General features: G+C 34.8%; 5 protein-coding genes and 2 long non-coding RNA genes across 11 annotated transcripts; 3 read left to right on the top strand and 4 right to left on the bottom strand.

Annotated features, from left to right (window-relative positions):
- Positions 1–4,028: 4,028 nt before the first annotated feature.
- Positions 4,029–23,821, bottom strand: LOC127854620 (peroxidase-like). Its single transcript, XM_052389684.1, has 14 exons — positions 23,791–23,821; positions 22,080–22,325; positions 20,581–20,760; positions 20,209–20,254; positions 18,862–18,962; positions 17,967–18,068; positions 15,812–16,047; positions 14,153–14,326; positions 9,112–9,197; positions 7,844–7,927; positions 7,078–7,218; positions 6,253–6,422; positions 5,932–6,037; positions 4,029–4,332 (listed from the first exon to the last, which is right to left on the bottom strand). The coding sequence occupies exons 1-14, from the start codon at positions 23,819–23,821 to the stop codon at positions 4,266–4,268; spliced, it is 1,770 nt and encodes a 589-aa protein (XP_052245644.1). The 3' UTR covers positions 4,029–4,265.
- Positions 23,822–30,484: 6,663 nt separating this feature from the next.
- On the bottom strand, positions 30,485–36,264 carry LOC127855312 (uncharacterized). Of its 2 annotated transcripts, none has more exons than XR_008037475.1 (2): positions 32,895–36,264; positions 30,485–32,835 (listed from the first exon to the last, which is right to left on the bottom strand). It is a non-coding gene; the product is annotated as an uncharacterized LOC127855312 (long non-coding RNA). The 2 variants fall into 2 exon arrangements; XR_008037476.1 differs by having other exon boundaries at positions 30,485–32,776.
- Positions 36,265–37,813: 1,549 nt separating this feature from the next.
- LOC127856167 (unconventional myosin-Id-like) lies at positions 37,814–111,131 on the bottom strand. The gene is made up of 23 exons (XM_052392219.1): positions 110,978–111,131; positions 94,770–94,978; positions 93,565–93,658; positions 81,671–81,836; positions 80,702–80,851; positions 79,741–79,860; positions 75,271–75,483; positions 74,717–74,862; positions 71,669–71,729; positions 70,342–70,506; positions 67,749–67,808; positions 65,556–65,701; positions 64,065–64,119; positions 62,353–62,430; positions 51,073–51,239; positions 49,999–50,203; positions 48,472–48,593; positions 48,210–48,311; positions 46,873–47,017; positions 46,136–46,237; positions 44,981–45,097; positions 41,136–41,284; positions 37,814–40,661 (listed from the first exon to the last, which is right to left on the bottom strand). Exons 1-23 carry the CDS (start codon positions 111,076–111,078, stop codon positions 40,502–40,504), a joined length of 3,033 nt encoding a protein of 1,010 aa, XP_052248179.1. The 5' UTR covers positions 111,079–111,131; the 3' UTR covers positions 37,814–40,501.
- A 13,088-nt stretch (positions 111,132–124,219) lies between these two features.
- Positions 124,220–133,291, bottom strand: LOC127856197 (uncharacterized). The gene is made up of 2 exons (XR_008037893.1): positions 130,326–133,291; positions 124,220–126,062 (listed from the first exon to the last, which is right to left on the bottom strand). It is a non-coding gene; the product is annotated as an uncharacterized LOC127856197 (long non-coding RNA).
- An 8,025-nt stretch (positions 133,292–141,316) lies between these two features.
- Positions 141,317–168,959, top strand: LOC127856180 (proteasome activator complex subunit 3-like). 2 transcript variants are annotated; one of them, XM_052392250.1, is made up of 11 exons: positions 141,317–141,485; positions 152,403–152,435; positions 154,404–154,436; positions 155,808–155,870; positions 157,484–157,576; positions 158,026–158,059; positions 158,615–158,727; positions 158,942–159,010; positions 164,216–164,338; positions 166,212–166,298; positions 168,082–168,959. In XM_052392250.1, exons 1-11 carry the CDS (start codon positions 141,441–141,443, stop codon positions 168,160–168,162), a joined length of 774 nt encoding a protein of 257 aa, XP_052248210.1. In that variant the 5' UTR covers positions 141,317–141,440; the 3' UTR covers positions 168,163–168,959. The 2 variants fall into 2 exon arrangements, with proteins under 2 accessions (XP_052248210.1, XP_052248211.1); XM_052392251.1 differs by lacking the exon at positions 152,403–152,435.
- A 13,459-nt stretch (positions 168,960–182,418) lies between these two features.
- Positions 182,419–208,000, top strand: LOC127856186 (complement C1q tumor necrosis factor-related protein 4-like). 2 transcript variants are annotated; one of them, XM_052392257.1, is made up of 4 exons: positions 182,419–182,585; positions 197,999–198,200; positions 206,275–206,340; positions 207,095–208,000. In XM_052392257.1, exons 2-4 carry the CDS (start codon positions 198,014–198,016, stop codon positions 207,490–207,492), a joined length of 651 nt encoding a protein of 216 aa, XP_052248217.1. In that variant the 5' UTR covers positions 182,419–182,585; positions 197,999–198,013; the 3' UTR covers positions 207,493–208,000. The 2 variants fall into 2 exon arrangements, with proteins under 2 accessions (XP_052248217.1, XP_052248219.1); XM_052392259.1 differs by lacking the exon at positions 182,419–182,585 and adding an exon at positions 196,742–196,817.
- Positions 208,001–221,477: 13,477 nt separating this feature from the next.
- Positions 221,478–225,888, top strand: LOC127856179 (complement C1q subcomponent subunit B-like). Of its 2 annotated transcripts, none has more exons than XM_052392249.1 (4): positions 221,478–221,720; positions 223,005–223,185; positions 223,473–223,496; positions 224,115–225,888. In XM_052392249.1, the coding sequence occupies exons 2-4, from the start codon at positions 223,047–223,049 to the stop codon at positions 224,519–224,521; spliced, it is 570 nt and encodes a 189-aa protein (XP_052248209.1). In that variant the 5' UTR covers positions 221,478–221,720; positions 223,005–223,046; the 3' UTR covers positions 224,522–225,888. The 2 variants fall into 2 exon arrangements, with proteins under 2 accessions (XP_052248209.1, XP_052248208.1); XM_052392248.1 differs by having other exon boundaries at positions 221,481–221,824.
- The last annotated feature ends 1,693 nt before the right edge of the window (positions 225,889–227,581 follow it).

The following is a 227,581-nucleotide window of genomic DNA, read 5'->3' as shown; positions in this document are numbered from 1 at the left end:
AACATTTGCACGCTAACGCAGACGCTAACGCTTACGGTAACGCAGACGGTCACGCCGACGCCGGGGTGAGTAGGATAGCTCCACTATATATTTTTCATATATAATAGTCAAATGGTCAAAAGGTACCGGAAAAATGGTTAAAATGTTGATATAAAAATAGTAATAGAGTTTAATATATTGAAAAAATGTTTTGTTTTAAGGCCAGAATTTTTTAATTAAACGATTTTCGGATTTTTTTTCTAAAAGTGTCGGGTAGGAGGACGGAAAAAATAAGAAAAAAAAGATGGGTGACCAAATATGCACTCATTTTAAAAATGTTATGGAATGAAGTTCTTTCTAATAAGCAACAAAACTGATTGTTTTCAAACATGTTGATGTGCAAAATGCTCATAATCAGACTGTAGGTCTTGATGTGCAGTTTTTAAATTAGTTTGAATTTTAAAAATATCTTAACTGGTTTAAAAAGGTATGCAATGTTTTCACTTGTCCATAATAAACTTTTTGGTGATTTTTTTGCTGAGCATTTTGGTCATATTACCTGTGCGTTTTGCGGACTTCGTGCGTGGAACTGGCCCCAAAAAAATGTCGCCACTTTATCGCGGTGTGAAAACCGCAGGTAATTCCAACTTTATTATTTTTATTTAAGGACAATCATTTAAGGAACCTTACGACATAAATGAATAATGGCATTGACTATATTTTTATTACTTTACAACTAGAATCACACAAATATACATCATCTGAAAGGAAAAATAAATCAAACATCAGAAAATAAAGCATCTCAATTAAAATTGTTAAACAGTTACATTTGGTCATTTGGACATGATATACATCAACTTCTGTTTATTATCAAATTTTACAAATTCTAAAACAACACCTATTGTAAAAAGGTTTTCTGTTAGCTGTGGTGGTTGATTTCCAGGTTTAATCAAATGAATATTTTTCACATCTATTTCTTGGCAGAAAGGCCCAGGATAATTGCCACCATCCATTCTTTTTGTTTGAAAGAACACAAAACATATGTTTACAAACTATATACAACAAATCAACAATATCACTATCTTTATATGTCCGAATTTAAACATATCCGAAACATAGTTCATCGAAGGAAAGACCTACTTTTGATTTCAGAAATAGTTGGTGCATTATAATAATGGAACTGTTAAACATAAATGCTCACAAATGCCTGTTGAAACAAGTAAACATGTGTTTTTGTCATGGTATTAAATAGCGTCCCTAATAATCGTTTTAATTATTGATCTTCGTGACAGTTTATCCCAGGATAACATAATTGATAGTTCAATGTCATAAAGAAGCCATTAATCCGATAATAACCCCCATTAACTGGACTATTTTATTTGGGCATTCATGGCTTGAAATCGTTTTTAAAACTGTTGATTTTACGATTTTTGAACTTTTGGTACGAACCAGTTCGGAACAAAACCAAAGTTTCGTACCCATTACGTACCCATTGAAAATAACGAAAAAAACACATATCATATGCACAAAATCTTCGCTACAACTGCATTAAACAACACGTAAAATTGTATTTTCTAAAATATGACCGTGTTTGTGCGTAAAATATGGAAGGTTTAAAGTTGATAGGCGTAAATTGGTTACGCATTTAGGGCACCTGTTAAATTAAAATCGTTCTTTTAATTCTTATTGCTTTCATAATAATTTTTAGTCATTTGAATACTATCAATTTGATAAAACTGCAAAGAAATAATAAAATATTTACTTACAAATGGATTCCATTCAGGATTTCATTTGACGGTTGAATAATTATTGGGAAATTAGCAGACTTTGCTGATGAAAGCGTTGTACATAGCGTTCTTTTAACAAACAATAATGGCGTAGCTTTTGGTAAATTCCAGCACATGTACATGATGAAGGATGTTCCCGCATTAATGTGGGTAATTAAAACTGGGTTAATTATGACTATTTATAACTCATTTGATTTTTTTCTAAAACCCGGCAAGCGTTTCGTGTTTAAAAGCCACCTTTAGACATCCGAAAAAATCGAGTTATTTTTTGGTTTCGTCAAAAATTGGAGTCGGCGGGTTCGAAAATCATTTCATTAAAAAATTATGGCCTAAGTTAATGAAGAATAATAAGCATGTTAATTTGCTACTGTGTCAAGAAAAATAATTTAAACTTTCTTGTGACTTTAACGGACATACGAACATCCGGACCCAATGTTATTTTCTTCAGAAGCTGTGTTGCATACTTTTTTTCTAAATAAAGAATATATATGGGTGGGTGGGAAATGGGATTATTGATGCAAGAACCCGTGGTTCAGTTCTCATGTTCATTATAAAGAAACGTAAAATAGTACTTCGTGGACATTTTCGGGATGTTGATTTTTATATATAAAAATATTACTGGATTTACATTTTTATAAATACGCATATTTATTAAACCTACTCAAAACTTTTCACACATCAAAAGTTATTGATGGTGACACCTCTGCATCGTCTGCAAAAACTAATTATTTTTAATTTTGTATCCCATAATATGCGAATGATGTCAACAATGGTGTTCTGAAGATTAACTTTTCTAATTAATATTGTGTCTGCTCCGTTTTTAATTAATTTGATTTTAAAATATACTACATTTGTCTCGTTGTTGTTAATGTCCGCCATTTCGGAAATGCAATATGAAAATTATTTGTTAAATACTCACCGATTGGCTAATAGCGTGTAGTATTGGCTGCAATAGCCAATGAAAATCGCTGATGCTTTACAAGTCGTCTTGGCAAAACGAAACAACCCGTATTATAAACAAAATTTTTAACAACACTTTCGGCTATCTGCGCAATTTGTTTCCTAGTTTGGGATAAAGTACCACGTCGGTGGGTGAAATGTAAATAAAAAAAACAGAGAGTGACTTTTATTTTTATTTGTCGAAAAATAGGTTCGGGTGCTCCCGAAAAACAAATAATAAAAAAAAATGCTGGGCTAACGTGCCTTTAGTTTAACAAAAAGATGACAATCCGTCATTTCTGCTTACATAGTTGTCGGTGTAAAATGGATGTGAATGTCTGTTGTAGTGGTTTAGATGAAATATCTTATTATTGCTTTGTCACCAATTTGTCACCCAGTTTTTTTTTAAATAATTAATTACATATGATGTCAATCTCATTCTATTTTGGGTAGTAAAGTTAATACACTTGAAGTTTGGAAAATATGTTCATTAATTGGAACTAGAGTTATGCTTGGTTATTTGATTATAAATTCATTTTCCTTGTTCTAAGTCTGTTTATAGTAACAATAAAACATATTTTCATTATTCTTTTGCCAGATTGTGTACATGTTGAGTCGGGGCTTATTAAGGGAACTTAATATCAGTCAGAGACTCGGATCCTCAAACGTCCTCATGCCAGTAAAACGTCACGAAAACAACAGAAACAAAATTGAACATGTAATTATGCTGTTACATCGTCTAATACTGGCATACATTATAATACACATGTACTGAAAAGCACAATCGTAAATTATTCTAAATATAATATTCGAAAAAGTGGAGAGCTATCTTCTAAATTCATAATAATCTTAGTGAAAAGGTCTTGTTCGTAATAAGGCTTGTAACTGTCCTTTGTTATTGTTCTAATGAAGCACGAAGGGTGTTTATCGCTTCTTGAGAAAGTCCGCCTTCACAGTAAAATGTGTGATTTAAAAATTTACATACAATAACGTAGAACTAATATATTTGATGTCAAAATCCTAAACCTGTCATTCGGTTAACGCTGTTATATACCTGGACATAGGTATTTGAATATAAACTTCACGTTTATTGTTAATATAAGGCAATACATGTCAAATTTATGAAACGATAACAAATTAGTTTGAGATAATTCGACGACTTTTATTTACGTTTTGTTTGAAAAATGTTACGTAAGCAAGGGAAATTCTGCTGGTAGGATATGTTTGCAAAACAAATGTGGAAATCAACTATGTTAGTGTCTGCATTAAAAAAATAATGCGGCAAGTTGACAGAAAACAAGCTCTAAATCTCGTGCATGTTCTTTTATTATCGTTCCGGTAACAACTACAGAATTCGGAAGAACCTTTTATTTAATAAGTTTTTCATCGAACAAGTTGTGTTAAGGATTTTCTATTTATACGAAGAAATGGAAATAAATGATCAATTTTACCGCAATAAAACAATAATTTATTTTATAATTCTATAATGTGATAGTGGCAGGTTTTCTAATAACTCAAATAAAATATGCGACAGCTGGAATCGCTGCGGTCAACAATTAGCTATTCCCTCCACAAGTCGAGATTCAGTTTGGGCAGACGGCTACAGCTAACCATCGGGTTCGGGCCTCTGAAACAAAGACAGCAAAGAATATTAAATAGTGTAGTTCTATAATAAAAACATACAGACGTATACCATTAATCGTTCGCATCGTTTACACTGTAGTGTAAGACACACATGTATGCATAGACATTTTGCTAACACTGTTATGATGCCTACCGTAAGTTTCTTTTCTGGAATCGGGTAAAATTGAAACAAGAATACGCCACATATTATGAATCCTGTTTCGACAAACAAACGAAAAACATGAAGACATGGATAGGTATGAAGAAACAACTAGTCTAAGAATGTTGAACGTTCATCTTCTATGACTTGTCACTTTGTTGCAATAACGCTCTCAACGGTTTGTGTATTCAAGTAATGGTATATTAGAAGACCCCCCCCCCCCCTCCTGCCGAAACTGAAACGTTCTATTGACAACAACTTATGCATGAAAACAACGCCATGAAATGTTTTATTGAAATCTTGTTTTAAGAAATGTGTTTCCGCGCGGCAACATGTTTGCGTGTTGAATAAAATAGACAAAAGGCACGTTCACAGATATCAATTTTATTCAGGTGCGCGAACTTTTGGTACTACGGAGTTATAACTGGTAATATATTAATCAATTACTCGATGCGCAATATAAAAACAAATCTAACAAATAGTCTCTAGGAGTTATAACTGGTAATATATTAATCAATTACTCGATGCGCAATATAAAACAATTCTAACAAATGGTCTCTCCTGCTTACACAAGATGGTCGTTTTATGCTCAAGTATAAAATATAGAAATATTTCTTTAATAAACGTCTATACTATCAACCTATTCTATTACAGTTTGTGAGAGCATTACAACCGTGACAATAATGTTTAGAGAAACGTGATCTGTAAAAATAATCTTTATTTCAAATTGCTGATTTAAATGTAAATATGTGCACACATTATTAGTTAAGTGCTGGTCAGTTCCTTTATATTGGCATGTGACATTGACACGTGACCTTAACCTTGGATCGTAAAGTCGTGTTCTGAATATTTACACTAAATCTCACCATGTTTGTCACTTAGTCCCCGGTATTTGAAAATCCATGCTATACATAGACATGCTCTAAACAAAGTGTTTTAATGTTATGTTTACCAGGGACTATCAGCTTAGACCTAACAGCCAGGCTCCTGCGTATAACTAAGCATCCAAAAATGCTTGTATTTTATGCAAATATCGCCCATTGAATTCGATTTTCACTCATTTTGGATAACGTTTTGCCCAATTCAAAATGGAATTGATATTGACTTATGAAGTGACGCACGGGTTAGGGATCTGGTTCAGCTGCTCGATGATCCAACTCACAAACATTGTCCAAAAGGCAAGCTTGTCTAAATATAGAATCCATATTGTAGTTAGTGTCAGGGCTTTGAATCTATGTGCGTATTTGTAATTTAAATTGTAAAATTTACCTAGCGTACACCACTGGAACTTAATTAAAGACTTGTTTCATGAAAGCGTATTTCCAAAGTGTATGTACCGTGTTCAAACGCCTCGTCGGTGTTTTTCCGATCGATTAGTGAATTATATGAACAAATGTGTAAAGTTCCACAAATTATTGATCACATTTGTAAGTTTTTCATTACCTGCGTACAGTAGGTCTGAAGAACACCCGGGGCTGTATGACGGTATTCTCGTTGTTCTCACACATGATGTTTGACATTCGTATCTGTTTGATGTTGGCTAATTGTTCTGCAAGAAGCAAGTGTAGTAGTCACACTATTCAGTGCACTGAGTAGAGGTCATTACGGACATTTAAAATGGTTCAAAAAGGCGTATTCTGGAGAAAGATTAAGCATTATTATAATTAATGGCATTGGCCATCGCATTAAACAATAAGTTTTCTGAAAGTTTATCGAAAACCTACAACAAGTTTTATGGTGTCATAACTAGTTCAAGTTACTAACCCCTTGTAAATCCAACAAGAGGATCATTCCGCTCAAAGAAGAACCTGTCTCCATCCCTCAGACGTTTGAACTGCATTCCCATTAAGCATTGGCCAAGAGGACCTAACAGACCACCGCGAGTGCGGCGTTCTGTTAGATACCCAGTAAACAAGTCTATGTCACCGGGACATCTGAAATAAAAGTTAACTCAAATCTCATTGCCACAGAGACATTTAGAAATCACAAGATTCAAAAGCTTATATTACCGGTGCATAAGAAATAGACGTTTGGTAAATATTGTCCAATATGGCTCAGATCGTCATGGCCAGAGAAACATTCAAGCATCAAACCCGTCCACGTATAATTCGAATATCTTAAATGCTCTTTGGGATTCAGTAGGTTTCTGTGATGATATATTCACGAGAGTATTTACCGAATATATTCCATAGCATTGTCAGGAAAATGGAAAGCTGTAAGCGGTTGCAATATTTACTATAATGAGAATGCCGACACAAGAAGTACATCGATATAATAGTTTGACGGTTATAATTTATGGTCGAGTATGTTGTTACAGGTGAGGTATTGGAAGACAAAAAAAACGGCGACTGAAACCTTCGACGAGAGGATTACTTTGAATTGTTTAATAGGTTATGTTCAACACCATATAAAATAAAAGAATGAGGTAGCTACAAAATCCCTATTAATGCTATACATTTACAGTAAGTTATCCATGTAATCACATGCAATATGTGTTCACCATTTTTTTCTCCATAAAACGGTCACAGATACAAAGGGTTATTTTGGTATTTTAATTATAAATTTGAGGGCTTGTCTTTCTTTACATACCGATACACGCGCGACAATCTGTCGGCCACTTTTGGGTCATGATCCACGAGGCCACCCGGACCCGCTCCAAAATGTGAGGCAATCTTGAGGCCGCATACTGCACGATACGCATTATAACCGGGTACGCCATGCTCACGTGATCTGCAAAATAAGTATTTATAAAAGATAATATTGCAAATGTGAAACTTAATTGCAGAGTGATGTGTTCCATGGTTGAGGAGAGTTATTTACTTATCGGCCATCGAATGGGAGTTCAGAATCGGATTTCGTCCAGTCTGACCTCCAAATGATTATTTTTACAACAACAACAACAACATTTATTTCCTCAATAAAGCTTACAATAAAGCTTCTAGCCTACAATAGTGAATACAAATATTTATTTGTAAGAGGTCCAGTTTTCTTTGAATTAAAGAATGTGTTTATCACTGACAGTTCTAGTTATACAATTAAAACTAGATATTTAAATGCTTAACGTATAGAAAATGATGTATCATTTTTATTATTTATTGTACGATTTAGTGACCTTTGAATTTAAAGTGATAATCCTATTTCAATTACACTGCCATACTTTTACCTACCATAATTTTGCAAAAAGCTTAAAATTTCACTTGAGCAATTAAGAGCAAAAACACGATAATGATGTATTATGACAAATATTGTTTAGATAGAGATCTTGTTTATAACGCAACGATGTGATTAATAAGGATGATAAAACATAGAAAGAGAATATATCGCAATCATTTTATGAAAAAACATGTACACTGACCTTTGTATGTTTAGAGCTACAAGGTCAAACGAGTCCGCCTGTCTATCTTTGAACAAAAATCGTTGAACAGATTGCTCGACCTTTCTGAAATACCGAATGAGACAAAAAGTAACAGCACCAATATAATAAATTATATAGTATATATATATATATATATATATATATATATATATATATATATATATATATATATATATATATAATTTATTATATTGGTGGTGTTACTTTTTGTATATATATGTTTTATATATATATATGTTGTGTATCAATTTTTAACAAATCATTGAATAAATGAATGAACACGCCACCTTAATTGAACGATTTTGGATATCTAGTAATTGATAAAGTGTATTGATGTTAATTTGAAAATGCATCGTTGATTTTAAACGCCCAGCCCGTTCAATAAGTTGGTTCTAAAAATACTTAAACTAAGCCCGATGTGGCACACATTGTAAATAATGTATTGTTTCTATATACCCGTAATTTATAAGATTTTTATTTTATTTTCAGCGTAAGGCAATAGCTTGTATTTTTAGCAGAATACAATAATAATTATATAAAAAAATAAATTGTTAAAAAGTAATTAATACCTACGTCATATCTTATATGATTACGAGCGTAGACACTCTACCGCACTAATGTTGTTAAAGGGGCCTTTTCACAGATTTTGGCATATTTTGAAGTTTGTTATTAAATGCTTTATATTGATAAATGTAAACATTGGATCTTAGAAGCTCCAGTAAAAAATCTAAAAGAAAATGAAAAAAAGAAAAAAAGTAAACATTAGCAGGGCTCGAACCACTGACCCCTGGAATTCCTAAAGTAAAAGAGTCTACGACCTAGACCACTCGGCCATCCTTCCAGATACAATGACAAATGTATTTTATAATCTATATAAGTAATCCTCGTAGTTTCACCAAATAAAGCGACAACAACAGAACTCGCCAAATTATTAATTCGTTTCGCGTTGCAACGTTTAATAATTTTCAGGTTTTTAAATCGTCAAAAGATGCATATAATGGCTATTTATGAGCATGGTTAATGTTCAGTATTACTGTTTCCTCACAAATATCATAACTAAAACGAAAATTTGCGAATCTGAAACAACTTTTTTCAATTTTGTCAATTTACCCAAACGTGAAAAGGCCCCTTTAAGCGTATTCGCCTTTTAGTTTCTGCCTTATTTCATGTGCTCATTTTTTTGGAAACGATTAATTACGTCTCACTATGAAGTAAATAAATTCAATAAACCATTATCCCGATTTTACCCGTCAAAAAGTGGTAATCTTTCAGTCGAGATCCACCTCAGCATGTGTTTGTAGCCTTTGTCGTCGTGAGAGTGGTACAATCCAACCTGCCGCCAGAAATGGAAGTTTAATTAACAAAACATCATTATAATTTTCCATAATTGAAAAAAAACAATGCATTTTCCGAGCTCAAACAAAAAGAAAGAAAGAAAATAAGTACAACACGATTTATCTGTAATAGAATATCCAAAAAAAAGGAAAAATATGACAATCCTGTAGCAACAACTGACCGTAATATTTAATTTCCATGGTATATCTTACAATGAGAGTTAACAAATCAGTAGTTGTATAATTTCAGCCAAAATGTCACAAAAGTGTATCCTCTGCATCGGGTGAATTATTGTCGCATGGTAAGTGTAGGTGTTAAAATTTGAATTTTAATTAAAACACATACTTTGTCACTGACAAAAAGCTGATCACCTGTCGGGTTAATTTTGTCGGAATAAAATGTTTATTTAGTACTGTTTTAGTTATCACACAACCTGTGTTTAAGTGTCCACATATGTCTGTAATCATAACAAAAACAATGTTTTTGTGACGAACAAAAAATCGGTTATAATATAATCCCCATATGGACGTCTATCCACATCGATTCATTAACCTTGCGTAAGTGCTCATACCAACTACAATTTCAGTGTTAAGGCAAAAAACGAAATAACACAACGACGCATACCGATTCTGTATCCCAACTGTCTTTTCAGGGGGGGGGGAATAATTAGACTAACCCATTTGTGCCTAGTGGACTCTCCCATCCTTCTTAATTGGATCAATTTATTTCCAAAATAAGGGATGTCTAGTATATTTATTTCTAAATTTAGAAAATTTCTTACAGAAATTCCTTTAAGCAAACAACGCAGACCCTGATGAGACGCCGCATCATGCGGCGTCTCATCTCGGTCTTCGCTGTTTGCCAAGGCCTTTTTTTCTAGATGCTATGCATAAATGGGTTAAACATACTACCAGCCGTATGAATCATTATTATTCTGATTAACACACATTGCACGCGAATTTGTTTATGAAAAAGATAATATATTAATTGTGCATGCCCAAGCTTTTTATGATTGCTTGATGATAATGTGTTTATTTTTGTCAACTATTTGTTTGTGCTTCTGTACTGCATTTATGTGTTTTTCATAGCTGTGTTTGTTTTCGTTTTAAACATAAATGTATATATAATGAGTGGTGAATATTGCTTGTCTCGTACAATTGTTGAAAATATAAGTATACATGTAAAAATCTTTATGGCTTGGGGCGTAGCCCTAAGACCATAGCAATGATACACATTTCTGAGACAGTCAGAATTGACTGGCTGCCGAAATCACGACTGCATGAATTCCCAAAAGTCCGATTTACCACTTGGCGGTAATTCATGCGCAATCAATGAAGTTCTTCGCAGATCTCAATAACCCGCCTTGTAAATACAAAACATCACTATCTATATAACATGACAGTGTCGTAAAACGTGTAAAAAATATTATTGAAGCAAAATTGCTAAGCATTGGCTACGACATAGTTTTTAAAATTGTTTGCATATTCATGCGAGAATAAGTTCATCACTTGACGGTCTAGGCCGAAAAGATACGAGTGTCTACGGAGACAGTAAGAAGAATTTTGTTCTGATACATTTTTTGAAGACATTATATTTGGTATTTATAAACATATTTTAAGATATTGTTATTTTGTTTTGCGTTAACGAGACATTCAAGAAAAAAGAAAATGAAAAAAAAAACAACAACAAATATTCATGATCATTCTCGGAAATATACGAAGTTACCGGATATGATATTTCACTGCGCAGATCGAGCTCGCAAATCGAGCGCGAAAAGTTCTACGTGAAACAACGTACACAATCTGTACACCGTTCTTTATCAGGGTAAAGGCCCAGTCTCACTATAATGCCGGCGGAACCCCTTTGCGTGATCCGGGATCTACCGGTATGAACCGGGGCTCTACCGGGACGAACCGGGGCTCCATCGGGGACGACCGGGATGAACCGGGGAAAACCGGGGCTCCACCGGGAAAGTATTAAAATGTTTAATACCTCAGGGATGAACCAGGAGTCACCGAGAAGGACCGGCAACGACCGGCGCGGCACCGGGAACAACCGGGACGGCACCGCGAACAACCGGGACGGCACCGAAGCTCCACCGGGGCCCATACAAACCCCGGAAGAGCTACGGCAACGCCCAGGGTAATGCCGTTAGAGTCCCGGTATAGCTACGGTATATAAGAAAACAGGCGTTCTGCGGGAACGCCACCGGCATTCACCGGGGCTCCGTCGGGGCATTATTGGCGACGACCGCGGTAAAACCGGGGCGTTGCCGTAGCTCTGCCGGGGTCTGATGCCGGTATAGGCACGGTGAGTGCCGGCGGTGTTACGGTATACCGGGGCTCTGCCGGCTTTCACCGGGGCTCAAACGGGGCACTACCGGCGACAACCGGGGCTATGTCGGTACGCTGCCGGCTTTGACCGGAGCACTACCGGCGACAACCGGGGCTCTGCCGGGGCTTCACCGGGATAAACCGTAGCCAGTCCGTGTTGACCGGGACTCTGCCGGGCTGTTGACCGGCTTCAACCGGGGCGGCACCGGGAAATAGTGTTACTGCGTTTAAAAATTTCTACAAATCATCCCGGTACTCGCCGGTCGACAGGCGTTAGCAAACCGGGATGGACCGGGGCTCTACCGGCAAAAGTGAGACTTGGGCTTAAGTGGATTTTCTTTTGTATACACATTACAACGGAAGTATGAGTGTTTTCCTGATCTGTTAATAATGTAATAGAACGCTATTTTAGGCTATTGAAAGTGATTTATTACACGCCAACAATAACAGAGTTTTTTGCGGCCATGTTGTTGTTGTTGTATATCATCACCGCCTATGTAAACGAACCTCTACCAGATATGTAGAGTTGAACAAAAGGTTATCGTTCCCTTAACCAGTATCGTATTGTCCTCCACCGTCTATGTACACTGTAGTATATACACAACTATTGTCTTGTCTTACAGTCTCTGAGCTTCTGCACTCAACCGCTAGGGTCAATCCGTATAGATTCGGACAAAGGGAGAAATTCGGACAAAAGATCGTAAATGCATTTTACGTCACACTAAACCTAGCTCCAGGTCTTTAGTGCCTACATCGCTTTGATTTATGAACGGCATCAGTTAAAATCAATTGAAAAATCTACTCACTTAAATCGGTTAAATAACGATTTTGTAAGGATTTATCTCATAGTTTCTAAAACACAATCAGGTTGTATGCCTTTGGGGTTAATCGAGTAAGTACAAGCATATGCATCGCGTTCAAGTGCTAGAGTTGCGAGACTTTAAGGGTTTCGCGGGATGGAATGAGTGGGGAGATCAAATCAAATTGAAAACCGATTATTTAAAAAAAAAATTGGTACGAAAACAAATTAAGTTACGAAAAACAATTTGGTACGAAAAAAAATTGAATATTAAAAAAATTGGTACGAACAAAAAAATGGGTGCACAAAAATGGGTATGAAAAAAAATGGGTACGAAAAAAAAAGGGAACGAACTAATATTGGGTTCGAAAAAAAAATGTTTAAATAATGTGGGTACGAAATATATTTAGGTTCGAAAAAATATTTGGGTAATAAAAAATTATGCCAAAAAATTTGTGGGATCCAAAAATAAAATTTGGGTACGAAATAAATTTGGGTATGAAAACAAAATTGTACGAAAAAAATTTGGGTACGAAAACAAATATGAGTACAAAAAAAGGGTACTAAAAACCATCCGGGTACGAAAAAATGGGTACGAATAACAAATTGGGTACGATAAAATATGGGTATGAAAAAAAATGAGTACGAACAAATGGGTACGAAACAAAAATTGGGTACGAACAAATTTGGGTACGAAAAAAATTGGGATCGAAAAAATGTGGGTAGGAAAAAAAACTAATTTGGGTACGAAAACAAATTAGAGTACGAAAAAAATAGGGTACGAACAAAATTAGGGTACGAAAAACTATTTGTGTACGAAACAAATGGGTACGAGTAAAAATTGGGATACGAAAAAAAAATGTACGAAAAAAATTTGGGTACGAAAAAAAAATTGAGAACGAAAAAGTGTGGGTACGAAAAACATTTGGGTACGAAAAAAATCGGTATGAATTTTTTTTGGGTACGAACAAATTTGGGTACGAAAAACATTTCGGTACGAAAAAAAAATGGATGAAAAAAAATTGGGAACGAAAAAAAATAGGTACGAAAAAAATTGGGTACGAACAAAATGGGTACGAAAAAAAATTGGGTTCGAAAAAATTGGGTACAAAAAAATTTGGAAACGAAAAACATTTAGGTACGAAAAAAATGAGTACGAAAAAAATGGGTGCGAACAAATTTGAATACGAAAAAATTTGGGTACGAAAAAAAATGGGTACGAAAAATATGGGCACGAAATATTTTGGGTACGAAAACATTATTTAGAATCAAATTTGAATTGTCTAGCGCGTGAATTGACTCCTGGGGTTGAATTGTCTTGGGGTTGTTTTTAACGCTACATGTACTTCCGGCTAAGCCACCTGTTTAAAAAAACACTACTTTTTCGTGATTTAATCAAAAACTAGATTTTTCCCAGATCCCAACAGGTAGATCGCGTTCTGGTCCATATACATGTCAAATTTCAGCAAAGGTGTTGGGCCAGTTTTCAAGAGGATCAAATCGCTGCTATACGCTGGAGCTTAACGAATTTTAGTCGCCATTATCATTCGTTCAATTGAACGTCATCAATAGATGACGTCAAATATATCGCTCATTCCATATGTGTAACTTGAAATTCATCCCTAGATTCAGCCAGCGTCACGCATCAATGATAAATCAATACATAAATATAAAATCAAAACACACATTTTTATATCAAAACCTGCCAAATAACAATTTAAATTAAATTAAATTGAAGATAGTGTGAAAATAAAAAATGATCCTTAGCAACTTTTGAATAGTATTTATTATAAAAAGTAAATAAACATGTATCAATCTGACCTTAAAAAAGTGGTTGGACAGGTCGTCCGGCGTCATCATGCTTCCCATATTGGTGTCGACCATTGAGATGTTACGGTGTATCAGAGTGTGACCGTATCTCATGACGGCTACTCCGAACCCGTTGATTATGCTTGCATCCACAGACGGATTGTATGTATCCCTGTAACTGCGATCCTGAATAAAAAAATGCCGGTAAGTATGAATGCGTATATACTAAAACTGCACTAGAGGACGCGAAATCTTATTATAGCACAAGTTCCTTTATTTGTAGGTAGGTGCCAATTATCAATCAGTCTTACACATTTAAATAACAAAATTACATCAATTTAGGGCCATCACCTTGGAACTTTCCATCAAAAATATTATAGTCTGAAACGGATAAAAGAAGCTCCAACCAGCACACACAGTTATTCACAGCTATGTTTAACCCATTTATGCCTGGCGTCTAGAAAAAAGGCCTTTGCAAACAGCGTAGACCCAGATGAGACGCCGCATGATGCTGCGTCTCATCAGGGTCTGCGCTGTTTGCTTAAAGGAATTTTTATAAGAAATATTATAAATGTAGAAATAAATATACTAGACACCCCTAATTTTGGACATAATTCGATCCAATTTAGAAGGATGGGATAGTCCACTGGGCATAAATGGGGTAATACATATATATCCCAAAAAAGCATCAATCGAAACGAAACAAAACAAATGAATTTGCAGGTAAGTACTAGGCTGAGGTGATATCATTTAACTGTACAAAATAAAGGTGCCAAATACATATTTAGATGGATAAGTACGTTCCAATTAGTAGGAATAATCTTTATTTTTACAGTCCTTACTTGAAATACCTTAAGAATGGTAATCTAAATATGAAATATATAACATATAGCGGACTCTAGTTAAATATTGGCAAATTAATTAAGGTAAATACATCATTCACACACGGATAATGACTAGGCTTTTTGAAATATGAATTGTTCCATGAAATGTTGTAGAAATAAAACATAAAAAGATATTAACAACAATTGAAACCATTGACAATTTCATATTGTCATATGTAGCCCCAAAATGTAAGACTATTGATCAAGTAGCTGTTAAAGGGGCCTTTTCACAGATTTTGGCATATTTTGAAGTTTGTCATTAAATTCTTTATATTTATAAATGTAAACATTGGATCTTAAAAGCTCCAGTAAAAAAATCAAGAATACAATTTAAAAAAGGAAAAAAAAGTAGCCGGTACCAGTGATCCCCGGAGTCCTTGAGTTAGTCTGAAATAAAAACTCATTAGCCCTCTCGGCTATTCCGCCGGGTATGCTCAGCTTAAGTATTTTATACATTATATAAGCAATCTTTGTTGTTTCGTATATTTAAACGACAACAGCAGAACTCTCCAAATTATGCAATCGTTTCGCGTTGCAACGCTTTATAATCTTAAGGTTTTCAAATCGTCAAAAGATACATATAATGGCTATAATGGACTATGGTAAATGTTCAGTAATACTGTTTCCTCACAAATATCATAACTAAAACGAAAATTTTCGAATCTGAAACAACTTTTTTCAATTTTGTCAATTTACCAAACCGTGAAAAGATCCCTTTAACAATACATTTAACGAGACTTGCGAAGGCAAGTACGACAAAAGCTGACAATCTCCTAGATAAACGTACATGTAACGACAGCTTAAATTTTTTCATCGTATCTGGGCCAAGCAAAATTGGGATGTACTCCCCATAAACAATATTCTGCCACTCTGCAATTGTTATCTTTCTGGCCTCCTGGAACAGTCTCTCATCGTTCCACTGGGGGTTGACTCTTGCCAACCCTCGCGCAATGCGGTTGTGTTCCAGAAACCACAGGTTATGCATGGAGGCAAGGCCTGGCTGTTCGTTAACCCGGGCGTCGCCTGGAAAATAAGAACAAGTTTTAATAGTCGTAACATAGTTTTGACAAATACTCTGAAAAGTCTTGCAAGTTAAAAGTGTCATATAGTAAGACTCATGTTTAGCTTTGTATAGCATAAATGTCAACATAACTATCATTTTCCCTGCAACACAGTTTATAGTTTTATATTATGAAACGATATAATTACGTATCTGCAATACCCACTGAATATGGATTTTAAGAAGTATGTATGATATTTTTGTGAAAAGAAACGTGTATAAATAATATTCTACTGTTTTTTAATCAAAATATTTGTGGGTAGAAATTATTGTTTGTCATAGAACTGTTAACATTACTTTTCGGGTCAACTACAAATATTAATGAATTAATTAAGCTGTTGTGCAAAAAATAGACTTAAGATAGTGTTGTGACCTACTTTTTGGTTCAGTGCATTGCCATGCCACGTTTGTGTTTACATCGAGCTATAACTTGGTCATTAAAATCTTTTAAATATGTGGAGAGTCTGAACGAAAAATAGAGCTATTAAAATTTAAGGAAAAAAGTTAAAATGAGAAAATCAAAGTGATTTTGAACAAAAGAAAACATGGCTATACAATACATTTGTATCTAAACGTGGTCATAAAGTTTCAATTGGATCTGCATTTTTTTAACGTTTGCATAAATATCCAAATACTGTACAATGGGCTAAACAGACGTGCTTCAAAATGAATTGGTCAATTAAAGTTTCTGGAATAAATACAGTTGGTGACATGACAAACAGTGTAATGTTTTTTTTTAATCGATTTACATTGCAATAATTATAATTCATTCACATATTACCAGATAGTGGACAGAAAATTTTTTGTGAAGTCGGCCCCTTCATGTCACACGTTGACTGCCTCACGTCTTCCATCATTTTCCCATTGACTTCCTTCAGGAGCCCTGCGTGATACTATGTATAAAGATCTCGGAAAACTGAACATATTGTTTGTTTGTGCTAATAATTGTTTCAGTGTATGACTTCGTATATTTGGAGCTCTACTTTTTTTAGATTATATATGTGCATTTATCTAATATTTTAGCTCGTATTGGAAGTCGTTTCACAATCTGCAAGTTTCTATGTTTTAGTTTACTGTAGTTACAACTTTGTCTACACTGAAAAATGGCTTCAACTGTGCGAGAATAAAAGGCTTATAACAAACAATGTCTATTTAATATTTATATTTTATCCACGTATAATAATAAAACGTGAACATTATAAAACTAGAGAAATACCCATGATAATATTGTTTTGACTTAACCATTGTTTTTCAATATGACTGTTTCGATTGAATGCATTCACTAATGAGAGAGCGTTTCTGGGAGCTTTGTTGGATACCTTACAATAACCCCGAAGAGGGCAAGAATGGCATTTTGTAAAAAATATAAATTTACGATGATACGCATATAAAGAGCTTCAATAAGTTGGTACTTTTCAAGCACAGTAATGAAGCTGTAAGCATGGTTTTGTCGTGTGGCGTTATGACCACGAGACACGTATTTAACCCATTTATGCCTAGTGGACTATCCCATCCTTCTAAATTGGATCAATTTATTTCCAAAATTAGGGATGACTAGTATATTTATTTCTATATTTTGAATAGTTTTTACGGAAATTCTTTTAAGCAAACAGCATGGACCCAGATGAGACGCCGCATCATGCGGCGTCTCATGTGGGTCTACGCTGTTTGCCAAGGCCTTTTTTTAGACGCCAGGCATAAATGGGTTAATGATGCCTCGCTTGATGATCTTTTGATAGTGACATCATTGGCCTTGTAACCAACATGGAATTGGTTTAATATGAAATAATAAGTGGAAGTATGTTGATGGGTTTCATTTGCATCCAATATCATCTCATTTAAATCAAACAAAAGTGCAGTTCAAGGATTGCTGTGAACATACCTCCACTGAATGACCGTAGAATGTTCGACTCCGCCAGAGTTCTGCCGTAATTGACAGAGAGGTCCAAGTAACTGGTCTGACTATTTATCTGCTGACGAACATCTGAAACAAAGACAGCTCTACGTGTTTTCGTAAGCAGAGCTTCATAAGTATATACATACATTTAATTTGTAAATTGTTCGTGTATTTACCAATTCAATGCTGTGTTTTTGGTTAATTTTACATTTAATTATGACAAACTGATAATATACAATTCTTCTGATACTTTTAAATCAAATTTATTATTTACTAATCACGAATTCAGATTTCAGTTCGTTAAACATAGAAAGTGTTTTCATGATTTAATCGATTGTGTGTTCATCCTTTGACAAAAACCTTCCGGTATCCATAAATGTTAACTGATTTATTGGAGAAAAAAATATATTGTGCGCCGCATCCATTCCTAGATAGTCTACGAGTTATGTGTTATTCTAATTATAAGGCGAATGCCTGTACGTTTAGAACTGTATGTAGAAAAAGAAGTATATATGTTAAAACACATTTCAAAAAGAAGGAAAGGTATTAAAGATTAATTCTCTTTGTGTAAAATAACTTGCACAAATTAAGGTTCTCTCAAAGACATGTGTCGTTTGATGTGGATTGTTTTTACTCTTAACATACTTAAAGTCCCATACCGTAAAAAATAAATAATTGCACAATGAAGATATCTTTTCATAAGGACATCTACCAACCAAATTACAAAAAAGGATCTTATAATAAAGATTTGCTTTTGTTTGTTTTCTATACAAAACATCGCATACAATAACCCTGGACTAAATCAAGAAAGTACATTAAGTTTCAATCCAATTTCTTCTTTTTAAGAACGATTTAATGTTCTCAGCGCTTTGATTCTTACTATTGCAGTCGTTTTCCGCAATTGACCTTGGCAAGGGCATGCAGCCGTTTGCCATGAAGAACGGATCGTTTGCGGGAAGACGGATGTTGAAACAGTTCACACTAAAAACAAACATATACGCAGTGTTACTGTATGTACAGAATAAAGGACCGTGGTAAAGCGATCACCTGAGTTCGCTGACGTTAATGGTACAAAAATGACCTCATGGTATCGTTTGACCCCAATTAAGCCAGATTCAAAAAGCCTTAATATTGCCTAGATAAACTTTCTGAACGACTTTAGTCGAGACTTTGTCATAAATGGGGCCTCCCGAGGGATAAAAAGGTTTTGATATTTTACCTATTGACATAGTGTTTGGACCCATGTCCATAAATTCAAATTTGGCATAGATACATCCATATTATAAGTCGGACTTCTTTTTCATTAATGTTGAGTGATAAATGTGGCCTGTAGAGTAGTAACTAAGTTTGTATAAGATTTTACTCGGTGACATCCCTTTTTACGCCCCTGACCCGGATTCAAACTTACAATAAATACCATGATAACCAAGCTTCATCAAAATTGAGTCATAAATGTTGTTTTTCTTAGATTTTACCTCGTTAAAGAGCTTTTAAATCACTTGACCAAGATTCACATTCACGTTAGACCATTTTAAGATAATGTGAATTCGTGTTAAACGCCGGCCGGGAACCATACGCTCCAACATATATGAGCCGTGTTCTGTGACAAGGGGGTAAAATGAATGTGCGTAAAGTGTCGTCCCAGATTAGCCTGTGCAGTCCGCACAGGCTGATCAGGAACGACACTTTCCGCATAAACTTGATTTTCTGTAAGGGGCGACTTCATCGAAACTAAAAGTACCGTTAAAGCGGCAAGTGTCGTCCCTGATTAGCCTGTGCGGACTGCACCAGCTTATCAGGGACGACACTTTACGCACATGCATTAAACCCAGTTTTCTCAGAACGAGGCTCATATCATTGAACATTGCTTCAACGACGTGTTGTAACGTGTAATAACATATGGCTAGGTAGTCTTTTTATAAATTTGTATCATTTTCTATTTATTGGGCGTTGCGGAAGATTGATGTATCGATGATATTCTAATTATATCACGGTAAATATGACCTTTTGCATATTGTATGGTGTTCAAGTTTTTGTGTCAGGTATATTACGCTGGACTGGTAGTTGTCGGAGTAGAGAAAATAATGTAAGTAATGCGAATTGAGGTCGACACTACTCTTCGATGGGGTGGCAAATATAAACTATGCTCTGAAATAAAACATCCGTAGTGTGTTAAATATCCCATATTTAAATTGCCCATATCAAATGCTAATAATCTTGAACTTACTTGCTGATGTCTGCATCACAACATTTCAAGGGATCTTGGTTGGGTCCTGAAACATAGAATCAATATTGGAATTGGTCGCAAATTATTTTCATCAATATATAAATGATCCAAACACAAAACATGTGCTTACTAACTGTATTAATCGATCTCAAGATGTATAACTAAATTTTTAATTAACGTTTTGCATGTTTAAGTTAAATATGAATTGTAAATTATAGAATTATTTATATATACTAGCGTATCAAAGATAATGTTTTCAATTATACTTTTCAATTTCATTTAATGCGTAAAAATAAAGTATACACAACAGTTCAAAATTAATTACTTGTAATTTATGCTGCCTGGAAGCAAACAAATTAAAAAACAACCAACGTTTGAACATTTCCGTAAGGATGAGATCGTGAGCGAGGAACTGTCCAACTTGCATAACCATCCCTGTTAAATGTTGCTCGAACAGCATTTCGGTGTCGGCGGCGTGCATCATGTTACTGACTTCCCTGGGACCCGGAAGCGGCACATTGTCGCAGCCATGACTGCGCGGCGATCCCAATCCTGGTTTGTGAGCAAGCGTATAATATAATAGCAATGAAATAAATTGTAATTACACTTATTCTTGTTCAAAATATCCCAAAGTTTTGGAATGATGGCTATAAAAGTAACTCAGTAGAACTCCAGTAATTTCTATTAGCAGCACAATGTCTTAAAAGTAAGACAAAATACTAGTTATGAAACACAAACACACGCTCATAAAACACTTTTTATTGAAGGAATTGAGCAATTTAATGGTAGCTTAAGTTTACACTCCTTAAAGATCATATGTCATTTAAACGACACATCTACAAAAAAGGCCAACAATTGAAGCCATAAAAATTCATCATTAATACCTATGGGGTCACCGCTATATCAAATTAAGGACAATCAGTATGCTAAACGTGATTTTGCAAACTCCGTAGGTTTACTTCGTTTCAAACCAGCGCAAATGAGGTGACATAAAGGGATTTAATGTACAATTTATAAAGGTAAGTATAGAACTTTAACAAACTGGGAAGTATAACTACTAGAAAACTGTTGGATAAAATGGCTGACGCCTTCAAAATTCAGACTTTTCGGAATACACTAGTCTCACTTATTGCAAGTAGGCGATCAAATTGGTCACCGGAACGTTAGCAAAGGAACAACAAACAAATAAACTGGTAAAATTATTCCCCGTTATAAACGTTTAAAAATAATGCAATTTACGCTGATAATTACTTAACAAGACAGTGGTTTTAAAAGTGTATTGATATAACTGCAGTGTATTTACTCTTATCTAAGTGTTATCAATAATATTCGTTTAATATTTGTGAAATCTTTTTTCAAATTCGGAAATATTCTCAAATAGTTAATGAGTGAACAGATCTCCTAATGTAACTTTAGTAACCACGGTGCAGGATCACGGGACTTGTAGGGTTCCCAATTAAACGTTATTGGATGTACACACACCGAAAAATGGTGATTACATTTTTTTGTTTTGTTTTTTCAAACAACTTCTCAAAACGATTGTCCTTAAAGAATTTCAACTTGTGCATAAAAGACGGATTTTAAGGCTGCTTATGTTCTTGTTCAAAAATCCCGTGTGTACTGCACGGTTATGCTTCATGTAAAGTGACATTGTGTCACCGATTTCAAGTATTCAAGGATTTATTGTTTAACTTTAAGATATCGGCACAAACTGCAACAGAAACTGTCTTTTATGCACTTAAGATTTTTGCAAATGTATTTCGATATCTGATATATTCGAAATAAATAATGTTCAAACGGTGTGTCTACGTTCTCTCCAGCCCATGTGTAACCCCTGAAAACCCCGTTGATTGTGAACCCTTGTAACATACCATCGGAATAGGCATTCGGTACAATTCTTGTCTGTGCAGTAAAGGATTTCCCTAAATTCGGATTTGCCAGATTGTTGCAAGAGCCGTCTAACGTCCTGAAGCGGGCGTTCGCTTCACATTGCTGGTGCGGGACTGGACAACCGGAATTCACTATTGGTAGACGGTCTGTCTGTCCGGAATACACTATCGGTAGAAAGTCTACGTGTCTAGCTTGTCTAATGACGAGGTCAGGAAAGTCACAGTAGCCTAAGCAATGAGATCTAAAAGACAAAAAAACAGAGTTGTGTATTTTCCGTATTCATAATGTAAATGATTATGTTTTTATATTGTCTACAAATTTTGGTAACCACAAACAAAACCATTTCACATCAACTTATTGTGTTCAATACTTTGTTATCGATGGCCATTTTATAAACACTTACAAAAGACGGAACTAAATATTTAGACGCTATTAAAATCGCTACGTCATTATTGAAGGGCATTCAATTAAATACGAAAAATGAATTCTGGTAAAGTGTCATGTCATAGCATTTGATGACAGCGGTGCATATGAGAGTTTTTTTTGTTTCAGATAGCACACGCTTGAGCAAAGCAAACAATATTATCCCCTATTTCCCCTTACATTCAACTGGTGTCTAAAAACTCCACCAATGTAGACAAAAAGACCAATATACCAAGGTGTCCACTGTCAGATGGTGTTTGCAGAATGCTATCAGTGTAACAGCCATATTTTAGTACACATGACACAAGCTTAAAAAAACAGGGTGCTATAAATATGTTTGAAATGTTAAAATATCAAACCAAAATTTGAAGATGCGCAAGTTTGCGTAAGGTCACAAGTCAATTCAAATTATAAATATTGTATATAAGTCTCAAACACATTGCATGTTCATACTACAATTTACACATACAATATAACACAATGACATGAATGTAACCAGTCATAAATGACTTATTAGAGACTGTCCATTTTAAAAGACTTTACATTTAACGTAACTACAACATTTATAAACAAGCGATGTGTTTGTGAAACACTATGTCCCCATATATTTGACCTTTAACCTTGAAGGATGACCTTGACCTTGACCTTTCACCACTCACAATATGCAGCTCCGTGAGATACACATGCATACCAAATTTCCAAAGTTGCTATCTTCGATATTGCAAAAGTGTACATTAAATTAGCGATTTTGACCCATATATTTGACCTTTGACCTTGAATGATGACCTTGACCTTTCACCACTCAAAATGTGCATCTCTATGAGATACGCATGCATGTCAAATATGAAGTTGCTATCTTCAATATTGCAAAAGTCATTGCAAATGTTAAAGTTTGCACAAACAAACACACAAACCAACCAACCAACAAACCAACCAACAGACAGGGCAAAAACAATATGTCCCCCACTATAGTGGTAAGGGACATAAAAACCAAGTTTTCATTCTATTTAAAAACATCCTTACCATTAAAACATACTAAAAGATATTCTTACTAAGACTCTGTTTATACATATATACAGTAAAGTATGTCCTAGTGTATAAAATTGTTTGCGTTCATATAAAATCTTAAAGCAGGTTTTGGCAGCAAAATAGGCGTTATTATCATTTTTAAAAGTTGCTAGTAATTTTTCATCATCTGACAAATTTTCATAACTGACACTTGGCATATTATTTATTACAGAAATAAGTTCTGTTCTACACTCATTGTACAATGGGCAATGATGCAGTACGTGCTTTTCATCTTCTACAACATTCTGGCAATAAAGACAACATCTATTTTCCAGTGCTAAATTCTCATATCACATGATGGTTAATCTGTTTGTTACTCCAATCCATCTAGCAATAATATGTTTAAGCTACAATCCACAATTAAAGGAATGTCTATTTTTATCATTTTTCTGTTTCTGTCTTACTTGCTAGAATTATTGTTTTTATATCAATATAAAGATAGATTACGCCATTCAATATATTAAGATCAAAATAAAATTATGTTTTTGTTTCATAATTAATGAGTTTGACGCCTTGAGTATGAATTTTGTTTTTCATCTTAGAACTTTACTGAGAGTCACGTTACCGCATTTGAGTAAAAATAGGTAAAAGCCAAGTTTTTTTAAATATTGTCAGTATTCCTTTGTTATTTATATATTAACACACACACATATGTTCATTTTCATAATTTATAACGCAAGTGTTAATGAAGTCAATATTAAAAAGTGTTGTTGAAGATAACATTCATTTTATTCCAATGTTCAACTGATTACACTTGTTCTGCAAACCACTTATTAACTGATGACAGTGCCATGGGCACCGTTTGTATCACATGCACAATGCGAAAGTCTTACGTGATTTAATTACTATGTAGCAATATGAATCTTTTACAAACACCTCTTCAGTTATTGGTAACCATAAAAAAGATCGATAGAAATAGTCGAACAGGTTATAACAGTTATTCTTTTTGCCAAAAACATCCCCGACCCATGGGTAGCGAACTTCCTTATGTATGGCCTTTGTTGGGTTGGTATTTATACATATCGGAATTAAGCCACAATCAATTTACTTTGACAATCCTACAATTATGATTTTGCATGACGTTTCTTAATTTAAAAAATCATCATGTCTACCACAGGTTACCTTATCAAATTTACGTTTCGATTTTGTATGTAAATAAATAATAAATTAAGCATTGGCAACAAATTAACAAACAAATGAACAAACTTTTTTTTTCAACTGTAAAACGACTACTGTAATCAACAACTCATATTTTTATTAGCAATTTATCCACTGAGCATCCCGATTACCCAGTTTCCACATTGTCAACCTCGTTCTTTATTCGAATTATCAAGGGAGGCATCTCCTGCAGAACTCGATATCGGGAATGTGAAAATGGTCCCTAAATGACATCAACATCAGTGCTCTTTAATAAAGATATTTCTTGTTAAAAAATATAATATGATGAAAATCTGAACAATTTTCGACATAATTGGTAATTTTAACGAATGTTATACATTCAATCAAAAGGAAAATGTATAATTTTTTAATCGACTGTTTTCACATTCCTAATGAGAGTAATATGGGAGTTGGCTCCCTTGATTCAACAAATCGAGAACATGACGGACGGACGGTGTAGAAAGTGTTATTGTTATTGTCTAAAGATAAATTTAAATTTAGATCATGTATAACAAAATAACATAATTTTGTTTAATTTGTCGTTTTATGATCCATAATTTAAGCAACTTAATTTTGCACAATTTTATCTTTTGTATATTCTGATATGTTTCCGAGTCTTTGGATATATAATACCAAATATATTTTAACATTAAAATATTGCCATTTCAAAAAGAAATTGGTATATACATCAGCATTTTGTTAATTTAACGAAAATCATTTTAGATTATTATTGTTTTATTGTTTCAATTTATCAAAACGCATGTCATTTAAGTTTACTTGACCGAAAGAAACTAGAGAGAACTTGAGTAGTATGAGTCAGATAAGTTTTGGCAATAACCATAAGCTTTATTACATTTCTGACATTGTCAATACAATTGAATGTAATACAAATATGTAGTGCAGACGTATTCTAAATTGAATCCAATAAATTGAATGCAATACAAATATGTAGTGCAGACGTATTCTAAATTGAATGCAATACACATATGTAGTGCAGACGTATTCTAAATTGAATGTAATATAAATATGTAGTGCAGATGTATTCTAAGTTGAATGTAATACACATATGTAGTGCAGACGTATTCTAAGTTGAATGTAATACACATATGTAGTGCAGACGTATTCTAAGTTGAATGTAATACACATATGTAGTGCATACGTATTCTAAGTTGAATGTAATACACATATGTAGTGCAGACGTATTCTAAGTTGAATACAATACACATATGTAGTGCAGACGTATTCTAAGTTGAATGTAATACACATATGTAGTGCAGACGTATTCTAAGTTGAATACAATACACATATGTAGTGCAGACGTATTCTAAGTTGAATGTAATACACATATGTAGTGCAGACGTATTCTAAGTTGAATACAATACACATATGTAGTGCATACGTATTCTAAGTTGAATGTAATACACATATGTAGTGCAGACGTATTCAATCAGATTAAGCAGATATATTTTTACCAAAAATGTGTACCTTGCTGTAATTTCTGTAATTTTCTTTTGTAACATGCAAACATGCAATAGCTATGATGAACTTTAGTGATAGTTGTGTTGCATCAGTTATCTGTGTAACTTAAGCGTATTGTTAAGTAGAGGCAAATGTCCGGGATGTAAATGAAATGTCAAAATAACGTAAGGAACCATTATCCGCCTGTGTCGAAATAGCATATGAACCATTGTCCGTATTAACACATGTCCGGAATCCATATGGCATCCATTTCGCATGCCTTGTTGTGGATAAATAGATAAATTAATGCGATCATATATCGACCTGTACACTTGGATACTTTTCTAACGAAACACTGTTCAGACTTGAATATCTCAGTTATCAGGTTAGATTTTGATTTTAAAAATTACATGTGATCATTCGACTACATTCTGAGCAAGTTGACGATTAAATCATTCATCCGTGACGATTGAACGCTTTAGCACTAAGGGTATGTGTAGTTTCATATTTTTCTAATAACTGAGATATTCAAGTTTGACAAGTGTTACGTTAGAACAGTCTCCAAGTGTATTTACTTCAGTGAAATTAAATTTCAAAGTCCTGGACGGTTGATTGATTTATGAATTGTGAGGACTTTTAGCAAGATGTTTAGTAAGCAATGTAATGAAATTATAACAATAGTAAAGGAATATCATATTGTACCAGTCAAATGTATTCACATCGAGTTATTTTAAAGGGGTCTTTTCCCGCTTTGGTATATCGACAAAATAAATAAAAATGTTTCAGATTCGCAAACGTTCGTTGTAGTTATGATATTTGTGAGGAAACAGTAGTACTGAACATTTACCATGCTCTAAAATATTAATTATATGCATGTTTGACGATTAAAAAACCTGGAAATTATAAAGCGTTGCAACGCGAAACGATTGAATAATTTGGAGAGTTCTGTTGTTGTCGTTATTTTTTGCGATTCTACGAGGATTGTTTGTATAAAGTATAAAATACGTCCGTCTTTGCATGAGCACGGATGGCCGAGTGGTCTAAGCGATAGACTTTTACTCCAGGGCTCCAGGTGTCAGTGATTCGAGCCCAGTTGAGAGTTACTTTTTGTTTCTTTTATTTCATTCTTGTTTGTTTTGGATCCAACGTTTACCTTTATCATTATAAAGCATTTAATGACAAACTTCAATACATGCCAAAATATGTGAAAAGGCCCCTTTAAAACTATATAACACGCATCATATAGAAACATGTGTAGTCATGCTAGATGCATTACATATAGACCCGAATAGATCTCTATTTCGAATATTGTCATTTTAACAACTTAAAAGTTCAGCTTCACCAGCACAAGAGAAACCATATATTTTGAAACATACAGTACTTAATGGATTGTGTAGAAACACGGTGGAGCGCTTTTTACAAAAAAGTAACTCCCATTGTGCACAGTAACGCCTACAAAGGTTTATTTTCTTCATGATCGAAGAATTTAACGTGTGATTTTAAAGTTCAGCAAAAATCCTTTCCTCCCTTAGATGCGAGGTGTTCTTGAATTGTCTTAGTCTGTCCTGAATTAAACAATGGAGCTTTTTCTACTGACCAATTTCGAGAAATACTAGGACTGGCCTAGTTCATAGTGGTATCGGCAAATGATTACTCGCCCTTTCATTGAGTCTAGACATTTTTGAACTTATGCTTTGGCAACTGACTTACCCTCCCTTTCGCGCGATATATTCATTGAGCATTCTGCAGGGGTACATGATGACGCCTCCTTTTGCTAGGTTGTGAAGGTCTTGACACGTGATATCCGGCCTGTCTAGAAAATAAAATTGGAATACCGGTATGTATTTTCAATCGCTGATTTTGTATTGTTTAAGAATTCACGATTTAAGTAAATTTTATCTTCATACTGATTTTTAATTTTAGTTTTATTATTTATAAAATACTGCTTCTGAGTTGTAATGCTTTTAAAGGGAAATGACAAATTAAAACAATAAATATACGAATTTAACCTGCATAAAACTGGAACTTTTTAATCAGCTCAAAACAGATTCTTATTCTCATCATTGTGTATGTGTTAAATATAATGACTGTGATATGTGCATGTGTTAAATATAATAACTGTGATATGTGTGATATTTGTATGTATTAAATATAATAACTGTGTTATGTGTATGTCTCAAATGTATTTGATATGTATTCTACTTACTGGCATCAAGGTACAGGAACGCCTCTCCTATGAGCTGGTCACATGTCAAGTTCTGGGCTCCCACACATGACCAAGCAGTCAGCAAGAACGCAGTGATCAGCCTCAGACAGAAACTGGGCGTTGTTCTCGCAGCCTCGGGCATGTTCAGCAGGGCTATGAACAGATTCAACAGAAACATTTTATATGTATAATGTAGTTATTTTGAAACGTCAACTAAGCCCAGCACAAATGTTTGCGCTTGCTCGCTGAATCACAGTCTACAGAAGGATGGATGATAACTACGGTAATGAAGCGTAGAAAAAAAGTACATATTTATTAACCGTGCACTGTGAAAAGGGGGTTTAATGCATGTGCGTAAAGTGTCGTCCCAGATTAGTCTTTGCAGTCCGAACTTGATATCATGTTAGAGTTGTCGTTGTGAAACGGTCATTTTACAATTATTGGGAGTTCTGGTGCGCTGAAATAAACCAAAGGGGCTTTATTCAGATTTGTTTAATGTCCTTCGCATTACAGATATGCAATTCCACCATCCAAAATCCTTCCAATACTGGACAATGTTTGTGTTTGAAGAGTATTAATTGTTGTATAATAAAATCAAACTCCCTAATAAAAAAGTCTGAATTTTAATTCCAGAAATAAACAGTGAGAGTGTGTGTGTTACTTCCTACTTTGTAATTGCTTTGGATTTATTGTCTCTTTTCAACAGAATTTCATTTATATAATAGCGGTAAGTTGACCTACTTATATTTTTATACCCCCGGATCGAATGATCGGGGTTATATTGTTTTTGGCCTGTCTGTCTGTCTGTCTGTCTGTCTGTCATTGTATGTGTCTGTCTGTCCCAAAACTTTAACCTTGGTCATAACTTTTGCAATATTGAAGATAGCAACTTGATGTTTGGCAAGCATGTGTAACAGTGTCTAATGGAGCTGCACATTTTGAGTGGTGAAAGGTCAAGGTCATCCTTCAAGGTCAAAAAATAAATAAATTCAAAGCGGCCGAGTAGGGGGCATTGTGTTTCGGACAAACACATCTCTTGTTCTGTTTAACTTATGTCCAATTAAGTGCGAGAAAGTATATCATGACATAGTAACCAATCAAAACGCAAGTAAAGCCACAAACGTAGAAGTTACAATTGTAGTAGTAGATACGGTATATATTATAGCAAAGTGACTATTTTATTAAACTTTATAATGTATTAAAAATAAAAAAGCTAAGCTTACCTTTACACGCTTTAGATGCTGACTGTAAAAATATTTCTATAATATCCAAGATCCCTACCAAATTAAATTCCAGCAACAATCTTGAAAAGAAAACACTCCAACAAACCTGAACCAAGCCCTGTCATTCGCGTACCTTTTTCGATGTACACACTGCAATGATCAACATCTTGTTTAAATGTTAATATACATGTCATTAACCCTCTGGTTGTAATCACATACGGAAATGTTTCATTTTAACACTCCTAGTTCATAATAAATCTTTAATATATATATAATCGTTTATTGATCATCGTTGACGTCTGAAATTGGTTTTTATTAATCGTGTAAATTCAATATTTGCGTTATAATCTTAATTTGATTTATATGGATTTTTAGTTTAAATGTTCCAATGCCATCAATGGACCTTTTAACTTCGGCCACTCTCGCAAATAATTTTATGTTTGTTTTTAGTGTTATGCTGTTTCACGAATGTTTTTTCGGTAATCGTTCAGGTTATTAGTTATTTCCCATCAATGAGATCAATGGATGGATTCAACAATTTTGTAATCCTTATTTTTTGGCAGCTTGATTATTACTATATATGACCTCTGACAAAAAGTTTCCTGTTTGACTTACCAAACAGTTAGATGTAGCAGTACTCGAATTGAAAATTCTGATATTCAGACACAATTCCTATGCTGTTTTTGATTATTCGATTGGTAGGTTTACATCTTCTCTGTATTAAATATGAATTCCTTACTTCCAAAGAACCTAAATATGAATCCCTCACTTCCAAAGAACCAAGAGGACTTGGTTAAACAGTCTCTGATATCGAAACCGAAAACGTCAAGACATAAAGACAAACAACCAGTTATTAGATTCATCACCAATGTTTTATTCAACTAATAAAAATTGTATAATGCAGAATATATAAATGTGTATAACAAGCAACATACTCAATATATCCTTACAAAAAGCAACAAAACAAACAGGAAAATAACATCAACAGGAATATTGCCTGCATGCAAGGCATCCAGCTAAAAGGCCGCGTTGTCATGATATGGAAAAATATATCAAATGAAATGATAAGTTATCAAGCAATGGTGTACACCACTTTCCAAAATCCCTGCGCAATGAGGAGAAAGGCATAAAAGAGTGACATAATCTGTGACCTGAACACTAGTTGCATAAAATACATATTTAAACAAGGGCTGTTTGTAAAACATGCATGCCCCCCATATGGGCTCTCCGTTGTAGTGACAGCCATTGTGTGAATATGTTTTTTGTCACTGTGACCTTGACCTTTGACCTAGTGACCTGAAAAATCAATAGGGGTCATTAGCCAGTCATGATCAATGTACCTATGAAGTTTCATGATCCTAGGCATAAGCGTTCTTGAGTTATCATCCGGAAACCATTTTACTATTTGGGGTCACCATGACCTTGACCTAGTGACCTCAAAATCGAAAGGGGTCATCTACGAGTCATGATCAATGTACCTATGAAGTTTCATGATTGTAGCCATTAGCGTTCTTGAGTTATCATCAGGTAACCATTTTACTATTTCAGGTCACCGTGACCTTGACCTTTGATATAGTGACCTGAAAATCAATAGGGGTCAACTGCGAGTCATGATCAACCTACCTATCAAGTTTCATGATCCTAGGCATAAGTGTTCTGGAGTTATCATCCGGAAACCATTTTACTATTTCGGGTCACCGTGACCTTGAACTTTGACCTAGTGACCTGAAAATCAATAGGGGTCATCTGCCAGTCATGATCAATGTACCTATGAAGTTTCATGATCCTAGGCATAAGCGTTCTTGAGTTATCATCCGGAAACCATTTTACTATTTCAGGTCACCATGACCTTGACCTTTGACCTAGTGACCTGAAAATCAATAGGGGTCATCTTCCAGCCATTATCAATCTACCAACGAAGTTTCATGATCCTAGGCATAAGCGTTCTTGGGTTATCATCCGAAAACCATTTTACTATTTCGTGTCACTGTGACCTTGACCTTTGACCTAGTGACCTGAAAATCAATAGGGGTCATCTGCGAGTCATGATCAATCCACCTATCAAGTTTCATGATCCTAGGCCTAAGCGTTCTTGAGTTATCATCCGGAAACCATTTTACTATTTCAAATCACTGTGACCTTGACCTTTGACCTAGTGACCTAAAAATCAATAGGGGTGATCTGCGAGTCATGATCAATCTACCTATCAAGTTTCATGATCCTAGGCCTAAGCGTTCTTGAGTTATCATCCGGAAACCATTTTACTATTTCGGATCACTGTGACCTTGACCTTTGACCTAGTGACCTCAAAATCAAAAGGGGTCATCTGTGAGTCATGATCAATGTACCTATGAAGTTTCATGATCCTAGGCCCAAGCGTTCTTGAGTTATCATCTGACAACCACCTGGTGGATGGACTGACCGACAGACCGACCGACATGTGCAAAGCAATATTCCCCCTCTTCTTCGAAGGGGGGCATAATAATTGGAATGAAGTTGGAGTAAACAGGTTGGCTATCGGTATTTAAACAAAATTGCTAAAGTAAATTATATTGGACGCAAGTAATAAAACGTTCAGTTTTTGACATTTTAATTCATATTCTTCATAATGACCTTCCTTGAATATTTTCTTATCACATTGAAAGCGATCTCAAAGAGAAATTTAAAAGCCAAACTAATAATTGATGGTGAACTTATAAACTATAGCACTATTTAATTCATGTTAGTGTTAGAAAGTAGGTGTTTTAACACCTTATTGATGGCATCCTTTATTGTTTAAACTATTAATACATTCCTTATGTGTAATTAGTTATATCCAGTGAAATGCTCCATGTTGATTAAACACATCATTTAATTGACAAAATTAAATTTTCATTTTTTTTTCGTTGAACAGTTAGCATTTAAAAAAAGTCAAGCACTTATCTTACAATTTTGCATAAATTTCACCAATATACATGTATACACACAATAATATAGTGAATTTTACTTATAAAACAGCACATGCACATAACACTATAAAATATTAATATTTATAAATAACACTATAGTAGTAGTAATACATTATTTTCAAATAAAACTTATAATTTGTTCATTTAAACTACTGTAAAACTAGCCATGTCATCTAAGACCAGTTCTATAGAACCTAGGCTAGTGTTTTGACAATGCTCACAGTGATCACATCTAAGACCAGTTTTATAGAACCTAGGCTAGTGTTTTGACAATGCGCACAGTGATCACATCTAAGACCAGTTCTATAGAACCTAGGCTAGTGTTTTGACAATGCTCACAGTGATCACATCTAAGACCAGTTCTATAGAACCTAGGCTAGTGTTTTGACAATGCTCACAGTGATCACATCTAAGACCAGTTCTATAGAACCTAGGCTAGTGTTTTGACAATGCTCACAGTGATCACATCGAAGACCAGTTCTATAGAACCTAGGCTAGTGTTTTGACAATGCTCACAGTGATCACAGCAATTCAAAAACAGCATCATTGCATAACATGCAGGTTAAATATTTAACATACGTTTACCATTGGTGAACTAAACAAAATAGTTGTTTTTAGTTGTATAGGTTATTAACAAGTTATGTGTTTGTCAAAAACACAATGCCTCCTATTGCGCCGCTTTGAAATAAAATTTCAATATAGCATTTGGCAGGTTTAGAAATTATCTCACTTTTAAAGCTTATAACTCCTCTTTGATTTATTTTTTTACTTTTGACCTTGAAGGATGACCTTAACCTTGACCGTTCACCACTCAAAATGTGCAGCTCCATGAAATACACATGCATGCCAAATATCAAGTTGCTATCTTCAATATTGCAAAAGTTATGGCCAATGTAAAAGTTTTCGGACGGACAGTTCAACTGCTATATGCCACCCTACGGGGGGCATGAAAATTAAAAAAATGCACAAAATACAAGAACAAAACTAGCTACATATTCTTACATGAAAATTGCGTTCTGATTTTCAGTCTTAAAATTTACATTGTAAAACTCTTTCTCTCTCTCAAATCTAATCAACTATAATTGCTTGTAGCAAATATTCAATAGAAGGCAAAGTTGTTGCAATACATTGAGTAGTTTGGGATAAATCAATGAAAATTGGTTTCTGATACATCCACAATAATACACCAATCAGACTTCCGTAACATATCAACAAATATTATAATTTCTCATTTTTATATGTAAAGGAAAAATGATGCCAATAAAAACAAAAAGACCCTGTTTCCACTTTTTGTCAGCTACATAAACATATGACGATTTTTTTATATATAATTTATCACTTGAGCAACTGTAAGAGTCATTGTGTCACTTTATCACTTGATTATACATCAAAATGTTTCACTTACAAAATTGAGAATTGACAATTATTTTATTATGATTGTTTTATGTACATGTATTTATAGAACATACATTAGCAAGTATCAGGTAAAATGGGATTGATAGAAAACACTCATTATGTGCCCTTGTTACTCAAAAAAATTAAGAAAATGCTCCAAATTTTTAAGATCCACATCACTGTTCATCCATTATACCATATATAACTCATAACATTTCAATGTTTAATAATGAATTTACTTTAATAAAAACTTCAAAATCAACATTTTAATTTCTTACATTTAATATAATCAAGAATGCTTAAACAAACCTGAAATGTATTAAGGGGCTTAAAATATAATGATGTGAAAATCCAGTTTACATTTTGTTATAAGGTACACTAGTTTGATGCTTAACAGTTGAAATGGCTTTAAAACATTTGTATTGAAGTGTAAACAAAAGTATAACAATAATCATTGAGCCAGTCCATCAGGCAAAATTTTTATTGAGAACAACAAGTGATTAGAAAATATCATCAGTTTAAATTTGTGATGTAACTCTATAATAATTTGTTCAGATCCTGGCTTTATTATGCTTAATAAAAAATCAACAACTGCCCAGTGATTTAAACATGGTACAAATCAAAAACGCACACAAATGACACCATTTAATAACAAATGTGCAACACTGACAAAAATCAACATGACCATTTTACAACAAAAGTACACACGTGTAATTTTTTTAACAACATCATCAGCGAATTGTGCAAAAATGTTCAATACAATTAAAAATATGTTGAAATTATACAAAAATTGCATTATCGCTTTATGAAAAAGGGCAGATTCAATACTTGGTGTTTTATTTTAATCATTTTTATCCCACTTTTACAGCGAATTCGGTTGATTAAAGCCCCGTTGATTAAATACCATCTATAATCAACGGCAGGAAATGATGTCAATATTTCGACGAAATGACGCCATAAATCCAGCGAAATTATCCAGTCAAACTAATTCTGTTTAAATAAAAAGGTTAACTAAATAAAAATTTGGATAAATATAATAATAGATAAGTGTTGATTATAGATCAGGTTTATCATGCTCGTGCCAAGTCTCGTGCTTTTTGTTTTCTAAGCCTTGCATGATAAACCTGATCTATAATCAACACTAACCTATTATTCTCTATATTAATAGAAACAATGGTAAGAATTATAAGCCATGTCATGCAAAAATGGGTTTATCCCATTTGCTTCTAGTGTAGCTCCTGACCAGACTGCGCAGATACGCAGGCTTGTCTAGATTGTTCATCAAATCAAGTCAATGTCTTAACCCTTTCAGTGCCGGAACCCAATTTTAAAGGCCTTTGAAAACAGTTTGGATCCAGATGAGACGCCACAGAACGTGGCGTCTCATCAGGATCCAAACTGTTTGCTATTCTGATAATATTTTATGAAAAAAAATCGAAGAAAATGCTAATTTTAGAAATTAAGCAGACGACATTTTAGCAGACGACAAATTTCCCAGCATGCAAAGGGTAAATTGTTATTTCCAAAGTAAAGCTTTGCAATATGATATAACTTTGCATATAAATATCAGCTCATCATCATTCAAATGTGCCGTCCCAGATCAGCCTGTGCAGTCAGTCGTCCCAGATCAGCCTGTGCAGTCAGTCGTCCCAGATCAGCCTGTGCAGTCAGTCGTCCCAGATCAGCCTGTGCAGTCAGTCGTCCCAGATCAGCCTGTGCAGTCAGTCGTCCCAGATCAGCCTGTGCAGTCAGTCGTCCCAGATCAGCCTGTGCAGTCAGTCGTCCCAGATCAGCCTGTGTAGTCAGCAAATTCTGTTCAGGGACGACACTTTGTGCCAACATTGGACTTTTGCTAATTGACTTTCTATAAAAGACAAATATAAAAGCAGAAAGTGTCGTCCCTGATTAGCTTGAGTGGACTGCACAGGCTAATCTGGAACGACACTTTACGCACATGAATTAAACCCCCTTTTTTAAAGGGCATGGCCCAAATGTTTATGTTCCACATACCCTCTCTATCAGACTTAAATGCTAACAGAGGAAATAACAGAAATACAAAAATACCCGACTTCACGATGGATTTCCAAGTGTTTTAAATCTCAGACATCAAAATTGTTTCAGAAACTATGGATTTTACAGTACAAAAAATGTTAAGGCAAAATAAGTTCATGGACAAAATGAAATGTATCTATTACATAAAAGGTTTAAAATAGAGTAATCTGCAAAGAAACGGAATGCCAAAATTATCTGCGATTGAATATTTTTGCAAAGCAATATATCTGCTTTAAACAAGAGTTCCGCGGTCGGAGATGACCGCATTGAAGCCGGATTTTTGATTTAAATGACAGGAAAGTACCTTGAAATGTCCAGTGGTTACTTACTAGTTCTGGCCAACCTTCATGTCAAGTTTCAAGACTCTAGGTCCAAGCATACCAAAGTTATAACAACTTTAACATTTTTACATTCAAGGTCACAGTGACCTTGACCTTCAAATGAATGACCTTGAAATGTCCAGTGGTTACTTACTAGTTCTGGCCAACCTTCATGTCAAGTTTCAAGACTCTAGGTTCAAGCATACCAAAGTTATAACAACTTTAACATTTTTATATTGTAGGTCACAGTGACCTTCACCTTCAAATGAATGACCTTGAAATGACCAGTGGTCATCTGTTAATCCTGGCCAACCTTCATGTCAAGTTTGAAGACTCTAGGTCCAAGCATACCAAAGTTATACCATGAAATAAGAACTTTAACATTTTTACATTCAAGGTCACAGTGACCTTGACCTTCAAATGAATGACCTTGAAATGACCAGTGGTTACTAACTAGTTATGGCCAACCTTCATGTCAAGTTTCAAGACTCTAGGTCCAAGCATACCAAAGTTATAACAACTTTAACATTTTTTATATTGAAGGTCACAGTGACCTTGACCTTCAAATGAATGACCTTGAAATGACCAGTGGTCATCTGTTAATCCTGGCCAACCTTCATGTCAAGTTTGAAGACTCTAGGTCCAAGCATACCAAAGTTATACCATGAAATAAGAACTTTAACATTTTCGAGCACGCCGCCACCCCGCCCGCCCGCCCGCCCGCCCGACAACATCAATCTATAAGCCGAGATTTTTTCGAAAAAAATCCGGCTAAAAAGCTTATAGGAATACAGCAAGTATAATTGAATAATCTTATAAAAAATATACAACATTTATATACACAGCATGTAAATAAGTTCTTCAAGTAAAGCAATTGTAGGTTTACAAATAAATTTAGAATATGGTGAATTTTAAAAACAGCAATATAACTAGAGATGTTTTGTAAAACATGTATGCATCTCGACTTGCTGAAGTTGTCCATGTAACCCCGACCTTAGATTTCTTGATTTGAAAATCATGAGAGATCATCCGTTATCAAGACAAAACAGTATACTATTTTTATACCATTAGAATTATCTAAAAATTGTGCCAACACCGATTTTAGAATACAAGCCCCCGTGACCTTGACTTTGACCTTAATTTTTAAAGTTGTCTCACTTTTCACCCATGGAACCACTTCCACTGGGGTGAGAATTTGCTTGCACTCTAGTCACAGCTTTTTTAAGTTATCATGTGGCCAGAAATTCTCTGAAAAAGGCCCATCACAGTGGCCTTGATTTTTTACCTGTTACCTTAAAATTAATGTGTCATAATTTCCCCTGAAGCAACCAGCATACCAATTTAGAATGATTGACTGTCAAAGCATTCTCTTGATATCATGAAGAAAATCATTTCTTGATACATGTTTATGTGCAATTTAGTGTTTGACCTAGTATACTAAAAACCAAAAAGTGTCTCCTTTTCTTTCCATGTAACCACTTTACAAATTTGCTTGATGGCAAAAAAAACAGAAAAATGGTGCTTAAACAAATTTCCTGTTACAAGACGGTGTGAACTTTACCTCAACTCTTGTGACCTCAAAATGAATAGGCCTCTTCTTTTTCTTTGAAGTTAATACTTTAACCCTTTCAGCGCTGGAACCGAATTTTAAAGGCCTTGGCAAACAGTTTGGATCCAGATGAGACGCCACAGAACGTGGCGTCTCATAAGGATCCAAACTGTTTGCTATTCTGATAGTATTCTTTGAAAAAATTATAAGAAAATGCTTATTTTAGAAATTCAGCAGACGACATTTTAGCAGACTACAAATTTCCCAGCATGCAAAGAGTTAAGCAATTTTCATTATCTTAGGTCAAAGTATTCTCAAGATATTTTGCAAAAACAAATTTACTGTGGAAAGGTTCAGTAACTTTTGTAAGGCATTGACCTTTGACCTCAAAATTCAAAGGCACCATCCTTTCCTCTAATGTAACCATCATATTTATTTTCAGGGTTATAAGGTCACCGAATTCTCTACATATTGCGCTAAAACGAAAGGTCTACAGACAGATAAACTACTGACAGACTTACCTACAGACTAATCATCAAATGCAAAGCAATAAAACCACCACTCATTTAAAAAGGGGGCATAATAATAACATTATATAATATATTATATACATTCCTGTACAATAACACTAGAAATGTATACATCATTATTCATAATATAACATAAAAATATGTGAAAATAATTATTAATTTGATCAAGGCATTTATTAAACAATCATCAGTTAACATTTACAAGAGCACCGCATAGCGGGTGCCAACGCTCGGCTGTGGGTGCAGTTCTGAATAAATGAAAGCTTTGCTTTTAGAGCCTTTGTTAAAGTTTTATATTAGAGGTCACAGTGACCTTGACCTTTGACCTAGTGACCCAATAATGGGTGTGGCGTGTAGAACTCATCAAGGTGCATCTACATATGAAGTTTCAAAGTTGTAGGTGGAAGTACTTTGATTTTAGAGCCTATGTTAAAGTTTTATATTAGAGGTCACAGTGACCTTGACCTTTGACCTAGTGACCCAAAAAAGGGTGTGGCACATAGAACTCATCAAGGTGCAGCTACATATTTAGTTTCAAAGTTGTAGGTGGAAGCACTTTGATTTTAGAGCCTATGTTAAGGTTTTAGCACAACCTGGACGGCGGACTAGCTGGCTAAGACAATCTCCGAAAACAGCCGAGCTAAAAACTATAATAATTACGGTAACAAAAGCAAGTGAAGTATTAACAAAACTTATCTCACAGATTGGAACATATGTTCTGACCAAGTTGCATGCAGATTGTGAAATGAATGAGACCTATAGAGTGTTCAAGTGCTTTCTCTTTTATTTTACATAATGAACTCATTTTTACCCCATCAACTCAGTTTACAATTCGGCTTAGATATTATAAAGACAAATGTTCTGACTGAGCTTTATCAAGATTAGACAAAATAAAGCATCTAGAGTGTTCAATGCTTTTTCTTTCATTTTACCTGATGACTTGGTTTTTTACCCAACTTGACCCTGTTTTTAACTCAGCCAAGATGTCATTGAGAATCAAATAAAATACTTGTAATAAAAGATTTACAATAGGCGAAATAACATCTTACAAATGTACATTGTATACAATTTTCAAGTTATAGTAACTATGTTTATACAATACAAAGACCTTGAAACCCCCCAAAAAAGTGAATTTGTTCTGCCTTGTGGAATAAGCTCAGTAAATCAGTATACATTCATGCCTTGAATCATCCAATTAGTTCTTCCTTAAAAGCTTTAGGCAGAGGCATTTTGGAAGTTTTCTTTTTTTATATACAAGTAACTCATGGTACTGATTTACAATTTAATAAATACACCTTTCAAATATTACTATCATTTTGAACTGACTTTCAAATTTGAGATTGTTGGATTTTTATTGGCATTTGCTGAACACTATTAATGGATGAGACAGTAAACAAATTAACCCTTTGCATGCTGGGAAATTTGTCGTCTGCTAAAATGTTGTCTGCTGAATTTCTAAAATTAGCATTCTATTCAATTTTTTTTCAAAGAATACTATCAGAATAGAAAACAGTTTGGATCCTGATGAGACGCCACATTCTATGGCGTCTCATCTGGATTTAAACTGTTTGCAAAGGCCTTCAAAACTGTTTGCAAAGGCATTCAAAATTTGGTTCCAGCACTGAAAGAGTTAATTGTTCATGGAAGAACAAGGAACTATTCTGAAAGCTAGATGTGACATATCAAAACAATGTAGGCCACAGTCGATGTTCCTTTTTTGTCTTTTGGGAATTGTTTGCTGATTTTATGGCCGTCAGTTTACCTACTGCCACATTCTCTAGATATGTCTGGCCAACCAAACCAGTTAACCAGCAGCAGTTCTGTTCCTTGTTTTGTATATCATATTTCAAAATAATAATTTCCAAATTTAGAAGCAAAAGAATCACTTTGCAGTATTTTTTTTTCAAATCACCTTGTAGATTCCTGCAGAAAAATTTTAATTACCAAAATTTCCACAAAAAATACAGCACGTAGAGTAAACCCATATAACCATGGTCAAAGAAATCTTAAACAAAACTTAACAACAAAAGGCCCAACAGGGTCGTTCCTTTGATGAATATCCTCAAATGGGCACTAGGTACTGGGCCAGAACAATGCTAGTTGTGCTCCATCTTTCTTGAACGTAGGCCCACCGTTGGCTGCAGTAGACTTGACAGCTATCTGTCGGGACTTCCTGCCTAGGCTACATTTTGGCTGCTTAGTGACAGTCAATTCTAAGTCTCTGTGAAACACTCTGAAAATACAGGTTATTGCCAGTTACATATAAGGACTCATATGAGAACACAACGAAAGAATTTTAATAAAATGCACATGAAAACTAATGTCTAAGGAAATAAATTCTTAACACAAGGTCCTGGCACCTTTTTGAACATGGATAATTAAAAAAATGAAAGCATTGGCATTCAAAGTAAATTATCTGCAATAAGAAATACACAAGTAAGGCTCCACTCATTCAAACCCTCATAATCAATGCATATATACAACCCACATCATCTATAGGGTCCGACATAAAGGCAGGTCCTAAACAAAATAAATAAAAAATGGTAAGTACAGGTTAGTAAAGATAGGACTTACCAGCCCAATAATTTTTTTATCTTACTTCTTAGGATATGGCCAAAAGGGCTACTTTTACTCTATCCAGTTTTTGCAATGCAGACACAATGATCATTTTCAGTACAATACGGCCTCCAGATTTCAAACCACATACTTTTGCCAGTATCTCGCCAGGATTCCCACGAGTTCTCCCACCCTCTCTTCCTTGCTGGGGGTGTGCAGACACAACACAAGGTCGTTACCGTCTGTCAGGTGGATGACCGCAAGCTGGTCTGCGTCAGGACTGATCGTCATGCCGTGAACCTGGTAACAAGTGTGGTCATAGAATTCCAGCTGTGTCCTTAGAAAACTGGGCTTAATGCATGTGTGTTGATTGTCTTCCCAGATCAGGAGGTGCAGTCCACAAAGGCTAATGAGGAACGATACTTTCTGACTTAATTGAATTTTCAGTTAGAAGATACTTTCTTTAAACAAAAAAAATCCACTGAAGCAGAAAGTGTTGTCCACATTTAGCCTGTGCAGACTGCACAGGCTAATCTGATATGACTCTTTATGCACATGCATTAAGCCCAGTTTTCCCAGACTGAGGCTGATTTTATAGCATGCCAAATTAGTTGTGGACCTGGCGATGGAATCAGCAGTAAACTGGACTTAACAATCACTACTACTTACCATGCAACGAAAAATATCTCTGAATGTTTCTAATATAATAAGAGAACAAAATGTTGTACAAGTAAAGAGGATATTTAAGTAAATTTCTGACTAATATTTGATGATTGGCCAATCAATTGTTTTGGTTTAGGAGCTCCTAAGTGAAGGATTTAAATCATTGTAGTATTATTTGTTTAATAGCCACTTATCACAATGAGATTTTTTATAAGATAAAAAATATGGTGTAGAACTGAGTGAATTTAATCCTGTAAAATATGTGATAATATTAATAATGGAATCTAAAGCATTATCACTCTACCTTGTTTACAGCTTAAACACCTAATTGCTATAAAAATTGCCTCTGGCTATGAAATTTTGAAAGTTTTAAAAACCAATTGGCTAAAAATAGTTAGTTTTGCTGTAAATAAAATGGCTAAAATATGTTTCAACATATTCATCAATATTAAACACAGTGAATTTAATAAAACTTCAGAGGTTATCAATCTTGCTATTTACCCTGGTAAAAGTCTTCTAAGTGACCTGTGTTTACAACGAATCCCTTCAATCTTTTTGCAGCTGTCCTCAGATACATATGATTTAATCCCATGGTAGATATTACAATGTGTGAAAGATTTGCCCCTATCTAATAGCCCTACACAGCTAGCTAGAGGTGTAAATAAACTCCTTAAGTTATGGTGAGAACATTTCAATATGAGCCATGCTCTATGAAAAGGGGGTTAAATGCATGTGTGTAAAGTGTTGTCCTAGATTAGCCTGTGCAGTCTGCACAGGCTTATCAGGGATGACATTTTCCGCCTAAACTGGATTTTGCTTAGAAGAGACTTTATTGAAATGGAAAATATCAGAAAGGCGGAAAGTGGCATCTCTGATTAGCCTGTGCAGACTGCACAGGCTAATCTAGGACAACACTTTACACACATGCATTTAACCCCCTTTTCAAAGAGCACGGTCCATATCTTATAGTTAGCAACCCAAACACCTGCATGAATTATCAATGCTCGAGTTAAAGCGGTCACTTACTATTAAGTATTAATGATTTCACCTGGACTACAAGATTTGTTTGAGTTACCCTACATATTTGAGTCATCAAAGCTTGAGTTGAAGAAGCTATAATAAATTTTATTGTGTCCACTGTCATCTAATAATAATAGATATTATGTCATATTGCTGAAATTAAAATATTTCTTTTTTTTAATATTTGTTACGTCTGCACTTTAGTTGTATTGATATATAATGTAGATAAATGTTTAGTTGTGGAATAAAGCATTTTGGATGTATTACAATAAAAAAAATAAACGTTTTTTATGTCCCCCACCACTATAGTGGGGGACATATTGTTTTTGCCCTGTCTGTTGGTCTGCTGGTTGGTTGGTTTGCGCCAACTTTAACATTTGCAATAACTTTTGCAATATTGAAGATAGCAACTTGATATTTGGCATGCATATGTATCTCATGGAGCTGCACATTTTGAGTGGTGAAAGGTCAAGGTCAAGGTCATTCTTCAAGGTCAAAGGTGCAGCTTCATGTGATACACATGCATGCCAAATATTAAGTTGCTATCTGAAGCAACATAGAAGTTATGATTAGCATTTTTCGAGACCTAAACGCGAAACCTAAACGCAAAGTGAGATGGAAGGACAGACGGACGATCAGATCACTATATGCCCTCCTAGGGCAAAAAAACTCCAGAAAACAGTTATTATCGAGTAAAATATAATTCCAAGGCCCATAACTTTGTCAAAAATCAAGCACGGAATGAAACTCATACTTCATCTGTAAGACATGTAAGTAGACTCACATACCAAAAATCAGCTGAACATCTGAAGCATTGCATAAATAATACTCCAGAAAACGGTTGTTATAAAGAAAAAATTTACGTCCAAGGCCCAGAACTTTGCCAAAAACAAGAGCAACCCATTACGGGTGCCACGCTCGGCTACGGGTGCAGTTTTGAATAAATGAATGCTTGTCAGAATTTGTTTAATTTTTTTTTTAGAGGTCACAGTGACCTTGACCTTTGACCTAGTGACCCCAAAATGGGTGTGGCGTGTAGAACACATCATGGTGCATCTACATATGAAGTTTCAAAGTTGTAGGTGGAAGCACTTTGATTTTAGAGCCAATGTTAAGGTTTTAGCAAGACGCGGACGGCGGACGTCAGACGACACGACAAGCTGACTATGACAATACCTCTGGTTTTCTAAAAAAAAATGCCGAGCTAATAAATGGACCGGAATGAAACACATGCTTCATTTGTAGGTCATGTAGATAGCCTCACATACCAAAAATCAGCTCAATATCAGAATGGGTTGCATAAAAAAATTCTGGGAAATTGAATAAATTTTAGCCCATAACTTCGCCAAAAATCAATGGTCTGAAAAGAAACTCACTCTTTATCTGTAGGTCATGTAAGTAGATTCGCATATCAAAAATCAGCTACATATCAGAATGCGTCTTGCAAAAAAACTTTGGAAAACCAAAAAGTCCAATGCCCATAACTTGGCCTATAATCAATGGATGAAACTTTATCTGTAGGTCATGTAGGTAGACTCCCATTTAAAAAATCAGCTCAAAATCTGAAAGCGTTACACAAAAACCCCTGGAAAACAGCTATTATAGAGAAAATTACTAAGTCCAAGGACACTAACTTCGCCAAAAATCAATGGACCGGAACAAAACTCACACTTCACCTGTATGTGTGCCAGACGGACAGACAGACTACTATATGCCATCCTACCGGGGGCATGAAAATCATTTTATTTCTGTGAAGAAAACTTGAAATAAGAACCAAATTAAATGTCTTTAAGCTGTTAGGATATCAAATGACCACAATTTGTCTGTTATTGAGTATTAAATAACTGATAAACTTTTTGGTTGTTTGAATTTATTACAATCAGTTGCAAAAAGGGCCTAAGGTTTGTTAATGTTTTAGTAGAAAGGTTTACTTGCCAATAAAATTTTCACCATATTCCAATAAAACTGGCCTGCAATGTGAATCACCGGCTTCAGAAATGAGAAAACACTTTGATTCAAAACAATTTATATTGAATAACCAACCAACCTGACACACCGGCCAATAAACCACCTCGCAAATGAACACTATATACGTGTTTCTGCATAATCCCTTTCCCCCTAATAATGGCTTTTGCAAACAGCATAAAACCAGAAAGTAACTCGCAGGTTTTATGCTGTTTGCTGCTCATTAGTATTTAAGGGTTGGAAATGAAGCCATTTGAATCTAGTAAGAAAGGTATTTTATTAAATTTAATTTTCTAAGGGACTACAAAGGTGTGCAAATACATATCTAAGTGGTAAAGGGTTCAATACCTGCTGAAAAGGAATGATGGCCCTCATAGGCTTGTACTTCTTCTTAGGGTCCAGCTTGTAGATGCCCTTGTCTGTTACAACTATGGCCCTGTCGGCACACTGGTTATGCTTGTTCACCTACAAGACCAAATACCATGGTAAGAGAATACAATTTGAGGCTAACATATGGTTACCAATTTCGAGCTTGCAAGCTCCCTGTTTGTGATGTTTGTACAAAATGTGATACCAAAGAGAGAATCATATGAAACGGTTCATACAGCGTATTTTCTCCCTTTTTAATCAAAATTAATTGAATCAACCTGTTGATGAATTATTGCTGCCTCCTAAAAGGTAACTAAGAGCGTATGTTTTTTTTTAATGAAAAAATTAATTAGTCACTCATTTTAACCCTTTCATCATCAGAAGCAAAGTGGAAATGGCTTTTGCAACCAGCATAAAACCAGAACAGCCTGCCAGTAACTCTCAGTCTGTTCAGGTTTAATGCTGTTTGCTGCTCAACTGTATCTTAGGGTTGGATATTAAGCCTTTTAAACTTGAATATAGCAAGGTCTTTAATTAAATTTAACTTTCTCAGAGACTAAAAATGCGTCAAAATATGTATCTAAGTGGTAAAGGGATAGAGTACGTTTCATTACACGTCAGACTGCTTCCAACTTGACAGACTCTTCATGGTGGTGGTGCTCAATAATAAATATTAATCAGTATGTTAAAAAATCCAGTTAACCCTTTCCCAAATAAGAAGCAAAGTGAAAATGGCTTTGGCCAGAACAGCCTATGCGTAACTCGCAGTCTGCTCAGATTTTATGCTGTTTGCTTCTCATCACTATCTAAAGGTTAAAAATAAAGCTTTTAAAACTTGAGTTTAGTAAGAAAGGTATTTAATTAAATGTAACTTTCTAAGTGACTACAAATGCGTCAAAATATGTATCTAAGTGGAAAATGGTTAGGAGGCATTTTATCAAAATGAGTCCTTTGCAATATGCCCCCAGCATAGCTCCAGACCAGCTCCTGGCATAAGACCCATTTACCCATGGGAATGGTCAGTTTGAATTTATGGAATTAAATCTTATGCAACAATTTGAAGACAATATTTATGAGGTGAAGGGGTCTATAAATGTCCTCTAACAATCATAGAGAACAACACCACAATGTTACCTTCTTGCAGAATGAAGAAAAGAGTATTCGCGTGAAGCCGTCATGTGATTTCAAAGAACCAATCTTTGACACAAAGTCTAATGTGCTAGGATTGTCCTTTGCCTGCAACATATTCACCTTCAATTTAACATTACAAGTCACGCCGTTTTACTTTTTTTCCATGCAAATATTTGGATAAAAATATTTTAAAGTGACCTTAACTTTCATCACTTGAGTATCACAGGGGCCTATATCCTATTTTATCACAAGTGAGTAAGATTCCTGTAATTCTTGTGAGGAGCTGTATAGGATTTTTTATCTCAGTAGGACTTATAGTCAGTCTGATAATGAAGGAATGAGAAACAGTTTTGGAACAATATAACAACACTATTTCTTCTGCAAAAATTTGTAGCCAAGATAACAAGTTAACCTGTTTTCAAAGGCAAGACTGAGAGTCAATATTATAACAAAAGTCAATAAGTTCATAAAAAGTATAAACCATTAAATAATCTTTCTTACCAACATGCTTTAGAGTAATTAAACATAAAACTCTTTTAGGGGAAACTAGGTATATTGACCCCACCTGACAAAATTTGAATCATTAGCAAAAGCGACCCAATTCCTCCATTCACTTCCTTGGAGGACTAATTCACAAGAATGAAATGGAGGCAGACAGTCTATTTAGGCTTTCAATATACATGTTAAAGTTCTGAAAGCGAGTGACAGAAAACAATAGGGTTCAACCAAGAGCTGCCTACCATTTCCAGGTAGTTTCCATCCCACCTGCGTCTCATCCCCCAGTCCGACCTCTGACCTCGTAGCACTGTGTGGGTCGCACACTTCAGTTGCAGCATGGGCCAATCAGGCTTCGGAACCTTGCGAAGGATCATATGAGCTCGCCACCTGATTAACAGAGATATACTCAACAAAACAAGACATTATCCAACTATATATTTGAGCCGCATTCTGTGAAAGCGGGGCTAACTGCACAAGCGTAAAGTGTCATCCCAGATTACCCTGTGCAGTCCACTAAGGGTTATCAGGAAAGACACTTTCCGCTTCAACAGGATTCTCTTTTAGAAAAGACTTCCTGCAAACAAACAAATCTATATAATGTGTCATCCTTTTCAGGCCAATGTGGACTGAACTGGCTAATCTGGGATGACACTTTACACATATGAATTAACAACATTTCAATAATGTGTAATACCATTATTTAATTTAGAATTACATACAAAAGTTTGTGTGACTTTCATCATCTTGCAATAAAATGCCAAAATTGTTTGGCTACATAAATTCCATTTATACCTGAACTCAAACAAAAATCACAGAGCAATAACATATCAGAAGAAGACAGATACATGTTTTCTTCTTCAGACATTCAAAAATTACACACTGAACCAATTAATCAAGTCATAGACAGAAATATCCTTACAAAATGGACCCCATACCTCATAAGTTAAGAGACAATTTTGTGAAAAGTACACAGGTTAGGACAGCTGAAATTAAAAACAAACCAAACAAAACAAAAGACAGTAACTTTGAAGTTTTTTTCAAGATGCAATGTAAAGCATACCAGTTAGAGTGCGAAAAACAAAAGATGTCAGTTTTTTTCCATTAAGAAATGGCACTCACTTTGAAAAGCTTTTTCTAATTAGCTGATTAACAAAGATAGTCTCCATTTTATTTCAACCTAAATATATAGAAAGTTTGATGATACTGTATGAGTTAAAAAGCAGAAAGCCAACCGCAAATCCACAAGGCCAACCTCCTGTTAAGGGTGTTCCCGTTACACTTCACATCAAGAAAACACTGTGGCGAAGTAGATCTGGTGTCGCCCAGTGAAAGGGAACTAACAGGTTTGATCCTCACAGTGGCAGCATTCTTTAGATGCACCCCCCCCCCAGACACAAACTGCTGATTCTACCCAAGAAAATGAATCAATTGGGTTTCTATTAGCCTTATGCTTTTGATGCAATCGAGCTAAAATAAATAGGTTTCCATTGCAATTAATTAAGAGACGGGCATACAAAAACACTTAAAGTGATATACAATAGTTTGTACCAATCAAAAGTGTGAACAACCAAGGTAATACCTGTTGTGTGCCTTCTGAAGCTCTGTGACCCAGCCTGAGAGGACCTTGGGAGGGGTCGGCCATTTGATGCTCTTTCCATAGTCTCGCATCGTCCGCACAGTCCTGGCAGAAAAAACACATAAAATATGTATGTGGGCCACGTTTTGGCAATACTTACATAAATTAATTATTATTCTGCTTATAATCAGGACAGAAACAAACCATAACATTTGTTCAAAGAGTAATCTATTGAATAAGTCCAATAAAAATCATTCCAACATACTTGAATTTCTCCACAATCTGTTTAATGTATGATCTAAGCTTGTATCTTCTGAACCTTGCCATGATCAGGTAGATGGCCCTCATCTTCCTTGCCCGTCGTCGGGCATTCCCGCCTCGCCACATCTAAAACACATGCTGGTAAGTAACTTTCGTGATTAATCAATGGATTTATATGGTTAGTGTTCTGGAAAACTTGGCTTAATTCACTTGCATAAAGTTGTCCCATATTAGCCTCTGCAGTCTGCACAGGCTAATCAGGGACTTCACTTTCCCCTTTTATGGAATTTTTTGTGTTATAAGTCTATTCTAACAATACTCCACAGAAAGTTTTGTTCCTGACTTATCTAGGACGCCACTATAAACACATGCATTAAGTCCAGTTTTCCAAGAAAAAGGCTGATATAACAAGACTATTGCCAAGCAATATAAGTCCTCTATCGGTGAAACTCTACCATTTTCAGCAATATTTCTAGTCAATTTGTTGCCAAAGCAACCAGAATTCTTGACGTAGGAACAAAATGAAATGACATGCATAATCTCCATATTGCCATCTATCCATGTTTCATTTTTTATGAACAAAATATGAAGAAATTTTTAAGTTATCACAGGATCCACTATTTTCAGCAATAATTTTAGTCTATTTGTTAATATTTCTAGTTTATTTGTTGCCATAGCAACCACAATTCTTGACGTAGGAACAAAATGAAACGACATGCATAATCTCCATATTGCAATCTATCCATGTTTCAAGTTTCATGAACAAATATCAAGAACTTTAAAAGTTATCGCAGGATCCAGAAAAGTGTGACGGACTGACGCACAATCGAAAACCATAAGTCCCTCCGGTTTCACCGGTAGGGGACAATAATGGGACCTTTAAGCTTTCTAGGATAGGAAACCTCATGATAAGTTTTAAAAATCTCTCAAAAAGAGAAAGGGTAAGACAGAACACACTTCAGACCTTTAAATTAGCAGCTCGACTTAGTAATACACATTTTTTTATGGTGACAAATGAGTCATTTTAAAAGCCACCTAGCATGAAAATAGAATATGACCAATCCAGACTCAAACTTTACCAGTGAAGTTCTGGCAGGCATGTGCTTATGTCAATCACTGGGACCATTTGTTATCTATTATCAATTAACTCAGCATGTGAATTATTTCATACCCCTTCCCGATTCAGCGAAGTGAAAATGACTATGTGCAAACAGTATAAAACCAGAACATCCTGCGAGTAACTCGCAGTCTGTTCAGGTTTTATGCTGTTTGCTGCTCATCAATATCTAAGGTTTGGAAATGAAGCCTTTAAAACATCGATCTAGTTAGAAAGGTCTTCTATTTTATTTAACTTTCTTAAGGACTACACATGCGTAAAAATACGTTCTAAGTGGTAAAGGGTTAAATGATAATCAACTACAATACTTTCAAAACAACAATCACCTTACTTTAACATCTTTCTTTTTTTAATTTTATGTTCAAATTAAACAAACAGTGACTGAACCTACCTTCTGAATGAAGAGCAACCTACCTTCTGAATGAAGAGTATGATATTGGGCATAAATCTGTCCCTAGCCTCCTCAAGGGCAAACAATGTCTGGGGCGAACGGATGAAGATCTTGGATTTCCCGTACTTGACATCTTTTTCAAAGCCCATGTGCTTAATTATTACCTTGACTCCATCAAAGGCTGAACCCTTGTAGTTGGGCCATGTGTATTTTGTGACCATCTTGTATCTAGTGGAAGAGAATACAATTAGGTAGTGCAGTAAATAAAATTTGTATATATTTTAACTTGAGACCATGCTGAAAAACACTTACTGGAGTAATTGTAATTTTGGATAATGTGTTTTTGGTTACCATGGTCCACATGTTATTGACCTCATGATTGTTAAAATAAATGTTTTGGGATAATATTATAAAAGGAGTTGGAAGTAAAAATGCAAAATTCTATTGCAAGAAGCTATTTATTGAACTTGGCACTGTGGTATAAATTGCTTTGTGTTCCTTTAATTCAGTGATTTGCAAAGTGATATTCTTTTCAAATCAATAATGACTGTTCATCAAGTATTTTTATTCAAGTTAAATTTTCTCTAGCATTCAGTATTTGCATTATGTTTATATTTGGAAAAAACTATAACAGTTTGACTTCAACTATATCTACAACCCACCAAACACATTTTTGTTTGCTATGATATGATTGGCTACTTTTTGGATTCTCTAAAAACAGCCTAGTGCCAATTACATCATAAATGCAGAGTGACGTTACCACCTGTAAGTGGTGTCAATTTGCCATGCCTATGTATTGTAACACTATGTATTAAATTATTATTTTCATATATGTAAATAAAGCAATTAAACAAGGATGGGCTTCCAATAATAAGTGCCCACAATTTTTTTACAAATACCTGTACTTCTCTATCTAAATCCATTTTTCCTTGCTTTATTTATTCTTTAAGCAGTTTTTGTTTAGAAATTACACAAACATTTATACATTAATGTTTAAAATTTGCCACGAAAAACCATGTATGTAAGCAGAAGAATGGGGCCTAATTTCAGCCAACAAAAACACAAAACCACTACAAAAGTATAAAACAAAGCCGTACCTCAACAAGAAGCGCTCATACTGCGCTCTGAAGGCAAACCCAGCACGCCGCACCCTCACGTTCTCCAGTAGACCCAGGTACATGACCTGGTGGCGACACCGCGTCTCGTCAAACTTGCTGGGGGACTTGATCTCGTTGGGCTTGATACATCGCACATAGTGGGGCTCCTAGATCACAGGTGAAATACAGGGGAGTGGTGAATGATTTTTGGTTTAGGTTTTTTCAGGCAGTATACATCAGGTTGTGAATTTTTAAACACCTCATTGGGGGAAAACAGGTTTTTTCAGGCAGTATACATCAGGTTGTGAATTTTTAAACACCTCATTGGGGGAAAACACCTTAGCCCACTTATTGGGATCAACAAAAGATCCATACAAATGAAAAACTCATTCATCCTCACTCTTGAGAAAATGAGCTTCATGCATGTACCTTAAGTTTTGTCCCAGATTTGCCTGTGTAATTTGCAAAGGCATATCTGTTCTACTATCTTTAAATAATTTCATAAAAGTGGAAAGCGTTTTCCCTCATTGGCCTGTGCGACTGGGCTAATCTGGGAAGACAGTGTACGCACAAGCATTAAGCCCTATTTTCCCAGAGCGAGGCTTGATTGTAATGCAATACTGACACTCACATTTAGATAATCAGTTGAACACATGAGAAAACACATATAGCAAGGACTATAGCCTACAGCTAATGTAAGATTTTTTAAAATGAGAAACTGCATTTGCCACAAGGGCCTTGTGTTTCCATATAATACTAGTAGCCCAACTACTTTCTTTTACTCATATATTGGGCAATTATGTATATGCCCTGATAAACATTTTTTACTTTGTACAGGTATGAACATCTATGTCATCCAGAAATATTTTAAAAGGATTCAAATGATGAGGATAGGTTGTGAAGTTATCAGTATACAAACTAATGTGGTCCATATTTATTAAATATATTTAACTACCAAAGCAGCAATTTAAGTATTATTTTTTTATCAAAATATGTTTAATAAAGATTGAAATCATGTTTCATCCACATACCCCGTAATAAAAATCAAGCTCAATGCGAAACTTATGAGTTCACTTCCTGTGAAGACGAAGCAGAGTACTCAAGTGTGTTTGGATAGAACATGAGAACACTCAATTGGTGGGGACGTTACCAATGTCCTCCTGTTCACTAGGTGGACAGCATACATGTATCTAGTACACCTTTGGGACCTTGCTTGTATTTGCAATGAGGCGTACATACTGTGGTCAAATGGTTACATGTGAAATATGAAACAACTAGAAATGTGTCATTAGGATAGTGATATCCCCACATTATTCTAATTGTCTGAAAACTCAATTGTTCTAAAAAGATTCAGATTCAGACTCGCAGAAATTTAAGTGACACAATTGAAACAATTCAAGTTTTTTTACATAAAAATTGTCAATAACTGCCATTACTTTAACCCCAAGAACCAAAATATACAAGGTCAACAAGTCCACCCGCTTGTTGAAATGTTTGTAAAGGTCGATTCAGCTGTCTAGCAGCATTGCTTTTTAAGTCAGGAGTGACTTATTTGAATTTCTTTTTTTTTTCTTTTCATATAAAAAAAGGGCCATAAGTCAAGTTGTGTAAACAAGAGGGCCAAGATGGCCCTAGTTCGCTCACCTTTTTTTACAAGGCCTTGTTCATTGCTTAGTTGAAAATTCAGTTCTCTAGAGCATATAAGATTGCTTCTCATCTGTGTACTTTTGCAGTGTGAGCATATGATCAATTCTGATCGCGTACTGTCCATTTGCATGGGTATTTTGCAATGCAAACATTTGCAAGTAATGCTAATTCTACATGTGTTTACAAGGTTTTTGGAAGATTTGGAACACGTGACCAAGACTGTGACCCTACATGACCCAATGTCAAACTTTTCCTAGATATCATCAAGAAAAACATCCTGGTCAAGTATCATCTTTATTAGACCAAAATAATGGCCTCTAGTGTGTTTATAAGGTTTTTTAACGGACCGGAACCATTTTCCAACTTAACTGGCATATCTAGGAAACAAATATTCTGACCAAATTTCATGAAGATTGGAGCAAAAATGTGACTTCTAGAGTGTTCACATGTTTGCACTATATACATATAGAACAAGCAATGTGTTCATGAAACACTATGTCCCCATATATATGACCTTTGACCTTGAAGGATGACCTTGACCTTTCACCACTAAAAATGTGCAGCTCCATGAGGTACACATGCATGCCAAATATCAAGTTGCTAGCTTCAATATTGCAAAAGTGTACATTAAATTAGCGATTTTGGCCCATATATTTGACCTTTGACCTTGAAGGATGACCTTTAAGGATGACCTTGACCTTTCACAACTCAAAATGTGCAGCTCCATGAGATACACATGCATGCCAAATATGAAGTTGCTATCTTCAATATTGAAAAAGTTATGGCAAATGTTAAAGTTGGGGCAAACAAACAAACCAACAAACAACCCAACAGACAGGGCAAAAACAATATGTCCCCTGCCCCCTGGTGGCAATGTTTTTCAACGAACCGGAACCACTTTTGAACTCAACTAACATATCATAAAGACAAACATTTTGACAAAGTTACATGAAGATTGGGCATGAAATGTGACTTCTACAGTGTTTACAAGGTTTTTCTTTTTTTTGGCCTAGCGACCTAGTTTTTGACCCAGCATGACCCAGTTTCGAACACGATCCAGGTATCATTGGGACAAATCTTCTGACCAAGTTTCATGAAGATCGTAAAAAAAAATGTGGCCTCTAGATTGTTTACAAGGTTTCTCTATAGCCAAATAAGGAAAAATGCCCCGCCCACTGGCGGCCATGTTTTTCAACGGTCCGGAACCACTTTTTAACTCAACCAACATATCATTAAGACAAACATTTTGACAAAGTTGCATGAAGATTGGGCATGAAATGTGAATTCTACAGTGTTTACAAGGTTTTTCTTTTTTTTTACCTAGTGACCTAGTTTTTGACACAGCATGATCCAGTTTCTATCTCGATCGAGATATCATTGGGACAAATATTTTGACCAAGTTTCATGAAGATCGGACAAGAACTGTGGCCTCTAGAGTGTTTACAAGGTTTCTCTTTAGCCAAATAAGGATAACTGCCCCGCCCACTGGCGGCCATGTTTTTAAACGGACCGGAACCACTTTTGAACTCAACCAACATATCATTAAGACAAACATTTTGACATAGTTACGTGAAGATTGGGCATGAAATGTGACTTCTACAGTGTTTACAAGGTTTTTCTTTTTTTTTTTTGGCCTAGTGACCTAGTTTTTGACCCAGCATGACCCAGTTTCGAACTCGATCGAGTAATCATTGGGACAAATCTTCTGACCAAGTTTCATGAAGATCGGACAAGAAATGTGGCCTCTAGAATGTTTACAAACAAATGTGGATGGACGTACGACGGACGGACGTATGAAGGACAAAGACCGATCACAAAATCTCACCTGAGCAATCAGGTGAGCTTAAAACGTGTGAGTACAGTTCTGAAGTAAGACCACATCATGGTTAAAGGTTTGTAAAGTTTCAGGCTTGTTGCTGCAATACTTTGTGAGCTATGCTTGATAAGCTCAAACATGTATTTGTTTTAGATAAAAATGGGCTGTAACTCTTGTTAAGTTGAAAATATGCGAACCAAAATATAGAGATGGGCCAGTTCACATCCTGGTTGATATGTTTGCAAAGTGTTATTCCTCTAACGCCTTTACAAATATGTAGGACGGACAGAAAGACAAGGAGACGGACAGACTTGAGGACAATTAAGGGCAAATCTACATGCCCCCCTTATTAAGAGGGGGCATATTTACAGTTGTTTAGTCAAATTGTCTGTTTAACTGAACAAAACAACTGTGGCCTAAATACAGACTTACAGACGGGCAGATTGACTGACTGATGTCCATGGTGATACCCCTGTTATTTCCTATCGTGGTTATAATTTTGGAGCAATTTACTAAACTGGTTATATCTTTTCTTTATCTGTCAGTTTGAAACTGTTTGTCATACTCGCATGCCAATGCAAAGGCCAAGAAGGTAGTGAAAAGATCTGCATCTGATAGATACTTAAGAAACAAAAATGTCTTTACCTATACAAGTGATGATACAAAAACTCATAATTCTTACAAATCACAAAGTCATTTGTATGGTGTTTTGGAAATAACTCACTAATGGATTTCCTATAAGAAGACAATTATATGAACATATGCAAAGTAAGAGAGTAGATAAAGTCATACAAAATGTAATAAATATAGAATCTATAGGTTTCAATGATAGCTTTGGTCACGCTGCAATAAAAGTTAGGTCAAACCTAGAAAAGCAAGACAAAATAAAGTAAAGTAACAGTTTTATGTTATCGTATCTCAACCTCACTCATTTGCGTTTGATCATGATAAAAGAGCCAGGTAATGCACAAATGTTTCTTGTGCCCTATCCAGACCAGCCTGCATATCTGTGAAGTGTGTTCAGGAGCTACCCCGTCTGCTATCAAATCACAGAAGATTTCATGGTTTCATAAGCAGACAGGGTGGCTACTGACCTGACTGCGCAAAGCTAAGACTGCCATTGAGATAAGGAACTAGACACATATGGAATTAGATTCATTTTCACATGACATGGCTAATATTACCAAAAGACTGAAGTATGTCATAGAAAATGTTAAGCATTCATTTAAAAATAAGCTATATCTTCTCTAAAGTTCAGCTACGCTACTGTATAATGTTCAGAGACAACTACTATCCTGACAAAAATCAAGAACATAGATGATTGATAACAAAAAATCAAGAACAGAGTCATGTTGCCTGTACAGTTTAGGCCACTCCAAATTGATCTGTTGGTCGTCGGAATTGCCGCACCTATTTTTTTCAAAATGAAAAAAGTATTATTTTTTTACCGCTCGCACTCATTTTTGTGTCCTTCTGTAACCATAGGGCATGTATTTTTTTAATTTGTGAAAGAAAAAACAAAAAAACGCGATTTATCAGAAACGATTTTGACGCTGAATATGAATGAAAAATATAGTGTTTCGTAATGGATAACTGCAGACGCTAAAAAGTTTGATTGAGACGACCAAAAAAATAGCTTCCTGCGCGAGCAGTACATGTTTCGCTGTCATGACCGTTTTAATAAATTGCGGTGAAAAGTTGATGCAGCCAACCCTTAAAAATATAAACATATCTTCTACGTTCTGTGACTTATTTGAATGTATTTGTTTACGTTCAAACATGCATCTATCAGCAGATACCATTGAGGCATGTTCAATTTCAAACATCGGGAAACATGACGTAAGTTTTTTTAATACTTTTTCTTCATTTAATGGGCATTTGGACAGTATTTCCCTATATGTAGGCAAATTTTTCCTATAACACAATTTTAAGTGAACAAAGAATAAACATACAATCATTAAATGCTAGTTCTAAAAGTTTCACAGGGACAACGTTTTATCATTTTTAAAATACTGTGAAACCATTTATTTTCGACAGCACAAAATTTCGTAATTTTTATAAAAATGACGATTTCGTCAGCACTTAAATTCGCCGATTTCTGATTTTGAATTTTAAAAAAAAGCGTCAGTCAATATCCGATTTGTGTGTAATACATATTTGGATCAAGCGCAGTTGCGAAAAATCGTGGTATGAATGCGGGAACACACTTGAGAATCACTGCAGGAGGTGGGGCCTGTTTGTCACATGCCAATTAACTAGTCTTTTGTTATCAAGGGACAGTAATGGACCCTCTTAATGTATGCCATTCACACGTTCATTGTATATAAATCAATAATGTCAATAATTGAAAAATAAATAAATTGATACATATAAAATAGTAATAAGTGTGGTTAAACGCAAACAATCAAACAACAAACAGCAATTAAAATATTCTTTATTAATTTGTGATAAATACGAATGTTGATCACACATCGTCATCTTTTCATTTGGTTCATTGTCTTTCATCGGCATTCGCTGCGTGATGGCTAATATGCAACACCCCTGAAAAACACAATGCACCTAATGGGTAATAAAGTTATAAACAATTAGCGCTAATTCATTACCATTCTACATAAACGAAGTCAACGCATTCGATACAGCTGTACTGCACACGCGTTTTAAGAAGTGTCACGTGTCAGTTAAGTACCTTGTGTAATCGACATCCCTTTGTGTCAAAACCGGATTAATCTTGATTACGAAACAGCAGTGAATGTGTGCATGGATTATGTTGGAATTTAATGCCTCATGTCTACGGTAAAGTTTTAAAATATTGTTCAACTTGGTGTTTGTTTTTGTTCAAACATAGAGCATGATTGTTCGTTAGGATCTTAAATTCGCTGATCGGTCGACTGACGAAGTTTATGAAAATTAATGCCTGACAATTAATAATGGTTTCACAGTACATGGTTGACGGAACATGTTTAACAGCTAGGTCCGTGTATTTCAGAAACATCAAATAAATTCTTTGTAATGTATAATTTTATTTCAGAAAAATACAATACCATACTAGCCATCGATAGGCCTCTTTTAAAATAAGGTAGCGACAATGGATTATATGCATGACCTTTGTCCGACTGTCTGTCATTATCATTTTGATGATTGTCCCTATTCAAGTGCTATTGCAACATGGAAGACCTTTTCACAGCTTGCAACATGATATACCTTTTCACAGCTTTCACTGTTTAAAACTTCAAACAAACATAAGCAGCAGTAGGTAAACATTTGTTCCTCACTTCAATGATATGGTTTACATGTATATTTCGTGGTCAAAGGTCATATGCAACTTACTCCTATAAATATGAGGTCGATATATATTCTTTGTATAAGAATTGATTTGAATGCAAAATATAGCTTTTATACCTGTATCTCTTGACAATGCAAAATTTGTCTATCGAAATGTGATTTTTTTTATTCTTCGCTCTTCACTCGCTCGAGAATTTTCCTGTTTAAAAAAAAAAATCTTTAACTTTCCGTAGACCAGCAAATTAATTTGAAGTGGCCTTATACGCATTGACAAGCTTTGCATTCCTTGGAGTAGCAATTGTAAACAAGAAATCAGAGTTGAAATTGTCTTCACAGTGAAGCATGAGAAATAGTGGCCATTTGGAGTTAACTGCTGACAGCTCTTTCATAATCTTACAACAATCTAATAAGGAACGTAAACAATTATCTCTATCAGTCTGTAACTGCAACATATACCTGACGGTTGTGTATTAAATAGACAACAGGTCATATAATATTTAAACAGCAGCAGTGTTACTGGGCTTCAGTAAGGAACTGTAATATTTGGAATTCATAGAGAAACACCAGAAAGAAACATATGTAAAGAGAGAAACAAATAGACAAATCTTCTAAAGGACATTCAATGCATAGATGCAACTTGTTATATAAGTCAAATTAACCAACATTGCAGAGTAAGTTATGACATACCTGCCCGTCCTTATTTGGATAAAATCAGATAAGGTGATATAGAAACTTATACACGTTTTTACGCTAACAAATGTAGATAATAAAACCCTTAGTGGGTCCTAAATAAAAAGTCCAATAACACATAACACATATTAAAAGTAAAAACAAATCTAAATAGATCTGTTTATGACAGATACCTTGACTATTAAATGACTTTAATTTTATTTATGCATATTTACAAACACATATAAGGTCAGTGACCTTACAAACATATAACTCAATATAGGGATGTAAAATTGTAATTGAATATTGTTAGTTTTCTCTTACATCTGTCATGTAAAATCATAGCTATATATCGTCGATGTCGTTCTCAAACCTCATAGCTACAAAATGACAACTTTTCAGGAGAGAGAAAAAACCGTCTCATTTGTTTATAGGAAACCTCGTAGTTGCAAATACAAACAAGGAACAAAATTGTCACAAAACCAGGTTTTCATTGTGAAAAAAAATCTGATAAAGGGAGAAAACTTAAACTGAACTTTTGAAATGAACAAACAAAATTAACCCCCTTTGTAAGTTTTTTTTTTTTTAAATCTATTCTTAGTCGTGGCGACCTTGACATTGGAGATATTGACGTGATTCTTTCGTGCGACACACCGTCCCATGATGGTGAACAAATGTGCCAAATGATTTTAAAATCTCACAATGAATGACATAGTTCTGGCCAGGACAAGCTCATTTATGGCCATTTTTGACCTTTGAACTCAAAGTGTGACCTTGAACTTGGAGATATCAACGTAATTATTTCGCTAGACACACCGTCCAATGATGGTGAACAAATGTGCCAAATGATTTTAAAATCTGACAATGAACGAAATAGTTATGGCCCGGACAAGCTTGTTCCGCCCGCCCGCCAGCCAGCCAGCCCAGCCCGCCAGCCCGCCCGCATTCGCCAATCTAATAACCAGTTTTTTCCTTCGGAAAACCTGGTTAAAAACCTGGTTAAAAATTATAAAAACGTTTTTGTCAAATTTGTCCAAACGAAATGACGTACCTATAGGTGAAATGGCGTCGCTACGACTTTTCGCAGCGAAAAAAGCCAACAATCATTCTACAACATTTCGTCACGTCACGTGACTTTTTCAAGGGCTCTGATTGGCGTAGAGCTACGAGATATAGCACAAAACACGCGACAGACTTCATATATTTGGAAAAGACGAAAAAAATATTTTGAAAATTTTGGAGGTGCGAGGTTTGAGAACGACAGCGACAATATCTTGGATATTGCTGACACTGAAGACATGACACATGTTCATATTGAATATCTGTAGCAGATATAGCATTATAAGCTTGTTGCACTTAAACCCCTTCTGTTTCAATTGAATATCTGGGGAAAGTACAGAGATGATAATATTGTTCTTTTAGCTTGAAAACTTTAACAAAGACATCACCCTATCCACAACAGAAAACAATGATTTAAAGGATTTGCCTGATGCTAATTAAATGTTGAAGAAAAAAAACAAGCTTTTTATTAGGTACAACATAAATTCTGACTAAATAAACCCTTTCTCACTTAGAATTTAAGCCAAGTGAAAATGGCTATGTGCAAACAGGATACAACCAGAACAGCCAGCAAGTAACTCGCAGTCTGTTCAGGTTCTGTTCTGGTATCTAAGGGCTGGAAATGAAGCCTTTAAAACTTGAATTTAGTAAGAAAGGTCTTTTATCAAATTTATCGTTCTAAGGGACTTCAAATGCGTGAAAATATATAATTATCAACGTGTTAAATTGGCAAGTATGCTGAAATCAGTTATAGCCTTTTCCTGACTGTGACAAAAGATGTTAAAGCATGCAATTGCCTTTGGACATGTTAGGCCATTCAGATCACTGTGACACGCCCACTAAACATGCTCTTATTGGCCCGATGTCAGTTGGATGATGGCATAACAAGAGTCATGTATTTTGTTATCCACAATTGTTTTCTGAACACTCGAATTCAATCAAGTCGTACTGTTTCATATCAGCTGTTATTTAAAACATACCAATTTTGAACATGCATACAAAAATTAGTCTGACATTGTTTCAACAAAATAATTACAATGTGTATGATATCGGACTTACAAATGACCCACACCACATAAGTTAATGTAAAATTACATTGTGCACAAATGGGATTTGTGCCATATGCAGCCAGCATAGCTTTAAACCAGTCTTTCTGCAAGCGCAGTCTGATAAGGAACTACCTTGTTTGACAATTAGACCAAGAAACCTTACATGACTGTATAAAGCAACAGGGTACCTCCTGATCAGTGTTTAAGTAAAGGCTTCTCTTAACCCATTTATGCCTAGTGGACTCTCCCATCCTTCTAAATTGGATCAATTTATTTCCAAAATTAGGGAAGCCTAGTACATCTATTTCAATATTTAGAATATTTCTTACAGAAATTCCTTTAAGCAAACAGCGCAGACCCTGATGAGACACCGCACCATGCTGCGTCTCATTTGGGTCTATGCTGTTTGACTAGGCCTTTTTTCTAGATGCTATGCATAAATGGGTTAAGCTACGCTAAAAGCATATGGCATAACACCCAATTTACGCCTGACACATGTTAATTGATTGTTGTACATAAAATAAATTGAGAATTGAGTGTGAAACTGATGAAATTGTTGAACATTTCTCTATCAGATGCAATACTTTCCCACTCAACTGTGGAAACTCTCCATCAGATACAATACTTTCCCACTCAACTGTGGAAACTCTCCATCAGATACAATACTTTCCCACAACTGTGGAAACTCTCCATCAGATACAATACTTTCCCACTCAACTGTGGAAACTCTCCATCAGATGCAATACTTTCCCACTTAACTGTGGAAACTCTCTCCATCAGATGCAATACTTTCCCACTTAACTGTGGAAACTCTCTCCATCAGATACAATACTTTCCCACTCAACTGTGGAAACTCTCTCCATCAGATGCAATACTTTCCCACTTAACTGTGGAAACTCTCTCCATCAGATACAATACTTTCCCACTTAACTGTGGAAACTCTCCATCAGATGCAATACTTTCCCACTCAACTGTGGAAACTCTCTCCATCAGATGCAATACTTTCCCACTCAACTGTGGAAACTCTCTCCATCAGATACAATACTTTCCCACTTAACTGTGGAAACTCTCCATCAAATGCAATACTTTCCCACTCAACTGTGGAAACTCTCTCCATCAGATGCAATACTTTCCCACTCAACTGTGGAAACTCTCTCCATCAGATACAATACTTTCCCACTCAACTGTGGAAACTCTCCATCAGATACAATACTTTCCCACTCAACTGTGGAAACTCTCTCCATCAGATACAATACTTTCCCACTCAACTGTGGAAACTCTCCATCAGATACAATACTTTCCCACAACTGTGGAAACTCTCCATCAGATACAATACTTTCCCACTCAACTGTGGAAACTCTCCATCAGATGCAATACTTTCCCACTTAACTGTGGAAACTCTCTCCATCAGATGCAATACTTTCCCACTTAACTGTGGAAACTCTCTCCATCAGATACAATACTTTCCCACTTAACTGTGGAAACTCTCTCCATCAGATGCAATACTTTCCCACTTAACTGTGGAAACTCTCTCCATCAGATACAATACTTTCCCACTTAACTGTGGAAACTCTCCATCAGATGCAATACTTTCCCACTCAACTGTGGAAACTCTCTCCATCAGATGCAATACTTTCCCACTCAACTGTGGAAACTCTCTCCATCAGATACAATACTTTCCCACTTAACTGTGGAAACTCTCCATCAGATGCAATACTTTCCCACAACTGTGGAAACTCTCATTTTTTTATTGTTTACCTTGGTAGCCAGCCTGTCGACGAGGGCAATAATGGAATTCTTGAAGTTAAACCCTGCAGTGGCTGGACGTCTCGTGGTCTGGAAGAAAACAGGCTGCATTAGCTGTCAGCACATCAGAGGTATTTAATAGAACTTTGTTCTTTGAAAACTGGGCGTAATGCATGTGCATAAAGTGTTGTCCCAGATTAGCCTATGAAACCCGCACAGGCTTATCTGGGACGACACTTTTTGCTTTTACATTTTTTTTTATTAAAGGGAGTCTTTTCAAAACAAAAGTCCAGTAAAAAAAGTGTTGTCCCTGAATGCACAGTCTACTCTGGGATGACACTAAATGCACATGCATTTAGCCCAGGTATCCCAAAATGAGAAAATATGGCTAAATTGAATTGAATGGTTTATTTGTGTGGTATATTCTTCAAGTAACTTTCAGCATAAAAGGTAAATCACATGAATGATGTTTATTTATAGGTGTAAACACTTAAATGTGAAGTTTTTTTTTCTATACATATTAGATAATGCAATTGAACATGGTGAAGTGACCTAAGTTAGATTAATATCTACATATAACTGAAAATATACTTTAAAGCTAATGGTGGATAATTAATTCACTAAAGAAAACAATTGTCTGACAAGATGATGCAAAATAAGGACTGTATCTAATTGCAAGAAATGTACACATTGAAATGTATATATATGGACATCTGTGCTTCAGCTAGACCTATATGGACGGGCTCTCCACCCTGCTGCCGCAAGCTCCCACCCTGCTGCCGCAAGCTCCCACCCTGCTGCCGCAAGGTCCCACCCTGCTGCCGCAAGGTCCCACCCTGCTTCCACAAGGTTCCACCCTGCTGCCGCAAGCTCCCACCCTACTGCCGCAAGCTCCCACCCTGCTGCCGCAAGCTCCCACCCTGCTGCCGCAAGCTCCCACTCTGCTGCCGCAAGCTCCCACCCTGCTGCCACAAGCTCCCACCCTGCTGCCACAAGGTTCCACCCTGCTGCCACAAGGTTCCACCCTGCTGCCACAAGGTCCCACCCTGCTGCCAAAAGGTCCCACCCTGCTGCCACAAGGTCCCACCCTGCTGCCACAAGGTCCCCCCTGCTGCCACAAGGTCCCACCCTGCTGCCACAAGGTCCCACCCTGCTGCCACAAGGTCCCACCCTGCTGCCACAAGGTCCCACCTTGCTGCCACAAGGTCCCACCCTGCTGCCACAAGGTCCCACCCAGCTGCCACAAAGTCCCACCCTGCTGCCACAAGGTCCCACCCTGCTGCCGCGTTTGACCCACAATAGGACCTTTCTTATCTCAGCACATTATTATGCATGGAATTTTATTTGAAGTTTCAAAACGTTAATCAAATTTTCAAAAATGAAACTAGTTTTTTTTAATTAAACAAAGATTTGTTTAAATTAATATACATGTAATATGAAATAAACATATATCACACGTGCCATGTTGAAAACATGCCACAGGTATAATAAATAAGACCGCTCTATTCAAATCCCAGCTGGAGCACTGTAACATCAAACGTGATCAGTCGGAAACTTAAGTTATCACGTACATTGTGCTAACGGCAACTAAATTCAATAAATCCCCTAAACACGTGTAAAATTTAAGAAGAACAAAACTTGCCGAAACTAACCAAAACTTGCTTAAACAGGTATTGAAATCACACCTTCTAAGTAAAGCATTTACAAATCAATTAAAAAATTACCTCAGTGATTGACAACTTTCCCTCAGGCCACATCATTTTGATCAGCTCATCTTCACTGTAAATATATGTTGAAATAATCAGTATACACCAATATTCACACAATCAACATAAGCATCGCTCTGTGAAAAGGGGGTTTAATGCCTGTGAGTAAATTGGTGTCTGCACAGGCCAATCTGGGACCAAACATTACCCACATACATAAAACCCCTTTTTTACAGAGCTAGGCCCCTATATAGTTATAACTAGTATACACCAATAAACACAAATATTCAATATACATTCAAAACTATGGTAGATTTAAGGTGTGTAAAGAAAAATTTAGACAAAGCTTTACAAAAAATACTGCCATTGCCTTGCCAAAGTCTGAAGGTAGGCATACATTTCTAAGCCAACAAAATTGCCTTTTCAAGTTTGCCAATTATTAAAGGATTATCTTTGATCATACAAGACAATTAAATTTCTATACATGCATACCCTCCTTAAATATTAATAATGATTTTTTTTTATTTCAATAAAAAAATATTGCAAATGTGCAGGCTGGCCTAGATATATGTGGCCGCATAATGCATAATACATGCACTCATTTTTGCATGAAAAGGCTTTACAAATGTATTATAAACAAGGGCTGTTTGTAAAACATGCATGCCCCCCATATGGGCTCTCCGTTGTAGTGACAGCCATAGTGACCTGAAAATCATTAGAGTCATCTGCCAGTCATGATCAATGTACCTATGAAGTTTCATGCTCCTAGTCATAAGCGTTCTTGAGTAATCATCCGGAAACCATTTTACAATTTTGGGTCACCTTGACCTTGACCTTTGACCTAGTGACCTGAAAATCAATAGGGGTCATCTGCCAGCCATTATCAATCTACCTACGAAGTTTCATGATCCTAGGCATAAGCGTTCTTGAGTTATCATCAGGTAACCATTTTACTATTTTGGGTCACTGTGACCTTGACCTTTGACCTAGTGACCTCAAAATCGATAGGGGTCATCTGCGAGTCATGATCAATGTACCTATCAAGTTTCATGATCCTAGGCCTAAGCGTTCTTAAGTTATCATCCGGAAACCATTTTACTATTTTGGGTCACTGTGACCTTGACCTTTGACCTAGTGACCTGAAAATCAATAGGGGTCATCTGCGAGTCATGATCAATCTACCTATGAAGTTTCATGATCCTAGGCCTAAGCGTTCTTGAGTTATCATCCAAAAACCATTTTACTATTTCGGGTCAACGTGACCTTGACCTTTGACCTAGTGACCTCAAAATCAATAGGAGTCATCTGCCAGTCATGATCAATGTACCTATGAAGTTTCATGATCCTACATGTAGGCCCAAGCGTTCTTGAGTTATCATCCGGAAACCACCTGGTGGACGGACCGACCGACCGACATGTGCAAAGCAATATACCCCCATTTCTTCGAAGGGGGGCATAATAAAAAGATGATTTAAAATTATTTATTTCAAATCCCATTGACCAAAGCACCTGTTATAGAGAAGCCTCTTGAAGTCTTGGAAGAGGGTGTCCCTGTTCTTGTCAATGAAACCAATCACAGAGTATGTGACGTCCCCCGCGTAGTGCTTGATACGGAAGTCACGCTTGTGCTCTAACGTCTTGTCTGAGGGGTTTGTCTACAATGTGGGCAATCTATGATGAAAATTATATACATATTGTTGCCATACTCAGAGTTGTGATTAATGCCTCAAGGGAGAAAAATGCCCTTACCAATTACATAGTTTAATAACGCTCTTCATTTGTATACACATCCTGAACAGTTAATTACTATTTGTAATATAAGTTAAACATTGTAAGGAGGAAATAAACTGAAAGGAGGAAATATCACATTCCCCTGATACTGGTTTGGTTGGCACTTAAACATTGCAACTAACATCCATTCTTATTTGTCACCAAAAAGCTAAGAAACTATTTTACCGGGCAATACAAATAAATAATATTCATGCCTCATTTAAGTTATGTTCCAACATTTACAAGAAACTGCAAAATAAACCACTATATTATAAAACTCAAAAAGGGAGGTAACTCTATGAACAAAATGCAAGTTAGATCACAAATTGAGTTGTCTAAGTATATGTTTGCATATGAGCCGTGCTCTGTGAAAAGGGAATGAAATGCATGTGCGTAAAGTGCTGTCCCAGATTAGCCTGTGCCGACGACACTCCGCTTTTAATATATTTTTTGTTTCAAGAAAGTCTCTTCTTAGCAAAAATCCAGTTTAAGTGTCAAGTTTCGTCTCTGATTAGCCTGTGGGGACTGCACAGGCAAATCTGTGACGACACTTTACCCACATGCATTAAACCCCCTTTTCACAGAGCATGGCCCATATCTTTGTTTAGATTAAATATGAACATAATTTTGCTGCCCCATATACACCTCACACAACTTCTTCAAGTCTACTTAAACATGCACCAAACAGAGTATGTCTATATGTACACTAGATGAAGATTTACATGAAGCAATATTGTTTACTTTTAGTCATCATGAATCATAAATGATAAAAACATCATAGTTGCTTATAGATTCTTTTTATCTTCAATTGCTGCCAAAAAAGCAGCCAAGTGGCAATCATAAGTCGCCTTTAAACCCTCTCACTAGTTGTAAGGTGAAGATGATTTCACATATAGCATTGCATGAAACTCTCACCACAGGGTGCAGGATCACGTGACTTTGTTGGCTTGCCAATTAAACGTTAATGGATTCAAACACATCGGTAAGTGGTGCTTTTTTTTTTCAAATAACTTTTTAAAACAATTTTTCTTTATACTTTCAACTAGTGCATGACAGACGTATTTTTATAGTGCGTATGGCAATGCGAAATACATTAGAATTACTTTATTTAATCAGCCTGTGTTCATGTTAAAATATTTCTTGTGTACTGCACCGTTATGCTTCATGCAACGTGAAAATTTTGTCACCGATTTCAGACATATTCAAGGATTTATTCTTATACTTTAAGATATCAGCATTAACTGTCTTTTATGCACTTAAAATGTGTGCAAATGCATTTCAATAACTTGAGATATTTGAAATAATGAAGTTATTAATGGTATGTTTTTTTTTCTGTCCAGCCCGTGACACGTAAACTCCTCAAAACCCCATTGATTCTGCACCCTGACCACCATTGTGACGAATTATTTCACCTGTCTACACATGTATCTGTTATTGGATCAATTATTTCACCTGTTTACACGTGTATCTGTTATTGGATCAATTATTTCACCTGTCTACACGTATATCTGTCATTGGATCCATTATTTCACCTGTCTACACATGTATCTGTTATTGGATCAATTATTTCACCTGTCTACACATGTATCTGTTATTGGATCAATTATTTCACCTGTCTACACGTGTATCTGTCATTGGATCAATTATTTCACCTGTCTACATGTATATCTGTCATTGGATCAATTATTTCACCTGTCTACACATGTATCTGTTATTGGATCAATTATTTTACCTGTCTACATGTATATCTGTCATTGGATCAATTATTTTACCTGTCTACACGTATATCTGTTATTGGATCAATTATTTCACCTGTCTACACGTATATCTGTTATTGGATCAATTATTTCACCTGTCTACACGTATATCTGTCATTGGATCAATTATTTCACCTGTCTACACGTATATCTGTTATTTGATCAATTATTTCACCTGTCTACACGTATATCTGTCATTGGATCCAAGTTTCTGGCTCATGGCAGTCAGGAACATCTGGAAGTAGGAAACTTGTAGGGAGAAACAAGAGCTTGTATACAATGAGTGTTGTCATGCAATAATAAGTCTTCTGCAATATGCAAGTGTGCATTCTAGTCGGGAGATATGCTGGCTGTATATGGCATATGACCCATTTTTGCATCTATACATGTTTTGTGTGTTGTTATTTTTTGCCTCCATACATACTGCAATAAACATCTATATACCAGTACAAGAAACCATTTACTCTACCTTTGTCCTCTGCTTCTGTATAATTATAGTAGCCGGACCACTTTTAGTGTCACAACGTCACTTGCTTGGTTTCAAAACCAGTGTACTTTTTTCACCATTTTGGGATTCTGTTTGGATTGGGAAAAATTGCGGTGTTTTGACTTAAATTGGGAAAAAGCTGTTTTTCTTGTTTTACTTACAAATGCTTCAAAATTTAGAATACAAGTGTTTTCAGTATTATATTTACTAAGTTACTACTTTTAAAGCTAAATGGAAGATGAACTTAATGTTGAGATATAAAAAATAATAATGTGGAAATCTTCATTTTGGAAGTTTAAGGTGTCATTTGGGGAAAATATACACTTTTTTCATTGGGAATGGGGCAGAATACTGGCCCCAAATTGAAAACAAAACAAAACACTGAAAGACTTTTGTAAAGCAACTACGCCCCCTTTACTTAAAAATAAAAAGCATATCTGTGACATATATATAGCCAGGAGATGATTTTTTACCAATTACTTAACTAGATTGAGATGTTATTCCTGGGAAAAATCATAATGTTTCGTGGAATTCTGATGAAAAATAATGGCTATGGCAGCGCTTTGACAGCTATTGTCAAGGCCAATAACTCAGCAAATTGTAGATCTTTGGGGATGAAAATTGTCTTGCAAGTGAACACTTAATGGGAAAAGCATATTTTAAGAGTTATAATAAACCCTTGAGGAGCATGGTAGTATGGTAGTAGTTCACTCCGCAAACTGTTTATGCGGAGACCAACCTACAAACTAACAAACTGACATACATTATTGACTTTAATATACCCCCTTTGCAAACTTTGTTTGCGGAGGAAAAATTAAAGGTCAGAAAGTTTAAACTTCCAGTACTCAAAAGTAAACAAGAATATCAGTGAAACTGAAGGATGCTCCCCAATATTGCCCTTTGTCAATCTATGTGTTAATAACCACCTAAAACTACTATTATTAGCCTCGGTGACCTTTACCTCAAACCTCATCAAAAGGTAGAGGTCCATGCAAGGTACTTAATGCCAAATATTGTTAAAATATTGAAGGCGCTATGAGCAACTGTTACAAATTTGTGACTGAAAAATCTATTTTTAGCATTGGCGACCTTGACCCCAGTGATCTCAAACCTCATCAATAGGTAGAGGTCCATGCAAGGTACCTACATGCAAACTTTGTAAGAGAACAGTAAAATATTGTAAGCGCTATGAGAAACTGTAACAAAATTGTGACTGAAAAATCTATTATTAGCCTTGGTGACCTTGACCTTGACCCCAGTGACCTTAAACCTCATCAAACTGTAGAGGTCCATGCAAGGTACCTACATGCCAAATATGTAAGAGATCGGAAAAATATTGAAGGTGCTATTAGAAACTGCAACAAAATTGTGACATCAAAGTCTATTATTAGCCTCAGTGACCTTTACCATGACCTCAGTGGCCTAAAACCGCATGAAAAGGTAGAGGTCCATGCAAGGTACCTATGTGTCAAATATGTAAGAGATCGGTAAAATATTGAAGGCGCTATGAGAAACTGTAACAAAAGTGTGATGGAAGGAAGGAAGTAAGGAACTTCAAACTGGCAACTATATGCCCCCCGAAAATTTTCGGGGAGCATAAAAAAAAGGCACTGTCTTTTACAACAAACCAAGCAAACACTAACCCTGGTTCTTGAATTTCAAAAAGAGCACTCTTTTAAACAAGGGCTGTTTGTAAAACATGCATGCCCCCCATATGGGCTGTCAGTTGTACATGCAGCCATTGTGTGAATACGTTTTTGTCACTGTGACCTTGACCTTTGACCTAGTGACCTGAAAATCAATAGGGGTAATCTGCCAGTCATGATCAATGTACCTATGAAGTTTCATAATCCTAGGCCTAAGCGTTCTTGAGTTATCATCCGGAAACCCTTTTACTGTTTCTAGTCACTGTGACCTTGACCTTTGACCTAGTGATCTGAAAATCAATAGGGGTCATCTGCCAGTCATGATCAATGTACCTATGAAGTTTCATAATCCTAGGCCTAAGCATTCTTGAGTTATCATCCGGAAACCCTTTTACTGTTTCTAGTCACTGTGACCTTGACCTTTGACCTAGTGATCTGAAAATCAATAGGGGTCATCTGCCAGTCATGATCAATGTACCTATGAAGTTTCATGATCCTAGGCCTAAGTGTTCTTGAGTTATCATTCGGAAACCATCTGGTGGACGGACTGACCCTCGGACCGACCGACATGTGCAAAACAATATACCCCCTCTTCTTCGAAGGGGGGCATAAAAATAAATGACCCCAGCACTAACCTCATCAGTGACCTTGCCCACGCTGAGACAGGCCTCATCCAGTATCGCCAGTATCCCTTTGTGAGGTACCTCCACCAGGTCCACTATAACCTTGTTGTTGAAGTAGTCCACATGTTGCCACTCGATGCCCTCACGCATGTACTCCTCCTGCTCCTGCTTCAACACCTTGGCAAAGGAAAACAACAGTTGCCATTATTTGAGCCGCGTTCTCAGAAAACTGGGCTTAATGCATGTGCGTAAAGTGTCGTCCCAGATTAGCCTGTGCAGTCCGCACAGGCTAATCAGGGACAACACTTTCCACTTTAATGGTATCTTTTGTTTAAAGGATGTATATTTGTACCGAACATCTAGTTTAAGCGGAAAGCTTTCCATGGGGATGATGTGATGTACATGGTAGCTTAATTTTCAAGCGCTTTTTATAGGAACAAAGGATCAACATGAGTTACAGGACTGTTGATTTGAGGCTAGAATTTGTTAACGTTGAGTTTACATTAAAATTTGAAGAGTGTTCCGGATTGCAAATGTAATTATGCTCATTTGAAATTCAACAAATCATTTATACTTGTGTGCAATGAGTTCAGTGATAAATGTTTTGAGAGTATTATGCATGAAAACCACAATGTCCACAAGGATTACACCTGGTTGTCATAATTAGTCTCTGAAGTAACTGGCAACAATGTTATCGTGGATGAGCACACTGTAGGGACCAATTTATGTGGTAGGTATAACAATGCCAACAAACTGCGAAAAAAACACTGATTGATTGATAGGGACACGGGGTCATTCACACACAACTGACTCATACCGGCTCCCATCTCTAATGCATAAAATATGCATTTTGTAAACATTTTGTGATGATTTGCAAAGTAATAAGAGACTATTGGTCGAAAGCTTATTTACTTCAGCAAAAGTAGCAGACAAATTCCTCTATTACTACAGACATGAACTGCAGCAGGGAACCAAAATAATTATATTTTTTTATATTGTTTTTATGTGTTATAGCAGAATGATCAGTGGCAATTTTTTTGGACATTCTGATCTCGCAAATCAAAAAAGCAAATCATTGATGGATTTTGAAGGAGTCAGACATACTTCCTTGAAACAAAAACAAGGAGTTTGAGTCTCATTTCTTGGAGTCTCGGACAACTGGACTCCCATTAGTGTCGAACACTGTTAATCCCCCAATTGCTACACATCGCCTGTTTCAAGGCAGGGTTCCAGAGTATATAATTTTATATTCAAGAAAAAAAGAGTTCAAAAGAAGAGTTTCTAGATTTCAATTGCTATATCAAACATTCACACCACAATCACATCTACTGTTACTTACCAGTTCAATAAACAGCTGTTGTAGTTTTTCATTACAATAGTTGATACAAAACTGTTCAAAACTGAAAAGACAATATACTGAATACATTTTATTAATGAAAGCCTAGAACATACATGTTGCTCATATTTGTCAAAAAACAAAGTAAAATCAAACAGATTTTTATAAAGCGAAACTTAAATTTTCAGATGCAAAGCTTTCAATAATTTTTATATTGTATTAATTTGTTTAAGTTATGTGTAAACTTAAAGCTGAAAATGTATACTTGCAAATAAGAAATGTGGCCATGCCAAGAGTATAGATTTTCTTTTTTATCCCCATTATATAATTTAGTTCAACTAATTATAATAATTAACTTTGCAAGCAAAGTCTGTATATGGGCCACTTGCACACAAAGTAACAGCCCAATACCTCTATCCAAACTCAAGTCATCAAGAGATAAACATGTTTCTTTGTTTAGAAACAGTCATATTTACCAAACTAGCATCAAACTCAATCTCATCCTAGGTCTGCATGTTAGCTACCTTATCCCTTTACCACTTAAATTGAATTAAAGACATTCCTAACAAGATTCATGTTTTTAAGAATTCATGTCCAGCCCTTAGATACTCGTGAGCAGCAAACAGCATAAAACCTGAACAGACTGCGAGTTACTCGCAGGCTGTTCTGTATTTGTGCTGTTTGCATATAGCCATTTTCACTTTGCCTCTGAGTGGGAAAGGGTTAAGAACTGACAGCACAGTTCACACTCAAGGTATTAAGTGGGAACTGTTTGTCAATGTTTAGTAACAATGACATTTATTCAACTGGCCACAAAAGCAATCCCAACATAGATCTGCATGCTAGCTACCTCCACATGAGAATACAGAAAAATTCCTTCATCAAAACTAGAGTCATTTAGCAGAAACTCTTATGCTATTTCTAAAAACAAGATGAATCGCTCTACTAACTGGAATCAGTAGGGCTCAAGCCCTTGATAGTATGAACAATCTGAGTAAGTTTTAAATAAACAAACCAAAAATGGGAAATTTATTGCATAAACAAGAAGAAACGTAAAATTTAAACTTTAAATGGCTCCTTTTCAACAATAAGTTGGACAAATTGTCTTCACTCTCGATGGGGTTATGGCCCTTGATGATATAAAACATCCATTGAAGTTTCAAAAGGATAGAACTTTATATGTAAACAAACAAGAAATGTGTTTGTCAGAAACACTATGTCCCCTTCTGCGCTGCTTTGATTAATTTTTTTCACCTTTGACCTTGAAGGATAACCTCGACCTTTCACCACTCAAAATGTGCAGCTCCATGAGATACACATGCATGCCAAATATGAAGTTGCTATCTTCAATATTGCAAAAGTTATGGCAAAATGTTAAAGATTTTCATTTTTTTCTCAAATTCAAGGGGAGATAATTCTGGACTTATAACTCCGATATTGCTCATTTTCAATAGGGTTTGACTCATCATCCAGATAAAGACACTGAACAAGTTTGAAAAGAATCGGATGAAAACTGTGGACTTTATCGCGTAAACAAGCCTTATTTCACAATTTTCTCAAATTCAAGGGGAGATAATTCTGGACTTTTTACTCTGATGTAATCCATTTTCAATAGGGTTCGAGTCCTTATTAATAAAAAGACATTGAACAAGTTTAAAAAGAATTGGATGAAAACTGTGGACTTTATCGCGTAAACAAGAAAAAGTATAATGCACGCACTCACGGATGGATGGACGACGGAAACCACGCCATGACATAAGCTCTTCAGGCCTTCTGCCAGTAGAGCTAACAAAAATCTGACCTTACTGGAAACAAATGCAATTCCTTACTAGAGTCAACATGTTATCTATATACACCCATAATGCAGATCAATAAGTCCATCCTATCTGAAGTTATTAATCACAACCTTGTTATGTATTTTTTAAAGGACTTTGACCTTAACCTTACTAGCCCTAAACACAATCAAATGATATACTTTCACGTCATCTAGAAAAGTAGCTGTTACACGTCAATTCTTTACCCTATCCTCTATTTGAAGCAAAGTAAAAATAGCTTTTGCAACAAGCATAAAACCAGAACGGTCTGCGAGTAATTCGCAGTCTGTCAGGTTTTATTCTGTTTGCTGCTAATCAGTAGCTATGGGTTGGATATAAAGCCTTTAAAACTTGAATTTAGTAAAGAAGGTATTTTAATAAATTTCACTTTTTAAAGGACTACAAATGCGGAAAAATACATATCTAAGTGGTAAAAGGTTTAATACATTTCTGAACTACACTTAGGGGCTTAGGCTGGTCACAGTCACAGGTATTGGTCAGTGACCATTTATATAATGTCCCTAAAGTTATGTTCAGTTATAGGCATTGATTGGTGACCCTTTATAATGTCCCTTTACACTTATCTAGAGTTTATTTTACTATCTGAAGTAGGAATAGAGATATGGACTTGTTGCACACAAATGTTAACTTATTTTCTAATTTGAAAAATTGGTAGCTATAGAGTTGTTGCCTGCAAATGTTAACAAGAAATGTCTAATTTCAAAAAGGACGCATACTTTTGATACATTGTGAGTCAGAACCTCACACAATGACGCCAAACACCTGGGAAGTTCCAAGTGGGCACCTGTAGTAGAAACAGGGATGTGAAGATGTTGTTGCACATTTACCATAACACTTGCTCACTCAGAAGCAAAGTGAAAATGGCCATGTGCAAACAGCATAAAACCAGAACAGCCTGCGAGTCACTTGCAGTCTGTTCAGGTTTTATGCTGCTTGCTGCTCATCAGTATCTAAGCGTTGGAAATGAGGCCTGAAAAACTTGAACCTTGTAAGAAAGGTCTTAAATAAAATATAACTTTCTAAGGGACTACAAATGTTATAAATGACATGTCTGAGTGGTAAAGGTTTAAGGTTCAGAGTGTAGTTCAAGGGTGGTAAGGGGTTAACCAGGGCAATACCTAGATACCTACGCCAACAAGCGGGCAAGAGGTGTAGCTCATACTATTCGGTGAATAGTCTAGCTAAAATTGTTGTCAAATCTTTCTCAAATGATTACCTATTATTGTCAAAAATCTCAAAGCCGTAAATGTCCAAGACTCCAATGACTGTGTTTTTTCCAACAAATTCAACACCTGAAGACTTTGGGTCTATGGCTTCATTGATTCTCTTCACTATCCATGTGAACATTCTGTCATAAATTGCCTGAAATAGATTTACCATAAATATCCAGATGCATTTATTTTAGAATGTTAACAATAAATACTTAACTTGTTAATTCAATAAAATGAAGTTTAATCTTTAAAATCTAACAAAGTGATGTTTTTCGTTGAAGTTTATTGAACTGTGCATTTTTTCTTTTAATAATTGCTATAAAAGGGGATAAAACCATACATGAAAGGATCAGTATATTCCAAGATATTTAAACAATACTTCTTATGATAAACTTAAAAATAAATAAAATAAAAATTGTTGATTAAATCAATGCATTCACACAAAATCAGCTAGAACAGTAATGAAAACTCAAAATTCTTGTTAATAAGCAAAGCTTAATAATACAATAATTCTTGATAAAACATTAAAACCAATTCTTTTCTACATCAATTAACAAACCTTAGCAAAAGCATCTCTGGCATAATAGGCGTCGGACACTGTTAGACCCTTGTCCACCACATTCCCTCCTGCGGCTATCACACGATGAGTGAGGGCTTTGTTCAGGTCGTCATTGGTTACCTCAATCAGTCCAGCAAGGTTGGCCAGCATCTGTTTGTCCTTGACCTCTGCAAGGTCGTGAACGTCATCCTGGGCCTCATATTCTATGTTTCCCTGGGAAGGAGAAAGTAAACTTACATGTACATTTTTTTCTCTTGAGCCTGTGTGCCCTACTCATCGTCTCAGTAAACTTAAAATTGTAACCAAGTTTCACAAAAATGCTGCACATGGAAATAAACGATACAAATGATATTACTCTTTGACCTTGACATATGACGTTTTCCTTGGACCGGCATGAATGACTTTTGTGAAATCATCATCTGACCAAATTTGTTAAAAATCCTTCATTCAAAGTGTGAAGGGGACATGGTGGGGACACCAAAATATATGCTTAAACTTTTGACTTTGATGGATGACCTTGACCTTGAGACAGCATGACCGACTAATGCCTTCTGAACAATTTCTCAATGAAATAACATTTGAGGCAAGTTTTATAAAAATATATCAAAGGGTACAGGCAATAGAAAGGACACAAAAGTGTAACCGACTGACTGACAGACATATGTACAGACAAAGAGTGTTCCCATAATCCCTCACCCTCTTGGTCTGACATGGTAGCAATAAAAATAATAAAAGTACTTTATGCAACATAAATGTTTAAATCCCAGGACAATTTTATTTTTGAATTCTGCTGAGATATTGTTAGAACAAGGTTCATGAATATTAGACAAAGAAAGTGACTTCAAGAGTATAAATATGCTTTTTATATACATGTATAACCTTGTGACCTATTTTTTTTAGCTCACATAACCCAGCTTCAAACTCAGCCAAGATTTGATTGAGGCAAATGTTCTGACCAAAGTATATGTCCTCTGGCCACCATGGTTTTCAACAAACCTGAGCCAAGTTTCAAGAAAGCCTTTATATTATTAAAACAAACGTTCTGAACAATATTCATGAACATTGGAAACAAAATTTGACTTCTATAGTAATAACAAGGTTTTGCCATAGCGATACTAGTGTTTTTCCCAGGAGGGCAAAGGGGCATGGCGCATTACTTTCAATTAGGGCATTATAGCACGCAGTTTAGGCAAAAAAGGGCAAAAACGTTCCCTGAATACCTGAATTACTGGGAAACATGTAATCGCATCAGAAGCAGTTTTGGAAAAAAACAACATATAAACAAGCACATTTAATGGTAATAGATGTATTTAACTTACTATGATTTATATTAATATATTTACCTTGCAATGTACATTTAAGTTCCATGCTGTTTCAATAAACTGTACAGCACGACAAACATAATAAAGCAATATATGCATATGAATCTGATTATACACAGATCCACTAACATATAAATGAAACCATGTTTGTCTTATCCCATTTTCTAACAATAATCTTGACAGATGATAAAAATAACAATGGGAGTAAATTGATCGCTAACAATATGCAAACACTCGTTTCTGTGACATACATCCACCGAGTAGATTACAAATAAATAAATAATTTTGTTGCTATCTAAAACATTTTTATGCATCGTTGATTATCACAGACATTTCATTAATTCCTTCTTAATGTATAATCTCCATCGTTAATTCGATCGTTTACGACGTTATTTGCCATTTTTGCCAAGTCACAATTTAATTCTGTATAGTCGGCCATGTTGATAAAATGTCAAATGATGTAAGCGACAGGTGCGCATAGCAACGTTCAATCGTATACGCGATTCGCATTTTGTTAAATTAGTATACGTCTCAGTAATTATTTCCATAATAAGATCTAATTATCTTAAAGACGAAAACGATAAAGAATAAATTTGTTTGTGATTTTAAATGTAATAATGCGTAAAAATATATGTTTTGATATAACTGAATAATGCATGCATGCAGCGAGAATAACATGGAGTTTTTCATCAAAAGTCTCCGAAGTATCGTGGAGGAGTACACATTACCGACCGAAAAGTGCGCTTGATATAACATAGCCTCCGGCATTATCGATGACACGGGGTTATTCACGCATGACTTATTCACAGCTTTGGAGCAGTCAGTTTGACTACCTATAAATCGAGCACTGTTATAGATTAAATTTACTCAATTAATAAAGTCGATTAGACCTTGACGTCTCTTGAGTAAATCAAGCACAGTCCGAGCGTCACAGACAATCAAGGAAGCTGATTTTGCGGACCAAGTTTGATCGTAGGGCAATAAAGATGTTATCGATAAGGGCGCGTGGCGAAATTTGCCTTTGAAAAGAAGGGCGCGTGGCGAAATTTGCCTTTGAAAAGGGCAGCGTGGCGATTCGGGAGGGCGGCGTGGCTTTTCGCCACGCTAAAATGGCCTGGGAAAAACACTAGATACAAGAAAAAATGCCACGTCCCCTGGCGGCTACAGTTTTCAACAAACCACAACCATTTTTTAACTCGTCACAGATATTATTAAAAGCAATGTTCTTACGTAAGCTTCATGAAGGTTGGACTAACAATGCAACTTCTAGGGTGTAAATGAGGTTTTACTATGCCACATGAAAAAAAGCTTTTTGTTGGCCATGTTTTTCAACGGCCACGAACCATTTTCAAACTCAGCCTAGATATAATTAGAACTAATGTTCTGACAAAGTTTCACGAGATTAGACAATTTATTTGACTTCTAGAGTATAAACAAGTTTTAACTATAGCAATAAAGGAAAACTGCCCTGACCTTTGGTGAACAAAAGTTTTGACCAGGTTTCATGAAGATTGGGCTTTCAATAAGACTTCTAAACTGATAACAAGGTTTTACTATTTTACTATGGTCATATAAGGAAAACTGCCTCACCCCCTAGTGGCCATGTTTGCCAATGGACTGAAACCATTTTCAAACTCAGGTGAGATGTCATTGGGACAAATGTTCTGACCAAGTTTCATGAAGATTGGACAATTAATGTGTTAACAAGGTAAATGTTGACGAGGGATGACGCATGACGGACAAAAGGCGATCACAAAAGCTCACCATGAGCATGTTGAGCTCATGTGAGCTGAAAAGCAGAAGAGATATGTAAATAATTAAAAAGCTAAGCGCAACAAGCAATGTGTTTGTGAAACACTATGTCCCCATATATATGACCTTTGACCTTGAAGGATGACCTTGACCTTTCACCACTCAAAATGTGCAGCTCCATGAGATACACATGCATGCCAAATATCAAGTTGTTATCTTCAATATTGCAAAAGTTATGGCAAATATCAAAGTTGGGGCAAACAAACAAACCAACAGACAGGGCAAAAACAATATGTTCCCCACTATAGTGGTGGGGGATATAACAAGAGCTGTCAGAGGACAGCGCGCTCAACTATTCAAGTGCTTGACAGTATAATGTAAGCCATCATGGGGAAATTCTTAATATTCAATAATTTATTAGACGATCTTTCAAAAATAAAAAAAGGAAAAAAAAATAAAAAATTGGGGGGGGGGGGGGGTGAGAGGGGGTATAAAGTGGGGTGTGGTCATTAGATGATCTTTCAAAAATTAAAAAGGAAAAAAAATGGGGGGTAGGGGGGGAGTAGGGGGGATGAGAGGGGGGTATAATGTGGGGTGTGGTAATTTATTAGATGTTAAAAAAAAATATTTTTTTTGGGGGGGAAGGTTGAGGGGGGGTAGGGGGGTGAGAGGGGGTATAATGTGGGGTGTGGTAATTTATTAAATGATGTTTAAAAAAAAAATTGGGGGGGGGAGGTTGGGGGGGAAGGGATTCTGGGTAGGGGCGTTGGGTATTGTTTGGGTGGAATCCATTGTGGTAGTCAGGTAAGTGTTGTTTTGTCAAAGTAATAATAAAATGTGATCATAAATAAAGAAGTTATGGCAATTTAAGCAAAATGTTCAATTATCTAAGTGTAAAAGGGGCCATAATTATGTCAAAATGCTTGATACAGTGGTCTGCTCTTGTTTATAGGTTGGGGTCATGTTGGTAAACAAGTATGCAAAATATAAAAGCAATATGTCAAAGGATATAGGAAATATTTGGGGTAGTATGCAAAGTTTAACATAGATTTATCAATAATATGCATTGGAAATATTTGGGGTAGTACGCAAACTTTAACATTTGCTGCATATTCTTAGTAGAAAAGTGGCCATAATTATGACAAAATGCTTGATAGAGTTGTCTGTTCTTGTTAATAGGTTGGGGTCATGTTGGTAAACAAGTATGCAAAATATGAAAGCAATATGTCAAGAGACAATGAAAATATTTGGGGTAGTACGAAAACTTCAACATTTGCACGGAAACGGAAACGCCGACGCCGGGGTGAGTAGGATAGCTCCACTATATATATTACATATATAATAGTCCAGCTAAGAAGTAAGAAGCTGTTCAATATAGATGAGCAGAATCTGATACCAGAATCAGAACTGCAGCCACAATTTTCCACAAGGTCTCCGCGTGTTTGAAGGCAAAGCCGAGGGTCTTCATTGCGTGCATCACACTGCGATAGTCATTCTGGTCATTGATTGTGGGGCACTGCAATAAAGGAATTCTCTTTAATTGTTGTCTAGATTTCAATTCAACAAAGAAAATATAAATATTGAATGAACCGAGATTTATTACATCCTTTTTTCCAACATGTGGCAATGGTTCAAAAGCAACACATAAACTTTGTTAAAAATGTTTAAGACTGAACATGAAGCACGGTCCAAATCATTGACAATACTAAAGATGGACAAGCACCGAGTACACAGGGAACAAGAAGGTATATGACAAACACAAATATTTGAGCCTTGCTGTGTGAAAAGGGGGTTTAATGCATGTGCGTAGAGTGTGGTCTCAGATAAGCTTGTACAGTGCGCAAACATGAACAAATTATGATGTCCCAATTGAACAAGTATTTACAATTGTTATTTGAAAGACAAAGAAGCTATCTTTAAAATAGGTATAAAGCACATTTTAAATCAAAATCTAAATAACATGATAATATCAATTTCAAACTCTCTTATACAAGGTTATTTTTCCTATAGGTGAAGCCTCTATAGGACCACATGTCCTGAAAAAAATCCTCCCTATGAATTCAAAAATCCTAATTCCCTTAAAACTAATCTTGACCCTGCATTTCATTCCCTTTTATGGATCTATTTCCAAACTAACCACAAATAATAATATTTTTCCCCTAAAATGAGAGCTAAGTTATGGCCAACGTTTAAGTGTTTTTTTCGGACGGACGGACAGACTGACATATTGACTGACTGACTGACGGACAGTTCAACTGCTATATGCCACCCCACTGGGGGCATTAAAATATGTTTTATTATACATGAAATATATTCTGTAATTTCATCTAAATGTATTGATTCAAGCACAGACCTACCTTAGAATCCCCGCCCTGTCTAATATAGTGATATTTGTCAGGGTTTCGCACTAGTTTCATCTCCGCCAGTTTGGGATCTGTTGCCCCAGTTATGAGCTGGTAGAAAGCATGGAAATTCCTCTCCCCCTTCTGCTGGTACACAACCCTGGACTAAAAACAATGGTTACAAACTAGCTTTAATTTATAATTAAAACAAAACAAACAACTTCAGTCCTTAAACTTTTAAGTATCAATCAAAGCTTATCAATGTCCATGTAACAGAAAACTTTACCTTGTTTGCATATGCAGCATTTATAAGAACTATTAATCCTTTACCACTTAGATATGTATTTTGACTCATCTGTTGTCCGTTAGAAGGTAAAATTTAATAAAAGACCTTTTTACTAGATAATGTTCAAGTTTTAAAGGTTTCGTTTCCAACCCTCAGATACTGGTGAGCAGCAAACAGCATAAAACCTGAACAGACTGCTATTAATTGCAGGCTATTCTGGTTTTATGCTGTTTGCACATAGCAAGTTTCACATTGCTTCAGAGTGGGAAAAGGTTAAAAGGCGACTGTAAAATGTTTTTGTTTTTTTAAGTAAATACTGTCTTCTATCAGGATATTCTTCTAAATCATAAAACATCTGAAAGGCAGTTAAACAACAATAGCAATGGTGAATATTCAGCAGATTCTGTCAAATAAATTGTCTTATTTTTTGACAGGCCCTGTACCATTCATGGGTATTTATCAGTATGTTAACCCTTACAGTGCGGGAACCGAGTTGTGAAGGCCTTTGCAAACAGTTTGGATCCAGATGAGACGCCACAAAACTTGGCGTCTCATCTGGATCCAAACTGTTTGCTATTGTGATAGTATTCTTTGAAAAAAAATCGAAGAAAATGCTAATTTAAGAAATTCAGCAGACGACATTTTAGCAGACGACAAATTTCCCAGCATGCAAAGGGTTAAAATACCAAGCATACAACCTTTTCCAGGAGGTAATTGTTAATATGGCCGCCAATCGGGTCACCCTTGAAGTCAAAGTTAATGTCCATGTACTTTCCAAAGCGACTTGAGTTATCGTTCCTGTTTGTCTTGGCATTTCCAAAGGCCTCAAGAATCACGTTGGACTTGATGAGCACATCCTTTACCCTGAAGTGGACATAAAAATTGATTGCAATAACTCTATGAATTAATACCATTATATGAATTACTTTAACTATATTACATGTAATAACTATGATTCTATGTATTTCTTTTACTCTGTGAATTACTATGATTATGTAAATTACTTTTACTCTATGAGGTAACATGATTCTATAAATTAATAAAGTTCTATACATTTCTATGATTTTATGTATTTCTATGATTGCATTAATATCTATGATTTTATATAATAAAATCTTTGATTCTATCATTTACTATGATAATATTAATTACTATGATTAATGAATTACTTTCATGTAAAAAATATCTTTAGTTCTCTTAATTACTATTAATCTATACATTTCTATGATTCTATAATTTACTGTGATTCAATGTATAATATTCCTATGTTTATATGAATAAGTATGATTCTATAAATACCAAAGATAACTGAACAGATAAGACATTTGCATTCACAAACTGCATTTTGCTATTGGCCAAAGTTTAGTAGTAAATACAAAAATGTCTGCACATTTTAGTTTTGGGAAATAACTATGCACATTGCTTTGATATGTTCAAATGCAATTGTTTAATATAAAAGCGAATTCTGTGCAAAGGATTGATTGTTTTGGAAAATTCCTTGATTAGACATTTACACCAGGGTGTAGATCTAGCACAAGCAAACTGTCGCAGACAATTAAAGTCACTGATTTTGATGATTTTGCTGACATAAATGCTAACAATTTCTATGAAGGCTATGAAGATCAATATGGACGTGGTAGCTTTTGCCTTTGAAAAGGGAAGTTATGTTCTAGCAGTTTGCGTGGGCACAGGGCCATGCAAACCGGGCCCATGTAAAACACTATACCCCCTCACCCTGATTTTTTTACAATATTATGCGAACTTCGGATATTACCAATGGGGAAAAAAAACTAAGATTGAATCCATGGGTGTGATTTTTACGCAGACATGCAGTTCTGTAGAGGCATCACACCCATGTATTATTATTAAAAGATATTCATGTTTTTTGTTTAGACTGAGGCAGGAGGGGGAGTAAAATAGGGACATGCCCTGCTGTTCCATCTTTCCATGCATAATTACTTACTTATTGTATACTAAAGAATGTCTATTTACATGTAAATAGAATCTACAACCAAGGGGCCATATTCAAACACAATGAACTGCAATAAAATATAAAAACCTTTAGTTGACAGTGATTGTCAGTACAAAAACATTCTGATAACAATCTCCTGATAAAACTGAGACTAAATAAATAGAGACACAAGAATGAAACATTTTAATGGTTATTTACATCCACACAACAGTTTATATACACTTCGGTCATTTTCTTAACTTATCTGAACACAAGATTAACACATTCCTTTTAAATGTAGAAAGGTTATTTTTAATCAGAATATGCAATCAGTTGGTTTTTGTTTTTAATTTAATTTAAATACAGGTTAGCTTTATACAATATTTGTTATTTCTTACAAATGAAACAAAATAAGGTATCAACATTTTAACTTCCTTTCTATCAGCCTTCATGAAAAATAGCTTACAGCACTTCAAGTTTTAATAAGGCAAAAGTGAAATTTACAAAAAAGTATTTTACATAAGAAAAACATAAATACTTCTCAAGTTTGTTTGCTTATTTTACACCTTAATTTCAATTACATGCCTGGCTAGCTCAAACATGCATCTTATAGCCGAAGCCTCTAGTGGCATATGTTTATATACATGATTGCACTCATTTAGCAAACTGGAAGTGACTCACGGGGTAAAGATGTGATATGTTAAATGATAACTTCTAAATTTCCAGGCACAACAAAAAAAAGTCAAATTTTGCCATGACATTTTGAAAACACTATATTTTTCTTCACAAATAATAATGATAAGATTTGTCTTACAAATAATCTCTCGACCTTACAGGCTAAAATACTGTGATAATCACATTCCTAAAACTAAAATAAACTTTTCAAAAAGTATGTACCAAACAAAAAAGACTCAATCCGCAGATTTTCAACTAAATGCTCTTATGTAACATGTTAAGCCTGTAGTCGTTTCTGGACAGGAAGTAAATGCCCGTATTTGACCTTCAACATAAAAATGTAGACCTAGGGATACAGGCCTTGGAGATGACATGCTATGTCCTCATGGTGATCATTTTTGACTTGATGTGTGACCTTGATTTATGAGCAAGAAACACATATATTGTGGGCAATACATATCATCTACATGTTGATTTAATCGAGGCATATTGTTTAAAATTGCATGAAAAATGATTACATAACAATAACAATAGCAGCTGAATCCTGCCCATAAGTGACCAATAACTTTTAAGTGTGACATCATCCATTTGGATAGGGGCAAAGGTCTTCCACACGACATACAGTAATCATAAGGTAAACATTTGTGTAGATTTATTTTGAATGACAAATTTTCTTAGAGTCCAGAGATTTATGTACATGTACTGGTAAGTGCCAACTTGACCTTTAAGTTTACCTTTAAGGAAACAAGTCTTGCTCAAAAACACGCCACATGATGCACATATATGTCAGGTTAATACAGATGAACCTATGAGTCAGGTTAACACAATTTAAGTCCAGACAAGCTCTATAATGGCCGTTTTGGCCTTCAAACTGTAAGTGTGAGCAGAAGGACACAGGTTGTGTTCACACACACTTTCTCCACATGGTAATAATTGATATTGAGTTATTATAGAAAAAGCTTATAAAAGATACAGTCCATGCATTAAGCTGTATTATCCCTATATTTTACCTTTGACCGCTCAGTGTAACCTTGACCTTATAGCAGCACAAACATACACAGCACTACTATTTCAATGTCAATTCCCAATGTGGACTAGACAATAAGATTAAGCTTTTTAAATTCAAGCTCCTCCCGGATTGTGAAGTAAAAATTAATGAAAAAGTAAAAAAAAATTGGGGGGAAAGTTCTTCTATAAAACTAAATTGGGATGTTTTGTTAGGTTCTTAGTAAATTGATGTTTGGCCATTCATATCAATTTTAATTTCTTCAGCTTAATTAACATATGTTTTGTATTACAAATATATAATACATGTATGATTACTGATAAATAAAAAAAAGACATATACACTTCAACACCGTTATTTTGAACACCGATAATCCGAAGTCACCGTTATTTCGAAGTATTTTTCAGGTACCAATTCTGGTTCTTCTTTATTTAGTGTAAAATTTCATTGTTAAACTGAACTTTGTTAAACCAAAGAAATCCTTAATTCGAAGAGATTCTGTCGGTCCCAACACTATAATTCGCACCTCATTATCAATCTTTAATCTGAAGTCAAAACTGCAAAACACTGAGCGTAATTTCACGCCTATGTCGTCTGCGCTTGGCGCGTCAAAAGCCGATAATTACACATTTGTCGTCTGCACGTATCATGTTAATTTTTATAATGTCGTCAAAAGCCGATAATTACTATTTATATAGTTTTGCATTATTTAGTAACAAACAAACATGTCACGCTAGGTCTGAGTAAATGTGGTCAAATCAAATGCATCAAATATATACTCTACCTTTTTAACAAAAAACATTACAAAATGACTGATACCAACAAGTCAACCACGTTACTATTTTCTCAACTAAATGTCGAGCAATCTGGAGAATGGTCCGGTACCCAACCCGGGAGGATATCCGGATCGGCAGCTGATAAAAAGGGGGTCAAGTAGCCTCACAACAAGAGGCCCATGAGGGCCTGAATCGCTCTACTGGCTGGAATCAATAGGGCTCAAGTCCTTGATAGTATGAACAATCTGAGTAAGTTTTAAACAAACAGACCCAAAATGGGGAGGGCCTGAATCGCTCTACTGGCTGTAATCAATAGGGCTCAAGCCCTTGATAGTATGAACAATCTGAGTAATTTTTAAACAAACAGACCCAAAATGGGAAATTCATCGCATAAACAAGAAGAAATTTAAACTTCAAATGGCTCCTTTCAACCAAAAAGTTGGACAAATTTTCTTCACTCTCAATAGGGTTCTGGCCCTTGATATAAAACATCCGTTGAAGTTTCAAAAGGATAGAACTTTATATGTAAACAAACAAGAAATGTGTTTGTCGGATACACTTTTGCGTCGCTTTGATTTTTTTTTTCCTTTGACCTTGAAGGATGACCTTGACCTTTGACCACTCAAAATGTGCAGCTCCATGAAATATACATGCATGCCAAATATGAAGTTGTTATCTTCAATATTGCAAAAGTTATGGCAAAATGTTAAAGATTTTCATTTTTTTCTTAAATTCAAGGGGAGATAATTCTGGACTTATAACTCCGATATTGCTCATTTTCAATAGGGTTTGACTCATCATTCAGATAAAGACACTGTGCAAGTGGGGAAATGATTGGATGAAAACTGTGGACTTTATTGCGTAAACAAGCCTTATTTCACAATTTTCTCAAATTAAAGGGGAGATAATTCTGGACTTTTTACTCTGATGTAACCAATTTTCAATAGGGTTCAAGTCCTCATTAATATCAACACAATGAACAAGTTTGAAAAGAATCGGATGAAAAATGTGGACTTTATCGGATAGACAAGAGAAAGTCTAACACACACACAAACACGCACACACACACACACACAGACAGACAGGCAGACAGACACCATGCCATCTCATAAGCTCTTCTGGCCTATGGCCAGTAGAGCTAAAAATGAAAAGAAGAAAAACTAGAGCTTTGTCACAGACGTGACGAATACCCCCACATGCCGCATTGACACATAATATTTTGCATGTCGTTTGCACAAAAAACAGCAGACACCATGCTCAATTTTTAAAACGCACTAAGTGACCCCTTGACCTAGTTTTTGACCCAGAAAGGCCCATGTTCTAACTTGGCCTTAAGATCATCTCCATAAAACTTCTGACCAAGTTTGGTGAAGATCGGATGAAAACTACTTGAATTAGAGAGCGGACACCATGCTGAATGTTGAAAAACGCTTTAAGTGACCCCGTGACCTAGTTTTGGGCCCGGAATGGCCCATGTTCAAACTTGTCCCTATAGAGATCATTAAGATAAAACTTGTGACCAAGTTTGGTGAGGATTGGATGAAAACTACTTGAATTAGAGAGCGGACAACATGGTGAGGTTTAAAACGCACTAAGATACCCAGTGACTTAGTTTTTGACCCGGCATGACCCATATTCAATCTTGACCTAGACATCATCTAGATACAACTTATGACCAAGTTTGGTGAAGATTGGATGAAAACTACTTGAATTAGAGAGCAGACAACATTGTGATGTTTAAAACGCACTAAGTGACCCCGTTACCTTGTTTTTGACCCGGCATGACCCATATTCACACTTGCCCTAGACATTATCAAGATACAACTTCTGACCAATTTTGGTGAAGATTGGATAGAAACTACTTGAATTAGAGAGCAGACAACATGGTGAGGTTTAAAACACACTAAGTGACCCCGTGACCTAGTTTTTGACCCGGCAGGCCCAGGTTCGCACTTGAACTACGCATCATCTAGCTACAACTTCTGACCAAGTGTGGTGAAGATCAGATTTAAACTAGTAGACTTGAAATAGAAAGCGGACACCATGCTCAATGTGTAAAACCTACTAAGTTACCCTGTGACATAGTTTTTGATCTGGCATGGCCCATGTTCGAACTTGGCCTTCAGATCATCTAGATAAAACTTCTGACCAAGTTTGGTGAAGATCGGATGAAAACTACTTGAATAAGAGAGAGGACACCACGCTGAATGTTAAAAAACGCACTAAGTACCCCGTGACCTCGTTTTTGACCCGGCAAGGCCCATGTTCGAACTTGGCCTTAAGATCATCTAGATACAACTTCTGACCAAGTTTGGTGAAGATCGGATGAAAACTACTTGAGTTAGAGAGTGGACAACATGCTGAATGTTTAAAACGCACCAAGTGACCCCATGACCTAGTTTTTGACACAGCAAGGCCCATGTTCCAACTTGGCCAAGACATCATGTAGATACAACTTCTGACCAAGTTTGGTGAAGATCAGATGAAAACTACTTGAATTAGAGAGCGGACACTTAATACGGACCGACAGACAGACCGACAGACCGACCGACAGACAGACAAGTTCACTCCTATATACCCCCCTAAACTTTGTTTGTAGGGGAATAATAAAAAAATATAGTCATTTTAACTTCGTTTTTTGATGGATAAAGTTATGAGATTAAATAAAATAATAAAATAATGGATTTCTTTAAATCCTACTTAAAGAGTTTATTATATATAGATGAAAGAATGGGAAAAGGTCAGATAGAATTTCTTCAGAAGTGGTGATAACCAAACCATTAGATCCTGTATTAAATGGAAACAGGACATTATTATGTTGATTGAACTCGAGAAAATAAATATATAACTTCCTTTAATTTGTACACTATAAACAAATGATCAAGCAAGATTTCATTTTTCTTGATCCTTGAGATTTCCTGGTTTAAAAAAAAAGCACTATAACTCAAGAGCATTTTCTTTGAATACATCCAACGTTAAAGCAATTGGTATTCACATGCACTTTCAAAGGCATGATTATCACAAGAATTAAGTGATGTCACATTAACAGTTACAAGTCACTCTGTCTGGGACAACAAAATAAAAGTCTCCTTTTTTGCTAATAAATAAGTGTGAAAATTACTAAATAAAATGTAAAATTATAAGAAATGTTATATACTATATTACTATATATTTGGTGGTCAGTTCTCAAGAAAGTTAAATTTTAGGGCACTTGTCCAACAGTTACTCTTCAAGTGAATTTAATGTCCAGCCCTGTGTACATAGAAACCTCAGCCATAAAACTTGAATTATAAATCAACACGATAGTGTGGCATAAAATTGTAATTAATGTAAAAGTGGGTAAAGATCAATAGCAGCAGTCTATTAGAGAAACTCTGTACAATCCATTTCGAAAGATGGTGTAGGCGTTTCATAAAATTGATAACTAAATACCTCAACATAGCGCAAGTAATTTACACCAGCCATCAGACAAACCTATTTTAATAAAAATGTAATTTATCAGAAAACAGATACATTCTCAACAGGAAAGCACATTTTTAAGGCTTGAGTAATAAATATAGGTCAATTTAAAAAGACTGATTACTCAATGGGAAAACTTCTATTTAAAGGGGCTATTTCACGTTTTGGTACATTGATAAAATTAAAAAAAATGTTTCAGATTCGCCAATTTTTGTTGTAGTATTTGTGAGGAAACAGTAAAACTGAACATTTACCATGCTCTAAAATATATACAACATATGCATCTTTTGACAATTTTAAAACCTGACAATTATAAAGCGTTGAAAACGTGATGAAAACTGTGACCTCTTTCATCTACACAAGGTTTTACTAGGATTGGCCCAGTGACCTAATTTTTGACCCCAGATGACCCATATACGTTCCAAAATCAGATATTATCAAGTAAAACATTCTGACCACACTTCATTAAGATCAGATGAAAACTATGACCTTTATTGTCTACACAAGGTTTTTCTATGATTTGACCTAGTGACCTAGCTTTTGACCTCAGATGACCCAAATACAATCCCAACCCAGATTTCACAAAGATAAACATTCTGGCCAAATATAATAAAGTTTGGATGAAAATTGTGACCTCTACCAGGGTTCGACATTAACTTTTTTTACAGCAAGACCGTCGGACCAGCTCCTCTTAAAATGTACTAGCCCGAACCTGATGTCTACTAGACTACAAATGACATAGCAAATGAACACAATTGTGTTATGTAACTGTTTAATCAGGATTTATCAGTAAATAATCAGTGAACACCAGATTTTTTTTGATGCATAGAGTAAAACAATAAAATAAAACATTTTTTGGCTTTTCTCCGTCAAATTCAATCCATGGGAACTGACTCGATTTTCCATCTAGGATAAAATTGACGTTTTCGTGTTTCTTCATATTTACGTTTCGTGTCAGTTTAAGCGTCGGATTCTTTTTCTTTTTTATTAACTGTTGGACGAAAATCCGAACTTGAACAAAGCCATTCTTTAAATTACATTCTCTTGTCTGCTACGCAAAAATGTTTACATTGACGATACCGATTTTCGATAGAAGTCGTAAAATAATGCTCTACAGTTTTACGACACTGCAGAAAATCATTAATATATATAACAACTTGACCAATGGAAACAAGTAATTTCTGCAGGAAGCTCTCCTTTGCGTCTAAAAATAGCGATGAATCATGAGAATGCTCCGCATTTATTTAAATACACTAGTTTTGTATTAATGTAAATAACGGATACGAGAGTAATTTTACACATTAAAAATAAATGTTTTCACAGCAGTTAGTTATAGTTATATAAATCAGTATAGATTTTTTTATGTACGACCAGTCGGACAAGCTAGCCCGCAGTTTTACTAGCCCGACCACCAATCTTACTAGACAATGTCTGTCGGACGTGCCTTAGTGTCGAACCCTGTCTACTGTCTACAAAAGTTGTTTTTTTAATTTGACATAGTGACCTAGTTTTTGACCCTAGATGACCCAAATTCAATCCCAACACAGATTTTAACAAGACAAACATTCTGACAATATTTAATTAAGATCTGATGAAAACTGTGACCTCTATTGTCTACACAAGGGTTTTCTATGATCTGATCTAGTGACCTAGTTTCTGACCCCAGATGACCCAAATACAATCCCAATCCAGATTTTATCAAGATAAACATTCTGACCAAATTTCATAAAGATTGGATGAAAACTGTTACCTCTACTGTCTACACAATGTTTTTCTATTATTTGACCTAGTGACCTAGTTTTTAATCCCAGATGACCCAAATACAATCCCAACCCAGATTTCATCAAGATAAACATTCTGACCAAATTTCATAAAGATTGGATGAAAACTGTGACCTCTAATGTCTACACAAGGTTTTTCTAATATTTGACCTCTTGACCTAGTTTTTGACCCCAGGTGACCCAAATACAATTCCAACCCAGATTTCATCAAGATAAACATTCTGATCAAATTTTATAAAGTTTGAATGAAAACTGTGACCTCTATTGTCTACACAAGGTTTTTCTATGATTTGACCTAGTGACCTAGCTTTTGACCACAGATGACCCAAATACAATCCCAACCCAGATTTCACAAAGATTAACATTCTGGCCAAATATAACTAAGTTTGGATGAAAACTGTGACCTCTACTGTCTACAAAAGTTTTTTTTTTTAATTTGACATATGGACCTAGTTTTTGACCCTAGATGACCCAAATTCAATCCCAACACAGATTTTAACAAGACAAACATTCTGACAATATTTAATTAAGATCTGATGAAAACTGTGACCTCTATTGTCTACACAAGGTTTTTCTTTTATTTGACCTAGTGACCTTGTTTTTAACCCCAGATGACCCAAATACAATCCCAACCCAGATTTCATCAAGATAAACATTCTGACCAAATTTCATACAGATTGGATGAAAACTGCGACCTCTATTGTCTACACAAGGTTTTTCTATTATTTGACCTAGTGACCTAGTTTTTGACCTAGTGACCTTGTTTTTGACCCCAGATGACCCAAACACAATCTGAACCCAGATTTCATCAAGATAAACATTCTGACCAAATTTCATAAAGATTGGATGAAAACTGTGACCTTTACTTTCTACACAAACAAATTGTTGACGGACGCACGCACACAAGCACAAACACACACACGCACAATGGACGCCGGACATCACACGGTCACATAAGCTCACCATGTCACTTCGTGACAGGCGAGCTAAAAAAAAACAAATTCTTTTTTTAGAAGTGTCCAGTTTATTTTATATCTAAATTACATCTAACAAAAAATATAACTATAATTTACATGATTTTGTTCTAATAATTAGAATTATTATAGAGTTTGATTAGATTATTTTTTTCCACAAATCAGTGAACTTTTCACAACAAAAAATTCCCAATACTGTAATAACATTTTACATTAAGGCCTGCTAGTAAAACATTTGTAGTTAAACATTTAGCAAAGCTTAAATCAAACAGGCATACAATTATTCAATTATATTCAGATTAATTGTTAATTTTTAAAATGAAATGCAAACAAGTGTGTTTAATAACAAGAGCACCGCATAAAAGGTGCCAACGCTCGGCTGCAGATGCAGTTTTGAATAAATGATAGATTGTCAGATTTTTTTTCAGAGGTCACAGTGACCTTGACATTTGACCTAGTGACCCAAAAATGGGTGTGGCGTGTAGAACTCATCAAGGTGCATCAACATATGAAGTTTCAAAGTTGTAGGTTGAAGCACTTTGATTTTAGAGCCAATGTTAAGGTTTAATCCTGGAGGACGGCAGACAGCAGACGCCGGACGACGAGCTGGCTATGACAAAACCTCTGGTTTTCTCCGAAAACAGCCGAGCTAAAAATTGAGTAATGTAAGACAATAAATTATCTGAAAATGTGCCACAGAATTCCAAGGTAGCCTACACGGCCATATCTAATTATCTTCTATACAAATGTTTGGACCATGTTATCTATACTTCCTTCCAACCTAATTAGCTTTCCAGGATGTCAAAGGTATGAGCCGGAGAATTTCACGTAATCTCTTCTTTTTTGCTGTCATTAACAATTTGTTTACAAAACATGAGAGATTCTATCCTTTATCAATACTGTTTAGTTCACTACCTATTTTACAAGCCTGTTAAATGAAATGCCACACTATCAGGATTTCAACGTATAGTTATTGCTGTAATTTAAATTGCTGTTCAATACAAAGCTAAGTCTTCATGAAAACTACCCCACACAAAAATTCTACACAAAACCTCAATACAAACTCAAGCTTTTGTGCGGAAAACGGTTTTTTTATAGTAAATAACAGTGACCTTGTACAGAATTTTTTTGGCCCGATGTTATAAAAAAATTCCCTATCGGGAAAAAAAACGCTAATGACATCAGTTTTGTTTAAAAAGCGTTGTCTAATACGGTCTCGTACGGGTTTAAGACTATACCTCGATTTGGATAATGTCGGCATTATTCGTGGGCTTGATATTCTCTGTGTTGTTCAGGCGCTTATTATATTGGGGATGAAACTCGATGAAAGCGTTTTGTGATTTGGCTGAATGGAAAACAACGGTGTTGTAAAATTCGAAATATTACGTGAAAACATTTCTAAGATAAAGCCTGGCCTAATGAAAACTGTTTGTTTTTTTAAGCAAGCGTAATTAAATACACAAACATTGTCAACAAGTAAAAGTCCTCCCATTCAAACTCCTTCCATTGTTAATGATAGTAATTTAATAACAAGTGACTCTTTTGTATCGTCATCGTTGATTTCCAAAAGCAAAATGCTGATTGATATTCAATATGTTGAAAGCAATAGTTCTTCAGAAGATGATGAAGCACCTCCTAATTAAGGGCCATGACAACTACGGAAATAAGTTTGTGACTTTAGACTTTGTGTGAGCTGATTATGTGGAAAACTGTTGATCATGATGGTGTTTGTGGTGTTTGTGATTAAAGATGTTGAACTCTTTCATGTAGTTTTAAATCCCAATTTATTTTCCCAATTTCTTGAAAATGCGGATAAAATTCCCAATTTCAAAGCCATGGGCTATCTTCCCAAAAGACTGAAAAAAAAACTATTGTAACGATCGTACCTCTTTAAGAAATATTATAGTAAATTCAACTATTGTTTGCTAGTTTGAATACAACCATGCAAGAAAATTGCAAAAACAACAAACCTTTCGACTTCCTGCCGTCCTCCAATGTTTGTCACCGCGGTGATATATCTCATGATGATTTTGGATGCTTCTGTTTTGCCAGAACCACTCTCACCTTTAAAAGAAAAACGGGAAATAATTTTCAGCAGTTAACAAAAATTAAATTAATTAAAGTTTAACAAAAGATGATTTTGTTCTAATATGTTTCCATAGTATTAAGATTTTAAGAAAAACAATTTCACGATCAGGTGGGCATACATGTTATAAACAATAGTTTAATGAGTATGTAGTAAACACGACAGTATTAGCTAAGTAATTAACTGGAAATCTAAATCTAAAGTATCAGCAAATTAAAGCAATGTTTAAGTGTTGCAAGCATTTCATTGGTCGGGCTGATTTAAGACTGTGATCAAGAACATTGGTAAACGACTCTAACATGCTTGTCAATCAGTTTAATATCTGATTAACACCATTAAAACATTTCGTGACTTTATAATTGATATTACATAGCAAGATTAACATCTGTGTATTTAAGCTAAATAGGCTAAAAAAAACACTCTTGAGTACATTTTCTTGAAAGAACCAGTAGTTTAAGTCTGCAAGGGAAATGAAAAACATATAATGATTCTAAAATGATGGTCAGCATATCCATAAGGCCACCACAACATGTATTTAGATTTTGATATTCTCTTTTTTTTCAGCAATAGTTTTTCAAGACTGCTTTGCACATCATTTCAAGAAAAGCGTTATTTGATGGTTTAATCTTAGTTTGTAGAATTTGTAAAACATAACTGTTGTAAATAGAAAATGTGATCATGTTATGTGGCCCCCAACGAAATATTGAAATAGTGAATTGCTTTATGGTTCCTGGGTCATTAGTCATCCTGAAATATGGTAAAGAATTCGATTTTTCATAAGAATCCGACTTGCCGCTAGAAGGTCTCACTTTCTGGAGAAATTTATCATAACTATATACTATCATAAAAATTGATATGCAATATGTCCTGCTTCATGAAGAAATGGGTTACACGCCATATACAGCCAGCGTAGGTCCAGACAAGCCTGAGAATATGCCTACTCTTTTCAGAAGTTATCATGTCTGCCACTGAGACTACAAAACCTTCCATGTCTTTATAGTGGACTAGTGCAGGCTTCTCTGGAGCTACGCTGGCCACACATGGCATAATACCTATTTTCGCATGATGCAACTCAAACAGCAGTCATACCTGAGATAACTATGCACGTGTCCTTTGCCTTCCGCTTCATGGTTTTGTATGCGCTATCAGCCAGCGCGAATATATGTGGTGGGCGCTCATATATTTCCCTCCCCTTGTACTGGTCCACATAACTCTGGTTGTATATGTCCATTGTCTTGTATGGGTTGACAGACACAACCACCTCCCCGATGTACGAGTAGATCTTGTTCTTCTCATATCTGTTAACAATGGAGATGTTTAGAAAGTGAAATAAACATAAATGGATTTTGCAAGTATGGTGAATATATATGTGTCGTGTTCTGAGAAAACTGGGCATAATGCATGTGCGTTAAGTGTCTACCCAGATAAGCCTGTGCAGTCTGCACAGGCTAATCAGGGACGCCACTTTCCGCTTTTATGACTTCGTTTCAATGAAGTCTTTTTTTAGCAAAAATCAAATGTGAGCGGAAATTGACTGCACAGGCTAATCTGCGACGACACTTTACACACATGCATAATGCCAAGTTTTCTCAGAACGCGACTCATAGAGAGAATTACAGGTAACTGCCCTATCATGAAACCTTTTTTCCGTATATCATACCTCTACATCCCCCTTTTTAAAGAAAAATAAATATGTAATAGCTACAACACCGCTTTTTTTTTAAGAGAATTTGGCTTAAGAAAATTTAGCAAATTTAATCTGGCTACATTTTTTTTGTTTCCTTGTAAAACAGCATACAAAATAAACAAATATAATTGTTTGGTTTATTTCTTACATTTTGCTTAATTAATTTACTAAATGTCTTTTGAGTGTATTTAACACAAGAGCTGTCAAAGGACAGCGCGCTTGACTATTCGAGTGCTTGACAGTATAACGTAATCCATCATGGGGAAATTGTTCATATTCAATAATTTATTAGACGATTTTTCAAAAATAAAAAAGGAAAATAAAAATAATTATTTTGGGGGGGGGGGGGGGGGGGTAGGCGGGGTGAGAGGGGGGTATAATGTTGGGTGTGGTAATTTATTAGAATAAACAAAAGCTGTCACCATAGGATGACTTATGCCCCCTATAATCGCTTGATAGAAGTTATGAGCTTTTTTCAAAACCTAAACACAGATTTCGAAACCTAAACGCGGACCCTGAGTTCAAGGTCAAGGTCACAGGGGTCAAAATTTTTGTGCTATGGAAAGGCTTTGTCCAAATACGCATGCATACCAAATATGATGGTTATATCTCAAGGGACATAGAAGTTATGAGCATTTTTCAAAACCTAAACGCAGATTTCGAAACCTCAACGCGGACCCTAAGTTCAAGGTCAAGGTCACAGGGGTAAAAATGTGTGTGCGTATGGAAAGGCCTTATCCATATACACATGCATACCAAATCTGAAGGTTATATCTCAAGTTATGAGCATTTTTCGAAACCTAAACGCAAAGTGTGATGGAAAGACAGACAGATGGACAGTCCGATCACTATATGCCTCCTTTTCTTCGAAAAGTGGGCATAAAAAAAAAAATATTGAGGGGGGGGAGGTTGGGGGGGGGGGGGGAGGGATTCTGGGTAGGGGCGTGGGGTATTGTTTGGGTGGAATCCATTGTGGTTTTCAGGTAAGTGTTGTTTTATCAAAGTAATAATAAAATGTGATCATAAATAAAGAAGTTAGGGCAATTTAAGCAAGATGTTCAATTATCTAAGCGTAAAAGGGGCCATAATTATGTCAAAATGCTTGATACAGTGGTCTGCTCTTGTTTATAGGTTGGGGTCATGTTGATAAACAAGTATGAAACATATAAAAGTAATATTTCAAAGGATATAGGAAATATTTGGTGAAGTAGGCAAACTTTAACATAGATTTATCAATAATATGCATATTCTAAGTATAAAAGGGGCAATACTTATGACATAGGGTAGTATGAAAACTTTAACATTTGCTGCATATTATAAGTGGAAAAGGGGCCATAATTATGTCAAAATGCTTGATAGAGTTGTCTGCTCTTATTTATAGGTTGGGGTCATGTTGGTAAACAAGTATGCAAAATATGAAAGCAATATGTCAAGGGACAATGAAAATAATTGGGGTAGTACAAAAACTTTAACATTTGCACGCTAATGCAGACGCTCACGCTGACGCCGGGGTGAGTAGGAGAGCACACTATATATATTTCATATATAATAGTCGAGCTAAAAATGATAGCTGTTCATAGACCAATAATCAACTTTCTAACCTAGACTAATAATCGCTATCTTGATGAAAATGATTGGTAAGAATATCAAACACCATAAATAAAAACATGCACATCACTTCAAACATTCATTACATGTTTAATAAATCATTGATGACTTTTATTTTATGCATGTCTAACTTGAAATTGAGGAGTGAGGGTAAATTATTGTACCTCACAGGTTTTCATATGTAAACCAGATATTATATTAATGTTCCTCTCTATACACTACAAATATGTGAAATATATCTATCAATGCCCACTGTTTAATCTACTGCATATAGTTTATGGGCTCTTGATTGGTTGTTTACTGCTATTGATATGAAAACATAAAGCAGTAATGTCCTACCTTACAAAACACACACAAATCATGATCTTACATACTGTGAAACCATTATTATTCATCCCACATTAATTTTCGCCTTTTTCGTCCGATGGACGAATTCAAGATCCTAACGAACAATCATGTCCCATATTTGAAACAAATAAGACTGAATTACCATAGGCATGAGGCATTTAAATCCATCGTAATCCACGCATATACACAGGGCTCGAAATGAACACTCGCACACTCGCAAAATGCGAGAAAAAAAGATTGCAAGGTAAGTTATAAGCCTCTAGTATTTTTGCAAATAAAGAAATAGTGAAAAAAAACGAGTTATATTGCTTAATGCGTTTGTCTGCGTGAACGCTAAACCGTAGGTCAATTTTTTGAACGTCCGAATACCCATATGCGGAAGCGCGCACCTTGTTTGTTGACTGGTATACTTATAATACAGATACACAGATGGTATTGATACAAAGAACATGAAACAGTAGACCGTATTTACACTCAAGTTAAATCCGGTTTTGACACAAAGGGGTGTTCATTATACAGTGTACTGACAACTGACATTTCCTGTAAAACGCGAATGCAATAAGGCTGTATCGAATGCGTCGACTTCTTTTAGGTATAATAGTGTTGATTAGCGCTAATTATTAACAACTTTATCACCCATTGTGTGTATTGTGTTTTTCAGGGGTGTTGCAGATTATACAGCCTACACGCGGCAAATCCGGATTAAAGACAATACTATTAAACGCAATTAAAATATGACGAAGTGTGATCAACACCGGACGGAAATATATTCTGCGCTTTGTTACAAATTAATAAAGAACATTTTGATTTGTTTTTTCAGTTTGACCGTGATAGTAATGGAAAAAGACTAATTGGCAATTTGCTTCGTTGTTTAAAACACTCGTTAACGATTATTCAGTCCCACTTATCCGCTAATCATAACAAAGAACGTGTCACGACATAAAATAATAAGGGACAGTTACTATCACCTAAAATAACAGACTTGTTAATTGGCATATGCCAAACAAGGCCCACCTCCTGCAAGTGACTACCAAGTGTCACCTCTCTTTTCCCAGCACGATTTTTTCGCAACCGCGTATTACATGTATTACAAACAAACCGGACGTTGTTTTTTTTTCAAAACCAGAAATGGAAGAATTTAAGAGCGGACGAAATAGTCATTTTTATGAAAAGGGCGAAATTTTGTGCCGACGAAAATAAATGGTTTCACAGTAATGTAGACTAGTAATACTATTCAATGCTGACTAGGTTTGTATTCTAATAGAATACCAAGGGTGTAGAATCAAGGGGGTTTTCAGGAGTTTACAAACGGGCTGCAGGGCCCTTGCTAGACTTTGGGGATTGGGGCCTGGCCCTTAGAGGGAGGAATTGCGCTGTAGATTTTGCGAATGAACTGTAAGAAGTGAGAAATAATGTGTAAATTAACACACAATTAAAAACCCAAAATGAAGTTATTTACAGATATAAAATACAGATCACCCTGCTATATTTCTTTCATCAGATACAGTTTGCAAACGTCTGATATACTTCCAAAACAAGTTGAATTGATATCCCCAACAAAATAAATTTTGTTTATGAATCAGGTGCAAAACCCTTGATATACAGTATGCTCCTTAAAAAAAAAAAATTAAGTGTATGTTAATGATTTATGCATTTCTATTCTCCTCATTATATACACCCAGGAAGTTTCATGGTGAAATCTTGTATCGTATCTGATCTATAGCCCTGAAAAGTTGTATCATACAAGAACAACAGAAGACAATAACTCTTTTTTAAGATAGTGAAGGGTTTTTGCTAAAGCAAAATGCAATTCTCCTCAGTTGCACTTCTCCCCATCGATATCAATACACCAATTAAGTTTCATGTTGAAATCATGAATGGTATCTGAGATATAGCCCTGAAAAGTTTCAGAATACAAAAACAAAGGGCAACAACTTCTATTTAAAAAGGTGTAGGTTTATTATTGTTATGCGTTGTTCGTTTTTCTCATTTATATCTATACACCCATAAAGTTTCATGTTGATATATTATATAGATTCTGAGATATAGAACAAAAACGTTTGTGACAGACGAATAGACGGACTAACGGACAACGCCAATTCTTTATCGATTTGCTTTTGGTGGTGGATAATAAAACATCCTATTTCAATGTCATCAAAAACTAAAACACAATCTAGGGCCTCTCTGTCTTCCATAAAAAAAGGCAAAATAAAAGGCATTTCCTTTAAATGACATTATAAGTTCCTAATTTAAATGTTACATAAGACAAATTCTGCCCATTTCTCTGTATTGTCAACAAAGTATTCCGGTAGTCGAAAGGCTAGGCCATTTCAGCCTATCAATAAAACAGTTTTTGTTATCAATATACGGTAGACTGCATGGCGTTAAACATAAAGCTGTTACAATGGTTACATTAATGCCTTTAATTGAAAAAACTGACCATAAATGCAAGAAATACTGATTATGGGGGACAAATAATACAGGACATAAATAGTACATTTACAAGAGCATAACCTGTCAGATTCATTAATATCAAATCAATCATAAAGGACATCAAATATACAGGGACAGTTATAGTTTGGCAATTAGTAAACATCAAACATGTCCTCTACATTTCACCCAAGACTGAGTCACACAATCATTAAGACCTAATAAATTGCCAACATTTTCAAATATCTGGAATGTATTATTACTGACAGAGCACAATTTGGAGAATTAATTATAACATTGACAAATTAATTAAAAAGCGAAACATCACTTTTAATGGAGAAAATACTTATTTGTTTACCCTACTTTCTTAATTCCTACAAGTGAAGTCATTAAACTAACTTAAAATAAAATATTTCCTATTCAGTAGAATTCTTAATAAACAAGACTATTGCCAAGCAATATATGTCCCCTACCGGCTCCACCATTGTCAGAAATTCCACCATAGTCAGATTTTTTTTAACCGGTAGGGGACAATAAACACAAATAAATGAAACAGTTTTGGTGAACATTTCAATTTTTAACCACCATAGTATCAAATTTTATGTATTGTCCTCGGTGGTAATGAAAAGGTCATAGACCGGACGGACTCGTATGACTTGAAGGAAAGAACAAACACAATATTGTTGATTGAAAACGGGCATTTATTATAAAATGCCATAAAAAAGATAAAAATAGAACAGATTCTTTCCAGAAAGGCACAACGGGTGGTTAAAACACGCCACACGCATATACACATACAAAAACATGAATTTGTGAAGTTGAATGTGATGACGGCGGGAAAAACACGCCAAAAATAAGTATAAAAGAAAAATATTTGATGCGTATAACAGTAAAATAAGAAACAAATGTGTTTTACACACAGGTAAAAACATACATAGTACAGGAGTCAAAACCTTATGGCGGAGAAGGGGTGGAGGTGGGTTGTTAATTTCGACCATATTGGATTGCCACGTTAGTCTAGAAGGATCCAAAGGGCCACAATGGCCAACAATGAATTTGATTGGTCAAAAGAGCCCATGTGACCCCACACTGAGGTTATACACAAGTAATTAAATATATGGCTTGAACCAATATAATGTTCAACAATTAAGAAATCGTACAATGACATAAAATCTTTTATGTGTGCATAAAATATTATTTATGTATTGTTCTCGGTGGTAATGAAAAGGTCATAGAGCGGACGGACTCGTATGACTTGAAGGAAAGAACAAACACAATATTGTTGATTGAAAACGGATCCAAAGGGCCACAAAGACCAACACTGAATTTGATTGGTCAAAAGAGCCCATGTGACCCCACACTGAGGCTATACACAATTATTAAATATAAGGCTTGAACCAATATAATGTTCAACAATTAAGAAATCATACATGTGTGCATAAAATCTTTTATGTGTGCATAAAATATTATGTGTTTCAAGCCATTCATTTGACGCATTCTTTATTCCATTTTTAATAGCGTAACTTAAAATTCCACTTATGAAACATCTACAAACTATTTGTAGCAACTTTACAATAAGAAGTGACCAGGGCCCTCTCTTGCCGCCAGGGGAAGCCACCCACATCCCTCATGAGGGGGAATTTCGCGTGGTTTTGGGCGAAAAGGGGAATTTTAGAAGATCTTTTCACCAACCATTCAACACCTAAAATTGCTATATTTTAATGTGATTTACATAAATTTACATTTAATCAAAGGTAAGTAGCATGATACAAGCTGGCAACATAGGTATAAAATTAAAGAAAATAAAATATTTTTTTATTTTTTTTGGAGGGGGGATTTTTATCTGAAAAAGGGGGAAAAAAGTACACTGTTACTCCAATATAGCGCGGTCAATGGGGTCCAAGCCGCGAAACAGCGTTATAACGGATCTGCATTATAAGTTTTGAGCTCATTTACTGCAGGGCGCTATTAAAAAAACAGGTATAAAATAGCCTATAATAAAGGTCATGTATATTGCCATGCTGTGATGCAAATACATGCATATAAACCGAATCGTATCGATAACAGTATACATACCGCTTTTCTTATGTGCACATTTATCCAATAATCCAATAAAATTGCAACATCACTTAAAAAATAATAATCTTGAAAATTAATGACGATTTATGTTTAAGAAATTCGTAAACACAACCGCATGCATAAATGCCATTTTCAGAAGTGTTAAGAGAACAGTGCATTATGGGGCAGAGCTTTCATTGGACGAGCGACTTTAAATTTAGATCGAATGCAATACGATTCATGTACAAAAAATTGTTTTATTGCGTCATACGCATGCAAAAAACGTGTTTCCCGGGGACTTTCTGATACCGCGCGAAAATGAAAGTGAAACTCTGTTAACAATTACCGGTACACTGCGTTTGCATGTAAATAAATCATCTGCATTATTTAATTTCTTATACACGAACTGACAGATTAAATGACATAATACTAGAATGATAATGAAATGACAGAAAAAGTTGTTTTATACAGTGGGCAGTATATTTCACAGCCGCTCATTTAATATAGTCAAACTGCAACCATATCAAAGTAAGAATGTTTCAATCGTTCTGAATTACTTAAATTGTATAACTATCCCGCTTGCACTTAACTTATGGAAATTATCGCACTGAACCGCTATGATGAGGAATACATGTAATAAACACTGACACGCGAGTTTTTCACACCTTTATTGACATTACACAACAGATTAACACCAATTAGCTGTCGGTGTTGTTTAACCTCGAGGCGATTATAATCGGTTCAACCGACGGTTGAATAAAGCAATCAACATGTGATTGCCGCCATCTTTGAATTGTCTGAAAATACATGAAGTTGCATAATACGGATTTGAATCAGAAATCAAATAGAAGGTTGGAGAAAAAATGGGATCCAAGCAACCCCCGCGTTATATTGGATTCAGCGTTATAACGGAGTGCGTTATATTGGAGTTACAGTGTATACTTTTTTCATAGTGGAAGCCGCCGATATTCCGCAGTCAAAAGTGCCAAACCAGTGCCCTGGTGACCACAACAAAAACTGATAAGAAACACTGATTTTAAAACTAATAATACAATTGCAAAACAAATAATTAAAACTGAATGTGTTGCCAGAATGACAAGATAGACTCAGACATGTGGAACTAATAGGGGCATTATTGCCTGAGTAAGCGGGAGATGTTCTGACAGCAAAGTCATATTGACATATTAACTCAAGTCTTGAGATTCCAAAGCACTTTTAGAAGTATGGAACATAATTATTCATTCATTGTTTTCTCTATTCAGGTAATAAAATATGCATTGACCATTTGCTTCTGTGTAACAAGCACATGGTATTATAAATCACACAATAAATGAATAAAACACAAAACTGCTAACTGACTTGAGATTAAAAACTATTAATGTCTTAATGTAGTATACAATGTAGTAGTAGCAAGGCTTTTTTTATACATAAAAGTGTGGCAATAGTATCTGAACTACCAAATGGTAAGTAAAAGCACTTGATGTATCCTACACACTTCAGTATATGAGTACCAGTATTTCCTGTATACTTAAATGACTGAAAACAAACATTTTAGTATATGAATAATGAAAATCAGATGCTGAGCAATGCATTTTTTAACACCTTGAGAATAAGGCCAGAGTCCTTCAGAATGGGAAAAATCACGTTCATTTGACCCTTTATTGGGAGATTTTCTTTGTGATTATTAGTTTTGCTGATGAATCTTTTAAAATTGGGAATCTAAGTGTTTTTTAAACTTTAAATCATCAAATATAGCCTATACAAAAATTGACATTTCATGCTTTTAATGGCCCTGATACTTAGAGAGGATATGATTTCACCGTTTACATTCAATCTACATGCCGGCTACTTTTCCCCAAAATGTAAAATGAAATGGTGCAAATATTTTATTGCTTAGTCCCCAGCTACTTCTGAAAATATTACAGGCTTCTAACATTTTTCTGGACAACACTGGGACAGTTCACTATTTGTTGGACAGTAAATTTAGTTTGAGCCAGTTACAGCCATTGCTGTCCTTAAAGATCTTAAAACAAAGAAAAGTTGCGTCATTACGGTTCAAAATTCTAATTATCAGCAAGGGCACAATTACACAACAAATACTCAATCAAGCTGGCCATTTCTGTTTTAAATTTTCTATCAATTTTGAATGCAAAACTTTATTTCTTCAAGTTAAAATAAATGCATTTCTGTAACATAATGAGTAACAATAACAAGAACTACAAATAAAACAAGAGAGCCAAGATGGCACTAGTTCGCTCACCTGAGAGGAGTCGGTTCATTCAATCTTTACCAAATGTCAAACTTGACCAAGATATTGTCCAGAAAAACATCCTGGTCAAGTTTCATCATTATTTCATCTGCGAGTCATGATCAATGTACCTATGAAGTTTCATGATCCTAGGCGTAAGCATTCTTGAGTTATCATCCGGAAACCATTTTTCTACGTTGAGTCACTGTGACCTTGACAGCCATTGTGTGAATACGATTTTTGGCACTGTGACCTTGACCTTTGACCTAGTGACCTCAAAATCAATAAAGGTCATCTGCGAGTCATGATCAATATACCTATGAAGTTTCATGAACCTAGGCATAAGCGTTCTTGAGTTATCATCCAGAAACCATTTTACTATTTCAGGTCATCTCGACCTTGACCTCTGACCTAGTGACCTGAAAATCAATAAGGGTCATCTGCGAGTCATGATCATTGTACCTATGAAGTTTCATGATCCTAGGCATAAGCGTTCTTGAGTCATCATCCAGAAACCATTTTACTATTTCAGGTCATCTCGACCTTGACCTCTGACCTAGTGACCTGAAAATCAATAAGGGTCATCTGCGAGTCATGATCATTGTACCTATTAAGTTTCATGATCCTAGGCATAAGCGTTCTTGAGTCATCATCCAGAAATCATTTTACTATTTCAGGTCACCGTGACCTTGACCTTTGACCTAGTGACATGAAAATCTATAGGGGTCGTCTTCGAGTCATGATCAATGTTCCTATGAAGTTTCATGATCCTAGGCATAAGCATTCTTGAGTTATCATCTGGAAACCATTTTACTATTTCGGGTCACCGTGACCTTGACCTTTGACCTAGTGACCTGAAAATCATTAGGGTCATCTACAAGTCATGATCAATGTACCTATGAAGTTATGAGATCATAGACCTAAGTGTTCTTTAGTAATCATCTGGGAACCATTTTACTATTGCGGGTCATCGTGACCTTGACCTTGGACCTAGTGACATGAAAATCAAAAGGGGTCATCTACAAGTTATGATAAATGTACCTATGAAGTTTCATGACCCTAGGCCTAAGCGTTCTTAAGTTATCATCCGGAAACCATTTTACTATTTCGGGTCATCGTGACCTTGACTTTTGACCTAGTGACCTGAAAATCAATAGGGGTTATCTGCGAGTCAAGATCAATGTATCTATGATGTTTCATGATTCTAGGCATAAGCGTTCTTGAGTTATCATCCTGAAACCATTTTACTGCTTTGGGTCACCGTGACCTTGACCTTTGACCTAGTGACCTGAAAATCAATAGGAGTCATCTGCAAGTCATGATCAAAGTACCTATGAAGTTTCATGATCCTTGGCATAAGCACTCTTGAGTTATCATCCGGAAACCATCTGGTAGACGGACGGACCGACATGAGCAAAACAATATACCCCCTCTTCTTTGAAAGGGGGGGGGGGGGCATAATGAGAAAACTGCCCTCCTCCCAGCAGCAATGTTATTCAACTGACCGGAACCATTTTTGAACTCAACTCTCGTATCAAGAAAACAAATGTTCTGAGCAAATTTCATTAAAAATTGGGCCAAATATGTGACTTCTACTGTGTTCACATGTTTTCACTATATACATATAGAGAAAAATACCCCGCCCACTGGCGGCCATGTATTTTCACCGATCCCAACCATTTTCACACTCATCCAAGATATCAATAAAACCAATGTTTTGACCAACTTTCATGATGATTGGGCAAAAATTGTGACTTCTAGAGTGTTTACAAGGTTTCTCTATAGCCAAATAGGGAAAACTGCAACTATATACATATAGAGAAAAATGCCCCGCCCACTGGCGGCCATGTTTTTTCACCGATCTCGACCATTTTCGAACTCGTCCGATACATCAATTGAACCAGTGTTTTGACCAATTTTCATGATGATGGGGCAAAAATTGTGACTTCTAGAGTGTTTACAAGGTTTCACTATAGCCAAATAAGGAAAACTGCCCCGCCCACTGGCGGCCATGTTTTTCAACGGATCGAAACCACTTTTGAACTCAACCAAGATATCATTAAGACAAACATTTTGAAAGTTACATGAAGATTGATCATGAAATGTGACTTCTACAGTGTTTACAAGGTTTTTCTCTTTTTTTTACCTATGAGTGATCTAGTTTTTGACTCGGCACAACCCAGTTTTGAACTCAGCCGAGATTTCATTGGGACAAAGCTTCTGACCAAGTTTCATGAAGATGGGACAAGAAATGTGGCCTCTAGAGTGTTTACGAGCACATGTTAAGGGACGGACAGACATGCGACGGACAAAGACCGGTCACAAAAGCTCACCTGAGCAATCAGGTGAGCTAAAAAGATTAAACAATCACATCAGTCTTTATAATCAAAGGATGGCTTTAAAAAAACTAAAACTGTTGTTGATGGCAAACCTGGGAAAGTATGAAACGTTAACTAGAAATGCACAAGTCATAATCTCATTGTTATAGCAATGACAAGCCTTCAATGAATAATGTCAGTTCCAAATGAGCACTGAGACGGCACATTTCACCTAAACGGTAGTTGCAATAATCCTTCTCCCAGCTATTGACTCTCCCGTCGTTGCAACTGATTACAGCTTTTTTCATGGAAAATTACCTTCTGAAATCCACGCTGCACTTTAATCAGTTATAAAATAAACTATATATCAGCATAAATAAACACAAACTGATAATAAATATATCAATTATACAAATATTAAAACAACGTACGTGATATGGTATGCTCTTATAATAATGATATGTATTAATCCAAAGTTTCAAACACGTCAACGCATCATTCAAAAGTTTTTGAAATGGATAACGCCCAGTATTCGGAAATTCAAAAATACGCAATAAACTGTCTCTGAAATCCACCAAGAGCTAGATCTCGTGTCTAATCAACCAATTGTAAAACATGAAGTATATCTGGAAACTCTGTAAGATGGCTTGAATCATCAATAAAAACTTCGGCTTTCGGTTTGATAACGTTTTTTTTATAAAATTTTTGTTAAAAATATTTCTTCAAAAATGACTGCAAATTGGTTATTAACGTTACCTGTATTGTGTTTGTTAAAATGTATTTGGTTGATCGAACTAGATTTTCAAGACATACGTGAGACATCAGCATTTTTTTTCTCATTTGGGAAAAGTACCTGTACCAGCCCAATAAGGGAAAATTGTGCACGAAAAACCCTGACATTGGGAAAATTCAAGTTGTTAAGTCTTCGTTTTGGGAAATTGGTGTATTTGATTTTTTGCTCCCAAATACTTTAAAATTTATAACTAAATGTGGTGAAGTTGTCAATATTATATTTACTTAAGTTCAAGCTATGGAGCTGCATAAGAGAACTCTCTAAATGCTGCATTTTATTATATTTCATTTTAATGTATTTTTTTTTAAAGAAACCTTCAACTAAAATTTTTTTTTACCGCAATTGGGAAATCTGTAGTGTTTTTCCTAATTGGGAAAGTGCCGTTTTCCGGTTCTATATAAAGAAGGGAAAAAATCGCTGGACATGATTCTTAACATGTAAAATAATAGGTCTCCGTGGTGTAATGGATATGGTGTCACGGGTTCGATCCCCACTGTGGGAGCGTTCTTCAGATCTCCCCCAAAGACACGAAGTAAACCAGGAAACGGACTCGAGAGCATTTTATATAAGTCTCAGGCTTTTGATGCAATCAAGCTAAAATAAATAGATTTAAACTAACATGTCAAAGCCATTATAAGTAACAACTTTGAGGTGCACTTATGTACTCATAAAAGCACAAAGCCTTCAAGAATAACTAACCAAAAAGGTATGTGGCAGAAATGTTTAAAAGGGTTTGTGAAATTAAATACTAATCAATTATTGAACTAGAAATGGCGTGGCAGAGACCGAATTATATCCTCACGCCGCATGTATGACCCAGGGGCGCCCGAGGGTTGGTAATGGGGCCATGCATAGTTGAGATTGACCGTATTGTCATAAGAGAAGTTCAGTATCAATTAGAAGTATATCTGTGTAGAAATGAAGAAATTATAGAAAAAAATACAATTTTGGGTGGGCGTGGCCTATGTGGGCGGGGCGCCCCAGGGTTTGTAATGGGGCCTTACATGGTTGAGATTGACCGTATTGTCATAAGAGAGGTTCAGTATCAATTTGAAGTAAATCCGTGTAGAAATAAAGAAATTATAGTAATAGGCAATTTTGGGTGGGCGTCAGATCAAAATTCCAAATAGTGCAGAGTCGCACATATTAGTGTTTTTCCCAAGAGGGCAAAGGGGCATGGCGCATTACTTTCAAAAAGGGCATTTTAGCGCGCAGTTTAGGCAAAAAAGGGCAAAAACGTTCCCTGAATACCTGAATTAAGGGGCAACATGTAATCGCATCTGAAGCAGTTGTGGAAAAAATAACATATAAACAAGCACATTAAATGGTAATTGATGTATTTAACTGACTATGATTTATATTAATATATTTACCTTGCAATGAACAGTTCCATGCTGTTTCAATAAACTGTACAGCACCACAAACATAATAAAGCAATATATGCATATGATTCTGATTATACACAGATCCACTAACATATAAATGAAACCATGTTTGTCTTATCCCATTTTGTAACAATAATCTTGCCAGATGTTTAAAATAACATTGCGAGTAAATTGATCGCTAACAATATGCAAACACTCGTTTCCGTGACATACATCCACCAAGTAGATTACAAATAAATACATAATGTTGTTGCTATCTAAAACATTTTTATGCATCGTTGATTATCACAGACATTTCATTAATTCCTTCTTAATGTATAATCTCCATCATTAATTCAATCGTTTACGACGTTATTTGCCATTTTTGCCGAGTCGCAATTTAATTCTGTATAGTCCGCCATGTTGTTCAAATGTCAAATGATGTAAGCGACAGGTGCGCATGGCAATGTTAAATCGTGTACGCGATTCACATTTTGTTAAATTAGTATACGTCTCAGTAATTATTCCAATAATTAGATCTTATTTTCTTAAAGACGAAATCGATAAAGAATAAGTTTGTTTGTGTTTTTAAATGTAATTATGCGTAAAAATATATGTTTTGATATAACTGAATAATGCATGCAATGCACAATTGCCACGAGCACAACATCGAGTTTTTCATCAAAAGTCTCCATAGTAAGTGCGCTTGGTATAACATAGCCTCTGGCATTATCGATTAATACTGACACGGGGTTATTCACGCATGACTAATTCACAGCTTCGGAGCAGTCTTCCTATTAATCGAGCACTGTAATAGATTAAATCTGCTCAAATAATATAGTCGATTAGACGTTGACGTCTCTCGAGTAAATCAAGCACAGTTGGAGCGTCACAGACAATCAAGGATGCTGATTTTGCGCACCAAGTTAGATCGTAAGGCAATAAAGATGTTATCGATAAGGGCGCGTGGCGAAATTTGCCTTTGAAAAGGGCAGCGTGGCGATCCGGGAGGGCGGCGTGGCTTTTTGCCACGCTAAAATGGCCTGGGAAAAACACTACATATGCTCATAGCTACCATGTGTGTAAGTTTCAAGGTTCTAGGGCTTATAGTGTAGGAGATAGTGACCAGGACCGACAGACAGACGGCGGAGATAACCACAATATCCCCACGCTTTTCAAAAAGTGTGATGATAATTAAAAAATACATGAAATTCCCATTCAAAGATTTCATGACACAAACTTTCACAATTTGGAGGGTTTTTCATGATAATTTGTTTTAATTCGACATGTACTGGTATTTTTTTCCCACTGTATGTTTGTTCATCCAAAAAAAATATTTAAAGATGCCTTTTCATGTTTTGGTAAATTAACAAAATTTAAACAAGAGATGTGTTTGTCAGAAACACAATAGCCCCTATTACGCCACTTTGATGACATATATTTGACCTTTTACCTTGAAGGATGACCTTGACCACTTTTCACCACTTAAAATGTGCTGCTCCATGAGATACACATGCATGCCAAATATCAAGTTGTGATCTTCAATATTGCAAAAGTTATCGCAAAACTTTAACCAAGGTTGAAGTTTTTGGACAGAATGACAGAGAGACAGAATGACAGATAGACAGACAAACAGGCCAAAAACAATATACCCCAATCATTTGATCTGGTGGCATAAAAAGTTATTTCAGATTGGCAAATTTTCTATTAAGTTATGATATTTGTGAGGAAACAGTAATACTGAACATTTACCATGCTCTAATATAGCCATTTTATGCATCTTTTGACGATTTAAAAACCTAAAAATTATACAGCGTTGCAACGCAAAACAATTGAATACTTTGGAGAGTTCTGTTGTTGTCGTTATATTTTGTGAAACTACGAGGATAACTTATATATAGTATAAAAAACATCCTGCATTGTATGCGGAAGGATGGTCGAGGGGTCTAACGGGGAGACTTTTCACGCCAGGATTCCAGGGGGTCAGTGGTTCCAGCCCAGTTGAGGGTTACTTTTTCCTTTTTTTAAATTTATTCTTGGTTTTTTTACTGTAGCTTTTTATAGCAAACGTTTATAGTTATCAATAGAAAGCATTTAATGACAAACTTCAAAACATGCCAAAATCTGTGAAAAGGTCCCTTTAAAAATAAAATCACTCCACAAGGAGCAACTGATTTGCTTAATAAATTATTCGTTTTCATTGTGATGGAAAACTTTAAATTACATTTATATTAATGAAAATGTGCTTCTTTTTTTTAAGAAATGTGCTATTATTTCAGTAGTGAACTGACACATTTTCATTAATATTGATTACAACACTCAGAATAGGTTCTACCTTGACAAATGTAAACATGCTTGAGACGACCCCCGCACTTGGGTGTGTGAACCGATAAATCAAAATGAAAACAAACGTTGCGCATGAAAAAAATCACACTTAACAAACCTTAATTGGAGATTTTCCATAAAAGCATCCAAAGAGATGTCATGTAAGAGAACAAAGTCTCCGACCCCGAATTCGGGTCCTTCGTGTACACTCCCCGCCATGTTCCGGCGATTATCAAAACACTTTTGCAATTAATCCGGAAGGTGGCGCCTGAGCAACCGTAGCTGCTCGGAAAATTCCGTCATTTCAACGGGCTTCGCTTTCGACAGTTTCCGTTATCTCGGTATTTTTTGGTCGTGTCTATATTGGATCCTAAATAAATTGCTACAATGGATACCAAATCTATATATTTGCAGCATCGTTTACGACAATGTTTTTCTTTGTTAAATAAATTATTTGAAAAGAAAATCGCTGTTGATAAAGACCAAATTTGGATTAAAGGGTGTCAAAGTATCAATAAAACTGTTGATATGCACAATGGCTACAAGTAAAATCTGTCTTTTCAACCGAAGTACCGCTCATCAAAACAAAATTGTATCCATTATAGACGATTTCAAGAATATAGCCAGCTGTATTGATACTAACCAAATTTGGATCCATTCTAGACAAAAAAATTCAAGAGTCTAGCCAGCTCTTTTGATAGAGTCTAGCCATCTCTATTGATACCGAAATTGGATCCGTTCTAGACGATTTCAAGAGTCTAGTCAGCTCTCTTGATGCTTACCAAAATTGGATCAATTCTAGATGATTTCAATAGTAAACCAGCTATATTGATACTTACCGAAAGTGTATCCATTCTAGACGATTTCAAGAGTTAGCCAGCTCTATTGATACTTGCCAAAAAGGAATCCATACGGCAATTTCAAGAGTCTAGTTCTATTGATACTTACCGAAATTGGATCCATTCTAGACGATTTTAAGAGTCTAGCCAGCTCTATTGATACTTACTAAAATTGGGATCCATTCTAGACGTTTTCAAGAGTTAGCCAGCTCCATTGATACTTACAAAAATGGGATCCATTCTAGACGATTTCAAGAGTATGGCCAGCTCTATTGATACTTACCGAATTTGGGATCCATTCTAGATGATTTCAAGAGTCGAGCCAGCTCTATTTATACTTACCGAAATTGGATCCATTCTAGACGATTTCAAGAGTCTAGCCAGCTCTATTGATACTTACTAAAATTGGGATCCATTCTAGACGCTTTCAAGAGTTAGCCAGCTCCATTGATACTTAACAAAGTGGGATCCATTCTAGACGATTTCAAGAGTATAGCCAGCTCTATTGATACTTACCGAATTTGGGATCCATTCTAGATGATTTCAAGAGTCGAGCCAGCTCTATTTATACTTACCAAAATTGGATCCATTCTAGACGATTTCAAGAGTATAGCCAGCTTTATTGATACTTACCCAAAATGGGATCCATTCTAGACAATTTCAAAAGTCTAGCCAGCTCTATTGATACTTACCAAAATTGGATCCATTCTAGACAATTTCAAGAGTATAGCCAGCTCCATTGATACTTACCAAAATTTGATCCATTCTAGACAATTTCAAGAGTATAGCCAGCTCTATTGATACTTACCGAATTTGGGATCCATTCTAGATGATTTCAAGAGTCGAGCCAGCTCTATTTATACTTACCAAAATTGGATCCATTCTAGACGATTTCAAGAGTATAGCCAGCTTTATTGATACTTACCCAAATGGGATCCATTCTAGACAATTTCAAAAGTCTAGCCAGCTCTATTGATACTTACAAAAATTGAATCCATTCTAGACAATTTCAAGAGTATAGCAAGCTCTATTGATACTTACCAAAATTTGATCCATTCTAGACGATTTCAAGAGTCTAGCCAGCTCTATTGATACTTACTAAAATTTAACCCATTCTAGACGTTTTCAGAGTTAGCCAGCTCCATTGATACTTACCAAAATGGGATCCATTATAGACGATTTCAAGAGTATAGCCAGCTCTATTACCGAATTTGGATCCATTCTAGACGATTGCAAGAGTCTAGCTAGCTCTCTTGATGCTTACCAAAATTTGATCCCGTCTAAACGATTTCAATATGTAACCAGCTCTATTGATACTTACCGAATTGGGATCCATTCTATACGATTTCAAGAGTCTAGCCAGCTCTGTCGATGCTTACCAAAATTTGATTCAGTCTAGACGTTTTCAATAGTTAACCTGCTCTATTGATAATAACCGAAATTGTACATTCAAGACGATTTCAAGAGTCTAGCCAGCTCTATTTATACTTGCCAAAACTGGATCCATTCTAGACGATTTCAAGAGTATAGCCAGCTATATTGATACCAAAATGGGATCCATTCTAGACAATTTCAAGAGTCTAGCCAGCTCTATTGAAACTTACAAAAATTGGATCCATTCTAGACAATTTCAAGAGTCTAGCCAGCTGTTTTGATACTTACCGAATTTGATTCCATTCTAGATGATTTCAAGAGTCGAGCCAGCTCTATTTATACTTACCAAAATTGGATCCATTCTAGACGATTTCAAGAGTATAGCCAGCTTTATTGATACTTACCCAAATGGGATCCATTCTAGACAATTTCAAAAGTCTAGCCAGCTCTATTGATACTTACCAAAATTGGATCCATTCTAGACAATTTCAAGAGTATAGCCAGCTCTATTGATACTTACCAAAATTTGATCCATTCTAGACGATTTCAAGAGTCTAGCCAGCTCTATTGATAATTACTAACATTGAATCCATTCTAGACGTTTTCAGAGTTAGCCAGCTCTATTGATACTTACCAAAATGGGATCAATTATAGACGATTTCAAAAGTATAGCCAGCTCTATTACCGAATTTGGATCCATTCTAGACGATTGCAAGAGTCTAGCTAGCTCACTTGATGCTTACCAAAATTTGATCCCGTCTAAACGATTTCAATATGTAACCAGCTCCATTGATACTTACCGAATTTGGATCCATTCTATACGATTTCAAGAGTCTAGCCAGCTCTGTCGATGCTTACCAAAATTTGATTCAGTCTAGACGTTTTCAATAGTTAACCTGCTCTATTGATAATAACCGAAATTGTACATTCAAGACGATTTCAAGAGTTAGCCAGCTCTATTTATACTTACCAAAATTAGATCCATTCTAGACGATTTCAAGAGTCTAGCCAGCTCTATTTATACTTACAAAAATTGGATCCATTCTAGACGATTTCAAGAGTATAGCCAGCTATATTGATACCAAAATGGGATTCATTCTAGACAATTTCAAGAGTCTAGCCAGCTCTATTGATACTTACAAAAATTGGATCCATTCTAGACAATTTCAAGAGTCTAGCCAGCTGTTTTGATACTTACCGAATTTGATTCCATTCTATACGATTTCAAGAGTCTAGCCAGCTCCATTGATACTTACCAAAATGGGATCCATTCTAGACGATTTCAATAGTATAGCCAGCTCTATTGATACTTACCGAATTTGGGATCCATTCTAGACGATGTCAAGAGTTGAGCCAGCTCTATTTATACTTACCGAAAATGGATCCATTCTAGACGATTTCAAGAGTCTAGCAAGCTCTATTTATACTTACCAAAATTGGATCCATTCTAGACGTTTTCAAGAGTATAGCCAGCTGTATTGATACTTACCAAAATGGAATCCATTCTAGACAATTTCAAGAGTCTAGCCAGCTCTATTGATACTTACCAAAATTGGATCCATTCTAGACAATTTCAAGAGTCTAGCCAGCTCTATTGCTTCTTACGAAAATTTGATCCATTCTAGACGATTACAAGAGTCTAGCTAGCTCTATTGATACTTACTAAAATTGAATCCATACTAGACGTTTTTAAGAGTTAGCCAGCTCCATTGATACTTACCAAAATGGGATCCATTCTAGACGATTTCAAACGTATAGCCAGCTCTATTGATACTTACCGAATTTGGATCCATTCTAGACGATTTCAGCAATACACTGCGCTGATAAGCCCATCACAGGGCTTATCATATATATATGTGTGTATTTACTCTGCAGCTTTATAGTATTTATAGGATGTAACATCTTTCAACAAAAATATGTGTTTTTGAATAGCTATTTTCCTTTTTTGTTTAATTTGGCTGAAATGTGATGATAATGTTTAAAGTAAATAAACTACCTAACATAACATAATCATAATTAATTTGAATACAATTAAGCATGAACTGGGTTAAGCTTTTGAGCCGTTTTGGCGGAAACGCCCTACTGATTGCTAGGATGACATTCAAGTCCTGATTTTACGAAATGATGTTCGATCCATTATTTCCATTTTTGATTAATACGGTCAACAGTAATAGCGTTTCAACCACTATTTGTTCCATGGTCGTGACTGTGATTAATTAAACTAATACTGTTGATAATGGGCGATTTCCGAGCCACTTTATCCAAACTGAAACTTCTTACCAGCCGGTATGAAATTTCAAAATAAATATTATCCAATATCAATGGGCAAGCAATCATACTGGAGCAACATGAGTCTCTATGTATTGTCGACTGTGTTATCTGTAGCATGTGTCTATTGTTAGATTTTGTTGGGTATCCGTTTTATATTATTTAAATGTATTCAAATGCCATTTCTTTTACTGGTTGTGGGCATTTATTCAAGTTGCGTTTGATGAATCCCAGAGTTTGTGAAGCTTTCTTGGTTGCGTTATCGATACGAGTGTTTAATTTCAGATTATCACAAAGATCGACTCCTAAGTAAGGGTGATGTTAAAGATTTTCGAGGGTTTCGTTATTCATAGTATAGTTGTAGTCTTTTCTTAGTGGAGTTGGAAATATTCATGATGGCGCATTTTTTAACATTAAACTCCAACTGCCAAGATTTGCTCCAATATAGCTTTATATTTTCCATATTGACAATGAGTTTCATGTAAACCTGATGAATATTATTTTGTGTATGTTCCTCTTGTGTATAATTTTTTACCCTGTTAATCACTAGTATTAAATATTAATACTATCTGATACAGAGAGGTTTGTAAATAACTTTCAAATAATCAGAACCGTATATAGTGATATTTATCTTAATTATTAAATAAAGGCTGTTTTTTTTCGTTATTTTATTATTTAAATATATAAATTTGTATTGCAATTATGGTGTGTAGTTAATTTTAAACTTCTAAGTTGAATAACTGTGCTAAATTTTCCTGTACATGATTCTAAGATCTGTTTACATCTTAGTAATAGGTCAACCCTCAGCAGATTGAACAGCTGTTTTCAGGCATATATACAGCTGTAGGTCATGATCTTACTAATTTTTCCACTCACTTTAACACTCCAGTCCTTGTAAACATTATCTACTATGGTGGAAAGTGTACGCAGTAATTTTAAATTGCTGGTATAGGTAAAAGTGAAGTATTCTAGTAAGAATATATTAATTTATTTAAATTGTTGTGTTTAGGGTATACAAAAGAAATTAAATCTCAGGAGCAGTTTTTCTCTACAGAGGGAGTATTTAACAGGGTATTCACAAAGACTCATCCTTAATCAAATCACATCAAAACGAATTTATTGTCAGTATGAAATAACATGTATATAACAAACACTATGTATAGCTGTTTACCAAACTAACAAGCAGTAGCAAATTGCAACACATCAATAATACATGGCATACATAAGAAATATTTATTCTAATAAAGCACAATAAAAACACAATTAAAGCAGTATTCCTATATGACATTATTCAAATGTAAGCAGAAATATAATATCAGTACTATACATTCAAAATTAAGAGCTGTTTAAAAGATTGTTGATGTTGACACAAGGAAGGGGCCTAAGGTACCATAAAAAGAAATGGTGTAAAAATGCTTACAGAGAAAATAGAACACAATCGTGCCACAAAATAAAAAGGGCTTAAAGGAAATTATCACCTCAAACCAGATTTGAAGGAAAATGATCAGCAAATTTCATACAATATAAGCAACACAATACAACACTGATGAATAAAAATAAAATATAATTATAAAAGCAAAATAATACAATACTAATGCTGAAATGATTATCCTGCATGTGTAACTAGCACTATTTCAGAGCTTCAAAGGCAAATGATGAGCAAAGAAGCATTGATTAATGCTACATACATACAGTACTACAAGTTCTTCAACAAGATATCAAATGAAATGAACGAAATAAGACAACAACAGCAAACTGTTGTAGTGTCACTAGTATTATATATACATACTGTTAAGCTCAAAGAAAGCAAAAGCAAAAAAAGCATCAGAATGCAAACCCAATTAAGCAAATGAAACAAGAGCACCGCCTTTCGGGTGCAGACCGCTCATCTATTTTCTTTTTAAAGTTGAAGGGACTCTCATTTTCAATCACAAAGGAGGGAGGGGTGGAGTGAAGAGGGGTGCATTGTGTGGGGGTGTGGACATTTATTACATTATCTTGCAAAAATGCGAAAAAAAAGGAAAAACAAAAATTTGGGGGGTGGGGGGGGTGGGGGGGGTGGGGTGGTGGGGTGGGGATTCTTGGGCAGGCCTCGACACTAACGGTGATCCGGGGACCCGAGGCCCCCAGATTTTGGCGAGGACCACCAGTTCCTTCAAGCTGGGTGGTCCTCCGGGAACCCTAAATTTATAAAACCACTTTGTCTTGATTGACCATTTGAATTTTTAAAAGTGCCTCCAATTTTTTAAGAGCGGCGTATAAAAAAACATCGGTAAAATCTTATCCGAAAATGTACTGCGAATCGAAAGCACGCGACTGAGCATTAGCGGCCAGCGTCTGTAAGTTGTAAATATTGATTTTCGACGATGTAAGCGACCTACAGTGCAGAGAGTATATTGAAATCACTGAAGCGTGTAAGTGTTACAAACGGTGTTTTTACTGCTATTGTCAAGTTTTATGGGGGTTATTATCGGATTATCTGATTATTAATGGCTCCTTTATGATATTGAGCCCCCAAAAAAGTAACATTAATTGGGACAAACTGTCACGACGATCAGTAATTATAATAATTATAAGGGCCTCTATTTCTTTAATCAAAACCAAAGGCGATCGGGCTGGCAAAAGCATTTAATTTCTCCACAAAAACACATGCCGGTATACACTTTTATCTACAGGTATTTGTGAGCATTTCTGTTTAATAGTTCCATTATTATAATGACCTTGGAAGGATATAATTTGATTAAGATACCAACAATTTCTGAAATAAAAAGTATATCGTTCACTTGGTGTACTATATTTCGGATATGTTAAAATTCGGACATTTAAAGATAGTGACATGTATGTGTTTGTTTGTTGTTGATAGTTTGTAAAAAAAAAAAATATGCTTTATGTTATTTCAGGCAACAAGAATAGATGGTGGTAATTATCTGGGCCTTACTGTCAGGAAATAGGCGTGAACAACTATAATTTAATTGATCCTGGAAATTATCCACCACTAACAGAAAACGTTTTAATAACAGAAGCTGATGTATGACATGTCCAAATGACCATATATAACTGTTTAACAAATTAAGTGAGATGATTTATTTTCTGATGTTTTATATTTCTTTTTCCCTTTCAAATGATGTAAATTGGTGTGATTCTATGTTTAAATAATTAATTTTGAAACATTTAGGCAGCATACTGTTTAATACATTGAAGTTAACATTGTTATATTATTTTGGTTATCTGTGTTGTTAATCAAGTTGAAAAAAAATGGTATTTATATACAAATAAAGCTTATTAAGACTTATGAAGGTATGACTTATGAAGGTACTTATTGTTTTTATGTAATAATATACTTTTTAAAGTGATAATATAGGCAATCACATTAATGTAGTAAGGTTTCTTTAAATGATTGTTCTTATTAATAAGGTTGGAATAATCGACAGTTTTCGTGGCGCGAAAAAGTTGCAACAAGTTTTGTTGAGCCAGTGAAACCCCTGAATGCGCGTAATTACCTTTTATTTCTTAAAAGTTTATAATAAGAACTTCCGAAACGCTAAGTTCTGGCGGCGAAGGGCAATGCTGAAGATGATAATGCTGAAGATGATTATGACACAGATGACGATGCTGATGATATTGATGAAATACATGAAATCAAAAGTTTACAAGACAAAGTTATGAGCTTTTAATGGGTCTGCTTTAAATGGCAACAGAATTGAATATAGGAAATAAAAATGTGTACTAGAATGCTTCTTGTACTTATTTGCCCTTACGCCGAGAGAAGCTGTGTGTTGAAACAAGAGGACTCCCTAGGTTTTGGTGAGGGCCACCAAAAGTTGAAAGTAGGGTTCCCTCCGGGTACCCTGTCAAAAAAGTTAGTGTCAAGGCACGTTGGGTGCGATGGTTGGACGGTATTTCAAACATAAAATAATAAAAATAAATATTTGTGTTTTTTAACCGTTTAAAAAAAAAATGGGGGGGGGGGGTGGGAGGTGGGGGGGGGTATAGTGTGAGGGTGTGGTGGTAATTTGTGAGATGATCTTAAAAAAAAAAAAAAAAAAAAAAAAAAAAATTAGGGGGGGGGGGATTCGGGTGGGGGTGGGGGAGGGGGGCTGTGGGGGATTCTTGGGTGCGATGGTTGGGCGGTATTTCAAACATAAAATAATAAAAATAAATATTTGTGTTTTTTAATCGTTTAAAAAAAAATGGGGGGGGGGTGAGGTGGGGGGGTATAGTGTGAGGGTGTGGTGGTAATTTGTGAGATGATCTTAAAAAAAAAAAAAAAAAAAAAAAAAAACTAGGGGGGGGGGGATTCTGAGGGAGGGTGGGGGGAGGGGGGCTGGGGGGGATTCTTGGGTGCGATGGTTGGACGGTATTTCAAACATAAAATAATCAAAATAAATAGTTTTGTTTTTTAACCGTTTAAAAAAAAAATTGGGGAGGGGGTGGGGTGGGGGGGGGGGTATAGTGTGAGGGTGTGGTGGTCATTTGTGAGATGATCTTAAAAAAAAAAAAATAGGGGGGGATTCGGGGGGGGGGGAAGGGGGGGGGCACGGGCGATGGTTTGGGTGGAGTCTATTGTGGTATGTCAGGTAAGAGTAGTTTTGTCAAAGTATCAATCAAATCTAATCATAAATAAAGAAGTTATGGCAATTTTAGCAAAATTTAATAATTTGACCTTGAGAGTCAAGGTTATTCAAAGGTCAAGGTAAAATTCAACTTGCCAGGTACAGTAACCTCATGATAGCATGAAAGTATTTGAAGTTTGAAAGCAATAGCCTTGATACTTAAGAAGTAAAGTGGATCGAAACACAAAATTTAACCATATATTCAAAGTTACTAAGTCAAAAAAGGGCCATAATTCCGTAAAAATGACATCCAGAGTTATGCAACTTGTCCTTTTACTGTACCCTTATGATAGTTTGCGAGTGTTCCAAGTATGAAAGCAATAGCTTTGATACTGTAGGAATAAAGTGGACCTAAACACAAAACATAACCAAATTTTCAATTTTCTAAGTATAAAAAGGGCACATAATTCTGTCAAAATGCCAGTCAGAGTTACATTACTTTGCCTGCACAGTCCCCTTATGATAGTTAGTAAGTGTTTCAAGTATGAAAGCAATAGCTTTGATACTTAAGGAATAAAATGGACCTAAACACAAAACTTAACCAAAATTTTCAATTTTCTAAGTATAAAAAGGGCACATAATTCAGTCAAAATGCACGCCAGAGTTATCTAACTTTGCCTGCCCAGTCCCCTCATGATAGTTAGTAAGTGTACCAAGTTTGAATGCAATAGCATTGATACTTTCTGAGAAAAGTGGACCTAAACTCAAAACTTAACCTGACGCCGACGCCAAGGTGATGACAATAGCTCATAATTTTTTTTTCAAAAAATAGATGAGCTAAAAAATCAAGATGCAAATTTCTCAGAGAAAGCAAAAAGCAAAAAGGAAACACAATGAAAACAAAACAAAACACCAGTTATATAAATAATTATAACTACTTATCCAATCAAGAGAGATTCAGTGTGATGAATGAGTGAGCTTCCGTATATTAATAATGGAGAATGCTTTTTAGGTGAGCTGATTTCAGATACAATTTATGGTTTTATATATCTGAAACATTTGATTCATTTCGTTACTAAACCTTGCAAGAGGTACAAGCATTTTTCATTTGCTTAAACCTACTATCTTTAGTTTCTTTCTTCATATGGTTACTGGTGAGTCATTTTATTATTTTAAGTGTATTTACTTGTATACTTGTTAAAATTGTAATCATTATATTATTTGAATGATATTGTATTTATCAATTATCTGATTTATAATTTATGATAATACTTATAATACTTTAGAGTTATTATATTTCATACCATTATCAATTATATAATTAAAACTAGGCGAAAGCATTCTTGAGTTATCATCCGGAAACCATTTTACTGTTTCGAGTCACTGTGACCTTGACCTTTGACCGAGTGACCTGAAAATCGAAAGGGTCATTTGCCAGTCATGATCAATGTACATATGAAGTTTCATGATCCTAGGCGTAAGCATTCTTGAGTTATCATCCGAAAACCATTTTACTATTTCGAGTCACTGTGCCCATGACCTTTGACTTAGTGACCTGAAAATCAATATGGGTCATCTGCCAGTCATGATCAATGTTCCTATGAAGTTTCATGATCCTAGGCCTAAGTGTTCTCATCCGGAAACCATCTGGTGGACGAACCGACGGACCGACATGTGCAAAATAATATACCCCCTCTTCTTCAAAGGGGGGCTTAAAAAAAGTTGGCAACTATAACCCCTTGTGTCAATACACAAACCCCGCTACATAACCAAACTGAAATACCTGTGTATTTAACTTAACAGTTATAAAACACCATTTTTCAAAAGTGTATATTTTACATGAAAAATAAATAAAAATGCTAAGAATATAAAAACACAAACTTTCTAAAATTTAAAACAGTAACATTACATCATTGTTTCATCATTTAGTAGTAAGTCTGCACATTGGCCTTTAACCAAAAAACAACAACACATTTCCATGGTAATTATGGCAGTACTTATTATTTTCACTAGTCTGTATGTTTCAAGTCAAACCGGAGTATGTACTGAGAAAAATTATAAAAGTTGTTAAAGATGAAAAATGGATCAAGAATGTTTTTTTAAATAGATCCCAGAGGGCATGTGTCGTTCAAACAAATACCATACAATATTCAGATGCAACCTCAATTGCAGGCTCCTTATCTTTGTTGTTTAGGTCTAGGATAATAATAATTTTTATGACATGCATATAAGGAAAACGCCATGGTCCCCAGTGTATAACTAGACACAAATTGAAAATCAAATCTTGGTTGAACCCTCAACAGGGATAGAACCTCTGACAACTGGAGTACTGGAGTAAAAGTCTACTGCTTTGACCACTCGGTCATTTGTGGTCATACAATGCAGGGCTAGCCCTGGCCTAAAATATCTTTGAGCCACCCCCCCCCCGCCCCGAAATTTTTTTGTGATTGTCTGTGGTGCGTTTTGGTGCGTTTTGGGCCTATTGCCAACCAGTTTTAGTTTGTTTCAAATAACAATATATATATTGTATACTATAGATTGTTCATATTTCTTTTAATGACAACAAGCACATGTCACATATCATAATATACATCACATCACAATTTTCATAGTAATAGAGATATTTTCATACAACACATTTTTTAACAACATGATGAATGGCATGTAAAATATAAGCATACATTTCATTCACAAAATGCATTGCAAACAAATCCTGCTATATACAGAGAACAAAGTCATGTCATGTATTATTATTATTTCATTATTATTTAGCGCTGTTTTTTACCAGCCCACAGTTTGTAGATCACTTTAAAGTCAACATCTTTGCAGTCTTTTCCTTCAATTGAGATTTTCATGAGATGTTCCAAATTTTTTACAGTCAAACAATTTCTTAAATCAGTTTTGATTACATTCTGCCTACTGAACCCTCGTTCACAATCAACTGTAGACACTGGGGATACTAACAACCTTTAATTAAACTTTAATTGCAATTAAACCGCGCGTGTTTTTCACGTTTTCCTTTGATTACAATACGCCGCTGTTAGTTTGCATAGTGTGTGAGTAAAACGATCAAATTAATTAATTATCACCTTTTCATTTCAATCGAAAATCGGCAGAAAGTTGTAACATCAACGACATAGAACTAATTATTTAATTAACACTCTTTAATTTAGATCGATAGTCAGCTTGGAAATAATTTATTTATTGTCACGCTTATTTTCATTTTTAATCTTATAATACGACATTTGCGACCGGTCGCTATTTTGTTTGCAGACGACAATATTAACTGTGTATTCAAAGCTCCACCCATTTTTACGTTTCATTCAACGTCATTTCATGTGTAAGCGAGCTCAGTTTTGATTGGCCAGCTACCATGTGCACTTCAATAATAATAAGGTCAAGCGATGTCCCGATACAGGTGCAGACCGGTTTTCGTTCACTGTTCAAATTGCGAATACTTTCATTGAAACAAAGAGAAAAATATAGTCCAGTTGACGAGTGACGTCACGCGCACCTGCAAATATTAGACTCCGCCCACTGGTTGGCAAAAAGAGGTGAAATTCATATAAGCGCATATAGAGAAGGTTGAAATAATCGTCGTTTTTATTGATACTCATGCACTATATCGAATATAATTTTACTAACTATGTCTGAATAAAACATAAGCGTGCAAGGAAATGCATTTTGGAACGATTATATTGTTGTTATTATTAGTTTTTTACTATAAACGAACTCGGGAGTGGAACACAATATACGAGCTCGGTATATGTGGTTACCATAAAAATCTCTTTTTGGCACATCTTCGAGACCATTTTTAAGATTTAACATTCTCAGTTTTTGAAATTCTTTCAGAATAAATCAGATTTAATGAACACAAATAAGAATGCAATCAAAAAGCAAATAGATCGACTTTATATTGGTACTAAATGTTATATTTTTGCAATATTATTTAAGAGTTTTAATGTTTATTTCGGATTTTTGTATCGTTTTATTGACTAAACAAAGACATGTATACATGTTTTACGTTACTGTAACCAGTGTTTTTTGCCAACCAGTCAGTGCGCATGCGCGGAAAATCCCGAATGTAAACAATAACATTCAACTGGTCTATAGAAAACCAGTTTCGGGTTAAAATGGCGGCGGTTTTTAATGAAATTTTACGAGATTTAAGCATTTTCGCAAATCGGATTTTTCTTGAGCCAAATTCTCAATATTTTCGCAAATGGCTCAAGTGGCGAACGACAGCGCGAGCCCTGCAATGTGGACGGTATTTTATACTTTATATAAGCAATTCTCGTAGTTTCACAAAATATAACAACGACAACAGAACTTTCCATATTATTCAATCGTTTTGCATTGCAACGATTTATAATTTTATAAACCACTATAGTGGTGGGGGACATAAAAATCTGAAACAATTTTGACAATTTACCAAAACTTGAAAAGGCCCCTTTAATAAAAAGCAAAAAGGTGTGGCTTATTTTCATCCCAGGGACATTATATGATCAATCAAAAATATTTTGACAATTTACAGAATGAATCCGAATTCGGTCAGTATCAACAAGGCTGACTAAACGCTTGAAAATGTCCAGATTGGATCCAATTTTGTTAAGTATCAATAGTGCACGCTAGACTCTTTAAATTGTATATAATGGATCCAATTTTGGCAAGTAACAATAGTGCTGGGTACACTCGTGAAAATGTCCAGAATGGATCCAAATTCGGTCAATTTCAACAGGACTGGATACACTCTTGCAAATTTCCAGAATTGATCCAGTTTCAGTCAATATCAATAGAGCTGGCTAGACTCTTGAAATTGTACAGAATGGATCCAATTTTGGAAAGTATCAATAGAGCTGGCTAGACTCTTGAAATTGTCCAGAATGGATCCAATTTTTGCAAGTATCAATAGATCTGGCTATACTCTTGAAATTGTCCAGAATGGATCCAATTTTGGTCAGTATCAATAGAGCTGGCTATACTCTTGAAATTGTCCAAAATGGATCCAATTTTGGTAAGTATCAATAGAGCTGGCTAGACTCTTGAAATTGTTAAGAATGGATCCAATTTTGGAAATTATCAACAGAGCTGGCTAGATTCTTGAAATTGTCCAGAATGGATCCAATTTGGTAAGTATCAAGAGAGCTGGCTTGACTCTTGAAATTGTCTAGATTGGATCCATTTTCGGTAAGTATCAATAGAGCTTGCTAGACTCTTGAAATTGTCCAGAATGGATCCAATTTTGGTAAGTATCAATAGAGCTGGCTAGACTCTTGAATTTGTATAGAATAGATCAAATTTTGGAAAGTATCAAGAGAGCTAGTTAGAGTCTTGAAGTTGTCAAGAATGGATCCAATTTTGGTGAGTACCAATACAGTTGGTTTGACTCTTAAAATTGTCCCGAATGGATCAAATTTTGGTAAGTATCAATAGAGCTAGCTGAGTCTTGAAAGTGTCCACAATTGATCCAATTTTAGTAAGAAACAATAGAACTGGCTTCACTCTTGAAAATGTCCAGAATGGATCAAAACTCGGCCAATTTCAACAGGACTGGAGTCACTGGATACACTCTTGCAAATGTCCAGAATGGATCGAGTTTTGGTCAATATCAATAGAGCTGGCTACACACTTGAAAGTCTCCAGAATGGATCCAATTTTGGTTAGTATCAATAGAGCTGGCTAGACTTTTACAATTTCCAGAATGGATCCAATTTTTAAGTATCAATAGAGCTGGCTAGACTCTTGAAGTTGTTCAGAATGGATCCAATTTTGATAAGTATCAATATAGAATTTTATGGTCATTAGTTATTGTTTCTCTCCTTCACTTGCTAATGCTCGTGTGCTATTAGCTACAAGCATGTGAATTAATAATGCATGTTTGACTTCTTGATCCTGATGTTGTTGAGGCATGGTCAAGGTCCTACTTCTTGTATGTTTAAATTTCTATTTGAAGTTTATTTGCTGTTTATTTTCGACTTTCAATCACAATAGTAGATTTTTCTCTTTATCCGTCCATGGTCTGTTGGCGATATTTTATACGCATGTCCACTCTTTGATTTCTACATTCAAGCCTCTGTGTCCACACAAACTTAAAGAAATTGTTCTAATTACTGTCCCCCTGGGCAATATTGGATGTAAACCTTCTGGCATGAACGCCTTGCTCAACAATCTGCAAATTAAAACCAGAAAATCCATTACTAAGTTGCATCACTTTAAAAAACAAACAAACAAAGGGGCTCTTCAACATACATGGTGTCACATGAATAAAATACAATGGAAAGGTCAAAGCTGTTCAAACCTGTTCAACATACATGAAAGTGTGGAGCAATTTTGAAGGATATTTTAATTAAACATGATACTGCTTATTAATCTACATCTCTTGGCCTTGTGGTTTCATTGAAAATGTTTTCAATTGTCACTGTTTGTTTATTTTGGTTAAAATCAAAACAATTGGCTGCTAATTAAGATTTCTGAGCACCAACGTTGTTGCAGGTCAGATAATACATGTATATGATTAAAATAACATTTACAGACACCACAGTGGATAACAAGATGATGTTTTAAGCTAAATATATAAGCTATAAGTCACATTGTTTCAGAGACGATTTTTTGCTGTTATCACTCTGGTTGACTTGCTAACATAACTAATGAATGATATGCAATGCTTTCGCTTTGAAAAAAGAACAGTTCAACACCTGAGCACGGAACATTCCATGAAAGTTTTATCATGGATCGCTTAGTGTTTCAGAAGAAAATGATATCAGTTATTTCAGTTAAAGATGTTAACACACCACCACAGAAAATAACCATTCACAATATCTCATAATGGATCATTAACAGTATTTCTTAAACTACTCCAGATGATGATTAATCTATTTATCAAGGGTGGTGCGGTGGTCGAGTGGTAACACTCTGGTCTACCATTCCAGAGGTCCCCGGTTCAAATCCCGGCCGGGGCACTGGAAATATCAGAAATGCTTCAAGTGTTTCCCACCCAACTAGAGATGTACTGGTATGAAACCCAGGTAATTCTCGCGTGTATCGGTGCTATACACTGAGCACGTAAAAGAACCAAGGTATCTATTCGCAAAGAGCTAGGGTATCGCACTCGGATTCCTTGTATCCCAATACTGTCTCTTCTGCTTGCTGTCTCTTCAGCAAAAACCAAAGGACCCCATTGGAAATAAGTGCTTGCACTTTCATGGGTTATCCTTGACCGCAAGGTCAAAATAAATACATACATACATACATAATGTACAAGTCATTAATTGCAATTAACTTATCTTTGCAGTCTCTTGTCTTTTTTTACTTATTATTATTACAAATTCATAAATTAATGTTAGATTACCAAAAGTTATAATAAATGATATGCACATGCTGACTATCACAACAATTCATATATTTGATTATTTTATTAAATTTCAGTACATCTGAGTTCCACAGGTGGTTTTAACTTAGTATTTGTTTTTATCAGAGTTCATGAATCTGCAGTAACAGTATTATTAACTGAATAGATCAATTCAATACAGGGAAAATACTTGTAGATTTAAGGCTAGTAGACCTACTGCCAATGTATACATTTTGGGCCGAATTAACTATGATACCTTATGATGTTATCTGATAACAGTTCATATTAATCTATTTTTTTAACTCTAAAATTCCAAATTTTTGGTGTTAACAACACATCTTCCACAACGTCACTGGAATATTGACTGAAAGCTGTCACCAAGATACTGTTTTTTTCTTATCACCCTACTGAAGTATGATTTCATTTAAAGCCACACACCTTGAAATTAAGCACATGTTGATCAATACATATAGATGCAATTTAAAAGTGTGCAAAATTGTCCTTCAATCTATAGCCTAGTTAGCACGTAAATTTTTATTCTGTTTAATTTTAAAACCGAAAGTATAATTTCTTTACGTGTACGTCCGTTTCGTCAAACACGATTATTTTTAAGTTTTAAAGCGCAAAAAAGACGGATTTCTACTTTGTAACCAATAGATATATTCTTATTGAGATAGATAAAATTAAATCTATAGCCTAGTTAACAAGTAATTTATTATTTTTCAACCGGTACCGCTTTTAAAACCGAAAGTAGGATTTCTAGACGTATACGTCCATTTTCGACAAACGCGATTATTGTTAAGTTTCAAAGCGCAAAAGAGACGGATTTCTACCTTGTTACCACCAAATATATTCTAATTGGCATAGATAAAATATGTTTCTTATTTATACTTAAATTTACTGTGCCATGTTTTTCATTTCAAGATGTGTGGCTTTAAAGCACACCTTGAAATGCAATACATGTTAATCAATACATATAGATGCAATTTTAAAGTGTGCAAAATTGTCATTAAATCTATAGCCTAGTTAGCAAGTAATTTATTAATTTTCAAACGATACTGCTTTTAAAACAGAAAGTAGGATTTCTATTGACCAGTTCACGTGTGACGTCACCCGCACCTGCATGTTTACATCCGGACTACATTGGTAGGCAAAAGAAAGACACAATCAATGGGAAGAAATAGAGCATGATCGTTCATATTTACACGATTTTATTTTTGAACATGCCAACAATTTGTTCTACTTTACTGAAACACAGATTGAAAACAAGCAATAAATAGATCAATTCCAAATAAACAACATATACAAATTAACTAAAATGGTATTTGTCTGGGAAAACTAACACGTTGACACATTAAATAAACATTTAATTAAATTAAATGCCAATTTTTTCATTTCATTGTTTGCATCAATCTTAAAATCATGTAAGCCTTTGTATTACTGTGTTATAGTTCAGCATAAACCTATATCGCGTTTTTATCAAATATTGTCCAGACTTCACTAACAACATGGTGTAAACCACACTTGGTGGCAGATGACAGTCTGGGCATTCAACACAATTGAGGATACCACCATGTCTTCTCTTTCTGGTAGTATTAAGCAGTCATTTGGTTAAATTATTTACCGCTGAAATACTTAACAGTTGTTTAAATTAGATATGTTACATATTGTACAAATTAAAAGTCATGTCCAATATGGATTATCAGAAATTGTAATTAGTAAAGATATTAGCCCGTTTTATTTATAAAAAATGAAGTATTCAATAAGTATATAATTAACGTAGAAAACATTTAACGTATTTAGCGGGTATCAGTTAATTAAAACCACGTCATTCTGAATGATTCTGTATGATGATTTAATGTTACAGCAATGCACGAACGACATCATAAAAACAAGAAATTACGCTTAACACCAACGGGGGTAAATAATGTTTTCAAAAAATAATAATAAAACAATATGTATACAGATATATGTGTGTTAAAATGTTAAATATGTGTCACGCATACTACTAGTAACAAGTTTTCAATATACATGAATACACAGTTCAATTCGCATCATGTAAAGTTGTGTTTTTCAGCTGTATGTTAACTTTCCTCAATAGTGTCATTCTCTGTACAAAACCCATCAAAATTAAAATTACATGTAAATACCGTCATGCACTTCGCTTATAATAGGGCTTTGAAGTACATAATTTTCAAAGCACCCCTTACACTTTCTATCACTCATTTTTATCAAACTAGCGTACTCATGCCATTGATAATTATTATTTTATAATTAGATGTATTATTATTGTAATTTATTGAAGCTTTTATGCAAAAAATAATACCGCTAATACATTATAGAGCTCTTTGTTGTGTCAAATTGCCGGTCTTTCAGTCTTCAGACAATCTTTACTTTGATACTTATGACGCATTGTTTTAAGATGCAAATAAATGTATTAATAAATTCTTTTTGCACTAAATATTATATTTTTGAAATATTATTTAGGTGTTGTTTTTTAGGACCTTCTTTTCGATTCATTTACTAAACAAGTGTCGTTAACCATATGTTTTGCGCTACTTTAACCCATGCTTTTGCCTACCAGTGCATTGCGCATGTGCAAAAATCAAAACAATAACAATGAACTGCTCTATATGTAAATTGTATACGTCCATTTTGACAAATGCGATTATTTTGAAGTTTTTAACCACAAACAAAATGGATTTCTACCTTGTAACCACCATATATATTCTAATTTGCATAGATAAAATATGTTTCTTATTTATAATTAAATTTACTATGTCAAATAAGTTGTGTGGCTATAAGTAATTAACTGCAGACTCAGTCACTCTGTTTTAATATATTCACGCCAAAATGGGGGTACGCGTGTGACCGTGCAAAACATAGCTTTACCTTTTACCATACAGGCCTTCAGCAAAGAACTTTGACCACAAGGCATCCCTGTGCCTTAATCTTTAATTTATTACATTTTATAACCAATTTGTGTTGCTTTGATTCATCAATATTATGTATTTAAAATGACATGAAAACATTTATAATAGAAAGATCCATCAGCTTTTAAACGACTTTTTATTTTTAGCCTACCTGAATTTTCGCAACAGTTTTTAGTTCCAATTCAATTGACGACAATTCGCTTCACTCTTATACGGGCAAAAGCCCGCGAAGCGGGCGTTGACCGTTCATACATATGGGAATTTAGACATAAAATTACATAAGAATACCACGTCTCAAAAAAATTTGCCACGCGACATATATTTTCGCGATGCTATTTATGGCCTTGAACAAATCAAAAACACTTTGACATATGCTAAATCACATGTAAATACATACCTCAGGAAAAGTTATATCAATGACATCATAATTGTGTAGCGAATCGCACTAAATATTCTCGCATTATTTGTTTTTCTTCGCAACCGTTCCAGAATTAAGTCATTACTCAATTATCTCCCCTGAATGCTCTTCTTCAGTGAGTATAAGCCGAAGACTGGTTCACTACATATAGTTACAGTCTTTACCAAACACAATTTAAGTGAACATAACCCGTCTTAAATATATTGCCGAATCTTAGATTTCTGTCGAATTTATTTGCTTTGATCTTTTCGATATCTTATTGTTATTATTATCCTGACAAATCACAAACGCTTGTTAAAAAAGTATTTGTTTTAAACATTATAGTTGGCATCTCTATAGACGAGTTAATTGTTATTGTTTACATTCGGTATTTTCCGCGCATGCGCACTGACTGGTTGGCAAAAACACTGGTTACAGTCACGTAAAACATGTATAAAGGGCTTTTGTTAAGTCAATTAAACGATAAAAAATCCGAAATAAACATTACAACTCTTAAACAATAGTGCAAATATATCATATTTAGAACCAATAAATGTATATTCATATATATAATTTCCTCTTTATAAAAATACAAATTAGTTATTAGCCTCAGAGTAAACATGGTCGGAAGACTAAATACTGACAATACCACACAACAAAACAATAAATTAGCCGTATTCTTTTTTTATAGTAAGACTTTAAAAAATGATATTTCAAAACTTATAAAACTTACATTTATTTTATTATAACTATAACGGTGTTGATATTGTTAATGTTCATCTGCGATCGAAAGTGTATTATAAGAGGCGCATTAAATCAATTATAAAACAAAGCCATAAAAAACGGAATACATAACAATCGTTAAATGTTGTGGTAATTTTCTTTTCCATATAATGAATTTTCGTTTCGTTTCCATTGAATTACAATATTTAAAAAATATTATACAAATGGAAATAAAACCTGCATATTGTGCAAATTGAACTGTCTTTGCATACATGTATATTGAAATCTCTTAACAAGTAGTAAGGAGTGATAAATGTAATAAATCTAGCATTTTATGATAAATATATATATTTATTTGATTTATTTTACGCAAATATTGTTTATCCATTGTGATTGCTTGGTTTCATGATGGAGTTACGTGCACTGCGAGAACGTACAATCTTCACACTAAATTGCCGAGTTTACATTTGCCGGTACCCGCGTTAAATACATCAATTGTTAGCAGTAATATTGCACAAATTTTAATTTAAAGTTATAAAGCACTCTATTATTATGATTAAACTGGCTAACATATAAATACACATGTTCCTGTTAATCCGTTTCGGACAAATATCTTCTTTTTTTAATATGTTTAATTATTCATTAAAGCAAATGTTACGTATTTTGGCTTTAATTTTTGGCTTGCTCAATATTACCGGTATATATGACTGCTCAATATGCCAAGAGATGATTTGGGGTATCATAAAGTCTGCCACATGTGGTCTATGCAGGGACCCAATTAAAGTATAGGTCCCTATGTTTATGACACTGGCATGTTTTCTGTGTAATTGTCTGGGCATTCTCCGATCATAACGAGATAATATGCTTGTGACGAACAACGGTGCAATTAAACACCAGGTTAGAAATGCTGAAACAAAAGTGTCAAAATTGGTGTGCACAATTAAATAAAACAATTAGATTTATGAATTTATTTGTTGTGTAACAAGGTAAGTTTGTACAGATATATTAAGGTTAAAATCAGTTACTATATGTTGCGAACAAAAAGCGATCTATTTGTTGTTTGTTTTCATCGATATTTGTGTTCTTTCATTAAATTTAATTTATTCTAAAATAATTTCCATCTCTGACATTTTGTATCTAAAATGGACGTGAAGATGCGTTTAGTAGAGATGTTTGTGGTTACCACACACAGAGCTCGTAGATAGTGTTCCACTCCAGAGCTCGTTTTTAGTAAAAACAAATAATAACAACAATATAATCGTTTCAAAAATGAATTTCCACGCATGCTTATGTTTTATTCAGACATAAATAGTAAAATTATATTTGATACAGTTCATGATTATCAATAAAAACGATGATTACGTCAACCTTCTCTATATGCGCTTATATGAATTCCTACTCTTTTTGCCAACCAGTGGGCGGAGTCTAAACTTTGCAGGTGCGTGTGACGTCACGCGTTAACTCGTCTATTCTTCCAGTATTCTCGCGGTATTTCAATAACGACACCCTACTGTTTATTTGTCAGAATATGTGACGCATTTTCATTCGCTCTCAGAAAGCATTCTATACATAGATGGTGACGTCACTTCGTTATTGTGAGTAAGACCGGTGTGTACACAAAGTCTCAGAAAGACGTTTTACGTGTGATTATGAGCAATATTCTGGTAAGTTGTCGTTGTTATCCACCAGAAACACATTTATTCACAAAATTTAAAGATATTCCGATCTAACTGTTTAGTCTTTTAGCTTTAATTTTTAACGTATTTACACCTTGTCTGCTCGCACTTTACCGATATCCCGAAAGGTTACATATCACTATAATTAGTTTAGGCCTAAAACCACAAAATCCGATACCGTTGGATTTTCGTACTACAATCTTACGTAAAAAATCTTCCAGATTCGAAATCAACAAAAAAACAAGACATTTATAAATTGTCTGCATTATTGATCAAATTTTAAGATATTTGTTGGTTTTCCGTTTTTAGAAGCTGTTCTGCGAAGCCGAAGGCAAGAGCTGAGCATCATACAAGCCATTCTATCCAGCAAAACTGACAGTTTTGGTTTACAGAAATCAACAAAGGAGGGATTCCTGATCTATCAAATTTCCAAGCTATACACACAGTTATTATCTGTGGTGATCTTTATTGGTTCTGCTTGTTTACTTGGATGGAACATGTGTGAACTTTTATAGAACTTTGAAAAGTCTATATATGTCTATCTATAAACAAAAATCAGCTATTGTATAATAAGATCAGATGTGCAAACAATGTCAAAGGGTTGTTAAATTAACAATTTGAAGGCAATTATGCTGAAAAAAAAGGAAGTTCCCATGCAAATTTTGTCTGTATATCGACAAGTGTCTGCCGATAATTGTCAAACTAGTAATACAAAACTTACCACAAGTATGTAAAAGCACTAAGTACCTGTGATCATTTTTAGTAAGATAGTTTAATTCTAAACAGTAGCAAATAGCTTGTTTAGTAAATGCATAATGTAATTATTATGATTTCCGTTCTATTGTGTAATTAATAAATTGGTTGTTACTTGTTAATCCATGATATAGAGGATATTTGTGGGATCCGGTGGATTATCGATTTTAATTCACGAGTGATCATAGAAAATAATATTTTCACGAGTGGCGCAGCCACGAGTGAAAATATTTGTTTTCTCTGATCACGAGTGAATTAAAATCGATAATCCACCGAATCCAACAAATTTTCTTTTTATTTAATGCATTTTTCACAGTTTATATACATTGTTCAAGAGTTCAGCAAACGAATTTTGCTGGGATAATGACGTCATTTCGTCAAAAAAATGATGTCATTTCACAGTAAACAATGAAAATTATCGATAATTCTCACTGATAATTTTCACTGTTTGAAAAAGTGAAATTATCAGTTTTAAATCACTGATATTTCTCTATAAACCACCGGAAAGCATTAAATAAAAATGTTTTATGGCTAGTACAAAACCAGCAATGTTAATTTTGTAAAAGGTAATACAATAACACCACTTAGTAATTTCATATACGTAAATATTCTTGAAATGTAGGTTGATGATTGTGTTTTAGTTTTACTTATTTTGTAACTATTATTTTATGTGCAAATAAATGATGTGAAGTGTTTTGTATCTCCACACAATACCACATACCTCTTTATATATGTACTGTGTTATGTGTTATTTGAATGTTTAAATAAAAAAAAATGGATGATATAACATGATGCATTCTAATATTTGCATTCATATTGTAACTATAGAGCTAAGTGTATGCAGTTTAGACTGTGATTTTAGAATTGCTACAAAATGGCTAGTTTTTTAGTGGCGACAAAATTTAAACTATTCAACAATAGTTTGCGGAAGAAAATTAGAAACCTGCAAGATACCTGTATTTATTAAATATTTTAATTGCGAATCAAGTATGTTGTTATGCTGTTACACTAATTATACATTGATAATAAATAAGAAGACAATTAGTGGTGTTAACGTTTCCCAACAGTAGAAATCATTCTTCTGATGAAGTCAGTGATATACAGACGAAAGCTCCAGGTATGGCTTTCAATACGTAGTGTGTGTTATTTGACAGTCTAAAACTTATTGGATTAAACAAAAATCCTGTCAAATTTGTCAATCAAAATTGATTTGACACATCACATGATTTTGATTATGTTAAATCAGTGTACTGTATGCTAAATGCAACTGCTTTAGCAAGCTGTCAAGTTGAATTGAGACATTTGATGAAACAAACTGTTTCCTGAGTAGGACCAGTACTTAGTGTCTATATGACGTACCATGACGTCGAAAGTCTGCAAGACTTACTAAGTAGATCGAGAAATGTACTTCGACGTACAATTTTCCCTTTGAAATTGACCCTTGAGTGTTAGCCAATCAGAAGACACCTTACGTCTGTTGCTTTTAGAGATTTTTGACATTGAACATTATTATTATTATTTATACCGAATTATGCCACAATCGACCGCTTACTCATAGATATTGTGCGTATTTATGAAACATTATTATTATTATAATTTATACCAAATTATGCGACTATCGACCGCTAACTCATAGATATTGTGCGTATTTATTGACCTGGCGTGGCGGAATTAACCTCTGACTTATGCAAGTTATGGTTATCACAAAATACCACCAACGGGGAGTTTATAATACATTATTTATCCCATTAATGCTTGGTAACTGGTTACCGTTGGGAATTTCCAACACAGTAATGCGCTGGACGGTCGTGATACTCCGCCCCGCATGATCATTTCAGACACACAATATGCTGAACAATTTAAATTTTAAAAAGGTAACAATTGAATCTTCTTCAAATTTGTATATAATCTATTTCAATGCATTAAATACTTGAAACTTCTATGTGACGTTATTTTGCCATTCTGATATTTTTATTCATTTTGTCCTCAACTAAAGTTTTAAACATTTATTATGAATAAATCTGAAGGAAAAGCGGCTCAAGAGACTAGTGTTTTGATTGGCTGTTTAGAAAATGTGTACGTAGAAGTACAAACATGTATGTCGAAGTACAAATTGTACTTTGTCGTACAAATATATACTTTGAATTCCTGTGGCTAGAAAACAAAAAAATATATAAGATGCTAGATCTTCAAGCTTGGAACATGTAACTCGTTTTAAGATTGATTTTTTTGGATGCATTACTAAATTATTGCAACAATTATCATATTTTGAACACAATCATGTCCATATATTTATTAATAATACATGGTTATCAAAAAAACTTAAAAAGCTTTTGCCCGTAAATTAGGTAGCACCTATAATCATATTAATTTTATTTAGTCTTTAGCCCATTCTGGACCGTCGAGAAACATTCGTTCCCTTCAGCATTCTTTGACAGACTTGACAGACATCTTGGAAATACGACTACTTTGCGGTGAGGCCGCCTTTTTACGGCCAACTTTAGTGGTATCCTATATCGCAAAATAAAAGGATCCATTCTAGACTCCACGGTATTTTTTTACAATTATATTAAACTCTAAGCTGTTTTTGTCAAATGCCATTATCTATTCTTTTGAAAAATAAATAGTACGCCGCAGAGATCGATCGGTTGCTCAAAATGCAATTGCGAAAGATGTGATATCTTAAGTTATAAAGAAAAGTATTATTTTTAACAGACAACGTGATAAAACAGGGACATATATTACCAGTACAAGATACAAGATACAAGATACAAACATTTATTTAAAGTCGGTTTACACACGGAGTGTATATTGTAATCTAGAGTCCGTGGTTTACAGTAGTAACATTTCAACATTAGCTATGTATAGCTATTTACCGACACAATCAAAGGCAATACTTCTACTTCTACTTCTACTCGATACTTCCTACAGTCGATTACTGACTATGACAGGAAGGCGTCTGTCGGGGACAGAGAATGTTAAAAGTCACGTGTTAAAAATATATATACAGTATGTACATGGAAGTGATGTTAATTGACATACAAAATAAAATGGTGACGAACAATGTAAAGTTATTACATTGACTACTGATAAAAGTATAAAAACAAGATACTTATATTTATTTCGGGACAGCGGCCAGGCCTGCAGTAAACTGACTGAGGCTGGTGCTGCTCTTAACGTCGTATGGCAGGCCATTCCAATACCTGATTGTCCTTGGGAAAAAAGAATTTTGATGATAAGTTGTTCTAGAGAAGGGTACCAAGAAGTTTATATGTCTTGTTGTTGTAAGATGTTGGTGGTCTACATAGATTAGATGATGTTCAATTTTATAAAGTAGTGTCAAGGATGAGTTTATTCTTCTCTGTTCTAGGGTTTGCCATTTTAGTTCTTTATCATATGTGAAACGCTACTGGTGTAATGGTAGTCATTTAACACATAACGGGCTGTTGATCTTTGCACTCTTTCTATTTGATATGTTAGATTTTTCTGCCATGGATGCCAAATTTAGGAACAATATTCCAGTTGCGGTCTGACATATGTTTTGTATGCTGTTTCTTTTATTTGTTTGTTATATGTTTTGACATTTCTCTTGATAAATTTTAATGTGTTAGTAGCTTTAAATGTTATGTTATTTATATGCGTTTTCCAGTTGAGATCATTGCTTATAGTTAGTCCGAGATATTTTGCTTTTTCTGTTGTTTTAAGTTCTATATTATGAAGTTTATAAGGGAAATTAATTATCGTTTTCTTTTTAGTTATTCTTATTACTTCACACTTATCAGGATTAAATTCGATAGACCAGTTATCTTCCCATTTTTCTAGTTTGTGTAGGTCATTTTGGAGTGTGTAACAATCATTTTCTTTGTTAATGGTGAGGTAGACCACTGTATCATCGGCAAAGAGCCGTGCCCTACTTTTTAAGGAGTCTGGAAGGTCGTTAATGTAGGCTAGAAATAAGCAGGGCCCCAGTACGGACCCTTGGGGTACACCTGACATGACTGGGGCTGAGTTTGATTTTTGGCCTTCAACCACTACAGTTTGTGTTCGATGTTTTAGGAAAGAAGAAATCCAAGAAGTAGTGTTGCTGTTTACACCAAGTTTGAGAAGTTTGAATACTAAGAGTTCGTGGTCTACTTTATCGAAAGCTTTACTAAAATCCATTACTATTAGGTCAGTTTGTTTACCAGCTCTAGGTTATCATAAATTTCTTGAGAGAAGGAGATTAATTGTGTTTCACAGCTATGTTTAGAACGGAATCCGTGTTGGAATGGATTAAGAAGATCGTTAGTGTCAAAATAATTCATGAGGTTTAGTACAATGATGTGTTCCATTAATTTTGAGGATATACAAGTGAGGGTGATGGGCCGATAATTGCATGCTTGACACTTAGCACCCTTTTTAAATATTGGGGCAACCTGTGCAGACCTCCAGTCTAGTGGTACGGAGCCAGTGTCAAGTGATGCACAAAAGATTTTTGTCAAATATGGCGCAATATGGTGCTGTACAAGGCATATATAAATACAAATCATATTTGGTGTTAGTAAAACTCCACATGCTAATAATTAATAGTTATATATAAATAAATAATAAATCTATATATCGTGTAAGTACCTGTTATACACATATAAGATACTACATATTATACTAAAAAACAAGGAGCTGGCACTCATAAATAAAAAAAACTGACATGCTAAATAAAAGTGATGAAGAGATTATTATGTAGTTTTAAAATTAAGCCATGAGTGTTTTAATAAAAGAAAGTGATATATATGGATTGAAAAACATAATTACTAATTCAAGTAATAAAGTTAAAATATTATTCTACCATATATTTAACACATAAAAAAGGTATGTTGAAAGTTTATTTTACTTTATAGTGGTCTAACTTACATTAAATACTCAGTTTCCTTACATAAACAAAGTACAATCTTGGTGTGCATGAAGCGTAAAAAACAAGCAGGCATAAAAAGCATGAATATTAAAAAACAAGCAAGCAGCAGAAAGCCAATTTTAGCAACTTACATATTTAACAAGGCTATTGTCAAGCAATATGGTCCCCTTCCGGCTCCACCATTGTCAGAAATTCCACCATTTTCAGATTATTTTTTTGGTTACCATAGCAACCACAATTTTTGACGTAGAAACAACATGAAATGACGTGCATAATGTCCATATTGCCATGTATCCATGTTGCAAGTTAATATAAAGAACTTTTAAAGTTATCGCATGATCCAGAAAACCACCATTTTTAGCAGTATTTCTAGGCTATTTGTTGCCAAAGCAACCATAATTTTTGACGTAGGAACAAAATGAAATGAAACTTGGAACATGGATAGATTGTCAAAAATTGTGGTTGCTATGGCAACAAATAGACTAGAAATAGTGCTGAAAATGGTGTTTTTTCTGGATCCTGCGATAACTTTAAAAGTTCTTAATATTTTTTCATGAAAGTTGCAACATGGATTGATGACAATATGGACATTATGCAAGTCATTTTATTTTGTTCCTACGTCAAAAATTTTGGTTGCTATGGCAACAAATAGACTAAAAATAGTGCTGAAAATGGTGTTTTTTCTGGATCCTGCGATAACTTTAAAAGATCTTAATATTTTTTCATGAAACTTGGAATGTGGATATATGGCAATATGGACATTATGCACGTCATTTCATTTTGTTTCTACGTCAAAAATTGTGGATGCTATGGAAACAAATAAAAAAATATTTTGACAATGGTGAAGTTTCTGACAATGGTGGAGCCGGTAGGGGACTTGTATTGCTTGGCAATAGTCTTGTATTAATAATAATACTGATTTACTTATATGTTTAATAATTTTTTTCCTTACATGAAAGAAAAAGAAAATATCACATTATGCATGAGACATAAAACAAGCAAGCGCATAAAGCATGAATTTTAAAACAGGCAAGCAACAAAAAGTCAATTTTAGCAACCTACATATTTAATAATAAAGACTAAACACCAAAGAAATTATATAAATTATTCACTTAATATCATTTAACTAGGCATCTATTATATGTCTATATCTGTCAAGTTTTGGAGGTACCGGTACGTCACATAATTTGGAGTCAACTACGCAGTCATCCTTTTCAGTACAATAAATCAGGTTAAAAACAAAAAAGTTAATACTAAGATGTATTATACAGAAGACACAAATGCCAACATAAGTGACAAGACCTTATTTTACAAACATTTAGTTAAATAATGATTATGACGCTAAGCAAAACACGTCAACATAAATTTAATGCCATACAACATATTCAGTCCCGCTCAAAAATGTAGAATCCTATATAAATATTATATTTTATAATTTCTTTTAAATGGTAGATAGATGATAAAACCCCATATCTTATTGCTTTATAGTTTTACAAAAAGCAAATCGACAAGTCTCACTGTTATTGCATTCTAAGCCGCATTTTATATATTACATAAAAATCGGGGATTAATCTGTTATTTAATTTGTACACGGACTCTAGATTACATCAATATACACCCTGTGATTTGTATAAGAGACGTGTTTCATCGACCGTATTCGCGTTTATGGATTTTGTAGCGTATTCTCATTTTGCTTCATATCAATTTGCAATTTTTATGTTACTCGTTCTTTATTTAGGTAGTTTGCCTCAGCAACTAATGCTTTAAATGAGTTCAATGGTATGGTATTGGTGTTTTTATGCCTGTTAATTGCTGTTTAAAAGCGTTCAAGCAACCTCCATTCTGCCATTTTCACCATTATCCAAGGTTTTATTTAGTTATGACACACAAAAACGTTTGAATGAAAAGTTGGAATCTTTTCTAATGCAATACTTGTTTAAGGTAAATATCTTTGTTATGAGTCAAGATTTTGATTTAAAATTTTAGATGTGATCATTAAACTAATGATTATATGTGAAAGCTCACGATTAAATAATTCACCCATGAAGATATGACGCTTTTGAACATAGGGTAATTACTGTTTCATCTTTTCTTACGTGGACATTGCGGAACGCGATATAATTCTAAGTGTATTTCAATTTATTATTTAAGGTGGGTTCTTAAATTAGGAAAACATAAAATTAATTAAAAAATGAATACTCAGGAGTGCAACCGCGCATGTGTCTATCAACTCCGGGTACTAAAGCGTTACGATGTTATCGTGGGATTGCACTAAATGTAGTCAAATGATCGCATGTACAATTTAAACTCAAAATCTTAACTCCGAACTGAGATTAGTTTGAAAAGTGTTGCGTTAGAAAAGTCGCACTCTGCGTGAATTACAAATGTAGAACGGCCCTTGTGGAAGAGTGGCGAACTATTCCTAGACGTGTTATTCTTAATTATGGGGCTTCAATAAGAAAGAGATGTGTACACGTTGTTAGAGCCATGTTATGACCACTCGACTTTGGGATATTCCTGACTGTTCACATAGTTATATATAGAAGTAAAAAAACTACAAACATTAGCGCAACATCAATTTTAATGTTGACATAATACGCGCATACTTCAATGTCAACAAAAGTAGTCTACAGTTTATTTGGATTGTGTCCCTTTTAAAGAATACTCTCACGTGCATTTAGCGCTTTATTGGTTTCCGATTTCTGTACGTTCATACGATGGGAACAATGTAAAGCCAGAAAGTAGTCGCCAAACCGTTGAAAATACTGTGTTAAAAAGACAGCTAAAGTCTACGCAGATAATTTTTATTCGGAAGAATATAAAATAATGACGAAGGAATCGAAAAAGTCGAGAGACGCAATGGCCCACAAGGTATCAATTGTCAACAGATATCGATCATCAAATATGAAGACAGCTGTTTCTTTCATTTAGTCATTGTTAGTAGGTGGGGTAAGCTCCCAGTGTGTGTGCCGAAAATATTTACTAACTCAGTAAAGTAATGTAAAATATAGAGAATACTATGTTAGTGTGATTGTGTACTTAAATTTATCACACGAGTGAAGAAAGGTTTACATGGCGAGGCTTGCCATAAATTCTATTTATCCTACAACAGGGCCCTCAATTCATTTTAGGGGAAGGTGGTCGCTACCCATAGAAGGGGGAATTTTCGCGGCGTTTTCCCTTTTTGGGGGATTTTTTTACTTGCTATCTAATTATTACATTTGTACATGTTTACACTATATTCATTGCTTATTTCATAATTTAGTATGTTTGACAAGATTAAATTAAAATAGAATTGAGATATAATAATCATGAGACATCTATCTATAAAAAAAATTATATATATATATTTTTTTTTATTTTTTTTTTTTGGGGGGGGGGGGGGGAATTTTTCCCCCAAAAGGGGGTGGGGAATGCGGCCGAATTTCGGCCGTGGATTTGACAGATTGAGGGCCCTGTACAATATTGTTTTATTTAATTTATTCCTAAAATAAAAGCAAATACACATGAAATAAACTGAATCTTACATTGCATAGTAATATATTGTGATCTTTCCTGTTTACAGAAATGGAAATAGTCCTTAAGAATTCCACGCAAAAGAAAAGTAACGAGACAAAATATCTTTATACGCCTCGATTCAAATGTAATGAGCGTTCCAAATTTAACACACTCAAGTAGAATACAGAGGGTTGTGTCAAAACTACAATTCTTGTTTCACCACTGTAAAAAAACAAAAAACAAACGTGGCTCCCGCCATTTTGAAATTTACAAAATGTGTAGACACATACCGTGGCTACATGAAGCATGATTAAGCATTTATTCCTGCTGATATTGTTAATTTTAGTCTTTAAACAACTCTTCTTTTTAAACACTTTATACTTACATAAAATTATTGTTTTACTCACCGAAGTTGTATAATAGCCACATCCATGTTTATTTTCGTAAAGTTTAATTTGCTTCCATGACGATTTTAAATTCTGGACACATTTCTTCATCGCCATCCATCTTTTTCATTTGAACGCACTGGATGCAAGCAGGCAATTCTTTGTGAATAGACATTCTTTGATCGACTGACAAAGGAACGACTTATTCATCAAAGAAATTACCCTTTTAACTCAACATCGATTTTCTTCGAACAGGTAAAGAACAATTCACTGATACTTTTCTTAAATTTAATCCATCAATTGTTCAACAAAACATCGCGTTATTCGAGCACATTTGACATTTTAACGAAATCAAAAATGCAATCTCACCAGTATCATTTTAGTTTTATATCCCAACACTGTTATTCACATTCATAATATGATAATAATCCATCGTAAACACACACAATAATCGTTCGATGCTTAAAAAATATTTAGTTGTTAAATAAAACCCCTCCAAGTGCGAATTTAAGTTGTCCTTAAATCCAAAGCGTCTAGCTAGTTTTCTCATTTAAATTACATCACACAACATATGTCATAAATTGCGTAATCAATTGAATGAAAATAAAAGTACGGAATGCAGGTTCTTAATAAATTTTAGTGAAGAACCAAAATAGTATTATAGTATGACTCAAAACCTGTGCCAATCTATAATGTAGTATAAAAGTAAGATATATGTTTTAGACGTAAATACACGGCTGAGCCGGGCTGGGCAGTGATAATCCGCCCCAGGTCGCAAACCAGGGTTATGCCCCCTGCGGGCCGATTATCACTGCTCGGCCCATCTCAGCCGTGTATTATCCTCTAAATAATCCATCGTAAACACACACACTCGTTAACTCGTTAAACGACTGCGTACCCAATGACCTGAATGACGCAATCAGGGGTGAAAGGCCAAAAAAAGTAGTCCCTATGTTCTAAAAAAACTGTGGAATAAACCTTATCTAAAAATAACCGTTGAGAAAACCTTATCTTTTCTTTATGAGTCGTATTTGTTCTATAAAATCATTTAGCTGTAGGATAAACGTAAAAATGACTTTAATCTAGAAAATCTACACAACTTCACATAGGTTTCTACACATTTTGTAAATTTCAAAATGGCAGCCTTTTTTGTTTTAGGTATTTTACAGTGATGAAACAAGAATTGTAGTTTGAACACAACCGTCTTCTACTTGAATGTGTAACATTTGGAACGCTGATTAAATTTGAATCGAGGCGTATAGCGATATTTTGTCTCATTTATCTTCTTTTTCGTGGAATTCTTAAGGACTATTTCGAGTTCCGTAAACGGGAAAGATCACAAATAATATTACTATGCAATGTTAGATTCAGCTATTGTAATGTGTTTTTGCTTTTATTTTATAAATTTAAGTCTATTTTTTTTATTGCATCAGAAATAAATTAAATAAAAAAATATTGTAGGATAAATAGAATACTATGTTAGTGTGATTGTGTGCTTAAATTTATCCCACTCGTCTCAGAAAGGCTTACAAGGCTCGGCAAGCCTCGCCATGTAAACCTTTCTTCACTTGTGGGATAAATTTAAGTACACAATCACACTAACATAGTATGCTCTATTTTCTAGATAAAAAGTCATACTTGTTTTGAGATTTAAAAAAATATTAATAAGTAGTGAGCATTGGTAAGAATCGGCCATTCGCCGATTTATGGTTGACGAACCAGTTATCGAACACCTAAGAAACTACGTTAAATTTCCTTAAAATTGAAACACTTAAAATGACAAAAACATTTTGTTTTAACAAATGTATAACAGTTCAATAATTGAATGATTTATCTGTAAAGTTTTCCAGCAAACTACCTTCAAAAATTTATAACAATGATTCCCTGGTTATTGTCACCTCTAGCAAACAAAACAAAATGGCGGCCGATGTAAACATAACCTATTACCCGACACTTCATAAATACTAATCCAGTATATACAAAGTCACATGACTATCACGTGACCCAAACTTGGCGAAAAAATCTGCGTCTGCTGCAATCAAAATTGCAAACGGAAATATGCTTTTTGGTGTGTAAATGCACGTTTTGATAAATGCATTCAAAAAGTAATGGCAAAAAACACATAAAACGGTGGATAACAATAAATGCATCCCTTTAACCTGTTTTTTGCGCATTTGTTTCAAGCTAAGTAGGCAAGTAGGTCATGGACTTCATGTGCGACCATTTGTTTATCAATGTGACGCCATGCGCACTTTTGGGCATGTGCATACTAAACCAAAACAAAACGTCCGATAATACCGTAATTACTCTATGTTTTCGGACACTAAGTTTTCGGACACCCCGTTTTTTAGCAAAAATAATTATTTTTCGTGACTCTTAATTTTCGGACACACGAGTTTTCGTCCATAATTAATGTCTCTAAGTTTTCGGACAGTATATTTTACAGCGCTATTTTACCAAATTTCGGTCCTGTTTTCGATATCTAATGACACTTCGATCATGGGGTTTTACAACCAGATTAACATCATAAAACATGACAGGTGCATGCCTGAGGGCAACGGACCATTACATTTGCGTTATATAGTTAATAACCTTGTAAACCGGTATGAATCAATGGTTTCGCCCGATAGCATAAGCGTTATGAGAAGTACCAGGGGTAGTGAGTGAATCCACATGAGTGAATCCTTTGTCTGTAGTTAAACCACGTGACCTATGTATCGGTCAGCTTAGCAATTAGTGACGTCACAGCAGAACTGTGCTATTATCTACCGCAATGGTACTTCCCCTTCTCAGTAAAATAACTGGCAAATACTAAACGCTTCAAAGTGTGATGCTCCCTATTGCAAGTTTTACGAACAATAGAAGGTGTAAGACAACAACTATCGGAAATGAACAATACTAGCGAGTATGGGTACATCACATGCTCATCTTTGAACTCGTTGGTCAAAGTACAACCTTGTAGTAACGATCTGTCAAATAAATTAAGCATTTAACATTATTTAAAATGCAGTGCAAACACATATAACTGTAATTTATACTATACGGTATGGCATTTTACAAGCACGTGCTATTACCCGTAGTCGTTGATACAATTGACGCTATTTCGGACACTTCAATTTTCGACTCTAAGTTTTCGGACACCTGTATTTTATGAATATTTTTCGTATCTAAGTTTTCGGACACGAAAAATTTTTATTATTTTTAAGTGTCCGAAAACATAGAGTAATTACGGTAGGTGCTGTTCGATAACAGGTACTTACACGATAAATCTGGGTACAAAGTTAGTTCTTCTTGAATGCTCTGAGCTTTTATAAGTACATACGTACAGCCCAGAGTTCTTCTTGTTAACCCATTTTTTAATGTCAAAAAATAATGCCTCGTGTATGTCTATAAAATGGAGTTCAATCAACATAATACATTGTTACAAACACAATACCTGGTATTACCGATATCAGTTTTCGAGTGAATTGTGGAGAAAAACTAAAAAAAAAACAAACTTTATACAAAAATCATTATAAAATGGAAAGCCAAAGTTTTGAATTGCAGAATCAATCTATCTTACGGATGTTCAGCAGATAGTCGGTATGTTACGATTGGTAGATTAGACATGAGATCTATCTCGGCGAGGATTCTGGAGATAGTCCATAGTCTATAGTGTATTTTCTAAGGGTGTCACGATACGCTCACCTTACGATACAAAATGATCCCGGTAAAGTGTGTACAATACAATATGTATCGCGATACGTATCGTCAGATGGAAACAACATAAAAACCATTTAAAACCATTTTTCAATTTTATTTAAAGACCTCTACATATGTGTCATACAATATACAAAATACCATATAATGTCATGAAAGTACATTAATTGACAATTAGTTATTATTATTTACAAATCTTAAACTTTGATTAAATATGAACACGAAATGATGAATATGTTAAAAAAATACGGACTGCTTTGTTTCTTTTACTTCGATAGATTATTTAAGATAAAAATCGTGTTTACCAACTAGTCAAACTGGCTATCTTTGCTTGTGCCGTAAAAAACTCCAAGCACAATTCTTAGAACCATTCAGATATTGCATCTTGTTTCATGACGTAGGCGACACAGCACATTTTTGAGTGGTTGAAATTTAATTTTAATGGTTTTAAAGAATTTGCGAAATTCTCAGCGGAATCACAAAATTACAGCTCCTGCTCAGGAAATTCGTAGCGACTAAAGTCGTGATATAAAGCAAATGTTTATACAAAATAAATGCCTACCACTTTCTGACTGATAATACAAAATGCTTCCATATTTTTTATTAGAAGCTCGCTGGAGGTGATTTCAATTCAACTTCTGCCATTTTTTTGGGCGAATAACAGTTACTTCCCTTGAAATGCGTCATGGAAAATGCCGTACTGTACTGTACGGACTCGAAGGCATATCATGAAGCGTACCGAGGGGAGACTATTACGATATACCGTCACACGGAGTTCCTTGACACCCTTAGTATTTTCGAATTCGGAATTACTCGGAAAATTCGGCTTTGTCCATTGCAAAAACATATACATTTAAAAGAACCGTTTACATGTTTGAAACTTTGGATTAATATCAATATTATGCGAGCATAACATATCATGTAATTAGTTTTTATTTGCACATTATGGATATATTTACGATCTATTTGTGTTTATTTATGCTAATATTTCCGATTAAACTGATGCCCGGATTCTGGGTTGTCAGTTGCAACTCCCAGCGACCCGGAGGGTCAATAGCTGGCTGGGAGTTGTATTATTGCAACTAGTTACAATGTTAGTTCAGTGCTGCACTAGGAATGAGGGACCATTAACTATACTGCCCAGATTCGTGAATTATACAGCCCAGATTTGCGGAGCATACTGCCCAGACTTGAGGTCTATATGGACCATGTCCGATTTGATATACATTTTTTGTTTCATTCCTTTAATAAATTTTATAAAATATTTAAATTGCTGTAAAGACTCAAGACATTAGCATTTTTCATTAACGGTTAGAAAAATGCCCGATCAGTCAGGGTTTGCACAGACCTTGAAAAGTGCTTGAAAATCAAGGTTTATCTTGAAAAGTGCTTAAAAACGATCTGGGGTGCTTAAAAGTGCTTATTTTCAACCATAGCCTTGAATAGTGCTTAGAAAGTGCTTGAATTAGGCTGGAAAAGTGCTTGAAAAACAGATAAAAAAATTTAATTTCTGCGAGCCGGAAGTCATTTTTTTCACGATTTATGACGGTTCCAATATGTTCATACGTGCAGGTACTGGATCGGTACGGGTTGGGTCTGGTTTTAGTACATAAGGGAGGCAACTACTACTTATCTTCCGCCAATTGGTCTACTTCGGTTTTTGTTGTATGCAGATGCTGACAAGTTGAAATATGCCAGCGAATAAGTGCATTTTTCAGAAAGGGTGGCTTTTGAAGTTCCCTTGGGTTGTTGACAATGCCGATTCTAAAGTCAAAGCATATTGTAAAGAACGCAGAACATGTATAGAGATCGACAGTATGGGGGAATCAGCGTTGAAAAGCCACCTAAAAGGCAGCTTGTCTGTGAAGCAAATTCATTTGGTTAACCCAATTCATTCAGACGTACTGCAAAAGACAAAAGACAAAAAAGTTGCACTTGACTGATTGTCAAATAAATAAGATGATACTGTGAAGAAACTGCAATCTGTTTAAATGAGTGCAGGCTCTCAGTCTGAACATATACAGTACACTATTGCATCTATAACAGATTTTACATGTGTACCTGCTGTAGAAAATTACTTAATAAGTATAATTTTTACAAGCCTCAATTAATACATGGCATTTTATATTGCCGTTGCGAGATTCTGTTCATTTGTACTTTTCTATTTTTACTTCAGAATTAATTTGTATCAGATGCATAATTGTCTTTAACATTTTGTAGCAGCTATATTATACCATTGGAATATCTGTTATGAACATTTAGAATACATAATGATATTCAATACAAATAACAGGTTTTTTTTGGTATGTGTAATGCCTTGGTCAATTACTATATCATAATGAAATATCTTACTTTTGATTAAGCAGTTGTTACTGTAGCAGGGTAGTGCAGACTGTTGAAATTCACATATAATGTTAGGCAAGAAGAGACCAATTTAGCGAAAATATTATATTGTCAGTATTGGCCACAGAATAATATACAGTTTTCAGTAGGTCGGACTAAAAAAGTGATTGAATTTGGATTTTTTCCCTTGAAAAGTGCTTAAAAAGTGCTTGAATTTCATTGGAGAAAATCTGTATGAACACTGTCAGTGTGGGAACTTCATATTACAAACGCCTGGTTGCACTTTACTAAAAAATACTTATTTGTTTTAAAAGATCATGATACCTATAGAAAACTCTCAAGAATGAGCGGGCTCTCCACTTTATCCCATTAAAAATGGCGAAATATTTTAAAAGACATCATTAAAAATGTTAACTGGGTCCTGCTTTGGTCTCCCAACACAGATCTTAAAAAGTCACGCGGTATAGGCACTGTGTCAGTGATAACATCCCTGAAAAACACAATGCAAACACTGGTCATGAAAGTTATTTACGATAAGCCCTAATCCTAATCCTAAAATTTGTACCTAAAAAGTTTAGCCCTAATGATTAAGTTTAACTGCATGAATGTTTACAAGAAATGTTAAGTGTTAGTAAATTACACAGTGCATTGAATTCCCCTTGGTGGAGTATCTGGAGTTATGTGGATTGAGAAAAGTGGGAAGAGTGACATAATTGGATACTAATCAGCGATTTTTTTCCTTCTTGTACCGGTAAACGGCACTTTCCCGATTACGAAAAAACTACAAATTTCCCAATAGACCGTTCCATAATTTAGTCATTACATAATTATCTCCCCTGAATTCTCTCCGCGTCCGCCATTACACTGCTGCTTTACAATCGGTAACATATATAAGAGAGCACCGATTATTCAACGGATGAATTTCTTTCTAAATTCTAAGGCCGTCATTACATGGTCTTGGTTGTCTTGGAAAACTAACACATTGACACATTAAAAAAGCATTTAATTAAATTAAATGCAATATTTTTCATTTGATTATTTGCATCAATCTTTAAATCGTGTATGCCTTTGCATTCCAGTGTTTAATTGCCCCTTTGTTCTGCATAATCCGATTATCTCGTTTTGATCAGATATGGTCCAGACTTAACTAACCACATGGTGTCATAAACCACACTGGGTGGCAGATGACAATCTGGTCATTAAACACAATTGATGATGCCACCATGTCTCATCATCCTGGTAGTATTAAGCAGTCATTTGGTAAGATAATTTACCTCCGACATACTTAACAGTTGCGTAAATAAGATATGTTACATATTTTACAAATTAAAAGTTATGTCCAATATAGAATATCAGAAATTGTACACCGTAAAGATACTAGCCCGTTTAATTTATGAAAAAATAAAGTATTAAAAAAAAATTATAAAAATAAAACATTTAACGTATTTAGCGGGTATCGGTTAATTAAAACTACGTCATTCCGCATGAAGATTTGATGTTACGGCAATGCTTGAACGATATCATAAAACAATAAATTACATTTGACACCAAACAGAAGTAAAAAATATTTAAAAAAATATATATTTATATAAATATATGTGTGTTAAAATGTTAGATATGTGTCACTCATACTCACTAGTAACGAGTTTTCAATATACATGAGTACACAGTTCAATTTGCATCATATGAAGTTGTGTTTTTTCAGTTGTATGTTAATATTCCTCAATAGCGTCATTATTTGTACAAAACCCATCAAATTAAAATTACATGTAAATACTGTCATGTCCTTTGCTTTTAATATGGCTTTGTAGTATGTTTATTTTCAAAGCACTCCTTACACTTTCTAACACTCATTTATTTATCACACTAGCGTCCTCATGCCATTGATAATTATATTTTTATAATTAGATGTATTACTATTGTAATTTATTGAAGCTTTTCTGCAAAAAAAAATATTACGGCTTATGCATAGAGCTCTTTATTGTGTCAAATTGTCGGCCTTTCAGTCTTCAGATAATCTTTAATTTGATGCTTATGCCGCGTTTTTAAAGTTGCAAATAAATGTATTAATAAATTCGTTTGGCGCTTAATAATATATTTTTGAAATATTATTTAGGTGTTTTTTTATCGGAGTTTTTTTGTGTTGATTAATTGACTAAACATTTGGTGTTGTTATCCATATGTTTTGCGTTACTTCAAAGACCTATAAAATACAATTTTTAGTATTTTTAGCTTTATAGCTGTTAAATGATTCAAAGATGAAAATATAGATATATCACATAGATTGCATTCTCTTCATCTTCCGAATAATCACATAAAAGGTCGTCAAGATCAATATCACTCTCTCATGATAAAAAGCTCGTTTTTTAACGTGACAAAATTCCATCTAAAAAAATTAATATAAATCCAAACCACATTTTTTTATCTCTGATATCAGTTAGAACAAGAAAAATAATGGAAGGCGTATAAATAATATCATACTTAATATAATATGTAATGATTTTGGAATGTAGATTTTTACCAAATGAGATCAATTACAAACAATTAGCGGTAATTAATTGCGCGAGAATCTTTTATAAGTATTAATTAAAATATAATCTGCTTGATGTTGCGGCTATTAAAATCAACACAACAATACATGCGTGAATTGTTTGTGAAACGTTAAAAGTAACAAGTCTAATCAAAGACATAGTATGAGCGACTGAACCAGCAAATTTTCGCCGATGATTACCACTTGATTACATATAAACAAAAACAAATACACGAAAGCATTTTAAACATTCTATTTGTAACAATCAATCTCAACTTCAAACAATCATTTTAACAACAAAAATGTGATAATCGCCTCACATTAATTCATTAAGTAATTTATTTATCCGACAACGGTGAAGCGGGTATTCTCTACGTCTTTGGCTTTTGGAATCGCAGACTCACACAAGTTAGCAGCAGTGTAATGGCGGACAGTCACGTGACTGACAATATGGCGGCGGTCAATTTATCGATTATGGAACGGTCTATTGCTGGCCAAAAAATTCCCAATTAAAGGTAAAAAAAATAAAAGAAAATAAATTTTTTTTTTTTTGGAAAATGCAACATTTTGTTAGTTTCCCTGTGCAGCTCTATGGTTTGAACCTAGGTACATGTAAATATAATATTGACAGCTTGAAAACACTTAGTTATCAATTTTAAAGTATTTGGGAGCATAAAAACAAATACACCAATTTGAGGGTTTAACGACTCGATTTTTCCCAATTTGAGGGTTTTCACGACTCAATTTTTTCCCAATTGGACCAGTACAGGTACTTTTCCCAATTGGACAAACAAAATCGCTGCTAACAGGGCTCAACATTAACCTAAAAACCAACTTGCCCTGCCGGGCAAGTACATAGAATATCTACTTGCCCTGAACATAAAGTCACTTGCCCAAAAATGAAATATCACATTAACTGTAAACCTCACGTTTTTGAATATAGATCAAAATGATACACCACAAAACCTTTTTTATTTTTGCACATATAACAAAATGATTACAGCAATTGAAGTCTAAATTAAATGCTCTTTGTTCTTTTTTGCACTTGCCCTGGCGGACAACTAGATTAGAAAATAACTTGCCCGGACCCAACTTTTACTTGCCAGGGGCAATAGCACAACCGTTAATGTTGAGCTCTGGCTTATGTTTTTCATGCATACTGTTATTCAGTCTTAGAACTTTTTAACATTGGACATTATTATTTGTTAGAATCTTTGTTAGAAGTTCATCTATCTTTCAATGATGAAATCAACAAGTTACAACAATTGATGTCCCACAAATAATGATGGTTTCACAGTATATAAAATAAACAATTCATTTCTTGCCTTTAAGAAACAAACGGCCATGCCTGAGGAAGAAGATCGGGTACATGAAATTTACATTTTGTTGTATTTTTCTATTTAGGGATTCTTAATTGTCAATCTCAGGTCCTATACAAAACTTATTTTAAAAGTACACTGCATATAATTATTAATGTATGAAGTGTATATTCATCTGTTGAAATTCAATTAAAAAATAATTGAGCTGTGCTGAAGTATTAAAATTTAAGAATCCCTGCTTTTTAAATGTTAATTATGTTTTCAGTTATTTGTTTCTTTTTAGATTAACTGTTTTTGTTGTTTGTATGTTACTTGTTTGTTGAAGATTAATTCTGTTTATTGTTTGTAAGCACATGTAATAATGTTACTTCAATATTAATATGACTGGTAAATCCTGGAAGAAGCAATAATGTCATTTTATTAGCTCATCTATTTTTTGAAAAAAAATTAGGAGCTATTGTCATCACCTTGGTGTTGGCATCGGCGTCCGGTTAAGTTTTGTGTTTAGGTCCTCTTTTCTCTGAAAGTATCAATGCTATTGCATTCAAACTTGGTACACTTACTTACTATCATGAGGGGACTGGGCAGGCAAAGTTAGATAACCCTGGCTTGCTTTTTGACAGAATTATGTGCCCTTTTTATACTTAGAAAATTGAATATTTTGGTTAAGTTTTGTGTTTAGGTTCATTTTATTCCTGAAGTATCAAAGCTATTGCTTTCATACTTGCAACACTTACTAACTATCATAAGAGGACTGCAGGCAAAGTTATGTAACTCTGACTGGCATTTTGACAGAATTATGTGCCCTTTTTATACTTAGAAAATTGAAAATTTGGTTAAGTTTGGTGTTTAGGTCCACTTTATTCCATAAGTATCAAAGCTATTGCTTTCATACTTACAACACTTACTAACTATCATAAGGGGACTGTGCAGGCAAAGTTATGTAACTCTGACTGGCATTTTGACGGAATTATGGGCCCTTTATACTTGAAAATTTGGTTAAGTTTTGTGTTTTGGTCCACTTTACCCCTACAGTAGCATAGATATTGCTTTCATACTTGGAACACTCACAAACTTTCATAAGGGGACAGTAAAGGACAAGTTGCATAACTCTGGTTGTCATTTTTACAGAATTATGGCCCTTTTTTGACTAAGTAACTTTGAATATATGGTTACATTTTGTGTTTAGATCCACTTTACTTCTAAAGTGTCAAGGCTATTGCTTTCAAACTTCAAATACTTTCATGCTATCATGAGGTTACTGTACCTGGCAAGTTGAATTTTACCTTTACCTTTGAATTACCTTGACTCTCAAGGTCAAATTATTAAATTTTGCTTAAGTTACCATAACTTCTTTATTTATGATTAGATTTGATTGATACTTTGACAAAACAACTCTTACCTGACATACCACAATAGACTCCACCCAAACCATCACCCCCCCCCCCCCGAATCCCCCCAATCCCCCACATTTTTTTTTTAAAGATCTAATAAATGACCACCACACCCTCACACTATACCCCCCCCCCCCAACCCATTTTTTTTTCAACCACAAATATTTATTTTTATTATTTTATTTTTGAAATACCGTCCAACCATCCCACCCAAGAATCCCCCCCCCCTCCAAATTTTTTTAATTTTTTTTTGCATTTTTTTATACACCCCTCTCCACTCCCTCCTTTGTGTTTGAAATTGAGATAGGTCCCTACACCTTTAAAAAGAAAAATAGCGGTCTGCACCGGCAAGGCGGTGCTCTTGTTATTATTGTTTTCCATATATTTTATAAATTGTAAAATAATACAGTTATAATCCAATCATAATTGCTCATGAGACATACTACATTATATTTGTTAAGTGTCTAATTCAGGCATATGGTTATCACTTAAGCCTATAATTGTGTAAGAGATATTCATTAATCAAAATGTTTTCACTTTGCTGTTAAGAATCTGGAAAGAAAAACCAGTAATAGTATTTGAAGTTATTTTTTTAAAACTTTTTGTATCATATATTTCAGGTTCAAGATTTCAAAGATCATTTCAAGTCTGAGGTAAGACCTAGAGGCATATGTATGCATGGGCAACTAGATTCCAGTGACATATTCTAATAATATTTGTTCTTCCTGCCATCTAGATACTTGTTGTCAGGGCCCTTGCTACACTTTGGGGGATTGGGGCCGGGGCCCTTAGAAGGGGGAATTTCGCGTTGTTTTGGGCGAAAAGGGGACGTTTTTAAAGATCTTTTCACCAACCATTCAACACCTAAAATTGCTATAATTTAATGTGATTTACATAAATATACATTTAATCAAAGGTTAGTAGCACGATACCAGCTGGCAACATAGGTATACAGGGTTTTTTTGGGTTGTGGGGGAAGGGGCCTTTAGCCCTTATGTGGGGGAAATTTTACGCGGGATTTTCCACTTGGGGAAAAATTGTGCGCGTGGGAATTTTCGCGGCGTTCCCCTTTTTGGGGGATTTGTTTACTTACTCTCTCATTATAACAATACATTTGTACATGTTTGCACTGTATTCATTGTTTTTTTCATAATTTATTACGTTTTGCAAGATTAAATTGAAAAAGAATTGAGATATTATAATCATGAAAAAAAAAAAAATTTTTTTTTTTTTAGGGGGAATTTTTGGTTCTGAAAGGGGAAAAAACCAGCCTAGTTTGGTTGGGGAAGACGCCGATATTCGGCGTCTGTTATATAAGGTAAAAAAACCCTGGTATAAAAGTTTTAAAAGAAAAAAAAATGGAGGGGGGGGGATTTTTAGCTGAAATTGGAGAAAAAAGTTTACTTTTTTGATGGGGGTAAAAAGTGCAAAACGAGGGCCCAGGTTGTTAAGTTTTTAAATGTGACTTTAGTTTTTTAACATTATGAAAATCAAATAATTTCTATTAGTTAGAAATACAAAATTGGGTAATATCATATGAATACATTGTATAATCAACAACATTTTAATTATTTATGTTTAAACAGTTTGAAAAATGGTATTGAAAAATATTATGTATATAATTATTCTTTGTTTCGTATCCAGTAGGAATAAAAGTTAATTTAATTGTTTTGTTGAGTAACATAAAGAAAATGTAGCCAATTTGTAAAAACAAACTTGAAAAAGCCTATTTCGGCAAAATACATTTGGAAAGAAAGAAACTTGTTCTATAAAATTATTGTTTAATATAAAAAATTTGCATGTTGCAGTTATATAACTTATTGGTATTCTACTGCAGAACTGAAGGAAAATATATATCATACCATAGATTACAACAAAATAAGCAAAATAATAAAATTATTTCTGCGATTCTTAGAATAAGGACTGTACATTCAGTGATTGATTTTGGTATTATTTTTTGTATTCCTGTATGCTTTACTGCTAAATTACATGTTTTGATGGCCAACACTTTATTTGACTTTCAGGGCGAGCAGTTGGTAAAGGAAGTGTTCCCCCACAAAATCATTGAACTGGAGGAAATTCACAAGGTATAAGATTCTTAACCCTTTCGCACTCAGAAGCAAACTAAAAATGGCTATGTGCAAACAGCATAAAACCTGAATCACCTGCCAGTAACTCACAGTCTGTTCAGGTTTTATGCTGTTTGCTGCTCATCAGTATCTAAGGCTTGGAAATGAAGCCTTTAAACTTGAATTTAGTAAGAAAGGTCTTGAATGAAATTTAACTTTTGAAGGGACTACAAATGCGTCAAAATTTGTGCCTAAGTGGTAAAGGGTTCAGTACCAGTATATATTTTGAGGTGGAAGCTGTATTTTTAGCTCATTAGTCCTGAGCCTGAAGTACTTAGTGAGCATTTGGATTATCTCCAAATAGTTGATTATTTAACATCAATGGATGTAGCAGATTTGAAAGGAAGGAGTTAAGTATGTTATAAAAATTTGGGCAGTGCAATAAGTAGTGGGATGGCGTTTCTTCTGCACCACAGGAGCAAAGAGGACTATCAGTGATGGTTCTACTGTGTTATTCATGGTTTAATGTGCTACAACCTGGACGTAGTCGGCAGTGGTGGATCTGCGGGTGGGCTATATTGGTATAGGGGACCCCTCCTGCATAAACTGCATGCCTTCCACAATAAGGTCAATCTTAGAACATTATAGAATTTTTATCCAATCTGAACCAAAGAGGCACTGGTTTTTAATGAATTAAAATCAGGGTAATAATTGTATTTGGGCCAGATGACACACATACAACTAGAGTTATTGCCCCTTTTAATGCTAGAAAATGGTACAGACTACATTTTACATCAAATCGTTACCAACTGTGTGTATTACTATTAGATCTGAGTGGAAGCCAAATTATTATGTGGCAATATTGCATTACACACAGCTATTACAGAGTTATTACAGCTTTTTTCCTCACCAATTTGCAATTGCACAGGTATAGCTCAATTTGGAAAATTAGCATTGTATTCAGCCGCATAGGGGCTTACCATTATCATTAAAAACTGCTGAGAGGATATTTAAGCATTAAGTTAAATTAATAAATCCTCAAACGACTTGTTTTATATTTCCATGTTTTTATGCCCCCGAAGGAGGGCACATAGTGATCGGACCGTCCGTCCGTTTGTCTGTCCGTCCGTCCGTCTGTCCTTCTGTAACACTTTGCGTTTAGGTTTCGCGTTTAGGTTTCGAAAAATGCTCGTAACTTCTATGTCCCTTCACATAGCAACTTGATATTTGGCATGCATGTGTATCTCATGGAGCTGCACATTTTGAGTGGCGAAAGGTCAAGGTCATCCTTCAAGGTCAAAGGTAAAAAACATGTATCAAAGCGGGGCAGTAGGGGGCATTGTGTTTCTGACATACACAGCTCTTGTTATTACATAGAAATTCAAGAGCTTGAGTGTATTGTGAATTGCTTATGGATTTTGTAATTGGAAAATGTCTGATTGCTTGTAAAGTCAGATGTAATTAATTTAGTCAGAAATATTGATTTATTTACCTTTAACTAAAAAAAGTTTGTTATACAAAAATAGCGTATTTATTCTCCCTATCTTCACCACTTTTGCAAAGTTTGTCAGGAGTCATTTATGTTTCACGCAAGTTTGTCTGGAATGTACAGTTGTATCTGCATGTTTCAGAGTCTCAGCTTGGACCGGCTACACAACATCCACAGTGACCTCAACATCTCTTACCCAGACCCCGTCCTCCTTAAAGACAATGGCACGGATGAGGTGACCAAGTGGACTAACTGGCATTTACTGGGCTTTTTTCACCACTTTTTGATTAATAACATTGCTTTTGGCTTTTTCGTGATCCAATATAGAAGGGGATTGACAAAATTCTGAGTTAAAATTAGTATAAGGCGAAAACTGGATGTAAATCATTTTTCTGTGTAACTCCCTTTACTATAAATTGAAACAAGTCTATTATTTGCTGATGTTTTCAAGTGGATATTTTAATTTCTTTATTTGAAACCCTTTGTTTTCAATGAGTTGTTTGTACATTACATTTATTCAGTTGAAAATAAAGCTAAGTAGATTAACTATATATAAAACATTAAGTTGATAGTATCTTAAGTTTTATGATAATGAGTTTAAATTTTCAAAACAATATGTTCTGCTGTTGTGTTGGTAAGCTATATATCTTTAAAGTAAATATATATTCAATTGTTGTTTTTCAGCCTACAACAAAAAAGAGGAAACATGATATTCAAGGTAAGGATGTTTTTGTTGAAACACATCTTTTATGCCATTACATTTTCATTTGAAAGTTAAACAGTTATTTGATACAATATTATTATTCTAATTTTCTATTATAAATAATTGTCATTTTGTTCTTGGGCAGGCAGTATTTTTATTACGTTTGGTTTGAACTCTAAAACAAAAACGAATTTGAGAAAAAAAGGCGTGTAACACAAGGTATTTGTATTGAAGATTGATACAACATGCATCACTATAGACTTAAATAAAACAGAGCCATGCTTTGTTAGAAAGTGGTTTTAACTTTAATGCATGTGCATTAAGTGTTGCCCAAGGTAAGCATGTGCAGTCCCAACAAACTAATTGGGGACGTTACTTCCTGCCTAAACTGGATTTATGCTAAGAAGAGACTTTCTTTAACTGAAAAATATTGTTAAAGCGGAAAGTGTCATCTATAATAAGCCTGCACAGTTGGCAGAGGCTAATCCTTGACGACACTTTATGCACCTGCATTAAACCACCTTTTCACAGAGCACGGCCCATATGTTTATAATATGACATTTATTACAGGAACAGAAGTGCACAGCCTGCCTGGTGGCCCTGTCCCCATCAACAAACAGCTGCTTGACATATCTGAGAAACTGAAGCCATACATCCGAGACTTGATAGATCACTCTAACACAGTAAGTTTACAGCAAAGTCCATATAAAAAAAACCTAAACCTGCATCTGAGACTGGAATTATTATGTCAAAATGCAACATCATTATTAACGCTGGTTGAATTAGGATTCATAATATACCAACTGGGTTCACACTTGGACTTAAAATGTGTGAAAATACGTATCTAAGTGGTAAAGGGTTTATACAGAGCGGTGTTGATTTGTTTGTCTATTCCAGATAAAGATGTGGATTTCCTTTCTCATTCCCAAAATTGAAGATGGCAATAACTTCGGAGTGTCCATACAGGTGAGTTTAACAGCATTATTTGAGTTATTTCATATAGATTTGTTAAGTATGATTGTGTTCATGAAACCCAGCTTGATAGATAGATCAACAAACAGAAACAACAACCTTAACATATTTAACACTTAAGCCTGTTTTCTTGGAAGAACCAGTACTAACTTAAGCATGTTGTAAGTAGTGATAGAAATCCGTCCAAGCTTAAAGTGAAAACAGGATAATGATTGTGAGTACACAGCTTTCCTGTTGTTTATTATGCCCCGGTAGGGTGGCATATAGCAGTTGAACTGTCCGTCAGTGTGTCAGTATGTCATTAGGTGTGTATGTCAGTCAGTCTGTCCGTCCGTCCGAAAACTTTAATAGCCATAACTTTTTCAATATTGAAGATAGCAACTTGATATTTGGCATGCATGTGCATCTCACGGAGCTGCACATTTTGAGTGGTGGAAGGTCAAGGTCATCCTTCATATCAAATGTCTAATATATGGCGTCTGTCCGTCCATTCAAAATCTTTAACATTGGTCATAACTTTTGCACTATTGAAGATAGCAACTTGATATTTGGCATGCATGTGTATCTCATGGAGCTGAACATTTTGAGTGGTGAAAGGTGAAGGTGAAGGTCATTCTTCGAGGTCAAATGTCAAATTTATGGCGTCTCTCCGTGTGAAAACTTTAACATTTGCCATAACTTTTTATGCCCCCGGTAGGGTGGCATATAGCAGTTGAACTGTCCGTCAGTCAGTATGTAAGTATGTGTGTATGTCAGTCTGTCCGTCCTTCCGAAAAAAACTTTAACATTGGCCATAACTTGTTCAATATTGAAGATAGCAACTTGATATTTGGCATGCATGTGTATGTCATGAAGCTGCACATTTTGAGTGGTGAAAGGTGAAGGTCAAGGTCATCCTTCAAGGTCAAATGTCTAATATATGGCATCTGTCCGTCCGAAAACTTTAACATTGGCCATAAATTTTTCACTATTGAAGATAGCAACTTGATATTTGGCATGCATGTGTATCTCATGGAGCTGAACATTTTGAGTGGTGAAAGGTGAAGGTCATGGTCATCCTTCAAGGTCAAATGTCAAATATATGGCATCTTTCCGTCCGAAAACTTTAACATTGGCCATAACTTTTTTAATATTGAAGATAGCAACTTGATATTTGGCATGCATGTGCATCTCACGGAGCTGCACATTTTGAGGGGTAAAAGGTGAAGGTCAAGGTCATCCTTCAAGGTCGAATGTCTAATATATGGCGTCTGTCCGTCAGTCCCAAAACTTTAAAATCGGCCATAACTTTTTCAGTATTGAAGATAGCAACTTGATATTTGCCATGCATGTGTATCTCATGAAGCTGAACATTTTAGTGGTGAAAGGTGAAAGTCAAGGTCATCCTTCAAGGTCAAATGTCAAATATATGGCGTCTGTCCGTTCGAAAACTTTAACATTGGCCATAACTTTTTCAATATTGAAGATAGCAACTTGATATTTGGCAAGCATGCTTATCTCATGAAGCTGCACATTTTGAGTGGTGGAAGTTTAAGGTCAAGGTCATCCTTCAGGGTCAAAGGTCCAAAAAAAAATTTTTTAATTCAAAGCGGCGTTCTCATGAAGCTGCACATTGTGAGTGGTAGAAGTTCAAGGTCAAGGTCATCCTTCAAGGTCAAAGGTCAAAAAAATTAATTCAAAGTGGCGTTCTCTAAAGCTGCACATTTTGAGTGGTGGAAGTTCAAGGTCAAGGTCATCCTTCAAGGTCAAAGGTCAAAAAATAAATAAAAATAAAAGCGGTGTTCATGAAGCTGCACATTTTGAGTGGTGGAAGTTCAAGGTCAAGGTCATCCTTCAAAGTCAAAGGTAAAAAAGAAAAAAAGAATTTTTAAAAGCGGCGCAATAGGGGACATTGTGTTTCTGACGAACACATCCCTTGTTTTGAGATAATTTACAAGTGTTTTACATCAGACAATACAATGATTAAGATTTTAGTCAATAAATTTCATAACGCAGAGCAATATTTGCTTTATCGAATATTTTGACTATATCACATAGTCTTCATCAGCGATGTGCTGGTCAGTTGAGTGAGTCATGTGATGTAGGATGGTCATGTGACAGGAGGAAAGAATTGTTCACCGGCGGAAGTACCAGCCCCTTGTCCCGGTTTAGCAACGGTCTTCGTTTTTTTATGTTAATTGCCTCTTTGACCCGACGTTTGATGTGCGAGTTGGATCTGGCTACATGTTCTTTCAGTATATGGATAACCGTTGGCACTAAGTGCAGTTTTGCAGTGTTCAATTTCTGACTTTTGGTCATGTTTCTCACTGACTATTTTCTCTGCTCGGTGGAATAATGTCCTGACTACCGACAGTTTGTGATCTACTGCAAAACTGCACTTAGGCCCAACGGTTATTCAGAGTGGATGTTTACGATCCCAAAGAAGAAAGACAAAACACCACCTGATAAATCCACCAACAAAAACCAAATGATCAATACAAATGTATTGGTATGCCATACATCCGGGGCACATCAGAAGCTCTGCACAGAACATTTAAGAAATATGGTGTCTACATGTACAATTGACCATATAACTTAATCAGACAACAATTAACTCATGTTAAAGAAGACAAATTGAAAAAGTATGGGGTGGTTTAGTACATACAATGTGAACAATGCAAAAACAATTACATAGGTGAAACAGAAAAATCATTGGACATAAGACTGAAAGAACATGTAGCCAGATCCAACTAGGCCATATATGAACATTGCTCCCACACAGGAAACAAGATTGATCCAAACAACACCAAAATACTAGCATCTGAGGACTCGCACATCAAACATCGGGTCAAAGAGGCAATTAACATCCAGTGGATTGAATTGTGCATAGGTGTTCCATGCTTGTCTATAGTCTGTTTACTTGAAATCAATTTTAGAATATTCTGATTCTTAACTTATTTATGCTTAGAGACTTTGCCATCCTATCTGGATTATAAATAGCATGATGTCAAATATGGATTGATTAGATAAGCTCCCAACAAGTGGAGGACATATGCACAGATTTAGCAGATATATACATTGTACAGGCTCAGGAGGTTACTCATAGCTTGACCGGATACATGTATATCTGGTCAAAGCGCTTCAATTGTTAATTAAACACTTAGGAGAGCATTTGGACCAGCTGGAACTGGATCGCTTGCTTCATTAACTGCTATTTGATAAATACGTGACAATCTGTTATGAAACTTTTATTATAACACGACCTACGCTCCAGGAGTGAAATAACGTAATGCTCAATTTTGTTTATTACACAGGTGTTATTACACTAGTTATTTAACTGTGAAATAACATCATTTTTTTTTACAAAATGACGTCATTATTCCAGCAAATTTCTTCAGTTGAACTCTTTTACAATGTGAATAAACGGTGTAAGAGCATAAAATAAAAAGAAAATTTGCTGGTCAAGTTATAAATAGAATCTTAGATTCGTGGTCATTTTGTATTTAATTTATTAAACTTGTCATTTAAATAAAGATGAAAACTCGACAAGCCTCGTTTTTATCTTTATTTAGATGACTTGTTTAATAAATTTAAAACAAAACGACCACTTATGCAATAAGATCCTATATGTAAATTTGGAAAGAATAATTTAAAAGGACAGGATGGGCCTTTGGAAAGGCAGGGCGGGGCTTCGGAACGGAGGGCAAAGCGCCCTTCCATTAAGGCCTAGGTGGAGCACTGTTTATATAAGCAGTCCACATATCGTCAAAATATATAAGAAAAACAAGAGGAGCAATCAATTATCATTATAATTGAAATTTTTCAATTGTTTTGTGTTTGTAAGGCTTTATAATGTTATCAATATATGAGTTATGATAACTCTTAAACGAAAATGAACTTTCAGTATTAGTCTACGTCGTCATAGTTATTGTGTTCCTGTATATACTGTGTCCTTTTATTTGTTGAATTTATGACAAAAAGTCTGAAAATTATCCTTTTGACAATCTGTAAACAAGTCCCTATAAAATGTTAATGAACTTATTGTTTTCTCTTAATATAATGTTGATTTAAATATTTTAAGTAGTGTACAAGTAAAAAACAAAAAACTCAATATTGAAACTGAAAGAGCTATAATTGCTATATCATAATCATAATGCAACAATTTTTAGATTTTTTTAGGCATTAAAGTGTGATATATAGGCTAACAAATTCATGACATTTGACATGTTATTGTGCAATGCTGGTGATAGAAATTGTCTTGTTCGAGGATCACTCAGTGTCAAAATGAATGATTTATAATAATTGAATATATGATTGTTTGGCAGACTCAGGCTGACACTAGATTTTGTAAATTGCAGTGTTATTTATGGTCATTAGAGGTTTACAGCTTGTCTGAAATTTTGTCCTTCGCTTGACATTTTATTAAAATACTTTTTGACAGTTATAATCATTCTTTATGCTGCATCATTATCATAAACACCAAGAGAAATCTGCGGATGTGGGTGGTTGATGTTGAGACTGAACTTTAGCTGCTAGAGCCAAAGTTATTTTCTAATATAGCAAAGATAGTTTCAATTTTGCTTACATTTTGTGAAATAATTTAGATCTAATGACATGTCAGTACGATTTGTAAAACTGATACCAATTAAGTTCACTGTAAAAAAGCCACAAGATACAGGGGGGAAAAAAAGCATGGACAATGTATGCCTGAAAAAGGATTAAATCTTAATACTGTGATCCGACAAATCAAAACTAATTATAAAGGTATGATAAGCACATTTTAAGCTTGACTATTCGCATAACAGCCTGAAATATACCAGTCGCCCAAATAACAGCTTTGGCATCCCCATCTGCAGATGTTCTGGTTAGGTTAAACATGCAACATCTGTTGATAGCTCTGCTGTTGTAAAATTTTCATTAAATTGCAATTTAGGCGCTTCACTTAAAAAAATTACATAGTATATATCTGTTTTTAAAAGCTTCAACAATTTATTACTGTAACTAGAAAATTTATGTGTGAAAATTATAAGATGCTTTAGTTTAATATGTGTTTAGTTTTAGGGTAAAAAAGTAATATGCCCTTTTAATTGGTATGCATTATGTCAAAAACCAGTTATTGTTTATTTGCTGATGTGAGCAAAAACTCTTTTTCAAGTACATTTTATTGACATTTCCCACAATTTTCTTACCATTAATTTTCCCACCGTTATCTTGCTGCAGGAGGAGACTTTAGGTGAAGCGAGGCAAGTTGAGAGTGACGCTGCTACCTACCTGGACCAGATATCACGATATTACATCTCGCGAGGCAAACTGGTGTCCAAAGTGGCCAAATACCCTCACATAGTAGGTGCATTGCTGGTTAAAAGTGTTTTTATGTCCCCCACCACTATAGTGGGGGACATATTGTTTTTGCCCTGTCTGTTGGTTTGTTTGTTTGTTTGCGCCAACTTTAACATTTGCAATAACTTTTGCAATATTGAAGATAGCAACTTGATATTTGGCATGCATGTGTATCTCATGAAGCTGCACATTTTGAGTGGTGAAAGGTCAAGGTCATCCTTCAAGGTCAACGGTCAAAAATACAGCTTCAAAGCGGTGCAAAAGGGGACATAGTGTTTCTGACAAACACATATCTTGTTTTTTCGTGTTTATATGCCCCGGAAGGAGGGCATATAGTGTCCTTCTGTCTGTCTTTCCGTCACACTTTGCGTTTAGGTTTCGCGTTTAAGTTTTGAATAATGCTCATAACTTCTATGTCCCTTCACATAGCAACTTGATATTTGGCATGTATGTGTATCTCATGGAGCTGCACATTTTGAGTGGTAAAAGGTCAAGGTATTCCTTCAAGGTCAAAGGTCAAAAAACATAATCAAAGCGGCGCAGTAGGGGGCATTTTTCGTTTACATAAATAAGCATTGGTTAAATGGCAAAAAATACATTTTCCCCCCATTTCAATTCTTAAAATTTCTATCTTATGCTTTGACTTTCATTTGTGAGACGAAGAAATATGAAGTCTAGAACAATTGATAAATCTTTGCAAAATCGACTTTGCCTTGCATTTGTCTAAGATTTTTATGCCCCCCTTCGAAGAAGAGGGGGTATATTGCTTTGTTCATGTCGGTCGGTAGGTCGGTCGGTTCGTCCGTCCACCAGGTGGTTGTCAGACGATAACTCAAGAACGCTTGGGCCTAGGATTATGAAACTTCATAGGTACATTGATCATGACTTGCAGATGACCCCTATTGATTTTGAGGTCACTAGGTCAAGGTCACGGTGACCCGAAATAGTAAAATGGTTTCCCGATGATAACTCAAGAACGCATACGCCTAGGATCATGAAACTTCATGGGTAGATTGATCATGACTCGCAGATGACCCCTATTGATTTTGAGGTCACTAGGTCAAAAGTCAAGGTCACAGTGACCCGAAATAGTAAAATGTTTTCCGGATGATAACTCAAGAACGCATACGCCTTGGATCATGAAACTTCATGGGTAGATTGATCATGACTCGCAGATGACCCCTATTGATTTTGAGATTACTAGGTCAAAGGTCAAGGTCACGGTGACCCGAAATAGTAAAATGATTTTCGGATGATAATTCAAGAACGCATATGCCTAGGATCATGAAACTTTATAGGTAGATTGATCATTACTTGCAGATGACCCCTATTGATTTTCAGGTCACTAGGTCAAAGGTCAAGGTCACGGTGACCCGAAATAGTAAAATGATTTTCGGATGATAACTCAAGAACGCATATGCCTAGGATCATGAAACTTCATAGGTAGATTGATCATAACTCGCAGATGACCCCTATTGATTTTGAGGTCACAAGGTCAAAGGTCAAGGTCACGGTGACCCAAAATAGTAAAATGATTTTCGGATGATAACTCAAGAACGCTTTTGCCTAGGATCATGACACTTCATAGGTACATTGATCGTGACTTGCAGATGACCCCTATTGATTTTCAGGTCACTAGGTCAAAGGTCAAGGTCACAGTGACAAAAGTCGTATTCACACAATGGCTGCCAGTACAACTGACAGCCAATATGGGGGGCATGCATGTTTTACAAACAGCCCTTGTTTACAATGGTTTTTAAATTGATTGTGTGAAAAGTGGGCTAAATGCAGCCTTTATGCCGGTACATAAAATGTTGTCCGAGATTAGCCAGTTCATGTTTGGCCACAATTTACAGTGCTACTGGTGTTGTTTCAGGATGATTACAGGCAGTCAGTGAGGGAACTGGATGAGAAGGAATACTTCAGTCTACGTCTGACTACTGCAGAGCTACGAAACCACTACGTAAGTGGCCCCTAATATGACATACTTACACCATTCCTACTTTTAGTACTCACCTAATGTTCAATGTTACACATCTGTTATAAAGTTGAGAACAGAAAATAAAATAAATTATTAAATACATAATTTAGTTGTTGTCTTGTCCCATAAATGTGGGAGGGGGGGGGTCATTCAGTATTATCCCAGTTTTTATCCCCCGCTAGGGCTGCAACAATATACCGGTATATCGGTATATATCGCAATACGCAATCCGCATATTGTATTGCGATATGATTTTCATCATACCGGTACGAAAATTTTACAAAAATTCATTCACATTTCGTCCAGAAAAGCCATCCGAAATAATGATAAAAAGGTAAACAAAACAAAGCAGTGTAAATTATTTTTTACGTAAAAATAGCATTCTAAAAAGTGTATTATACGGAGAAGCGTTGTTACATGGGAGCATTCATTCGATGCTTTTGAACAGATTATCGTTGAATTAATTGCGCACAGCTGTAAATGTTTCGTTCGATTCTGATTTGAGCATTATTTGTTATCCGAATTTCGGAAACACGCTTCCAAATTTGAATGCTTACGCGACAATAAAAAATTATAGCGTCAAATAAAAAGTGCTTTATCCTTTGTCTCAATAAAAAGCGCGCGAAAATTATACAGACATGTAGAACGTCGCATGGAAAGTATGGGTGTATTTTGTGTTGTATAATAACGGGAACATCACGTCAGCTGAATTACGCGTGTTCAGTGGGAAAAACACCCCAGTTGGACGTTATTTCATCACATCTTTAAATAGTAACAATTGCAAAAATGTATTTGATACTTAAGAAATTTGCGAATGTTTGTGTTTCTTATTATTCTTGAGCACATTTATAGTAAATATTTACCAGAATTTGCTTTAAAATTGGAATTTATGGGATTATCGGGTAATTGGCAAGTTATAATTTTGGTACAAGTTAGCAATATATTGCGATATATTGCAATACGGGTTTTTGAACTGACAATATATTGCAATACGGTTTTTGGCGTATTGTTGCAGCACTATCCCCCGCCATAGAGGAGGGATATTGTTTTGGTGTTGTCCATCTTTCTGTCCGTCCGGCACTTGTGTGTCTGGAGCCATATCTTGGAAGTGCTTTGGCGGATTTCATTGAAACTTGGTATGAGTATATATATGGATAAGAGGATGATGCACGCCCACTGGCATTGTACACCATCTGTTAATAACGGAGTTATGGCCCATATGAATCTTGAAAAAATGCTTTTTTGAGTGTCAAATATAACACTTTTGTGTCCAGAAGCATATTGGTGGGGGATATCAATTCAACGTATTTGCTTGTTGAACTTAAATCCTCTTTGAGTGCCTGACTGATCACACAAAAGATTTTATCAGGTGTAGAAGAACATTAACGTGTTTGTGATATTTAACAAAGGAATTGAAGCCAAAATTTTGGTTCTTGTTATTTTCTGCTGAAATAGGGTAATGGAGCACACAAATATTGATGCCGTTTTTCTGTCTTCAAACATTTCCTGGGGGCATCCATGTGTTTGACACTTTGATTGTATTGTACAGCTCACATTGTTATTTTAAATTACCAAACCTGTGTCATAATAAAGGCTTATTACATTAACATTAACTTGTTATATAATTATGCAGACTGTCACATTTTGTAAGAGTTATGCATAACATTATTAATTATATTTGTTTTTGCAAACAAAATTAAAGGATTTTAAAAGTACACATGGTATATTGAGATTAAGGTCACTCATTTCCTTATCTTCCTTTCAGGCTAGTCTTCATGACTTGATTATCAAGAACATAGACAAGATCCTGAAGCCTCGAAACGCAAACGCAGAAGGACTCTATTAGTTTGGCTAGGTCCCTGAAACAGTCCTTATTTCTCTTTTGAAACATTTTCATTACGTCGTATTAACTTATTGTTTACAAATTCAACAACGTTGCTTAAATATTTATCAGTTTCCGAAAATAGTCATTTCTGTGAAATATATACATGTATATGCATTTATTTAAAAAAAGAAAAATCCAATGTTAACATGACGTTGTATGCATTATTTTTGTTAATAAATGACCATTAACTAATAGTTGTCAAAGAATTTCGTTTTTAAATGTTATAATGCATTATGGTGCTGGTAATTTGAATTCTGTTCTTTATTTTTATACATGCAGTATTGTTCATTTGTTATTTAAATGTTAACATTTGTAAAGTATCTTTTTACAAATAAGAAGCCATATAAAAAAATTGTGAAGTGTTTTTAGCAGCAAGATCACCAAATTTACAATATATCCTGAAATTTGTTTTATTTTACAGTAAACTGTTTTACTTTGTAGGAATAATGTGCATTTGTGACTGTAAATGTAAATACTTTGCATGTTTGCATTGAATAAATAAAAAACGGTCAGAACATACATGTTTAGTTTAAGTTATATTAAGTATTTTTCACAAAATAAAACAACGATAGTGAAAGAAGAACATTGAGCGGTTTATACAAATTTAAACATGTTCCAATTCACTGTATTCACCTAGGGATCATTTAAACAGGAATCCTGTGAACCTGTGCCATTGAAGTCATTCAGCAAACATACACATACTGTTTTAGCCTTCATCTGTACATTCGACATTTCTTCCAATAAATGTTTCGTTCATGTATGGTGTTCTTTTTATTTTCTTTTGCAATTTTTGTGACAGAAAGTATACAATTTGTTTGGCTGTCTCTAATTTATGGACGGTTTGAGAGCAGACAGAACATAAACCTTTATGCATTGTCGAGCGTTCCGTCCTCTGTTCAACAGATCTTGTGTTTCTTCGTGTTACCTCACATGCTTCAGGTAATTTTCGCTTACTACATAATTTATTATAAGCTAGGAAACGACTACTCCAAATGTTATTGAAAAGTTTGAGACACGTTTTATAAATGCGTAATTTTCCAATCTTAAGCCGTAAGACGCGTGCAAACGGATGTGCAAATATGAAAGTGATACCTATTATCAGCACGAATCCATGTATAACACGTTGCCAAACATTCCTACATAGTAAAACAAAGCTCGTGAGAGATCGTACAAAACAATTTCTATTATTAAAGCTGTGGTTAAAGATTTTTTTGTTGGGGGGGGGGGGGGGGGGGTTCAATCGGTTTCATGAAGCTCCAGTCCACCACTTGATCCAAGACAAAGACCTATAGATGAGATAAGGTGTATTATAGGTCTTTGTCCAAGAGCAAGGAAAGTATACATCTCAATTTAATATGATTTAACTAACTTTTTTATGGTTTTCAATATTTTATTCTCGAAGCATCAAGTTTTACACAACTCTTCAGAGATCATATATATTGTCTGAAAATGTGTAACTAATAACGTAAGGAGAAAGGAAAAAGTAGGGATGAAAGAACAAATCTTGAGGGGAAAAAAAACTGAAAAAAATGCGCATAAAAGTTAGCCAAAACATGTATTTGTTTTATTGTAAATAGCTTAAAAAGTTTGAAATTGTTCTCTTAATATATTGATTTTATTTTTGCTCAAAGCAATCATTTGTTCAATTTTCAGTCTACGCTGAAGGTAAGCTTTAAATGTATGGGTTGTGTGTGTCAAGTATCAAGTCGTAACAAACTTTACAGAAGATCGTTCATACCGTCGGCTTACAAAGATGGAAATAAAACGAGTGCTTCTCTTATGCATTTCAAACCGCTTTAAACTATTATGTTACAAAATCGCGATACATCTGATAATTACTTTGTTCGGGGACAAAACTAAAGCACACGAGTATTTATGGTAAGGAGAATAAAACTTAATTCGCATATTAATCGGTACTTAAATTATGCGATCTATATTTAACATCTGATGATATGACATCACTTCAATTTTCATTTTTAGCTCGGCGGTTTTCGGAGAAAACCCAAGGTATTGTCATAGCCAGCTCGTCGTGTCCGTCGTCCGTGTCAAGGTTTGTTAAGGTTTTGAACATTGGCTCCAAAATCAAAGTGCTTCAATCTACAACTTTGAAACTTCATATTTAGATGCACCTTGATGAGTTCTACACGCCACACCCATTTTGGGGTCAAAGACCACTGTGACATCTAAACAAAAAATCTGTCAAGCTTTTATTTATTCAAAACTGCAACCGCAGCCGAGCGTGGCACCCGTTATGCGGTGCTCTTGTTATATTTAAACTTAAGTAGTTGCTTTAACGAACAAGTCACTTCATGTAACGATATTGATAACAAAAAGTTATATTCCCTTGTGAATAGATTCCATTTGAGCGTATACAATGCCATAATTCACAAACGTCATCGCAAATGTAGAATATTGTTACTTAATAAGATTGCCCGATCCAATACATACCACACGAGAATTGCTACAATAAAATTGGAAACCTCAAATGTATTTTGAAATTAGTAATAAGTTAATAGCAAAAACAACATAATCAATACAGGATAACACTAAAATTCTAATTTTGAACATATATGCGTTGCTATTTCCCCTGTAATGACATACCTCTTGGTCTTTGTGAATATCAAATCATTTTTAAAGCATATCCACTTTTCACTTTAAATTAAACCTGAACTTATATGACAATGAGTAAAACATTGCCAGCATGTATATTTACCATAAATAAAACGCAACTTAATAACCAGCATGCAATTAGTTCCAGGACCAGTGTTAACATTTCGCGCAAATTCAAGTTTAATTTTAAATTGGTATTGAAATACTCAAAATAGTATTGAGTAGTGCTGATTTCATGCTATAAATTTTTATTTATGGTAAATATAAAAAATGTCATTGATTGTAGATAAAACGGTTGTAATTTTTCTTTTTATTCACACTGCATCATGATGCGAGTAAACCACCAACTCACTTTCTCAAATTTATAGTCGAGGGTATATCTCTCGAATAAGCCTAAACCATTGTATGTGCCTACTTATTGTTACAGATACCATTTGATTAATAAATCGCCATAATAAATAATCGTCTGGGAAAATATACAAATAGAAGCATCTACAACTTTTGCTGATTGTTCCTCACACCTAACGCATAAGTTCACTTATGTATACGTATTTTCCAATTTCCCTTGTGGTTTGTCCCATGCACAAAAATAAATAAAACCAATTCAAGAAACCTTGATAGTAAACCAAACAAAAAAGTAACGTTAGCAACCTATATTAATCGGTCTTTCGTCCATACGTAATTGGATGTTTGCGTGATGTAATCTTGCTACTGAATAATTGACCCATTATTGGAGCCTTTATCTTTAGTTCTTTTATGGGATCTATATGATGCTGCCCTTGCCCGTCTATGACCTTTACCGCTTAATTCATATAATGTAGGTAGAATGTTGCATCTACCCTTTCAATGCAGGATACTGGGAGACTATTGACTGGTGCGTTGTACGCTCATTTGTTTGAAGGTTGGCCAAGCATTTTTTTGTTTTATATGTTAATGTGGTTTCTGACTTAAGCCACATATGTTTATGTGGTTTCTGACTTAAGCCCCAGTCCCATACATTTGCCTGATCAACACGGATCATATCCGGGATGATCAGGCATGTGAACCGTGTAGCTCCTTGTCGGTCATGGGACGTCTGGCAATGTCCGTAGCGCACCGGGAGGGCAAAACGGCAGTTTTGGAATGTTGATTCATGAAGATACGGGAAAGATAGCAGCATCCGGGATGGTCCGTATAGCAACCGTATAGGGTCCGGGGACAGTCGTATAGGGTCCGGGAACAGCCGTATTTATGCTTTGGTTGTCCGTGTGCGTCCCTTACAGCACGGGAACACATTTAACACCACCGTCTTTCAATGATAGTGACGGCACTCATGTTGAAAACAGTATCCTGATTGTTCAAGCGAAGCTTCGACAGAGAAATAGAAAATTATCCTAAAATATTTATATAAACCAGTGAATAGAAAGATAAGGAGAACACTCTGGGTCAGACAATGACTCGCCGGACGACCTGGCTGATAACGTACGGCTGATGGGCGAACTCAAGAAAAAAAGGCGCAAAAGGCTTCTCTTATATTATGCACATGGGCTATCAGATATACCAAGAGATCCTGACACGTATTGAGCAATGAATCAAGCCGGAGAAGTTAAACTTCAGCAAGCATCTGCCAGCTGCCATTTAGTTTGCAAAAAAATGCGATACATAACATCTGGGACAATTACCACTGTCTGATGTATGGCTTTCAGGTTGCACACAGCACACTCTCCAAGAACATCCGTCATGCAATATCTATAGCACTTGCAGAACTGTATGGTTGCATTGGACGTGAAGCACATTTTACCGTAGATTGTCTCCTTGTTCTAAACTATTAACATTCCATAATCCTCATGGCCTTGGTCGACGTCGAAACAAATTCGTTTATGTATAATGAGATAGCAATGCTCTTTGTGTTTAGCATAGCATTCTCCTTAAACCAATTGGCCATGATGACCTCTTTTTTCCCTGAAAGGTCAATAGACATCTTTTTCTTTTGGGGTCAGTTTTTGCGGGTGATGCTGATGGTTTTATATCTACTTTTAATGACAATCTTGATCTGGAACTTGAGCTTCTTTCTGATTGTTGCTTCTGTTCTTCATCGGTAGCGTATGCAGCTCGTGAAGATCTTTTGGAAACTGGAAGGCCCACTTTGACCATTCGTTTCATGTTAGGTGACATTTTGACGTTTGAACTATGTATGCGAGGTTACCCCTTCGAGATTTGATTGTAGAATGACGACATTTCCGAAAATAAACCTGCCTTTTACACGTTATGGTCGTTCCGGGGCAGATAGTGTTTGGTCAGTATCGCTGCCATGTTTGTCCGTGTTGTTGTCGTGTAGGTCCGGGGTGGTTCGTGTGGATCCCGTGTTGTCATCGGGTTGATGGTCTTTGAAAAAACCGTCGACACTCAAAAATCACAAAAGGCCAAAGATCGTCCAGGATCTTGACCGGGACTGGGAATGGATGACACTGGGGTTTTAGTTTGGCGAGATATGGCAGTGATAGCAAATATCGATCGCCACAAAAGCGCAATACAATTTCTGATCAATTTACTAATACAACATGTATGTAAATAATGTTTTTCGCTTAGCAACAGACAGCTGTTGAAAACTAAATCGTGCATTTTGCTGTTATTGCATAGGATGTTTACAAATATACACAATAGACGGTAATGTATATAACTAAGGAATAATACCATTACGTAAATACAGGTATTATAAACACAGTACATGCTTTCAAGAACCGATGTAAAAGACCAGTGTATGAACTAACAGTGACCGCCTGTCATTGATACATTACTTAACAGACTTAAATAGCTAAAATATTGGATATTACACGATAATATAACTTGTTTTTTGCGATGCCGTTGGTTCACGCATGCGCAAATACACATATTTGACTCGTTGAGGATATCGTGAAGATAACGAAGGTGAATAAACCCACCTATATGGACCCATATGCGTATTCAGTAAATCCGAACAAAATGTTTGAAATGTAGCCGTTTTGTATATCTTAATTAAATAGATTATGCCTATTAGCTAAAGGCCAAACATAGATCACATTTCTACAACAGTGTGAAGTGAAAACAGGCATGTCGGCCTTATGTTTACTGACAACAGATGGGTTAAAACATGCTTGTCTGAATACATTTAAAAGTAAGCAACCCCCCCCCCCAAAAAAAAAAAAAAAAAAAAAAAAAAACAAAAAAAAACAACAACAACAACACAACAACAACAAAATAAACAACAACAACGTCTGCTTTGGTAACTTGATAATAATTGTTACAATTTATCAAATTAGTCCTAATAAATACACACTTCACAATATTCTTAAAAACTAGGTTAGTTTGAATACGCGAATGCTGCCATGATTTAAGACATGTTGATGTTGGGTCTGAAAGCTTTCCTTGCGTGTTATCAACAACTATCAATGCAAAACATTCGCCCGCACATGCATGAATTGTAGCATTTATTCGCGGAAATGCTTTCAATATTATTAAATAACAGAATATTCTCGTGGGTTTGTTTTGTTTGTAAATTCACAGTTTATCAAAATTTTGCACCCGCAATCCGACGGCATATGCACAAATAACAAATCAAGCTATTTTACTATTAAAAAAAAAATTCCGTTCACCCACATGTAGCGCTCACGGACTTGTCATTAATAGCGATGGAGAAAATAACGGTATTAATAAGCTTAGTATCAGGGGACCCACGCTAACAACTTATTGTGCAGAGTTCAAAATATGGCGTTACGGATTTTGATGCATGTCGTCCTGCGCACAATCATTACAATACCCTTTATTAACGTGTTTCCCACACACATGATGAATGATGAATTTGACTTTCAAATCGCAGTACAACGCATGAATTAATATCTAGGGAAATACATAATAAATGAATCGTGCTTTGAAGACGTATAGACTGGATTAAGTCATGTCAATTGATTAGCACTAACTTGTTTCGATATTATGTTCAACTTATGCTTAGGCTAAATTTAAATACAGTATGTTAATGATTGTATAAACGATCTTTGTTAAACAACAAATTAACAGAAACAAGAAAAGGATGACTACATCATACGAGCTTCTACCTATAGCATCTGATGGTTGTGCTGTGTATATAAATGTTTTCTAAATACACGATTTCAGGCTTTGACATCTTGCTGAGACCCTGTTTTAAACATTTTACAGGCACCTACACAATGGTTCGATGACTTGTGTAACAAAATTAATACTAACCCATTCCTGTATATGTGATTACATCCTTGCTAGATTGGCACATTAGGTTCCATCCTGCAAATCGCGTCCAAATTTCACGATATACGTGTTATATAATATGATGTTGCAAGAAACGAACCTCGTACAAAGATCTGACTCTTAGACGTTATCGCATAATCGATGAAAGAGTAGACAAATCATTTTATATTATGCACATGAATGATTTTATGAATAAACTAGATTCTCACGCAATATATGTATTGTCGTCGCCTTGTAAATTTGTATCAAATAGATAATGCATATCAGCTTAGGGCCACATATTGTTCCTATAGTCATTTCGACAGCATTTGTTCCATAAAACTTTCAACAACAGTTGCGTCGACTTCATTCATACTACATGAAGAAAAATGTTGTGAAGAAGCAAATATCTTCTGCTGAAAAGTTTGAATTCTGTACAGTCGATTTTGTGTAACGTTTATTGTGAACAGATCCACACAAGCGCGTATGTCTTAATACTTTTTTCAATAGGTATCGCATATATGTGTATAAATATGTCACATGGCGTCACCTTTTCCCAAAGAATGTTTGTTTCGGTAACACGATTACCATGATAACACATTCTGAGGACTCAAATATATACTTATAAATTATGGAAGGGAGTATCCGCCAGTCCATTCATGTCAAAATTGTAATGCGCGATGTTGTAAACCTCAAAGTGCCTAATGTCTAATGCTTAATGCTTAACGACAAACCGCAGTACGTCTCACGCTTGACTGCAACTCGAATACGAAACTAAACTAAATATTGTCATAGCTAGCTGTAACTGAAACGGTATCGACGTAAATTGTCGCCCTTCAAGTTTGTCAGTTGTAGCATGGAGTTACTCGACTCGTGTTGACGAGCGGTGACATTAATTAAAGGTTTTTATTTTTTAATGATTCATTTCATAGACCGCTCGGTTTTTTACGAAAACATAGATAAGCATGGTTGTTTGCCGTAAAGCTCGTAAGCTAATTATGCTCCCCGAAAACTTTCCGTGGAGCATTTAGTTGCCATTCTCACTAGGGAGGCGGAAAACTACAACGGGCGAGGCATGGTATGGTATTGCGCAAGGGGGGGGGGGGGGGGTTAGAGGGTTAGGGTTAGTGTTAGGGGTCGGGTTAGGGTTTGGGTTAGCCTAAACCCAACCCTAACCCGACCGCTTACCCTAACCCTTTTTTGGGGTTATCACCCCTGCCCATGCCTCGCCCGTTGTAGTTTTCCGCCTCCCTTCTCACTATTGCCGGTAACGCCCCGGTCCATACCGGTTTGCTAACGCCGGTCGACCGGCGAGAACCAGGATGATGGCGTATACATTTTTTAACGCGGTCACACTATTTCCCGGTGCTGCCCCGGTTGAAGCCGGTCAACAACCTGGCAGAGTCCCGGTCAACCCCAGACTAGCTACGATTTTACCGATCTCTTACATATTTGGCATGATGGTACACTGCATGGACCTCTACCTTTTGAGGAAGTTTGAGGTCACAGGGGTCAAAGTCACCGAGGCTAATAATAGATTTTTTCAAGGTCATGTACTTTAGTAACAATTGTTATTTGGCATGGAGTTCCATATTTAAGGAAGAGTGAGTGTATACTATTATTGTCATTAATTATTATTAATACCCGTTTACTTTATTACGAAGATAAGGGGAGCATCCATCGTTTTCAACGATACTTCTTGCTATTTTAAGGCAGACGTACCGAAGGATACTTTCATGAACACGTGCTTTCAAAGCGAACAAGATGTGATTATAAAAATACACGTGCAAATTAATTGACTTACTAGTAGTAGGTGATTTAAAAAATAAAATAAAACCATTATTCTCCAAATGAAACAATTAAATGTGAAAATCCATATGCCGAATTCGTTGTAATTTTGCGACATCTTGATCCGTTTAAATATAATGAAGCTGCAAAGTCATATTTTCCCATATGTATTTACATAGTGCGGAATAAAAGTCAAGGGGTGGGTAACCTTTACACCTTTATAACCTTTTAATTGCAGCTTTGTTTTTAAAACGGATTTCATATTCGTGTTCAGCGACAATACGTCTCAAAGACAAACACTCAGTCATTCCCTCACTAACTCACAGTAAGTTAATCAGTCATTAAGTGTTGCGGATCAAGATTTTGGTATTAATTACCGGGTACATTTAGCCCTTAAATAGTATTGTAAGTTCGTTCGCACTGATGCGTTTGAAAAGTTTTTCGCTTAGCTCAAGGCAATATTGATAACAACAAGTGAGTGCCTGTAATATTATTGCACTGTTGTGTGTAATAATTTTAATAGTTTTCAGACAAAAAACCCTAGGTAGAATCAGTACTAATTATGAATGCATATTAATTGAATATAACAACAAATCAAGTGATTTTTCTGGGTAGTGTTATTAGAACCAGTAGTACCAGTGCTTACAAAGTATACATATTAATTTAACAACATATTTACAACATAATTTAGTCACTTTCCTGGGTAGATCCTGAACTTGACACAGAAATACATGAAAACAACGAAAACATTATCAAGTTTCCTGGGTAGGGTTAGTAGAATCAGTACTAACAAAGTGTACACATTAATTTTACAACAAATTTACAACATAATAAAGTCGCGTTTCTGTGAAGAACCAGTACTTGACACAGAAAAAAAATGAATACAACAAGAACATAATCAAGTTTCCTGGGTAGGGTTAGTAGAAACAGTAGAACCAGTACTTACAAAGTATACATATTCATATTTACAAACTATTTACAACATAATAAAGTCACGTTCCTGTGTAGAACCAGTACTGGACACAGATATGCATGAATGCAACGAGAAAATAACAACATAATATATACTACAGTTTCCTGGGTACAAAAACCAGTACTGTCAGCAGACACGGGTAACATGAACTCAAGGATAACCAACTCCTTGAGACTTTCGCAACATGCGTGTTTTCTCCATGTTGCGTAGTTTATACGGAGTTATTTTTTCCGAGATCTTCGCTATGTTAGGTTTACGCTTATGACGTACATCTAAGATGGACACTGTTTTACCCGTGTCGACTGACTCAGCTATCTCCTCTGCAAAAACTAGGCAGATCTCGCGAGTGTCGTCCTCCGAAATTTGCTTGCGGCTACTCTGGCTGAGGCTTGACGAGGTCTTCATAGTGAAGACGTCGTCCTCGTCTCTAGATACCTATCCGAATCAGCAGAGGAGAATGAGGAGGAGGACTTGTCCGCCTGGCGCTGATGGTATGGTCCTCGAGTTCCCCTTGGGCATCCTTGATTTCCCCCTATAGAAAATAAGACATAATACGTGCTAATATATGTATTTTCGTTTATTTAAAAAAAAGCTGGAAAGTGAAAAGATTATATAAGTAAATAAATAATTTGCTTATCGTACATTTATGTATCTTACTCATCATCGTAAATCGTGTTGCATGACATCATGTTTGTTGGAATATCGCCAAGCCGCGTGACTTTCCAGTGTCAGCGGGTCGTGATTATCGATTACTTTTACAATGTCAAAACTTTTCTGAGGCGACTTTCGAATTTCTATCTTTTTATCTTATCTCTTAGAAGATAGATATATTTATTATTTACAGTCTTCACGATAGTTCATTTTATCCACTAGCCATTCGGGCTACTTGAATGGTGAAGACAAGTAGCCCGGCAGCAAAATTACTAGCCCAAAGTAAATTTGTTAAAATATACACCCTGCTAAAGGGTTTCATCTTTCAATAGCAGATAATCTATTAAAAAGTAAATTTGTATCCAGGGTATGTAAACTGTAAAGCCTTTTGCAAAAACAATTGCAAAACAATATAACAAGTCAAGGTAATTAACTAATTATGTCCTTTATTAATCATAAGTCTTTAACATGTGATAAACAACTTCTTCGTTCATCTCATCATCACTGCCATCCTGGAGATCCTCTTTGTCAGAAACAATATCCTGTAACACAAGCAACCTGATAGTTATTTTCCAGAAGTTTACTTGACAAGTGATGGCATAGATCATAAGATGGCATACTTTTATCATACATGTTGACTTTTTTCTTATGTTATGTTTTTAATCATAGCTTATTAAACTCTGTCTTACAGAAGTTGCTTCTCCTTCATCACTGATTTTTAACTACTTTTCTTGAAATTCACGTTTCCGTGCTTTTTCATAGTCATTTGTTGACTTACGATCAGTTGTGGGCAGTTTCTTGCCAGGCTTCGCTTTAGCTACGTATTTAAGCATTATGCAGCCTTATGCGCGTAGGGACTTACAACTTTGGAAATAAACACACACACAAGGTTACAAAGTAAAACGATGTTTATTCCGGAAATGCAAGCCGCGGACGTCGATTGGTTTCCTCCAGCAGTAAACACATCAGCATGACGTATGCCAATAGTAAATAACCAGTTTAAATTGTTCACCACGTGGCCTGGATTACGACTCGAAAATGATCGTTGAATGTATGGACCAATCGGAACGCATTTAAATCTCGTATTTTAGGCAAAGTTGAACGAAGTTCTGTCGGAAATCTTCGGAAAGTACTCACAAAATAATGACGTTTATCACACTTAAGAATGTAAACAATATTAATACACGGAATTTCTACTGGCCCGACGGGCGTACGATAAGGCAATTTTAATAGGCCCGAGCTATAATTTACACGCCCAGGCCACCGGGCATGCGGTTATTTCGCAGATTTCTATTAGAATATAATGATCAAACTAAAATAAGTATCACACACATGTACATGTACTCACATTGGTCCACATGTTAACCGATCGATGTCAGAACTGGTTTAGTCCATTCTAACTATTCTAACTACGTTATTGTCACCTCGATAGGTTACGCATGCGCAATTAATTTCCTTCTATATTACATATAAAATAGTTGATGTTCGATATCCATTTTTACCATGACCAAGCGTTTCAACACTATATCATCATACATCATTGGAAAAATAAATTCCATGTGTTGTAACTCAAAATATTTACCTAAGAATAGGCACACCAGTTTTGACACACGTGGAGGCGACCATTTTTATTCAAATAGTATGACCTACTTTCAAAGCGGGGAACCATCAACAGAAAAAAGTAGAGCACAAAAATGGCTTTTTTTCTTATTGCTTACAAATATACCTTCAAATTAATACCAAAAACAACCATTTGCATTCTATTTTACAAATCCTAGGCAGCATTCACTGAACAATGTGTGCTATATATCAAATTGACTGCATGTAACCCTGTAAACAGGAGTTCCGGTTTGGGGTTATGTGACCTCTATACTAAGACGCAGCACATTCCCCTGGCTTGGGGAATTATGCTTCCGCCAAAGTAGTTCTGCGTAGGAATAAAAATGTTAATAATGAAAGAAAAATCATTTTTATTGTGTGTTTAAAACGGAATGTTGTTTAAAGAAATAATATTTAATTATGTTTAAATGTGATTTTGAATCTCTATTAAGACTGATAGCGATGATCGAAGCACGATTACCTGAACTACTTTCGCTTTCACGTTTCACTCGTAAAAGGTTACGCATGCGAAATTAATTTCCTTCTATATTACATATAAAATAGTAAAAGTTCAATATCAATTTTTACGCTGACCAAGCGAGTGCTCACTATATCATCATACATAATTGGAAAGATAAATGCATAATCTTTTGAAACAAATGCATGTCATTCAATTCTATACGCCGTAAATCAAAATATTCACCTTGGAATAGTCACACCGGTTTTGGCACCTGTGGAGGCGGCCATTTTGGGCTCAAATAGTATGACCTGATTTCAAAGCCGGGAACCATCAACAGAAAAAGTAGAGCACAAAAATGGCTTTTTTCTTATTGCATACAAATATACCTTCAACTTGATACCAAAACGTACCATTTGCAATGTATTTTACAAATCCTAGGCAGCATGCACTGAACAATGTGTGCTTAGTATCAAGGTGACTGCATGTAACCCTGCAAACAGGAGTTCCGGTTTGGGGTTATGTAACCTAAAAGAAGTGCTACCCACAATTCCTTTCGCGTTAGTAACCAGGTCAGTAAGACCGGTGTGTACACAATGGGGTGCAGGAACACGTGACTTTGTTCGGTTTTTCCTAATTGAATGTTTTTTAATGCAACACACCGGTAAGTGCTGCTTTTTTCAAATAACTTTTTAAAACAACTTTTCTAAAGAATTTCAACAAGTGAATAAAATAAATATTTTTGTGCTGCTTATGGCAATGTGAAATACCTCAGAATTATTTCATTTGATAAGCCTGTGTTCTTGTTAAAACAGTCCATATATTCTTGACAACTATGCGTTACGCAAGTTGATATTTTGTCACCGATTTCAGACGTATTCAAGGATTTATTCGTATACATTAAGATATCGGCACAAACTGCAAATAAAACTGTCTTTTATGCACTAAACATTTTTGCAAAAGTATTTCAATAACTTGCAAAAATAAAGTGCTTAACGGTGTGATTACATTCTGTCTAGCCCGTGTACAACCCCCGACCGTTGATTCTGCACCCTGTATTGCGGATATGCGAAATCGCCTACATTAAGTAGACATTGTGGTGGGGCATAGATGCTTTGTCAGCGTGTTATTAACAATAAAAAATTTACCCACAAATCCATCAATTGTAGATTTTTTCGAGGACAATATATCAATAATATTTTTACAAATACGTTTCCCGATAAATTCACCTTAAAGCTACTTTTTAACATTACTATGAGAAACGTTTGTTTGCAGATTTTGAACATGTACCCCTCACCCACAAGCTGGGACCACGGAATGACGTCATATTAAATAGTGATTGAAACAACATTATGGCTTACATAATCTTATGCAATACAGTTTTTAACTTGTTAATCATTTGATATTATTTAGCGTTACTTATTGTGAAGCACGCCGTCCTTTGCTCCTACTTGGTGATTGTCGCCTTCATTTAGTCAAAAATTCATAGTCAATAAAACCTACATTTTAATTTTACATATATCCTATTTCTCAATCTCACCACATACTGAAGGCTTCAATATTGACAATGCCAAGTCGAATCAGATAAATAATCAACAACACATGCTTTGCACGTTTTATTTATGAGCAATTACAACAACAATAACTTTATATTATGGATATTCAAATCAAATTTATTCGTATTGTCACAGATATAATTTCTCTGCCAACTATTATTAATATGATATGTCGCATGAATGTGTACGCAATGACTGTCACAGTTCATTATTTAATGCCCAGTCCACAGTTTTGCAGTTTTTAATTTTTCAAATTTATCTTCAATTTCACACAAAACACATGTCAGTTTATACTAAACCAATTAATGTACCGAAATTCAATAGATGGAAACCTGTTTTTCTTATGCGCATCAAATTATCGAGGAGATTAACTGAATTCAGTACAAGGACAATGTTTATGCACGTTTTCCCGATATTAAACGCCATCTGACGCGACATATAACTATAAAAACGATACACGTCGTCGTTGTATTGTGTTTGTGAGTTTTCAGCTTGCAGCATAGCCTGGCTAGTGTTGACCGTTAGGATACTAAAAGTATGTATATTTTATTTGTTTGCTTTGTTAAGTCATTTGGAATGGCAAACGGTATGGGTTACTTTGTGTATGCATATAATAATTGAGTCTACCAGCATTTAAAGTTGTATGAAGTGAAATTTGGCATAACATGGATGTAATGTCCGGTTTAGGCCAATAACATAAACAGTTAACAATATGTCAACATATTTCTCATACTGTAATTTTGACTCTCAATTTTGACGTAGATATTTGAAATAACGACCTCTTCGTGTGCGCTCTACCGGCATAGTATTCTTAAAATATCAGTTAATTCATAATTCTTATAATAATATATAAACAATAGTTTGACCATTGACCTAACACTTATAGAGCTTGGTCTTATTCTCAACACAGTAAGCCATCTATGTCTCTCAGGTCAAGATGTTTGAAAATCCACCATTGCTGGAACAAGTTACTCTAAGAACAACGTATTAAGGTTTTATATTTTTTCGTGGACATTAGATCTTTGAACTGTTGTCTTGAACTGTGAAAAAGAGAAGTCCAACTAGCCATGCTTGCAACTTCTGCCAATATACTGGTAAACCCATCAATAATGTACAAAGTAATGATCTGGTCAATGCGTTGACCTTTCACCTAAGATAGAGAGGTTTACCTTGACCGAATGGCAGATTTATATGGGATACAGCGCTTCTAACTTTGGCATGTGATTTTAAAACCCATTCCTCTAGACAAAGTTGTTTAGACAATAGTACATGCTGGTTCTTTTACCTGAATCTTTAATTGAACTTGAGCTTTCATTTGACCTGTCTTACGCAGGTACCTTATTAACACCCATGACAATCCCTTTCACAATGAATATCATTATGCAAACTCATTTAAAATACAATATTGGACGAAGTGTAAGATGGTGATGTTTCGATATTGACTAGTGACTTTGAAATATGGCATTGACCTTATATGAATTTCCTACTGCTACCAACAGTCTTATGTTATTACTTTTGTCAAGATATTTAAAGATCCATTGATGCTGAACACAGTTATTCTCCAGACAACGTGTTTATGACATATTAACAACTTATTTAAACTTAAACTTTGAATTGTGACAATTGCCATGCATGTAGGGACCTCTGTCTTGCGCAGGAAACTGCAAGTCTCACACAATCACACAGATTGATTAAATTATTTGACAAAATATCCATTCTTTATAATGCGCTTTCGATTACCGGGTAATTTATTATACTAGCATTATACATTTTACCTTGAACTGTGACATTGACGTTTGCAATTGGGGTCTGAATGTTGCGCGTGAAAGTTTTAAGACATGGTAAATAGCGTGTGTTTTAGTCTAGTCGCAACGCAAATATAAAATCAAAGGGGAAACGGTTGTTCTTTTCCAAGCCTTTCCTGTTTTGGGCAGACGAAATAGATATTTACTATAGTATTTCGTAATTCTTACAATATTAATTAAGAAACTGTTTTCTAACATTTTCTTCCAAAAACATTGCTTACACCATTTTTAGTTAATTTTTCTAAGACCGTTTTACGTGGAAAAAACGATCTCAGAAACTAAAACAAATTTTGTTCGTAAAACAATTCTGTTATTGGCAAAAGCGAGTTATTTTTAGAAAATTACCATCTACAAGGCAAACTAAGAATTACGTCCCTTGAAAACAAAGGGTGACAATTATATTACTACTTCATGCGAGGTAGGTGACAATCATCTAAAGGCCCCCGGTTTAATCCCGGGTTCCGGCACGAACGGAGCAGTTCGGCGGCTGACAATTTTTTTACAGTCAGGTTAATTAATATAATAAAGCTTTATTTTATGTAGACATTTTAAAATCCATTTTACTACAATTGGACATTTTTATTAAAATTAATGGATGCCGCGTGGTGACAACGTTAATTAAAATTTCTTACATCACTTAAATATCTTATAAAAAAAGACACGTGTTTTTATATTAACAAATAAATGCAAACAACACATCTATTATCCATGTATTTTTATGGTTGTCTATCATAGGCCCTAAGTACTATCCCTACCACATATAGAGCGCGACACGTATTATTGATTGTAACAATGAGTTGCGATAAAGGAAGCAGCCGCTTATCAAGGAGGAGCTGTGTCCCAGCAACCCGTTTCCCTAGAGTCAAGCACTCCTCGGAGTTTTTTTTTAAGAACCACATATAGAGCGCGAAGCGCGACACGTAAAACTATCCAGGTGGTATGGGCCCTCTAGCATTATCCGACCATTTACGTCCATAGTTATCTTCCTTAGAATTTGAGAAATTTTGAAATCGTTGTTCGAAGTCCAAAATTTTCATTCGATTGTTCCCAAACTTGCACAGGTTTTTAATCTATGAGGACCCAACCCAAACTCTATATGAGCAATATCGGACCATAAGTCCAGAATTATGTCTCTTTGAATTTAAAAATAAAAGTGAAAAACTGCTTGGTTAGGTGATTATGTCAACATTTTTCATTAGATTCTTTCCAAACTTACAGTGTCTTCATATCAATGAGCATTTTTACCTCATTTAAAATGAGAAACATCAGGACAATAATACCAAAAAAATGTCTATTAAATTTGGCAAAATAAACAATTTCCACTTGTTTAAAAGATTTCACAACTTTCGTCTGATCTTTCCAAACTTGTTAAGTGTTATTATATCAGTATTACTCGAACCCTATTGAAAATGATGAATATCGGAGTAATAAATCTATTATCATCTTTTACTGAATTTAAAAGTATTGTGAAATGCAGCTTCTTTATGAAATTTACACTTTTCATTCAATTTTTTTTCAAACTTTTACAGTGTTTTCATATCAATGAGTACTCAACCCCTATCGTAAATGAGCAACGTAAGAATAAGTTCAGAATCATCTCCCCTTGAAGTTGAGAAAAATATGAAATTACGCTTACAAGATGAAGCAGATTGTTTTAAACATACACAGTTATCGAGGGGTGAACGGAAGACTGTTGTATCTCATATTAAATAAAGAAGGAGATACTGCAGTTTTCCGTTCAGCCCTCCGTTATAACAAAACATCATAAATACTGGTTATTTGGGGGTTATAACACACAATTATAGATAATGGTTATACCAGTATCTTTTTCTATTTTGTTTAAAATAATCGGCTAATATATTAATATTTACAGTAGAAAAAAATCGTTCAATGTAACTTCATTGAGTGCCTTTTACACTGAAATTCCCGACGCCCTTTGATGCTTTGCATCAATACTTATCTTGTATATTGTTTCAATGAAAATCTCTTTGACAAATAATACAAGGTCGTGGATGTTAATTGAATATACACCCGCAACGTGCACAATGTCAGACTGCATTTATCATATTGTAATCTCTGGTATGTAAGCAATACGCCTTGGTTGGATGCACGTTACACCCACCTTCCTAATTGTATGAGTGTGTGGCAACTCATTTACTGCTTCACTGATTTTGAGAATGTATCTAGGTGCTATTTATGGCCCAGTTTTATTTGAGCATGGTTTGGAAATATCGAATTTGGATTATGAAACCGTTGGCTATAATTTACCACTGAGAAAGTCCTGGATAAATTATTTAAATGGCCAACGGGTCTGTAACCTACATGTACATTTTTTTGGAAGTCGCACATTTTTCGATAATCATTTAGTCATTTAGATAAGTGTATCTTATTTTGTAAACTATCCCAGATCATGGAGACTTTAAGTGCTGATATACCATCTCCCACTGGCGTCTGCGGCTATTGTTTTACTCATTCATAAAACCATTGTATAAAAGAATTTTGATTTAAGGACACAGTTGATTGTTTTCTGTTTTCCTAACGTTTGACAATACTTACATATACACGGGTAAGTAGCATTGCAAGCAAATCAATGAGTCAAATACCTTAATTCAACGTACTACATCATGCGAGATTTTCTTGTTCTTATCTATTACTTTTATAACCAAACGCTAACTATAAACATATAATTAAAAATGAAAAATAAAAATGTCACCGACATGGAGCGGTCACTCAAACGAATATGGGTTATAAACCGGTTTCGGAGCTAGCCTAATCTCACAGTTAAATGCGAATTTATAACAAACCAAATGTGCGCCTGAAACGATGTCACATATCTAGCCTAATCTAACAGTTAAATGAGAATTAATAATAAACCAAACGTGCGCCTGAAACGATGTCAATCAAACTCAAACTCAAACAAAAATGATAAAATTTAAAACATAAATTTGAATGCATGTGCGTGAAGTTCCGTCTCAGATAAGCCCGTGCAGTCTGCACAAGCTAATCAGGGACGACACTTTACGCAGTACTTATATTTTCAGATTAAAGAAAGTCTCTTCTAAGCAAAAATACAGTTTACGCGGAAAGTGTCGTTCCTGATTATCCTGTGCGGACTTCACAGACTAATCTGGGACGGCTATTTACGCACATGCATTACACCCCCTTTTCACAGAGCACGGCCCATATATAATTTAGTTGCACGTTAATATACGTCCCAATCAACATCAAGTGATCCCTTCAGTATTGTCGGGGATGTGAGAATTGAAGAACTCCTCAGCCACGTACATTATGTTCGAAATGAAGCAATTAACATTGGAACGATCGAGCTATGTATTGGTAATGCCATAGGGATTGGTGGATTTCACTGGTGTCATCCAAATATTCAGGCAATCTTGCTCATTTTTATCCGACTGTATATTTATTGTGCCTTAACGTAATGTAATATAACAGTCGTGATATTTAAATCAATATAAACTAATAACTGTAAACAAATACGGTATTTTAGCACTTTTCGTTTTTCGTCAATCGCGGTTGACGGTCCCTTTAAAAGGTACGTTAACAGAAACGCCCCAGTAACGTTGCAACACAATACTATTGTAAACTGATTTTTCTGTAAAAACTTCTCCTTTGCGAACATAGAACTATTGATCACTCAACAGGACAATAATAATGAACCGCGACACACATTTTTAAATTGTATTTTGTTGTGGACACGATTATTACGTTGGTTTGTGGCTTGCATTAAAGGAGCGTTTTGAAGTCCGGTCCCGTATTTGTATAGCGAATCAAACCCCTATTGAAGTGAATAAACGACTAATAGTGAGGTGTGCGTGCATGACGTAGTTTATCAACAGCCAATCGACATAAAGCGGGGGCAAAGTAAGTACCATGGCCATGCGGAACAGCAACATATATCTATTTAAGCTTGTTGTGGTGTTATACGAGGGAAGAGAAGGATTTTGCTGCAGGTGAGCTCAGATGTGTTCGTTGAAATTACAACTCTATAATTTAATCATTTATAATATGTTCATAGCCTTAATATTTTTGGTATTATTATAATTATTATTATCATTATTTATACACTAGAAACTTTCTTAAATAATAGTATAGCTGTTGCTGTAATGAAATATTTGAATTGACATTAACTTTATATTTTAATAAATTCTAAAGCCATGATCAGATTAGATTATCGCATTTTAATTTTATCACTCGTGTTTAGTTGAAACGTCGTTGTGCCATGTAAATGACAACCAAACTTTTTAATAAAGGGACATGTAAGGCCATGGATATTTTTGTTAATAAAACTTTTTCTTACGGAATTCCTTGTATCCAGGATTTCCTTGCAAGGCATATGTATTATATATTTATTATGATGTCTTTATGTGTTAAAAACTAACATAGTATACCCCTATGCGTCGAACAAATGGATTTGTTCTATCAAACTTTACAATAATAATAAAATTGGCCCTTTAAAGTGAATAAATGTAGAAGACTCAACGCTCGATTCATGATCTACGTATAACGTATACGCAAATGGTGCAACGCATTTAATGTCTTTTCCCTCGAGCATCTGTATTTAATTGTGTACTTAGTTTGAGGCAAAAGATCTTTTGTTCTATACAGGTCCAAGCTTGTTACCTTAACCACGTATTACTACGTCTTCATGATATGGATTCAATATACTAGACATCCCTAATTTTGGAAATAAATTGATCCAATTTAGAAGGATGGGAGAGTCCACTAGGCATCAATGGGTTAACCATGTATTACTACGTCTTCATGGGATGCATTACGATGGACTTTATATTATATCATCATAGGTTCTTAAATATTGTCATTAACTAGAAATTTAGTAGACACCTAACTTATACCCTTATACCTATTTATCGTGCCTCAACGATGTTATTTCGCTGCTCAAGAGTTTCATAACCAATAAGTAATCAACTTGCAATTCAATCGGATAAAATGTCTCTTTAATTTCTTGTAGTTTGTTTTAAGTTTGGGGTTTCACGCAATACTTAATCATGTTTAAGTTTATTTTCGTATTATATGTATTATCTTGTATCGAAACAGCTGAAATACAAGACTAACGGACAATAATGTATGTCTTTAAAATGTTCATGGAAGTTTATCTGCCTCATTTACTCAAACCAAATCAAAGCAGATATCATTAACAGTATATGTTTGGCGAATGCATAATGTGTACTTCAATATTTAAGTTCAAACGTTACGACTTGCAGATTATTAACAAACGAAATAGAGAAAACATTACGACTTGACCAATTCTTATATTCTAGAGAGAATACGCGGTGAATATTGACTGAGCTTGCAGATGTCGCTTAATACGTTTTATGCGGAATGAAATATTAAGGAATATGCATTCTTGTTTGTCTAAATATGTTTAAACTAATCTTAAGGAATAATTATACGCCCGTTTTCAAAACGGGACGTATAATAAGATCACCCTTGGAGGTGCGGCGGCGGGCGCCGGGGTCCACTACAGTGTCCGCTCTCTAATTTAAATAGTTTTCATCCGATCTTCACCAAACATGGTCAGAAGTTGTATCTAGACAATATCTAGGTCAAATTCGAATATGGGTCATGCCGGGTCAAAAACTAGATCACGAGGTCACTTAGTGCATTTCAAGCATTTAGCATGGTGTTCGCTCTCTAATTGAAGTAGTTTTTATCCGATCTTCACCAAATTTGGTCAAAAGTTGTGTCTACATAATATGTTGGTCAAGTTCAAATATGGGTCATGCCGGTCAACAATAGGTCACCTGGTCACTAAGTGCGTTTAAACAATCGCCATTGTGTATTTTACCCTAGTCCATTAGTTGTGATCTGCTACACTTGTTTCGCCGGTTTTCGCCGCCCGTGCTTTTCACGATTTTAAGGATATTACCACTTTAATGGTAAAGTTATCAAGTTGTCCAAAACCTTCAAACGGGCATATCTTGTGACAGTTTGGCACTCTTGTTTCATCATATATTGACAAAATCACAAGATCTGAGGACTAGCATATTCATAATTTGATCCACATTGGACTACGACCAACGTTGCAAATTATCATGGTATTATATCCTGCATAATACATTAACATCGGTCGGTTCCCCTGGCATTTTGCCGAATGAAAAAGCAACATTATAAATAAGAAAAATGCTTTAAAAGTGTTTTTGTTTTGTAATGAAGTATAATGTACACGTCATTTTAATGTTCATTTGTTTTAATGTCATCTGGATATAGAATTATTATGATGTATAAACAATATACGAACAATAACAACATAAATATAAGATTTATAATGTGGCTAATATTCTACCAAGTTGAAACATACAGACTTTCAAATACGTACATGCACAAAGCACTGCGCATAAATATATGCGAGAAATGTGAATAACAACGCGTCTCATGTTCGCTCATTGCAAACAGAGATTATTATAACACTTCCACTTCTATATCGACAAAGGAAGTTCGCTCCCTTGGTTTCACATGTTAATTGAGAAAATCGTGACAATCGGACATAATTTATTCATATTCGCTAAAACTCATAACTCATTGTGTCACACCGGTCTTTACTGACCTGTGTGAATGCGCGCTAAGCATTGTGGGAAACGGACTTTTTTCCATCATGGCGTTGGTAAACATAATAAACACGGAAGTGAAAAATGGTAATTAATTATTATCAAAAACAGGCCCCATCAAACCGGGCCAGCTGTAATATATAGTTGGATGCAGTTTGTGCTTCAAAAGGAGCCACTTTTCATGTCAGTCTATTGTTTGTAAGAATCACTAAACACGTAACTTAGACTAACTAAACATGTTGCAAGACTGTATCTTCGAAATAGTTAATAAATCTAAATCATAAATAAATATTTATAATTAAATACCTGCTGAAATTTGAGAACGTAAACGATTTAAAATAATCGCTGTGAACATTGCAAGGAATCTTACATGTAGGCCTAATGTGTGAGAGGATTAGTCAGGGATAAAATAAAATGGAGTTCGAAGGATCTAACATTTTGAGGAAGACGTCATGGTATCTTGGACATTTGGCACTTTCATATATTTATTTAGTAGATACTGAAAATGCTGAATGTGCTAATTGCAACATCAAAGACAAGCAGGTGAGATTTTTACAGCTTTTTTTTTCTTGACATAATATTGTATGTTTTCCATTTAATTTATTGCCGTGTTTTTTTTTCACCATTTTGGGATGGTTTCCGGTCATTTCCCCCCCCCCCCCAGACGTTTCCTCCCCAAGACGTTTCCCCGCAAAGACAATTCCTCCCCAGACGTTTCCCCCCCATTTTAGTTTTAGTGCAGATGTTCCCCCCCCCCCCAATAAATTTATAATTGTTCGGTTGAAGTACAATCTTTGTTTATTATCAAAATTATTATTTTGTTTATGAAGTCTTTAATTAACTTTTAATATCTATGAAGCAGCTTGTATGGTTTTTTGGTTTTAGAATTGTTTTTTGGAGGGTTCAACTGAGTAATGATTGCATGTAAATCATTAGTAATTGCATGTTGGTGTACTAGTGGAATACATGGAATATCCTCAAAATCTTACTGAGTATCCAGGGGTTTTTTTTAGAAAAAGGGGAAGACGCTGGACGCTGGGTAAAAGGGGAAAATCGAGCGCGAAAAAGACATATTTGGGGAAAAAATAAAAACTGTTCATTTCAATGTCTATAACTCGCCTACAGACTTCAGGTTTTTTTTTAGAAAAAGAGACATGTCTCTGACCTTTTTGTTCTTAAACACATGAACAAGTATGATATTAAAGTCAAAGTCTGCCGATTGTCTACTTTCACTTTCACAATAATCCGACAGTATTAATCGATGTTGATTACATGTACCTCCGAATCCTGCTGGGTTTCAACGATTTTTGATGATTCATTCTTAAAAAATGCGTCAACGCAATTAATATTTTCCGAGTCCGAACGTTTTATTTTGTTCGTGTATGAACGCCAATTGTGAGACTTTTTTTCTGTTTTAACGTTTATACCCATCTTGGCTTTCACATAACCCGGATGAAAACTCGACTGGTTTTCGGTAATTAATTGACGAATCACCCTTCTCGCGCAAGACCGGAATCCAGTAAAATAGTCACATGATTAATACGATTAGTTGCCCGGTTTCCATGACGTAATTTAAGAGCTATATATAGAATCACTGGGATTCCCAGATTTGAGTGTTCGTCGGGGGAGAGAGAGAGCGAGATCGTTGTACATGGTACAAATAGGATAAGTGTCGACTTCCCAAAAGAAAGAAAAAAACATTTCTTTGAGGGTAAAATATTATATTTTGGTGAAAAATTATATTTTTGGAGGGGAAATGGTAGTTTTAAGGGAAAAATTCTGGTAGGGGAAGACGCCGATTATCGGCGTCACTTTCTTAGTAAAAAAAACCCCTGGTATCTTATACATGTTGCTCAACACAAATGCAACCAAGAATAATGTGTAATCAAGACCCGTTTTGAATACACAATTAACACCTTATTTCAGTTTGAGTGAACCTGGGCAGGGTTGTGCAAATGCAGTGTTTGTTGTTTTTTATCCAATTAAATATGGTCAATTGGTGAAATGAAAATGGTAAAATCAAATTAAAATTAATTTCGACACTGTTTTCCTTGTAACAGATAAATATGATAAATAAATATTTACTTTGTAACTGTCAACATTTTTTTCATGCATTCATATGTTTATTATCAAATTATTGGATGTCACTGATATTTTATTTTTTACTAATAACTCATTTAGACTAAATAAAACAGAATTGAACTTTCCGTGCACATTATTTCATTATTAATAATATAATTTATTAGCAAATGTAATAAAAACTTATTGATATAAGAAACACAAAACACAATTACCTGTTTTTATTAAATGAATTTGTGGAATTTAAGGAAAAAATAATAACTTATGAATTAAAAAAAAGGTAAATTTAAAGCAATTTATTAATAATAATTAAAACAGTGATAAACTACATAAAAATGTTTTTGTATGATAATGTACTAATCTCATCTTATGAATGACTATCCCCCTTCAAAGATGTCACCTAATCTCATCAATGATGATTAATGGGCCTGTATATTGCACCATAAGTACCCCTTTATACAATAGCTGTTATCTTGTTATATACACTTGCTAATCCAATTAACGCTTGTATATTGCACCACAAGTGCCTGATATATTGTTCAATGGTAGGTGTGTGTTGTTACTTAATATTAGTGAAAACATAACTTTCCTATTATTTGCCTGGTTCTGAAAATATTTTCATCGTTGAGTTTCCTTTAATTTTTAAAGAATATTTTTTAGAGGTAACACCTGAGTACTACAAATCAATGTAAAATGTTCATACTAGCTGTATTGGGACATTATAATTTAAATGTTACAAAACAATTTTATTTCTTTGTCTCAAAATAAATATCCCAATATGATATTTATTTAGTCAAAATAATTTGTGTTTCAGTTAAAACTTGGATATAGTTATTATTCTTCATTAAAAATCACAACTATTCCACTTTAAATGACCATCAAAGCTGTGTTTTTACTCAATTTTTCAAGGATCTCAATAAATGAAAGAAACAATACAGGTACTTATAAAAACAATTCTAATTAGATCTATTTAATTGGTAAAATTTGTTTGAGGCTTCCCTAAAAACAACCATAATAAATCATTTCACTGATCTATTGATATATTTATTTAATAGGCAGAATGACAAACAGAACTAGTGTGGTTTCTAGGGTCATAAATCTGGTCCCTAAGCCTTAATTGGTAATAATATGCATGCAGTGTTATGTCTCTGAAAGTGACAATGAAGCAAATCTGCCCTTAGGCTATTTCATTTCACTCACACAAAAGGAGATAACTTGCTATTAATTTAATAGTTACTTCTAACTTGTCTCCTTTCTGTATTAAGAGGGTTTTCACATTTTAAAGTTCAATTGGTCTTCAAAAGAATAAGCAATAAAAGTTCTTGATTTTGCCAACAAATAATGTTTACCAATTGTGGGTCTACTCTACTTTCTTTTAATAATTATTTCTAATTCTGTTTTTTTTTAATTTTTATATCAATGGAAAATGAAATATTTTTTCACTATTTTGTTTAAAAAGTACTTTAAGAAATCCAGGCAAGAATACATGACAAGTAAGGGTTGTGTCAAGAAGGTGCCATTTAAGGCCCTATTATCAGTTTTGGATGCCCTAACCTGTATAGGTGAGAAGACTGTGAGAAGACTGGGGACGTGGGGCATGAGGAACAACTAATACACAGTAATTGACAGGTTCGTGTTGAATCAAGCACAGAATTTTCTGAGCATTCATGATTCATTAGAATTGAAAAAAAATTCAATCAACCAGAAAAATCCAGTTGACCAACTTTGACTTATTTGCATGAACAGGTATAAAATAGTGGGTATTAATAGCTTAAGACATTATTGGCAACATGTCTGTTTAATTTATATTATCAATATTGTTAATTAAGCATGGAATATTAATCAAAATTGGGGGTAAAGTTCAATCGACCAGTATTGACCAGTAATGACAAATTTGGGAGTATTGACCGGGGCGGTTTTAACCAGTAAAAACCGCCGGTTAAAACCGGGGGCGGTCGATTGGTGCCAACCCTGGGTGTACTAAAGGAATACTAGAGGAATACATGGGATATTCTCAAAATCTTACACATGTTGTTTTTAATATAATTAAATAGGATCAATTGATGAATTAATTCAGTTTGTGTAAACTTGGGCTGGGTTGTGGAACTATAGTTATTTGTTGTTATACAATTAAATAGGGTACTATGTAACTGTCAAAAAAACATATGCATTCACACGCATATAATTCAATTATTGGATGTCACTGATAATTTCAATTTTACTAGTAGGTAATTAAGACTAATTAAAACAGAATGGGACTTTCCTTGCAAAGTATTTCATTATTAATAATATAATACTATAATTAGCTAATGTAATCAAAACATATTGATATTTAACCAGGTTTTCCGAAGGAAAAAACTGGTTATTAGATTGGCGAATGCGGGCGGGCTGGCTGGCGGGCTGGCTGGCGGGCTGGCGGAATAAGCTTGTCCGGGCCATAACTATGTCGTTCATTGTCAGATTTTAAAATCATTTGGCACATTTGTTCACCATCATTGGACGGTGTGTCGCGCGAAATAATTACGTCGATATCTCCAAGGTCAAGGTCACACTTTGAGTTCAAAGGTCAAAAATGGCCATAAATGAGCTTGTCCGAGCCATAACTATGTCGTTCATCGTCAGATTTTAAAATCATTTGGCACATTTGTTCACCATCATTGGACGGTGTGTGGCGCGAAATAATTACGTCGATATCTCCAAGGTCAAGGTCACACTTTGAGTTCAAAGGTCAAAAATGGCCATAAATGAGCTTGTCCTGGCCATAACTATGTCATTCATTGTGAGATTTTAAAATCATTTGGCACATTTGTATCATGGGACGGTGTGTCCCACGAAAGAATCACGTCAATATCTCCAATGTCAAGGTCGCCACGACTAAAAATAGATTAAAAAAAAAAACTTACAAAGGGGGTTAATTTTTTTTGGTCATTTCAAAAGTTCAGTTTGAGTTTTCTCCCTTTATCAGATTTTTTTTTCACAATGAAAACCTGGTTTTGTGACAATTTTGTCTCTTGTTTAATAATTTAACTCAATGATATTAATAATATTAAAATTTTCCCCAAAAAACTAGGGCAGGAAGATAGGAAGGATTTTTTTTTTGGAAAATCAACAGTGTTGTCAGTGTAAAATATTTGCAAAGCTTCTTCTGAGTTTGAACTTCAGTTTTGCATTTTGTGACCTGCAACATATTCTATGCTACTTTATTTCACTATGGTAAGTCATTAAAGTGTTATTTATTTTTCAACTATATAATGTGCTAATCTCATATAATGAATTACTACCCCATTTAAAAATGACACCTAATCTAAATTCATTAATACAATAGTTATAATTGTTTTATTGTAATTTGTAACATACTATTCCACTAAAAATGACCATCATAGAACATCAATGCCGTGCTTTTACTAAATTTTCAATGATTTCAATTATTTAAAGAAATAAATTTATCAGGCACTTGTAAAAAATATATAATAAGGGTGTCAAAATTTAACAAACTGAACAAGTCAATTTGAACTTCTCTTGCAATGCAAATGGAGCCACTTGAAATATCAAATTGTTCCCATACTAGTCGGCAATATAACTATGACATTGTGTCTTTTCAAAACATGCATCAGACACACCTTCTGAAACTTTTTAAGCGGTTTTGAAAACGCTATTTCATTGCAAACTTTCGTCAATAAAGGATACATGTTGTTATACAACCGGAAGTGAAAGTTCTGTTTTTAAAAAAATGAATAAAGAGCGAAATAGTTGAAAACTAACGAAAATTATAATTGATACTAACATAAGACCGTAAGACTGAACAAAATAATACTTAACTTTTAAATCATAACATGAATGTTTACTTATAAAGCAAATTCTTCATTCATCCGCGGACTTCTTTGTGTCGTAGTCATAAATGCCTCCAAATGGAGGTGCGTGATGCGTCTAAGTATAGAGGTGACAATAACGTAGTGACGTCACCATCTATGTATAGAATGCTCATAACTTACATTTCATACGGTGAATCTGAGACTAAAAAGTGACAAAACAACACATGAACAAGAACACATGCTTATTAAATGAAGTTATTTTGATGTATTTCACATTACCATAAGCGGCATAAAATCGTTCTTTTATGAACTAGTTAAAATTCTTAAGAAAACTTGTTTTAAAAAGTTATTTAAAATACAGCACCACTTACCGTCGTGTTCATATCAATTAAAGTTAAAAAGTGGAACCCCCCAAAAAGAACCCAACAAGTCACGTGATCCTGCACCCTAGAAAAGCTGTAACTGTGCTGTAACTAAATATAGACGTGTAAGTCTATACATGTTGTATTTTATTATGAATAATTTAAATCGGCACGATGAGAAAGTATTGACCCATTACAACTAGAGAAAAATACGTAAGTTTACAGCTGATACATTACAGCAAGATCGTTTTAACAATTTGTATTTGACATAAAAAATGAAAATAAAAAAATAAAATAAAAAATCAATCTCACATAAAAGGATAACGAAAACGGCGACCACGAATTGCAATCGGATCCTAGTCGTATAAGTTGAACCGTTTTGCTCCGCATTGCATTTGATTTGAACTAGTATATTTTGACCTTATGTGCGGGTTGTATATTTGTAGTAAATTTATATAGACACAGGTTCGGGTCGGTTTATATATTCTACAATTTGCTTTCGTCGTAAAAATACTGGAAAATGTTGGCTGCTTAACGCGGATAGGCTAGGAAACTTCCATAATCGGCGTGCGCGCCCAATATTTTAAAAGACGTTGTGAAGAGAATACTCTCTAAACATAAGAGCAGTTTGTGCAAATCCGGTATAAAATTATGAGCGATTGTAAATTTATGTCGTTTTGCTCCTTGATGTTGTTGCAAAATATCATTACTGTAGAAAATAAGTAAAATTACATTGGTGTTTGCATTTTTTGTGGTCGTTTTCTTGGCCTTCGTTGAACTTCATGTCATGTGACTGTAATATAAAAAAAATCAAAGAGCGAACAACTGTAGTAACATAAGCGCTTTGATTTTATCTCAAATGTAACATAATTTTATGTCACGTTTTAATCATAGAAGTTCTTTTTGTCATCACTGCCTTGTATTACTATTGATTTGTCTGATATTTAGTACAATTTTGCATTGTTATTCACGTAACTGCTCTTCACTTTTACCATATACAGTATAGGATGATTTTATTTTTAATGAAGTCTTCTGTTCTTAATACATTTTTTTGCAATTGCATAATATTGCTCTTATAACATTCGCGTTACATTTGCATACTTCTTGCAAATCTGTATCCTATTTAATTTACTTGCATGTATAGTCAGACTAACGATAAACTAAAAAAAATGGAGTTATCTTTTGTGTCTTATTTATAGTAGATAATGATATACAGCTTTGATGTAACCGAAAGAATAACGATAATATTATTTAAATGATAATACAGATTTTTTATTGTTTTATTACATCAACTTAATATTTACAGATTCTTGACACCAGAATGCAGAGTTTAACAACTGTCACCTTGTTAGCAATGTTGGTATGCTCCTCGAACGGCTTGTTGGTACGTTCTCTTCCGGTATCCTCGCAGGACGTGATAATCGATGACAGGAGAGGTAGAACGATTGAGCTGGATGCTAAACTTCGTTCTCTGGAAGCGGATATCAATAAACTTACGAGTGAGATAGGTACACATACAGCTTTTGCTTATACCACTCGCTGATATGTCCCCATTTTCGAGTGCTTATATCTCAGAGTAAGGTAACAGTGCAACACGACCTGTCACTTTTTCTACTACATACTTGGAACTTCACATATGTGTTCAGGGTTACTTTGTGCATTCCATAACCATGTTCCATAACACTGATCTACATTTTAGCAGCATCATGTCCCTTTTTAATTTCAAATATCAGCATAAATAAATACATAAATAAATAAATAAATAAATACATAAATATGATATTAATTAGTGAAAACACCATTTTGAAAGATAAATAATCAAATTATAACGAAAAATTAACTTTTCTGAAAAATAATTTGTTCACTTTCAAATATATATATATTACAAGGTATCCAACTTAACATCACCCGAAAACAGGGTGCATCACTTTGAACAGCCATAACTTCATCAATTGATCAGCGATTTTGAGCTCCACTGGCCAAAGGCCAGCGGGGCTTATGTCATGGTCCTGTGTCCGTCGTGTGTGCGTCCGTGCGTGCGTCCGTGCGTGCGTGCGTTAACTTTTTCTTTAAACATCTTCTTCTCCTAAACTACTGGTCCATTTCTGATGAAATTTCTCAGGAATGTTCATGTGGTGAACCTCTTTCAAATTTGTTCAAATTATGCCCCTGGGTCAAATTTGACCCTGCCCCGGGGGGTCAAACAATTGAAAATTTGCTTATATAAGGCCTATTTTGTGCAAACTTTAAAAATCTTCTTGTCCATAACCATTGGGCCTAGGGCTACCAAATTTAGTATAAAGTGACATCTTATAGTCCTCTAACAAGTTTGTTCAAATTATGCCCCTGGGTACAAATTTGACCCTGCCCCGGGGGGTCAAAAAATTGAAAATTTGCTTATATAAGGCCTATTTTGTGCAAACTTTAAAAATCTTCTTGTCCATAACCATTGTGCCTAGGGCTACCAAATTTGCTATGTAGTGACATCTTATAGTCCTCTACCAAGTTTGTTCAAATTATGCCCCTGGGGTCAAATTTGACCCTGCCCCGGGGGGGTCAAAAAATTGAAAATTTGCTTATATAAGGCCTATTTTGTGCAAACTTTAAAAATCTTCTTGTCCATAACCATTGGGCGTTGGGCTACCAAATTTAGTATGTAGTGACATCTTATAGTCCTCTACCAAGTTTGTTCAAACTATGCCCCTGGGGTCAAATTTGACCCTGCCTCGGGGGGGTCAAAAAATTGAAAATTTGCTTATATAAGGCCTATTTTGTGAAAACTTTAAAAATCTTTACGTCCATAGCCATTGGGCCTAGGGCTACCAAATTTGGTATGTAGTGACATCTAATAGTCCTCTACCAAGTTTGTTCAAATTATGCCCCTGGGGTCAAATTTGACCCTGCCCTGGGGGGTCAAGAAATCGAAAATTTGCTTGTTTAAGGCCTATTTTGTGCAAACTTTAAAAATCTTCTTGTCCATAACCGTATGGCATAGGGCTACCAAATTTGGTATGTAATGACATCTTATAGTCCTCTACCAAGTTTGTTCAAATTAAGCCCCTGGGATCAAATTTGACCGATCCCCAGGGGTCACAAAATTGAACATATGCTTATATTTGGCCCATTTTGTGCAAACTAAAAAAATTCTCTTGTCACTAACCATTGGGCCTATTTCTACCAAATTCGATAGGTAGTGACATATAATAGTTCTCTACTTAGTTTGTTCAAATTATGCCCCTGGGAACAAATTTGACCTTGCCCCAGGGGTCACACAAATGAACATATGCTTAAATAAGGCCTATTGTGTGCAAACTTTAAAAATCTTCTTGTTCTTAATTATAGAGCCTAGGGCTACTAAATTTGGTATGTAGTGATATCTAATAGTCCTCTACCAAATTTGTTCAAATTATTCCCCTGGGCTCAAATTTGACCCGGCCCCGGGGCTCACAAAACTGAACATATGACGTTTACCAGTGGAGATTACTGCGGCCGTTTGGCTGTGACCAACAACAACATCAACATCTTGAAAACATGAGATAAAACCCTGTCATTTAGCCATTTTAGGTCAGATGGTGACTGCTTACAAAGGCATTGAAGTAAGAATATGTGTTATGAATGTTTTTCTTACAAACTGAAAAAAGTCGGGTTTTATTTTAATATGTCGAAAGTGACCATATATCCGGATGAAAATATTTTGGACGACATGTTAATTTCATGTCTTTTGTAGTGTTTAAACCATTTTTAGCTCATCTATTTTTTGAAAAAAAAATATGAGCTATTGTCATCACCTTGGCGTCGGCGTCGGCGTTGGCGTTGGCGTTGGCGTCGGCGTCCGGTTAAGTTTTGCGTTTAGGTCCACTTTTCTCAGAAAGTATCAATGCTATTGCATTCAAACTTGGTTCACTTACTTACGTTCATGAGGGGACTGGGCAGGCAAAGTTAGATAACTCTGGCGTGCATTTTGACAGAATTATGCTCCCTTTTTATACTTAAAAAATTGAAAATTTTGGTTAAGTTTTGCGTTTAGTTCCACTTTTCTCAGTAAGTATCAATGCTATTGCATTCAAACTTGGTACACTTACTTACTATCACGAGGGGACTGGGCAGGCAAAGTTAGATAACTCTGGCATGCATTTTGACAGATTTATTTGCCCTTTTTATACTTAGAAGATTGACAATTTTGGTTAAGTTTTGTGTTTAGGTCCATTTTATTCCTTAAGCATCAAAGCTATTGCTTTCATACTTGCAACACTTACTAACTATCATAAGGGGACTGTGCAGGCAAAGTAATGTAACTCTGACTGGCATTTTGACAGAATTATGTGCCCTTTTTATACTTAGAAAATTGAAAATTTGATTAAGTTTTGTGTTTAGGTCCACTTTATTCCTACAGTATCAAAGCTATTGCTTTCATACTTGCAAGATTAATGAACTATCATAAGGGGACCGTGCAGGCAAAGTTATGTAACTCTGACTGGCATTTGGACGGAATTATGGGCCCTTTATACTTAGAAAATTGAAAATTTGGTTAAGATTTATGTTTTGGTCCACTTTACCCCTAAAGTATCATAGATATTGCTTTCATACTTGGAACACTCACAAACTATCATAAGGGTACAGTAAAAGGACAAGTTGCATAACTCTGGTTGTCATTGTTACGGAATTATGGCCCTTCTTTGACTTAGTAACTTTTAATATATGGTTAAATTTTGTGTTTCGATCCACTTTACTTCTTAAGTATCAAGGCTATTGCTTTCAAACTTCAAATACTTACATGCTATCATGAGGTTACTGTACCTGGCAACTTGAATTTTACTTTGACCTTTGAATGACCTTGACTCTCAAGGTCAAATTATTAAATTTTGCTAAAATTGCCATAACTTCTTTATTTATGATTAGATTTGATTGATACTTTGATGAAACTACTCTTACCTGACATACCACAATAGACTCCACCCAAACCATCCCCCGTGCCCTCCCCCCCCCCTCCCCCCTTCCCCCTCCCCCCCTATTTTTTTTTTTTTTTTTTTTTTTTTAAGATCATCTCACAAATGACCACCACACCCTCACACTATACCCCCCCCCCCACCCCCCACCCCACCCCCACCCCCAATTTTTTTTTTTTTTTTTTTTTTTTTTTTTTTTAAGATCATCTCACAAATTACCATCACACCCTCACACTATACCCCCCCCTCCCATTTTTTAAAACTGTTATGTTTGAAATACCGTCCAACCATCGCACCCAAACCCCCCCCCCCTCCATCCCCCCCCCCCCGATTTTTTTTTCGCTTTTTTGGAAGATAATGTCCACAACCCCACACTATACACCCCTCTTCACTCCACTCCTCCCTCCTTTGTGATTGAAAATGAGAGTCCCTTCACCTTTTTTAAAAGAAAATAGATGAGCGGTCTGCACCCGCAAGGCGGTGCTCTTGTTATAATTTGTTATTGATTTTAAAAACACAACTTCCATGAACATAATTATTTCAAGAAAAGTCAATATATGATACTGCACAGTAAACTCAAACTTTGTATCCAAGAGAAGGTGTTGAAATTAATGAAGTGCAATGTTCTTAACTATCGTATATGCTGCTTTTTAATCACTAATGACTGATTGTTCCATTTGTGAATCGTGACTCATGAATTGTGGATATGATTGTCAATTGCTCAACAATCCATATATATTTCTGACCATTTTATAATTTTCTTAATATAAGTTATGAATTGATCTGAGAAGTCAAATGTATTACTTAATTAAATACATTTATAAATATAAAGAAATAATCTTTAGATTATCATAATATTCTCAGACCTGTTGGTCTTAGGGATGTGTGGGTTGATGAGCAATTTCTCCTTTTATCACAATGATTTCTACCCTACCTGATCATTTCCTTCATATTCCATTTTAATTTAATTGACGTCTGCAACCTCTTTCAAATTGGGAAAGTCCAAAATGTGTCGTTTGGTAAAGGGTTAAGGCATTTTGATTACTATGGGTCTTGTGAATCTGTTTCAAATCAAATGCGTAGATTTGATCTTCAGCATCTAAAAATATGTGACATAGAAAGAACGACAATATCTTTTGGAGTGATATATGTACCTTCGTTATAAGCAAAGGACCTGTGCAACAATTGCCGGGCTTTTAAGTCTGTTTAGTTAACACTGTAGTAACTTTTTCCATATATAAAAATGCTCACCCTTCCAACTTTAAAACCCCAGTGGGACTAGGGATAGAAAGAGAAAGTCAAATGCTTGAGTACATTTCAACCCATGCGCATTGAACGTTTTCTTCGCAAAGAAAAAACAGTGGAGCGATACAGGGCCATCATGGCCCTCTTGTCATTAACACGGTCTTATTCAACGCAGAAATAAATTTCATTTCTGGAAATGTACATACCTTGTAATGTTTCTACAAATGCTGAGTCAAATTTTTTAGTAATGACACGATACACAACTCGCGTGACCTACTTGACAGCTATCAGACCCGATTCATGAATGAAATCTTCAGAACCCAATTGTATAAACGCTGGTTAAAGTTACCGCTCGGTAGCTTTTAAACCTTGGTAGGTTTGCGGTTATTCAGGTTTAGTTACCGTCAAGGTAACTCGATTATATAAACACGAAATACCGCAAAGTAACTAAACCGCGCATAGTGGAATTTAACCAACGGTAAATTTAACCAAAACATTCCCACAATGCATTTTCTAATGACGTTATTTTCGCGCGAATTGTCACGCTTCGATTTCGTTTACAAACAAAATAAACAGCGTCATGTATTCTTTTTTATCAAATTCATTTACAAATGCTTTTACAATAAAATAAAGTGTACATTTTAACTATGAGTTCATCAAATTTTTCAAAATGTTTACGAACATATGTCACAGACCAGGGAAAAAAATATCATGATGTCGGGATTTGCCTCATTTAGCGGAATCCCTTGTGCTTCCAACTGCGATAGAGTGCTTGATAAGACGCCTAATTTTCTTGTTTTTTAAATGATGTAACATATTCATGGTCGTAGTAAAATGCTAGCCTATTCTTTTAATTTTGCTTATAACCCGTTTGCATATGACTGCGTTATAAAATAATCTCTTTCGCCAAAGAACGATGTTTACAAATTCAAAGCACAACGCTGAGTATATCCTTAACTTCAAATTACATCCGAAAATCACTCTGTCTGTAGTCCAATATTGCATATTGAAATTGTAAAAGTGCGAGTCTTTTTGACGATTTATTATAAACGCGACTTATTTTACACGTACATGCACTGTATATCGACGCATTTCAATCACAGGTGAAGGGCGCGTGGCCAAGTCACTTTAAACTATCAATTTGTCATAAAACAACAATTTTTATCATATTGACCAAAAAAAAACAAAACATTTTTCTGATATGTTATACCGGCAATTAAAAGTCGGTAACTTGTTGGTTACTGGTCGGTAAGCGTTTGTATAAAATTGGGTAAGTTATACCGATCGGTTAAAACCCAGTTAAAACATACCCTGCTTCTCTAGGTTGGTAAGTACAAGTAACCGAGAGGTAACTTCCACCAAATGGCCGACTCGCGCGACATTATAAAAGCTAACCATCGACAACCTTGAACATTTCGACAAGTAAACAGACAATTGCAGCTAATGACACTTTATTTGACTTAATTTACAGGGCAATACATTTTCCGACTTCGGACGACGAATTTAAGGACGCGCAGAACGTGATTTTATATATAATGTTATGGATATGCCGTGTGTGATCCGATGCATCAATGGCGCCCATGTTAAAATCATTTCTCCGAAAACCGTAAACGACAAAAGTACAAACAAAAACCAAAACACGTTCGAACTAGTATCTTACCTTTAATAATCCTTTAAAATCCATAAATAATCCATTTATCTCAATAATTGACGATTTTGCATCTAGGGTCTTTAATAATTATTTTAGCATAGTTTAATAAAGACCCTTATGCCATCCTACTGTATTACTATTTTCAAATGAGTTTATGAACTCGATAAACTTTCTTTTTCGTCACACGCTACGTCACGTACTCTACATTACTGCTGTTCAAATGAACCGGAGCAGTTTAACAAATAATAGCCGTTGGTAAACTCGGTTACATTTGCAGATTTCTGCATACAAACATATGTTTAAACTTACACAATGTTTTATTTGTCTATGGTAAATGCCCTTACTGTACACGAAAATAATTTAATATATAAGTAAACAAAGAATGAAAAACATTCCATTACACAACAGATAAATGAGTCGTTAATACCCGTGTAAAAATGGGACATTCCGAATTCCAGGGTGTTGCTATTTTTATCATCTTATACTTTACACATCTCTATGCCTAACATAAATTTAATCGGAAAGCAAATATTGCAGATTATTTATGAATTGTGCGATATTTGTATGGCTTGTTGTACATTCTAAAAATGTCAAAAGTATATGCACGGATTATAAACAATTCACATTGCACGAAATAAGGAAAATGTGATAAATTGACAATTGAAATCACAGGTGAAGGGCGCGTGGCCAAGTCACTTTAACACTATCAATTTGTCATAAAACAACATTTTTTATCATATTGACCAAAAAAAAAAAAAAATTTGTTCTGATATGTTATATATAACATATCAGAAATGTTTTGTTTTTTTTTTGTTGGTCAATATGATAAAAAATGTTGTTTTATGACAAATTGATAGTGTTAAAGTGACTTGGCCACGCGCCCTTCACCTGTGATTGAAATGCGTCGATATACAGTGCATGTACGTGTGAAATAAGTCGCGTTTATAATAAATCGTCAAAAAGACTCGCACTTTTACAATTTCAATATGCAATATTGGACTACAGACAGAGTGATTTCCGGATGTAATTTGAAGTTAAGGATATACTCAGCGTTGTGCTTTGAATGTGTAAACATCGTTCTTTGGCGAAAGATATTATTTTATAACGCAGTCATATGAAAACGAGTTATAAGCAAAATTAAAAGAATAGGCTAGCATTTTACTACGACCATGAATATGTTACATCATTTAAAAAACAAGAAAATTAGGCGTCTTATCAAGCACTCTATCTCAGTTGGAAGCACAAGGGATTCCGCTAAATGAGGCAAATCCCGACATCATGATATTTTTTTTCCCTGGTCTGTGACATATGTTCGTAAACATTTTGAAAAATTTGATGAACTCATAGTTAAAATGTACACTTTATTTTATTGTAAAAGCATTTGTAAATGAATTTGATAAAAAAAAAATACATGACGCTGTTTATTTTGTTTGTAAACGAAATCGAAGCGTGACACTTCGCGCGAAAATAACGTCATTAGAAAATGCATTGTGGGACTGTTTTGGTTAAATTTACCGTTGGTTAAATTCCACTATGCGCGGTTTAGTTACTTTGCGGTATTTCGTGTTTATACAATCGAGTTACCTTGACGGTAACTAAACCTGAATATCCGCAAACCTACCAAGGTTTAAAAGCTACCGAGCGGTAACTTTAACCAGCGTTTATACAATTGGGTTCTGGAGGCATGTGACTATACAACGTTTTCTTGCACTAGAAACTAAACCAGGTGCTGTGTTGTAGGAAACCAGAAAAGATCGAACCCAGGGAGTCAAAATCTGGGCGACACATACTTGCCACCTACTGGAAGTGAGTGCATGTATAGAACTGTTAACAATATTCTAATATGGAACATATTGAATCTGTGATGTACATGTACTTGTACTATGAAACAAAAACGCGTTAAAAAACTATACGATTGGGATAAGGCCAGTATATATGATTCTTAAAGGGATGATTTCACAATTTTAAGTGTGTACAATTTTTTCTTAAATAAACTTTGAATCTGTTTTTTTATAACTTTTTTTCATAAGTTGAGGTCAAAACCTCAAATTTATTGCAGGGTATAGGCACTTTTGCGACATAAAAATGTACTTTTGTACTTGTTCGCAGCCAAAACTTTACTTCAACAGGGCTGGTAACTGTGTGATTCTTATTCCCAGAGTAGTCTGTTGTTATTTATACTTAACATTATACATACTTTAATGATAAGATTTGTTTTAGGCCAATTAAATGCTAAGAGCTTAAACGGAAACAGTAAATTCGTTTAATTATCTGTTTACATGATAGTCGATGTTACTTTTAATAGTTCTTGAGCGTTATATTGTAAGTTGTAATTTGATATTTAAATGGACAACTATGTATAGTGGTTCGCAAAAATTAAGTTCAACAATAAAATTACTAATCGGCATTCTATATTTGTCTGCATGCTCATTTTCATTATCTACGTTAGTATACATTTATCTAAACGTACTTATTGTGTTAATGTTATACACTTACACCAGAAACTTGAATGTACTATGGTTTAGTGAAATAAGCAATATTGTTTTATATTTTACTTCAGAAAACGCAGCTTTCTCCGTTACACTTGAAAACGATCAAGTTATAGCAACTGGATCAGCGATACGTTTCGATACCGTGATCACCAACGTTGGTAACCACTACGATTTGTCAACGGGAGAATTTACTGCGCCGCAATCTGGCACATACTTCTTTTCGCTGAATATAGTTTGCGGACAACACAGCTACATGCATGTGGCGATATTCAGAAATAAGATCCCGGTTTTTAAGTCTTTGTGCGACGATCGATATGGGAATTCTCACCATCAAAGTGGCGGCACAACCATTTTGCAGCTGAACAAAGGTGACAAGGTCAGCGTTAGGATGACATACCCGCTTGCTGCTGAGAGTGAAGCTTTTGGGCGAGGAATGACGTCATTTACGGGGTATTTAATGCCATAGACGTATCAAATTATGTGCGATAAATGAGCGTATTAAATATGAATTTGTTTCCTTTTAATGTCAATTGTTAAAGAATTTACACTGGAAGATTTGTTTTTAAATGCTCATATCGTATAACAGACGAATAAAACATGTATGGCTTACGCAATATGGAATTTGTGCTGCGAATCTTAAACGGAATAAAATCAGGACGTATTCCTATGCCAAAAGCCCTACTTGTAAGGTGTCGATTCTAGGTGTAGGTCACATGGAAGTAACCTATTTACCGTTCATAATTTCTTAATTAAGTCAGGTCCAAATTAAACGAAACAAAGACGAGTGTTAGTAAATTCATCTTACACGCTAAAAACTATGGTAAAACGTTTGTTGTAAAAAATAATCCTAACCGTCGTGTAATTGTTAACAGTCCTTTACAGGTTTGAATGCAACTCAAATGCTGCATATTCGCGATATTAGCCAGAACGAATATCTTTTTCTACAAAATTTAATAAAGGTTGCACAAACATAACTATTTTACTCTTATAATTTATCGAAAAAAAGGAGGAAGTAGAAACCCCATGATATGGTTTTTATAGCTGTAGGTCACAGCTTTCAAAAATGACAACCATGGTGTCCATTGTTTCAAATAAAACATAACTAGATGCTTATACATAGAACTGCCTTAACTAATATGGTTGAAAAACCATCAAAGTTAAATAATTTCAACGCGTTCATTTCAACGCCAGTCAATTTCTATCGCGTCTCCAAAGGAATCCCAAATACGCATTTAATCTGATTATAACTATTTGGTTGTTGTTGTTGCTAATCTATAACTTAGGCGAAACTAACTAACCAACCAATGTTATTTTCAAAGTTCCATGCTTACAAACTTTAAGTTAAAAATTACATGTTATGTCAAAAATGATTTTGGTGAGCGTCTGAAATATTTTTTTCTACGTATTAAAATATCTAGGTATTTCAATTCAAGAGAAATTCTCAATATATGTACATTTTACAAAGTATTTGCCTTTATCTGAATAGCTACAGGATACATAATTGCTAAATTACTACTATAGCCATGCGCATTCCGTTATTGCACTTTTGATTCGCCTTACAATCTGTTACGTCATCTTGTCAAAGTTTTCTGAATTGTCAACTTTTATCAGCTGTGGCCAAAACATTACTTGATAAAACATTAAGACAACAGTTGCAGCGGCGACATGTTGACAAAGGCAGTAAACAAGCAAGTTTTTTTGAGTGCAAAGTATGACATCAAAGCAGTCATTTGTTCATTGTGTTCATCTAGAAAAAAACATTTAATTAAGCATTTCGTCTGAATATCTGTATCGATAGTTTTCGAACACCAAGGCATTTATAAAATGGCACGGGCTTTCAATATATATTTTTATTTGAGCATAACCATGGTAGCAAAATTCGTATGCATCAAACATATACCATTTTAAATCATAACCTGACATTTCGTCTTGAACTTGGTTATTGCGAATATGGAAAAGATGCAATAAGGGTCATGGCGGAAAGACACGGCGAATTATCCGGGAATAATCATTGCAAAAGATTCACCTGCAAATCCATAAAACGTAGCATATCTTTCGGAATAAGTTATCACCATTACTACTACGCACGTATTTTTTCCAGATATTATTAAATCACTGTTTACTAAAATGTTTCACCCACAGACCGACTTTATACTAATCAATTACATGGAGGCAAAACCGAGCTATCATCTGACATGTTTATATAACAAAAGTATTTGTTTTTATTGGATCATTTATGCCCATGTTGTGCCCACAGACCGACATTAAAATCACATAAAAAAGTGTTTTATTAAGGAAATTGAAATTTGTATCTATTTGCGCCACAACCAGCACATTGTTTACTGAAATGATGCCCCTTAACGAAGTTTTCGAATCGCAGCTAACTGTATAGTTAACAGCATGTGTTCAGCATTAATTTTAGTAATTTACCAGTTATAGCAAAGTGTTATGTACATGTGAAGAATACAAATCGAATTACAGATTATGTCATGTGAATTGATAAAAAATGTAAAGAAAAATGAGCTACGTTGAATATGTCCATTGAAATATGTCCTCTTCATAATTTGGGTAAATATTTTATGGCTGCTGTAACTACAACATTGTGCGAAGAGTAATGCAATTGTTGATGAGGTTATGCTTTAAATGTTAGTATATCCTATTGTATTTACGTCTTCGATTAAAATTTAAGTAGGTTTTACATTAACATTTGACAGTTATAGGTTAAACTTGTGTGCTAAAATTAAAAAAAAAATCATTAACATGTAAAATATATTTCGACAGCCCTAAATTCGGATTATGTTTGCTAGGTATTTTCGTAACAGATATTTCAACAACACTGAGTGAACAGTACACTACTTCTTATGAGTAGCATATCATAGCACATGATTTTATTTTTAAAAAGCATTATCAAATGGTTTTTAATCAACTCGAATACCAAACAATTTATGGCATAGGTTCAATTGTGTAAAATATGAATTATGAATACCGTCATCCATTACTTACTGTTCAGCCTGCACCCACAATAATGACAATGGATGAAGTCACGTATAATTTAGTGTGTGAGTAAAATTTGTTGCAACATTTTGATATAATTTAAGTAGACAAAATATGTCTTCTCCAGTACATATCTTTGTATTTGATAATCTATAAAATCGTCGGGATTATTGTCAACAATAATCAAAATAAAAGCAAAAACTAATTGCTCAGATAAGCAGATTTCATATAACAGCTTTGATGGGTTGATCGTTTTGGAACGTAATATTAAGCAGTATTTACAGATATATGGATTTGGAAATACTTGTAAGTTATTTCTTTCCACAAATAGCGACATACAAATATGGCCACAATGTCATAATTTATTACAATTTTGCAATTTTATCAGAATATGTTTTCCATCATATGATGATGGAATGAAAGCTAAGAATATGTCATACTTTGTTTATTGTCCCTCTGCGTTTTGATTGTATTGCAATAACAATAACTTTGATGCATATCTTTTTAAATTATATGCTTTGTATTTCCGGAATCATGAATAAAAAAGAGAATTAAAACGTGGGATATATTACACCAACCTAATAAATAAACTTGCGCATAAGTGTTGTTTTCTAATTATTATCAAACTTGGTAGTATCACTTTTCACTTAAACATAGTGATTTTGTGAACGTTGTTTCGTTTTGTATGTGTTCAGATAGGTTGATTCAAATTAAAAAATAATAATAACCGCATTCTGTTTATCATGAATTATACGTGAACATGTGCTGATTTCAGTGTTGTCTTTTGTCATACTGATATTTAAACACGAAATGCCATAGTATGAAGAATTACGTTCCATATCTTCGAAGTAAGAATATGTTTTTGGTTCTGTTATTCGCAATTTATGGAAAAAAAAACAGAGTAAGTAGACTTACTTACTTATATCACATTGTGTTTAATCTAATAATAGGTCACTGAACGCTTATTCTAGCCGTAATTCTGGTTTAGAATTTAAACAATACTCTTATAGTTAATTGTTGTTTATCAAAATTACCGTGTGTTCTTCCAATCATACACCTCTGCAAGAGAAATTCCGTTAGACCCTTTATTGACTGATAGCTTTAGTGATTTGTGTCGTTCGACGTGAGTTGATTTATAGAGAATACTAGGTCGGTGCCGAATAAAGCAAAGTTTATTTTGCGAGGCTTAGAAAATCTGAACCACGAGCCTTGGCGAGTGGTTCAGATTTTCGTGCCGAGCAAGATAAACTTTGCTTTATTCGGCACCGATCTAGTATTCGATTTATCCCATTTATTTTCTTAGTCGTAAATTATTTCTTTAGAAATAGAATAGGAAAATCGAACTAGACGGAAAATCCCAAAGATATTTTAAGCAAACATTGTTTCATTATTTTAATCGTGTCGAGCCTAATACATTACAAAAAGATCAGTAACTAACCTGTTTTTCTGTTTATCATACCTCTACGTCCCCGATTTTTAAGAAATAATGAAAAAAAGACACTAAATAACTGCATCTTTAGTGTGAAACAACATGCATTGTGTCGTCTGAATAATGACGTCACGAGTACGGCGCACTTAATATTTGTAAACAATGTTTATTTGATTTTGAGTTGCATTATGTGTTAAAAAAATATTACATCTTGGTATCAAATTGTTTGTTTTGTTGAATCTGATTCGAATTTTCTAAAAATGATTACTTTATAGTTGATTCCGAGTAATATGAACATTGTTCGCCGCGCGTGATAGCTATATTTCAGCACTGCTGAAATAGAGGAAAATTTATTCCACAGTGGTTTATTTCGAAAATGCACGTCTGATGATGGGATAAAATAAAGTGCTTGTCGAGAGCTCGTTCCTCTGTCGGGCAACAATAGATTGAGATTGAATGTGAAATCCCTTCAACGGTCATTAGGATTATGTCTGAGGACGTTATCGTTTATGGAAGGGAAAAACCGCCATTAGTATTCATCACCAGAAATGTTGCACATGTTGAATATTCAGTTCATTTGTTTAACATATATTTTTTTTAAATGCAACATTTTAATATATGTTTTGTACAATTGTTAAGTGTAAAATGTTGTATGTTCCGATTGTAAAAAATGTTTAAATGTTAAAAAAAACATGTAACTTCTTAAACTACAGATCTGAAAAAGAAGATAGTGAGTAGATAAAGTCTACATCTTCATATACCTAATATTGTTGTCATAATAATAAATAAAATATAATAGATCCATCTGAAAGTAAGTTGATGACAAACTTCATTAGCATGTTGAATATTTTCTAAGTTGTACGATCGGTTTTAGTAATCTGCTACAAGTCAGCATTTAACAAATGTACTCTATACAATTGTACAGAATACAAGTTGACGAATCACAATTCAACATTTTACAACGCATTTTTAAGTCAACCGGTGTTAGGGTTCAAATTGTCCTTAGTAGCAGCCACTGGTGTTTGGCTCGTGGCCAAGTCACTTAAGCACTATCAATATGTCATAAAACAACATTTGTCATAATTTTGACCAAAAAACAATTTCTGATATATTATACATATACAAGGTTGGTATTTATTGACACAGAAAAATCACCTACATCAACATTTTTAAGCCATTATAAGTGCCTAAATGGCGGTCGAATTTCGTAAACTATGTACCATTTTGTTGAGTACGGTTGCCTCGTGACGAAAAATGACCACGAACGACTACTTGCCAACATAAACTACAAGAAACTCTTCTCGAACTCGTAGAAATGCTAGGTCGGCTCTCGTCTGACCGAACGTTCAGTGCCGATTTTTACAAGAGTTAAACTATCGAAATATCCGATATATTATATAATAATAATAATAATAATAATAATAATAATAATAATAATAATAATAGTAATAATGATAATAATAATAATAGTATTGTTATAATTAATATAATAATAATAATAATAATAATAATAATAATAATAATAATAATAATAATAATAATTATTATTATTATTATTATTATAATTATGATTATTATTATAATAATAATAATAATTATTATTATAATCATTATTATTGTCAGCAGCAATGCTATCATTAAAATAATAACTATTATTATTATAATTATTATTATTACTAACAATCAGCGTTATCATCATATTATCGAATTATGAATTTTAAATTAAGTTAGTTAACTTTAACAGATGGAACTCATATATATGAAACCTTTTACAGCCTGGCTTTGTCTTGGGTTCTCGTTACATAATTGTGTAAGTTTATATGACAGCATTACTGTCTGTTCACACTTTACCATGATATTCATAAACACATATACACACGTATAATGTGCTAGATTATAATTTAATAATATTAAATAATCGATACCATTTTTATGGAACCTCGTTATCTATTAACAGATAAAGTACAGGTAAAGTATCTGTAAAGTACACTTGGTCAAATAAAATCCCAACCGTGTTGTATAGGATCGATGCAATTAAGCATAAAGCCATAGTAATTATCGAATCTTGTCCTATGATATCCTTACTCTTTGAAAGTTTCTAACGCAACACTTTTCAAACTTGAATATCTCACTTATAAGTAAAGATTTTGATTTAAACGTGTACTTGTGATCATTTGAATACAACCTGTGCAAGCTCGCTATAAAATAATTCATCATTGTTTATGACCAAATTAATCGTTGAACTCTTTATTGTAACCTTGACTTTTGAGGTTAAGAGACATGATTCATTACCGACCTTGTGTCTTAAAATGGATTGCATTTGTTCTACATCAACATCTGCCAAAGTTATGGCGGAGATAGAAAAGTCCATTAATAGGTACAGGCGCTAAGTGCATGTGTTTTCTTATTTGAATTGAGGCGCAGATATAATCGAACTTCCAATAACAATAACATACAAAGGACACACACATGTGAACTTAACTATCATGAATACAATTGCTGTCAAAGGGGAGAAACTGAGTAATCCCTATATTAAATATTGAAAAAGGTCGCCTCACATGTTACATCAGCTTAATTTATTACTCGAGCGGTAACTAGGCTTACCTAAGATATGATCTGGTGACATAGCTTTTTGTACAAACGTGACCCAGAATCAAAGTCGGTCTAGATTTTATCAAAATAAATATTCTGATCAAGTTTTATCAAGTCGACTAATAATAATGGTCACTTAAATTGAAAAAAGATTTTTTTGAAAGATTTTTTAAGCCTAAGCAATAAATTCAACAACTGTATTATATTCCGTTTTCTTACACGAGGTATTTTACAGGTTTTTGATGGGAAGAAAATCAAACTCTGCATCAGCATTATTGGTTCCTGGTCTGTATGTAATACTGAAGTTGTATTGCCCTAATGCTGCAACCAATCTTTGCCCTGTTGCATCTAACGTGGGTGTAGTTAATATATAAGTAAGGGCATTGTTGTCTGTTAAAACAGAAAATGTTTTTATGGCTTAATAATCTGAGAACTTCTCAGTAACAGCCCACTTCAACGCTAGAAATTCTAACTTAAATGCGCTATGGTTACGCTCAGGCTTAGTAAGAGCACGACTGGCGTAGGTTATGACTCGCTTGTGGTCGCCTTGCTGCTGATACAACACAGCGCCTAATGATTTATTGGAAGCATCTGTGTGTACTTCAAAAGGACTCTCCAAGTTTGGGTAGGCAAGAACAGGTGGTGAGCAAAGTATTTCTTTTAATGTATCAAATGTAGCTTGTTCAACTTCAGTCCATTTCCATTTTTTAAAATTGTTATGTTTCTTTTTGTTAACTTTATGAGGCAAAAATTTATTGAATAGTCTTGTTAATTTACTTAAAACTTTGACAAAGCGTCGATAATATCCTGCAAAGGCTTGGAAAGATCTCAATTAATCTGAATTCTCAGGTACTAGCCAATTTTTAACTTTTTTAATTTTAGCTAGATCTGTTTCAATCCCCTTAATACTAACGTCATGTCCAAGAAAAGTGACTTTGGGTTTAAAGAAAAAACATTTTTCAGGAGCCCATTTCAAATTGTAAGATTTCAGTCTATTTAAAATAGTATTTAGTCCTTCTAAATGGTGTCGCTAAAAATTATCAAATCATGAAGGAAAACGACACATATGCGCATATTGAGTCTTTTCAGACATTCTTCCATTAGGCGTAGGTACGTTGCGGGGGCATTCGTGCGTCCGATCGGCATAGTATTCATCTAAACAAATCCTATAGACCCTACTGTAAATCCTGTTCTTTCTTTATGTTCTTCCGCTTCTTCAAGTTGATGATATCCTGACTTTAATTCTATTGTTGAAACATACTTAGCCCATTTGAACAGTCAAAAATATCTTCAGTTCTTTGCAATTCGTATGAATCCTTCACTGTCCTTTAATTTAACATCCTATAGTCAACATATAATATAAGCTTACCATTCGTTTTCTTTACTAGTAACGGATTTGTTCGATAGGTTGACGAACCTCCTCTATCATACAAGGTGGAATTCTTTTATGAAGTTGTTTAAAGGGTATTTCATTTATTAAATCAATCCTGTGTTTTATAGTATTACACTGGCCAATGTAAGTATAAGATACAGAACAAATGTCTTTATATGTAATTCTTCTCATTTTTCAATATTTTAAAATACTTCTTCAGCAATAGTGACGGGTTGAAGTTCACATAAAATAGCTCTTTGAGATATAGTAACGGTATTAGATGTTACATTTTAAAGAGTAAAATTCACTTCTGAATAGCCCGTTTTCTTAAATTGCACAGCAGCTGGTGTAACATATATTTATGACGACAAATTACTCAAGACTGATTCCTGTACAATAGCTGTCGATCTGAATGGTTAACTAGTTTGTATAAATAAAGTTTAATGTCAATACACTGATTTGGTTTTAAAAGTATTTTGTGCTGTATAGCAATTCTGACAATCGCAATTCTTGGATTTATTTTCAATTCTTTTTCTCGTAGTACTATTGTTCTTAAACTTAAGTTCCATGGAGTGTACACGTTTGTTTTCTGTAAAAATTGATCGCCATACTAATACTGGCAACCTGACACAATTTCCTGCAAAACATTAGTTCCCGGAATAACTGGTGTTTTGTTAGAGTACTTGGTGTCAGGCTTTAGGTAATCCATTTTTAATTTGAATTTCGGCTTCAATATACCCTTTATAAGGTAAACTATTCTCATCTGCACATTCAATCTTTACTATATCTGTCAACGGTTGTACCGTGAATGAAGATGAATGTCATAAAATTGTTTTGAAACACTCTCACACAGCTGCCTTTGTCAAGTAAAGCAATGATACTAATGTTATTAATTGAGATGTCTGCTTCATTTGTGTCACCAAATAATTGTGGGTCTGAATCCTTCGTGCTCGAGTTCGACCCATCAACCTTAGCACTTAAACTTTTGGGCAATTTAGTTGCCGGTAGCCTTTCTGGTTACATTTGTAACAAATGATCTCACTGTCCTTATTCATAGGACAGGTCCTCATTGTATGACCTTTTTGTGTACACATGTAACATGTACCTTGACATAAGGTACCAGCAATAGGTCTTGTTGACCAGTATGTGCCCCTACCACGATTAGCAGCACTTATATTACCCCTGTAAGCACCACGGCTTCCTAGTGGGGTATCTGCTTTGATTTATATTTAGTGGATTGATATTTTCTTTGTCTAAATTTGATATTCTTTCATTCAATTGCTGGAGCAATGATTTCATTTCTGACAGGTCATTGTTTTCTTGTGGAGTTACTTTTGTAACCGCCTTACACTACATTTGCTCTTTCACAAGCTCTTTCAACTCGATTTCCATTTTCCGAATTCTCTCTTGAACTCATCATAATTGTCAATCTTGTCACATTGATAAATTAACATGTGTTTTAAATCTCTGGTAAAACCAGCATGTAATACGTTAAGTATATCAGTGTAAGTCCTGACTGCTAAGCTTAGTCAAATATTTCTTCAAGTCTAATGGCATACTTGACAACTGGTCCATTGTCTTGCTGCTAGCTCGAGTAAAACTTTCTCATTATACTTTCTCGGGATTCTATACTCCCAAAAATATTTTCCAATTCAAACAAAATCTCATCTAGAGCACCATCAGGACCTAGTCTTCGCAAAACATCAGCAGCACTTCCCTTTACGGCTCGCCTAATGCCTAATATTATCTGATCATCTGTGAAGACTTTACTATTACGTAAAGCTTCAATTTTACATTTGAACGTTTCATAGTTCATTTCACCAGCTTTTATGTGCTCTCCATAGAATGTTGATATTCTAGAATATTGAAAACTTCAAGGTTTTTCTGTATTTGCATGTGTAACTATATGTATAGGTTCCGGTTCTGGTTTAACCCAAAATGCGGCTCCTAGATTCATCATCCCTTCTGGGCTATCAACATTTGGTTTGATACCCAACAGCTTTAAAGCTTGCAGTAACTTTACTTCCTTTTCACTTAAGCCTCCAGAGGTTGTATCTGATTTGTTAGCTTCTGTATGCATGACTCTCAATTTATTTAAAATTTATTTTCTAATTAACCTTCGACCTTGAATTTAATCAAATTATTAACTGAACTATGATTAATTATGTTAAATATAGTTTTTGTATACCATGCAATTAATCAAATTGTCAACTACAATTTTATTAATAATGTTGAATATTTTTGTTGTTTTCTTGAAATTAATCAAATTGTCAGTTACAATTTATTTAATTTAAACTATTATTTAAAATAAATTTTCACATTGAAGTTGAATTAATTCAATAGCATAGAACAATTCAATTAATTATGGAAATTCACTTTTATTATACTATTCAATTGTTGTTCCTGTTAGGATATGTACGGTAAATTAATTGCACCCATCACCTGTTAATTTATCACTATACTCAAGGATTTTTTCCCTTACTTTTTGAACGATTACGGTAATACCAATCACTGGTTGCGCTTATAAACCTATTGCAGTTATACGGTAATCCGAAATCCTTCCAATATGTCTTTCGAAAGATTATTTGAAAAGAAAGCAATATCATTAAATTGCTTTTAATACAATAAAACTTTAATTGGCTATTTTGTATGGACAATTAAATATCACATTTAATATATTGTCTTTCAACTCTATGTCAGCAAGAGCATAAATATTCTATTAATACTTCATTTCTTCCTTAACTCAGTTCTGGAACAAATATTTGAATAAAATAGCATATTATGCAAGTCTTGAAAGTTTATGCCTGTTAGTGAAGTTTGAATAAATATACCTTTTTAATGTCTTTTTAATTGCATAACTAGAACAACTTGACAATAATAGTGCTACTCTGAAAAACAGAATTTCCCCATGTAAAATTAGAAATTCTACAAAACTAAAAGGTCTAGACTGTAGTCACAGTGTAACATTTGTAGGACTATCAATGTCAACAAGTCATGAACACTTATAATATATAATATATACGTGATTTTAAATTTGTATTTAATTACGGATTAAAAAAGCTGCAAAATGATTCTGTAACCTGAAGATTATTTACGTATCAGATCAATGAAGACCTTAAACAGATTAAGAAACGTTAATTACCATCACCTATTAATTAATGTTCATGCATTTTGTGATTTTTTTGTATTTATTTTTTAACGTTCTTACAATATCACAAAAAAAAATTATCCAGCTTTTACAGTGATTTTACCCTACCGCTTCCCCTCTCCCCAATTTGGAAAATGTAATGTACAAACACTTATTTCATTCCACCAATTTGATCAGCTGTAATATCAGTTAAATTTCTATAAAAATGGTACTCACACTCTGTTGAAATCGAAATGACCGGAATCTTTTTATATCCACTAGAACAAAAAAGTCACTGAAAGCACTGAATGTCCAAATCAGTACTTATAATGTCAATGGGATCCTGGTCTAATGTGATGTGTGGTCCTGGTATAATGGGCTGGATGATCGAGGTATAATGGGATGAGTGGGTCCTGGACTGATGTAATGGGCCGAACACGGTCGAAAAGGCTGCGAGGAATGAGCCTTTCAAATGACTAGTACACTTCGAATCGCCAACAATAGGCGAAGATATAGATGCAAACAGTTACAGGGACCGTTTCAATAAACATCGTAGTACACATTTACGATACGATTGATTTTTCGAAGATACATAATTGCTAAAGTTCATATCATATGATTATATATTTTCAGTACTTAATTAATTTCATTGGCATCTCAAGCGTCGTATATATTTGACGAGTATGGCGAGCTAGTTCGTCTACTTATTAAGATTACAATATTCTCTCGTAAGTTAAAGGGGCCGTCCAACAGACTTTGGCATGTATTAAAGCTTTAAATGCTTTATATTGATAAATTTAAAAATTTGAACTAAAAATCTCCAGTACAAAAATAAAAATACACCTTTAAAAAAGAAGAAAAAACGTTAACCTTCTACTGGGCTCGAACCACTGACCCCTAGAGTCATGGGGGCTTGGAGTAAAATGTCTCCCGACGTTAACACTCGACCATCCAGGCTCACGTCAAAATGCGGAGGTATTTTTTTAGCTATATAAGCAATCCTCGTAGTTTCCCAAAATATCGATTCGCGTCAAACGACGTTTTAATCTGTTGGACAGTCCCTTTAAAATTGTCGTACGATCGTTTATGAAACGGCCCCCTGTCTCTAGTTGGCCAGCGGTAAAGAACTTCACTGCAGTACACTCACTACTCTCCTGGCTTAAAAAAACTATTGATTCGGTTCAGCTTTATTTGATTTAAATAGGCAATGTATTGTCTATTCTAGAATAATTCTGAAAGTGGAATACGGAAAAAGTTCCAATAAGGGTTGATTCCACTTGCAAATTAAACTGGCAATTTTTGTTATTTTGTTTCCCCAAATATCAATACTCCTTACTCGCATCATAAACTGTTCTTTACGTTTGTATACATTCTCGAAACGATATTGTTGTCTACGGTTGAAAATTGAAATTCCATATCAATATCATAAGTCTCAATATGAGAAATGTTCCTTAAAAAACAAATACAAACACATAACTCGCATTTCTAAACTATGAATGCATTTGCACTATACGAAAGTATCATCCTAAATGACATTAAAACGCAAACAATGCCAAGTAAATGTCACATTGTGATATATTCCTAAGCGCATTTTCGCCGAAGAAAATACTTGCAGCATTACTTGTTACAACAAAGGTGTGCAATGTAAAATGCGATGTAAATGTGTCACACATTAGCATGTTGATTGCCTGTTTGTCTTGGAGGATATGGAATAAATTGCAATATACTACGAATAGCAACTACTAATACGAACATTTGTTTGAACTTTACCAACGCACGGTGGGTCATCTCCAATTAAAAGGCCACGTGTCAATTTATGTAGACAGCACGGTCACATCAAAATTGGAGATCATTGGAATCCATTTATTCGCTTCATGAAGTTCACATTTATTATTGTATTTCTCTATATCAATAGAGCAACATATTTTTGTTGCTATGTTATAACACAGGTGGTTAGCGTGTGGCTATGATATTAATTAGTGAAAACATCATTTTGAATGATAAATAATCATATTATAACGAAAAATTAACTTTTCTGAAAAAAAAAATTTCACTATCAAATATATATATAACAAGGTATGCAACTCAAAATCACCCCAAAACGGGGTGCATCGCTTTGAACAGCCATATCTTCATCAATTGTGCAGCGATTTTCACGATCTCGGTCTTATTCAACGCAGAAATGAATTTCCTTTCTGGAAATGTATATGTCTTGCAATATTTTTACAAATGCTGGGTCAACTTTTAAGAAATAACACGATACACAACACGCATGACCCAGTTGACAGTGATCATGTATTCTTTATGAATGAAATCTCCAGTTGTAAAGACACACCTCCGCATTGGACCAATGAAATCACTCGTATGTTTAAAATGTCAGTTAGTTGAAATGTATGTAAACAAAGGTTTCAAACGGCGCTGGACAGTTAGTCTTGATGCAGAATGTAACGACAAGAACGGTAATAATGCTTTTTCATACGTTTTATTGAATTATGGTATCGAACTACATGAACTTTGTAGGGAAGTTGCCCTTTACTCCGTGAAGATTTCAGTCTTAAAGACAGCATGATCACTGTCAACTGGGTCATGCGTGTTGTGTATCGTGTTATTTCTTAAAAGTTGACCCAGCATTTGTTAAAATATTGCAAGACATATACATTTCCAGAAAGGCAATTCATTTCTGCGTTGAATAAGACCGAGATCGTGAAAATCGCTGCAAAATTTATGAAGATATGGCTGTTCAAAGCGATGCACCCCGTTTTGGGGTGATTTTGAGTTGCATACCTTGTTATATATATATTTGATAGTGAAATACTTTTTTTTTTCAGAAAAGTTAATTTTTCGTTATAATATGATTATTTATCATTCAAAATGATGTTTTCACTAATTAATATCATAGCCACACGCTAACCACCTGTGTGTTATAACATTCTAAACCGAGTTGCGATCCAAACATATTGAGAGTTTTTTTTAAACAGTCGAGGACCACGAATATCGGAAAAAAATGTTGTTGAGGCACTCCCTCGATCACGCTTGCTTATAAGCATTTGTTGATGGATTTCTTATGACATCTTTCATCCCCGTCACCTGGCCTACGTATGTTGTCGACCCAACGAGTCACTGATGAATACGTATGTAAACGCGTGATCCACAAACATCGCTTCGTCAGTTACACTCATCGTACGTATTTAAAGAAATACATTTCAGCTTGGAGGTTTATATACTCAAAAACATACGTGTTTGTTGTCGGATTACTTAATTTTAGCGATATTCTATTTTGTCAAGTAAGTTGACGTTCTGTTGCATAACCTTATAGTAATTGTTGAAATATTAATTATTCCTTATTTATTTATCACTGGCTATTGCTTTATAACAAGTATTATATATTACATACCAAATCAAATAGACAATTATGATAAATTGCTCAAATAAGTATTTTGTACATTTTTATATTTCTATTAAGTATATATATATAAAGTATACATATTAACTTATTAAAATTTAAATAAATCAAATAAGCAAATCCATGCGGAATAAATTACAGAATGTTTGGAAAACTAGACTTATTGGCATTCATACGTCTTTTTTATTGGTTTAACTAGGCTTATAATTACGTACGATATTTTGAATTCGGTTAATTACAATATTTCAAATGTGATTGGTGCTTTTAGCTCATTTAAAGTGAAAAGTAGTAAAAAATAATACATAGATTGAAAGAAGACATATTTGTTTTGTATGCACGAGATGAACGAAGGTCAATCGGTTATTTACTAATATATACACATTAAAACATTTTATTTGGAGAATGTAGCTGTCTGTTTAGAGGCAGTTGTATGTAAAATCCTTCATGGTAAATACGCTGCAAATGCCAGAAGACAAATAAGATGTGAATTTTAATAAGAAATCTCATGTGATTGTTATAGTTTGACCCGATTTATAATGCAGACGATTGTGTACTTAGATTGCATTTTTTTCCAGCAGGTAGATTGTACACTCAAACTCAAATTAGAGTTCAATATAGATGATAGAGGTCATCTTACCAGGTGACCATTAAAACCAATGTTAACATATATCTTTTTTAACCACATTTATATAGCGCCCTTTTCATACAATATGTGCGTTCAGAGGTGCTTCACATTTTTTTCCCTGGTCACTGGGTCATAAGTCGTCCGTTAACATATTTGGCGCAGTATGCAGCCACGGCACAATGGCTTATTTCCCTCACAGGTACCCATTTATACACCTAGGTGGAGAGGAGCAAATGTGGGATAAATTTATTGCTCAGAAAAATTCCAGTGGTCAGGGAGGGATTCGAACCAGGGAACTCTCGATCTCTAAGCCAGCGTCCTACCATTAGACCACTGCTCCGACGTATCGTATTTAAAAACTTGTGATACAAATTGTCTCAATTAAAAATTAAATAAAGGATTATGCATATTCCAAATATACTTTTTACTACTGCAGGTTTGCCATAAAAAACGCTGTTGGTGTCGCCCAAAAAGCTTCATGATGATAAAGCCTCTAATTGCTGTTACCTTGGTGACAGTTTTGGTTTGTAATGCATGGTGCAGGACTGTACCTATAAATCTGAAGAAGAAAGAAGACGTTCACAAATCAGATGTGAATTATTTAATACCCGAAACCGGTAAACAATGTCTTTATTATTATTATTATTATTATTATTATTATTATTATATGAATTTTAAAAATGAACCTTAATCTAAGAAGCCTCCGTAGACGTCGCGTACATGTAGAACTAATGTGCCAACACCTGTATTAGTAGCTCTAGTAAATGTAGGAGTAAAGTAGAAAGTAACTGTAACAATGTGTAAGGACAGGGAGCAATTTTTTGCGTATACTTTATGTAACACTGATTTGTGGTCTTTACTGGTGTACATCGGTTTTCATGCCATTGTGTTAAATTACTTTCAGACTATGCTGGACTCACACTTAGACGTGAGTATATCTTACACTTAATTTTTGCATTACAAACATAAATGTTGCACATAACCGTTTACACGTATTTTGGCAGTGTACGTGTAGTGTCAAAATGCGTGAACACATTAAACCGTAGCGCGAGGCAAACTGTCTGAGGCCAACAAGAAGCGCCACGTTCGAGTCCTCTAAATGAGGCGGCGCTCTACCATGCCTTCAATAAGCCAATTTACCATGCACAATTTACAATTAACATATTATAGTGCTAAACAACGTTTCTAAGACTACTTAGTACCATTTCATTTAATAATAAATCAAAATAAATCACGCCACAACGTACATGTAAAATTGGGACCTTCAGTGGATTATTGAACGTTAAGGTTTCTCATGGCCGCCACGCGAGGCTGCTTATCCCTTGACATTTGTCGCAGTGTCTCACTCAGATAGTGTAGTATTTTTTTCATGACTTAGACGAAACTCTTGTCGCCTATACATGTTGTTTTTTTTCAAATTGCTATTACTTTTGCACATTCCTCGTCCAAATATTCACATGTATTGCTCCCATATTTAGTAAAAAAAAAATCTTAAAGATTCGCTTTATTTGTGTCCGAGTACGCTCATAGTGATCTATAATTTCAGAGAGTGGAGTCCCCACAGCTTTCTCAGTAACGCTGGACAAAAGTCAAGTGATCTCTACCGGAAATGTGATACGTTTCGATAACGTCATTACCAACGTCGGCAATAGCTTTAACATCAAGACCGGTGAATTCACAGCTCCACAGTCAGGCATTTATTTCTTCTCGCTGAATGCAGTATGTGGAGCACATAGTTACATGCATCTGGCTATATCCAGAAACGGTTTAGCGGTATTCAAGACTTTATGTGACGATCGCACCGGCTCCACGCAGCATCAAGGTGGTGGGGCTACCATACTGCAGCTTGGTGCGGGTGAAAAAATAAGCGTGAGGATGACCTTCCCACTTAACGCTCAGAGCGAACTTTATGGGAGAGGAATGACGTCATTTACCGGATACCGCGTGGCTTAAAGGGGCCGTTTAACAGACTTTGAAATGTATTTAAGCTTGTCATTAAATGCTTTATATTGATAAATTTAAACATTTGACCTTAAAATCTCCAGTTAAAAACAACAACAAAAATACAGTTTAAAAAAGCAAAAAAGTAACCCTCAACAGGGCTCGAAACACTGACCCCTGGAGTTCTGGAGTAAAAAGTCTCCCGCTTAGACCACTGGACCATCCATGCTCATGCTTAAAGCGGATGTAGTTTCCCAACGACGCTTTATAATTTTCAGGTTTTCAAATCGTCAAATGATGCATATAATAGATATTTAAGAGCATTGTTAATGGCCAGTATTACTATTTCCTAAAAAATATCATAACTAAAACGATAATGTGCGAACCTGAAACAACTTTTTTTAAAATTTTGTCAATTTACGAAAACGTAAAATCTGTTAAACGGCCCCTTTAAGACTCAATAAAACCTGTGATTACAATACGGGCACTAAACGACTGTCGTGAGTAACTTAGAGATAATAAACGCCATTTACCCTATACCGCGTTGCTCAAGACTCAAAAGATTAACCAATTATTGGAATGAAATCACTTACACAACCAAAGAAGAATTGTAACGTAATGAATACTATTGAATATTACAACTATACATAATTTTAAATCATAAATACCTCTTTTATCTTAATGCAACGTGATGAATATTATAAGTAATTATTCTATATAAATCGGAAATTATTAATAAATCTTTTATTGATAATTAATAATAATAGAATATTTGAATTTTGGAAATTATTAATTTAAGTTTAATTATAGAGAATATAAATATAATTATAGTTAAATTATATAATTTTGATCAAAATATTTCATAGGAATATGTTTACATTAAAACGCAGTTAGGCTTACCGAAAGGTATATACATTAAGGATGTCAATTTAATTTGGTTGTGAAAATACCATCCGCCTCGCCTCAGATATATTACTTGTAATTAAATTCAAAACATCCGGTCGACAGAGATCGAACGGACAACGCAATTCGGGCTATTTCCGACGACGTGGTTTAATTGGTAAATAAGTGATTTAAACAATCAACAATTAGTGCGTGCGGAGACGAATAATATTGACCAATAAAAATTGAATAGAAGCTAATTTTGTTTAATGCTACTTCACTTGTCAATTAAAATGTACATGTTTTTTTTCGGAAAATAAGACACTTCGCATAGATTTAGATGTGAACGGATAAAGGTCCAATCAAGTAGCCATGAAACTGTATTTATCTTACTTTATCACGGATGCATTTGCGAATGCAGAATTTTAAATATTTGGAGAAATGAACAATATATAAAGAAATTGAAATAGATATTAAATTGGATTATAATTCATATATGACTGTGTTGTTTTATATTTCATTACACGTTATTATACGGATGAACTGACGAAAGGAAGTTCGGGACTGACTTGCCATTTTCGCCACGTAATAAACTGCAGTTAATACGTCATTACGGCAATTTGCGCATGACGTGTAATCGAACGATTACGTGACAGAATTACTTAACGAGATAAGAGATAATACACGTTACAGCATCTTGTATTTACGCAAATTGCATTACATATTGATTAAAGTGTTACCACTGAAAAACACTAGGTCGCAAAACTGAAAGACATAATAAATAGCAAACTTAAATGTGCATAAACGATGCATAGCTTATAAATAGCATTCCGATGTTTGTAAAATGATATTTCATCTGATCGTTTTTTGTTAATTTAGTTTTCAAAAATGTTTTTTACACGTTGTATTGTATATTGCATGGATGTTTATTGAATACGTCTACCTTTTAGGCCTGAATCTAAATGCAATTGGATGACCATTATTAAGTGTTCTACCGAGGCATATTATTTCGTACTTTTTAGAGACTTTTGTCTACTCAAGTACAATACCATGACGTCGAATGTGATTAATTTAAGAAAGAACGGCCACCGGAAAAACTTTGCGAAACCGAAATTTCGCAAACTTAAGTACCCTTTTTCTTAAAGATTTGCTACTTTGAGACATAGTATGCGATAAAAGTCTTATCGTTGATTAATAATTGGTTATTTTCACTCAAAAAACGCGTTTTCTTCACTATGAAATTTATAAGCAAAGTTGGGGTTCCCATGGGATTTTTGCATTTTCCCATGGGATTTTCGATTTTCCCATGGGATTTTTTCTCCCATGGGATTTTTTTTCTCCCATAATTTGCAAATGGGAGAAAAATCCCATGGGATTTTGAACATTTTAAAAAACGTGTTTTATTTGCGTTTGCAAGTATTTTAACGTTATTTAAGGACTGTATATTGGTTTTATGCCAATTATATATATAAATATATAGTAATAAAAAAATCCCATTTTTAAATGGGAGAAAAAAAATCCCATGGGATTTTTTTCTTATTTTGAGAGATTTATTCATGAAACTTTCAGAAACATCATATTTTATGAAATGATGAACAACTACGATATTTTAATGCGTTTAGTCGTGTTTAAAAAAAAACAAAAAATCCCATGGGATTTTTAAATCCCATGGGATTTTTTATCCCATGGGATTTTTTATCCCATGGGATTTTTTTTCCAATGGGATTTTTCAGTTTCGTAAGCCGAATAAGTTTCTTAATGCGAAAAACAACAATAAAGGAAATAATAATTATAATTTTGAATAATAAATTGAATATTATAAATAACATGAATATTTTTAAAATGAGTTACAATTAAAGGTTTATGCTAGTGGAACTTATCATTTCTTGTTCGAGCAGATGGTTGAGTCCAATTGGTGAGTATGCCAGCTTAGAACCAGTATATATGCATCGCAGACAGACAACGCGGTCATACTGTACACACCGCTGAGTAACAATCTTTATTGCATTTCATTTTGCAACAGAAAATGAACTCCGTAGTATAATTGATCTTATATATGCCCTCTGCTTTTGAAAGCGTGCAACACATTAACATAACAATAAGTCCATGCCAAAAACTATGTGCAAATTCCATTCAAAGCTATATACACATTATAAAGGTCAGATGACCCGCGTCATGCGAAAATGGGTC

Source organism: Dreissena polymorpha, chromosome 13 (assembly GCF_020536995.1).
Source record: "Dreissena polymorpha isolate Duluth1 chromosome 13, UMN_Dpol_1.0, whole genome shotgun sequence".
Classification (NCBI taxonomy): Eukaryota; Metazoa; Mollusca; class Bivalvia; order Myida; family Dreissenidae; genus Dreissena; species Dreissena polymorpha.
Note: the sequence above shows the minus strand (reverse complement) of the source record. Positions and strands in the feature narration are given on the sequence as shown.

Excerpts from the sequence above, each read along its gene's own strand:
- LOC127854620 (XM_052389684.1), bottom strand. The coding sequence starts at position 23,821 with ATGAAAAGCACGTACTGCATCATTGCCCATT. Across the intron at positions 20,761-22,079 it reads ACCGAATGCCTATTCCGATG|GATTGGGATCGCCGCGCAGT; the intron begins GTATGTTACAAG and ends CTCACAAACCAG. Across the intron at positions 20,255-20,580 it reads CCTTACGGAAATGTTCAAAC|GACCCAACCAAGATCCCTTG; the intron begins GTTGGTTGTTTT and ends TCTATGTTTCAG.
- LOC127856167 (XM_052392219.1), bottom strand. The coding sequence starts at position 111,078 with ATGGCGGGGAGTGTACACGAAGGACCCGAATTCGGGGTCGGAGACTTT. Across the intron at positions 81,837-93,564 it reads GGACGGCAGGAAGTCGAAAG|GGTAAAGGATGTGCTCATCA; the intron begins GTTTGTTGTTTT and ends TGTCCACTTCAG. Across the intron at positions 75,484-79,740 it reads TGGCTGCAGTTCTGATTCTG|GGAAACATAGAATATGAGGC; the intron begins GTATCAGATTCT and ends TCTCCTTCCCAG.
- LOC127856180 (XM_052392250.1), top strand. The coding sequence starts at position 141,441 with ATGACGAAGGAATCGAAAAAGTCGAGAGACGCAATGGCCCACAAG. Across the intron at positions 155,871-157,483 it reads AACTGGAGGAAATTCACAAG|AGTCTCAGCTTGGACCGGCT; the intron begins GTATAAGATTCT and ends TGCATGTTTCAG. Across the intron at positions 164,339-166,211 it reads TGGCCAAATACCCTCACATA|GATGATTACAGGCAGTCAGT; the intron begins GTAGGTGCATTG and ends GTGTTGTTTCAG.
- LOC127856186 (XM_052392257.1), top strand. The coding sequence starts at position 198,014 with ATGCAGAGTTTAACAACTGTCACCTTGTTAGCAATGTTGGTATGCTCC. Across the intron at positions 198,201-206,274 it reads TAAACTTACGAGTGAGATAG|GAAACCAGAAAAGATCGAAC; the intron begins GTACACATACAG and ends GCTGTGTTGTAG. Across the intron at positions 206,341-207,094 it reads ATACTTGCCACCTACTGGAA|AAAACGCAGCTTTCTCCGTT; the intron begins GTGAGTGCATGT and ends ATTTTACTTCAG.
- LOC127856179 (XM_052392248.1), top strand. The coding sequence starts at position 221,639 with ATGTTGTCGACCCAACGAGTCACTGATGAATACGTATGTAAACGCGTG. Across the intron at positions 223,186-223,472 it reads TTATTTAATACCCGAAACCG|ACTATGCTGGACTCACACTT; the intron begins GTAAACAATGTC and ends AATTACTTTCAG. Across the intron at positions 223,497-224,114 it reads TGCTGGACTCACACTTAGAC|AGAGTGGAGTCCCCACAGCT; the intron begins GTGAGTATATCT and ends CTATAATTTCAG.